The sequence below is a fragment of the Anomaloglossus baeobatrachus genome, chromosome 2, assembly GCF_048569485.1.
Source record: "Anomaloglossus baeobatrachus isolate aAnoBae1 chromosome 2, aAnoBae1.hap1, whole genome shotgun sequence".
Lineage (NCBI taxonomy): Eukaryota > Metazoa > Chordata > Amphibia > Anura > Aromobatidae > Anomaloglossus > Anomaloglossus baeobatrachus.
The window spans coordinates 715,142,498-715,344,997 of record NC_134354.1 but is presented as its reverse complement, the minus strand read 5'-3'; the positions used below and the strand labels follow the sequence as shown (position 1 = coordinate 715,344,997).

At 46.4% G+C, this 202,500-nt stretch overlaps 2 protein-coding genes and 1 long non-coding RNA gene across 5 annotated transcripts in view; 1 reads left to right on the top strand and 2 right to left on the bottom strand.

Annotated features, from left to right (window-relative positions):
- Positions 1-49,364: 49,364 nt before the first annotated feature.
- On the bottom strand, positions 49,365-142,744 carry CCDC169 (coiled-coil domain containing 169). 2 transcript variants are annotated; one of them, XM_075334604.1, is made up of 8 exons: positions 142,406-142,744; positions 138,501-138,583; positions 125,667-125,777; positions 119,480-119,520; positions 109,616-109,714; positions 103,068-103,121; positions 71,129-71,205; positions 49,365-49,826 (listed from the first exon to the last, which is right to left on the bottom strand). In XM_075334604.1, exons 1-8 carry the CDS (start codon positions 142,489-142,491, stop codon positions 49,715-49,717), a joined length of 663 nt encoding a protein of 220 aa, XP_075190719.1. In that variant the 5' UTR covers positions 142,492-142,744; the 3' UTR covers positions 49,365-49,714. The 2 variants fall into 2 exon arrangements, with proteins under 2 accessions (XP_075190719.1, XP_075190720.1); XM_075334605.1 differs by lacking the exon at positions 103,068-103,121.
- LOC142290634 (uncharacterized) lies at positions 142,598-165,261 on the top strand. Its single transcript, XR_012750356.1, has 3 exons — positions 142,598-142,785; positions 145,472-145,569; positions 165,007-165,261. It is a non-coding gene; the product is annotated as an uncharacterized LOC142290634 (long non-coding RNA).
- Positions 165,262-181,528: 16,267 nt separating this feature from the next.
- The window catches only part of SPART (spartin), a 66,039-nt gene continuing 45,067 nt past the window's right edge, over positions 181,529-202,500 (bottom strand). For both annotated transcript variants that reach the window (XM_075337322.1, XM_075337321.1), the window contains exons 3-8: positions 191,725-191,922; positions 189,995-190,133; positions 187,211-187,405; positions 185,076-185,234; positions 184,904-184,994; positions 181,529-182,281 (exon numbers count right to left, since the gene is read on the bottom strand). In XM_075337322.1, coding sequence (XP_075193437.1) covers positions 182,089-182,281; positions 184,904-184,994; positions 185,076-185,234; positions 187,211-187,405; positions 189,995-190,133; positions 191,725-191,922 — 975 coding nt within the window. In that variant the 3' untranslated portion in view covers positions 181,529-182,088. The remainder of the gene's footprint in view (positions 182,282-184,903; positions 184,995-185,075; positions 185,235-187,210; positions 187,406-189,994; positions 190,134-191,724; positions 191,923-202,500) is intronic.

The window sequence follows — 202,500 nt, the reverse complement described above, 5'->3', positions numbered from 1 at the left end:
TGACACTCTCCATCGCCAAGGAGACTCCATGTGCAGACATGACTTTGACCGGGGTGCATGACACTTGATGCTTCAGGCCAGTGCTCCTCACCCGTGCTGCCAGTCAGTTATGCCATTGCGTAGTAAGACATGCAACTCCAGCGTTCACTTGGCAAACGTACTTTTATTCTTCATACTGTTATGACAGACATGAATTTCCGTTCACTCTTTGTGGGGTCCTGCTCATCATTCTGTCCCCTGACATCTCAGACCTCGTCTTCAATACTACGTGGTCTGTGCCTCCTTCCCACTAATACTGCTCACCTTCATCCATTTCTGGGCCCCAGCAGCTTCTATAGCCGTACGACTCTCTAAACCTGCCAGGGCGAGTCATAGGCTCCAGAACTCCAGATGTTACCTCGGGATTCCCTGACTGGCCCTAGCACAGAGGCCACGTTCTCTCATTTTGAACCCAGTTCATGACTGACTTTCGGCTCCCACGTCTAGCTGTCTGCCCTGTCACTCCACCATGTCACTACTTTAACGCTATCTTATCTAACATCTTAACTCCCTTTACCGCTAACCTAACCTGAGCTAGGTGGCAGAATTTGACAACCTAGTCTACAGTCCTAACTCTACATACAAAACTTGTTCTTCTCTAAAAACCACTCGAATATCAACAGTATACGCTATAAGACACAGCATATTTACATTATGAGGTACTGCCCAGCTAACGAGGCAGTCAGGGAGGTACACCAGACCTCTTATTTCATAAAGGCTTATTGTTTTTCTCTATCAAATTCTGTATCAGACTCCATGTGTACAGTGTATTCTCCCCCATGAGCAATGGTCCTAGGGGAGAATATTAATAACAAATGGGGCGGCACAACAGTTCATAGAAGTAATGCAGCATCATATTAAGGAGTCACACTTCCTCCCAATTACTGTTCCTAAATGCTCCCTACCTGTAGGAATAAACTCTAAATTTCAGCAACATTTTCAAGTATAAATAGGTTTCAGACACCTACAGTACTTATCTCCCATAAGTGATCTCACGTATCGTAAACCATTTATAGATATATGTTACATGGCTCCCAGACATTGTCCCAGAGGAAAAAATCACTCCAATTATCATGTTAAATAAATCTCAGGGGCTTAAAGGGAAACTTCATGTGCATAAATTGGGTTATATAGTATTATGTTATGATGTTTCTATTTTTATTTATTTGAACACTGAATTACGCTCTTTTAGAACTATATGGTTATACTAGCTGTACTACCCGGCTTCGCCCGGGTTAATAACTGCTGTTAACAAAATAGAATGTATTAACAAAAATGTATTCTGCACACAAAAACCACAAAACAAATAGCTATAAATGTAATTATAATGTCTGTCTCCCTCTCTGTATATATCTCTCTGTCTCTCTATATCTCTTTGTCTGTCTGTCTCTTTCTCCGTCTGTATCAATGTCTTTCCCTGTCTGTCTATCTATCGCTGTCACTTTCCCTGTCTGTCTCTTTCCCTCTCTTTCCCTGTCTGTCTCTTTCCCTCTCTCCTCTCCACCAAAGTGGACCAGTCGAAGCCTAATTGTTAGGCGAAACGGCCGTCGTCCTTCACTAGAAGCCAGCACCTAGGTCTCCTCCTGCCTTTTATCCTGCACGGTTTATAATACACGGATTCCAGCACAGCGGTCGAGTGCGGTCTATATTTTCTCTCTTTGGTGCGAGCTGTGTGAGTGATTTGCTCCTCTTGCACCTGTGATGTCTCCATCTATTGGGGGTCTGGTTACATCCTGGTAGTGTATTAGTTTTTTGGCCTGAGCAGTTCACCACTGATTTATCCTGCTGTGAATATTTTGATCTGCCCTCAATAGGGCAGATCAAACTGCGCCTGCACAGGACCAAAATGTCCGCCTGGGTGGATGACGTAGGACTCGTTATCTATACTGGGCTGGGTAGAAGGAGGATGGAGATTGCAGCAGAGAAGAGGAACCGGACCAGAGAGTGGCACCCATCGGACCCGACCACCCCTTCGGTGAGCGTAATAAATGTGTTTTTTACGCTCTACAGAGCGGCCTGGGCTCTTATACACAGTATTCTAGAACCCTGTATATAAGAGCTCAGTGGTGGTGGCCACAGCTTATAAGGGACAAATCTGGTGACAGGTTCTCTTTAATATTATTATTTTATGGCGGGATTATTTTTCATGTAACTTTACAGAAAATTTTGAAAAACTCTTTTTTTTAGCTGGGGTTAGTTTCCTTCAAACTAAACAATGGTAGCCCCAGCTATGTTTTCCTAAAAGTTTCCACAGACCTTGGTGATGCCCTGGTCATCTGAATGAAATCATTAACAAGCCGCTGTGGACAGATCTGTAATTATAAGCGTTAGATTCAATGTGCGTAATGTTGTGATTATTCTGGTCGCTCATTTAATTTTGCACTTTAGTGCCTGATTAACTGAAGTTCTACACTGTATGCAAACCATTGTCACCCAGGTTATTGAAAGACAGAACATTCTAAATGCAAGCATCAATTATACAAGTAATGAGAATTATTATTGTTACTGCACTGCTAATTATACTAGTAATTATAATAATTAGTATTTTAACACCTGTAATGTACTGCTTTATTTCAGGGTTTTTGACAATCCTTGGTATGCTAGAATTATCATTTCATGGGTGAACTGTAAAGATGAAATAGAGGTTAGATGAGTAAATGAAGAAATGGTTCAAAATGTCATATCTCTATTACTAAGAAAAGCATCTTTGGATTTGTCCTGCTCTACTTATTACAGACCTGTCTCTAATCTCTCCTTCATTTCTAAACTCCAGGAACACTTGGTGTCCTCTACTTTGTGCTGCTTTTAAACATGTCGAAAGTTGAAGAACGAGCATTCCCGTCTATCAAGCCATCGAAACAAATTGGCAATCACCTAAGGAAAAACATTCTTTTGTTGGGTGTGATACTATTTTATCATTATTATTATTATTATGATTATTATTCCTTAAAGCTGGGTTCACACATAGCAACAGCGACAACGACGTCGCTGTTACGTCACCATTTTCTGTGATGCAACAGCGACCTTGTAAGTCACTGTTATGATCGCTGCTTAGCTGTCAAACACAGCAGACGCAGCAGCGATCATAACGACACGCGTCGCTGTGATACATGTGCAGAGAGCAGGGAGCCGCGCGCACTGCTTAGCGCTGGCTCCTTGCTCTCCTAGCTACAGTACACATCAGGTTAATTACCCGATGTGTACTGCAGCTACATGTGCAGAGAGCAGGGAGCCGGCACTGGCAGCGAGAGCGGCGGACGCTGGTAACGAAGGTAAATATCGGGTAACCAGGGAAAGGTCTTCCCTTGGTTACCCGATGTTTACTCTGGTTACAGCTTACCGCAGGCTGCCAGACGCCGGCTCCTGCTCGCTTCATTTCGTCGCTCTCTCGCTATCACACACAGCGATGTGTGCGTCACAGCGGGAGAGTGACGACCAAAAAATGAAGCTGGACATTCAGCACCAACCGGCGACCTCACAGCAGGGGCCAGGTCGTTGCTGGATGTCACACACAGCGACGGGACGTAGCTGCAACGTCACAGAATATGGTGACGTAGCAGCGACGTCGTTGTCGTCGTCGCTGTGTGTGACACCACCCTAACAGCCTTCAGCTTAATCTCGAGCAATGGGGATTTGATGGATTACTGCAATGTAGGATGATTGTGTGTCGCCCTGGGCAAGCCAGGGGTCACAGGTCACTACACCACACGCACCCCACATTCCCTGCAGGTACACACAAAGTCAAAACAGAAATCCTTGTTGCCTTCCTCCAGGAGCTGGTGTCCACACCAGGGGGTGGGCCAGGCGGTTGGCTCCACCCACAGAGGAGTTCACAGCTCTGGAGGCGGGAAAACCAGGAAGTTAGCTCAGGGAAGAGCTTGAGATCCGTTAGGGAAGTGAAGGAGTAAACAGTGAAGGGAAGGAAGTGGTAAAGGAGCCAGAGAAAGTGACAGCAAGAAGCCTGAAGTTGGTCCGGGTGTGTGCCCCGGACTGAGACAGCAAGGTTGGCAGACGGCGGTGACCGTCTGCAGGCGAGACTGATTGGAGGTTGCCGAAAGGACCGTGGACGGGTGGTGACCCGGCGGTACCGGAGCGGTATACGAAGATTAGTCAGCACCAGGGCAGGGGCCTATCGGATCCCGGCAAGGCTAGGAGTCGCCATAATTTGCCAAATCCGTCAGTGAAGGGGACGACTGTCTCCTAACAACCAAGTCCCGTTTGAAGGCAACAGTCCAACCGTAAAGGGGAGGCACCGCCACCACCAAGGCACCAGTTTCCCAGGGCCAGCGCCTGTGGGCAAGAGTGGAGCTCCTCCGGTTCATATCTAGGCCGGGGAGCGGGTTACCGGTGGGAACCCATCGCTACCAAACAACAACACACAGGTGCAGGGAAGAGACCGTCACTGTCAACTGCAGGGGATATCAGCAGCGCAACCGTCTGAGGGACCCGTCCAACCAGCCGTTTGTTTACCGAGAACTGTGTCGTGTTTACTGGCTGAGTGAGTACCTCCGTGCCGTGCGGCACAGCGCTGCCCCTGCGCCCCAGCACCTCCACAGGCCCCTTACCCGCCTACCCACCATCCCAACCCCATCACTGGGCCCCGGGATCACCAACCCCTACCCACGGAGGGGCAACACAACAACTGGCTGCTCCATACCATCACTCCCGGGATCCCCAGCCAGAGCAGCGGTGGTGTACACTCAATCACCACAACCGTGGGTGGCGTCACGGACAATAAACAATCCCCACACCCAACAACCCCCTTTCACTCACGGGCGAGGAGCGCCGCTAGAGTCCCCGGGATCCGGCCCATCGCTCGAGCCACCGAGCAGCAGCAGGCCGCAGCAGCCGCGGCAGCCGGACCCGAGCAGTGGGAGAGCGCGGCGTCCCCTCCTCCGCCCGCGACAACTTGGCGTCACAAACAGGATCTTACCACTCTGCCGTCTGGTAGAGGTGCGCCTTGTTACCGCCGGAGGTGTCCGGCCAGAAAATTTCAGAAGCCGCCAGCTTTGGCGCGAAAAGTCCCCGCTCGAGCGTCTTCTCAAGTAGTGGAGGCGCGAAGGCCAAAACCCCGCCCCGATAGAGGAGGGGCCGGAAAGAAGCTAAGGGGGACGCGATGGCGGCTGGCTGCATGTGAGCGCAGCTATAAAAGCAGGGACGCCAGGACTCTGCAGTCACCCTGTTCCTGGAAGAAGTCGCCAGCAGCATGTGGATGCCGTCTTGAAGCACCGTAGCCCCCGCGCCGGGAACCGCGGCGTGGGTGGAGATCCGGACCACGCAGCTCTATCAAAGGCTGCAGGTCAAGATGCAGCTCCTCATGGAGGAGTGGGAGGCCGACATGGCGGACGTAATAGCAACCGTGCGGAGACGCGAGGAGGAAGCCGAGGAAGGGAGGGTGAGTGACCCACGCCCCGATGCCCTTGAAGGGCCAGTCATCGCGGCTGCGGGACCCGGTCCAAGCCCTCTCGCTCTGTTACCTCCCTTGCCACCCGTCTCGGAAGCTGTGACCCCGCCACTAGGCCCGCTGCCACCGCAACCGGTAGCGATACCCAGCATGCCCGCCCCGGCGGGCCGACCTGTAGCCGGAGCCCGTAGCAAGTCGGAGGTGCTGCTATGGAAGGCCCCGAAGTCTGCACCGGAGGCAGCCCCTGAGAAGTCCCCCGAGCCGGAGCTGATGACCCGTTCCGAGCCGAAGGCCCAACCGCGGAAAGCCCCTGTGCCCATCCCCCACACCTCGGCTAAGGTTGCGCCGGGTTGTCGTTGCAAGGCGGCGCCCAAGGCCAAGACACCGCGGGACCTGCCGCCCAGATCCCTGACAGTGGGTAGCGTCCAGAATGTCCCGCGGGGCCCGACCCGTGCGCCGGAGCTCGCAGCAGCGCCATATTGGGACAGGGAGCCGGTACCGTTGGGCCCGGAGATCGGTGAAAGAGAGAAGAAGAAAGCCGAATTAGTGGCACGGGCAATCCGGGAGAAGGAGAACCTCCGCCAGGCAACGTTCCGTGTCCGGGACCCGCTGTATGAAGGACAGGTGAGGCGGTTTGATGCTATGGGTTTATCTACGAACCGGGCCTGGAGGCCGAAGTGTTTATAGCCCAGCGGGACGTGAATGCCCACCTGCCCGAGGAGCACCCTGGCCGTAATCTGATGCCGGGTGACATTGTACAGTATACCCGGCACTGTGGAGAGAGGGGGTAGTTCGCCCTAGATGCCAAACTAAGGGGCAGCCAGGAGAGCCGAGTGAGTTCTGCACCCCCTCCCTCGGATGAAGCTGAATATCCGGAGTGATGGCAGCGGAGCACCGTTGTCCAGTCCCCGTTGGGACCACCACTGAGTTTTGTTTAAAAGTTTGAAAAAGATGATGATAAGAAAAATGATGATAACCGGAAAGTAACCTGATTGTCTGCTTGATTGAGAAAACCGGCCGTTGCTGGCACCGTTGTCCCCGTGGGGACCGTTTAAAAAGTTTGCATGGAGAACTTTCCATGGACAAGCCCGTGAACTTGCAGGGCAACCACAAACATTAGTGGCATGTAAATAAGTTGTTTTACCGTTACCGTTTCCGCAGTTACCACCTCCGGAGAGGCAGGTTGGAGGGAGGTCCCGCAGTAGAGCCGGCTGGGGCCCAGCCACCACAGGAACCGGTGGCTACCCTCTGGAGGGGAAGGACAGATCCCGCTCGGGTAACTTGTGCTGGACTGGGGTCAAGGGGTGCTGCCTGGGTTTTAGGGGCAGCATTAGGGCCAGGTTACTTGGGTAGGAGAGAGTGGAGACCGTAACCGTAAACCGTTTGCAACGTTTAAGTATTGAACCTCCCGATGTGGGATGATGCCATAAGTTGTAAATATGTTACCGTTTTTCTACATTTTACAGAAAACAAAAAGGAAAATAAAACCGGTGTTGGACGGGCAGCCCGAGGACGGTCTGCGTTTTGCTAAGGGGGAATGTGACGCCCTGGGCAAGCCAGGGGTCACAGGTCACTACACCACACGCACCCCACATTCCCTGCAGGTACACACAAAGTCAAAACAGAAATCCTTGTTGCCTTCCTCCAGGAGCTGGTGTCCACACCAGGGGGTGGGCCAGGCGGTTGGCTCCAGCCACCGAGGAGTTCACAGCTCTGGAGGCGGGAAAACCAGGAAGTTAGCTCAGGGAAGAGCTTGAGATCCGTTAGGGAAGTGAAGAAGTAAACAGTGAAGGGAAGGAAGTGGTAAAGGAGCCAGAGAAAGTGACAGCAAGAAGCCTGAAGTTGGTCCGGGTGTGTGCCCCGGACTGAGACAGCAAGGTTGGCAGACGGCGGTGACCGTCTGCAGGCGAGACTGATTGGAGGTTGCCGAAAGGACCGTGGACGGGTGGTGACCCGGCGGTACCGGAGCGGTATACGAAGATTAGTCAGCACCAGGGCAGGGGCCTTTCGGATCCCGGCAAGGCTAGGAGTTGCCATAATTTGCCAAATCCGTCAGTGAAGGGGACGACTGTCTCCTAACAACCAAGTCCCGTTTGAAGGCAACAGTCCAACCGTAAAGGGGAGGCACCGCCACCGCCAAGGCACCAGTTTCCCAGGGCCAGCGCCTGCGGGCAAGAGTGGAGCTCCTCCGGTTCATATCTAGGTCGGGGAGCGGGTTACCGGTGGGAACCCATCGCTACCAAACAACAACACACAGGTGCAGGGAAGAGACCGTCACTGTCAACTGCAGGGGATATCAGCAGCGCAACCGTCTGAGGGACCCGTCCAACCAGCCGTTTGTTTACCGAGAACTGTGTCGTGTTTACTGGCTGAGTGAGTACCTCCGTGCCGTGCGGCACAGCGCTGCCCCTGCGCCCCAGCACCTCCACAGGCCCCTTACCCGCCTGCCCACCATCCCAACCCCATCACTGGGCCCCGGGATCACCAACCCCTACCCACGGAGGGGCAACACAACAACTGGCTGCTCCATACCATCACTCCCGGGATCCCCAGCCAGAGCAGCGGTGGTGTACACTCAATCACCACAACCGTGGGTGGCGTCACGGACAATAAACAATCCCCACACCCAACAACCCCCTTTCACTCACGGGCGAGGAGCGCCGCTAGAGTCCCCGGGATCCGGCCCATCGCTCGAGCCACCGAGCAGCAGCAGGTCACAGCAGCTGCGGCAGCCGGACCCGAGCAGTGGGAGAGCGCGGCGTCCCCTCCTCCGCCCGCGACAACTGATCTTGTGCAAGGCTAGATAAGTCCACCAGAGTCTCCTCTGACATTATCTTGATAGCATCAAGCCATTGAGTTTGCTGGTCTTCCTCTTCCACTTGTTCCTTTTTTTGCCAGCTTAAAAATCATTGTTCTCAAAGATACATCATCAATGTAAACATATGCTGCCAATTATATAATATTGTATCAGCGATCGTTAAGTGCTCATTGGAGCGTGGTTGGTTGATCTAAATTGGACATTAAATGACTGCCAAATAGCTGGCATGTAGTCAATTACAGTGTTTTTCCCGAAAATAAGCCCTAGCATGATTTTATAGGATTTTTGGAGTATGCTTGAAATATAAGCCCTACTCCAAAAAAAAATAAAAGTTCCAGTTCCAGTCAGGGCTGGCGTTAGAGGGAGTCAGACTTGTATTTCGAGGTTAAGAATGTTTAAGGAACTTTGGTGATTTAAGAGTCATGTGACATGATTTAATAATTGCAGGAGTCTAAAGTTGAAGAGAAGATGGGCTAGTATATATATGTGCAGTGTGTGTGTGGATAGATAGATAGATAGATAGATAGATAGATACTGTATTTTCTGGATTGTAACACACACTTTTTTCCCCCCCAAAAATGGGGGTAAAATGGGGATGTGTCTTATAATCCGGATATGGCTTACCGGAGTGGCCGTGGTGGAGCGGGGTCACAGGAGGCAGGGTCGGCAATACTGAGGGCTCGGAGGAAGGGGTGTCACTGCAGTGGAGCTGCTCAGGAGGGTCACAGGACGGAGGGTTGGTGATGCAGTGGGCTCCATTGATATGACAGTGGGCTACAGGCTCCATTGAATCACCCGCAGTTGACGCAATGCACTTCAAGAAAATGGCCGCGGACGTGGTTCGTGCATGCATAGATTGATGTAATGGACTTCAGGAAAATGGCCACAGAGTCCTATCTGCGCACACGCCGCCTCCACGGCCATTTTCTTGCCGTCAATGGAGCCCGCAGTCCACCGGCAGATCAATGGCACCTGCCGTCGCGACACCCCTAAGCCTACTGTATCACTGACCCTCCTTAGCCGTGTCACCCCCTCCTCCGTGCCACCCCCTCCTCCACCACTACCTCTCCCCCTGGTGAGATATTATAAGACGCACTTGGGTTATGAGACGGACCTTCATTTTAACATTAAAAACAGTTTTTTCCTATTTTTCTCCTCTAAATATGGGGTGCATCTTATAATCCGGTGTGTCTTATAAAATGAAAAATACGGTAGATAGAAAAAATAATAAGGGAGGCAGCACTCTTTCAAATTATTGCAGAAAAACTGACCCTTGTATTATGGTAAGCTGTTTGCATAGTAAAAGCAGTGGGCAATGAGAACTTACCCAAGATGGTTTCTGCCGACAGAGCACATACTCCATATGTAGCAGAAGAGTCTACTATTGTACAAAGGATTTTGGACTGCACACTAGACAAGCTCAGACAACTGTACTATCTCCCTACAATAGAATGGCGCGGATTAATTTAGTTGGCGCAATACGCATGTGACGCGTTTTCTGCGTGTATACTGCAATTGTTCATAACAATGTTATGGGTGAGTCAAGTGATAATTAGTAAGTTCATCTATACATATTTAAGAATTATTAGACACTGCAGCACTTTTTATGCACTCTACACTTTATTGCCGAATGAGGTCTATGCAATGATGATGTTTAAGATGGATAGCTTTGACTATGCATGTGATAAAATTTGTACTATTTTTCTAAAATGATATGTGTATTAATTATATGTAAATTATGTAATGGAGATCACTCCATTATATTTATTTCATGTTTACACTGCTTGAGAAAGTTTCTAGGGAACCGAAACGTTGTCACACTATGGACCAATAAGGTTGTTTTTTTCTGCAATAATTGGAGTGCTACATCCTTTATTATTTTTCTATGTATTAGCAATTGAAAGGTTACTTGGTAGGCTTTGCACCCACAATTTGATGTTTTGTGCTGCTCTTGTTTTTCTTATTTTTAGATAGATGATAGATACAGGTGCATTTCAATAAATTAGAATATCATCAAAAAGTTATTTATTGCAGTAATTCAATAAAAAAAGGGAAAAGCATATATTATATAGAGTCATTACACACAGAGGGATCTATTTCACGTGTCTGTTAATGTTGATGATTATGGCTTACAGCCAATGAAAACCCAAAAGTCATTATCTCAGAAAATTAGAATATTATATAAGACCAACTAAAAAATGATTTTACACTCAGAAATGTTGGCGCCTACTGAAAAGTAGGTACAGTAAATGCACGCAATACTTGGTCGGGGCTCCTTTTGCAGGAATTACTGCATCAATGCGGCGTGGCATGGAGGCGATCAGCCTGTGACACTGCTGAGGTGTTATGGAAGCCCAGGTTGCTTTGATAGCAGTCTTCAACTGGTCTGCATTGTTGGTTCTGGTGTCTCTCATCTTCCTCTTGACAATACACCATAGATTCTCTATGGGGTTTAGGTCAGGCGAGTGATACTGTTATTAAACCAGGTATTGGTACTTTTGGCAGTGTGGACAGGTGCCAAGTTCTGCTGGAAAATTAAATTTCCATCTCCAAAAAGCTTGTCAGCAGAGGGAAGCATGAAGTGCTCTAAAATTTCCTGGTAGACGGCTGCGCTGACTTTGGCCTTGATAAAATACAGCGGACCTACACCAGCAGATGACATGGCTCCCCAAACCATCACTGATTGTGGAAACTTCACACTAGACCTCAAGCAGCTTGGATTGTGGCCTCTCCACTTTTCCTCCAGACTCTGGGATCTTGATTTCCAAATGAAATACAAAATTTACTTTCATCTGAAAACAACTCCTTGGACCACTGAGCAACAGTCCAGTTCTTCTTTTCCTTGGCCCAGGTAAGACGCTTCTGGGGTTGTCTATTGGTTATGAGTGGCTTGACACAAGGAATGTGACAGCTGTAGCCCATGTCCTGGATACGTCTGTGTGTGGTGGCTCTTGAAGCACTGACTCCAGCAGCAGTCCACAGATCCTTGTGAATCACCTCCAAATTTTTCTATGGCCTTTTCGTAACAATTCTATCAAGGCTGCGGTTATCCCGTTTGCTTGTGCATCTATTCCTACCACACGTTTTTCTTCCACTCAACTTTCCATTAATATGCTTAGATACAGCACTCTGTGAACAGCCAGCTTCTTTAGCAATGACCTTTTGTGGTTTACTCTCCTTGTGGAGTGTGTCAGTGACTGCTTTCCGAACATCTGTCATGTCAGCAGTCTTCCCCATGATAATGTAGCCTACTGAACCAAACTAGGGGACCATTTTAAATGCTTAGGAAGCCTTTGCAGGTGTTTTGGGGTAATTATTCTGACTTTTGGGTTTTCATTGGCTGTAAGCCATAATCATCAACATTAACAGAAATAAACATGTGAAATAGATCCCTCTGTGTGTAATGACTCAATATAATATGTGTTTCCCTTTTTGTATTGAATTACTGAAATTAACTTTTTTATGATATCCTAATTTATTAAGATGCACCTGTACATGGTAGATAGATAGATGATAGATGCATGGATAGATAAATAGATGAAATATAAGATATAAAAGACAGCAGCGGTTCAGCATTGGGATATCAGCAAGATGAGTATCGTATTTTCCGGCGTATGAGATGACTTTTTAACCCCTGAAAATCTTCTTAAAAGCCGGGGGTCGTCCTATACGCCGGGTGTCATCTTTTACGTCGATGCACGGTGCCGTCATGGCTTTACACACAATTAAAGATATTCTCACCTCACCTCCGTTCCCGCGGTGCCTCCAAGTCTTTTTTGCAGACCGCAGACACATGGGTGATAGCGTACGGTGCACGGAGCGGCCGCTGCAGGATGTAGTTGTGACTTTACTGCAGTTGAATGCTTTACGGCGCCACAAAGCATTCAACTGCAGTAAAGCTCTGACAGCAGCGTCGGCCCCGAACACTGGACACGATCATGGAGGGGTTTATGTGCCTGTGGTCCACAAGAAGCACTCCTCCTACTGCAGGTTTCAAAAACGTTGCGGATCTCAAATTCAGTTAGAAAAAAAAGAGATTTCTTACAGCTCCTAGCTTTTGTTGGTGCTGTAAAAAGCAGCTTTTAAATTGCATAAAAAAATGCGTCAATAAAACGCTCTAAAAATGCTGCATGTGAAAAGTGCCCAATATTAAATATTTAACATGTGGTTTAGAAGTTTTGTGTTTGCATTAATGTGGCTTTAGCAAGCTCTGCTAGGAAAGTACTAGGGAAAACTAGGGTAATAAGGATTTAGCTGCCATGTGATTATGTCCTGTCTGCAAACAGCAGACATGTGATCAACTGGTATAGTCTGCTGATGTTTTACAATACAAAGAACACCATAAGGGTAATTTACTAGTCCATAAAAACACAGATCCATAAGGCTTGTTGGTACTGAATGGTCCAGTCAGCCTAATAATTCAATTGTTGTACAGTATTCTCTATGCATTTATTAAAGCACGTATAAAGCACTGTCAGCAAACAAGTCAAATGCCAGACCATTCAATGAAAATATCTCATGCCTGCCCATCTACCTATCTATCTGTCTATTTTAACAGTGGTAATAATAAAAAAAAAAAATATATATATATATATATATACATATATATATATTATATGTATATATATATGTATATATATATATATATATATATATATATATATGAGTGTCTTTAAAGACTTTACAACATTTTTTCACGTTACACCCACAAACTTAAATGTATTTTACTGGGTTTTTATGTGCTATAGCAACACTAAATACCGGATAAGGGGCAAAGTAGGACTTCTTGGGCTAAATGCAAAATGCCATATGTGGTGGAAAACTAACACTGCACATCACACTGAAAACAACATCCCCACCATCACACATGGTGGTGGCAACATCATGCTGTGCAGAGGCTTTTATTCAGCAGGGATAGAGCACCTGGTCAGAGTTGGTGGGACGATGGATGGAACTAAATACAGAGCAAAGGAGGCAAACCTGTTAGAGGCTGCAAAAGACTTGAAACTGTGGTGTAGGTTCATCTTCCAACAGAACAAAGACCCTAAACATCCTGCAAGGGTTACATTGCAGGGTTTAGATGCATATTCATGTGTATGAATGGCTCATTCACAGTCCAGACCAGTCAAATCCCATTGAGAATCTGCGTCAAGACTTAAAAACTTCTGTTCACCGACACCTTCATCCAATCTCACTGAGCTAGAGCTATTTTGCAAAGAAGAATGGGCAAATATTTCAGCGGGTAGAGATTTCCCCAAAAGACTTGCAGCAGTAATTGCAACAAAAGGTGATCCTACAAAATATTGACGCGGGGGGAGCTGAATACAAATGCACATCACAATTCACATCATATTTATATTTTTCAAATATTTAGTAAAAAAAGTATTTTCTTTATACTCCACAAATACTTATTATATTGTGTTGGTATATCATATAAAATCCCAATAAATGACATTTATATTTGAGAGTGTGACATGTTAAAATGTCCACAAGGTGTGAATACTTTTTCAAAACACTGTATACAGTGCTCAGCATAAATGAGTACACCCCCTTTGAAAAGTAACATTTTAATCAATATCTCACTGAACTGAAGATCGAGTTCCCAGAGTCTGAGTTTCTTAGAACAGTTTTTAACCCATAACATAAAACTAAGTTTAATAATATAACTTTCATTACAAAATCTTCAGTTTTACTCATTAGTTGTTGCAAAAATGAATACACCCCACATAAAAAAACTACATCTAGTATTCTGTAGGACCTCCATGATTTTTCAGAACAGAACCAAGTCTTCTAGGCCTGGAATTAATATGTTGGTGACAAACAGTAATAGTGTTCACATGTTTCTGGGGATCTGGGGCTCAGTGATGGATTATTTTTTGCATCCTGAGCTGATGTTTTAATGATACCATTTTTGTGTAGATGTGATGTTTTGATCACCTGTTATTGCATTTTATTGCAATGTTGCAGCAATCAAAGAAACTTAATTCTTGCGTTTTGATTTTTTTCCTCGTTACGTCATTTACCAATCAGATTAATTAATTTTATATTTTGAGTGATTGGGCATTTATGAACCCGGTGATACCAAATATGTGTATGTTTAATTTTTTTAACTGTTTTATTTCCAATGGGGCAAAAGGGGAGTGATTTGAACTTTTGTGAGGGGGTGGTTTACATTTTTTCATATTATAAAAACTTTTTACACTTTTTTTTGTGTTTACTAGTCCCCTTGGAGGACTTGAAGCTGATATACTCTGATCGCTTCTGCTGTTCAGATTTCATAAATGAATAGGACAGAGGAATACAGTTAGGTTCAGAAACACTTGGACAGTGACCCAAATTTTGGCATTTTACCTGTTTACCAAAACATATTCAATATACAGTTATGTAATCAATGTGTGTTTTAAGTGCATAATCTCAGCTTTAATTTTAATGTATTCACATCCTCATTGGAATAAGGATTTAGGAATTACAGCTTTTTAACATGTAGCTGCCTCTTTTTAAAGGAACCAAAAGTAATTGAACAATTATGTCAAAAGCTCTATAATGGGCTGTGTGGGCTATTCCCTCATTACTGTAGCATCAATTAAGCAAATAAAAGGTCTGTGTCATGGTTCGCCTCTCTGTCCATGGCTAGGGGGCGGAGCCTTCTCTCGAGCCTCACTTCCAGACCCTGGATGCCTTAAAAGCTGGCATTTCCAGTGAACCAGCGCCGGCTATAAGCTTAGCACTGCTTTGCCTGTGATTGCTGGTCCTGTGAGTGATATCCTGATCTGTCTGTTCCTGTGCCCCCGTGCCCTTGTCTGTGTTCCATCCCCTGGTCGTCCCTCCTGTCCTCTGTCCCCTCTCCTATTTTCCCACTCGGTTGCTTCCTTTGGTACTGACCTTGGCCTGACTTTGACTCCGCTTTTGCTCGTCCCTCCGGTCCTGCTTCTGCCCGTACGGTGTTTGACCCAGCCTGTGTGACTATTCCTTGCATGCTCTGCAGCTCTGCTTCTCAGCTGTGCTTTGAGGTAATGCATGAGAACGCTGTGAATTCACTTCCTGGTTCTCATTGCTCTGTGTAGTGTATTATGCTACAGAGCTCTGGCTCCCCCTGGTGGCATCATTACAGTATAGCCGGCCGGCCGGTTACGACATACCTTAGCACGGGCAAATGTAGCACAGGCAGACACAAACCGAGCAACATCTGAGTGAAGAGATGGCCACCAAAACAGTTGAGCAACAGCCCTGCGAGTGGCTGTAACTCCAGGATGGCCACTAAGTACGGACTCATGGAACTCTTGAAGTACTCGTAACCGGAGGTGCAAAGGGACAAACAGTTTAGTGTCTGGAGCGGAAGATGGCGCTGAGGACTGGGCCTCCCTGACCTCAGCCTCTAACTCGGACGACAAGGCAGCGACCACCACCCCTCGTGGAAGAATGGAGGAAGGAGGCTCTGGAGGTGACACCGGGTCCAAACTACGAGACAGTGCATCTGCCCTCATGTTTTTAGACCCCGGCCGAAAAGTAATACAAAAATGAAATCTAGAAAAGAAAAGAGCCCACCTCGCTTGTCGAGGCGCCAATCTCTTGGCGGACTCGATATACGTGAGGTTTTTATGATCAGTGATGACAGTAATACGGTGAACAGCACCCTCCAAAAAATGCCTCCATTCTTCGAATGCCAACTTTACCACCAATAATTCACGGTTACCCACATCATAAATCCTCTCAGCTGGAGTGAATTTCTTGGAGAAGAACGCACATGGTCGCAGATTAGTCAGAGTAGCAGGGCCCTGAGAGAGAACAGCTCCCACCCCCACCTCTGAGGCGTCCACCTCCACAATAAACGGCGCCTCGAGGTCAGGCTGTACCAGGACCGGGGCGGACATGAACCGGTCCTTTAACTCAAGAAAGGCCTGGACAGCCGTGTGTGACCAGTTCTGCAGATCTGCCCCTTTCCGTGTAAGGTCAGTCAATGGCTTGGCAATTTGAGAGAACCCCTTAATGAACCTTCGATAATAATTTGCGAAACCCAAAAAGCGTTGTAGCGCCTTGATATCCCTGGGTTGCACCCAATCCACGATAGCCTGCACCTTTCGGGGTCCATTTTAAATCCATCACGAGAAAGGAGTAACCCAAGAAAGGCTATTTCCTGAACAGAGAAAACACATTTTTCAAGCTTGGCAAACAGATGGTTATCACGTAATCTCTGTAATACTGAGCGAACATGCATAATATGCGTATCTCTATCGGCAGAATAAATCAAAATGTCATCGAGATAGATGACCACAAAACGACCAAGAAAATCAGAGAAGATATCGTTGATGAGATTTTGAAACACCGCAGGGGCATTTGTTAGACCAAAAGGCATCACTAAATTCTCGAATAACCCCTCTGACGTCAGAAAGGCCGTTTTCCACTCATCCCCTTCTCTAATATGGATAAGATTATAGGCCCCCCTGAGATCTAGTTTGGTAAACCACCGGGCTTCAGAGAGTTGGTTGTAGAGATCAAGGATGAGTGGAAGCGGATACGTGTTTTTCACAGTAATTTTGTTTAATTCTCGGAAATCGAGACATGGCCTTAATCCTCCGTCCTTCTTCTTTACAAAAAAGAACCCAGCGGCCACAGGGGAAGAAGAAGGACGGATATGCCCTTTACGTATACTATCAGATATGTATGATTTCATAGCAGCCCTTTCTGGACCCGAGAGGTGATATAAACGGGCCTTGGGCAATTTGGTATTGGGAAGTAAATCGATGGCACAGTCATATGGGCGATGAGGCAGCAAAACCTCGGCCTCTGTTTCCGAGAATACGTCTCCGTAGTCCCTCAGGTATTCCGGAAGACCCTCAGGACTTACGGAGAACACAGGTACAGATTGTAAACACCTTTTTTGACAAGCAGGACTCCATTTGACTATGGTACGACACTCCCAATCAATAACGGGATTATGTAACCTTAACCATGGATACCCCAACACTAATCCAGCAGGGAGATTGGCCATTACAAAACAAGAAATAGTTTCAGAATGCAGAGACCCGATCACCAGAGTAAATTTTTCTGTAGCAAACCGAATGAGGTTTTGATGCAGCGGTGTTTTATCACTTGCCAGGAGTTGAATGGGTCCTTCTAACCTCACTGTCCCTAACTCTAGTCTTTGGACCAACTCAGAGTCAATGAAGTTCATAGCGGACCCACAGTCAACAAAGGCAGTAGCAGACCAGACCGACTCCTTGACCCGGAGGTCGACATTCAGAAGTATCTTATTGGAGGAGAGGAAAGGTACCTGATAGTCTGGGCAACCTCCTCGACCGTTACCCAGACTTAGAAGTTTCCCGACGACTGATTAGCGGAGGGGCAAGCCGGGCAGTCTTTCCTCCAGTGTCCATGGTGTCCACAATAGAAGCACAGCTTGAGATCCCGGCGTCTTCTCTTCTCCTTCTCATCCGGACTGATGGCTCCAACTTCCATCTGTTCCATAGCCGGCAAAGAAGGTGCCCTAGGTAGAGGGGGCGGAATCTCACACATGGTTCCCCTTCTTTCCCGTAATCTGCGGTCCATACGAACTGCCTCCGTCATCGCTTCATCCTAGGTGCTGGGAGGAGGGTGCAGAGCCAAAGCGTCTTTCAGGGAGTCAGAAAGACCTCTCCAGAATTGGCACCTGAGTGCAGAATCATTCCACCGTACCTCAGTGGACCACTGCCGAAACTCAGAACAATATAGCTCAGCAGTGTGGTTTCCCTGAGTGAGACACATGATCCTGTCCTCAGCCACCCGTACACTGTTATGGTTCGCCTCTCTGTCCATGGCTAGGGGGCGGAGCCTTCTCTCGAGCCTCACTTCCAGACCCTGGATGCCTTAAAAGCTGGCATTTCCAGTGAACCAGCGCCGGCTATAAGCTTAGCACTGCTTTGCCTGTGATTGCTGGTCCTGTGAGTGATATCCTGATCTGTCTGTTCCTGTGCCCCCGTGCCCTTGTCTGTGTTCCATCCCCTGGTCGTCCCTCCTGTCCTCTTTCCCCTCTCTTATTTCCCCACTTGGTTGCTTCCTTTGGTACTGACCTTGGCCTGACTTTGACTCCACTTTTGCTCGTCCCTCCGGTCCTGCTTCTGCCCGTACGGTGTTTGACCCAGCCTGTGTGACTATTCCTTGCATGCTCTGCAGCTCTGCTTCTCAGCTGTGCTTTGAGGTAATGCATGAGAACGCTGTGAATTCACTTCCTGGTTCTCATTGCTCTGTGTAGTGTATTATGCTACAGAGCTCTGGCTCCCCCTAGTGGCAGCATTACAGTCTGGAGCTGATTCCAGATTTGGCATTTGCATTTCTAAGCTGTTGTTGAAAACCCACAAACATGCAATCAAAAGAGCTCTCAATGGAAGAGAAATAGAACATCATTACGCTGAAAAAAGAAGAGATCCATCAGCGAGGTAGCAGAAATATTAGGGGGGGGGCTAAATCAACAGTTTGGTACATTCTGGGAAAAAATTAGCGCACTGGAGAAAATGGGAACTCAAAGAGGCCTGGATGTCCAAGGAAAACAATAGTGGTGGCTAATCACATAATCATTTCCTTAGTTAAGGAAAACCCCTTCACAACATCCACCTAAGTGAAGAACACTCTCCAGGAAGTGATTCAGTATCTAAGTCTACCATAAAGAGAACACTTCATGAGAGAAAATACAAAGGGTTCGCCACAAGGTGCAAACCATTAATCAGCCTTAAAAATAGAAAGGCCAGATTAGACTTTGTCAAAAAGCATCTAAAGAAGCCAGCTCAATTCTAGAAATGCATTGTATGGACAGATGAAACTAATATCAACCAGTACCAGAATAATAGGAAGCAGAAAGTATGGATTAGGCTTGGAACGGCTCATGATCCAATGCACAGCACATCATCTGTAAAACAAGGTGGAGGCAGTGTGATTGCCGGGCATGCATGGCTTCCAATGGCCCTGGGTCATTAGTGTTTTTTTGATGATGTGACTGAAGACAGAAGCAGCCAGATGAATTATGAAGTGTACAGGGCAAGAATTTCTTCTCAGATTCAACCAAATACAGCAAGGTTGATTGGATGGCGCATCAAAATATGAATAGACAATGACCCAAAACATACTGTGAAAGAAATCCAGGAGTTTTTAAGGCAAAGAAGTGGAATATTCTGCAATGGCCATCACCAGATCTCAACCCCATCGAGCATGTATTTTACATACTTAACACAAAACTTAAGGCAGAAAGACCCACAAACAAGAAACAACTGAAGTCAACTGCAGTAAAGGCGGCAAATCCTTACAAAAGAAGAAACCCAGCATTTGGTGATGTCCATGGCTTCCAGACTTCAGGCAGTCATTGCTTGTAAAGGATTCTCTATAAAGCATTAAAAAGGAACATTTTATTTATGGTGAAGTAAATTTGCCCAATTACTTTTGAGCCCCTGAAATGGGGAGGATTTGTAGAAAAATGGTTGTGTGGCGCTCCTGCGACCTCAGGTGCCACAGGGCATTGCACCCATTTAAGGTGTAATGTTTTCCTGAACTCCAAGGGACCAGCACCGGCATGCAAAAGCCAGACCAAATTGCCCACCCCTGTCCAAAGCCCAGGGGGGAGGAGTGAGTTTGGGGGAGGAGAGCAGAAAGAGAGGAGTTGAGGGCTGGAGGTCGAGCAGTGAGGAGCTCTCCTAGCAACCTCTGTGGACTGTGAGGAGGAAAGTGAATGATTGCTGGTGGAAGTCAGACAGGACTCACAGAATCGTGTGTACCAGGTGCAGAAACCTAGACCGGGAAAAGCTCCAAGCCCCTAGTAAATCTGCAAAGGGGAAAAGAAGGACAGAACGGAGTCTGCCCAACCAGAAGCCTGAGACCTAGCTGTAAGAGAGTGAGCCTGGGTAGACAAGTCAGGAAGCTTACCCCAGAGAGGTTCCCTGCTGCAGGTGTGCAGGCCGGTACTAAGGTCAGTGCAGGAAAGCGTCCCCCAAGAAGCACAGGTCACAGGGACCAAATTACGAGGACACAAAGCGGGAAGAGTTTGCAGGGGAGAATACCGGTGTCGGAACCCGAGGAGAGAGGGATCCTGAGACCCACTTTGGTGAAGACCAGCCGCCGGAGCCCACCAACACTCCCAGTGAGTAAAAAGACTTTTAAATTACTTCCCTGTGTTCTCCCAGTGACTTTTGTTCACACATTTACACTCACTACTACTCTCATCCTCCACTGGGGCCAGCCCTATCCACGGAGGGCTTACCAACCTGCTGCTCATAACACCAGCCCCAGCAGGAGTGAAACACAGCAGCGGTGGCCATTCCACCTGGCCACACTATGGTGGGTGGCATCACGAACTTTTCCACTTAAATTATACCCCTTTTATTGTGGAGCCACCCCAGGGCACGGAACTGGGCACCGCCACCAGTGACCTGCTAAGCCCGGGACCGAGTGACTCTTCCTGATCCCTGGGACTGCGCCCCCTAATAGCGCAGGGCGACACAGTTGTAATTTCTAAACATTTCACAGGATATTTTTGTTTAACTTCTTTAATTAAACCTGAAAGTCTAAACATTAATTGCATCTCAGTTGTTTCATTTCAAACATAAAATAGAGGCACGCAGAGGCCAAATCACAAAGATTCAGTCAATGTCCAAATATTTCTGGACCTAACTGTATAAGCAATATTATCATATCTTCTTTCTCTGCCAGAATTGATCAGTCTCAAAAATTCGCAATTCTGAGGTAAAGTCTGTATTCAGTGAAGACTTTCCCATTACGGAGATAGGAGATGGGAGTTGGTGCTGATGAGATTCTATGACAGGAAAAATGAGGAGCTACAGGTAGAGGGAGGAGCTAGAGGCAGAGCTCCTCCCTCCTTCCATCATAGAATCTCTTTAGTAACGGCCGCCATCTCCTATCTGAGTAATGGGAAAGTCTTCATTGAATATAGATGTTACTTCAGAATTGAGAATTTTGATAATCACTGATCAAGTCTGGCAGAGAAAGAAGCAGATTTCTCTGATAAGATACATTATAAAGTTGCTTATTTTCATGTGCACTATTGATTTCTGAAATAAAAATTAAAACAATGGTTACTATTTAAATGAAAATCTTAATTACTCTTCCATTTTAAATTGGAAAGACAGATCCTTCCCTGTGGACTATTCTTCATTTGTTCATTGTTTCCTTTGTGTCGGTGAACTGCTTTCCATGCATCCAAATTGATATTTTGCATTTACAGTCCAAAGTCTATTTTATATCTTTGAGTTCTATTTAAATTGTGACAATGTGGCTTACTGCTATGTAAACCAAGATATATGCAAAATATTTTTTTAGAATTGTAATAATTAATGGTCTGTGATATTTGGTTAATGACTAACATTTCTAATTCTAAAGTGAATGAAGGGTATACAGGGCTACACTGAAAGAACTCCACTTATTGATCACTGAGGCACCGCAGAATACGTACATGTGCCTGGGACTGCGGTTCAGTCTCATTAAAGGGGTATTCGCAAGTGTTAACGTTATCCCCTCTCCATGGCATAGAGGATACCTTTCCAATCACTGGGGGCCTGATAACTATGAATTCCAGCGATCCCCAAAACCAGGGCTCTGGAGATCCCCATGTGAATGGAATGGAGGTCAATCATGCCCACTGATGCTTGTTTCCTTCTGATGGGAGTGCCGAAAACCAATCACGCGCAAGGCTCGACAATCTCCAGCGCTCCCATTAAGAGTGAATGGAGTGGCAGTGGACATGATCCATTCATATGGGGCTCTTCAGAGAGTGGTTAGACCCCCAGCAATTAGAAAATGATCCCCTATCCAACAGATAGGGGATTACATTTTAAAGGGATCCTATCAGGTCCCCTATAACCTCCAATCCAGTAGTATTCACATGTGTATGTCAAAATTCCCTGCTATGTACTAAAATTAATGTTTAAAAAAGCATTTATAAAGTGTGCTGTCACTATGCTAGTTAGGTCTTTGACTAGTAGAAAGAGCATTGTTTCCCCAGACTAGTTGGCCCTCTTTCCATGGTATTACCCCTGTGGGTGTGATATCATGATTTCCAAGAGCCGACCTCATCGCATCACTACGCATGATCAGAAGTGCAAGAACTATGTTGGTACTACATCATTTGCCATGTTAAGGGGGCAGTTAGAGGTCCTTTCCTGCAAATGTCCAAGCCACTATTTTTTGAAGAATGATGAGCCTGTTAAATTCTGTGCCTCGGCATTGTCAACACTAACCCTAATTTGGGGAAAGGAATCCTCCAGGTTTGTAACAAGAAGTCAACCAGTGCAGTGCCTGTGCTAATCTTTACTGATGGAGAAAGAGTAATAAGTGGGAGTTGACCCCATGATGTAACTGTGCTATGTCTTATGGATTTTCTATTTAATGTTGAATATTATAAATGCATGTGTTGATACTTGTATTTTTAGAGAAGAATAGGTTCTGGATGTAGCCGAGTTAGGATTTTCTATTAGGTTACCAAATGCTGTCTTGTCAGGTTAGCTGGTGGTGAAACGAATTTTAGAAGCTATACTAGATAAGATAGGGTTAAGATAGTAAAAGTGAGGAGTGACAGATGGCAGGGCATATCGTTAACAGTGGGAGCTCCAGAGGAAGTCAGGCGACAAGTGGATTCAAGGTGAGAAGACGTGGTCTCTGTGCTAGGGCCAGTCAGGGATCCCCAAGGTAACCTATGGAGGTCTAGACCATATGGCTCACCCCGGCGAACTTAGCGAGTCATCCAGCTAGATAAGTCATTGAGGCTCAAAAGCGGACGAAGGGGGAAGGAGGTGCAGACCCCAGACTATTGAGGAAGAGGTTTGAAATAGTGAGGGAGAGCACGAAGAGTGGTACCCCACAGAGAGAAAGGAAGGCCATGACTGTCATAATGGTGTGAAGAATAACTGGTTGGCCAAGTGAAATCTGATGTTGCAAATCTTACTACCAGACGGTATCGATGACTGGCAGGAGGGGTGATGAGCACTGGCCCGAAGTAAGAAAGTGTCATGCATGCCACCCAAAGTCACGTCCGCACACGGAGACTCATTGGCGAACGAGAGGGTGTCCGTGCAGCCCAGGGCTGGCCCATTTCTTCAAAAGTGCCATATGAGCAGCCCTGTCTCTGTATATAAGGGTACAATTCTGATATGAGTTATGTGACCAGTTAGCTAAACCTATCAGACTGATGTAACATAACTCCCAACTGTCCCTGATTCAGCGAGACTGTCCCAACTGTCCCGCTGGTCACTGCTCTCCTCCTGTCAGTGCAGTGAGTAAATTAATTCCGTACAGTCCATAAATTAAATTCTCATCTGCATTGGTTTCACAGGATGGGACAAGGACTCATGAGCTTGTGAGCTCTTTGTCCATAGTCAAATTCTTTAGTTCCTATAAAGCCACTATAAAGGATTGAGAAAACAATTACAGAAGTAAAAGTTTTAATTTTCACCTCCTTTGGAATGTAAACAACACCTTTCAAACACATATACAGCAGCCCTAGGTGTTGAGCTACAAGCTCTGCTGATGTCAGAGGGAGGATTGTATATATTTGAAGCTGCACTGCAGCCTCTGACATCACAGCAAATTACAATGGAAATAGAGATCTATTATACAGAACAGCATCTCTATGTCCTGGATTCTAGAGTGGAGTAAAATACTTTTTTTTTTTCTAATAAAATTACTAAAATAATTTAAAAAATAGAATAATATAATTTTTATTGAGCTTTTTTAAAAAAAATAAAAAAAAATAATATATAAAAAATAAAAATAATAAACATCACAAATCAGCAAATAACATGGACATATTTGGTAATCCTGTAATTGTAACGACCAGCACAACACAGAGATCAGATTATTTACTGGGATCGGTAAATGGCGTTAAAAAATGGTGTGATTAAGTATTTTTCGCTATTAAAGCCAAAAAAAATGTAATCAAAATGTATTGCTGAGACCGTATTGACACATAGTATAAATGCTGCATTTTTTTCTCCAGGTGCACCATAGAATGCAAAAACAATCTTCTCTGATTATTGCATGTTTACTACATTTTTTTATGCGTTTTCCGTGATATTTGATACATTTGTTACAGATGTGAATCCTGTTTTTAATGCATTTTATTACTGCATAAAAACTTTGATTTTGAGTTTAAAAACTCCACAGCATTTTTTTTTGCTTGCCTTTTTTCAGGCTCCACAAAGAAGCCTATAGAGAAAAAAACAACAAAAGCGCACAGTTCAGCAGCGTCTTTAGAATGCATCGAAAGCGGAGATTTCATGATGTCACATCCATAATGCTTGGACATTTAGTCTGTGTTCACATGTAGTGTACCGCCCCCGTGTCAGCAGCTGGAACTGCTCGGATCCGGATCCGCGGTGGCTCGAGGGGTCTCCGGACCCGGGGGTCATGCGGCCACTCGAAATGAAAGGAGGTAGTATTTACAGGGGACTGTATGGTTAAAGTTCGTGACACCACCCACGGTGTGTGGTATGGTGGAGTACCACCGCTGCCGTTGGGAGCACCCGGTGGCGATGGGATGGCAGCCAGGTGTTTAACCACTCTGTAAGTAGGGTGAATGGCCCGGGGCTCGGTGATGGTAGCGAAGGGATACCGTTGGGGAGTTAAGGGTCACTGCGTACTCACTCAGTCCAATAACGCTGACACCGACAACTTGTAAACCAAAGTTCTGAGCACCGCTGCAGCAGGGAGGTAGCACGCCTGGATCCCGTGCCCGATTGTGTTGCTTGTTAGCCCGTGACCTTTTCCTAGGCACCTTTCTACTGATTGGCCCCTGTAGTGTAGAACTAGTCGGGTCCCGCTCACCTGTATGGCTAACGGAGTGAGCTTGCTCTCCGGGTTCACGCTTGGGATTTTCTGGACTGTATATTGTGAAAGTTCTATTCCCCTTGTTGCGCTAGTACCCCGATTTTGGAGCAGGTGGAGAATGAATCTTGAAGGCTCCGTCCTCCTCGGGTAAAATACCAGGACGCTTGAAGCTACTTCCCGGCCTAGGGTCCACGTACCCCGTCATGCCCTGGCCCCTGCCCGGAGATGGCACAAGGCCGCCGGCTGCCCTACTCGGCAGTTTCGTGCCCCTTGTCACGATCCCCTGCGACCGGGGTTCTAGCTCCTACCAGGCCCAGCCCAACGTCTGCCACCTAGTATTCTCAAGGAGCCAAGTTCCCAACCTCCTCCAACGCTACACCTCCCTCAACTGACTGCTCCTGACACTCCTGACCCTCCCTAACCAACCCCCCAAGTGAGCGGCCCTATTCCTTTCAGGCTACCCATTGGTGTGTCTGGTGGGTGTGGCGCAGAGTGTTTCTAGGATTTTGATTAGCTTGTTCTTAGCAACACCAAAGACCAGGGACCCGTAACCAAGGAGGAGTGGATACTGTGCAGAAAGGCAGATTGCACAATACCCTGTGACGTCCTGATAGGCCAGGGCGTCACAGTAGCGTAAATCCTGTTTTTTTTGTTGCTTTTTTGCACACAAATTCTGCTGTGTTTAACGGTCCAAGGAAAGTGGATAATATTTCATGAAATTGTTCCCACTGTAGATCTAAACACGCTGCTGAACTCTGCGGTTTTGGTGCTGTTATTTTCTCTAGAGGCTTCTATGTGGAGCTTAAAAAAAATAGAGAAAACTGCAGTTACTTTTTTAAGTGCAGAATTAAAGCTTTTCTGTACTATAAAAACCCTGCACTAAAAAGGCATGAAATAATGGAGAAAATGCATAAAAATGCAGCAAAAATGCAATAATCAGAGAAGATTGTTATTGTGTAGTTTTGTGCGGACATTGGTAGAAAACAAAAAATACCGGAGTTCTCCAACGTGTGAACACGGCCTTACATACACAAAAAAAGCAACATGTCATATAGTAAAGCTACATAAAGCCCCCTTCACACATCCGTGTTTCCGGTATGTATGACGTCTGTTTTCATACGTACCGGAGGCACGGACATACACAGAACCATTAAGATCAATGGGTCTGCGCACACATCAGTATTTTCTCATGGACGTATCGTGTCCGTGTGTTCCACATGGGGAAAAGTTTGTTTTTCTCTGGCAGCACGGGTATCACACAGATCGCACACTGATGTGATCCGTGTGACATTAGTGTAACACGTACAGGAGAAAAAACGTGTATTTGATATAAAATTATTTTCTATACTCACCTGTCTCCAGTGCTGCTGTCTTCGGCGCTGCTGTCACTTGCTTCCTGGCCCGTTCATTATGCTCGTGATTATTCACTACAGTGCCGGAGACCTCAGCGCCGGTGACAGGTGAGTAAAATATTGCTACTCTCAGTTTGCTATACGGACAGCACACGGAGAAGACACGTTTGTCAACATCATGGCACACGGATGGCTATATGCACTTTCAACACTGTTCGTGCAAAACGTCAGTGTTTTGCAAGGACATGTGAAAGGGGCCTAAAGATGAGAAAGTTCTGTCTGCTACAACTTTGAATGAATGAATGAACAGTCCAGGGCATCTACTGAATGTCCCTCATTGCCAAATGGGTGTGGCTTGGGGTGTGGCTCAGATCAGGGTCAAAAATTGGCACGGTGCATACTTTGGCCCTTTTTCTGTACTTCAAAAGTTTGGAGGTATGGATGTAGTATCCCCAGGAACATACCAAACCTTCCCGCAACACATTGGGAAGTATACAATAACATTACCTTGCTGGCATGTAATAAAGGTAAGTGGACACAATAATCTCTGATGGTCTCACATGAATATGATCCTGTTGAATCTGAAATGTCAGGTCTCATTTCATCTACATTATGAATCTCTGTGTATTGTCCAGAAAATAGCAGCAGCAATAAGACCTAAAGCTTCAGATTTAATGAGAGCCGACAATATTCTGCCCAACTTTGACATCTGCAAGTTAAGAAATGACTGCTTATAGTTTAGAACAAAAATATTGTGTCAGAGTATCTCTGTGTGATGACTGCTGTCTAATACCATAGTACTGCAGGCAGGCATGGGTCGTCTGAACGTTTAGTACCATGAGGAACATCATACTGGACCATGGAGCCTCCATAATTACCTACCAGACCAGAAAGACAACATGAATAGTTAATACACAGCACAGCACCCTCTGCCTTGTTCATTATTTAACATGTTTGTCTTCATTTAGGATGATCTGCATTATTTAGGAATTTATCATAATCATTCAGATGTGTTCTTCTTACTTACGGAGGTTGCTCAAAGACAAACATGCTCCTTTCAGTTGAGTGGGTTATTCTGCAATACCTTGTGCTATGAAAAGTTGAAGAGGCTGCAGGACTTGCCCATTGTAACTTCCCCAAATAGCCAATCGTTCAGGGAGCTCGGATCCATTACTTCTCAGGCATCAATTTTAGAATAGCTGGATAATCCCTTTAAAGCTTCAGAAATGACAATCTAAGAGATCAATTCGCACATTTTAGGATATGAAAAAATTCCAATGGAGAAGACCCCACCTGAATATTAAAGGGAACGAGTCACTACATTCATGATGCCCAAACCACGGGCAGCATGAATCACAGCCTCACTGCATAATTACAACTAGGTATGCTTTGCTTTGAATTGACACAATATTTCAGTGAAAACATGGTTTGAAGAGCTGATTATGGACTATAGCCCGGCACCGCCCCTGGCCAGCTTCTCCTGGCACCGCCCCTGGCCAGCTTCTCCCGTCACCGCCCCTGGCCAGCTTCTCCTGGCACCGCCCCTGGCCAGCTTCTCCCGTCACCGCCCCTGGCCAGCTTCTCTCCCTATGTACACACATGGGAGAAGCTTATCAATCAATCTCACCCTCTCTCCAGCCAGCTCTTCAAACTATATTCAACAAAAATATAAAAGCAACCTTTTGTTTTTGCTCCCATTTTTCATGAGCTGAAATCAAGGATCTAATGGGTACTTTACACGTTGCGACATCGCATCCGAAATATCGTCGGGGGCACATCCGGCGCCAGTAACGACATCGCAATGTGTAAATCCTAGATGCGCCGATAAACGATTGCAAAAGCGTCGAAAATCGGTGATCTGTGTAGCGTCCGTCATTTTCATAATGTCAGGTCGACCGCAGGTACGATGTTGTTTGTCGCTCCTGCGGCAGCACACATCACTGTGTGTAAACCCGCAGTAGCGACAAACATCTCCTTACCTGCGTCCCGACGGTAATGCGGAAGGGAGAAGGTGGGCAGGATGTTATGTCCCGCTTATCTCCGCCTCTCCGTTTCTGTTGGCCAGCCGATTAGTGACGTCGCGGTGACGTCGCTGTGACACCGAACGCACCTCCCCCTTGAAGGAGGGATAGTTCGGCAGTCACAGTGATGTCGCCGAGCAGGTATGTGCGTGTGAAGCTGCCGTAGCGATAATTTTTGCTACGGCAGCAATCACCACATATCGAATGTGCGACGGGGGCGGGTACTATCGTGCTCGGCATCTCTAGCATCGGCTAGCGATGTTGCAGCATGTAAAGTACCCCTAAGAGTATTTCTATGTATCTCAAATATTGTTCACAAAAATGTCTTTGTTAGGTCATGTGCACATGCTGCATATTTTTTTCCCGTTTTTCGGGTGCAGTTTTGGTCCTGCATGCATGCATTTCCTTCCCCAGCAAAGTCTATGAGATTTCATTTTTGCCATGTGCTTGTTGCAGTTTTTTTTTTTGCTGCATCTTTGTTGTGACCACAAAGAAGCAGCATGTCAGTTCTTTTTGCGTTTTGTCCCTGCATTTCGGAGGACTGACAGATCAATTTCCCGCTAACTCAGGGTCGGTGGGGGATTGATCCCTGGTATATGGCCAGATGCCTGTCCCCATTTAAAATCTATGGGGACCAGAATCCAGCACAAAGGGATAGGAGCAAGTGCTTCATACTTACCGAGTCACCGAGGCAGCTATCACACTGCTGCCGCAGCCTCTCATTTATCTTCCCGGGCCGCTCATTAGGCTCATACAGTACATATTCACTTTTTCCCCCACCCACCGGCATCTGTGATTGGTTGCAGTCAGACAAGCCTCCACGTTGAGTGACAGTGTGTCTGAGGCTTCCAATCACAGACGCTGGTGGGCGGGTCTATTTCATACAGTAAAATAAATAAACAAATTGGCGTAGGATCCCCCCATATTATGATACCAGCACAGATAAGGCCCAACAGTTAGGGGCTGGTATTCTCAGGCTGGGGATACTCATGGTTATTGGGCGCCTCCCAGCCTAAAAATATCAGCCAGCTGCCACCTGGAATTGCCGCATCCATTAGATGCGACAGTCTCGACACTTTACCTGGCTCTTCCCGATTGCCCTGGTGCAGTGGCAATTGGAGTAATGAGGGAGTTAAAGGCAGCCCACACAGCCACTAAGTCCTAGATTAGTGATGGCAGGTTTCTATGAGACACCCCCATCACTAATCTGTAAGTGAAAGTAAATAAACACAAACACTGAAAAAATCCTTTATTTGAAATAAGAGACAAAAAAGTACCCTCTTTCACCACTTTATTAACTCCCAAAACACCCCCACTGGTTCGATGTAATCCACTCGAGGACCTACGACCCTTTCACCACTGCTACATCTGACGCTCACCACAAAGATGCAACTGAAGTGAGTCGTGCAATCAGCGGTGAAATTACTCAGGTTAGCCGCGGTCACAACTGGAGTCCTCCACCTGTGACCGCAAATAACCAGAGTGACATCACTGCTGATCGCGCGGCTCACGTCAGTTGCTGCGTGGAGCTCACAGCGGGCAGTCATGTTCTATGGCGCTCACTGTGAGCTTCAGATGTAGCGTTTTTGCTGTGGGTGCATTTTTTGGTGCCAAAAACGTGCATCTTTGTGGTCACCATAAAGATGCAATGTGCATACATAGCCTTAAGGGCCATTTACACGCTGCGACATCGCTAACGATATATCGTCGGGGTCACGGTGTTTGTGACGCACATCCGGCGTCGTTAGCGACATCGCAGAGTGTGACAGGCTGGAGCGACCTTAAACGACCGCAAAAGAGGCAAAAATCGTTTGTCTCTGAGAGGTCGTTTAATTACCAAAAATCGTTGTCTGGTCAGTAGCGATGTTGTTCCTCGTTCCTGCGGCATCACACATCGCTATGTGTGACACCGCAGGAGCGACGAACATCTCCTTACCTCCGTCCACCGGCAATGAGGAAGGAAGGAGGTGGGCGGCATGTTCCAGCCGCTCATCTCTGCCCCTCCTCTGCTATTGGACGGCTGCCGTGTGATGTCGCTGTGACGCCGCACGAACCGCACCCTTAGAAAGGAAGCGGTTTGCCGGCAACAGCGACGTCGCAGGGAAGGTAAGTCCATGTGACGGGTGTTAGCGATGTTGTGCGCCACGTGCAGCGATTTGCCCGTGACGCACAACCGACAGGGGCGGGTACGCTCGCTAGCGATATCGGTACCCTTTAGTGAGCGCTTCTCCTTTCCTCACACAGGTGTGGCATATCAAGATACTGATTACACAGCATGATTATTGCACAGATGTGCCTTAGGCTGGCCACAATAAAACATACTCTTCTGCAATAGTGCATGCTCTGATTCATGCCTGTAGATTGGTCCCCTTAAATGGAGTGCTAACGAAAATAAATGCAAAATATATGCAATTTAAAAAGAATAAAAGATACATACAAAGAATCACTTACACTTCTTATTTTTTAACAATATAATGGTATATGTGCACGCAGTGAGTACTTTGATGTGTTTAACAGACATTTTTAGTGCATTTTTTTTGTTTTCCCCTCATATGGTTGAATAGTTGAAAAATGCTGCAAAAATACTGAAAGAATTGACATGCTGCAGATTTGAAACAATGCTTTCATGGTTCACATCTGCGAGGAAAAACAAGTATCCTGTGGCTGAGAATTCACTTTGCTAATACTGTAAAACTCAGGGGGTTTTTTCGAATCAAAAACACACGTTAATAAGGCAGCAAAAATATATTGTGTGAACAGGCCCTAAATCTTTATAATATAGCAAACACAAAATCCTAGATAACACAAATAGTGATGGGCGGACCTGGATTGTAAAAGTGCAATGGTGGTAGGAGCACTCCTTTAAGAGTTTTGTCAGACTGAAAAATGGGAGTAGTAGAATGTTGTGGAATAGACTTTTTCTTGTTTTATTGTTCAGAACCCCACCAACCCTTCCTCCACACATCTAGATAATATACTTTTAAATATAACGGTGTAATCTGATGTTAAGATATTACAGGTAATACCATTATTCAAAATTGTTAAAACTTGTGTTACAGCTGTGGGGGCAGACGTGTAACAAAAGTGGAAAGTGGACCTACTGCACCATGGAGTCCAGGATTATTCTGGAGAGACATTACTAAGCAGCTACCTGCTCTTCTCTAGAGCCTCTGGTGGTGAGGTTAGGCTGGTGCTGCAGGTAGCCACCAGGTACCACTCCAAGGGAGTCCAAAGTCCGCAGCAGCTGAACCTGATGGTGTTATGCAGGGTAGAGTCAGAGCCACAGGCTAGAGTCTGGACTGGTAGCAGGCGAGACGGAGTTGGAGGCACAGTCTGGAGTCTGTAAGCGTGGCAAAGCAGCGTCACGCTGACACTACCATCCAGGTTTACTATTAAGCCATTTTGGCGTTTCTCTTGCCTGGTATATGGTCCACTATCTATTTTCCACAGTCCGATATATTCATTAGACTTTGAAAAAGGTCTGACATTAAGACCGAAACATCATTTACTACAAAAAATAAAAAACTTTTTGTTCAACATACTTTATACAGGAGTGCCAGTTCTTTATTTATTTATTATTTGGAGTGATGTCCCATCTGAGCACCCTGCTCAACTAAGTGGAGTGACGTATATTATACTTTGACAAGTTCAAGTACAGACAGGATGGGTACTGGTACACTGGACAGGTTCAGGTGTGCTGGACAGATTTAGAGACAGGGATGCAAGACGAGTTCAGGGACAGGGACTTGACAACACAATTGTCAGATACAGAACTAACTAGAACTAAAGTTGCTCAGGTACCTGCCTACAGGGGAGGGTGCCTTAAATAGCTAGTGCATTCTAGCCATAGCATGGGGACACTTACAAGTGCACACTGCTCTTTTAAGAAGCGTGGAGCGTGTACGTGACCTAAGTGTGTTGCAAGGAGACCTGCAGGTCCAAGGAAGTGGGAGCCAAGGCAGGAGCCAGGACAGACAGGACATGTGTGGAGCCACGGCGATAAGTGCATTGGTATCTCTGGCAGGAGGGAGAAGTGGGGCAGTCAAGGACGCCGGCGTTACAGTGTGAGATAAAGAACAGCATCTAAAACTACAATACATCCAGCTGTGTTGGATTGCTGGATAACAAGATTGTGTTTTTGTTGCAGTTCCTTGATGTCTGTAAAGGAATCAGAAGTTAAATTATTTCTCTTAGGCCCCCTTCACACGTCAGTGATTTTGGTACGTTTGTGCTTTTTTTTAAATGTACCAGAATCACTGACATACACAGACACATTATAATCAATGGATCTGCTCACACATCAGTGATTTTTCACTGAACGTGTCTCCGTGCAGCGTACACGCGTGTCCGTGATTCTGCACGGAGACAAGTCTGTTTTTTTCTGGCATTACTGATTACCCACGGACCACACTATGGTGTGATCCGTGTGTGATCCGTGAAACACGTACCAGAAAAACACTGACATATTAAATAATAAACATTTTCAACTAACCTTTCCAGCGATTCGCTGTGCAGCCTCCGCTCTCTACAGCTCCTGCCCGGCACATGAATATTCATGAACATGAAAGCAGGAACAGCCGACCCGGAAGTAGCTGCAGAGAGCGGTGGGCAGACGCTGCAGAGCCGAGGAGTTCAGCACCATGGACAGCAGGAGCGAAGGCAGGTAAGTAATTTCCATTTGCAATCACTGATCACGTTTTGCACATGGACAACCCACGTGTGCCGTGAATCACGGAACACGGAGGGACATGTGCGTGTTTTACACGTCAGTGAAGAACGTCAGTGTTTTTCACTGACGTCTGAAGGGGGCCTTAAAGGGTACCTTCCTGGTTTCTTCATATAAGTTTTTAAGATCCTGTTCAATTAAACTTTGGAATAAATCTGAAGCAGGGACCTTGAATTCCAAAGGATAGTAGGATGGATTGCTAGGTCTGAAAGAAATATCACCATCTGAAATATGAGAAAACCCCTCTCCTTCAGTCTGCAGGTGTAGCAATTAAAGTATTTTGTTCCATAGAGTTTAACCGTGAAAATTCATTCATTGACTAATGCTTGTGGGATTGGATTTGGTTGGTGTTAAATCTAAATAAAAATCCATTTTTACATTCAACAAACGAGAAATTTTGTTAACAACACATATTATGTTAAACAGATCAAAGTTTTGGCTGGGCACAAAATTTAACCCTGTGGCAAAAACTCTGATATGTTAAGTGGACAAAATAGTAGTAGACAAGATTAATACACTGTCAAAATGTGATACTATTGATGATATACTGTAGTATTTTCCCTCACGGGACATCTCTCCTTGTTCCTACCACTGGTGTCACAGGGTATATATAGACAGGACATTGGCACCTACGTTGTCCCTTATCGCAAAGATAGGTTTTATGGTAACCAGGTTTGAGCCCCCAGCATGACCCTAACTCATGTTGGACCCTGATCTTACTACCCCTCTCCCACAACCTTGGGGTGGGCCGGAAAACACAAAGACAAAACGCCACAAAACCACATAAACAAGGGAGAATGACAAATCATACACAAAGCTCTCAAAACACACAGGAGAGACAATATGTGTACAGGGGAACAACTTAAAAGGGGAGGGAGCAACGCACAACAGGGAAACGCTCACACCATTCAGAAGCGCAGCACGTATCACAATGTACAGGAGAAACACCAAGACCGGGAATCGTAATTACAGGATGAGTTGACATATTAATTGGTACCAGTTTCGGGCACATAATGTTTTTTGTTTGCTTTCTATTCCGATTTTTATTAGGCAGAATGAACATAAATCAGGAATTCAGGAATTTTATTTTAGGATTTTTTTATGCTGTTCACAGTGTGGTAAAAGTGATAAGCCAGCTTTATTCTTTGGGTCAGTATGATTAAAACGATATCATGTTTATACAGTTTTTTATGTTTTGCTGTTTTATACAATAAAAACTATTTTATAGAACAAAAATAATTGTTTTTGCATCTCTATATTCTGAGAGCTATACCTTTTTTATTTTTCCGCTGTTGGAAATGTTTGGCAGCATGTTTTTTTACGGGAGATGATGTTTTTAATGATATCATTTTTAGTTACATTCGTCTTTTTGATCCCATTTTATTTCACTTTTTGTGTTGGTTTTATGAAAAAGCATTGTTTTTTGCCATATTTATTTTTTGTTTATTTTTTTACGGTGTTCGCTAAAGGCTTAAATTATGTGACAGTTTTATAGATAAAGTTTTCCGGATACAGCGATACCAAATATGTTTACCTTTTTTATTTCCTTTTGTTTTTACATAAATATACATATTTATTGGTATAATATTTATTTTATATTTGTGTTCTTTATTTTCTGATTGTTTAAAAATATTTTTTACAATTTGTTAAACTTTATTTGGAACATTACCTTTTATAACTCTGATTGCTAGTATAATATATTGCAATGCACATACATTGCAAAACATCATACATGTCAGTGTGATACTGGCATGGTCTAACAGGCATGCTGTTGATGACTGAGAGGCCGTTGTGATGAGCTCGGATTGCCATGGTAACAATAAGGCCCTTGCAATAAGGGGGTGCCGATCAGACAGAAGAGGGAGCACATTACTTTTCCAACCTCCTAAATGTTGCCATCGATATAGATTGTGGCATTTAGGGGGTTAAACAGCCTGAGGCTGGGCAGGCATCACTCATGGCTGTGAGAGCTGGGTCTCGGCTGACACGTAAATCAAGCTCCTGGCGGCGATCAGTACCTATATGTCCTAGGTTTGGAACCCCTACCATGACATATAGGTATGTCAAATGTCGTGAAGGGGTTAATTGGCATTGATTAGTTCCAAAACCTATTGGGGCCAATGCTCCCAGGTGTCAGTTGTCATGTACAGCTGTCACTCGCAGGGGGTGGTATTCACTTATATCTCAGTGGCGTTAAAAAGCGGCGCTGATAAATAAGGCCGCGGAACAACTGCTGTTAAAAAGCATATTGACGGTTGTTAATCAATTCTATTTAGGTGTGGGGTCTCGCACGCTCTAAAATCTAAATTGAAACACCTAAGAAATGTATTCTTCATATAGAAATATTTGTATACAAAAATACAGTCCAGCTAGGATATACACAAAAATATAGTTCACTTTCAATGCATACTGCTACCCTAAACGGACATTGCTGGAGAGCCACAGGAGAAACTCCTACATACTCAGACTCAACCGGGAGGAACAAGACACCCGCACACCTGCCTGTAGTTTTGGGGGCAACCTTTGCCTTTTTCAACCTCCCCCTTTTTCATTTGTCTTGTCTTTCTTTTATATGGGACAATCTTGGAAGTAGGAGGAAGGGGATGCCGATCTAAGCATCGTGAGCAAACAGAGTACACCAAGGAGGGTGACTATACATGTGAAAAGTATACTGTACTTGACTATACATGTGAAATGTATACTGTACTGTACCTCCACTCCCAGGGTGGAGGTTCACTTTAAGGACATTGGGGCAAATGTAAACATTTCTCAGAGTCCTTCTCTATTCAAAAAGAGTCTACTCTTTGGGAAATTGTTGCTTGTTTAAAGGTACCTTACAGGATACGCAGCACTTACCTGTAATCTGTAGGGAAACCTTGCAGAAAGTGTTCAATTCCACTGAAGAGAAAAATAAGTATCACACAGTAACCATTCAGATTACTGTTTGTGTAATGCGGGACAGGACCGGTATCACGGGTGTGTCACAGGTGACAGTCATGTTTTTTTCGGGCCATTGAAGGTCCCAGCGTTTGGCTGCACAAAATGTTCCCTGACTTTCCATTGTTCCTGCTGTCAGTATTGATTGGTAAAGTTAGCTTTCCTGCTGGGTTCATCCCTTCCCTTTTTGGACCCAGCAGGAGCTCTCCTTCCATTCAGCTGCTGTTCATCAGCATTCTCTTGGTGCTTATATACCCCTTCCTTCCTTTGGACTGGTGCTGGTTATATTGTTCAGTTTATTCAAGCCCTGGGTGCAAGCAGGTGGCTTGTGCTCCGCTGTGATTTGGTTGCTGAAAACTTTGCTGTACTTCTAGTTGAGTCATCTGCAGATAAGTAGTTCATACTTTTTCCCATGTGTTCCCCTTGTGTCATATATAGTTGTTTAGTGTGGTTGATGAAGAGGTCATCACATCTGTTCCCTATTTAGGGCCTAGCACTAGGGATACCTAGAGTAGGTATCAGGCTCGGTGCATTGGTGGCGCAGAACCTATCTAGGGTGTTGAGTGACCACAGGGACCAGCAATAGGTTCGGTCAGGGGTCACTACCTTCCCTTTCCCTAGACACAGGGTTTCCCTTCTCCTCCCTCTTGCTGTGCACTTTGTACTTCCCCGTACCTAGCGTGACAACCGGTCCTACTGAGCACAAGATACTCTATGGGCCATTCTCTTTTCTATGTAAGAGATAAGGATCCTGAAAAGAGGATCAACCATCTATTAACTCAGAATTCACTAACAGGATAATAATGTTTTCTAAGCTATACAATGGCTTTACTACCCTTATGATTCTTTCTAATTCCTAAGCAATAGGTCCACTTCTTGCTAGGAATCTATGAAGCTGTTTTTTTTCTGGTTTGATTTCTGACCACATTTCTGTTCTGCCATGACCCGTATCTGGTTACTTTCATTCCTCAACTTTCATTTTTGCTATTGTTGACTATTTTGGCACAGAGACTGGAAGGGATATCATTTGGGAAACACCACATGGGCGCTAAGGAGTAAAAACAGATAATCCCTTTAAATGTGCTCCCTTACCTAGGCTACGTAATGTGGGTTCACCGCTCAGCTGGTGACCTCTATTACGTGTAATTATCGCAGCTGTAATTTGTGATGAATACCATATTTGCATTTAGTGCATATGTGCCTTTGATTACACTTTTCTATTCTTATTCCCCAAATTGCAATTGAATTCATATACAAGTAAAGACCTTATTCAGGTATTTTAAAGTTTCCCAGATGTTTGCACTAATGGAATAACAGTCCTCTACTGAGACTCATATAAAGACTTCCAGGAGGAATAATAATAATAGAGTATTGACAGGACACACTGATGAATTTACTGGATAAGTCAGGCAGGTAACATACTGGATGTGTGTCCATCACAAAACTCAGAATTTATTCAGCACTTTAAATATTTATTGTAATGTTAGATTCTCAGCTCATCGTACGGCAATTGTCTGATAGATGGTTCAGCCAAACATTACTGCGGCTGACTGGAGAGGCTTGGCTGCTTTCCGCCTTTTAATTGAGGTTGGACCTAGATGATGTTTGAATATTAAAGAACTTAAGAACTATGGCGGAAAAACCTTTTAGTTCGATGTTAATAGCTTATTCTATACTGGAGAAAGTCTATAATATTAAAGGGATCGTCCAGAGCAAAGCACAAAGGTCCCAAATCCCAATTCATCCTCATAGTTATGCCTTTTTTTTCTGGAGTAAAAATGGTTTTATTGGTGACTTCCATTATTTAATTTGCACCATTTGTAAGTGAAAATTACGTTTTGAAAAAAGAAATGAAGAGAAAAAAGTGGCAAAATGGGGATGATGAATAAATAAAAAACTTATTTTATTGGGTCTTCATTAAAAAGTACAAAAAAACAGTTTAGTGGGATGTTTGTTAATTTGGTTTTGTCTGTATTTTTTTTTGGTTTGGCAATGTGGACCTGGTTTTCCATATCTTGATGTTTTTATCACATGGAGTTTTGCACAAAATTCACCAACTGTCAAGGCGTCATCGAGCTTGTTCACATCGCAGATTCTGACACACCGCCCAATGGTTTCTCTGGTGTCTGGAATCAACCCAGGCAGACTCGGGCATCAATCTGCTATGTGCTGATTCATAGGCAGGCTAACGGGAGTTAATCTCTGCTAGTCGGCATGTTAGGTTCCTTTGATCACATGTGATGGGGAGGCCAATCACATCTGCTCCCCTTCTATTTAAGCTGGATGAAATCTTCTACCCATGCCAGCTATAGTTTCTGTGTTGGTCAGTGAGGTGTGGTGTCCCCGATTCTCTGGTGATAATTGTGTTCTTTTCTTGCTGCGGGTGTGGAGTTTACCCCTGTTGTTTTGTAGTTTCCTACTTACTTGTGTTTCCTTCTGAATCTCCTATTGTCTTTACCTATGTATGTGTGCTGTGTGACACAGTTTTGTTTTCCCCTGTCTGTCCATAGCTGTTACTTTCATTACACTCCTGTCCCTCCCTGGGGGAAGGGGGAGGGGGAAACAGCTCAGGATTGGTCAGGAGCAGGGCCACGAAGGAGTCTCAAGCTTCACCACCATGAGGGGTATTCCTGAGATTAAGGATTGCATAAGGCTCCTTAGCTTGAGGGACAGCTTAGGTTCACCAGTTCCCTGCTATCCCAGAGCCATCGTAATAGTTGTAGCCTAATTTTTTTGGAATTTTTGGAAAAGTCTCAAAACTTTGCAGCTACTTACAACATCTAATTTCATTTTTACGCAGATGAAGAATAGTAACTTTTTAGTTAACCGGACACCATTTTGAAGAATCTGGCACTAAAATAACAAATACCACATGACAAAAAGGTCATTTTTTATTTTTTTTTTTATTAAAGGGAACCTGTCAGTGGATACAGGCTGCCCAATCCATGTTAGATATTGGAGTAGTGATTGTAGCTAGCTACGGTTGATACTGTAAGAGGTACTTGCTGTAGTAATAATACAGCCCACAGAGGATGGAGCAGGCTCCCGTTCATGAGCTAGCCCAATAAAGTTGCACCCATACAGGTCCAGTAAGTTCGGTGTCTCTGCTGCTAAGGTTGTACTGCATTTGACAACAGGCAGTGGATGGCAGGTTTAACGGAAAGGAGAAAACTAGTCGCTGTCACTACATAATCATTTTTTCAAGAGTCCGACAACATAATTTTTAAATCAAGATTTCTGAAGTTGTCTTAATTGACAATGCAGATCATAAGACAGCTGAATAGGATTTTTCCCCCTTATCAGTAGATAACGGTACTAATAATCTGGCAGATCACCTCAATTTCTTATGTAGAGCTAGCTATACATGTTATATTAGTTAGAATCTATCGTTTGTTATATAAGGCTCATTCTCATCACCAAATATTTAGATTAAGGTGTATAGTATCTGACAGTCTGGATGATGATATTCTACTTTAGTTATTAAATAAAATTAAATCCTAAGACAATTCAAATTTTTTTTTGTCCTACAGTTGAGTTGAGTTATCTATAAATTAAATAATTATCCATCAATTACAAATCACAATGAAATGTTTTAGTACATAAACTGCCATTTTTATGCAAAATATTTTATTTTACTTTTTAAAAAAAAATGTAACAAAGAAACAAAACAAAAAATGGCACAAAATGTAAAAGACAATCTGTACATAATTAGCTGGAGATGGTCAGTGTTAGTGGGAGAAACATACAGGGCAATCCTGGAGAAAAGCCTGTTAGAGGCTGCAAGAGTTGAGACTGGGGTGTAGGTTCACCTTCCAGCAGGATGGCAACCCTAAACATCCTGCCAGAGCTACAATGGATGGTTTAGATCACAGCATATTCATGTGTGTGACTGGCCCAGTCACAGTCCAGACCTAAATCCCATTGAGAATCTGTGGCAAGACTTGAAAATTGCTGTTCACAGGCATCTTGTCACGTCTCCACCAGAGTCCTCTCCTGCAACTTCTGCTTCGGTCACCAAGGCACCGCCGTATTCCCGCTGCGGACAATGCTGATGATAGGAGAGGAGTCAGTACCAGTGGCTCTGGTGGGTGCAGGCTCCGCCCATCCACTAAGCTGGGTTTCCCTGGGACCTGCAGTACCACTGGCTGACTGTGGTGGCGTGTGCCCTCCAGCTGAAGTTACCACCTTTCATTCACAGCCAATGGGAATGCACCACCCCCTCCTTACTCCTCCTCCTGTCTGCTGGTTGCCGCCAGATATACAGTCTAGTTTATCCGGCTTGTCTCTGGTTCTCGCCCTGCTCTGTATATTGATCCCTGTGTTATGATCCCTGCCTGCTCTCTGACTACTCTCCTGCCTGCTGGTTTTTCTTACCTCGCTGTGATCTCCGGTTTTAACCTTAGCCTGATTTCCTGACTACGCTCTTGTCTGCCAATTTTGTCTGGTATCTGTATTTCCTGATTTGACCCTGCCTTCCAAATCCCTGTATAGGGGTTATAAAGGGTTTCAGGGTTCTCGGGATCTTGCTTAGTGGGCGACTAGGCTCTAGCCTGTCCGTGACAGCCATCCTAAGACTGTAGTTCCAGGCAGACGTTACACGTCTCCAGCCAATCTCACTGAGCTAGAGCTAATTAGAATGGGCAAAAAATGTCAGCCTCTAGATGTATAAAGCTGGTAGAGATATACCCCAAAAGACTGGCAGCAGTGATTGCCACAAAAAATGGACCTACAGTGTATTGACTCACGGGTTGAATACAAATGCACATCACAATTTTCAGATTTATATTGTTTAATTATTTAGAAAATCATGTACTATTGTCTTTACACTTCACAAATACTTCCTACTTATTGTTGGTTTATCACATAAAATCCTAATAAAATACATTTAGGTTTGTGGATCTAGCATGAAAAAATATAGAAATGTTCATGGGGTATGAATATTTTACCCAAATACCAATTTTTAGATACTAAGGTAGAAGCTTCTAATCAAATACCACAAATTCACACTACCTTAAAAACAATTACTTTAATAAACATTTATGTCACAAACATAGTACATATAATAAATACATTTTTCGTGTGCTGATAATAAAGAGAACGGTAGGAAATTCTTATATACCCTACTCTATCCCTTCCTAAGATACAGGGGTCGGCGTCCTAATCGCATATTTGAAATATGTGCAAGTAAAGTCCCAGCAATGCACTGCTATTTGATTGATGGGTGCAACAGGAAGGGGATATGTGGGTTGGTCTAGTTATCTATTCCATCCCTTGTCTCTCTGCCTGCGCTGGAATTAACGGCTATGATGGCAACAGGGGGAGGAAGGCTGGGCTTGCAGATAGGGGCAATAATAGATGGCAAGACCAGACCAACATATTCCCTCCCTGTTGCACCTGTCAATCAAATGGCAGTGCATTACTGGAACTTTACTTGCCTATATTTCCAAAATAAAACATCCAATCACAGAACAAAAGGTATGGTTAAATTCAGCATCATAGACCCAGCATAGCACTTGATTTACTCTATATAAGAAAATCTGCTGGATGGTTCTCTTTAACTGACCATGCTCCCTATTCCTCTGATGGTGGGCATTAGTGGCCGCTGATCGGCTGCAACTTTCACATTACATCTGAGCTGGAGGAAAGATTATTACTTCTGGGTTGGACTGAATATAAATGTTGCAGCGTCCACATGATACCCCCACTCGAGGAAGAAAGCTGGAAACCAGATTATGGAGGAGCGGTGCCAGTCCAGTAGGTCAATATCAATATTTATTTTCCTACCACCCTGGGTGTATTCAGAATGTGCTTTAAAGTAGTGGATATCCCCTTTAAATATCGAATCCCCATATATTTTGTGGTCAAAATATAAGAAAAAGAGATTGAAGGTCTTATGCACTGTGGAGGGGTTGACATTTTTTTGCGGCCACATGGAGTCCCCATTAGATATTTTTCTCTAGTAGCAATAAGGCACCAGTGTAATATGGTATAATTTGTTTGTTGATTTCATATGAAATTCACAGAATTCAGAAGCACCACCTGGCCCCGATGGGTATCACACCTCTATAAATTACAATTTGTACATAATTGATTAGAGATTGTTTCATTGTCTCACTTAAGCATATGGTAATCACAAAGGTCAGTCATCCACTGAGGACCACCATCTATTAACCAGGACAAGTGGCCATCTGGTTTGAAAGAATTTTGGGGGAAATGAGAATTCAATTAATATATTATTATATACACAGCCCTCTTCTCTATTATGGAAAGTTCTGCGGTCCTTGCCTGCTTCGACACGGAGGAAACTGCTCTTCATCCCACTGTGTCCATACATCATCATATCAGGTAACCAAAGTGATATGAATGATAATACAACAGCCAGAGTGTCCGGTGGGCAGCAATCGGGCGATAACCCCTCTTATCTCTAGATTAAATTACGCTTAAACACAGAAGGGAAGGGGAGAAGTTTCCTTTGCGTCGAGATGGCAAATAACCCACTAGATCATTTCAGGCACAAAGAGAAAATAATGAAAAATTATGGAAGCAATTACTATATTTATTGTAGGTACATAATATATATTTCTGTTAATGAGAACTGACAATTTCCAAACTTATATTTTTAACTGGACGACCCCTTTAAAAGGGAATCTGTCTGCAGGTTTTTGCTATGTAATCTGGCAATACCATATGGTAGGAACAGAGATCCTGATTCCAGGAATGTATCTTTTAGTTTATGATAGAATCATAGTTTTATCTGCTGTAGATCTCGTAAAGATCAGTTGTGGAGCTGTGTATAACCCTGCCCACACCAGAGGTTTCTGTGCACAATGTATACTGACAGAGAGCTGCTGATCAGTGGTGGTGGTGTGGTTAGTCTAGTAGGCACAAGGACTGTTGTCCTATGATAGTTTCCTGCTGAAAAAACAATGGTTGTGTTGAAACAGCAAAATACAGTCCATCACTGTAATCAGGGTCTCAGCTCCTACGTTATGGTGCTCTCAGATTACATAGCGCAAAAACCCGGTGATAAACTCCCTTTAATAAAACTATGTTCACATGTTGAGTTTTTGCTGCGTTTTTCTGCAGGCAAAATCTGCTCTCTTGGCAGTAAAAAGCTGCTTCCAAAAAGTTGCGTTTGGTGCATCATTTGTCTACAGCATATGTTTAAAAAATTCAGTTTCATTCACCACAAAACCAGCAAAAACGCAGCAATTGCATTATTGCACTTTCTCATTGGTTTCAATAGTGCAAAAACACTGAAAGGATTCACATGCTGCTTGTTTAACCCCTTCACCCCCGGCCTATTTTACATTTTTCTTTTTTTTTGCTCTCCTTCTTCTGAGAGCCGTAACTTTTTTTTATTTTTTTGGCAATCTTGCCATATGAGGGCTTATTTTTTGTGGGACGAGTTGTACTTTTAAACCAAACCATACATTTTACCATATAGTGTACTGGAAAACGGCAAAAAAAATTCCAAGTGCAGAAAAATTGTAAAATAAAGTGCATGATTGTTTTTGGCATATTTTATTCACTGTGTTCACTATATGGTAAACCTGATGTGTCTCTGTGATGTCTCAGGTCGGTGGGAGTTTGTAGACACCAAACATTTATAGCTTTACTAATATCGAAGGGATTAAAAAAAATTCAGAAGTTTGTCCAAAAAAAGTGGCGTATTTTTTGCGCCATTTTCCGAGACCCATAGTGTTCTTATTTTTCAGGATCTATGGCTCAGTGATGGTTAATTTTTTTTGACTCAAGCTGATGTTTTTAACCGTACCATTTTTGCGCAGATGCTACTTTGATTACCTGTTATTGCATTTTGCGCAAAATTTGTGGTGACCAAAAAACGTAATTCTGGCGTTTGGATTTTTTTTGCCATTAAACTGTTTACTGATCAAATTAATTGATTTTATATTTTGACAGATCAGGCGTTTCTGAACACGGCGATACCAAATGTGTGTATATTTTATTTTTTTTTTTAACCCGTTCATTTTCAATGGGGTGTGATTTGAACTTATAGGTTTTTGAATTTTTTAAAACTTATTTTTAATTTTACTAGTCCCTCTAGGGCACTATAAGGATCAGCAGTCTGATTGCTCATTCATTTCTGTTTATCACAGCTACACAGCTGTGATCACCAGAAATACTCATCTCTTGTTACAAGCAGCACTCAGCCGCTTGTTACAGGAAGTGAGTCATGTGAGCTACAAGAGTCATCACATCACCCTGTGCTACCATGGCAACCATCGACTCACAGTGATCACGTCACAAAGCCGCTGATGGAGGCGGGTGAGTAAATATTTACCGCGACGGGCATTTAAATCGCACTGTCACATGACAGCACAATGTGAGGGGTTAAAATCTGATCCACCCGCGAGGCACACATGTCAGCTGTTCAAATCAGCTGACATGTGCGTGGATCACCGCCGACTACCCGCATCAGCCGCAGGTGATTACACCTATATGGTTTAGGACGTAATGTTAAGGCCCGCGGTTGTTCAGCAGTTAAAAACGCAGCAGTTTTCCATTTTTGTTAGGAAAAAAATATCAATCGTTTGCATGAGATTTCTGAAATCTCATAGCATTTGCTGGTACTGTAAAAAACAGCTTTTAATTTACAAAAAGCTCATGAAAAAACGCAGCAAGAAAAAAAAATAAATATGCAGCAAAAACGCAACACGTGAACATAGCCTTACAGTACCACGTAGCCTTGACAAATGGATACATACATACTCGCCTCGAAAAATTCCTGATAAACTAATACATACCTCCCAACTTTTAAAGAAGGAAAAGAGGGACAAAGTTTGCGGCGCGCGTAGCGCGCCGCGGCAAATTTTTAGGCCACGCCCCCTAACCACACCCATTTCACAGTCACGCCCATATCCACTCCCCATCCACACCCATTCAGCACAAACACGCAGGCAGCCGGCGGGCCTCCAGCACGGACACGCAGGCAGCCGGCGGGCCTCCAGCACGGACACGCAGGCAGCCGGCGGGCCTCCAGCACGGACACGCAGGCAGCCGGCGGGCCTCCAGCACGGACACGCAGGCAGCCGGCGGGCCTCCAGCACGGACACGCAGGCAGCCGGCGGGCCTCCAGCACGGACACGCAGGCAGCCGGCGGGCCTCCAGCACGGACACGCAGGCAGCCACAGTGAGGCGGCCGGTCGCCCGCACAGTGAGGCGGCCGGTCGCCTTCACAGACAGGCGGCCGGCCGCCTTCACAGACAGGCGGCGGGCCGCCCGCACAGAGAGGCGGCCAGCCGCCCGCACAGAGAGGCGGCCGGCCGCCCGCACAATGAGGCGGCGGGCCGCCCGCACAGACAGGCGGCGGGGGGCGCCCGCACAGACAGGCGGCAGGGGGGCGCCCGCACAGACAGGCGGCAGGGGGGCGCCCGCACAGACAGGCGGCAGGGGGGCGCCCGCACAGACAGGCGGCAGGGGGGCGCCCGCACAGACAGGCGGCGGGGGGCGCCCGCACAGACAGGCGGCGGGTGGCGCCCGCACAGACAGGCGGCAGGGGGGCGCCCGCACAGACAGGCGGCAGGGGGGTGCCCGCACAGACAGGCGGCAGGGGGGCGCCCGCACAGACAGGCGGCGGGGGGCGCCCGCACAGACAGGCGGCGGGTGGCGCCCGCACAGACAGGCGGCAGGGGGGCGCCCGCACAGACAGGTGGCGGGCCGACCGCACAGACAGGCGGCCGGCCGACCGCACAGACAGGCGGCCGGCCGACCGCACAGACAGGCGGCCGGCCGACCGCACAGACAGGCTCCGGCCGGGGGTGAGGGGGGAGGGAGGGAAATCAGCGCTGGGGAGATTAGTTTACTGTACCAGCAGCAGCACAGGCAGCGCTCCTCTCTATGCCACGTCTACTAGGATGGTAGGAGGGAAAAGCAGGGAGGCGGAGAGAGAGTGGGTGGGCGGAGCCCGGGAGCCGGCCGTCCCGCCCGTGGCAACGGGACAAACAACGTAAAGCATGAAAGTCCCGCTGTATCCGGGACGGTTGGGAGGTATGCAGCATGTTAGAATGTGTATATAAGATCCCACTGGTGGTGGCCGCAGCTTATAGGCCCCAAATCTGGTGACAGGTTCCCTTTAAAGTGAACCTGTCAGGTGCAATATGCACTCAGAGCCAGGAGCAGTTCTGGGCACATATTGCTAATCCCTGCCTAACCGTCCCTGTATACACTAGCATAGATAAAGAGATCAAGAACAAATATTTTTAAAGATCTTATATCTTATGCTAATGAGCGCGGGGACTAGTCACAAGGGCGTTACTTCACTTGGCTAGTCGGCTCGCATAGCATGTTAGCATGTTATTACGCCCCTGTGTGAGTACTAATACGCTATGTGAGCCGACTAGCCAAGTGAAGTAACGCCCTTGGGACTAGTCCCCGCGCTAATTAGCATAAGATATAAGCTCTTTAAAAATACTTTTTCTATAGATGCCTTTATCTATGCTAGTGTATACAGGGACAGTTAGGGAGGGATTAGCAATATACACCCAGAACTGCTCCTGGCTCTGAGTGCAGATTGCACCTGATAGGTTCCCTTTAAAGGGAAACTGTCACCAGAAATTTAGCAAAAAAAATAAAAGATTCCCCTCTGCAGCTCCTGGGCTGCATTCTGGAAAGGTTCCTGTTGTTATTGTGCCCACTTTGAGACCTAAAAAAATACTTTATGAAGTCTTTCCTTTTTGTATGCAAATCTGTTTTTATGGTCACGGGGGCGGGCTGCCTGGCGTCCGTTATTCCCCCTCCTGCCGCTGTACGCCGTCCCCCATTGCTCATTTCCATACATGAGGACGCCTTCCTCATGTAACTGTCCTCCTGAAGTTTTGTGCATGCCCAGTGCCACTCTCGCGGGACTGAGCACTGTGCAAAGTGTGAACGCTTTTGAGGTGATTGCGCAGGCGCGAGATTATGGGCGGCGCTGTGATTGTCATCAGCAGCGTCATCCAAGTACCTGCCCATAATCTCGTGCCCGCGCTTCTCACTCTGCCTCCACCGTTATGCGCAAGCACTGGCCATATGAACCACGTTACCTATTACCATGGGCGCGAGATTATGGGCGGCGCTGTGATTGTCATCAGCAAAGTCATCCAAGTACCCGCCCATAATCTCGTGCCTGCGCTTCTCACTCTGCCTCCACTGTTATGCGCAAGCACTGTCCATATGAACCATGTTACCTATTACCGTGGGCGCGAGATTATGGGCGGCGCTGTGATTGTCATCAGCAAAGTCATCCAAGTACCTGCCCATAATCTCGTGCCCGCGCTTCTCACTCTGCCTCCACCGTTATGCGCAAGCACTGTCCATATGAACCATGTTACCTATTACCGTGGGCGCGAGATTATGGGCGGCGCTGTGATTGTCATCAGCAGCGTCATCCAAGTACCTGCCCATAATCTCGTGCCCGCGCTTCTCACTCTGCCTCCACCGTTATGCGCAAGCACTGTCCATATGAACCACGTTACCTATTACCATGGGCGCGAGATTATGGGCGGCGCTGTGATTGTCATCAGCAGCGTCATCCAAGTACCTGCCCATAATCTCGTGCCCGCGCTTCTCACTCTGCCTCCACCGTTATGCGCAAGCACTGGCCATATGAACCACGTTACCTATTACCATGGGCGCGAGATTATGGGCGGCGCTGTGATTGTCATCAGCAGCGTCATCCAAGTACCTGCCCATAATCTCGTGCCCGCGCTTCTCACTCTGCCTCCACCGTTATGCGCAAGCACTGTCCATATGAACCATGTTACCTATTACCGTGGGCGTGAGATTATGGGCGGCGCTGTGATTGTCATCAGCAAAGTCATCCAAGTACCCGCCCATAATCTCGTGCAAGCGGTAATAGGTAACATGGTTCATATGGCCAGCACTTGCGCATAACGGTGGAGTCAGAGGGAAAAGTGCGGGCACGAGATTATGGGCGGATACTTGGTTAACGCTGTTGATGACAATCACAGCGCCGCCCATAATCTCGTGCCTGCGCAATCACCTGAAAAAGCGTTCACATGCGCAAATCTTCGGGAGGACAGTTACATGAGGAAGGCGTCCTTGTGTATGTAAATGAGCAATGGGGGACTGCGTAAAGCGGCAGGAGGGGGAATAACGGACGCCAGACAGCCCGCCCCCGTGACCATAAAAACACATTTGCATACAAAAAGGTAAGACTTCATAAAGTATTTTTGTAGGTCTCAAAGGGGGCACAATAACAACAGGAACCTTTCTAGAAGCAGCCCAGGAGCTGCAGAGGGGAATCTATTACTTTTATTGTGAAATTTCTGCTGACATGTTCCCTTTAAGGCTACTTTCACACATCAGTTTTTTGCCATCAGGTTCAATCCGGAAAAAAACGGGTAAAACGGATCCGGTACCGCATCCGTTTTTTCCCCATAGACTTGCATTGGTACCGGATTGTACCGGATGGCTTTGCGGTGCATCCGTTTTTTTCCGGATGCGGCAAAATTTATCAAAGCGGCGGCCGGAGGCAACGTATCTTGCAACGTTTTTTTGTCCGGCAAAAAAACCGCATCGCGCCGGATCCGGCGCGATACGGCGTGTTTTACAATGAAAGCCTATGGACGCCGGATCCGGCGCAATGCGGTAAAAAATGGATGCGGCTACCGGATCCGTTTTTGTAAACTGCGCATGCACCAAATTAATTAAAAAAGCTGATCCTTCAAAAAAAAGGACAAACCGGATGCAAAAACGGATGCAAACCGTATCCACCGGATCCGGTTTTGTACGCATCCGGCATAACGGATCCGTTAAAAACCGGATCCGGTGGATACAGTTTCCATCCGTTTTTGCCGGATCCTTTGCATCAGGAAAAAAAAGGATTGTGCCTGAATGCAGAAAACTGATGTGTGAAAGTAGCCTAACTGGTAGGGCAGCCAGGATAAAGCAGAGCTGAAGTTGTTGGGAAGCTAGGACCCAGCAGCTCCACAGGCAGGAGACCACTGATCGGTAATAGAAGTCTGCAGATGTCACTCTGCATAGGTTATTGTCACTGCTATCTGCAGGAGAGAGAAGTGCTGATTGCACGGTCTCCTCAGCTTCCTGACTCCCCGTGTATCTGCAGCAGTGAGAAGCCGCACAGGGGGAGTCAGAGAACAGCTGCAGAGAAACGCAGGCTCCAGGACTGGGGGGGTCGGCTCTGGGGGAGGGGGGGTCGCTCTGCTGCAGGGAGGGATCGCTCTGCTGCAGGGGGTGATTCATACCTCAGCAGCAGTCACAGGAGTAGGTGCGCGGTCGGCTCTGTAATGAATAGAAGGGAGAAACAGCGAGGCGGGGCTACAGTGGGTGGGTGGAGCCCGGGATAAACAGCCTCACGGGCGGGACCCGGGATCAAAGGCTCAGAAGAGGGACTGTCCCGCTGTATCCGGGACGGTTGGGAGGTATGCTAATATGACCATTGGGGTGCTGAGAAAGGTGGGCGCAGCACAAGTGGAGCTGTCAAACTTTGCAAGTCCGCTAAGTCATCATGATTGCATCTTCTCTTCAGGGTGTCGTCTAGTTGTTTCTGATATCCGTGCACCAAACTTTTATTTATTTGTGATGATATGGGTTTAGATCCCAGGATCAGGGAACATATATTTCCAGTACACAGTTTTAGCCAGGTTTATGTTTCATTTTAGGAGCATGACTCTGCTTTATTGCTTTATGTGCAGCATCTTTCTTTTTACTTCCCATCTTCTGCTTGGTAGAAGAATTAATTACACTTCTGTAAAACAGAAAAAAAAACAGTAATCGTATACTGGAAGCATTGAACAGTAACTAAACTTTTATTACTATTATTTTTGAAATTATTTTCCAGGAATTGTAAAGTAATTAATTCTGTGATATATTTAATTACCTTATTTTGTCTCCTGCCTAAATGACCAGTTTATTCTCCATTATAAGCAGCTTTCAACTGCTGTCCGACACTGCATGCAAGCAATCTGTACACGGGACGTTCCCTCTCTGAATGAGAAGGTGGGGAGTAGAGGCTCAGACAGGAGTATTCCTGTACACATATAACGGGGTTGCCATAAGAAGATACTCATGCTTCGTTTTCCACTGCATTTGTACACCAATATTGCCTTGTGCTGGTGGACCGCGGTCGCCAGGAACTAAACTGCAAGAAGTGTATTTCCCCAAGGGAAGAGTTAGAAGGGGACGCTAAGTCAAGTGACAAATATAAAAGGCTGGGCCGGCAGCGAGAAGGTGGAGTTGGCCCAAGATTACCAGGGAAGCAAACGTGTAAACAGCAGAGCAGGCCTGTCATCTATTGTGGCATCCTGTGAAAGTACACTGAGCTCAGAGGAACCGAAGACTGAACATCATTGGCAGAGGAAACCAAAGATCGAATACCTTCGCCAAAGGAACCCGAAGACCAAATATTGTTGCCAGAGAAAGCCGAAGACCGAACATCATAACTGGAGGAACCTAAAGACTCAACATCATTGGCAGAGGAACTCAGAAACCGAGCATCGTCGCCAGAAGAACTTGAAGATTGAATATCATCACTAGAGGACCTTGAAGACCGAATACTGTTGCCAGAGGAACCCGAAGACCAAACACTGAATACCGTTATCAGAAGTGGACAGGACTACGCAATCAAACACCAAAGATTAGATATCAAGAACCAGAGACTGAGAAATGAACATTTGTTCCGATACAGCATCCAAGTGAGCCGGGCTGATACTTCCCGCCTTGAGGTACGGTACAGAGAGAGAGAGCACAGCTAATTACCAGAGGTTACGGTCAATAAAGTGAACTGAAACACTATGACGCCATATTTAGTGAACTGCCAGCGTAGATAGATGTATGTAGAGCTTAAGTTTTCTTGCTTAATTGTATATTACGACTACAAGTAGGCTGACACCGATGCTTCCCTGATTGAAAGGAAGGGATTGGGTTAACGTTAAGGGAATTTGTTCATAATAATCTGCAGTGATTGTATGCAATAAGTCTGAAAAGTGCTAACTGTTAGTTGATTTGTTTGCTGTTACTTCTGTATTTCTTCTTGCATACCCATTTATTTTCCGTGTTGTGCTCAATAAATATCTTTCGGTATCACTACTCAGTTGCTTTTATTGCATATTGCATAGACTTTACATATGATATGCTTTGACTTTAGGGGTTAAATCTAAATTTTAACTTTCAGGTGAAAAACAAGTATATTCAAGATCCCAATTATCCTCTCTTGATTTTACCCAAACTCTGCTGAGCCACATCACAACTTCAAGTGTAGAAACTGTATAATGTCAAAAGAAAACTAAAAGTGAACACCCCATTACAGAATTTTAGTGCCAAACATAATGACATGCTGTCCATGCTAATTGCTACCTGCCATTGCCGATATATGTTAGCTCAGCAAACAGCAGTTGGCCGCCATAGTTATGTGACATGTAATCAGTATCGAAACACTATGTCCTAAATACACGACAAAGGTTTTCATGGAATAGTTGTTTTTTAAGCAATTTTGGCACTAAAATCACATTTAAAGTGTACTAGTGATTTTTGGTGGCATTTCAAATACACTGCCATGTGTGTATATGGCATTTATCAACATTTATCATCTCTGCATACTCAATCTCTAAGTATTAACTGCTTTAGGCCTCTTTCACACGTACGTGCCTCCGGTACGTGTTTGGCAGTTTTCTCACGTACACACGTAGACCTAGGTATTCCTATGGTTTTGGACACACGTAAGTATTTGCGCACGGAACGTGTGTCCGTTCCGTACATACGTGTGTCCGTGTGTTTCTCACGCCGACATGTCCGTTTTCTCTCCGACATCACGGGTGTCACACGGAACGCAAACGTGTCACACGTAATGCAAACGGACCACACGGATGTGTTCCGTGTGACACGCACCGGAGAGAAGGCATGTGTCTGTGAGAAAAAAAACCCAAAACTTTACTCACCTTCTCCAGCCCTGCAGTCTCTGCTGCTGCTGTCACTTGCTGCTGACCGCCGCTCATTATGCTAATTGAATATTCAATCACTGCGGCCGGAAGCAGCAGCAGCAGCAGCAGCGGGGAGTCGGCAGGACCGGAGACAGCAGATCAGCACCACGGACAGCGACGCCAGGGACAGGTGAGTGGAAAGTTCCCATTCTCCGTGTGTTATCATGGATAACACACGGAGACCACATGTAGCCCATAAACACAGCTCACAGAGGGCAAAACGCACCTATGACAAGTCCGTGAAAAACGTACGTGGTTTTTCACGAACGTGTTAAAGAGGCCTTAATGTCTCAATTGCACAGCACATATAGAAAAGAGGAGATCCCCTAAGTCTCTTTAGCACAGTGATGGCCAACTTTTTGAGCTTGCTTTCACACTTGCATTGTTTTGCATCAGTTGCCTTGAGGAAATTCGGTATCCTGCAAAATATTTTGCAGGATTCCATCTTTTCCCCATAGACTTGTATGGACGACGGATTGCGACTGATGGCCTTGCGGTGCATCCGCCGCGTGACGGATGGAATGCAGCATGTAACATTTTTTCAGCGGCGGAATCCTTTTGTTTTCACTGCGCATGCTCAGCTCTTGTGTTTAATCATTGAAATCAATGTCTCTCTCGGCGGACGAACGATCAGCTGATATCCCGGCGGCTGGCTTTTGTGAACGGTCAGCTGATCGCCCGGCGGCCGATTATTGTGAACAATTAGCTGATCGCCCGGCGCCCGGCTATTGTGAACGATCAGATGATCGCTCGGCTTTTGTGAACAATCAGCTGATCGCCCAGTGGGCGGCTTTTGTGAACGATCAGCTGATCGTCCGGCCGGCGGCTTTTGTGAACGATCAGCTGATTGCCTGGTGGCCGGCTATTGTGAACGATCAGCTGATCGCCCGGCTGTCGGGTGATCAGCTGATCGTTCACAATAGCCGGCCACCGGTAAAACAGTAAAAAAAAACAACAGATTTTTTTTTGCAGCATCAGTCACATCAAATGTGGCACTATCTGCAACGCATCCATTGCATCAGTTACACAACTTATTGCAACTGATGCAAAACGACGCAAGTGTGAAAGCAGCCTAATAACAAAAAGTTATCTAATAATGACTGCTGGGGGGAGGGGGAGAAGAGATTAACTTCACTCCCCCTTCCCCCCCAGCAGTTATCTCCTCTCCCCCTCCCCCCAGCAGTCATTATCTCCTCTTCCTTCCTCCCCAGTCCTCCCCCCACCAATATTTTTATAACATATCCTGAGCACTGTTGAATCAGATTCCGACTAGTGCATTGACTATTAAGGCTATGTGCCCATGTAGCGTCGAGGTCCTTGCTGTAATGATGCCACTAGGGGGAGCCAGAGCTCTGCAGCAGACGACACTACACAGAGCAATAAGAACCAGGAAGGAAATGCACAGCGTTCTCATGCACTGCCTAATCAGCACAGCTGAGCGGCAGAACTGCAGGGCATGCGAGGAATAGTCAGACAGGCTGGGTCAAACACCGTACAGGCAGAAGCAGGACCGGAGGAGCGAGCAGAAGTGAAGTCAAAGTCAGGCTAAGGTCAGTACCGGAGGAAGCAACCGAGTGGTGAAATATGATAAATCTGTTTTTATTGAAATTTTTTCATTACATAAAGAAAGCAACAAAGAGTATGAATAAAATACTGAATAATACATTAGCCACAACCTCTTTATATTATCGACCCGATGACTGAATATGACGGTCACAACGGTTTATCTCGATATCGTATCACACAACCACATATTACTTAAGGGAAGCCTCCGGGTCGGTTTGATATTTTCCAACCTAACCTGAATCTCCTCATGGTATGGCTAACTAGACTTTAAACAACAAAGAAAAATAAGTATTCTAAGAGTATTAAAAACAGAAGAAAAGAGGGGGGGAGATGGACAGAGGAAAATAAGAGACCAAGAGGGATTGGACAAAGGGTTGGAGGGGAAGGTAAGGAGAGTGTGTGGGTATGTGCTGTTACCGAAACAAGGCTTGAAAGTCCGAGGACTCCTTGAACAACACCCAGGGTTGCCAGACCTTAATAAATTTTTCGTCACTTCCCATACCGAGTGGTGAAATAGGAGGGGGACACAGGACAGGAGGGACGACCAGGGGACAGAACACAGACAAGGGCACGGGGGCACAGGAACAGACAGATCAGGATATCACTCACAGGACCAGCAATCACAGGCAAAGCAGAGCTAAGCTTATAGCCGGCGCTGGTTCACTGGAAGTGTCAGCTTTTAAGGCATCCAGGGGCCGGAAGTGAGGCCCGAGAGAAGGCTCCGCCCCCTAGCCATGTGGATAGAGAGGCAAATCATGACACTTGCATTTCTAAACGCACCCTCTGACAGTAATTGATTTTGCCAAAGTTGCTTTTGACCACAACATAGCTCTAAAAACGCATGCGTAGTTACCGCGTTTTTGATGCGTTTTTAGCGCTTTTTGCATGCTTTTCCACCTGCGTTTTGATAGATGCGTTTTGAACATCAGGACACTGCTAAATAAAGTTTAATCTGTCAAACACAGTGAAAAAAGAGAAAAAACCCTCAAACATATTAATATAAAGAATTAATCAAGAAAATAGACATATTTCATTAAATTGTAGCGGTAATATACTATTTATTGAAAAAATAGCAATAACTTCTTATTTTTCATTAATTTAATTGTCGGCTTATGTGTGTGTGTAAAGGGACATATTAAATCATTATTTTGATGTCCAAAAAGCATGCGTTTTGGTAGTCCAAAACGCATGTTTTCTGCACCTAACAAGCAGGTAAAATGCTGGAATTTTGATGTTTCTTGGTTACTCCCTGTTTCTCATTGACTTCTATGTTATCTAAACGCACCTCAAATGGAAAAAAACAATTGACATGCTGCTTTTTTAAACGCGTGGTTTTTGCCACAAAATATGCAAATTAAACGCAGCATTTTGAACTGCATGGTGGGCACAAGAAATCCCTATTTCTCATAGACTTTGCTGGGAAATCAAAACGCATGTATTTTGGCATTAAAAAGGTGCAGTTGAAAACGCTGCAGAAAAGCATGAAAAAACGCATCGTGGACACATAGCCTAAGTTATTGATCCATTAAATTAAGCAAGTAAAAGGTCTAGAGTTGTTTCTGGGTGTGGCATGTGCATTTGGAAGCTGTTGTATAGCCACATTAGGCGTTTCAGTATCTAAGTCTACCGTAAAGAGAAGACTTCATGAGAGCAAATACAGAGGTTTCACCACAAGGTGGAAACCATTAATCAGTCTTAAAAATAGAAGGACAAATTAGACTTTGTAATGTCAAGTACTTTATGCACTTTAGTCGGCACGGACACTTTTCCTCATTGTAACTTTTAGTGGGCCCAGGGACAGTTAAAGGGGAGTCGGGGCGCCATATCACAATCTTAGGGTGCCGACCTCCGCTGTCAGGTCGTGTACATGAGGGAGGATATATTGTAAGGTATCATCACTATTTCCCTCCTCCTTTAACCTGTGCACTACACATTTTCTGGAATTGTTTGATGTATTATGTCTTTTTGGCTTTTAATGTGAATTAACCACTTCACCCCTGGGCGTTTATCTGTTTTGTTTTTTTTTTTTTGCTCCCCTTCTTTCGAGAGCTGTTACATTTATAACTTTCCGTCAATCTTCCCATATGAGGGCTTGTTTTTTGTGGGACGAGTTGTACTTTTAAATGAAACTATAAGTTTTACCATATAGTGTACTGGAAAACAGCAAAAAAATTTCAAGTGTGGAAAAACTGCAAAAAAAAGTCCAATCGCACAATAGTTTTTGGGATATTTTATTCACCATGTTCACTATATGATAAAACTGATGTGTCGCTGTGATGCCTGAGGTCAGTGCGAGTTTGTAGACATCAAACATGTTTAGGGTTACTTGTATCTAAGGGGTTAAAATAAATTCACAAGTTTGTCCAAAAAAAGTGGCGCACATTTTGCACCATTTTCCAAAACCCGTAGCGTTCTCATTTTTCGGGATCTATGGCTTAGTGACAGGTTATTTTTTGCGTCTTGAGTTGACATTTTTAACGATACCATTTTGGCGCAGATGCTACATTTTGATCGCCTGTTATTGCATTTTGCGCAAAATTTGCGGCCACCAAAAAAACATAATTTTGGCTTTTGGAATTTTTTTGACGCTACGCCATTTACTGATCAGATTAATTGATTTTATATTTTGATAGATCGGACATTTCTGAATGTGGAAATGCCAAATATGGGTATATTTTTTATTTTTTTAACCCTTTAATTTTCAATGGGGCAAATGGGGGGTGATTTGAACTTTCAGGTTTTTTTATTTTTTTTTTATTTTACTAGCCCCCCTAGGGGACTATAACGATCAGCAATCTGATCGCTCTTCCACTTCTCCAGATCACCGCTACACAGCTGAGATCTGGAGAAAATCCGCTCTCCTCTCTCACACTGCCTTCTACCGGCAGTGAGAGGAAGTGACTCATGATAGCTACAGGAGTCATCACATTAAACTGTGCTACTATGACAACCACCAGAAGTCACGTGATCACGTCATGTGACTTCTGATGGGGGGTGTAAGTTACCGTTATGGCTGCGCGCATATACATCTCGCTGCCAGATTTTGGCAGCGAGATGTAAGGGGTAAATAGTCGCAGGTGGAACGCGATTCCACTCGTTACTAGCAGGCACACATGTCAGCTGTTGAAATCAGCTGATATGTGTGCGGATCGCCGCAGCCTGCCCATGGCAGCCAGCAGCGATCATAGTGACACAATCCATGACGTACCCAAATACGTTATGTGTCGTGAAGAGGTTAATAAAGTATATAGTATTCAGAGGGTATTATAAGTCAGTAATATGACCCTTATTTAATCTTAACAGATAAGACTTTGCCAAAAAAAAATATAAAAAAGCCAACTCAGTTCTGGAAAAGCATTGTTTAGACAGATGAAACCAAGATCAACAAGTACCAGAAGGATGGGAAGAAGAAAGTAGGGCAAAGGCTTGAAATGGCTCATGATCCAAAGCACAGCACATCCTCTGTAACACATAGTAGAGACAGTGTGATGGCCAGGCATGCATGGCTTCCAATGGCACCGGGTCACTAGTGTTTATTGATGATGTGACTGAAGACAGAAGCAGCCGGATGAATTCTGAATAGTGATGAGCGAGTATGCTTGTTACTACTCGGTACTCGCACGAGTATCACTGTACTCGGGCTACTCGGCGGGGACCGAGTAATCTCGCAATACTCGTGCTGTACTCGTGGTCTTCATGTTGGCGCTCTTTTTAGAGCCAGCCCTTATGCAGGGATTGGCTGGCAGACCACTGCAATGCCACAGCCCTGTTGTGGAATTGCAGTGATTGGCCGGCCCTCACAGCATGACCGTGCCTTTAGCCCGACACTTCCCCGCTCGGCTACGGCCCCTCCCGCACTCCACTCCGCGTGTATATATATATATGCACGCTTACACACACACGCACGTTTTTTTTTTTAATTTACAGTTTTATGGTTTCTACATGCTGCCGGTGGTCATTTCAGAATAATACTCGGGTCCCCCATAGGATAACATTGGGCTCGTTGCTCGGGCCGAGTACACGAGTATCTTGGGATGCTCGGCCCGAGCCTCGAGCACCCGAGCTTTTTAGTACTCGCTCATCACTAATTCTGAAGTGTACTGGGCGATACTTTAAGTTCAGATTCAACCAAATGCAGCAAGGCTGATTGGACGGGGCATCACAATACAGTTTTTTAAGACAAAGAAGTGAAATATTCTGCATTGGTAGAATAAAACACTAGATCTCAACCCCATCAAGCTGCATTTCACATGCCTAAGACAACACTTAAGGCAGAAAGATCCACAAACAAGCAACAACGGAAGTCAGCTGCAGTAAAGGCTGCAAAGTATCACAAAGGAGGAAACCCAGCATTTGGGGACGTCCATGGCTTCCAGACTTCAGGCAGTCATTGACTCCAAAGGATTCTCTACAAAGTATTAAAATTGAACATTTTATTTATGTTAAAGTTACTTTGTCCAATTATTTTTTGAGAACTGAAAGTTGAGGCTTGTTCAACCCCTTTAATTAAAACCTGAAAGTTTACACTTTAACTGCATCTGAGTTGTTTCATTGTAAATAAAAAATATTGACATGCAGAGCCAAAATCACAAAGATTCAGTCACTGTCCAAATATTTCTGGACCTAACTGTAAATAACAAATCTTTAACGTGAACTTGTCAAGACAATTTTATAATTAAAAGATATGTATGTAATGGCGCTGTAATATGGATTGACTTGATACCTGTAATGAGGAAATCCGCTTTGTTGCTCTTTTTATATCACCATTAGGGTTCATTCAGATGACCGTTCCGTCTGTCCTGTTCAGTTCCTGTTTTTTTTCGGACCTACTGACAGGACCATCTTTTCAATGTCTTTTATGTAGGATCAGATGGCACATGGAAGCACTTCTTTGTGCATCAGTTCCTACAAAAAAAACACACATCGGATGCTGTATATCTGTTCCGTTATTATGGAACATGTCCTATTCTGTTCTGTAATATCGGAACGTGACTGAATACAAGTCAATGGGTCCGCAAAATCCCCAGAAGCCGAACGGAAGCACTTCCGTGTGACCTCCGTCGGGTGCCCCTGCAGTCTGTGTTCCACTCCCTCGCCATCCCCGCTGTTATGAGGGGGATCCGAGGAAGCGTGCCAAGATGGTATTAAGGCAGCTTCCGCCGGTCACGGTCCACTGTGTGGTGTAGGGGACTGCTGCTATGGTCGTTAAGAGTGAGCGGGTTGTTGGTGGCGATCATCTGTGACGTAACAGACGATCTGCGTACACCAGATCGCCCTAACCCGTGAGGGTTGTATTGGACGGGGCTTACAGCTCGGTACACTTGTTGCACGATGCAGCACAGTGGCGCCTACGCATGTGTGCCCAAACGGAAGTCACGGAAACGTGGCACGAGGGTACCACAGCGGAGCCCGTGCACGTGTGCTTGACTACAAGGTGAATCCGAGGAGTTCACCGAAGGCAGGAACACGACCTGCAAACAAGGTACTGCCAGAGCAGCTAGGGCAAAAGCCCACCAGAAGACAATAATGCCTGTACAGCGGCGTAGCAGCACGCTGCCAGTCATCCAACAATAGAAGACGGTCGCGCACCACCATATTGGCAAGTGGGGTTTTTAAGGAGGCGCAGCTCCACCCAAAGGCGGGTGCGAGGTGGAGACGATGGACTTGACCCAATCGGGATCCACGACATCCCAGCCCGGCAAATCAGGGTTCACCACATCACCAGCCTCGTCATCAAGCCGTGTGATGTCAGTGGGCGAATCAAAAGCTGCCACGTGGTGCACATGCTCATTCTCCTGCCTCTGAAACATAGAGGCGGGATCTGTGGTTTCACAAGATGCAGGGATAACGAGATTCTTGCTGCTTCCCTGAGTAGCTGTCCTCTGCACATTGTGTAGTCTCCTGGACCTTCGGCGCTGTTGAGCAGGAGGGCTCGTGGCAGGCAAGGTAATGGGAGACCACTTCATTCCTTGCAACAGGGGAGCAACATAGTCTCCTAGACCTTTGGTGCTGCTGAGCAGGAGGGCTCGTGGCAGGCAAGGAATGGGAGACCACATCATTCCTTGCAATAGAGGAGCCACGAGGTATAACATTAGCCCCCTGTCTAGGGCCCCCCCCGCCGGTGCTCGAAGACCGCTACCAAACCCGGGACGCGGATATGATCCTCCAATTCCCAGGATCTATGCTCTGGGCCATGACTGGCCCACTCCACGAGGTAGTACCTCTTGCCCCATATGACTTTTGTCTCAACAAGCTTCACAACCTCAGGGTCGTCAGTCACAACCTCAGGGTCGTCGGACGAGGAGCCGGATTGGGCCGGCAGAGACCCCGAGAATTTATTAAGTCGCACGGGTTTCATAAGGGACACATGAAAGGTATTGGCTATGGCCCAGCGTGGAGGGAGTTGAAGTCGGTATGCCACCGGGTTTACCTGTTTTAGGACTTTAAACGGCCCCAGGTACCTAAGGGTGAACTTGGCTGCCCGTACCCGAAGGTTGATATTCTTAGAGGACAGCCACACTAGGTCGCCAGGGGCGAAAGATAGTGCAGGGCGGCGGTGCTCATCAGCCGTCGTCACTATCCGGTCTTTGGCTCTCTTAAGGGCCTCCTGGGTGTTATCCCAGATCTCCCGGGCCTCAGTCACCCAATCCTCCACTCTAGGATCGGGTGACGTAATGGGCATCGGGACCGGGATTCTGGGATGTTGTCCATTGTTTAGCAGGAACGGGGTCTGGCCAGAGGACTTGTGGACCGCATTATTGAGAGCAAATTCAGCTCAAGGAAGGAGGTTAGCCCAGTTGTCGTGGTGCGCGGAGATAAAGTGGCGGAGGTAAGTTACCAGGGTCTGATTGGTCCGCTCAACCAGTCCATTGGTCTCGGGATGATATGCGGAGGAGATGTTAAGCTCTATCTGCAAGAGCTTACAGAGTTCTCTCCAGAAGCGAGACGCGAACTGGGGACCCTGGTCGCTCACCACCTTGTCAGGCATGCCATGCAACCTAAATACATGCCGAATAAACAAGGTGGCGAGGGCACGTGACGTCGGGAGTCGTGGGAGAGGCACCAAGTGGACCATTTTAGAAAAGTGATCCGTGATGACCCACACGACCCTGTGCCCTGCAGACTTGGGCAGATCTCCCAGGAAGTCCATCCCCACCACTTCCCAGGGACGATCCGGCACCGGCAGTGGGTGAAGAAGACCCGCAGGTCTCTGCCGGGACGGCTTATTCCGTGCACACGATATACAGGCTCCCACATACTCCTGTATGTCCTGGGCTACTCTCGGCCACCAATAATGCCTGGTCACTAGGTCTCTGGTCCTTTTGACCCCAAAGTGACCCCCGACCTTGGAGGCATGGGCACACGAAAGCACCTCGTTCCGTAGCTCAGGGGGAACGAGGGTCTTGCCAGGTGGCACCTGGTCCAGAGAAGTGGGAGTGACCATCCTCAAGCTGTCCGGGGGTAATATAAGACGAGGCTCCTCCTCATCTTCCTTCAGCACGACCATACAACGCCACAAGGCATCGGCCCGTACGTTCTTCTCACCGGCCAGGTGGCGGATAATAAAGCGGAACTGGGAGAAGAACAGAGAGCAACGAGCCTGCCTTGGGTTCAGGCGTTGTGCTGTCTGGAGGTATGTGAGGTTTTTATGGTCGGAAAAAACCTCGAACGGATGTTGCACACCCTCCAGGAGATGCCGCCACTCCTGGAATGCTAACTTTATTGCCAGTAACTCCTTATCCCCTATGGAGTAGTTCCTCTCGGCCGGAGAGAAGGTTTTTATGAAAAAGAAGCACGGATGCTTACTTCCTCGTTCATTCTTCTGATACAGGACTGAGCCTGCACCGACCGAAGAGGCGTCTACCTCCAGTAGGAAGGGTTTGGAGACATCTGGGTGATGGAGAATGGGAGCTCTGGAGAAGTGGGTTTTAAGAGCATGAAAAGCCTCTACCGTCTCACGTGTCCATACTTTGGGATTAGCGCCCTTGCGGGTAAGGGCAATGATGGATGCAGCCACGGTCAAGAAGTTGGGAATGAACTGGCGATAATAATTGATGAACCCCAAGAATCGCTGGATTGCCTCCAGCGAGCGGGGCTCAGGCCAGTTCATCACTGTCTCCAACTTCCCCGAATCCAGAGCTAACCCCTGACTGGACACGATATAGCCTAGGAACGGCAAGGATTCACGTTCGAAGACGCACTTCTCCAGCTTGGCATATAAAGAATGGGCGCGGAGCCTCTTAAGCACCCGAATGACATCCCTCCGATGGGTGGCAAGATCGGGGGGAAAAAATGAGAATGTTATCCAGGTATGCAACCACAGAAAGGTACAAATCCCGGAAAATGTCATTCACAAAGTCTTGGAATACGGCGGGGGCATTGCAGAGTCTGAAGGGCATTACGAGATACTCGTAGTGACCGTCCCTGGTGTTAAAGGCAGTCTTCCACTCATCGCCAGGGAGGTCGAAATGAAGTTGCCATCAGAGCCCGAGTCCTAGCAAGCCAGGGCAGAGAAGACAGTAGTGCCGAACTGCAACTGGGCGTTGATGGTCAACCTAGAGGGAGGTGCAGCGTCTAGAGTCCCCTCTCTGACGGAAACCTGACGCTGCCTTTTCCCGATGGTTTTAGGACATCGGGTAGCAATGTGTCCCCTCTGCCCACAGAAAAAGCAGAGGACAGAAGGCCTAGGACCTTTGGCCGCTTGGGACACCGCCATTGACTCCACGGAGTCGTCTACAGAGCTGGCTGGGAGAGCTGTCTGGTGGGATGTAGGGACCAGACTACCCAGACTTTTTGGGCCGGGTAGACGTGCGTGCCAAAAGAGACCTCAAGCCTCCGCTCTGCCAGGCGGATATCAATGCAGGAAGCAACTTGAATCAAAGCCTCTAAGTTAGCAGGCACCTCACGCGTGGCCAGTGCGTCTTTGATGAACCCTGCCAGGCCCTCCCAGAACACAGGGACAAGGACCTTATCTGGCCAGTCCAGCTCTGCGGCGAGTGTCCTGAAACGCACTGCAAAGTCCCCGACTGAAGCAGACCTTGCTGAAGGCGTAGGAGCCGCAGCGCGGAGTCGTGGGTAACTTGAGGCCTGAGGAACACCGTTCTCATGGCCCCAAGATAAGCTCTGAGGTTATTCACCACCCGATCTCCGCGCTCCCACAACGGCGCGCGACCGTAATGTTACGAGGGGGACCCGGGGAAGTGTGCCAAGATGGTATTAAGGCAGCTTCCACCGGTCGAGGTCCACTGTGCGGTGTAGGGGACCGCTGCTATGGTCGTTAAAGAGTGAGCGGGTTGTTGCTGGCGATCATCTGTGACGTAACAGACGATCTGCGTACTCCAGCTCGCCCTAACCCGTGAGGGTTGTATGGGACGGGGCTTACAGCTCAGTGCACTTGTTGCACGATGCAGCACAGTGGCGCCTATGCACGTGTGCCCAAACGAAAGTCACGGAAACGTGGCACGAGGGTAGCACAGCGGTGCCCACGCACGTGTGCTTGACTACTGCGAGGAGCTCACCGAAGGCAGGAACACGACCTGCAAACAAGGTACTGCCGGAGCAGCTAGGGCAAAAGCCCACCAGAAGACAATAATGCCTATACAGCGGCGTAGCAGCACGCTGCCAGTCATCCAATAATAGAAGAGGAGCCATGAGGTGTAACACCCACAGCTGCTAGCACAGCAGTGACAGCAGCTGCAGGGATGATGAGCACTGACATTAGGAGGTTAGCAAAGTTCATTAACTGAAGTGATGGAGTCCTGCACTCCTAACGTCAGCGCTCGTCATTAACTTCCATGCTCACCGCGTTCTCACATCAAGTCTTGCAGGCGGCCTGAGACTGTGACTAGTGGTGACATTACAGGCCACTTGCAATTCTTCGCTTTGGAACATGGCAGACAATGGAAGTCAGTGATGAGCACTGACATCAGAAGTGCAGCAGCATTCATCACCCAGGTAATGTACCTCGCTAACCTCCTCAAGTCAGCGCTGGTCGTGACCTGACCTATTGATGTTAGCTCAGGTCACTGCACTGCTCTCCCATCCAATGGGGAACATTCTGTTCTTCATTGACTGGGACAGTGAGTATGAATCGTCGTGGGACCCCCTTATTGAATTATGCTGGACCCGGATTTTTTTTTCAAAAAAATTGGTGAAAGAGGGAATGTTTTGGGGAGTGTTTTTTCAAATAAAAATTTGTTTGTTGTCTATTTTTTTTTTATTACTGACTAGGTTTGTCAGGTATTTGATAGACGCCATGACATCAATAACCCCAGGGCTTGATGCCAGGTGACATTACACAGCTGGTATCAACCCCATATATTACCCCGTTTGCCACCGCACCAGGGCATTCGGGATGAGCCGGTTAAAGTCCTGGGACTGTCGCATCTAATGGATGCAGCAATTCCGGCTGGCTGCTGGATGATATTGTTAAGCTGGGGAGCTCCCAATAATGTGGGTCTCCCCCACCTGAGAATACCAGCCAGCAGCTGTGAGGCTTTATCTTGGCTGGTATCAAAATTGGGGGGGACCGCACACCAGTTTTTTTAAATTATTTATTTATTGTACTCAACGATATAGACCCGCCCACTGACACCTGTGATTGGTTGCAGTCAGACAGCTGTCACTCAGTGTGGGGGCGTGTGTGACTGCAACCAATCACAGACGCTGGTGAGCACGGAAGCAGTGAATATGAAATGAGCCTAATGAACGGCCGGCTCGGGAAGAACAAAGAGCTGCCACGGGAGCAGTGTGACAGCCGTGCCGATGATTGGTATGTAGTGCTTGTGCCTACCCCTTTGCGCCAGATTCTGTTCCCCATAGACCTTATATGGGGACCAGCATCTGGCCAGATACTCTGGATTCTCATTCCGTTTTTTGCAGTCTGCAAAAAAAAAAAACGGAAGTCACATGGATGACACACAGACCGTAGACAGGAACGGGACGAAGGTGGTTGTCACACGGATGCCACACGGATGCTTTGTGGAAAAACAAGACCGTTTTTTAAAGAAACTGAAAAAACTGAATAGTTGTGTAAATGTAGTCTTAGAAGTTTTCTGCTAATTTGATTTGGGTGCACATGGGCCGGGCTGTAGACTGGGTATTCTCCTACTTGTCTGTGATTCCCCGACCCCTTTGTCTGCCTTAGGTCTTTAAATGAGAGGTTACTGCTTTTTCAGTGACCTGTCTGTGCTGTTAGAAATCTTGCATCAGTGCTATCATTGCCTTGGGCGTTCTTCAGATCAAGTTCTCGGCTCAATGACATCTTTTAGAGGTGACTATGGATTAGTCACCCTAGGCAATAACGGCACCATTTTATTGAAGACCAGTTGGGAACTTAATATACACATACACTTCTCACAGTAATGATTCTGAGACAGGAAGTATGTCACTGAAAAAGCAGTGTCATTCAAAGACTAGTGGTAGACGAAGAAGCAGGGAATCACAAACAGGGAGGAAAAGCCCCTGTGCACAAAAATCTAATTATTAGAGAACTTCAAATGGTGATTAAAGAAGAACAACAAAGCAAATTTGTTCACCACAGGTACCAATTTAATCTGTATTACAGCGTTATTACAGCCATGTGTTTACTCTACATTAGAAAATCGTGCTGACAGGTTCTCTTTAAGTTGCACTACTAATAAAAAGGACCTCATATTGGTACACACCATCACTAAACAGAAACTGCACAGTATTGTGGCACCTCGGCTACTGAGTCCTACTAAAATGAAATAAAATTATTTATTAACAAAATTGTGCTACAGCTCATGGGCATTTAAAGGGGTTGTCCATTAAATTAAAACACATTTTTAATAGGCCCAGGATGGTGGGGAAATAAATGATTTTCACCTTTCATATCAGTACTGTTCCTCTGCACTATGTTCTGCACAAAAAGAAAACAGAAAACCCCAAAAATAGGCCGGATAAAATTGTTGACACTCTCAAATTAATATTTGGTTGCACACTCCATGGAATAAATAACTTCAATAATTTGCTTCCCATAATCATCAACAAGCTTCTTACACCTCTGAATTTTGGACCCCTCTTTATTTGCAAACTGCTCCAGGTCTCTCATATTTGAAGGCGCATTACCCCAACAGAAATTTTAAGATCTTTCCACAAGTGTTCAATGGGATTTAGATCCGGACTCATTGCTGCCACTTCAGAACTCTCCATTTGGATGTTTGGAGTCCCAGCTCCTCAGTTCAGGATAATCTTACTAAATTATCCCGTTTGCTTTTCCTTGTGGTTTGTTTGTGTGTTTCCCTTCCCAGCATTCTCTCATTCTGTTTCATTTGGGATTTCAAGAGATACTGTACCACATAATTTGTAAGTCTTTTTGGATTTCTTTCAGTTTCTTACGTCTTCACTGTATGACAGTGTGAATACAACCTTAAGGCCACTTTACACACAGCGACATCGCTAGTGATGTCGCTGCTGATCGCACCCGCCCCTGTCGGTTGTGCGTCACGGGAAAATCGCTGCCGTGGCGCACAATATCACTAGGACCAGTCACACTATACTTACCTTCCAAGCGACGTCAATGTGGCCAACAAACTGCCTCTTTTCTAAGGGGGCGGTTTGTGCGGCGTCACAGCGACGTCACACGGCAGGTGGCCAATAGAAGCGGAGGGGCGAAGAGCAGCCGAAGGAAAGACACGCCCACCTCATTGCCGGAGGACGCAGGTACGGTGTTGTTTGTCGTTCCTGGGGTGTCACACGTAGCGATGTGTGCTGCCTCAGGAACGACTAACAACCTGCGTCTTGCACCAGCAACGATATTTGGGATTTGAATGACGAGTCAACGATCAACGATTAGGTGAGTATTTTTGATAGTTAGCGGTCGTTCGTACGTCTCACACACAACGTCGCTAACAAGGTCGGATGTGGTTCACGAATTCCGTTACCCAACGACATCTCGTTAGCGATGTCGTTGCGTGTAACTCCCCCCTTTAAGCCCGGTGTTTTACCCTCTGCCTGTGTGCACTACTTTTATGTTTATTGGTGTTTTGTTTTACACTTGGTTTATAGTTTAGGGCATGGTTAAGGACACTCAGGGTCAACAGACATTGAGTGGGGGTGCCATTGCTTAGCTTTAGAGTGCCAACCTCAGCAGTCAGGCAGGGACAAAACAGGGTCAGGGTTAGGGTACTCCTACTCTATACAGGGACTTGTGGTTAACATTTCCCATGGTTTGTTTGTCTCTGTGTGAGTGGAAGGGCTTAGCTGTAACAGTAACCTTGGGATTATTGGGTTTTTTTAAACAATTTTGGTTCTCAAGTCCTCAGACTGTTCTCTTCTCTTTCTGTTCTCCATACTTAGTGTAGTACACACAGACACATAACGCAAATAGTGAGTCAACTTCTCCCCTTTTTATTTGGTTTCAGGTGTGAATTTCATATTGCCCACACCTGATACTTGCCACAGGTGAGTTTGAGCGAGCCTCATATCCTTGAAATTAAGTTGTTTACTGTCAATTTTGGAAAGGAGCCAACAATTTTGTCTGGCCCATTTTTTGGGGTTTAGTGTGAAAATATGTCTAATTTGCCTTTTTTCTCTTTTTTTTTGTGTTGTTCCAGTACACACAAAGGAAAATGTTTATATCAAAACATGTGTAATTGCAATAATTTTCTGTGAGAAATCCTTCATTTTCTGAAAGAATTTCAAGGGTGCCAATACATTCGACCATGACTGTATAGCCATGCATTTGGCATTTTGTAGTCAATATAACCTCTTGCCCTGCCTGTGGTTGGCATGATTCATATTTCTGTATGGTAAAGAAGTGCAATATGGGCTCATGGACTTCTTTACATGGCATATTAGCTGGTATTTTATTGTGTGCAGCAGCTAAAAGAAACAGAACTTTTCCTCTGTACAAATATTCAACTATTTCTCAGATTCCACAAGTTACACAATGTTCACAAGTGAATATGGAGGTGTACTGTTAAACCAATTTTATGCTGCCACTGTGTCATCCTCTTTCCCTTCCTCCCTGCACTGCTCACTTCTATGGCCCCCTGTTCCTTTAATCCTCTCAATCATTTCTGAGCTGAGCACTGCAGAGGCTTTACTCTTAAATGCGAGATTAAACTACAAGAGACGTGTAAGAAAATTGGCTTCTTATAAGTGATTTGCAGTTCTTAGCTGAACGCTAGTCCTACAGATTATAAGAGAAAAGCACCATAATGTATAAAACAAGAAGAGGGGGAGTCATCACTGCTTGAGAATGGCATGCAAACAGTTAAAAGTGAAAATTCACATATTATTCCAACTGTACTATAATGCAAAATGAGATTTTTAGCAAATAATTGATCAATTTTTTGACCCACCCCTGCCACGTCACGGCAAATCTCGAAAGGAGGGTCCTACTCTATATTTTATATTTCCATTGTCCCATGTGGCCTCCTAAATTCATTAAAAGCAGAACCATATTGAAGCAACACATATACCTGTAACATTTCAGAAACCGCTCCCATGTTTTCAGGGAAAGGCATCTGCGAATGATCCAGGTCCCAGCATGAGCAGCGACCGCCACACACACCGGGACAATGTCAGAACTGGCCCTCACAGTGCCAAACAAAGGTCCATGAATGAAGGCGGAACAGGTCCAAGTATAAGGTGCTTAATTAACAAAGCCTGTGGACAAGGGGGAGGTGGTTGAGTGTGAACAGACACCAATATATAGTTTTGATAGAAGCAGAAGGAATTTTCAAACCATACCAGGCATCCAAGCCCTCTCAATGGAGTGTACGGCTTATTGTGGCTGTATAGACAGATATTCCAGTCTCTGCTTGGAAATTCTGCAGCTCCTTCAGGGTTGCCTTTGGTCTCTTTGCTGCCTCTCTGATTAATGTCTTCCTTACCTGGCCTGAGTGTTTTGGTGGGTGGCCCTCTCCTGGCAGGTACCATGTTCTCTTTATTTGATTATGATGGATTTGATGGTGCTCCGGGGATCATCAGAGATTGGGATTTTTTATTTTTTTTTGGAACCCTACCCTGACTCGTACTTCTCAAGAACTTTGTCCCTGACTTGTTTGGAGATGATCTCCTTGGTCTTCATGGTGTTGTTTGGTTAGTGGTGCCTTTTGCCTAATGGTGTTGCAGCCTCTGTGGAGTTTATGAAAAGGTGTGTATATACTGATAGACCCTAGGACACTAAAGGGGGCTTTACACGCTATGATATCGTAAATGTTTTATCGTCGGGGTCACGTTGTTAGTGACGCACATCCGGCGTCATTAACGATATCGCAGCGTGTGATACTTACCAGCGACCTTAAGCGACCTCAAAAATGGTGAAAATCGTTCACCATGGAGAGGTCGTCCCAAAACCAAAAATCGGTAATGGTTGATTATCGATGTGGTTCGTCGCTCCTGCGTCAGCACACATCGCTGTGTGTGACCCCGCAGGAGCGAGGAATGTCTCCTTACCTGCCGCCGGCCACAATGTGGAAGGAAGCAGGTGGGTGGGATGTTATGTCCCGCTTATCTCCGCCCCTCCGCTTTGATTGGCCGGCCGCTTAGTGACGTCACGGTGACGTCGCTGTGATGCCGAACGTCCCTCCCCCTTGAGGGAGGGATTGTTCGGCAGTCACAGCGACGCCGCCGACCAGGTAAGTGCGTGTGACGCTGCCGTAGCAATAATGTTCGCTACGGCAGCGATCACACGATATCGCATCCACGACGGGGGCTGGTGCTTACACGCTCGATATCGCTAGCAATTGCTAGCGATGTCGTAGCGTGTAAAGCCCGGTTTAGATTGAACATAGGTGGACTTCCTTTCAATAAGCATGGGACTTATGTAGGTAATTGCTTGCACCAGACACTTTTAGTAGCTTCATAGCAAAAGGGGTCAATACATATGCACATTATTTATTAATTTTATCCTATAAATATAATTTTTGCATAGATTTTTCTCACGTCACTTCCCCAACTTAGACTATATGTTGCAGATGCATGACACACAAATCGTAAAGATATTTAAACATGGGTTCTAATGTAACAAAATAGATAAAAAGCCCAGGGGAGTGAATACTTTCGCAAGGCACTGTGTATGTCAGTTATATGACTGTGTTCTTGAGAGCCTGATCTTTGGGTTAGGGTAATAGGCATCAAAAAGGCAATTTACACAGCGAAAATAACACATTTGTGGTTTCTGTTGTCAAAAGCCTGATTTGTTGTATGCTAATTAGTGTGCAGACGGCAAGGTGAAAAAAACTCATATTATTGGGAGAAATGAAGTGCGATGTACTGTGTTATGCTGGAGTAACAGCAAAAGGTGCAAGATTATGTTGAGGGACTGTTGAGCAAAAAGGAGATGGACCTGTGTTAAAAGATGGGTGTCACCTGTCAGAAAATCCCAGTCCCTGAGTACAGTTAGTACAGTATAAAATTAAACAGTGCTTTCCTCACCCCCCATGAGTACACCGGTGAGTCTCTGCCCCAGCTCTGTGTCTGATATAGGCTGCATGTTGACAGCCAATTACTGAGCTCAGCAACTCTGCTCATCTAGACATTACGCCCTGCTCCGAGCCACACAGCTCAGTGACTGGTGGCTCTGCTGCTGGCGTGACACCAGGGCTGCAGTCAATATCAGACATCAGAAGCAGTGCAGAGACTCACAGGTAGACCCAAGGATGATGAATAAAGTTCCTTTTTTTTCTTTTTTTTTATACCAAACTGTACTGAGGGATGAAGGTTTTCTGAAAGCAGATGACTCTTTTATCTGATTGAGTCTATTAAAGAGAATCTGTCACCAGGTTTTAGCTACTTCACCTGAGAGCAATATGTTGTAGGCAAAGAGATTCTAAAAGTAACCTTGTTTATCTTAGATCACTGTGTGCAGCTTTTCTGCCTTTATCTCACAATTAAGTGTAGCAGGGCTGAGAGCTGTCCCCGCCCACACCAGGCTCTGTATGGAGATTGACATTTCATAGTCCATGAACAATCATAGCAGGGGGCGTTGTGGACTGGTGTGAGCCTACAGAGGAGTCACATCAATGTTAATCACAGAGCAAAAACCCTTTAGTATGAGTACACAGATAAGAGAAGCCTAGATGTTTTTACTTTTTTAACCCTTGCAGCATGCTGTCCTCAGCTTACACTGCAAAATCGTGGGGACAGATTCCCTTTAATGCGTGCACTTCCTCTAGACTGTATTGTATGATCTCTCAGTTTTCATTTGTCATTTGTTTTCTGTATTGTCCATGTGTTTAATGATGCAGATAATGGGAGATGTATGTCCCAAATAAAACTGTTCTTTCTCCCACAATGTCTGAGTGAAAGATGCAACATGTTGGCCTCCTAACACCACTCTTTAGAATGTGTCTACTTTTATTTATGGTGAACACAATCCTGTTAGGAGTACTTTAATGTCTATAAGGCACAGCATGCCCGGGGCAAAATATATCTTGCTATATATATAACTGCCTAATGGTATGTTGTTATTTTTACTAAGATATTGTCATAGGACCTGACATAAAAAAAACAAGGATGATAGAACTCTCTTTACTTATGTGCTTGTTTTTCCCTTGTGACGTGTGCCGGATCACTTGGCTGTTTCCTGGCGGCTTCTTGTGCGGCAGAGGTCTGCAATTAAAATTGAACAGACACGATTACTGTGAGCTCCATTGAGGCCTGACTCACAAGGCTCAACTCGGATCCTTCAGTGGCACTAGATTCCCAGAAATAATGATTTATCCAAATGCACGGATTCACAGCCAGCTTTCTGCAAAGACTCTGATAAAAGAATGACAAGCTCAGAATCCTGTTCCTTATTTGAGCCTGTGGGGGAATTAAGCCCTCAATCATTTAGGATCGGAATGAGTGGGGTCCCAGCCTTATACTGGTGCAATCATGTATTACTGAAGAGTAATATAGGGACTAAATAAATGATAAGTAGCCAAAAATACATGAGAACCAAGTCACAACCAAAGACAATAAATGTTCAGCAGTAATGGAGGAAGCTATTAAATGTGATGCTGTTGAAATAAATGGGGGTTGATTGCATTTTTATTGTGGTCTGCGATCTAAACTGCTTTCAGCTAGACTAAGCAAGCACTGAGGCCGATACCCACATTCAAATTATATACTTTTGCTTGTAATATATGTTCCCAAGTGCCGTGCTCACGCTTTCCCGTAATGTCATTAATAGTTAGGTACAAGTATAACACTTTAGTGCGGTCATTGATGTAAATTCAGAACATTATATCTGACATTGTGCAATATAGTTGTTTTTAAAGCGCTCACTAGTATCCCCGAGTCTCACTGTCGCTCTGGTGGGATTGCCGGTCAACTAGCATTTAGAGGATCTGGTCCATTGATCATTCACAATATCAGGCTACTTAGCAATCCAGAGTGTCTGATAGTATCAGAACCAAGCTCTATACATACAGTTTCAAAACCAAGTTAAGTACAGAAATACAGTGTAAGAACCAAGATACATATGAGTACATTTTTCAAACCAAGTTCAGCACATATATACAGTGTAAGAACCAAGCTCAGTACATACAGTATGAAAATGAAGCTCAGCATATAAATATGGTGTAAGAACCAAGTTCAGGACATATATCTGGTGTAAGAACCTAGCTCAGAACATAAATATGATGTAAGAATTAAGCTCAGTACATAAATATGGTGTAAGAACCAAGCTCAGTACATAGATAAGGAAGCAGAGAAACGTTAATTACATAAATACGGTGTAAGAACCAAGCTCAGCACAAATCTAATACATAAAGCTGAATGTGTGTGTGTGTGTGTGTGTGTGTCAGGGATTGGCATCTGCACCGTCGCAGCTACAGCCACAAAATTTTGCACATTCACACGTCTGGACCCCGAGAGCGTCATAGGATATGTTGTGAGGCGAAATTTTAACCCCGCGCGTTCCAATTTACCAATCAATTTTGCCCCTATCTACATAATGGGGAAAAAGTGAAACGAAAAGTGTATCCGCACCGTCGCATTTGCAATCACGAAATTTTGCACAGACACCTCATGTGACCCAGGGAACGTCGTAGACTATGTTTTGACAGGAAAACGTAACCCCGCGCTTTACAGTTACTCTCCAAAAAACATGCCTCCATTAAAGTAAATGGAGCCTGGAACTGCAGGTTATTAGTAGGAGCTGTGATTGGTTGCTATAATAACAAAAGACATTCATAGTATAAGAAGCTTATATGTGAGGTAATAAGATGTCGGTGGGGAGACGGATAGAGAGAGACAGACAGAGAGACAGACAGGGAAAGAGACAAAGAGATATAGACAGACAGGGAAAGAGACAGACAGAGACAAACGGTGAAAGAGACAGACAGACAGATGGTGAAAGAGACAGACAGACAGACCTGGAAAGAGACAGACCTGGAAAGAGACAGACCTGGAAAGAGACAGATGGGGAAAGAGACAGACAGACATGCAAACAGGGACAGAGACAGGCAGACAGGGAAGGAGGAGACAGCCAGAGAGACAGACAAAGATAGATGGGAAAAGACACAGACCTTGATAGAGACAGACAGGGAAAGAGACAGAGGAATAGAGACAGACAAGGAAAGAGACAGACAAAGACAGGCAGACAGGGAAAGAGACAGACAGGAAAAGACACAGACAAAGAGACGGGGAGACAGACGGGGAAAGAGACAGACCTAGAAAGAGACAGATGGGGAAAGAAACAGAGAGATAGAGACACACAAAAAAAGAGACAGACAGAGACAGGCAGACGAGGAAAGAGACAGAGACAGACGGGGAAAGAGACAGACCTGGAAACAGACAGACGCAGCACATTACTTTGCCAATTTAGTTAAACCTGTGTGGAATATCTGTGGTGTTGAAATATATGTTGTGAAATGCTTCTATTAGCTTAGTTTTTGCCTTTTAATAATTACATTTCTATCTATTTGTTTTGTGGTTTTTGTGTGCAGAATAAATTTTTGTTAATACATTCTATTTTGTTAACAACAGTTATTAATCCGGGCGAAGCCGGATAGTACAGCTAGTACAGTATAAAAACGAAGCTTAATACATAACTACAGTATCAAACCAAGTTCAGCACATGAATATGGTGTAAGAACCTAGCTCAGTACATAAATATGGTGTAAGAAGCAAGCTTGGTACATAAATACAGTATCAAAACCAAACTTAGTACATAAAATACAGAGTAACAACCTAGCTCAGTACATAAATATGGTGTAAGAAGCAAGCTTGGTACATAAATACAGTATCAAAACCAAACTTAGTACATAAAATACAGAGTAACAACCTAGCTCAGTACATAAATAAAGAGTCGAGAACCAAACTGAGTACATGAATACGGTATAAGAACTAGTCTTTCATCTGCTGCACTAAATTTTTTTTGGCTAATCATTGCATCTATGGCCCTCAGCGTTGCCCATTTCTTAGTGAGTCTTAAAAAAGGCTTGATTAAAACATCTTGAATCCTTAATCTGCTTTGAAACCTTTCTCAGAGAGAGACATTGGTGATGCAGAATAACTTTGTATCTTGTTTCTGTGCTCAGTCTTATTCGGTAAATGATTTGGGGCATGAAACTGTCTTCCACAACCTCACCTTTGTAGTAAAGTTTGTCTTTTTCGACCCCAGTTTTAAGCCTCCTACACAGCTGCTTCTGTTTCACTTAATGACCATTTAAACCTACATTTGAGAATGTTGACCATTGCCAACAGTTTGGTACAATCTGTTACTCATGCACCTGACTATAATCCTGCAAAATCCCTAACTTTTTGCAAGTGTACTTAGAAGAATCGATGTTGCTTTAAAAAACGGCAGTAACATCAAAAATTGATTTTTAGGTTTCTCATTTGTTCATTCACTTTGCATTCCATTAACTGATAAAAGAAGGGAATTTTGTTACTTACCGTAAATTCCTTTTCTTCTAGCTCCAATTGGGAGACCCAGACGATTGGGTGTATAGCTACTGCCTCCGGAGGCCACACAAAGCATTACACTAAAAAGTGTAAGGCCCCTCCCCTTCTGGCTATACACCCCCCGTGGGATCACGGGCTGCTCAGTTTTAGTGCTAAAGCAAGAAGGAGGAAAGCCAATAACTGGTTTAAACAAATTCAATCCGAAGTAACATCGGAGAACTGAAACCGTTCAACATGAACAACATGTGTACCCGAAAAAAACAAAAATCCCGAAGGAAACAGGGCGGGTGCTGGGTCTCCCAATTGGAGCTAGAAGAAAAGGAATTTACGGTAAGTAACAAAATTCCCTTCTTCTTCGGCGCTCCATTGGGAGACCCAGACGATTGGGACGTCCAAAAGCAGTCCCTGGGTGGGTAAATTAATACCTCAAGTTAGAGCTGCAAAACAGCCCTCTCCTACGAGGAGGCAACCGCCGCCTGCAGGACTCTTCTACCTAGGCTGGCGTCCGCCGAAGCGTAGGTATGCACCTGATAATGTTTGGTGAAAGTGTGCAGACTCGACCAGGTAGCTGCCTGGCACACCTGTTGAGCCGTAGCCTGGTGTCGTAATGCCCAGGACGCACCCACGGCTCTGGTAGAATGGGCCTTCAGCCCTGATGGAACCGGAAGCCCAGCAGAACGGTAGGCTTCAAGAATTGGTTCCTTGATCCATCGAGCCAGGGTGGATTTGGAAGCCTGCGATCCTTTGCGCTTACCAGCGACAAGGACAAAGAGTGCATCCGAGCGGCGCAGGGGCGCCGTGCGGGAAATGTAGATTCTGAGTGCTCTCACGAGATCCAACAAATGCAAATCCTTTTCATACCGATGAACTGGATGAGGACAAAAGGAAGGTAAGGAGATATCCTGATTGAGATGAAAAGAGGATACCACCTTAGGGAGAAACTCCTGAATCGGGCGCAGCACTACCTTGTCCTGGTGAAAAACCAGGAAGGGAGCTTTGGATGACAGCGCTGCCAACTCGGATACCCTCCGAAGAGACGTGACCGCTACCAGAAAGGCCACTTTCTGTGAGAGTCGAGAAAGTGAAACAGCCTTCAGAGGCTCGAAGGGCGGCTTCTGGAGAGCAACTAGTACCCTGTTCAGATCCCATGGATCTAACGGCCGTTTGTACGGAGGGACGATGTGACAAACCCCCTGCAGGAACGTGCGTACCTGAGGGAGTCGTGCTAGACGCTTTTGAAAAAATACCGATAGCGCTGAGACTTGCCCTTTAAGGGAGCCGAGCGACAAGTCTTTTTCCAAACCAGATTGCAGGAAGGAAAGAAAGGTAGGCAATGCAAATGGCCAGGGGGACACTCCCTGTGCCGAGCACCAGGATAAGAAAATCTTCCACGTTCTGTGGTAGATCTTAGCAGACGTGGGCTTCCTAGCCTGTCTCATGGTGGCCACGACCCCTTGAGATAATCCTGAAGATGCTAGTATCCAGGACTCAATGGCCACACAGTCAGGTTCAGGGCCGCAGAATTCAGATGGAAAAACGGCCCTTGTGACAGTAAGTCTGGCCGGTCTGGTAGCGCCCACGGTTGGCCGACCGTGAGATGCCACAGATCCGGATACCACGACCTCCTCGGCCAGTCTGGGGCGACGAGCAGGACGCGGCGGCAATCGGACCTGATCTTGCGTAGCACTCTGGGCAAGAGTGCCAGAGGGGGAAAAACATAGGGCAGCTGGAACTGCGACCAATCTTGCACTAAGGCGTCTGCCGCCAGAGCTCTGTGATCGCGAGACCGTGCCATGAAAGTTGGGACCTTGTTGTTGTGCCGGGACGCCATTAGGTCGACGTCCGGCCTTCCCCAGCGGCGACAGATTTCCTGAAACACGTCCGGGTGAAGGGACCATTCCCCTGCGTCCATACCCTGGCGACTGAGGAAGTCCGCTTCCCAGTTTTCTACGCCGGGGATGTGAACCGCGGATATGGTGGAGGCCGTGGCTTCCACCCACATCAGAATCCGCCGGACTTCCTGGAAGGCTTGCCGACTGCGTGTCCCGCCTTGGTGGTTGATGTATGCCACCGCTGTGGAGTTGTCCGACTGAATTCGGATCTGCTTTCCTTCCAGCCACTGCTGGAAGGCTTGTAGGGCAAGATACACTGCCCTGATTTCCAGAACATTGATCTGAAGGGTGGACTCCTGCTGAGTCCACGTACCCTGAGCCCTGTGGTGGAGAAAAACTGCTCCCCACCCTGACAGACTCGCGTCTGTCGTGACCACCGCCCAGGATGGGGGTAGGAAGGACCTTCCTTGTGATAATGAGGTGGGAAGAAGCCACCATTGAAGAGAGTCCTTGGCCGTCTGGGAAAGGGAGACTTTCCTGTCCAAGGACGTCGACTTCCCGTCCCATTGGCGGAGAATGTCCCATTGAAGTGGGCGCAGATGAAACTGCGCAAACGGAACTGCCTCTATTGCTGCTACCATCTTCCCCAGGAAGTGCATGAGGCGTCTTAAGGGGTGCGACTGGCCTTGAAGGAGAGAGTGCACCCCTGTCTGTAGTGAACGCTGCTTGTCCATCGGAAGCTTCACTGTCGCTGAGAGAGTATGAAACTCCATGCCAAGATATGTTAGTGATTGGGTCGGTGACAGATTTGACTTTGAAAAGTTGATGATCCACCCGAAAGTCTGGAGAGTCTCCAGCGCAACGTTCAGGCTGTGTTGGCATGCCTCTTGAGAGGGTGCCTTGACAAGTAGATCGTCCAAGTAAGGGATCACCGAGTGTCCCTGAGAGTGCAAGACTGCTACCACTGCTGCCATGACCTTGGTGAAAACCCGTGGGGCTGTCGCCAGACCAAATGGCAGGGCTACGAACTGAAGGTGTTCGTCTCCTATGACGAAGCGTAGAAAACGCTGATGCTCTGGAGCAATCGGCACGTGGAGATAAGCGTCCTTGATGTCTATTGATGCTAGGAAATCTCCTTGAGACATCGAGGCAATGACGGAGCGGAGAGATTCCATCCGGAACCGCCTGGTTTTCACGTGCTTGTTGAGCAGTTTTAGGTCCAGAACAGGATGGAAAGAGCCGTCCTTTTTTGGCACCACAAACAGATTGGAGTGAAAACCTTGACCTCGTTCCTGAAGAGGAACAGGGATCACCACTCCTTCTGCCCTTAGAGCGCACACCGCCTGCAGAAGAGCATCGGCTCGGTCAGGATGTGGGGAAGTTCTGAAGAACCGGGGCGGAGGACGAGAACTGAACTCTATCCAGTACCCGTGAGACAAAATGTCTGTTACCCACCGGTCCTTGACCTGTGGCAGCCAAATGCCGCAAAAGCGGCAGAGCCTGCCACCGACCGAGGATGCGGAGAGAGGAGGCCGAAAGTCATGAGGCAGCCGGCTTGGAGGCGGTTCCTCCGGCTGCTTTCTTTGGGCGTGAGTGAGTCCGCCAGGAATCTGAGCTCCTCTGCTCCTTCTGAGTCCTTTTGGACGAGGAGAATTGGGCCCTGCCCGAACCTCGAAAGGACCGAAACCTCGACTGTCCCCTCCACTGTTGAGGTTTGCTTGATCTGGGCTGGGGTAAGGAAGAGTCCTTACCCTTGGACTGTTTAATGATTTCAGCCAATTGCTCACCAAACAGCCTGTCTTGAGATAATGGCAAACTGGTTAAGCATTTTTTGGAAGCAGAATCTGCTTTCCATTCCTTTAACCATAAGGCTCTGCGTAAAACCACAGAGTTGGCGGACGCCATTGACGTACGGCTGGTAGAGTCCAAGACCGCATTGATAGCGTAAGTCGCAAACGCAGACATTTGCGAGGTCAATGACGCCACTTGCGGCACTGATGGACGTATGACAGAGTCCACCTGCGCCAGACCAGCTGAAATAGCTTGGAGTGCCCACACGGCTGCGAATGCTGGAGCAAACGACGCGCCGATAGCTTCATAGACAGATTTCAACCAAAGGTCCATCTGTCTGTCATTGGCATCTTTAAGTGAAGCCCCATCTTCCACTGCAACTATGGATCTAGCCGCAAGCCTGGAGATTGGGGGGTCCACCTTTGGACACTGGGTCCAGCGTCTGACCACGTCAGGGGGAAAGGGATAACGTGTATCCTTAAGACGTTTGGAGAAACGCTTATCTGGATAAGCATGGTGTTTCTGGACTGCTTCTCTGAAGTCAGCGTGGTCCAGAAAGGTACTCAATTTACGTTTGGGATACCTGAAATGGAATTTCTCCTGCTGTGCTGCTGCCTCCTCCGCTGGAGGAGAAATATCCAGCAGTCTATTGATGGCCGCTATAAGATCATTCACCATGGCGTCACCATCAGGGGTATCCAGGTTGAGAGCAGTCTCAGGATTAGACTCCTGATCACCTAGCTCTGTCTCATCATACAGAGAATCCTCTCGCTGAGACCCTGACCAGCGTGATGACGCCGAGGGTCTCTCCCAGCGAGCTCGCTTAGGCTGCCTGGGACTGTCGTCCGAGTCAGAGCCTTCAGCTTGTGATGCCTGGGACCCCCTTGGAGCACGGATTAGTTCCAACTGAGGGGGACCGGGGAACATTGAATCAGCAGTGCCCATGGTCTGAGTGACCGGTCTGGACTGCAACGTTTCTAGAATTTTTGTCATAGTCACAGACATCTTATCAGCAAAAACTGCAAAGTCTGTCCCCGTCACCGGGGCAGGGTTCACAGGCGTCTCTGCCTGGGCCACTACTAGCATAGACTCCGGCTGACGAAGTGGCACAGGGACCAAACATTGCACACAATGGGGGTCAGTGGAACCTGCCGGTAGATCAGCCCCACATGCGGTACAGGCAGCATATAAAGCCCGTGCCTTGGCACCCTTGCTTTTTGCGGATGACATGCTGTTGTCTCCTCAGAGCAATATAGGGGTATAAGCCAAGAAGCGACCGTACAGTGCAATATATAGGTACAGGCAAAAGTACACAAAACAACACTGTGGCACTAGTGGGGTCAGCACCTAGGTGCTGCTTACCGCCCGCTTAACAGCGGGTGTGTGGTCGCCAGAATCCCCTGTCTGGGACTCCCAGGGCTATGTCCGTTCTCCAGCTCAGACTGCGTGCAGGAATGGCTGCCGGCGTCCTGTGAAGAGGGGCGGGCCGTGGGCGTGCTGCAGACAAAGAGCGGGAAACTGGCGTCCCACTGTGCCCAGTGAGAGGGCTGGAGTATGTAAATAAGACTCCAGCCCTCGGCGCTGACTATTGTACAGCGTCTCTCCCCTTCCCTGACTGACAGGGCTGGGGGCGGGAACGAAACGTAACTAGGCCGCAGAAGCCGGGGACTAAATTTATAAGCGCTGCCGTCGTAAAAGCACGGTCGGCGCGAAGTCCCCGGCGCACCACAAGTCTCAGCCGCGCCGCAGTCCCCGGGGGCGGCCGGCGCGGTAGTTCCCCACACATAAACTCACTCAGCTAAGCTGCAGTGAGTATAACCCAAGCGCGCAGCGCTACTGTCCCCGGCGCACTAGAACACCCAGCAACGCTGGAGTGTCTGTGCCTGTCTGTACGGGGACACAGAGTACCTGAATGTTGCAGGGCCTTGTCCCTGACGGTACCCAGCTCCGTATCCAGCAGGATCTCCGGGTCTGTGGATGGAGCCCGGCCTCAGAGCCTGGAGGCCGGTAAGATCCCACTTCACCAGAGCCCTCAGGGGGATGGGGAAGGAAAACAGCATGTTGGCTCCAGCCTCCGTACCCGCAATGGGTACCTCAACCTTTACAAACACCGCCAACAAGAGTGGGGTGAGAAGGGAGCATGCTGGGGGCCCTTTAGCAAGGGCCCTCTTTTCTTCCATCCGATATAGTCAGCAGCTACTGCTGACTAAACAGTGGAGCTATGCGTGGATGTCTGACCTCCTTCGCACAAAGCTTGAAAACTGAGCAGCCCGTGATCCCACGGGGGGTGTATAGCCAGAAGGGGAGGGGCCTTACACTTTTTAGTGTAATGCTTTGTGTGGCCTCCGGAGGCAGTAGCTATACACCCAATCGTCTGGGTCTCCCAATGGAGCGCCGAAGAAATAAAGTCTTAACACTTTTTTCTTTTTTAACAATAATTCTTACTTTTCAGCATTATTATTATTTAATTTTTTACACACCTGAGTAAAACGTTTGCACACTACTATATGTCTGTGCGTCAGACTCTTCTACAGTACGCATCGAACCTTACAGGAGAGAAACATATTTCTGACCTTTCGGCTTCATGCATATGACCGAATAACAATGTTCTAAGTATATAAAGTTGTGCATAAAACAAGCGCAATAGGGTCTTACCCAATATGAAAGGGAAAAAGGTGAGAAAGCGGGCTGCTCAACTTGTGTTACCCACAATCAGTGCAAAGAATGTTAACAGCTGCCACAAGGTCTACGAGCTCTAAGTCTGACCGAAACAAAACAGGAACCTGGTCAAACGTGGCTCAATCTGCGCTGCTGTGAATAGGATAATAGTCCAATCCGTAGTCCAAGAGAAAATAGTTGTCATGATTCGCCTCCCTATCCACATGGCTAGGGGGCGGAGCCTTCTCTCGGGCCTCACTTCCGGCCCCTGGATGCCTTAAAAGCTGACACTTCCAGTGAACCAGCGTCGGCTATAAGCTTAGCTCTGCTTTGCCTGTGATTGCTGGTCCTGTGAGTGATATCCTGATCTGTCTGTTCCTGTGCCCCCGTGCTCTTGTCTGTGTTCTGTCCCCTGGTCGTCCCTCCTGTCCTGTGTCCCCACTCCTATTCCCCACTCGGTTGCTTCCTCCGGTACTGACCTTAGCCTGACTTTGACTTCACTTCTGCTTGCTCCTCCGGTCCTGCTTCTGCCCGTACGGTGTTTGACCCAGCCTGTCTGACTATTCTTCACAAACCCTGCAGTTCTGCCTCTCAGCTGTGCTGATTAGGCAGTGCATGAGAACACTGTGCATTTCCTTCCTGGTTCTCATTGCTCTGTGTAGTGTCGTCTGCTGCAGAGCTCTGGCTCCCCCTGGTGGCAGCATTACAATAGTGTTTTATTGATGCATTTTGAAGTGATTTACCACTTTTTCAGAATACATACCAAATTCCAAATTTGGTGCCTATTCTGAAGAAGTGGTGAATCACTTTGAAACGCGTCAGTAAAGCATCTTTTTTTTTAAACTCTTGGACCATTATCTTATTCACAGCAGCGCAGATTGAGCCACGTTTAACCGGGTTCCTGTTTTGTAATGTTCTAAGTATCTGAACTACAGAATGCACAGAAATCTATGGCACAATACTGGGTAAATATGGTATACGCCTACACATTATGGGGTGATCCTTCATAAGAACTACAGTGGAACCTTGGTTAACGAGAACAATGTGTGCTTGTTAATCAAGTTACTCGATCAGCAAAGCAGGTTTTCCCATAGGAAATCATTGCAATGGAGACAATTCATTCCACAACTTGTTAAATGTCCCATCCTGGTCCCCTATTATGTCATTCCACACACGTACAAACACGCACAAACACGCACATATTATGCTCACCTTACCTTCCGTTCCCTCGCCGGTCTCCTGGATCTTGCAGTTCGCCGGTACTGGATGTGTATCGGGTAACCATCGCGATGAGGGAGGAACTTCCTCTACCAGAGCGCTGACGTCAAAAGCAGGAGCCACTTGCCTCTGATTGGCCAGCACACTGCCTTTGAGTAGCGGCTGACAGCGGAAGTTCCTCCCTCATTGCGATGGTTACCTATACACATCCTGTAGTGGCGAACTACAAGAACCGTGAGGCTGGTGATGGAACAGAAGGTAAGGTGAGCATAATATGTGTGTGCATGCGTGTTTGTGTGTGTTTGTGCAGACTGCAAGAGCGGGTTAGAGCGCGGTGGATGTACGGAACCGGAAGTGTGTGTGGTGAGTAGTTTGCTCGTATGGCAAAGCTTGCTCGTAAACCAAGTTACAAATTTACAGCAAGCTTTGCTTGTTAAGTGAAATACTCGCTCAACTGAATTACTCGTTAAGCGAGGTTCCACTGTACTTCTAAAGGAATATATGAAGCCTATCAGAGTGCCTACAAAGCCATAATATTGAGGGATTCTGGGTATCACTATACAGGCCCTATGTGTAAAACTGTGTCCCCCAGCTTGTACCATAATGTAATCAGGTCTCCAGCAGTATCTATTGTCCTTGATCTGGTGGGGGATTGCATGTATATTGTTCTCCTCTGTGGGGGGATTCCTGAATACACAATCCATGGAGACTGTGTTCTGGAAACTTCTTTATAATAAGAGCTACAAGTAGCAAATGTTAAAGGGGTGGGTGTGAGCACTTCTGCCCATCCAGGTCGCGGACCTAAGGTAAGGTGGAAGAATCAGCCACATGTTTTAGTTAGTTAATTGATGCTGTGTCTGGTGAAGGGCTGGGATCTGTTGCTGAGGCCAGGTCCTGGTGCCCATGTATGGACTATTGGACATTGAAGATCGGCTGGCCCATGGGATGGTGTTGTCCCGGCCGTGCTGCTGGATTTAAGGAACTCATCTAAGGACTGTTGTTGCATTTTTTTTTTTTGCCGTTGGATTTCCGGGTGGCGCCCCCGGATCTGTTTCCTTTGTGTGGACTCATTGTGGACTCTAAAGAACCATTTTGATATTGGATGTTCTATGCTCCCTGACTCAATAAATCTCGTTGGATTGTTCCTCGGCCTAGTGTCCCTGCCTACTCTGTCGCATACCCCCACACACTATGCACACAATTTTGCATGCCTTAAATTCTAAGAGTATTTGAAGGTGTCTTCTCATGGTTTAGGCTTTTTTTAGGTGTCATTTCTTTTCAGTGTTTATGGTTTATTTCAGTCTTATACCCTAAGCAGTTTGGCTGCTAAATAAAAATAACTCTTCCGAGGCCGTAGCTAACGGTAAAATTCGTCTCCTACATAGTGATAAGCAATTAACAGCAGCAGGAAGCCAGTGATTTGGATAAAATACTGCGTCTTTCTGCCTCCTTCTTCACCAGGGACCTGTTTTATGAAGATGAAGGAGCTGGGATAGTAAAGAAGCCCAGTGTTATACCCAGGAGAATGGCGTATGATGCGGTCAGTGCTTTCGACTTACATCTTTAATCAACAGAGCGTAATGAAGCTGCCAAGTGCATCAGGTCTGATAACGGTGTCAACCAGCAATGCAGAGCGCCTCCTATATTCTGCTCATAGTCATCCCCATAATTCCAGAGCTAATCTACAAAAAAAAGTGAGGAATCACTGGAACTTTCAGTTCAGAGAGCCATGGGAAATTCACACTAAGGGCTCTTTTATACGTAAGTATTTTGCATCAGTATTTGGATGTCAAAACCAGGAATGGAAATTACAGAGAAGAACTATGATTGAAAGCCAGATACCTGTCCTGTGTTTTGGAGATGGGCCGCCCCCGCAGCGGTCGAACCGCTGGGATCCGGGGGTGATTGCTCGAGGCTCGAGGGTCTCCGGACCCGGGGGCTAGAGGCCATACTCCAAATGAAGAAGGGAGTATTTACAGGGGAGGTATATTATATATATATATATATATATATATATATATATATATATATATATATATATATATATAGTTCGTGATGCCACCCATGATGTACGGTAATTTGGGATGCCATTGGGAGTACCTGGGGTGATAGAGTGGGGCAGCTAGGTTTCGTGAACCTCCACGGGTAGGGGAAGGTACCCCGGGACTCTGGATGGTGGTGTGGGGTGCAGGGGGAGCGCAGGCTCGCTGGTTGCAGGGGTTAATTAGGTACTCACTTGGCAATAAAGCAGACGCTGACAACAGCGTAAACTAAGTCTCTGACTGCCACTATCTCCTGAGGGGAGCTCGTCCGGGTCCTGTCCTCTGCAGCACTGCCTGGTGGTCCGTCACCTACCTCCTGGCACAGAATTTAGAGTGTCCTTTGTGGCCCGTCAGCCTGGAGCTTTCCGGGCCCCGCTCCCCACTGTGGCTAAGTAGAAGAGCTTGCTCTCAGGGGCTCACTTTGGAAAGCCCTACCCCCTCGTTGCGCTAGTGCCCCCGATCTCTGAGATTCGTGGGAACAGTCCATAGAGGTCCTGTCCGCCGCAGGTAAATTGCCGGGTTGCCTGAAGCTTCTCATCGACCTAGGGTCCGTGTACCCCGTTGTGCCTTCGGTCCCAGAGTGGTGATTAGACCCAGGCTGCTGACCGCCCTCCAAGACAGGTCCCAGGCACCTAGCCTCAATCCCCTGCGACCAGGGGTGCGACTCCTCTAGGTCCAGACCACCGTCTGCGACCTAGTCTGCTTCCCTTGGGAGCTACAACTCCCAGATTCCTCAGAGCTCCTCACAGCTCGACGGCTACCACTCCACTGACTTGATACCTCCCACCTCCATGCCTGACCCCTAGGTGGGTGGCCCTATTCCTGCTTAAGCAGCCCACTGGTGTGCCTGACAGGTGTGGTGCAAGGTGTATCTAAGATTTGTGAATGCTGGTGGAGGCAGTACTGCAGGTTAGGTTCCCAGAACCATGGGCATTTGCGCCCTGCACGGGGAGCGAAAGATTGTGCACAACCCTGTGACGACCTGACTAGTCCAGGGCGTCACAGAGACACTCCTGGTTTTGGCATCCAAATGCGGAGGAGACACTGATGTAAAATACTGGCATGTGAAGAAGGCCTAAAGCGGGCTTTACACGCAACAACATCGCTAACGAGATGTCGTTGGGGTCATGGAATACGTGACGCATATCCGGCCTCTTTTAGCGACGTCGTTGCGTGTGAAAGGCAGGAACGACCGTTAACGATCAAAATTACTTACCTAATCGTTGATAGTTGTCACGTCGTTACTTTCCCGATTATCGTTGCTGTTGCAGGACGCAGGTTGTTCGTCGTTCCTGCGACAGCACACATCGCTATGTGCGACACCGCAGGAACGAGGAAGATCACCGTACCTGCGGCTGCCCGCAATGAGGAAGAAAGGAGGTGGGCGGGATGTTCGGCCCGCTCATCTCCGCCCCTCCGCTTCTATTGGGCGGCTGTTTAGTGACGCCGCTGTGACGCCAAACGAACCGCCCCCTTAGAAAAGAGGCGGTTCGACAGCAACAGCGACGTTCTAGGCAGGTAAGTATGTGTGTCGGGTGTAAGCGATGTTGTGTGCCACTGACAGTGATTTGCCCGTGACAACCGACGGGGGCGGGTGCTGTCACCAGCGACATCGCTAGCGATGTCGCTGTGTGTAAAGCGGCCTTAAGGGATAGTTGGTTGATGCAATTAGTGTGACCCCTATTTAGGTATATTTTAAAAGGCTTGTCATGTAATAGAAAAATTTGACTTCCCACTTCAAAAAACAGCCCCACTTCCACCTACAGGTTATAGCTCATAATACATTTTAGCGCCATTTAAAGGGAATCTGTCACTAGGTTTTTGCTCACCAATCTGAGAGCAGCATAATGTAGAGACAGAGACCCTGATTCCAGCGATGTGTCACTTACTGAGCTGTGTGCTGTAATTTTGATAAAATAAAAGTTTTCTCTGCTGCAGATCTAGCAGTTATACAGAGCTCATGAGTATGCTGGACTACCTGCAGCAAGCCAAGTAGTCCTCTAATGATAATCTACTGCTAATTAAACAGTGATTTTTATCAAGACTACACTAAGCAGCCCAGTAAGTGAAACACCACTAGAATCCGGATCTTTGACCCTACATTATGCTGCTCTCAGATTAGGTGCTTGCTTTATTCTTTTCTTTTCTTTATTTTTCCTTTTTTTCTTCTTCATTACCTGAGTTATCGGATCTGGATTATTACCCGGAGTTCCCTGAGTACTCTGACCCCAGGCCCAGCACTTGGGACCCCAGGCCCAGCACTTGGGTACTTTTAAACCTACGCGGATATGGACTTTTACCGTCCAGGCCCGCCCATCACTAGTATTGGCGTACTCCGGAGCAATTGCATTACAAATTGTTCGGTTTGTTTTCTCCTATTACACCTTTTGAAAATTAAAAACTTTTGGCCAAAGCAACATTTTAGTGGAAAAAATGGTAATTTTCATTTACTCAGAATCACCTGTGGGTTAAAAATTCTCACTCATCCCCTAGAAGAATTGCTTGAGAAACGTAGTTTCCAAACTAGGGGTCACTTGTGAGGTTTTCTGCTATTTTGGTATGTCTGGGGCTCTTCAAATGTGACATGGCATTTATGATATATTCCAGCCAAAATGGCGCTCCTTCCATTCTGAGCCGTGCCCCCACACAGTAGTTATCCACCCCATATGAGGCATTGGTGTACTCAGGAGAAATTGCACAACTAATTGTATGGTGCATTTTCTCTTTTGACCCTTGTGAAAATAAAAACTATGTGGCTAAAGTAACATTTCTGAGGAAAAAGTAACTGTCATGATCCAGGCCGGCTTTTCCTTGCTGTGGTTACACCCAGCTCTAGACTGGTCATATCAGGGGTTAACTTCCCTTGCCTCATTCTGGGTCCCAGGACACTATGGCTGTGTGCGCACGTGTGCATTTTTCATTCGTTTTCGCAGCGTTTTAAACTGCAGCGTAAACGCATGCATTCTGCATCCCCAGCAAAGTCTATGAGAATTTTGCAAAATCCACACGCACGTTGCGTTTTAAAATGCAGCGATTTGCATGCTGACATTTTTTGCCGAAACGCTGTGTTCTAAAAAGCAACATGTCACTTCTGTTGTGCGTTTTGGATGAATTTTCCACCCACTGAAATCGATGTCGATCTCTCTCTCTCTCTGTCAGTTGGTCGGTCGGTCTCTCTCTCTCTTTGATGCTCACCGATCACCGGCGCGGTGCTGCACGGCTGTCACACTGCTCTGGCGGCTTCTCCTGCTTTTGAAAATGCCAGCCGCTCATTATTCCATCTCGTATTCCCTGCTTCCCCCGCCTATGATTGGTTGTATTCAGACGAGCCCCCACGCTGAGTGACAGCTGTCTCACTGCAACCAATCACAGCCACCAGTGGGCGGGTCTATATCGTGCAGTAAAATAAATAAATAAATAATTTTAAAAAAAAAACGACGTGTGGTCCCCACTAATTTTGATACCAGCCAGGGTAAAGCCACATGGCTGAAGGCTGGTATTGTCAGGATGAGGAGCCCTACGTTATGGGGAGCTCCCCAGCCTAAAAATATCAGCCACCAGCTGCCCGGAATTGCCGCATTCATTAGATGCGACAGTCCCGGGACTCTACCCGGCTCATCCCGAATTGCCCTGGTGCGGTGGCAATCAGGGTAATAAGGAGTTAATGGCAGCCCATATCAGCCACTAAGTCCTAGGTTAATCATGGCAGGCATCTACGAGACACCCCCAATGATTAACCTCACTTCAGTCACTCAGGTGACCCGCGGGGAGTCCTCCAACTGTGGCAGCAAGTCGCCTGAGTGACTGAAGTTAGACCCACGATCAGCGGTGCCCTCACTCAGGTGATTTGTGGTGATCGGGCGGAGGACTCCAGTTGGCCGCGAGTAACCTGAGTGACGGCATAGCTGATCGCGCGGCTCACTTTAGTCACTCAGGGGATTTGCGGTCATTGGTGAGTCCTTCACCGGTGACCACAAATCAGGTCGCAGTGCACACACAGAGCCGCGTGATGACAATGAAGTCGGGTAAAGTTCATCCGAGTTCATTATGATCGCGCGGCTCTGTCTAGCAGTCAGCTAGACAGACAGTGCGTTCCCACTTGGCTCTATGGGGATGTACCAGAGCCGAGTGGGAACGCACGTCAAAAATGCATCCATTCTGCATTTGAAATGCATTCAAAATGCATCCAAAACGCAGCGTTTTGGATGCGTTTTGAAACTCACATGCAGTGACAAAACGTTGCAGAATATTTGTCACGGCAGAATGCAACTTGCGCACATACCCTACATCTTGCCTCTCTACCTATGGCTCAGTGCCAGTGATATTTCTGCCTTGCAGCATGTATACTGGCTCTGGTGAGTGTTCCCGATCTGTCCTGCCTCCCTGCTACTGTGTCCTGACTTGTACCCTTCCCCGTTTGTCTGCCTGTCCCGGTCCCTGACTTCCCTCTCCTGTCTATTGTTTGTGTTTCTCTCTCCATACCTGATTTCCCGACTTCTGACTCAGTTCTGTTTTCTGACTTGATTTTGATACTCTACTTACAGTGACTTGACTTTCTGGCTAGACCCTGACTGTTTGACTACTTTATTGCCCCCTGGTGGTTCACCTCTTAACTGACTACTGAAGTTACTCTGCTGTACTTCAGCCTTCTTTCTCTTACAGAGTGACTTTGTCTCTCCTTCACTACTCTGCTGCCACCTAGTGGTGAATATGCTGTACTACGTCTTAATAGCCCTTTGTACAGCATGACAGTAACATTTTCAATTTTTTCCTTCCACACTGCTTTAATGCATTTGAAGCACCTAAAAGGGTTAATAAACTTCTTGGATGTGGTTTTGAGCTATTTAAGGGGTGAAGTTTCCAGAATGGTGTCACTTTTGGGTATTTTCTGTCACATAAGTCTCTCAAAGTCACTTCAAATGTGATGTGGTCCCTAAAAAATGGTTTTGAAAATTTTGTTGGAAAAATGTGAAATTGCTGATAAACTTTTAACCCTTCTAACTTGCTAACAACAACAACAAAATATATATACCGGATAGGTTTTAAAAATGGTATTGATGTAAAGTAAAATTATGGTAAATGTATATTAACTATTTTGTGCGACATAACTCTCGTGGAAAAAAAAGTTTGAAATTGTAAATTTTTCAAACATTTTTTGAAATTTTCAATATTTTCAGAAATAAACACAAAAAATATCGTCCTAAATTTGCAACTGTCCTGAAGTACAAAATGACACAAAAAAAAACAACCTCAGAATCACTGGGATTCATTGAAGCGTTCCAGAGTTATAACCTCATAAAGTGACATTGGACAGAATTGAAAAAATTGGCCTGATCATGAAGGTGAAAACAGGGTGGGGGTGAAAGGGTTAAAGGTGTTTTACCCATTAAGAAAGTTCATTTTAAAATTAATTTTAATGAATAGATCTTGGATTAATAATAATTTTCAGAATTGGATGTGTTTAAAAAAAATGTTCCTGTGCTGAGATAATCTTATATATGTGTCCCTGCTATGCCAAAATAGCGTAAAGCATTGGATCCAATATACTAATGAAACTCGGCTCAAACTTTGCTGAGTGTGATCCGGGTGTCACTCACTTTGCTCTCCGATTCGGAGAAGATGAGAGATTAATTTTTCCATCTTCTCCATTACCTGTCTCTGGGTATATAAGAGTGCATGTGAATGACATGCGAGTGCAGTCCGATGTTTCACACGCACCTATAGACTTGTATGGGTGCAATTGAGCACAGATACTTTGTTAATTGCAGCATGCTGCAATTTCATGAGAAAAAAAAATTGCTGACCTGCTCTGCCTCATTGACTAATATTGGTCCGAGTGATTTTCTCGCATTGCACTTGTCCTATTTAAAATGTGAGTGAGCCCTAATGGTTGTTTCTGACTGTTCATTCCACAGCTCCTGGGCAGAGGAGGATGCCAAAGAGTATGCAGACATTACAGCATGGGATCACAGATGATTCTTTTTGGGAGGTAAAACATTTCCCTGCCTGATTTTAAAAAATGTTTTACTTCAAAGAAAGAATTATTTTTGAATCCGATGCTGTAATGTCTGTATACTTTTTTTTTTACTTTCTCCATGTCCAGGATCTGTGGTATGATCAAACCATGTCTCTGTACGGTCAGACACGGCCATTACACAGTACATAGCGGGGACACATAAGATTATCTCACCACAGGAACTTTTTTTGTAAAAACATCCAATTGTGGAACTTATTATTATTCCAAAAGCTATTGATTAAAATTAACTTTAAAATTAACTTTCTTTATGGGGAAAATCCCTTTAAATAAGTTTAGTCAGTGGCAAAATGGGCTTGAAAAACAGTGATATCCTCAGAATTAATGTCAATTCTGATATAATTTAGTAAGAGATCTGTTTACCTATAAGAGTTAAAATATGCATTAACCAGACTATTTTATCCCTTCCTGACCAGGCACATTTTCGGGTTTTATTGTACATGCGCTTTTAACGGCTCGTTCAGATATGCAAATAATTTTTGCCTCTTTTTTTCGTGTACATGAGGATTAATTTTTATATCATTTTACATTTTTTTTTGCTGATATTGTTGTAAAATGTAAAGAAAAATGTCAAATACCATACATATCCATTTCTTTTATTTTTTTCTTACTATACCCACAAAAGACTGCTATAAAAAAAATAATTTTTTTTCTGTAGAAATTATATTCATATATTGGACAATTTTATTTTTCTATACGGGGGAAGAGCTAGAAACAGATGATGTTTTTTAAGTTTAGGTTATTTTTCTTGCTTTATTTATTCTTAAAAAACCTTTGGGGGTGTTTGAACAGAATATATTCGTATTATTGCTTATTTCCCTTGTAATTGGGGCCAATACTCTTACACTAGTTACAGGGGAAATCAACAATAACTAGAATATATTACTATGTTCAAACACAACCACAGGTCTTATTACTGCCGATTTCCCCTGTAACTGGGGCAAGATTACTGGCCCTAGTTACAGGGGGAAATTCAGACCACCTGCCTGTGTAGCAGAGTTGACAAGGTCTCCTAGGACTCAGCAGCTCTTATTCCCTCTCTAAATTTAGCAATCACATGATAACTTGGAGAAGGAAACACTATCAGTGTTTCCTACATTATATACACAGCGCTTGTTGAGCTATCAGAAAGGCAAACAAGATAGAAGGCAAACAAGATAGAAGGCAGACATGATTTATTATCATGTCTGCCTTCTCTGTGTGGAGTCTGGCTGTATCAGACTTGCCTACAGCTGCGCAATCTATTTACTCTGCATTAATGTTTTAGAATGTAAAGACCCAGTCACACTTAGGCTATGTGCGCACGTTGCGTAAATACATGCAGTTACACTGCGCTTTGTAGCGCAGCGTAACTGCATGCGTCCTGCGTCCCCTGCACAGTCTATGGAGATTGTGCAGGAGCCGTGCGCACGTGGCGTTTTAGAGCGCAGCGCTTCGGCTACTGCCGAAGCGCTGCGTTCTCAGAAGTGACATGTCACTTCTTCCGTGCGCTTTGCCGGCAGCTCCTGCTCTGTCTATGGCAGGAGCTGCAGGCAGAGCGCATGGAATCGGCTTTTTTTTTTTTTCACTACGGACATTTCTGCAGCGATTTAAAGCGCACATGTGCTCTTCAGATCGCTGCAGAAATTTCTGCAGTGAATGTACGCAACGTGCGCACATAGCCTAAACAACTTACCAGCGATCCCAACAACGATACAACCTGATAGAGATTACTGGTAAGTTGCTAGGAGGTCGCTGGTGAGATGTCACACAGTCACGCTCCAGCGATCCCACCAGCAACCTGACCTGGCAGGGATCGCTGGAGTGTCGCTACAGGGGTTGCTGGTGAGCTGTCACACAGGCAGATCTCACCAGCAACCAGTGACCAGCCCCCAGCCAGCAGCACGCGTGGAAGCGATGCTGCGCCTGGTAACTAAGGTAAATATCGGGTAACCAACCCGATATTTACCTTGGTTACCAGCGCACACCGCTTAGCGCTGGCTCCCTGCACTCCTAGCCAGAGTACACATCGGGTTAATTACCCGATGTGTAGTCTGGCTATGTGTGCAGGGAGCAGGGAGCCAGCACTGGCAGCGTGAAAGCGGGGACGCTGGTAACGAAGGTAAATATCGGGTAACCAAGGTAAGGGCTTCTTGGTTACCCGATGTTTACCGTAGTTACCAGCGTCCGCAGAAACCGGCTCCCTGCTCCCTGCACATTCAGTTGTTGCTCTGTCGCTGTCACACACAACGATGTGCGCTTCACAGCGGGACAGCAACAACTAAAAAATGGTCCAGGACATTCAGCAACAACCAGCGACCTCACAGCAGGGGCCAGGTTGTTGCTGGATGTCACACACAACATCGCTAGCAACATCACTGCTACGTCACAAAAGTCGTGCCTCAGCAGCGATGTTGCTTAGCGTGACGGTACCTTAAGTGCAGAGTAAAGTATGGACCAACCAGACGTTTAAAGGCTATATGCGATCTAGAAACAGTTAAAACAAATATTACAAACATTGCCCCTCATTGAAATGATATTGTGCATTGTACCATGAATGTAAATGTCGGCTATTCCAGGAATTAAACTGCAGGTATATCCTGGCCTATTTCTTTCTTTTTTGCTTATTTACCCTATTCAATATAAAACATTAACCAGGGATCAGTCAGAGCTTAGTACTGACAATTTGAGCTTTACAACACTGACCAGGATCTACCTACAATAATACTGTATATCACTGACAAGACAGCCGGCATTAATGTCTAAGCCCTTGAACGCCGCTGTGTGCCATAACTTGGCCTGATTGATATATATCCAATAAATGCACTTGTCCGCTAGAAGCCAGTGTTCGCTAGTCTTATTTCCCAGTACAGTTATGAGAACAGAGTATATAAGTGGTAGTCGGCGTATCAGTATCATCCTAAATATAAATGAAGTCTGGGAGTTTGTGAGAAAATTACTTTTCATGGTGTTGGAAGACATTGTCCCCAGTGGACAATCCCTTTTTATTTTCTTTACTACGGCATATGGACTCCTTAGACTATGTTCACAGTGTATTGAGGTGTTCAAAAACACAAGTTTTTAAAGTGGAAAACTGATCCAAGAAACTCCTTTTTCCCCCTGATATTTTTGGTGGAGTTTTCTGTTTTTATGAAGAGTAATTTTAAGTTGACATGGCATCTTCAGGCGCTCAAAAATCATGAATATTTCAAGGGAAAACCACTTTAGGAAACGGCTGCATTTTTTTCTAATTCTGAAGTGTTTTTTTCTTTTTTTAAGGTTTCCTGAAGGATTAATGTAACTTTTTTTTTTTACTTTTCGTTCAACTTTTTTGAGCTTTTTTTAGTTTATATTTACAAGTTTCTGAAGTTTCAGCAAATCCATTAAGCAATGAATAAAATGCTTATGTTTTTTTGAGGCGAAAACACCTACAAAACACTCAATGTGTCGTTTTATAGCAATCCCATTGATTTCTGAAGTATGAAGCGTCACATAGTGGAAAATGCTTGAGCTATGATCAGTTTACTTCTTTATTTTGCTTGACGTTTTTGGAAACCAAAAAAAAACCAACCTTGAATTTAATGTTTTTGATAGGAGTAAATTGCCTGAAAATGACGTGTGCACTTTGCTACAAAAACTTCCCATGGTAATAGTCCAGTCAAAATAAGGTTTGACCCAGAACAAATTCCAAGAAAGCGTTTTATGATTTTTTTTATTACTATTATCTGTGGGGAACAACATATTAAAAGTTTTCCAAAAATTGATCACCACAAAGGTCCTAACTATGACGTCATAAGACGATGACAGCCATCGCACTAAAAATAACCAATATTTCCCTATTTCAAAGCTGTAGGTTACAGAAGAGTTTGCATTTTTTATACTCTATATTTTCATATAACAATTTTTATGCACAGTTTTATACTAACTACATGGACTGGCGAGGTCATGACGTCATCAATGACGTCATGACATACATGTACATTTCTAGAAATTATAGAATTAATACACACTTCATTTTAAGACCTACTTCATCACTGAATAACTGTGTCAGGTCAATAGTCACTATTTTCATCATCAGACACTGCTTCCTCACTCATATTGTCACAATGCCCTTCTTGACATGGTCCACATACCCGTGAACAGGTAAGTGCGTGTCTTTTGCAAGTGCACCGAAGTGTACTACAACCACGAGAACAATTGCAGTGAATTATTTTCAGAAGTGTTTCTGGCGCAGGTGAAGTATCCATCATCACTGGAACTAGACTGTTGTTCTGCAATTCCCATCCCCATTCAGTAGTGTCCATGGCCTCTCCATTGTCCATCCAAAGCATCACTTGTAGGTAAAGGCCGCTTTACACGCTACGACATCGCTAGCAATTGCTAGCGATGTCGAGCGCGAAAGCAGCCGCCCCCATCGTACATGCGATATCGTGTGATTGCTGCCGTAGCGAACATTATCGCTACGGCAGAGTCACACGCACATACCTGCTCTGCGACTTCACTGTGACTGGCGAACCGTCTCCTTTCTAAGGGGGCGGTTCGTTCAGCATCACAGCGAGGTCACAGCAGCGTCACTGAACCGCTGCCCAATAGAAGCGGAGGGGCGGAGATGAGTGGGACGCAACATCCCGCCCACCTCCTTCCTTCCTCATTGCGGCCGGCTGCAGGTAAGGTGAGGTTCCTCTTTCCTGCGATGTCACACACAGCGATGTGTGCTGCTGCAGGAACGAGGAACAACTTCGTACACCGAGCAGCAGCGATATTTGAGAATAGGGGGGCATGTCAACGATGAGCGATTTTGACTGTTTTTGCGACAATTCAAAATCGCTCATAGGTGTCACACGCAAAGACATCGCTAAAGCGACCGAATGTGCGTCACAAATTCCGTGACCCCAACGAGATCGCGTGAGCGATGTTGCAGCGTGTAAAGCGGCCTTAACTCCGAAGGGCATGATACTTCGTTGCAGAGGAGGTCGGTGGCAGTCGTTCAGGTGTAACAAAGATTTTGACTGAACCAACTTTTTTGCAGAGAGGAGAATACCTCATTGCAGACAGATTGTCTCCAGGTTTGCCCCGAACAATGCCACCATCGCTTTACACCCAGCGTCTTCAATCTCAGCTATGTTTTTCTGAGGTGAGGAAAACATTTGAGCACAGCTCTTTAAGACAGTCTCCCTTCAAAACCTTGTGTAGACGGAGTTTTTTTCCGATTCCAAAAACCTCGGAAGTGGTATCGCAACCCGTGAATGCATGCAGGAACAGAAGACTGCTGCAGACATGGTTTCCCAGGAACTTCTTCATAACCTTAATGTCGTACACTGTTGCAGGACTCCCTTTATCCGAGTAGAAATAAAGCTTGTTGCCGTCGTTGGTTGACGCGTGATGAAGTAACAACACCAAAAGATCTGTATCTTCGCCAATGAGACTAGTACTTTTGTTGGATGACATGGACACTGCTGCCTTAACAATCTCCACATCTGCATCCCCCTCTGATTGTATTACGTGGCAACCTCTGTCATTCATGCGTTGTCAAACGAGATTGATAAGAGACTGTTTGTTCTCCACATTCGAAAGGAAGTCCTCCTTTTTCCCGACAAATTTCATTCCTTCAGCAATGTTCACTTTGTTACTTGTTTGATTTTTGACGCGTCGCTGATTGGTAATGTCCTTAGTGTTTGGTCCTCCAATGTAACCATCAAATATTATCATAGCCTTACCATAGTGCTTTACTGTGAAAGATGCATAGTCTTTAGTGATTGAACAATATCTCTTTCCTTCTCACCACTTCAGTCGATGGAGAAGAGAACCTCCGTCAAGAACCTAATGTTCCACTTCTGGTACATCCTTGAGTACTGCGTCATCTTAACTCTGTTCTTTTACAGCAGCCATCAGTTGTGCTTTGTTTGGTTTGTATAAGAGATGTTTTGCCTCAAAGAGGGATGGTGGGTATGGTGAAAGTTCATAGGCCATCACCTCAGCAAGGGAAAGATCAGCAGTTTGAGACACCACAAGAAACCTTTGGAACAAAAGAGCGGGGTCTATTGTTTTATCCTTAGCAACGTCAATTGCCTCACTGGATGTCAGGGTCTTGGCTTTCATTGACCGCTTGTACTTAACTGAAAACAGTGATTGACCCTCCATTGTTGCCACTATTTCTCTGCCAATGGTGAACAGGTTATGGACATTCACATCCTTATTTGCATGACACCAGTGATAATGTTGCAAAGAGACACTTCATCAGAGAAAGGTGAAAAGGTCTCGAATATATCTGCTATTTTCTCCAGGTCTTCACGATCTCTTCTCATCCTTGACGTTCTTGCCTCCTTGTGTTGTTCACTGGTGACAAAGCTCTGCCGAGTGAAACCCTGCATTGCATCACTATAGGAAGAGGACACTGGCACAGACAGAGTCCACAAGGGCCTCTGATGTTCGGACATTCCACTTCCTCTGGTAAAAGAAATATGATTGTAAAACAAATATGATAGACACTGAAAGGCGAGTCGCTTTTAACATTTTACAGCTTTGGCGGCCATATTCTTTGACGTCACATTTGGACCCTTTGTGGTAACCCTATCTTCGTGAACTTTTAGTATGTTTTTCCCTACATGTAATACTACCAAAAAAACAATAAAACGCTTTCTTGGAATTTGTTCAGGGTAAAGGTTTTTTGTTCGTATGTTGACTGGACTATAACAACAAAGTTGATTTTCCATAGAGATGAAAAAGTTTTCAGAGGATTTTTTTTAAAAACCTGCCTTAAAAAACACAACAAAATACTTAAAAAAATGCAGTGTGAACATAGAATAAAGGCTTGTTTACAATCTGCGTTTTTGCAGTGTTCTTTTGATCTAGTGTGTTTTTCACGTGCAAAAAAAGCAGCGTTTTACAGTCCCAGCATAATAAACATAATTTCCAAAATGTCATCCACATGCTACGTTTTTACTTGCACTTTTAAACTGTCAATGCATTTTTCAAATCCACAGCATGTCAATTCACTCAGCAATTTTTCAGTGTTTTTCTCCCATTCAAAAAAAACACTTAATAAAAAATCTACTCCAGTACTACATGTACTGTATTGTTCTCTATCTTAACTGTACGCTAGCTGTACTACATATGCTCTTGAACTGTACCGTTCCCTATCTATACTGTACTTTTGTGCATTATATATACTCCTTGTCACGATTCGTCTCTGCAAAGCATCGTGCACACAGGTTAACTACTGAGCCGGCAGTGACATGTTTCCTTTGTGCAGAGCATCTTGCTTTTGGAGATGCTCTGCTGTGTTTTCTTGAGCACTAGCTGACAGGTTGTCTGACATCACAGAATTCCATGCAGGTTCTGGGAGGGGCTTTTACTCAGGTGTTCCACCTTCATGGATGCATAATTGCTCTGTTTCATTACTGAGCATGCTCTCCCAGAACTTCGCCAGTCGTACTCTCTGGTTCTGCAGTTGTGCTCTTGGCTTGTGTTTGTGCTTGTTCTGATCCAAGTTTCTTGACTGCGAACTGTTTATTGACTCCTCCCCGCCTGCTCCCTATTCTTGTCGTTACCTCCTGGCTTCTGACCTCAGACCGTTACACCCCTCACATTTTTATAAATATTTTATTATATCTTTTCATGGGACAACACTGAAGATATGAGACTGATACAATGTAAAGTAGTCAGTGTACGGCTTGTATAACAGTGTAAATTTGGTGCCCTCTAAATAACTCACACAGCCATTAATGTCTAAACCACTGGCAACAAAAGTGAGTACACTCCTGAGTTAAAATGGCCAAATTCTGCCCAATAAGCCATTTTCCCTCCTCAATGTCATGTGACTCATTAGTGTTACAAGGTGTCAGGTAAGACTGGGGAGCAGGTGTGTTACATTTGGTATTATCTCCCCCCCACACTCTCTCCTACTGGTAACTGGAAGGTCAACATGACCCCTCATGGCAAAGAATTCTCTTAAGATCTGAAAAAAACAATTGTTGCTCTACATGAACATGGCCTAAGCTATAAGAAGATTGCCGCCACCCTGACTTTGAGCTGCAGCACAGTGGCCAAGACCATACAGCGGTTTAACAAGACAGGCTCGACTCAGAACAGACCTCACCATGGCTGACTAAAGATATTGAGTGCAAGTGGTCCGTGTCATATTCACAGGTTGTCTTTTCCAAATAGACGTATGAGTGCTACCACCATTGTTGCAGAGGTTAAAGGGGTGGGGGTCAGCCTGTCAGTGCTCAGACCATACACTGCACACTGCATCAAATTGGTCTGCATGGCTGTCGCCCCAGAAGGGAACATCTTCTAAAAATGATGCTCAAGAAAGCCCGTAAACAGTTTGCTGAAGACAAGCAGATGAAGGACAACAATTATTGGAACCATTTCCTGTGGTCTGATGAGACCAAGATAAACTGATTTGGTTCAGATGGTGTTAAGTATGTGTGGTGGCAACCAGATGAGAAGTATTAAGACAAGTGTGTCTTACCTACAGTTAAGCATGATGGTGGGAGTGTCATGGTTTTGGGCTCAATGAGTGCTGCCGGCTGTGAGGAGCTACAGTTCCTTGAGGGAACCATGAATGTCAACATGTACTGTGACAAACCGAAGCGTAGCATGATCCCCTCCCTTTGGAAACTGGGCCGCAGGGCAGAGGGTAAAGGACCTAAATCTTATTGAGCATCTGTGGGGAATTCTCAAACGAAACGGGTAGGAGTGCAAAGCCTCTAACATCCACCAGCTCCGTGATGTCATTCTTGAGGAGGGAAGAGGATCCAGTGGCTCCTGTGAAGCTCTAGGGAACCAAGAGAGTTAAGGCAGTGTTTGAAAATAATGGTGGACTCACAAAATATTGACAGTTTGGACATAATTTGGCCATTTGTACTTAGCGGTGTACTCACTTTTCTTGCCAGTGGTTTAGATATTAGTTACTATGTGTTATTTAGAGGGCACCAAATTTACCGTTATACAAGCTGTACACTGACTACTGAAACATTGTATCAAAGTGTTGTATCTTCAGTGTTGTGCCATGAAAATATATAGTAAAATATTTACAAAAATGTGAGGGGTGTACTCACTTTTGTGATATACTGTATATGATTCCATGCTCCTTCATCTGCAACCATATTTCTGTATGGACGGGACTTTTTTGAGGAGAGCAATGGAGATCTGACAATTATGAGGAACATTACTTCCATGTAATGTTTCTTGAATTCCCATGCTTCGTTCCATCAGGCCCTCCACTGGGCAAATCATAAGTGTATTTTTTTTTTCTAACTTTTTCTGCTTTGAATATTCCCACTTAAAAAAGTTGGCCACTACTTTGATATTGATGGCCTATCCTTAGGACAAGTTATCAATGTCTGATCAGCCGGGGTCTGATACCAATCAGCTGTTTTCGTTCCAGGCGTTGGCAGCCGGAAATCCTCAGTTCTGGAGCTGCCCTGTCAGTTGATAGCGGGCGCGGACAGGTACGGCATATCTGCCTCCAATTCAAATCAATAGGAGGCGGATGTGTTGTACCTGGGGCAGACGACACAGCTCCAGAACTGAGCATTTCTGGCTGCCTGCTGCCTCTGCCGGGACTGAGAACAGCTGATAAGTGGAAGTGCGGGGTGTCAGCCCCGGCCAATCAGACATTGATGACCTATCCTAAGAATAGGCCATCAATGTAAAAGTAGTAGCCGACTTTTTTAAAAAATACAGCTATATGTGATTTTTTTTTTTTTAATTCAATTTCTGCATTTAGAAAGCCCTTTATTCCACTGACAGCCATATGAGGTAGTTTTTTTTATCTTCCAGAATAAGTTGTATTAAATGTAAAAAAAATTATCAAGTATTTCTGTTTTTACATAACATGATAGCTATAATCTATATGATGCATTTACAAGACTAAAGGGCGCTTTACATGCTGCGATATCGCTAGCCATCGCACCCGCCCCCCGTCGTTTGTGCGTCATGGGCAACTCACTGCCCGTGGCGGACAATATATGTAGTGCGCGTCACACGTACTTACCTGCCTAGCGACGTCGCTGTGGGCGGCAAACAACCTCTTTTCTAAGGGGGCGGTTCGTGCGGCGTCACAGCTACGTCACACAGCGGGCCACCAATTGAAGAGGAGGGGCGGAGAGCAGCCGCATAAACGACACTCCCACCTCATTGCCAGAGGATGCAGGTACGTTGTTGTTCATCGTTCCTGTGGTGTCACACGTAGCGATGTGTGCTGCCTCAGGAACGACGAACAACCTGCGTCCCAAACGAGCAACGATATTTGGGAAATGAACGACGTGTCAACGACCAACAATTTGGTGAGTATTTCGCATCGTTAGCGGTCGCTCGTATGTGTCACACGCAACAACGTCGCTACTGAGGCCGGATGTCTGTCACGAATTCCGTGACCCCAACGACATCTCGTTAGGGATGTCGCTGCGTGTAAAGCGGCCTTAAGTTTTTATTTATTTTTTTCACTATTTTGTACAGAAAAATGCTAAAAAAAAAAAAGTTTCTGTGTTTCCTTATTCTGAAAGCCCTTTTTGCTTCATTGATATTTATAGCTCATATAACTTTGTTATAACTACTTACTCTTTTTCTTTTAACAGCAATTCTGGTATTCATTTTTACCTTATGGCGTTCATTGTTCTGCAATAATAGCACAATTGTTTTTAAAGGGAACCTGTCAGGTGCAATATGCCCCCTGAACCACGAGCAGTTCCGGGTGCATATTGCTAATCTCTGCCTAACTGTCACTGGATCTAGTAGCATAGATAAAGAGATCTTTAGAAAAAATACTTTATCGTATGCTAATGAATGTGCAGCGTCAGAGCATGATCTCACTCACCTCTCCGCTGCCATCTATGCCCAACGCTGGATTTCGGCTCAGTGCAGATGACCCCGGAGTTTGGGTCATGCGCACTACTTCAGTTTGAAGCCAGAACGTGTACACCCGGCTTCATAGTGCGCATGACCCAAACTCCGGGGTCATGTGCATTGAGCCGTAATCCAGCGTTGGGTGGCGATGGCGGCGGAGAGGTGAGTGAGATCATCCTGTGACGCTGCATATTCATTTGCATGATTGCACACCCACAGGGGCTCAAAGGAGCGTACTAACATGCTAATGGGGCCAACTAGCCAGGGAAGTAACACCCTTGAGACTAGTCCCTGCGCTCATTAGCATGTGATAAAAGATCTGTAGAAATACTTCTTTTGAAGATCTCTTTATCTATGCTAGTGTATACAGGGACAGTTAGGCAGGGATTAGCAATATACACCCAGAACTGCTCGTGGTCCAGGGGGCATATTGCACCTGACAGGTTCCCTTTAAGAATGTGTTGCTTTGGTTGTGACAATATCAATTGTATGTCCTTTTTTTAATTAAATTCTTTAACATTTTCTTTATCATTTTATTTTTTATATAATCTTCTCATTCCATTATAGGCACTAATAGGGCAAACATGGGGGCTTTGATTAGGCCCCGGCTGCCACAGAATTACATCACTACCCCTCATCAGTACAGCTCCTGTGCCCACACTATCACCATGACGCAAATTTAGGCTATGTGCGCAAGCTGCAGTGCGCACCCTCTGGCACAAAATGCATAAAAAAGACACAAGCAATTTGGTACGTTTTTGGCGCATTTTTTTCAGCGTTTTGGGCACATTTTTGCCCATGCATTTTTTCACTATATTCAATGGAAAAATGCAGGTAAAACACACAAAGAATTGACATGCTGCTTCTTTTTTTCTGCAACCAAAACTGCAAAGAAAAAAGAAGTAATGTGTGCACAGCTTTTCTGAAGTCTCTTAAGGGGGCTTTACACGCTGCGACATCGCTAATGCGGAGTCGTTGGGGTCACGGAATTTGTGACGCACATCCGGCCGCATTAGCGATGTTGCTGCGTGTGACACCGATAAGCGATTTTGCATCGTTGCAAAAACGTGCAAAATCGCTAATCGGCGACATGGGGGTCCATTCTTAAAAATCGTTACTGCAGCAGTAACGAAGTTGTTCCTCGTTCCTGCGGCAGCACACATCGCTGCGTGTGACGCCGCAGGAACGAGGAAGCTACCCTTACCTGCCTCCCGGCCGCTATGAGGAAGGAAGGAGGTGGGTGGGATGTTACGTCCCGCTCATCTCCGCCCCTCCGCTGCTATTGGGCGGCGGTTCAGTGACGCTTCAGTGACGTCGCTGTGACGCCGCACGGACCGCCCCCTTAGAAAGGAGGCGGTTCGCCCGTCACAGCGACGTCACCGGACAGGTAAGTATGTGTGACGGCTGTTGTGCGACACGGGCAGCGATTTGCCCGTGTCGCGCAACAGATGGGGGCGGGTACCCACACTAGCGATATCGGGACCGATATCGCAGTGTGTAAAGTAGCCTTTAGACTTTGCTGGGGAAGGAAATGCATGCAGTTTAGGGCAACAAACTGCACCCAAAAATGCATCAAAAACTGCACTGTGCGCACAGGGCCTTAGGCTATGTGCACGTAGTGCATTTTTATTGCATTTTTTTAGAGCAGTTTTGGCACAAAACTGCAGGCAAATCCTTATGTCAGCAAAGTCAATGAGAATCCTGAAGTTTAATACATCTGTTGCTTTTTTCCCCTTGTTGATTTGGCGCAGAAATAAATGTGCAGTATGTCAATTTTTTGCAAGATTTTAGCGGCATTTTTCCACCCTAGTATGCATGAAAAGAACACATCAAAAACGCGAGTTATTGCATGCCAAGAAATGTTGATTTGGTGCAGAAATTTCTGCACCAAATACTCAGCATGTGCACATAGCCTTACAGTGTTTCGCACAAAACTGAAACACTATTTTATGTGTAATCCAGGGCCTGAGGAGGTTGTACATGACAAAGGGGAAATTGATTTCTTGTGCTTGTGCTGTCACTTTTGGCCATGACTGTTTATGTATGTGTGTATATATGTGTTTATATGTGTGTGTATATATATATATATATATAAATAAAATGTGTGTAGGTGAAGGACTAGTAGAAAGGAAAATATTGTTAGGAATAACTATTAGTGAGATCACAAACCTGAGCAATTTCAGACACATACATTCTCCTTTCATCGTTTACTTTGTAGTACGCCTGTAATAGAAATCAGAAAATGTAATTACCTAAATTAATTAATCTCTGAATTTTTTTTAATGATAGTGTACACGCTGCCAATCAGTGTGGGGCGGGGATAGTAGGACTACCAAGCACGAGACCCCTAGTCCTCTAATGATGATCTCTTGCTGATAAAACACTGATTGTATTGATACTACAGCACAGATATCACTGGAATCAGGCTCTCTGCATCAACATTATGTGGCATTCAGATTAAATTGCAAAAGTCTGCTCATAGTTTGTCTTTAAAGGAGTTCTCAAGAATATATATTTTTTTCTGATAAAGGAAATATAATTTATTATTTTTTCATTTTTTTTTTTTAAAAGAACAATATTCAGCTGTTTGATTCCCTGTTGCTCCAGTAACCTCCAGAGTCTGAATTAAATAATAGTCCTGTAAACCCTTTAACCCCTTCACGACCAATGACAAATATATCCGTCATGGATCGTGTAAGGTTAATCCCCGCCCCCTGCCGTGGGCAGGTCGTGGCGATCCGCGCACATATCAGCTGTTTTCAACAGCTGACATGTGTGCCTGCATGTTACGAGTGGAATTGCTTCCACCCGCAACATTTAACCCCAAACCAAAGTCTGGCAGCGAGATGTATATGCGCACGGCCATTACTTTTACTTACCGCTGCCTCCACCGGAAGTCACGTGCATGATCACGTGACTTTCGGTCGTTGCCATGGTAGCACAGGGTCATGTGAATGACGTCTGTAGTTAACATGAGTCACTTTCGGTTTCACTCGGCCCGGAGCCGAGTGAAGCAGAAAGGGAGCATATCTGCTGTTTACAGCTGTATAGCTGTGATCAGCAGATAAGGCAGAGCGATCGGATTGTTGATCCATATAGCCCCCTAGGGGGACTAGTAAAATAAAAATAAAAAAAAGTTTTAAAAATTAAAAACCTAAAACGTTCAAATCACCCTCTTTTACCCCATTGAAAATTAAAGGGTTAAAAAATGAAAAATATACACATATTTGGTATCGCCGCGTTCAGAAATGCCCGATCTATCAAAATATAAAATCAATTAATCTGATTGGTTGGCATAGCGGCAAAAAAATTCCAAACGCCAAAATTAAATTTTTTTGGTCGCCGCACGTTTTACACAAAATGCAATAACAGGCGATCAAAACGTAGAATCTGTGCAAAAATGGCACCATAAAAAATGTCAGCTCGAATCGCAAAAAATAAGCCGTCACTGAGCCATAGATCCCAAAAAATGAGAATGCTATGGATTTCGGAAAATGGCGCAAAACGTGCGCCACTTTTTTATTGGACAAGCTTGTGAATTTTTTTAACCCCTTAGATACAAGTAAACCTATTTATGTTTGGTGTCTGCAAACTCGCAACGACCTCAGGCATCATATCCACACATCAGTTTTACCATATAGTGAACATGGTGAATACAATATCCCAAAAACTATTGTGCGATCACACTTTTTTTTGCTGTTTTCCAGTACACTATATGGTAAAACTTATGGTTTCATTTAAAAGTACAACTCGTCCCGCAAAAAACAAGCCCTCATATGGCAAGATTGATGGAAAAATAAAAAAGTTACGGCCATCGGAAGAAGAGGAGCAAAAAAAAAAAGGAAGAACGGAAAAAACCCTCTGGGGCTGAAGGGGTTAAAGTGGACTTGTCCATATAATATGCCTTCTTACATAGCACACCATAGGGACAGTCCTGCTTTATTAGATGAAGAATCTGGCAGGACAGGCAGTAAGGCTATGTGCACACGCTACGTTTTTTTGACGCTGCGTTTTTGTGCGTTTTTGGCCGCTAAAAACGCACAAAAACGCACCTGCGTCGAAAAAACGCGGCAAAAAACGCACGCGTTTTGCCGCGATTTGGTGCGTTTTTTTGCTGCGTTTTGCTGCGTTTTTGCTCACTGCGTCCTTATGCGTTTTTTATCAGTGAACAAAAAAAAAAAAAGGTCTGATGTCATTTCCTTCTTCAATGTGTTCTTCATTCTCCACTAGTGTATGCAGAAGAGCAGACAGCTGCAGAACTACAAGGCTCAGCATCCTCGATCCAATAGTGTATGCAGGAGAGCAGACAGCAGCTGTCGAACTGCAAGGCTCAGCATCCTCCATCCAATAGTGTATGCAGGAGAGCAGACAGCAGCTGTCGAACTACAAGGCTCAGCATCCTCCTTCCAGGACTGTATGCAGGATTTCTTTGCCCCCCCCAAAAAAAAAAAAAAATGACGTGGGCTTCGCCATATTTTTGTATGCTAGCCGGGTACAGCAGGCAGGTACGTGCTGCCCCCAACCCCCAGCTGCCTATTTGTACCCGGCTGGGAACCAAAAATATAGGGAAGCCCTTTTTTTTTTAAATTATTTCATGAATTTCATGAAATAATTTTTAAAAAAAATGACGTGGGCTTCGCCCCATTTTTGTGTCCAGCCGGGTACAACTAGGCAGCTGGGGATTGGAATCCACAGTGCAGGGTGCCCATGCTTTCTGGGCACCCCCGCTGTGAATTGCAGTCCCGCAGCCACCCCAGAAAATGGCGCTTTCATAGAAGCGCCATCTTCTGGCGCTGTATCCAACTCTTCCGGCTGCCCTGGTGACGGGTGGCTCGCCGGGTAATAATGGGGTTAGGGCTAGCTGTATATTATCAGCTGGCCCTAAGCCCGAAATTCATGGTGTCACGCCAATATTAGACATGGCCACCATGAATTTCTAGTAAAGATAAAAAAAAAACACAACACAGAAAAATATTTTTATTAGAAATAAAACACAACACAGTTAGTGACTCCATCTTTATTGAAATAAAGAACCCCCCTCCGCAGTAATCCTGGGTCAGGGTCCCGCGCCGTCCAATCCGGATCCAATATCATCTGATCGGTTTGCTGGAAGGCAAAGCGATCAGATGATGTGTCAGGATCAAGTGCCTGAATCACATGACACAGCAGCTGATTGTATAAAAGCCGTTTATACAATCAGCAGATGCATCAGTAGAAAAAAAAAAAATAATAATAATACTCACTTATGTGCTGATTACCGATTACCGGCAGCTCCTGCAGCGATGGGGCGGGAGTCTGATCCTGTCCGATCGCTGCAGCAGCTGTCGGTAATCAGGGATGAAGTCTCCTGACGCATCCGCTGATACCGGCCGGGCGCCCGCGTCAGCCCGAGACTCGATCAGCTGATGCGTCAGGTGACTGCATCAGGTGATCCATCGCCAGGTCCTGCATCCATCGGAGCTTTCCCGGCCGTCTGCACACACCCGGAGCGGGGGTGGCGATACCGGGAGAGGAGATGGGAGCGGGCATGGCACCGGGAGGCTGCAGACAGGTGAGTATAACTTTTTTTTTTTTCTACTGTTAACTTTTGTTTTCGCAGCCGCTTCCACCTCCCGCCCAGTCATGGCGCCGCACGGCAGCTGACATGCACAGGACGGGAGGTGGAAGCGACGGTGACGGTACCGGGAGGATTCACGCTTCTGTGTATACTGACAGAAGGAATCCTCTTCCTGTACACGTCACTTTACTACCCACCTCCTGCGTTTATAGCTGCGTTTTTGGTCTTAGAAACGCACCAAAACGCAGCTATTTGCGTTTCTCATTGCGTCTTTCAACATCCCATTGAACTCAATGGATGAAAAGCGCAGTGAAAAACGCGGGAATAATTGACATGCTGCGTTTTTGTGGTCACCACAAAAACGCAGCTGAAAAAAAAACGCTGTGTGGGGACAGCAAAAATGAAAACTCATAGACTTTGCTGGGGAAGCAAAGTCATGCAGTTTTGAGGCCAAAAACGCACCCGAAAAACGCCGAGAAAAACGCACCGTGTGCACATAGCCTAAAGGTGTCAGTGCTTGTTCTCATGTCCTTTTTTCTTAAACATTACTGTGATGCGCCCCCTACTGGTGGGTGTGTAATATGTAGAATGTGTGTAATGCTGGAGGACCTCACAGTAGAGTTTCCCTTTACCATTATATAGGGCAGGTGACCTCTTTTCTTCACTAACTCTCTGCCAGATAAGGAGGACTTACAGGGCATGCTGCACATCATGTACATCAATGTGACAGATCTAGTTCCTCACTAAGCACCATGTCGGCTTTACTGCATCATCAGCTATTCAGTCTTCAATGTATTATTTATACACCAGTTTCTATACTGAGAAACCTATATATAAGGTTGAAGGACATGAGCTCTAAAGATCAAAAAAGTTCTATAAGTCATAAAAATTGGTTGTCCCACAATCAAAACTGCAGCTTTATAAAGGAAAATTTAAAGGAACCTGTCATCAGATACATGCTCCTGAACCAGAGAAAACATACTTTTGTGAGCTGTCTGGGGACTATATGCCTCGGATGTGAATGACCCTATAGATTAAAATACAATGAGCTTAGTGGTCTGACATATACGCTGTTTTTTCAGTTTATATATCCAGGCACTGAGCTTGTATGGTGCGCAGACCGGGTCTGTGATCACAAACAGTGCTGTCACTCATGGTGGGGGTGTGTCTGACTGCAACCAATCACAGACGCTGGTGGGCGGGGAAAGAAGTGCATATGCATGAGCCTAATGAGCAGCCCCAGAAGTGAATGGGTGGCCGTGGGAGAGTACAGCCTTGCTGGAGCCTCGGTAAGTATGAAGCGCAGCTTGCTTTATTTTTTTTTTTCCCTTTATTTTTCCTTTCTTTTTTTTTGTATTACCAAAGTGCTGGACCTGGATCATTAGCTGGAATTTCATGAGAATTCCGGGCCCGGCTCTGGCACCCAGATACTTTGAAACCGCTTGGATCCAGACTTTTACAGTCCGGGTCTGCCCATCACTAATCTCTACATGTCCGGGCACAGGTAGTTAACACTAGAAGTCCCAGAGAGGGGTCATTTGACATTTCTACCATTGAAACCCTAAGGAGCTCGAAATTCCTGGGACTTCTAGTGTTAAACGGGATACAGGATGGGCAATATTATCAATTTATCTCTGCATAAAAATATTTATTTTAAAGGGAATCTGTCAGCAGGTTGGTGCTAGCTCATCTGAGAGCAGGATAATGTAGGAAAAGAGACCCTGAATGCAACGATGTATCACTTAGTATACTGGGTGCAACAGTTGTGACGCAATCAGATGTAGCATATAGCAGAGATCAGATACTTAACCCCACTCCCAACAGGTTCTCTATGTACATAGTCTATTGAGAGAAAGCTGCTAATCAGAGGAGAGGGTGTGGTTGGACAACTGCTCATGAGCCATGTAGTCAAGGCCTCACCTGGTGATAAAATTTTTATTGTAAGTAAAGAACAGCACACAGTCTGATAAGAGACACATCACTGAATTCAGTGTATTAACCCCTACAGCATGCTGTACTCAGATTACATTCATAAATGATTCACAGAAAAGGACACAAATTCAAAATGGTCAAAAAACTCAGCAGAAACAGCCATTAGCCAACAGAAGGTCAAATAGCAAATGCACTAGCAGGATGCAGCCGGCCCCCCATGATAAACGCGGGGGCAACACAGGTGCAGAATACCGATGAGACAACCACTCTCAGCCTACCATTTGATGGACGTGGTGGTTACTGGTATTAGACATGCACACAGATCAGGTTTGCATAGGACGCCAGTCACACAGGTATGTGTGATGCACAGTGTCTGGCTTACAGCCTACTGATGACCCCCTCCAATGAAATGTTAGGTTGTGAGTGGTTATCTCATGGTATTCTGCACCTGTGTTGCCCACGCCTTTATCATGGGGGGGTCTGCTGCATCTTGCAAGTGCATTTCCTATTTAACCTTTGTTTGTTAATATCCTCAGATTACATTGTAAAAACCTGCTCAGCAGATTGCTGCTTGGTAATCTGAGAGCAAAATGATGCAGGGGCTGAGAACCTGATTCCAGCGTAAAATCACATACTAGGCTCTTTCAATAAAACCAGTGTTTTATAAGCAGGAAATAATCACTGCAGGACTAGGAGAAGGTGTCTTGTGCTAGTCAAATGCTGTGCGTAAACCTGCCCCCACCAACGATTATTGCCGATCTGTCAATGTACAGTGTACACAGAAAGATGCCAAGCAGAGGTGTGGGTGGGGTCATTCATGGCCCAGCATTCTGAGCTCTGCTAGATCTGAGAAAACAATGATTGTATCAAAACTGCAGCAAGTGACACATCGCTGGAATCAAGGTCTCAGTCCCTACCTCATGCTGATCTCGAATTACATAGCAAAAACCCGGTGACAGATACCCTTCAAACACCTCCAATTGTGAAAGTGCCATTTCTGAGTGATATCTGTAAAACCTGCGTGACAATTAGTATGATACCGAGCATTTTTCGTTAGTAGTCAGCCAGCTATTCACCACATAGCACGTGCTCAGTTGTCGGATTATACAGTGGTGGTCTCATACCAGAGGCTCTCCTGCAAAATTACAACTCCCAACCTGCACTCACGTGAGTAATCGCATATTGGTTGAAAACTTCTACTGCACAATACACAATAATAATGTCATACCTTTGCTTCTTGTTCTATCCGGAGTTCAAAATCTTTCAGCTGATTTTCCATTAAAATGATCTCTTCTTCCAAACGCTTAAGATATTGGTTCAAGGCTCCCTGGAAGACCAACAAGAAAGGACATTGGCTGAGACAGATGGTTATTGATAAAATTGCTCTAAAAGTATTGGATGAAAAGATATCAGAGCCTCTCAGAAACCCTGAGCTTTCCATCCATCAGATGTAGATTCTGATACGTGGAGATCGTGATACCATGATCGAGGGCTGTGACTTCAGATATGTAGCAGAACTGGAATCGTTGTGGGACCTTGTGTGGATCACGTCGGACCTGCAGGGGTGTTTTAGGGGTTAATACATTGGTGTTTTTTGTATTTTATTCCAAATAAAGGATTTTTTCGGTGTTTGTGTTCATTTACTTTCATTTACAGATTAGTGATGGGGGTGTCTCAGACGCCTGCCATTACAAATCTAGAGCTTAGTGGCAGCTGTGGGCTGTTATTAACTCCTTATTACCACGATTGCCACCTCACCAGAGCAATCGAGAAGAGCCAGCTAAAATGCCAGGATGGTCGCATCTAATGGATGCGACAATCCTGGGTAACTGCAGGCTGCTATTTTTAGGCTGGGTGGCGGCCCAATAATCATGGGCCTCCCCAGTCTGAGAATACCTGCCCCTAGCTGTCGGGCTTTAATTTGGCTGGGTATCAAAATTGGAGGGGGGACTGCACGCCGTTGTTTAAAGATTATTTATTTAAATAATTTAGAAAGAAAAAAAAAAAAGCTGCATGTGATTCCTCGTATTTTGATACACAGCCAAGATACGTGCACGGCTGTGGGCTGCAGCCTGCAGCTGTATGCTTTATCTCTGCTGGGTGTTATAATATAGGGGGACCCTATGCCAAATATTTTATCTATTTATTTTTACACCACAATACTGTACCGCAGACAGTGCCTGTAATTGGCTGCAGTCAGACGCTGTCACACAGGATGGGGGGCGAGTCTGACTGTAACTAATCACAGACGCCAGAACAGACGGTGGGCGGGTAAAGCAGGGTATATGCATGAGCAATAATTAGTGGCCCAGGAAGTGAAGGAGGGGTCGTGGGAGCAGTGTACAGCCGCGCCAGAGCCTTTGTAAATATGAAGCGCTTACTTCATTTTTATTTTTCATTTATTTATTTATTTATTTTTTATTTTATTTTTTTGTGCCGCATCTGGATCAACACTCGGAATCCCGGGTCCGACACCCAGAAACCTTTTGAAACTGCGTGGATCTTGACTTTTACAGTCGGGTCCGCACATCACTAATCAGGATCTCTCCCTCCTCCCAGTACACTTATGAAATAGGAATGGAAGGCTTCCATTGTACCACAGTGCAAACCCTGCCTCACCCTACTGGACGAGTTTCCATTTTTAGGCTTTTATATTTTCCTTTACATTTCCAACATTTTTATTTTTCAGTTTCCATATGAGGAGTTATCTTTTCTGGGATGAAATGTAGATTAAATGACACCATTAATTTTATCACATAATGTAGTGAAAAATGGGAAAAAAATAAAACTAGATGAAATAAAAAAAAAAATTGCCTTTTTGTCTTTGTGCTTTCTTTGTGCGATAAAGATGCTGAGCTGTAATTATTTCTACCATTTATGATTTGTATTATATTTGTATTATATTTTGTTCTCAGATGTAACACGACCAGATTAGACTTTACGTAATCTCTGATACCGATTATTTGGTTTTTTTTTTATTTTTATATTGGGCAAAAAAGGAGTGATCTTATAGGGAACCTGTCCTGTCTCCAAACGCTATTAACCTGCACATGTAGGGTTAAAGGTACTTTACACGCTGCAATCTCGCTAGCGAGCGTACCCGCCCCCATCGGTTGTGCGACACGGGCAAATCGCTGCCCCTGGAGCTCAAACCTCGCTTACCCCCGTCACGTGGAAATACCTGCCCTGCGACGTCGCTCTGGCCGGCGATCCTCCTCCTTTCTAAAGGGGCGGTTTGTGCGGCGTCACAGCGACGTCACACGGCAGCCGTCCAATAGCAGAGGAGAGGCGGAGATGAGGAGATGAGCGGGACATAACATGCCACCCAGCTCCTTCCTTCCTCATTGCCAGTGGAGGCAGGTAAGGAGATGTTCGTTACTCCTGCGGTGTCACAAATAGCGATGTGTGATGCCGCAGGAGCGATGAACAATATCGTACCAGCAGCAGAAACGTCACCCCCGGGGCACTTTCCGTTTTTGTTTTTTGCTCCCCTTCTTCCAAGTGCCGTAACTTTTTTATTTTTCTGTCAATCTTGCCATATGATGGCTTGTTTTTTGCGGGACAAGTTGTACTTTTAAATGAAACCATAAGTTTTACCATATGGTGTACTGGAAAACAGCAAAAAAATTTCAAATGCGAAAAAATTGCAAAAAAAGTGTGATGGCACAATAGTTTTTGGGATGTTTTATTCACGGTGTTCACTATATGGTAAAAGTGATGTGTGGGTATGATGCCTGAGGTCGGTGCGAGTTTGTAGACACCAAACATGTATAGGTTTACTTGTATCTAAGGGGTTAAAAAAAATTCATAAGTTTGTCCAATAAAAGTGGCGCACGTTTTGCGCCATTTTCCGAAACACGTAGCGTTCTTATTTTTTGGGATCTATGGCTCAGTGATGGCTTATTTTTTGTGTCTCGAGCTGTCGTTTCTAATGGTACCATTTTTGCGCAGATGCTACGTTTTGATCGCCTGTTATTGCATTTTGCGTAAAACTTGCGGCGACCAAAAAACGTAATTTTGGCGTTTGGAATTTTTTTGCCACTACGACGTTTACCAATCAGATTAATTGATTTTATATTTTGATAGATCGGGCATTTCTGAACGCGGCGATACCAAATAGGTGTATATTTATTTATTTTTTAACCCTTTAATTTTCAATGGGGTGAAAGGGGGGTGATTTAAACTTTTAGGTTTTTTGTTTTTTTTTTTATTAAAATTTTTTTTTATTTTACTAGTCCCCCTAGGGGGCTATAGCGATCAGCAATCCGATCGCTCTTATCTATCTGCTGATCACAGCTATACAGCTGTAAACAGCAGATTCAGTCACTTTCTGTTTCTCTCTGCACGCGGCCGAGGGAAAACAAAAGTGAAACTTCATAGCTGCAGGCGTCATCACATGACCCGGTGCTACGATGGCAACCACCGATAGTCACGTGATCATGCACGTGAATTCCAGTGGGGGTGGCGGTAAGTAAAAAACATGGCCGCACGCATTTAGATCTTGCTGCCAGACTTTGGCAGCGAGATTTAAGGGGTTAATGGCCGCGGGTGGAAGCGATTCCACCCGCGGCTAGCAGGCACACATGTCAGCTGTTGAAAACAGCTGATATGTGTGCCGACCGCCGCCGCCTGCCCGCGGCAGGGGGCGGGTTTAACGGGACACGCTCCATGACGGATATATCCGTCCATGGTCGTAAAGGGGTTAAGGAAATGAGCGATGTGTCAACGAGCAACGATTTTTCACGTTTTTGTGCTCGTTGATCGTCGCTCCTTGGTGTCACACGCTGCGATGTCTGTAACGGCGCCGGATGTGCGTCACTAACGAGGTGACCCCGACGATATAGCGTTACCGATATCTCAGCGTGTAAAGCACCCTTAAGGCATCCACAGAGGCCATGCCTGCATTTAAAAGGAACCAACCAGCAGGATTTTCATATATAAAGTAAAGCCAGTGCTATACCGGGGCTAGGATGCTGAATGGAAGCATAGCTTTTGTTCACAGATTGGATGTTTTATTTCAGAAATATGTGGAATTAAAGTTCCAGCAATGCACTACTATTTGATTGACAGGTGCAACAGGAAGGGAATATGTGAGTTGGGTCTTGCTATCTATATCCGCCCCTATCTCCCTGCCAGGCCTTCCTCCCCCTGTCGCCGTCATAAATGTTAATTCCGGCGCAGGGAGACAGACAGGGGCGGGAATAGATAGCAAGACTCAACCCACATATTCCTTTCCTGTTGCACCTGTCAATCAAATAGCAGTGCATTGCTGGAACTTTACTTGCACATATTTCTGAAATAAAACATTCAAACTCTGAACAAAAGCTATGTTTACATTCAGCATCCTTGCCCCGGTATTGCACTGTTTTTTCTTTGTATATGAAAATCCTGATGGTTGGTTCTCTTTAAGTACAGTGATTGAGAGCGGCATTTAAGTGGTTAAACAAGTACGATTGGAGCAAACTTCGAACTGCCCTTGTTATATGCAGGTGGTAGCTGTATAAGGCCACATGCACACGTTCAGTATTTGGTGAGTTTTTTAGCTCTGTATTTGCAGTCAAAACAAGGAGTGTAACCCTAAGGGTCAGCGAGCGAGTGCAATGCGATAAAAAAAAAAAAAAATCGTATTCCACTCGGACCAATGTTACTCTATGTGTCAGCACCCATGAGCGATTATTTTCTCAGCCCTAATCGGACCGAGAAAACAATTGCAGCATGCTGCGGGTGGAATGCGATCCTGTTTCACTTGCACCCATTCAAGTCTATGGGGGTGAGAGAAACATTACATTGCACTCGCATTACACCGGTGTAACGTGAGCGCAGTGCAATTGTCGCATCAGCCGTCAATGGAGGAGATAGGGAGAAAAATCCCTCCCTCCCCTCCGCAGCGCCGCCCCCCCCCCCAGCAGCTGTGGTCTGATTGCACAATCGGACCACAATTGCATGACACTTGGCTCCCGCTATGCTGCGAGCGTGTGCTGAGTGTCATGCGAGGACTTGCAGTAATCCCCGTGTGGCCTCAGAGGAAAAGTATAATAAAAACACACACGCACCACTGCTGTATTGATCACCCACTCCTGTTTTTTTCTTACAAATACTGAGGTAAAAAACTCACCACGTACTCAACGTGTGCACGGGGCCTTATTCGTCCAGAACCTGCCTTGTGTGGAGAGAATATCCGAACTGTGACAAGTTAAAAAATATATCATAACCTATTCATGGCTGAGATAGGAAAACGTGGTGGCGGGATTACACGTATAGCCAATCAGGGTGCGCGGAGCTGTTTTGTAACTCTCATTCACTTCTATGGAAGTTACTGAATGGCTGAGATGGGAATTCTCCTGTAATATTGACCCATTGGAGAAACCCTAGTAACAGGGCAGAGCATGGAGGAATTACCTGCAGCGTAACGGGACATTATCCGTCAGGAAGAAAACGTCATAAATGTCAAACATGAGATGAAATTAATTGTAGTGTATTATAAGGATAAATGTGAATGACCTCAACAGGGACAGGAGGGCTGTGATTTATGGGGGCCGTGTCAGGATATGAGGAGGTCACTGACGGCAGACGGACAGGTAATCAATAACACAGTGTGGTGATGTATAGACCCTGTATGGAGCACAATGATTCACACAACTGAAGGAAATTGCATATATTCATTCAATTTATCTACATTTATCTTAAAATTCATCTGATTCTTATAATCACACTAGAATTGTAAGAGAAGACCCAAAAAGGATAAGAGAATGAGAATCACCTATAGCACGCGGGTTCATATGGGCTTTACTTATAGTGTAGGTCGCCCCCTTGTGGTCATCAGTAAAAATGCACTTGCAGTTTAGAAAAGTCTGGGATGGCACAGGTATTTCCAGCGTAGTATTTAGGGTACTTTACACGCTGTGATATCGGTATCGATATCGCTAGCGAGCGTACCCGCCCCTGTCGGTTGTGCGTCACAGGCAAATCACTGCCCGTGATGAACAACATCGCTAACACCCATCACACAGACTTACCTTCCCTGCGACTTCGCTCTGGCCGGCGATCCACCTCCTTTCTGAGGGCGTAGTTTGTGCGGCGTCACACGGCAGCCGTCCAATAGCAGAGGAGGGGCGGAGAGGAGTGGCCGAAATATGCCGCCCACCTCCTTGCTTCATTGCCGGTGGACGCAGGTAAGGAGATGTTTGTCATTCCTGCGGTGTTACACACAGCGATGTGTGCTGCCGCAGGAACGACGAACAACATCGTACCTGCAGCAGCAACGATATTAAGGAAATGAAGGATGTGTCAACGAGCAACAATTTTTCACGTTTTTTGGCGCTCATTGATCGTTGCTCCTTGGTGTCAGACGCTGCAATGTCACTACCGGCGCTGGATGTGCGTCACTAACGACGTGACCCCGATGATATATCGTTAGCGATGTCGCAGCGTGTAAATCACCCTTTTGTGTCTCTGTTCTACAGACATGGTGGATGTGGCACACATTTCACAATGCAAACAATTAGACCTCGTGTACTTGTTGAGCAGTTGGAGAGATTTTTACCTCAGAGTTTTAAACCAAAACCAGGAGTGGGAAAAATAAATGCAGAAGTGGTGCCCATGTTCCTATTATTCTTTTATCCTGATTGTTCCATTCCTGCTTTTTCTTACAAATACTGAGGTAAAAAAACCTCACCAAATATTGAACGTGTGCACGTGGCCTAAAAGGTAATCTGTCAGGTGCTTTTGTAGTACAATACTAATGTTATCTTTAAATAGGTCTAAGGCTATGTGTCCACGCTGCGGAAAATGCGCGGATTTTGCCGCGGATTTCTCGCGGAAAAGCCGCGGATTTCCCAAAAATCTGCAGCTCAGGCACTTCCCAGCCATTTCTATGGCATTTTGGAAATGCTGTGCCCATGCTGCGGATTTTTCCGCAGCGGATTTCGTGCGGATTTTGATCCGGAAAAATCTGCAACATGTAAATTATTGTTGTGGATTTTCATCCGGATTTTGGCTTTAAAATTGGGAAAAAAAAAAAAAATCCGCAACAAAATCCACATCAAATCCGCGGAAATTCCGCACCTTTGAAAAGGTGCGGATTTTGCGGGAAAGCTGTGGATTTTGATGCAGAAAAATCCACAGCTACATTCTCTCGTGGACGCATAGCCTAAAGGAGACCTTTCAGGATCAGTAAGTTTTATCGCTCTACCTTATCTTGTTATCCTACTGTAAGCTCCATAGAATTCAGTGTATCCTGACTGCTAGTCAAGTGTATGTAATATATCAGTGCATCTCAATAAATTAGAATATCCTCAGAAACATAATTTATTTCAGCAATTCAATACAAAAAGGAAACGCATATATTATATAGAGTCATTACACACAGAGGCATCTAGTTCACGTGTTTATTTCTGTTAATTTTGATGATTATGGCTTACAACCAATGAAAACCCAACAGTCATTATCTCAGAAAATTAGAATATTATATAAGACCAACTGAAAAAATTATTTTAAACTCAGAAATGTTGGCGCCTACCGAAAAATCTGTACAGTAAATGCCTCAATACTTGGTCGGGGCTCCTTTTGCATGAATTACTGCATCAATGCGGTGTGGCATGGAGGCGATCAGCCTGTAGCACTGCTGGGGTGTTATGGAAGCCCAGGTTGCTTTGATAGCAGCCTTCAGCTCATCTGCATTGTTGGGTCTGGTGTCTCATCTTCCTCTTGACATTTGAGTTTGCTGGCCAATCAAGCACAGTGATACTGTGGTTAGTAAACCAGGTATTGGTACTTTTGGCAGTGCGGACAGGAGCCAAATATTGCTGGAAAATGAAATTTCCATCTCTAAAAAGCCTATCAGCAGAGGGAAGCAGGAAGTGCTCTAAAATTTCCTGGTAGACGGTTGCGCTGATTTGGTCTTGATAAAACCCAGTGGAGCTACACCAGCAGATGACATGGCTCCCCAAACCATCACTGATTGTGGAAACTTCACACTAGACCTCAGCAGCTTGGATTGTGGCCTCTCCTCTCTTCCTCCAGACTCTGGGACCGCGATTTTCAAATGAAATGCAAAATTTACTTTCATCTGAAAACAACTCCTTGGACCAGTGAGCAACAGTCCAGTTCTTTTTCTCCTTGGCCCTGGTAAGAAGCTTCTGGCGTTGTCTATTGGTCATGAGTGGCTTCACACAAGTAATGTGACAGTTGTAGCCCATGTTCTGGATACGTCTGTGTGTGGTGGCTCTTAAAGCACTGACTCCTGCAGCAGTCCACTCCTTGTGAATCTCCCCCAAATTTTTGAATAGCCTTTTCTTAACAATCCTATCAAGGCTGTGGTTATCCCGGTTGCTTGTGCACCTTTTTCTACTGCACTTTTTCCTTCCACTCAACTTTCTATAATATGTTTGGGTACAGATAGTGAACATTCAGCTTCTTTAGCAATGACTTTTTGTGGCTTACCCTCTTTGTGGAGTGTATCAATGACTGCCTTCTGCACATCTGTCATGTCAGCAGTCTTCCCCATGATTGTGTAGCCTACTGGGCCAGACTAAGGGACCATTTTAAACGTTAGGAAGCCTTTGTAGGTGTTTTATTGTAATTAATCTAATTTTCTGAGATAATGATGACTTTTGGGTTTTCATTGGCTGTAAGCCCTAATCATCAATATTAACAGAAATAAACACGTGAAATAGATCCCTCTGTGTGTAATGACTATACTCCCCTCAGAGACGTTATATCACATATCAGGGGTCATGGTCTGCTCCTGGTGTCTAGTAGCAGCCAGACCCCGTCTTTAATAAAATGGCACAGGAGGTGGCGCATGCACAGATCGAGATCTCAGCTCAATGACGCCTTCATAAATCCATGATCTCAATGTCATGAACTGCTTCCAGCAGTGGAATCAGAGTGTGCATGCGCCGTCCACACCAATGATGGTGGCAGCGCTGCAAAATTGCAAAACTGTATCAGCCTTTGGCTGGATTATCCCAGCCAGGTATGTTTCACTGGGGTGTTTCAAAGAAAAATATACTTTAAAAGCCGCCGGGAACTGAGCCGTGCTGTCAACTAATCGTATATGTGGGTCCTCGACAACTTCTTCCTCTTAAACAACAAAACTAAAAATGGCTTTTTACAATTTTTGCATCACAAAATAAAATGATATATATTGCAAAAAAAAAATTGTATGAACTCTAAAACCGCACTAAAAAAATAACACAATTTGTTACGCCTCATATAGCCACATCAGTAAAAAAAAAAAAAAAAAGTTATGGCTGCTTAAAGGGAACCTGTCAGCAGGTTTTTTGGTATTTAATTTGAGAGCAGCATGAAGGAGCACATAGAGCCTGATTCCAGGGATTTGCCACTTATTAGGCTGCTTTCTGTGGTTTTAATAAAATCAATGTTTTATCACCAGGAGGTTATCACTATAGGTCTAAGCCAGTGAGACTAATGTGTATAACCCCACCTCCAATTGGCAGTTTGGTGACAATGCACAGTGTGCATAGGAAGCTGCCAATCAGTGGTGTGGGCTGAGTTATACAGAGCTCAGCATTCTGAGCACTACTACATCAACAGCAGAGAAAACAGGGATTCTATCAAAACTGCAGTAAGCTGTACGGTAAATGATACATTGCTAAAATCAGGGTCTCTTCTCTTAAATCATGCTACTCTCATATTACATAGCAAAAACCTGCTGACAGATTCCCTTTAAAAATAGAGAGATAAAAACAAAACAAACCTGGATGGTCACTTATGCCCTTACAGGCCTGGTCATTAAGGGGTTAACAAAAATAATAATATTAAACAATAAGCCGACAATTGATTAAAGGGGTATTCCAATCTCTGACATACATTGCATATCCAGTGGCGGATATTTTCAGAACTCCCATACAGGGGAATAGAGTCTCATGTGTGGCCATCTCTCCAATAACAGACCCATTCTTGAGATGGCTGCGGGTCCCAAGGGTAGGACTTACATCTATCTGTCCTTTATCCTGTGGATATGCCATAGTGCCTGAAAAGTGAACACCCAATTAAGAGCACAATGCTTTTGTATAAGACAAGGCTGCGTATAGAGGACAGAGGTGCGGTATTCTAATACAGAACTTACCACTTGCATCTGATCATAGGAACGAATGGAGGATAGCCGATCTAAGGACGCAGAATATACGTATTATTACCTACAAAATACTATATAATAAATGACAAAGTACAGTAGATGTTAAATATCGGTCTTTAAACACCAAAACGATCTCCAGTATTTTTGGGTAATACACAAATAACTATTCTAGAATCAGAGATTGGAGTAATGGGGTACAGAGGAGCGAGCCAGTCTCCGTTATCAGGATGTATTACTCCAGCCTCATTACTACAAGAAAGAAATAAAAAATATATATACTACAGTGGAACCTTAGTTTATGAGTAACTTGGTGTGCGAGTATTTCGCTATACAAGCAAGCTTTGCTGTACAAGAAAATACTCACCGCACACACTTCCGGTTCTGTACTTTCACCGCGCTCTGACCCGCTCTTGCAGTCCGCACAAACACGCACATATTATGCTCATCTTACCCTTTGTTCCCTCGCCGGCCTCCTGGTTCTTGTAGTCCGCAGGTATGGTATGTGTATCCGGTAACCATTGCGACGATGGAGGAACTTCCGCTGTCAGCGCTTCTCAAAGGCAGTGCGCTGACCAATCAGAGGCAAGCGGCTCATGCCTTTGACGTCAGTGCGCTGGCCAATCAGAGGCAAGCGGCTCCTGCTCATGACGTCTTCTGCTAACGCGCTGACTGGGGAAGCTCCGGCATTGGCCGCGATGTTTACTGGATACACATACCTGCGGACTACAAGAACCGGGAGGCCGGCGATGGAACGGAGGGTAAGGTGAGCATAATATGTGTGTTTTTGTGTGTGTTTGTGCGTATGTGGAATGGCACAATAGGGGACCAGGATGGGACATTGCACAAGTTGTGGAACGAATTGTCTGAGCTTGTATTATTTCCTATGGGAAATCTTGCTTTGCTAGACGAGTAACTTGGTTTACAAGCACAGTCCTAGAACGGATTGTTCTCGTTAACCAAGGTTCCACTGTATATGTCTCAAGTAACTAAACCCCTAAACTAAAGACTGATTAAATAGTGATTTTTATTATTTTGATTTAATACATACAGGGTGCACTAATCAAATGATTGATTGCTCTCAGTGAGAGAAACAAAAATAAAATGTTGTAGTTCTGATACCTTTTAATGGCTAACTAAAATAAAAATAAAATATGATGTTATAAAGCAAGCTAAATATTTTATATTTTATAAATTTTTATTTTATATATATATTTTATTTTTATCTTAGTTAGCCATTAAAAGGTATCAGAACTACAAAATTTTATTTTTCTCTCACTGAGAGCAATCAATCATTTTTCAACTGGCTAAGGCCCGTTTCACACGTCAGTGAAAAACACAGACGTTTTTCACTAGCGTGTAAAACACGCACATGTCCCTGCGTGTGCCGTGAATCACGGCACACGTGGGTTGTCTAAGTGCAATCCGGGCTCCGTTCTCCGTGGCCCGTGATTGCACTTAGAAATCAACTCACCTGTGCGCGCTCCCGCTGTCCTTGGTGCTGATCGCTCCCGCGGTGCAGCATCCGGCCGGCGCTGACCCCTGCAGCAGCTGCTTCCGGGTCGGCTGTGTCGTGCGTCATTAATATGCGCGACAGTAATCAGCCGGCTTAGAAGCAGCAAGCTGCACGGGCTGCAGAGAGCGCGGCTGAAGCCGGGTGAGTAAAAATGTTTATTATTTTAAATGCACGTTTTTTTCTGGCACGTGTTTCACGGACCACACCACTGCGTGGTCCGTGGGACATCAGTGATGCCAGAAAAAAATGGACATGTCTCCGTGCGGCAATCACGCACACGCGGGTACGCCGCACGGAGACACGTGCAGTGACAAATCACTGATTTGTGAGCAGACCCATTCATTATAATGGGTCTCCGTATGTCAGTGATTCTGGTACGTTTAAAAAAAAAGCACAAACGTCCCAGAATCACTGACGTGTGAAAGGGGCCTTACACGGTACCAAAACCTTTTTCTTTTAACTAATCAAATTAAGAACACATAGTGCAGTTATATACAGAGTCTCCAATAGGTACATTTGTCCTAATAGATAGTATTTTTTTTACCCTAAAAGGTGTCTCTGGGTTAATCTTATAGAATGAAAAGCTTCTTAGCAGCACATGGAGTGAATCTCAGGAGTAATAGGAGATATCAATACTGCGTTAGCAGTTAAAAGTCATTTGCTTCCCCAACATGTTTCACCATAATGGCTTCATCAGGGGATGAGGCTCAACAAAGAAAGGATTCTGACACTAAAGTAACAGGCAGAACACTTTTTTTGTTTTTATTTTACATTTAAGTATTACATCGTTACTAAGGAAGTTGCGAGGAATCCTTTATAGGCAATGCCTGCGCTCATCACCATGGGAGAGAGCTAATAAGAACAATCTTATTATCCCCAGAGCTACATGGCGACATCTGCTATGCAAAAGCAATTCTCTGACAAGTCACCGACCAAAAAGAGGTGTTCAACTTGTCTGTGACTTGCCATCACGTGACTATTATACAGCTCAGATATTTTTGTAAATAAAAAAGCCTGCAGATGTCGCGTGTGATTTGCATTGAAGTCTATGGCAAGTGTGTCGCATATAACGAGCGACAAAAATTGCAACACATTTGGAAACATTTGTGACTGCGTTGCAGGTCGCAATGTAACAGCATAGGAAATCATTACATCCAATGTTGCAATGTGTTGCTGTGATTTCTGTGTCGTCGCCATGTGGACCCAAAAAGGACTACCGGTAATCACCAGGCCAAAAGTGGTCAGTTTTTGTTCTTATTTTCTGCTCACTTCTGCCAAGTATTGGGGCTTTGATTGGTTTTATATCTGTCACGTGGCCCCTGGGATATGGGCCTTTCTATTTAGCGCTCATGTGTGTGGTCTCTACTAAGGGCGTGGTGCTCACAGGGTAATTATGCAAAGTAACCTAAAAACACCCCCCAGAGAATCCTGTGAGACACAACTGCTTGTTAAATGCAATAAAAAATTAGTAATAAACAAAAAGGTTCATATTTCAGAAAAAGTATTGTCTTTTGTGCACTGCTCTTTTAAAAAGAAAGCCAGGAAGATTAATATTTTTCCTATGAAACATCAAGGCTGTAGATTCTCTCATCTGAGAGAATCGGGCCGGTTATGCTAATGACATATGGATCAAACTCTGATCAGAGTTTCATCCAAGTGTTAGCTTAGTGTGATCTGATTCTCTTGGACGAGACAATCGGAGCACACTATTGTGACGCCCTGGCCTATCAGATCATCCCAGGGTATTGTGCAATCTGCCCTCCCGCACAGTATCCACCCTCCTTGGTTACGGATCCCGGTCCTCTGGTGTTGTTCACAGCTAGTCTAATTAAAATCCTAGGAACACTTCCCACTTGAACCTACCAGACACACCATTTGGGGGGCCTGAAGGGAATAGGGCCGTCCACATGGGGGGTTGGTGAGGAGAAAGTGAGGACAGTGACAGTTGAGAGTTGAGAGTCGAGAGTGAAGGAGGTGAAGTGGTTCTCGTGAGGAGAGGCCACGGAGGAGGGCTCCTGTGTACTAGGTGGCAGACGTTGGCCTGAGCCTGGTAGGAGCTGGAACCCGGTCGCAGAGGACAACGTCAAGAGGCATGGACTGCCGAGGACGGCGGCCTTGTGCTATCACAGGGCAGCGGCCAGGGCACGACGGGGTACGTGGACCCCAGGCCGGAAAGTAGCTTTACGCGTTCCGGTAATTTACGCAATGGGGGTGAAGACTTCAAGTGTCATCCCCAACCCGCTCCAAAATCGGGGTACTAGCGCACCGATGGGATAGGACTTTCCCACTACAGTCCAAAGAAATTCTACGCGTGAACCCTGAGAGAAAGCTCACTCCGTTAGCCATACGGGTGAGCGGGACCCAGAGAGTTTCATACCAACGGGTCCAATCGAGACTAAGGTGCCAGGGATAGGACCACAGACTAACAACAACACCAGAGGCACGGATCCAGGCGTGCTCCCCGTAGACTACGGTGGTGCTCAGAACTTTGGTTTACAAGCTGTCGGTGTGGTTATTCTGGGACTGAGTGAGTACATTGGAAACCCACTGCACTTATCCCCTAACAGCACCCAAACACCATCCATCACCAACGAGCCCCGGGACACAAACCCTCTACCCACGGAGGGGTTAAACATCAGGCTGCCGAACCATCGTCACCGGGCTCCCCAACGGCAGCGGTGGTCCCTCATATTACCACGCACCGTGGGTGGCGTCATGAACTTTCCAAAATCCCCCTGTACATATCCATCCCCTCCCTTCTTTCAATCGAGTTGCCGCACGACCCCCAGGTCCGGAGACCCCTCGAGCCCCCGCGGATCCGGATCCGAGCGGCGGCAGCAGCCCGGCTGCTTGACCGGGGGCGGTACACTATGAGAAGATGAAGAGCAAAATTTCTCCATCTTCTCCATTCTATGAGTCCATGGAAATCGGACTGCTTTCGGATGTCACCTGAGTGCAGTCAGATGACTTCCATGCTCACAGATTGAATGAGTGCGCGTAGTACAATTTGCGCTCCTCCCACTTGCAGCACGTTGTGCTTTTTTTCTCATGCCGAAATGGCATGAGAAAAAAATCTGCTGATTTGCACTATAGTATAACATTGGTCCGAGTGCTATCCGATAACACTCAGCCGTGTTATGCTCTGGTGTGAGCGACCCCTTATAGTCCCCAACAGTCTGTGGTTCACAGCTATTTCTTATAAGTATCGGTCTTCGGCAATTTCCCTGTACAAGAGTTGCATTTCATTGTTCCTGCTGGATTTTGGTGGGATGTCACCCTACATCAATGGCGTCAAACTCATTTTCACCAAGGGCCACATCAGCATTAAGATTACCTTCAAAGGGCCGCTTGTAATTGTAAGGGCTCATAAGATAAGAGCATGAACTCCAATGCACAAACTAGCCAAGGGCTAAGAGAGATCTGTCCTAAGGTAGAAGGGCCATACAAGAGCTGTACTTGGATTGTAGGGCTGTACTAGAGCTGTCCCTGGGTAGTAGGGTTATACGACACCTGTCCCTGGGTAGTAGGGTTATACGACACCTGTCCCTGGGTAGTAGGACAACAAGAGTAGTTGGCTGGGTAGTAGGGCTATCCAAGAGCTGTTTCTGGGTTGTAGGGCTGTATTAGAGCTGTCCCTGGAGTGTAAATCCCACCACAAGCTTCCCTCCAGTATTGCACACACCCAATATCCCACCACAGGCATCCGCACAGCATTATAGACCCCAAAAATCCCACACAGGCACCCCTCAGCTCTGTACACCCCCCAAACCCCTCACAGACCTTCCCCCCAGCATTGCACACCCCAGGCATCTCCCAGCATTAAAGACCCACAAATCCCACCAATTTTTGCCCTTTTTGACATGCAGCTTCTCATTGATACAGTGAACGAGGTCTAAAGATGGGGGGTGCACATCAGATCTCTCCTGAGTCCAGCCAGTCCGTCAAACGGTGTGCTACGCTCCAAACCGGACGTGACGGCAACAAAACATGATGGACATAATGTCACATCTACCTGGAGCCCATACATTCTAGCATCTACTGTCTGTACTGTGCATGGCAGCCTCTTTAGCACATGCGCAGTACAAACTGGTGAACAATGTAAGGCTATGTGCGCATGTGTGCGCTCTGCACCGCACCGAAAAAGTGCGCTTCAGAGCGCAGCTGAAAAGCTGCGTTCTGAAGCGCATGGTGCCGGTGAGAACGTGCGCTCTGCCTGCAGCTCCTGCCATAGACAGAGCAGGAGCTGCCGGCAAAGCGCACGGAAGAAGTGACATGTCACTTCTTAGAACGCAGCGCTTCGGGCAGCAGCCGAAGCGCTGCGTTCTAATATGCCACGTGCGCACGGCCCCTTCACAATCTCCATAGATTGTGCAGGGGACGCAGGACGCATGCAGTTACGCTGCGCTACAAAGCGCAGCGTAACTGCATGAATTACGCACACGTGTGCACATAGCCTAAAAAAAAAAAAATTCATGGACAGTGCTTTTTTCTGCAGGACGCTATCAATGGCAGAGAGAAGAACCCAGGTTTTAATCCCAACCCAGCTCGAGGGCCTCATAAAATGATGTAGCGGGTTCGATTTGGCCCTTGGTCCTCGAGTTTGACACCCCTGCCTACATGTTTGGCCAGTTAGAAACATTACAGTAATGACGGCTCATCACTTACCAGTTGGATTACCCCGTAAATATTCAGACTTTTCTTGAAGCACACGAATTTGGGTCTCCAGTTGTTTATTTAGCTCAATTTGCGTTTCAAATCTGGTTTTCCACTCATTACCTGCCATGGGGTAAAAATGTAATAGATTTGTTATTATTCCTGTATAACATTGCTTTACATTATCTCAGATAGGATGATTTATGGTAGATGGGCTGCAATCTCTGATACTGTGTTGGATGGTTTGCGGCTGACCCCTGCCCATATTACTGAAGGTAATTCAGAGGGTCATCAATCTTCTAAATTTCTACATATGCTACTGTACAAGGATGAAAGTGAGAAGCAGCCAGAGAACTACAGCTCTGTGTCCAGCACATTCATGGTTCCCTTAAAGCACCACTCCAGCTTGTTTGTTTTTTCCAGCCCTGGAGTGGGCTTTAAATCTAAGCCCCCTGCCCCCTTTCATATACTCCTCTTCTGGTGGCTTCACCTGTTACATACGCCGCTGCAGTCCCACGGCGCTCTTATGACTATATCTTTAGAAGTTACGTCACAAAATCTCAATGCAACTCTATGCGATCCAGAAAGAGGCTCTCATAGACTTGTGACCTCGAGCTCAGGAAACACTAGAGCTGCTGGCAGGTCACAAATCACATGAGACCAGCCGCAGCAACGGTGATAGAAGAAAAAGACACCAGAAGTGATTATAAGCCAGAGGTCAGCAGACTAAAGGCTGCTTTACACGCAGCGACGAAAGCACCCGCTCCCGTCGGTTGTGCGTCATGGGCAAATCGCTGCCCGTGGCGTACAACATCGCTCGGACCTGTCACACATACTTACTTTTCTAACGACGTCGCTATGGCCGGCGAACCGCCTCCTTTCTAAGGGGGCGGTTCGTGCGGCGTCACAGTGACATCACACGGCAGCCGTCCAATAGAAGTGGAGGGGCGGAGAGCAGCCGAAAGAAAGTGATGCCCACCTCATTGCCGGAGGATGCAGGTAAGGTGTTGTTCCTTGTTCCCGGGGTGTCACATATAGCGATGTGTGCTGCCGCAGGAACGACGAACAACCTGCGTCCTGCAACAGCAACGATATTTGGGATTAGAATGACGTGTCAACGATCAACGATTAGGTGAGTAATTTTGATCGTTAGCGGTCGTTCGTACGTTTCACATGCAACGACGTCGCTAACGAGGCCGGATGTGCGTCACGAATTCCGTGACCCCAACGACATCTCGTTAGCGATGTCGTTGCATGTAAAACGGCCTTTAGATTTAAAGCATTACTCTAGCAGTGGAACAAAAAAAAAACCCAAACCTCTGGGGTGGTGCTTTAAAGGGAATCTGTCACCACTTTGACCATTTTTCACGGTTAATATGGGCGTACAAGTTCTAGAAAGCTGGAAAATGCCCTAACTTTATGTCTCATATCAGATGCTTTGTTGTGGAAAAATCATCTTTTATCACTTTAGGCTGCTTTCACACATCCGGTTTTTGCAGTGCGGCTCAATCCAACTCAAAAACCTATGCAACGGATAGGTGACAAACATACAGGGTTATAGTACATTTAGGAGGGACAGGAAAGACAAAAACGGTGGTGGGGTGTGTATATTTATCAAATCTAACCTAAAACCTGTGTTGAATGATGACATTGGGGGGAACTGCAACAATGTAGAGTCAGTATGGGTAAATGTACATGGGGAGGGGAATAATGGAAAAATGCTAATTGGAGTTTGCTATAAGCCTCCTAACATACCTGAACAAATAGAGGGTGAAATGCTGGAACAAATTGAAAAGGCAGCTAATAATAATAATCGGGTTCTTATTATGGGGGATTTGAACTATCCAGACATTCAGTGGGACATAGAAACTTCTGGTTGTGCTAAAAGCTGTAAGTTCTTATCTACCATTCAAGACCATTTCCTCTCTCAGATGGTAGGTGAACCGACGAGGGGAGATAATTTGCTAGATTTGGTCCTGTCAAATAGACCGGATACAATTTCAGATCTACAGGTCCGGGAGCACTTGGGCACCAGCGATCATAATATGGTAAGCTTCAACGTAATATTCAATAAAACATTTCAAAGGGGAAATGCTAAAACCTGGAATTTTAGGAAAGCTGATTTCAACAAATTAAGGGAAGAGCTTAAATGTGTAGATTGGGACAAAGTCATGGTAACTGGGGATACTGAACATAAATGGGGAAAGTTTAAGGATATACTGCTAGAGTCCTGTAAAAAACTTATACCCTCTGGTAATAAATCGTCCCGGAATAAAAAGAAACCACTATGGATAAATAAGACTGTACAAAGTATAATAAAACAAAAGGGCGTTTAAAATCTTGAAGGCTGAGAATACAGAAATAGCATTGCAGGAGTATAAAGATATCAATAGGCAATGTAAAAAAAGAAATCAAACAAGCAAAATTAGCTACTGAAACAAAAATCGCCAATGACATTAAAATAAATCCCAAAATCTTTTATAAATACATTAATGCCAAAAGGAAAACAAAGGATAGTATTGGCCCCTTAAAATATATTAACAAGTTAGTTATAGAGGACAAACAAAAGACTGAGATATTAAATAGGCATTTCTCTTGTGTTCACCAAGGAACTGACTGTACCAGGCATCATTCAACAAGTGAAAAATCAAAGTTCACCACCCGATATAATTAATTTAACACAAGAAGAAGTACGCCTATGTCTGAGTAAATTAAACATTGACAAATCCCCAGGGCCAGATGGCATTCATCCACGAATATTGAGGGAATTGAGCTCCGTAACTGACAGACCGCTGTATCTTATCTTTTTAGACTCGCTTGTAACAGGGTTGGTGCCTCAGGATTGGAGGATTGCTGATGTGGTACCGATATTTAAGAAAGGTAAGAGGGTAGATCCAGGCAACTACCGTCCAGTAAGCCTGACATCAGTAGTATGCAAAGTTTTTGAGGGCATTTTAAGGGATGACATGCAAAAATATGTTGCAGAAAATAATATAATAACTGACAGACAGCATGGATTCATGAAAGATAAATCGTGTCTAACCAACCTGTTGGGGTTCTATGAGGGGGTAAGTGCAAACCTGGATATTGGTAATGCAGCTGATGTGATTTATTTGGACTTTGCAAAGGCATTTGATACTGTACCACATAATAGGCTTATACTAAAGCTCCAGAAGCAAGGACTAGGGGAAACTATATGCAACTGGGAAGGAATTGGCTAAAAGATAGGAAACAAAGAGTAGTCATAAATGGTACATTCTCTAAATGGGCTATAGTCAGCAGTGGGGGCCGCAGGGATCTGTGCTAAGACCAATTCTTTTTAATCTCTTTATTAATGACCTTGTGGATGGGATTGATAGTAAAGTGTCAGTCTTTGCTGATGACACCAAACTATGTAGGATATTAAAAACTGACCTTGATAGTATAATATTACAAAAAGATCTGGATAAGATGTCAGAATGGGCAGATACTGGCAAATGAGATTTAATGTTGATAAATGTAAAGTAATGCACCTAGGACGGAGTAATCCTATAGCTGCGTATACATTAAATGGAAGTAAACTCGGGACTACAGAACAGGAGAAGGACTTGGGTATTCTCATTACAAATAAGCTGAGCAGCAGCACTCAATGTCAAGCAGCAGCTGCAAAAGCAAACAAGATTCTAGGGTGTATAAAAAGCGAGATTAGATCCCGTGATCCCAACGTATTGTTACCCCTCTATAAATCACTTGTAAGGCCACATCTGGAATATGGGATCCAGTTTTGGGCTCCACATTTTAAAAGGGACATTCAGAAGTTAGAGTCAGTTCAAAGGCGGTAACTAGACTACTACAAGGGATGGAGGCCGCCCATATGATGACAGGTTGAAAAAGTTAGATATGTTTAGCTTAGAAAAAAGACGTCTCAGAGGAGATCTCATTTATATGTATAAATACATGTGTGGTCAATATAAAGGACTGGCACATGACTTATTTCTTCCAAAGACAATACTAAGGACCAGGGGGCACTGACTGCGAGTGGAAGAAAAGCGATTCCGGCAGCTAAATAGGAAAGGGTTCTTTACAGTTAGAGCAGTCAGACTGTGGAATGTCCTACCACAAGAGGTAGTAATGGCAGATACTATAACAGCTTTCAAAAAAGGGCTGGATGATTTCCTCAGTACACACAACATTGTTGGTTATAAATGACTTTGTGACCAAATGTAGAACTGGTGGAGGAAGGTTGAACTAATGGACCTAGGTCTTTAGTAACTATGTAACTATGGATGCGGCGAAAAACCCAGATCCGTTGCATAAGTTTTTCCATGCGGCCCGTCCGTTTTTTGACGGATGCAAATTGATACTGAGCATGCGCAGTGCAAAAAAACGCATCCGGCGTCCATAGGCTTGCATTGTAAATCGCGCCGCATCGCGCCGGATCATGCGCAATGCGTTTTTTTCGCCGCACAAAAACACGTGTCAGGCAACGTTCCATCCGGCCGCCGCATGGGCTAAATATGCCGCATCCAGCAAAAACCAGATGCAACGCAAGGCCATGTGGCACAATACTGCGCTAATGCAAATCTATGCAGAAAAAACGCAACCAGCGGCAAAAAAAAACGGTTGCATTTTTTCTGCAAAGCGCCGTATTGTGCCGCTCAGCAAAAAACGGATGTGTGAAAGCAGCCTTATAGAAATGACCTCTTCCAGGCTATGGGGTGGATGCTGCCTTCTTTCAAACACATTGAAAGACCCTGAGCTCTGCTTCATTGCAACAATGTTGCAACACTGTCTGCCTGCAAACTGGAGGCTGAAGATGAGAGGCACCTGCAGAAGTGTCAGTTATCATCACACAGCCTTGTAGTGAGAGCAGAGAGCGGCCATCACACTGGTAACGCCCCTTTTATTTAAAATATGCTCTGTAGGCGGAGTTATCTTCCAGGCAGCATCTGCCCCATAACCTGGAAGAGCTCATTTACATAAAGTGATAAAAGTTAATTTTTCCCACTGCAAAGCATCTGATATGAGGCAGGCAGGTATGGCTCTTTTCAGCATTCTATAATCTGTATGCCCATATTAACAGTTTAAAAAGGTCAACTGTGGTGATAGATTCACTTTAATAATAAAGTCATGATTAACACGAGGAATCTACTTTCAAACACATCTCAACAATCTCATTGACTAATGCGGGCGTCACACGGTACGATATATTGGGCGATATGTCGTCGGGGTCACGTCGTAAGTAACGCACATCCGGCATCGTTCGAGATATCGTAGCGTGTGACAGCTACGAACGAGTGTGAACGAGCAAAAATACTCACCTTATCGTTGCTCGTTGACACTTCGTTCATTTTCATAATGTCGTTCCTCCTTCTGCGCGCCGGTTGTTCGTCGCTCCCGTGGTAGCACACATCGCTCCGTGTGACACCCTGGGAGCGATGAACACAGCTTACCTGCGTCCCGCCAGCAATGTGGAAGGAAGGAGGTGGGCGGGATGTTTACGTCCCGCTAATCTCCGCCCCTCCGCTTCTATTGGCCGGCCACTGTGTGACGTCACTGTGACGCCAAATGAACCTCCCCCTTCAGGAAGAGGATGTTCGCGGCCCACAGCGACGTCGCCTAGGAGGTAAGTACGTGTGACGGGGGGTTAACGACTTTGTGCGCCACAGGCAACTAATTGCCCGTAACGCACAAACGACGGGGGCGGGTGCGATCGCTTATGCAATCGCACGATTTATCATCCCGTGTGACGCCCGCATAATAATTGGGTCCAGTAGACCAAGTGCATGTTGAGTGTGGACAGGAAACAAGTACCGTATATGCGTTTTTATGTCCTTGTTTTCCTTGCCCCTTTACCCCCATTCATATGGGTGAAAAACTCTACAAAAATGAAGAAAGTATTGACATGTTGCAGATTTGAAAAAAACACTTTGAAAGTTCAAATCTGCAAGGAAAAAAAATAAGCAGCATGTGCATGAGATTTCAGAAAACTCATTAATTCTGCTGGTACTGTAAAACGCTGCTTTTTTTTCTATAGAAAATAAAAAGTGCAGGAAAAGTGTGACAGGTGAACAAGGCCTAAGGGGCCCTTTGCACACTACGATATCGCAGGTGCGATGTCGGTGGGGTCAAATCGAAAGTCACGCACATCCGGCGTCGCTGTCGACATCAAAGTGTGTAAATCGTTTTTGATACGATTAACGAGCGCAAAAGTGTCTAAATCGTATCATCGGTGTAGTGTCCGGCATTTCCATAATGTCGCATCAGCGACAGGTACGATGTTGTTCCTCGTTCCTGCGGCAGCACACATCGCTGTGTGAGAAGCCGCAGGAGCGAGGAACATCTCCTTACCTGCGTCCCGCGGCTCACGCCGGCTATGCGGAAGGACGGAGGTGGGCGGGATGTTTACGGCCCACTCATCTCCGCCCCTCTGCTTCTATTGGCCGCCTGCCGTGTGACGCTGTCGCTGTGACGCCGCACGACCCGCCCCCTTAGGAAGGAGGCGGCTCGCCGGCCAGAGTGACGTCGCAGGGCAGGTGAGTGCGTGTGAAGCTGCCGTAGCGATAATGTTCGCTACGAAAGCTATCACAAGATATCGCACCTGCGACGGGGGCGGGTACTATCGTGCTTGGCATCGCTACCATCAGCTTGCGATGTCGTAGTGTGCAAAGTACCCCTTAGTGTCACGTTAGGTACAGGGAAGTACCAAGAAAAGGCCAAAAGGGAAGGGAAACCCTATGTCTAGGGAAGAGGAAGATGGTGACCCCTGACCAAACTTACTGCTGGTCCCTGGGGCCCCTCACCACCCTAGATGGGTTCTGCACCTATGCGCCGAGCTGGATACCTGACCCTAGGTATCCCTAGTGATGAGCGCTAAATAGGAAATGGGTGGGATGAGCTCTTTGTCAACCCCCCAAACACTATAGACGACACATGGGGGACACACAGGGGGATAATGCATGAACTACTTATATACATGACTCAGGTAGAAGTACCGCAAAGTTTTCAGCAACAATACCACAAGAGAACAAGCTACCTGCTTACACCCAAGACTTGAATGAACTGAAGACTATTATCAGCACCAGTCCAAGGAAAGAAGGGGTATTTAAGCACCAAGATAATGGTGATGATAAGTAGCTGGGTGGAAGGCGAATTAATGCTGGGTCCAAAAGGGAAAGAGACGAATCCAGCAGGAAACCTACCTATACTAACAGCAGGAACAATGGGAAGTCAGGGAGCTTTTTCCGCAGCCAAACACTGTGACCTTCTATGGCCAGAAAGCACATGACTGTCTGTCATCCATGACACTGAAGTCCTCATACACATTAGACTAATGTCGGCAGGATCAGGATGTGTACGGGAAAGCTGGTAAAATGCCGCTTCTCTTTCCACAACAAAAATGTGCAGGAAAAAACGTGAACAAGCCCTTTAATTTTTGTTTGGATTCTATGGTTTGTGATTACAAGGATAGCTGGGAAGACTTTCCTATTCTTGATGGCAAAGATACCAAAAATACTAAAAAAAAAAGTAAAAAAAAACAAAAACGTCATTGCGTACACTTTTCACAGGTGTGGCCTACAGCAACCTAAAAAATTCACTATATATATAAATTACATCTCATGACGGGGAATCATTTCTGACTCATCTGAATGTGCCGCGTCTTAATCCAGAGGACTGAATTGCCCCGATGCAATCTTGTAGACTATCTCAGCCCATTTCCATCCCTGGTACCTGAATACATTGGCTTTACCACTTTACTTGTAATTTGCAGGTTATTTAATGGAGCTCGAGTCAATTTCCTCAGCACGTTCCTAAGCTTTCAAGGATTTCGTACATCTGAAGCTCCCTGCAGTCATCACTAGGGACTCATGGGGATTTTGAAAGACTTCACCATTAGTACTAATACATGTTGTTAATCATAAAAGCACAAGTTATCCTGCATCAAACATGTGGTACAGACCGACTGCAGCTCCACTGAAGACATAGATGAGAGCGGAAGGTTTCATCAGTAGTCTGATTACTAAAAACGAGGCATAAAGAAGAAAAACACAAAAAAATACAGAGAAACCACATACTGTATATATAATAGGAAAGTCTGCCCAGCAACTATTATTCTGCACCCTGACATCCGACAAGAACCCACATCTGCCCACTCAGTCTTCATTGTTTTAAGCCTTTATATTTTGCTTGGTTTCTAAAAGTGTAAATACGTCACACAGTGTATATATATATATACCTGCAGGGAGAGTAAAAAAAGAGACTTTGTGAGCTGCCAGAGGGGGAAGGAAACTGATTCTATTCAGAGTCCGCCCACAGAAGCACAGATTAGCAGCAGTAAGGGGTACATGTGGAAGCAGAAAAAGAAAGGTGATTTCTATAGTAGAAAAACTGCGACTGACTTGAAAGCAGTAGCTATTAACAGCTTACTGGACTCTAAAGGCCTCGTCACACGCTACGATACATCTAACGATATGTCATCTGGGTCACGTCGTTAGTGTCGCACATCCGGCATCGTTAGAGATGTCATAGCGTGTGACACCTCCGAATGACTCTTAATGAGCAAAAATACTCACCTTATCATTGCTCGTTGAGACGTCGTTCATTTTCATAATGTCGTTCCTCCGTCTGCGCGCCGGTTGTTCGTCATTCCCGAGGCAGCACACATCGCTCCGTGTGACACCCCGGGAACGACGAACACAGCTTACCGGCGCTCATCTTCGCCCCTCCGCTTCTATTGGCCGGCCGCTGTGTGACGTCGCTGTGACGCCGAACGACCCACCCCCTTCAGGAAGAGGATGTTCGCCGCCCACAGCGATGTCGTTAGGGAGGTAAGTACGTGTGACGGAGGTTAACGACATTGTGCGCCACGGGCAACGAAATGCCCGTGATGCTCAAACGACGGGGGCGGGTGCGATCGCTCATGTGATCGCACGATATATCGTAGCGTGTAACGCCGCCTTCAGGCACATTCACATATCCACTTTAAACATGAGTGCTATCAGTGTTTTTCTTATAATAGTCAATGAGGCCGGTCACACATCTGTGATTTTTAGTGGACCGAGTGCCTTATGCAAAATCGTTGAGGCGTGTCCGATATTGATCCGAGTGGCAGATCAAAATTTGGTAATGCAAGGCTATGGGTCTGTGAAGAAATCGGACTGCACTCGGATGCAATACATGTGCTGGCCGTTTTACACAGGCTGCTAGATAGGAAAAGATAAAGAAGACTTTTTTGGTTTTGTTTCTCATCCAAGAAAAACTGATGAAGCTCGGACCAAACTCGGATTGTAAAAATCGACACTGACCAAACTCTAATAAACAAAAAACATGGATGAAACCGGGATCAATTTCATTGTATGAGAAAATCACCAATGTGTGAATGAAGCCTTGGTACGAAAGGAATACAGGAGATACGGGGCCAATTCACACTGCAGTGGTTACATGTGAACTCTATGGATCAGGTAGATTATCCAAAACTAGCCTGAGAGCCCAGATTAACCTCTTCCTGCACTGGCCAAGTTTTGCTTTCACAGAATAGTTTTTTCCTTTCCCTTCCAAGAGTCATATTGTTTTTATTTTTCCATTGAGATATGTTCGGGGCTTGTTTTTAGGGGACAAAAAGGAGACAGCTGCACTCTGCAGTGCTAAGATATGTGACAGAATGAATATGGGAATATAGACATGCATTACAGCTATGAAAAAACATGTAAAAATTCAGAAACTTAGCACAGAAAATTGGCCATATTTATGTGAGCCCAACAGCCAGCAGCAAGGCGACCTCATTTTTGTTGGGTCCCTATCACACGAATACCTCTGTTTGGGTTAAAAAACCTACAACTTATGGGCGGATAGGAACCTGCAAATGGAGAATTAAAATAGCCTATAGCTGAAGAGCAGGAGTGCTCAATCAGAAAGCATAACCCCTGTAATTTAAGAATAAGACTGATGGCACATCCTATCTTTCTAATGTGAACAGGTGCAAACTGAACATGAAACATCGTAACAAAAAGACAGCGCACAAAAATGGCTAGATTTTATGTGAGCCCAACAGCCAGCAGCAAGGTGACCTCATGTTTGTTGGGTCCCTATCAAGCTAATTCCTCTGTTTGAGTTAAAAAAAAATACTTTTTTTTTATTACTTTTTGTCTTTTTCTTAGATTACAATGTTTTTAGGGTGACGAGATGTATTTTCCATTGACCCCATTCACTTTAAATGACAAAAAACCGAAAAAAAAACAAAAACCCAGCAATTCCGCCATTGTTTTTTGGGTTTTGTTTTTACACTGTTCATCGTGTGGTGAAATCGATCAAGTAATATCATTCGTTAGGTCAGGAGGAATATGGCAATACTAAACTTTATTTCTTTTTTATTTTATTTGTCCCAAAAATTCAGGAATTTGTAAAAGTTAAAAAAAAAAAAATATTGGTTCGCATCAACAATTTTTGGAAACTTTTAAAAAAATTTTTTCTCAATGGAGCTGTATTAGGACTTTTTTTGCATTAAGAGCTGATGTTATATTCATGCCATTTTTATAGATTTTTATACCATTTTTGGGGGAGAGATGTTAATCGAAAAAACAGCAATTTTGGTAGCTTGATTTTTATTTTCTTGATGGAATTAATCACACAGGATAAATAATTATTAATGTTGATAGACCAGACTTTTACCGATGCGGTGATTCTGAATATGTTTTATTTTTTAATGTCATTTTTTAATGGAGAAAAGTAGAGGGAATCATTTTTTATTTATTTTTTTACTTTTTATCCCTCTTTTTCCAAGTCCCCTAACCTGTGACTGATCACTTGTTTTATATACTGCAATACCACTGTATCACAGTATACAGCTAAGGTCACAGGTCACTGTCCCTTATGAAGCTTTAAGCTACTTTCACACATCTGGTTTGTGCCTGATGCAACGGATCCGTTGGAGATTGTATAAAAACTGAAGCGACGAATTCAGCAAAAAAAGATCCGTGTTTTTTTTTTCTTTTTCATGCCAAAGAGAGAGAGAGACCCCATCATCACCGCACACACCGGCACTACCGCCCCCATCATCACCGCACACACCGGCACTACCGCCCCCATCATCACCGCACACACCGGCACTACCGCCCCCATCATCACCGCACACACCGGCACTACCGCCCCCATCATCACCGCACACACACCGGCACTACCGCCCCCATCATCACCGCACACACACCGGCACTACCGCCCCCATCATCACCGCACACACACCGGCACTACCGCCCCCATCATCACCGCACACACCGGCACTACCGCCCCCATCATCACCGCACACACCGGCACTACCGCCCCCATCATCACCGCACACACCAGCACTACCGCCCCCATCATCACCGCACACACAGGCACTACCGCCCCCATCATGACAGCACACACAGAGGTACTACCTGAGTGACGTCACCACTGACAGCGCGACTCACTTCAGTTACTGTGTGGAGCTCACAGCGAGCGGCGGTGTTCTACGGCCATTCCTGTCAGCTGCCGATGTAGCAGAGCTAAAAGCGTCGTGGGACCTCGTGTGGATTACGCCGGACCTGGAGGGGTATTTGGGGATTAATAAATTGGTAAAAGAGAGTATTTTTTTGTCTATTATTTTATTTATCTATTATCCTTATTACCTCGATTGCCACCACATCAGGGCAATCGGGATGAGCCAGGTAGAGTGCCGGGACTGTCGCATCCAATGGATGTGGCAATTTCGGGCAGCTGCTGGCTGATATTTTTAGGCTGGGGGGCTCCCTATAACGTGGGGCTCCCCATCCTGAGAATACCAGCCTTCAGCTGTGTGGCTTTACCCTGGCTGGTATCAAAATTGGGGGGGACTTCACGCCGTTTTTTAAATTACTTATTTATTTTACTGCAAGATATAGACCCGCCCACCGGCAGCTGTGATTGGTTGTAGTGAGACAGCTGTCACTCAGCGTGGGGGCGTGTCTGACTGCAACCAACAATAGGCGCCGGTGGGCGTAGGAAGAGGGTAATACCAGATGGAATAATGAGCAGTCGGCATTTTCAAAAGCTGGAGAAGTCGCCAGAGCAGTGTGACAGCTGTGTAGCGCCGCGCCGGTGATCGGTGAGTATTAAGGAGGGAGAGAGAGAGACTGACCGACCGACAGAGAGACCGACATCGCTAGAGAGAGATAAAGACTTTTTCTGTGATCAGAAGTGAATTTACACAAGGTCTGGGCATGCCCAGAAACAAAAACCGGATGACGCCACACACGGCGCCCACAGGCTTCTATTATACAACATGCCCGACGGCGCCGGATCCAGTTGGTCCGTTTTTTTTGCCGTTGTCAAAAAACATTCCATGGTGCATCCTTTCTGGCAGCCAGACGAAGAAATATCGCTGGATGCAATGCAAGGCCATCCGGCTCAATCCGGCACTAATACAAGTCAATGGGGAATAAAACAGATCCGGCGCTGGATGTGTTTTATCCACATTTCGCCGGATTGTGCCTGACGGCAAAAATCGGATGTGTGAAAGCAGCCTTACCTGTGGATGAGCTTCCCTGGAGTGCCAACATGGCAGTCTTAAGAAGGCTCCCAGCTACCCTGGTAACTCATCGGCACCTCAAGAATGCATCACAGGGAGAGGGGATAAAGGGTGCTGGAATGGCACGCCTTAAATGCTGCTGTCAGAGAGTCACAGTAGCATTTAGGGGATAACAGCAGTTATCGGAGATCAGCTCTGATCACTGATCTTACAGACATAACACGGCTGCCATCTGCCTGGGTATGATGCCCGCTCAGCTCCTGAGACCGCTCCATACCCCTGCAGACTACATGGAAATGTACAGCAGTTGTCTAAAAGGGTTAACGTTAAGGAGAAATCTTTACCTTCATCCTCCACGCTGTGCAGTTTTCTTTCCAGGTCTATGACTGTGTTTTTCATCTCATATATTGATGCTTGTAACATTTCCCTAAGCAAAAGAAACAAAAATTCATTAAACGCAACAATCAAAAAGGTTTTCTGTGATTTTAATTGTGTCCTGCGGATGAGCCATCAACGTCTGATCATGGGGGTCCATCACATTCACTATTCTCAGAAGCACATCTGTACGGGCAATAGTGCCCGGTAATTGAGATCATTTTTTGCAGTACCATACACAGCCGCTCATATGCACAAACTTTGGTCTTGCAATAATTATACCACCCTGCCATGCAAAGACAATGGGGAAATGGGGGTCAGCAATTGATGCCACGGTCCTGCTGTCTTCCTGAAATGTTTTTAAATCTCAAGACTCCAGGATAGGTCTCCAAGTTGTGTCTTGTCTATACTGGCAGAGGTGTGGGAGCAGGAGACCTAATCCTGTCAGTCATACACCTCTTGATTTTTAAACTGAAATGCCAGGGCACATCCTGTGTGTTTCATGAACCATACCCCCCTGCAAAGACACTATGGGGAAATCTATCTGCCCCTATCCTGCTGTCTGCCTGAAAGGTTTTTAAATCTCAAGACTCCAAGATGGATCTCCAAATTGTGTCTTGTCTGTAGTGACAGGGTCCTGGGAGAAAGAGGCTTATGCGGGCTTTACACGAGACGATAGATTGTGCGATATGTCGTCGGGGTCACGGTTTTCGTGACGCACATCCGGCATACCGCACAACGTTTCTCGTGTGACACCTCTGAGCGACGCAGTATCGCTCACAAATCGTGAGTAGTGTACTCGTCGTTAACTTTTATAATCTCGTTTATTGTCATGGGTGCAGGTTGTTCATCGTTTCCGTGGCATCACATGTTGCTCCGTGTGATACCCCGGGAACGATGAACACAGCGTACCTGCGTCCCACGGCACTCGCCGGCTTAATGGAAGGAAGGAGGTGGGCGGAATGTTTACATCCCGCTCATCTCCGCCCCTCCGCTTCTATTGGCCGGCCGCTGTGTGACGTCGCTGTGACGCCGAAACGTCCGTCCCACTTCAAAAAGTGGATGTTCGTCGCCCACAGCGAGGTCGCACGGAAGGTAAGTGCGAGTGATGGGGGTTAAACGAGTTTGTGCGTCACGGGCAGAGATTTGCCCGTGACACAAAAACGACGGGGGCGGGTACGATCGATTGTGAAAACGGTCGTCCCGTGTAAAGCAGGCATTAAGCCTGTCTGTCATCTTGAGTCTTTGGTGAAAGTAGAAATGTTGGTTCAGACCTTGTTACAGGGCAGGACCCACACATTCACATTGCAGCGTTCCACTATTTGTAGTCTGTGCCAATTGTTGCCACTTTTCCTGTTTGACTTTAATTTTTGGAAATGTGGAGGCTTCAAGTAGGGTCTCCAAATGTTCTTTTGTCTGTAGTGCCAGGATTCTGGAAGCAAGAGGCCTATGCCTGTTTGTTATCTTGCTGTCTCTGGGGAAGGTAGAATTGTTGGTTCAGGCCTTCTTACAGGGTGGATCCCACGCATCTGTGACGCCCCTGGACTATTCAGGTCGTCACAGGGTACTACACAAACTGCCCTCCCCGTGTAGTATTCAACCCCCCCATGGTTCTGGGTCTCTATCCTGCAGTACTGCCTCTATCAGCAGTCACAAATCCTAGATACACTTTGCACCACACCTGTCAGGCACACCAGTGTTCTGCTTAAACAGGAATAGGGCCGCCCACCTAGGGGTCAGACAGGGAGGTGGGAGGTGTCAAGATCAGTTAGTTGAGTAGTGACCCTCGAGCTGGGAGTTGGAGCTCCCAGGGGAGAGGAAAACTAGGTCACAGACAGTGGTCTGGACCTAGAGGAGTCGGACCCCTGGTCGCAGGGGATTGAGGCTAGGTGCCTGGAACCCGTCGAGGAGGACGGCCGGCAGCCTGGTTCTATCACCGGTCCAGGTCCGAAGGCACGACGGGGTACACGGACCCTAGGTCGGGGAGAAGCTTCAGGCAACCCGACAATTAACCTGAGGAAAACGGGGCCTTTATGGATTGTTCCCACCAGCTCCAGAATTGGGGCACTAGCGCAATGAGGGAGATAGGACTTTCCTAGCAAGCAGCCCACTGCAATCCCAAGCGTGAGCCCTGAGAGCAGGCTCCTTCACTTGGCCACAGTGGGGAGCAGGGCCCAAAAAGCTCCAAGCTACCGGACCACAACAGACAATCTAAAACTTAGTGCCAGGAGGCAGGTTACAGATCACCAGCAACACTGCAGGAGACGGGACCCGGACGAGCTACCCTTGGGAGGCAGTGGCATCCAGAGACTTGGTTTACCCTCAGGGTGTTGATCTTTGCTGTGATGGGCCCCAGCCGATCCCGGATAAGTTGGACATAGCCACCAGTATTTGGAAATGTCCTTTCCTAAGGGTTGCCCCTGTGAATGTCAGGAACCTGGGCCGAGCTTCTTGCTCCAAGCCACAGGCCCCGTGAAGAAGACAGAAGGAAAATGGTGGAGTTGTGTTGCCAGAACTGTAGTCCCGACTTGACTGAAGTTTGTGTAAGAGTTGCTCCTACTTCTACCCCAAGTGGTGCCCACCCCCCAGGTGGTTGTCCTAGTGATGGGGAAAGTTCCATGCATCGGGATGGCCACCGCCCCATCTACCCTAGTCCATTCCCCAGTGAGAAGGCACCGAAGCTGTATGTTAGGCTACTTTCACACATCAGTTTTTTTCCATCAGGCACAATCTGGAAAAAAACGGGTAAAACGGATCCGGTACCGCATTCGTTTTATCCCCATAGATTTGCATTGTTACCGGATTGTACCTGATGGCTTTGCGTTGTATCCGTTTTTTTCTGGATGCGGCAAAATTAGTTAAAGCGGCGGCCGGAGGCAATGTAGCTTGCAACGTTTTTTTTGTCCGGCAAAAAAAAACGCATCGCGCCGCATCCGGCTGCTGCGGAGCATTTTTCAATGCATGCCTATGGACGATGGATGCGCCGCGATGCGGAAAAAAACGCATCCGGCCGCCGCATGCGGTTTTTTCCACTGCGCATGCTCAGTAGCGTGCCGCAACCGGAAAAAAAATGGACGGGCCGCATGTAAAAACTTATGCAAAGAATGCGGTGTTTTCGCCGCATCCGTTGCATAGGTTTCACAGCCGGATTGAGCCGCACTGCTCAAACCGGATGTGTGAAAGTAGCCTAAGATGGAATGTGGAAACACCGGTGATTAACCCCCTCCTTACCCGAGATGAATACTGCACCTTAAGTGAGATGCAGTACCCTGTGGCGACTGAAGCCTCAGGAGCGCCACAACAGGGTTCTGGGAGCAAGAGGCCTACACCTGTCTGTCATCTTGCTGTCTCTGGTGAAGGTAGAAATGTTGGTTCAGTTCTTGGTAAAGGGCTGGTTCCACGCTGCCATGTTGCATTTTCTCTACCTTAGGTTCGGCGCACCATTGAATCCAATGGGATTAGAAAAGGTTTGGCGGACCGAAGGGTCACTATTCTCTAGTCACAGTGCCAGGTCATAATGAAAGCCGTGAAAACCTAAACACAATAAACAATGCGCCGGCTTCTCACCATTTCTCCACATTCGACATTTTGTTTTTCGTTTCTCGCTACATTATATGAAAATGAATGGTGTCACTCAACAGCACAACTCCTCCTACAGAAAAGGGAGTCCTGGGACCGCTGAGTCAAGGGAAGGATTAACAAAACATAAAAAAAGTTCCAGCCTGGAAGGGAAAAAAAGGAAAAAATGGATAACCACCCAGCAATGAAGAGGTTAATGTGAGGCTGTGCGGTACGGAGCAGCGCCGCCTGCTGGCCTTCCCCATCTGCTGCCTGTGAATGGCGGCCTATAGATGCGGCTGCGCAGTGCTCTTACTTCATCCTGGTCTCCGCCTGCAGCCGCTCCGCTCTCCGCTCACTGTCCGCCGCCGCCGCCCGGCTTCTCTCCGTCCTGCCCTCCATAGCAGTGCGCCGGCTTCACAGCTGTTGACGTGTTTCCATGCCAACAAGGGTCAAGTCACGTGACACAGTCACGACAATGCCGCTTCTTTGCTGAGACACGCCTCCCCGGTCACGTGGTGGTGTAGCCATTGTGACCCATTCGTTGCTGTCGGAGCCGGCAGTCCTGAGAGAGCCGGAGATTAGAACAGAATGTGCGGCATCGGCAGGGTTAATTCCCATGCGTCATTGCGAAGTGCGCGGGAGAAATGGAGGCTCGGTCGGCGCCGGTGTACGGAGCTCTGCAGGAGGCGCTGGGTACTGACATTTGTTTTCTTGTCTTTTGCCTCTGACACAGCAAATAGGGGTTTTTTTTCTTGTTTTAAAACTGTGTATGGATTATTTTTTTGTTTTCTAAGGGGAGCTGAACTTGTGGTAACTTAACCCCTTCATGCTGTGCTGTCTCAGCAGCTGAGCCTGCGCCACTATTTTCTCACAGTTTAGAGGTTATTCCCATCTCCAAGACCCTATCCCAGTATGTATTAGGTGTAATAATAATAGTGAATCCCTCCAATTAGAAATGTAGTGCAGATCTCCTGATATAGCCATGTCTCTTACCTCATGTGCAGGGCATTGCAGGTAGGTATCCATGGTTACAACCACCAGCAATTAACTAATTGCTGGTGGTTGTAACCATGGATACCTACCTGCAATGCCCTGCACATGAGGTAAGAGACATGGCTATATCAGGAGAACTATACTACATTTCTAATTGGAGGGATTTACCAATATTATTATAATTACACCTACTACATATCAGGATAGGATATAGGAGATGGGAATACCCCTTTAAATGCAATGTGATCCCGCCCCGGCATTTATCAGCCCCTGTGATGCAGTTATGTGGAGCTACAATGCAGCTTGGGGCCACATAATCGTCTGTTAGTGCCCCTGTGTAGCCGTCGTTAGGACTTTATACTGGAGTGTTGCAGGATATAGAACCTGAGATTTTATGGGAAGAAAAAAAAAAGTTTTAAACATACTAAGGAAATAAGCGGAGGACGATGTGTCGCCGGGGACAGTTTAAACGCTCCTGTCAGTGATTGGCAGCGGCATCTTCAGCAGTCAGTGATCTCCCTGCTGGTAGAGCAGACACTGGCTGGCACAGCGGGTACACGCCCAGCATGTAGCACACATAGCTCCTGAGCCCACGTCCTCATCACACTCTGGGGGGACACATCAGTGCACTCAGAACCTCAGGGGGTTAATGTGATCCACCTGTTGGATCTAGTTAGGGGGTCTCTCTTGGTTCCCCCAGTAATGATGAATGCCCCTCTGGATGACTTCAAGGGCTTGTCCATACAATTTACTGAGCTCCTGCCCACCTCTATCCTCCCCCCAGTGCACAACTCATGGCTGTAGACTCTCTCACCCTCTCTCTCGCCCTCTCTCTCGCCCTCTCTCTCGCCCTCTCTCTCGCCCTCTCTCTCGCCCTCTCTCTCGCCCTCTCTCTCGCCCTCTCTCTCGCCCTCTCCCTCGCCCTCTCCCTCGCCCTCTCCCTCGCCCTCTCCCTCGCCCTCTCCCTCGCCCTCTCCCTCGCCATCTCCCTCGCCCTCCCTGTCCCTCTCTCTCTCCCCCGCCTGAGAGCTGCGGACACTCGTAACCAAGGTAAATATCGGGTATCCAAGCAAATTACCCGATGTTTACTTTGGTTACGTGTGCAGGGAGCCTGGCTCCTAGCAGCTGCAGACGCTCGTAACCAAGGTAAATATCGGGTATCCAAGCAAGTTACCCAATGTTTACCTTGGTTACGAGCCTCCGCAGCTGTCAGAAGCCGGCTCCCAGTCTATCACGTTCAGTTCCACTGACTCCCGATCACATGACTCCAATGCCCGCCCATAAACTTAAAGTGACAGGATCCTGCAAAATGTGTTAGCATGCGTTTTTTTGCTGTAAAAGCAGGATCCGCTTTTACAGCAAAAAAACGTTCATGACGCATGTTAAAAAAACGAAGTGTGAAAGCAGCCTTAGGTGACTGGTGCCTAGGGGGCTGCACAAGATTAGGGTGGGCTAATACCAGGGCTGTGGAGTCGGAGTCGGAGTCGTGGAGTCGGAGTCGGAGTCGGAGCTCATTTTGGTGGAGTCGGAGTCGGTATAAAATGCACCGACTCCGACTCCTAAAATATATAATAAATTGGGGACAGGAGTGCAATGCAGAATGTGCTGAATATTTTACTAAATAATAACATTTAGTATAATGCTTATATTTAAGTGAAAAATTTATTGTAGTACAATGTGAACATCTGACATTTAATTGTTTTTATGATACAATAATCAAGATATTTGGATAGAACATAAAATATTTATTGGAATACAACTTTAGAACACAAAAAACTAATAAATTGTAAATATGTAAAATATATATATATATATATATATATAATATATATATACAGTGTATATACACACACAAGATATATATGTAATCTACTGTATATTACATAGTGTATTACATATTTACAATTTATTACAGTTTTTTGTGTTCTAAAGTTGTATTCCAATAAATATATTTTATGTTCTATCCAAATATCTTGATTATTGTATCATAAAAATTATTAAATGTCTGATGTTCACATACACATATTCATGTACTACAATAAATTTTTCACCTAACTATAAGCAATATATGTAGGAGCCGGAGCCGGAGCCGGAGTCGGAGCCGGAGCCGGAGTCGGAGCCGGAGTCGGAGTCGGAGCCGGAGTCGGAGTCGGTGCAAGAGAATTTGAGGAGTCGGAGTCGGAGTCGGAGTCGAAGGTTTGGCTTACCGACTCCACAGCCCTGGCTAATACAACAGGAAGAAGTGTGTGCTCCATACATAAAACATTGGCACTTCTTATGGAAGCAATTATATCTTTATCTGAGCCCCCATATTGGTGGTTATATGTAGGGTGCGTGTATTCTCCAGATTATGAAAATTGTATAAAGTCTGATTTTTACTTTGCAGACAAATTAACCATTGAAGCTGCGGTTCTGTCCGAGCACACAAAGCGGATGGAAGAATACAACGAGACCCTGGAGAGGCTGAACAAGAGCTTTGACCAGGTGAGATGATTAGATATGTACAGACTTGTTCCCTGTAGCAAATTCAGGGGATATCACTAGAATATGCTAAAATCTTCTCATATGACGCCGGTAATGATGTCACCGAGGAGCCTGTGTTTTGTTTTTCTTTTTCGCTCCTAATTGGGAGACCCAGACAGTGGGTGTATAGCTACTGCCTCTGGAGGCCGCACAAAGAACTACACTTAAAAGTGTAAGGCCCCTCCCCTTCTGGCTATACACCCTCCCGTAGGAGTACGGATTCCTCAGTTTTAGCTTTGTGCGCAGGAGGTCAGACACGCACGCATAGCTCCATTGTTTTTAGTCAGCAGCAGCTGCTGACTATGTCGGATGGAAGAAAAGAGGGCCCATACAGGGCTCCCAGCATGCTCCCTTCTCACCCCACTGTATGTCGGAGGTGTTTGTAAGGTTGAGGTACCCATTGCGGGTACGGCGGCAGGAGCCCACATGCTGATTCCTTCCCCATCCCTTTTTACAGGGCTCTGGGTGAAGTGGGATTTACTGGTCTCCAGGCACTGAGACCGTGCTCCATCTACAGCCCCTGGAGAAGATGCTGGATGGAGCGGAGTACATCAGGGACATGGCCCTGCTTCCTCAAGGTACTCTGTGTCCCCGTGCATTTGGCGCTCACACCGCAGCATGCTGGGTGTTGTAGTGCGCCGGGGACATCAGCGCTGCGGCGCTTGTGCCATGGCCTCATTCAGCTTCGCTGAAGCAGGCACACTTCTGGGAATCGGTCGCGCCGGCCGCTGGGACTGCGGCGCGGCTGGCACTTGTGGTGCGCCGGGGACTTCAGCGCGGGCCGCGCTTTTACGGCGGCCGCGCTGATAACTCGAGTCCCCGGCTTTTGCGGCCTGCTTCCGTTCGTTCCCGCCCCCAGACCTGCCAGTCAGGAGAGGGGCGGGACGCTGGTCAGTGCATCAGCGCCGAGGGCTGGAGTCGTTTTTACATACTCCAGCCCTCACAATCGGCACAGAGGGGACACTGTTTCCCGCACTTTTGTTTAGGAACTCCCACGGCCGCCCCTCTCCACAGACGCCGGCAGCCATTCCTGCTGACACGCTGAGCTGCAGAGGGGAGCCGGGGAGACCCAGACAAGGAATTCTGCGCCTCTTACCCGCTATTCAGCGGGCGGTAAGCAGCCCTCAGGGCTCACCCCCTCTTGTGCCAGTAGTATTCTTAGTATTTTGTTTCTACAAATACTTTGTATTGCATAGCGCTGGTCGCCCTTTGGCTATAGACTCTCTCACATTGCAGAGAGCCAGCAGCATGTCGTCCGTAAAACGCAAGGGTGCCAAGGCACAGACATTATATGCTTCCTGCACCGCATGTGGGACTTTTCTACCGGCAGGCTCCACGGACCCCCATTGTGTGCAGTGCTCGGCCCCTGCGGCGCTTGCACAGTCGGGACCTCTGCTGGACGTGACCCAGGGTGTACCACCTGTGAATGCTGTCCAGGTGACAGGAACTGAGTTTGCAGCTTTTGCTGACAGAATGTCTCTCACTATGTCACAAATTCTTGACACATTGCGAGCTAGGCCTGTACTTCAGGCCACGGACACTGTGCAATCATTGCCCCCTGGTCCCCCTCAGCTGAATTACCTCCAAGCTCCGGGACGGGCACATACACCTCAGGGTGAAGACTCTGACTCGGACGATGGCCCCGGGCAGCCTAAGCGGGCTCGCTATGACGGGCCTTCACATTCATCTCAATGGTCAGGATCCCAGCGAGATGAATCTATGGGTGATGAGGCGGACGTAACTGATCAGGATTCTGATCCTGGGACCGCTCTCAATCTAGATACACCAGATGGTGACGCCATAGTTAATGATCTTATATTTAACATCAATAAGATGTTAAATATTTCCCCACCAGCTCCTCTTGTAGAGGAGTCAGCTTCGCAGCACGAGAGAATCCATTTCAGATTCCCTAAGCGTACATTAAGCACTTTTCTGGACCACGCTGACTTTAGAGACGCAATCCAGAAACCCCACGCTTATCCTGAAAGGCGTTTTTCTAAACGGCTTAAAGATACACGCTATCCTTTTCCCCCTGAGGTGGTCAAGGGTTGGACCCAGTGTCCAAAAGTGGATCCTCCAATTTCCAGGCTTGCAGCTAGATCCTTGGTTGCAGTTGAAGATGGAGCGGCACTTAAAGATGCCACTGACAGGCAGATGGAGCTCTGGCTGAAATCCATCTATGAAGCGATTGGAGCGTCGTTAGCGCCATCTTTTGCGGCCGTATGGGCACTCCAAGCTATCTCAGCCGGGCTTGCGCAAGTCGACTCAGTCACACGTGCATTTGCCCCGCAGGTAGCACCATTGACCTCGCAAATGGCGGCATTCGCGTCGTACGCGATTAATGCTGTTCTTGACGCTACAAGCCGCACGGCAGTGGCGTCAGCCAACTCCGTTGTTTTGCGTAGGGCCCTGTGGTTGAGACATTGGAAAGCAGATTCTCATTCCAAGAAGTGCTTAACCAATTTGCCTTTTTCTCGTGACCGATTGTTTGGAGAGCGTTTGGATGAAATCATCAAACACTCCAAGGGTAAGGACTCATCCTTACCGCAACACAGACAAAACAAACCCCAACAGAGGAAGGGTCAGTCTGGTTATCGGTCCTTTCGAGGACCGGGCAGGTCCCAATTCGCCTCGTCAAAAAAGACTCAAAAAGACCAGAGACGCTCAGATTCTTGGAGGTCTCAGTCACGCCCAAAAAGGACAGCCGGAGGAACCGTTGCCAAGACGGCGTCCTCCTGACTTGCAGTCTCCGATTCCCACACCCGCGGTCGGTGGGAGGCTTTCCCACTTTGGCGACATTTGGCTGTCACGCGTCAAAGACCGTTGGGTGAGGGATATTCTGTCTCACGGGTACAGGATAGAGTTCAGTTCTCGTCCGCCAACTCGTTTCTTCAGAACTTCTCCACCACCAGACCGAGCCGATGCTCTGTTGCAGGCGGTGGCCGCTCTAAAGGCGGAAGGAGTGGTGACCTCCGTCCCTCTTCAGGAACAAGGTCACGGTTTTTACTCCAATCTGTTTGTGGTCCCAAAAAAGGACGGATCGTATCGACCCGTCCTGGATCTAAAGTTGCTCAACAGACACGTAAAAGTCAGGAGGTTCCGGATGGAATCCCTACGCTCCGTCATAGCCTCAATGTCTCAAGGAGATTTTCTAGCATCAATAGATATCAAAGATGCGTATCTCCACGTGCCGATTGCACCAGAGCATCAGCGTTTCCTACGCTTCGTCATACACGACGAACACCTGCAGTTCGTAGCGTTACCTTTCGGTCTGGCAACAGCCCCCCGGGTCTTCACCAAAGTCATGGCAGCAGTAGTAGCTGTTCTGCACTCGCAGGGTCACTCGGTCATCCCGTATCTAGACGACCTGCTTATAAAGGCACCCTCTCAAGAGGCATGCCAGCACAGTCTGAAGGTGGCACTAGACACTCTTCAGAGTTTCGGGTGGATTATCAACTTTCCAAAGTCTCATCTAACCCCGACCCAATCTCTGACTTATCTTGGCATGGAGTTTCATACTCTCTCAGCGATAGTGAAGCTTCCACTGGACAAGCAGTGCTCGCTACGGACTGGAGTGCAATCTCTCCTTCAGAGCCAGTCGCACTCACTGAGGCGCCTCATGCATTTCCTAGGAAAGATGGTAGCAGCAATGGAGGCAGTCCCGTTCGCGCAGTTTCTTCTGCGCCCTCTACAATGGGACATTCTACGCCAATGGGATGGGAAATCGACGTCCCTCGACAGGACTGTCTCCCTCTCTCAGACTGCCAAGGACTCTCTGCGTTGGTGGCTTCTCCCCACCTCATTGTCACAGGGAAAGTCGTTCCTTCCCCCGTCCTGGGCAGTGGTCACGACGGATGCGAGCCTATCAGGGTGGGGAGCGGTGTTTCTCCACCACAGGGCTCAGGGGACGTGGACTCAGGAAGAGTCCACCCTGCAGATCAATGTTCTGGAAATCAGAGCAATCTATCTTGCCCTGCGAGCCTTCCAACAATGGCTGGAAGGCAAGCAGATTCGGATTCAGTCGGACAATTCCACGGCGGTGGCGTACATCAACCACCAAGGGGGAACACGCAGTCGCCAAGCTTTTCAAGAAGTCCAGCGGATTTTGACGTGGGTGGAAAGCAGAGCGTCCACCATATCCGCAGTTCACATCCCAGGCGTGGAAAACTGGGAAGCAGACTTTCTCAGTCGCCAGGGCATGGACGCAGGAGAATGGTCCCTTCACCCGGACGTGTTTCAGCAGATCTGTTGCCGCTGGGGGACGCCGGACGTCGATCTGATGGCGTCACGGCACAACAACAAGGTCCCAGTTTTCATGGCACGGTCTCACGATCACCGAGCACTGGCGGCAGACGCCTTGGTTCAGGATTGGTCGCAATTCCGACTCCCCTATGTGTTCCCACCTCTAGCATTGTTACCCAGAGTTCTCCGGAAAATCAGGTCCGACTGCCATCGAGCCATACTCGTCGCTCCAGATTGGCCAAGAAGGTCGTGGTACCCGGATCTGTGGCATCTCACGGTAGGCCAACCGTGGACACTACCAGACCGTCCAGATTTGCTGTCTCAAGGGCCGTTTTTCCATCTGAATTCTGCGGCCCTGAACCTGACTGTGTGGCCATTGAGTCCTGGATCCTAGCGGCCTCAGGTTTATCTCATGAAGTTGTTGCCACAATGAGACAGGCTAGAAAACCATCCTCAGCTACGATCTATCACAGGACGTGGAAGATATTCTTAGCGTGGTGCTTGGCTCAAGGGTTTTCTCCCTGGCCATTTGCATTGCCAATTTTTCTTTCCTTCCTGCAGTCTGGGTTGGAAAAAGGTTTGTCGCTTAGCTCTCTTAAGGGTCAAGTCTCCGCGCTATCCGTATTCTTTCAGAAGCGCTTGGCACGGCTTTCTAAAGTACGCACGTTTCTCCAAGGAGTTTCTCATATCGTTCCTCCTTACAGACGGCCATTGGAACCCTGGGATCTGAACAAGGTTCTCATTGCTCTCCAGAAGCCGCCTTTCGAGCCTTTGAAAGAGGTTCCCTTTCTCGGCTTTCACAAAAGGTAGTTTTTCTTGTGGCGGTCACGTCTCTTCGAAGAGTGTCCGAGCTAGCGGCGTTATCTTGCAAATCTCCCTTCCTGGTGTTTCACCAAGACAAGGTAGTACTGCGTCCAATTCCAGAGTTTTCTCCCAAGGTGGTTTCCTCCTTTCATCTCAATCAGGATATCACTTTGCCATCTTTGTGTCCGCATCCAGTTCACCAATTTGAAAAGGGTTTACATCTGTTGGACCTGGTGAGAGCACTCAGGATTTACATTTCTCGCACGGCGTCTCTACGCCGTTCTGATGCGCTCTTTGTCCTAGTCGCTGGTCAGCATAAGGGATCGCAAGCTTCCAAATCCACCCTGGCGCGGTGGATCAAGGAACCAATTCTTCACACATACCGTTCTGCTGGGCTTCCGATTCCATCTGGACTGAAGGCCCATTCTACCAGAGCCGTGGGTGCGTCCTGGGCATTGCGGCATCAGGCTACGGCTCAGCAAGTGTGCCAGGCGGCTACCTGGTCGAGTCTGCACACGTTTACCAAACACTATCAAGTGCATACCTACGCTTCGGCAGATGCCAGCCTAGGTAGACAGGTCCTTCAGGCGGCGGTGGCCCACCTGTAGGAAGAGGCTGTCTGACAGCCCGTTCATGTGGTATCTTTTTACCCACCCAGGGACTGCTTTTGGACGTCCCACTGTCTGGGTCTCCCAATTAGGAGCGAAAAAGAAGAAGGGAATTTTGTTTACTTACCGTAAATTCCTTTTCTTCTAGCTCCAATTGGGAGACCCAGCACCCGCCCTATTTGTTCTTAGGGTTTCGTTTTTCGGGTGCACATGTTCATGTTGTTTCTTAAGTTCTCCGATCTTGTTATCGGATTGAATTTGTTTTTGAAACTGTTATTGGCTTTCCTCCTTCTTGCTTTGGTACTAAAACTGAGGAATCCGTACTCCTACGGGAGGGTGTATAGCCAGAAGGGGAGGGGCCTTACACTTTTAAGTGTAGTTCTTTGTGCGGCCTCCAGAGGCAGTAGCTATACACCCACTGTCTGGGTCTCCCAATTGGAGCTAGAAGAAAAGGAATTTACGGTAAGTAAACAAAATTCCCTTCTTTTCTTTCTTGTTGCTCAGAATCGCCGTCCTCCCATCATTTGACAGTTCTCCCTTGCACAGTCGGGCTATGTGCACAAGGCATCTCATAAATGGAACCTGTTAGGTCCCTTTTTCCCCTCCAACCCAGCAGCATTGACACCTGTATGCCCATATTCCCTCCCTAACCAGCCCTGTATAACGCTATTCACTAATATGTGTAAAAAAAACAACTTGTAAGGCTATGTGCGCATGCTGCGTTTCTTTTTCGCTCCTAATTGGGAGACCCAGACAATTGGGTGTATAGCTATTGCCTCCGGAGGCCACACAAAGTATTACACTTAAAAGTGTAAGGCCCCTCCCCTTCTGGCTATACACCCCCAGTGGGATCACTGGCTCACCAGTTTTAGCTTTGTGTGCGAAGGAGGCAACACATCCACGCATAGCTCCACTGTTTAGTCAGCAGCAGCTGCTGACTATGTCGGATGGAAGAAAAGAGGGCCCATACAGGGCTCCCAGCATGCTCCCTTCTCACCCCACTTCATGTCGGAGGTGTTTGTTAAGGTTGAGGTACCCATTGCGGGTACGGAGGCTGGAGCCCACATGCTGCTTCCTTCCCCATCCCTTTTTACAGGGCTCTGGGTGAAGTGGGATTCTATCGGTCTCCAGGCACAGAGACCGTGCTCCATCCACAGCCCCTGGTATCTGCTGGACATGGAGCGGAGTATCTTCAGGGACATGGCCCTGCTACATGGAGGTACTCTGTGTCCCTGTTGGGACCGCGCAGACACACGGCAGCACTGCTGGGTGTGTTAGTGCGCCAGGGACAGCGGCGCTGTCCGCACTAGTGCCATCGCACACCACAGCGTTGCTGGGTGTGTTAGTGTATTGGGTGACTACCGCGCTAACCGCCGCTGCCGTTTTTATTTAAGGCGCCGCTGGGATTTGTGGTGCGCCGGGGACTTCCGCGCCGGCCAGCACTGATACGCCGGCCGCGCTTATTAACTCGAGTCCCCGGCTTCTGGGCCTAGTCTCCCTTCGTTACCGCCCACAGGCCTGACAGTCAGGGTAGGGGCGTGACGCTGCATAGCACAGCAGCGCTGAGAGCTGGAGTATGTTTTGCATACTCCACCCCTCTCACTGTGTGCACTGTGAAACCGGATTCCCGCACTTTCTCAGGCACGCCCACGGCTTCCTTCTCTGCACAGGACGCCGGCAGCCATTAGTGTCAGTTTCTGTACGATACAGAGACAAGTGTGGAAGACCCTGGCATTCTGATAGTCACACAATCGCTGCAACAGGCGTTAAGCAGCACCTGGGGTGCTAACCCCACTAGTGCAGAAGTGCACTTATAGATATGCTTGTACTATATACATTGCACTGTTTGGTCGCACGTTGTATATACCCTCCTGGATTGTGCGGAGGAGTTATCAGCATATTCTCTGTGTAAAACAAAGGTGCAGAACCACATGTTTTTCTATGCAGCCGGTACAGCATGTACGGCTATACGGCCGGCAGGTTACATAGACCCCCATTGTATCCAACACAGCCGGAGTCTCTGCTAATGGCCAGAGGATGAGGACGGTGTCTGCAGTATTTACTGACAGATTTTCTGAGACTATGGCTATGATACTAGAAGCCTAGCAGTCCGGACATGTCTCTCACAACATGGGCACTGTTGAATCATTGATCCATGGCCCCCCTCAGTGTGAACAACTAACAGCTCCGGGAATGTCACACGCATCCCAGAGTCACGGCTCTGCACAGACGTCAGTCCCAGACAGCCTAAGCGGGCTCACTATGAGCGGCCCTCGGTTTCATCAGGGTCCTAGCAGAAGGACTCTCTGTGTAATGAGGCGGAAGTAGCGGCTCAGGATTCTGATCCTGAGACCGCTCTCAATCTGGATACAGCTAATGGTGACGCCATAGTGAATAATCTTATAGCGTCCATCAATAGAATGTTGGTTATTTCTCACCCAGCTCCTCCAGTGGAGGAGTCAGCTTCACGTTTTTTTTTTCTGGACCACTCTACCTTCAGAGAGGCAGTCCAGGAACACCACACTTATCCAGATATGCGCTTCTCCAAACGGCTTAGGATACACGTTATCCCTGCCCCCTGACGTGGTCAAGGACTGGACCCAGTGTCCCAAGCGGCATCCTCCAATCTCCAGGCTTGTAGCTAGATCCATAGTTGCAGTGTGAGATGGAGCTGCACTTAAAGATGCCACTGACAGACAGATGGATCTCTGGTCTAAATCCATCTATGAGACTGTCGGCGCACCGTTGGCTCCAGCATTCTCACCTTTGGGGCACTCCAAGCTATTTCAGCTTGTCTTACACAGATTGACACGGTTACACGTACATCTGTGCCGCAGGTGGCATCCTTAACCTCTCAAATGTCTGCATTTCTTTCTTACGCGATTCAGGTTGCCCTAGACTCTGCGAACCGTACGGCAGTAGCCTCCGCTGCTCCGTGTTTTTAAGCAGAGCCTGGTCTGCTCGTTAAGTGAATGGAAGGCAGATTCTGCTTCCAAAAAAGGGTGCTTAACCAGTTGCCTTTTTCTGCTGACCGACTGGTGAGCGTTTGGATGTAACCATTAAACAGTCCAGGGGTAAGGATTCATCCTTTCCTCAGCCCGGACACAACAAACCCCAACAGAGCAGGAGGCAGTCGGGGTTTCGGTCTTTTCGAGGCTCGGGCAGGTCCCATTTTTCCTCGTCCAATGTGAACTCAAAAGGATCAGAGGAGCTCAGATTCTTGGCGGGCTCAGTCACGCCCCAAAAAAGAGACAGTCTGAAAACCCGCTTCCAAGGCGGCTTCCTCATGACTTGCGGCCTCCTCTCTCCGCATCCTCGGTCGGTAGCAGGCTCTCCCGCCTTGGCGATATTTAGCTGCCATAGGTCAATGACCGTTGGGTGTGAGACATTCTGTCTCACGGGTACAGGATAGAGCTCACTTCTCGTCCTCCAACTCGATTCTTCAGAACTTCTCCACCTCACGGCTGAGCCGCTGCTCTTCTGCAAACAGGGTGCACTCTATAGGCAGAAAGAGTGATGACCCCCGTTCCTCTTCAGGAACAAGGTCACGGTTTTTACCCCAAATTATTTGCGGTGCCTATAAGAACGGGCCGTTCCGTCCCGTTCTGGATCTAAAACTGCTCAGCAAGCTCGTGGACACCAGGCGGTTCCGGATGGAATCCCTCCGCCATGTCATCGCCTCAATGTCCCAAGGAGATTTCCTAGCATCATTAGGCATCAAGGATGCTTATCCGCACGTGCCGATTGATCCAGAGCACTAGCGTCTCTACGCTTTGTTATAGGAGACGAACACCTTCTGTTCGTAGCTCTACCTTCCGGCTAGCGACAGTCCCACTGGTCTTCGCCAAGGTCAGGGCAGCAGTAGTCACAGTCCTGCACTCTCAGGGTCACTCTGTGATCCCATATTTAGACGATCTACTTGTCAAGGCACTCTCTTAGGAAACATGCCGACACTGCCCGAACGTTGCGCTGGAGACTCTCTAGAGTTTTGGGTGGATCATCAACTTTTTAAAGTCAGATCCGACCCCGACCCTATCGCTAACATATCTAGGCATGGAGTTTCATACTCTCTCAGTGATAGTGAAGCTTCCGCTAGACAAACAGCCTTCACTACGGGCTGCAATCTCTTCTTTAAGAACCAGTCGCACACATTGAGACGCCTCATGCACTTCCTACGTAAGATGGTAGCAATGGAGGCAGTTCTTTTCGCGCAGTTTCATCTGCGTCCACTACAATGTGACATTCTCCGCCAATGGGACGGGGAGTCGACCTCCCTCAACAGAGTCGTCTTTCTTTCTCAGGCGGCCAAGGAATCTCTACGGTGGTGGCTTCTTCCCACCTCATGGTCAAAAAGAAGGTCCTTCCTATCCCCATCCTGGGCGATAGTTACGACAGACGCGAGTCTATCAGGGTGGGGAGCAGGTTTTCTCCACCACAGCGCTCAGGGTACGGGGACTCAGCAAGAGTCCACCCTTCAGATCAATGTTCTTGAACACAGAGCAGTGTATCTTGCCCTACAAACCTTCCAACAGCAGCTGGAAAGCAAGCAAATCCGACTTCAGTCGGACAACTCCACAGCGGTGGCATACATCAACCACCAAGGAAGAATGCGCAACCGGCAAGCCTTCCAGAAAGTCCGGCAGGTTCTGATGTGGGTGGAAGACACGGCATCCACCATATCCACAGTTCACATCCCAGGCGTGGACTAGGAAGCTGACTTCCTAAGTCGCCGGGGTGTGGCCGAAAGGGTATGGTCTCTTCACCCGGACGGGTTTCAGGAGATCTGGCGCCGCTGACAGAGGCCGGACGTCGATCTAATGGCGTCACGGCACAACAACAATGTGCCAGCTTCATGGCACGGTTTCACAATCATCGAGCTCTGGCGGCAGACGCCTTAGTTCAGCATTGGTCGCAGTTCCAGCTACCTTATGTGCCACCTCTGGCATTGTTGCCCAGAGGGCTGCGTTAGATCAGGACCGACTGCGGCCGCGCCATCCTCGTCACTACAGATTGGCCGAGGATGTTGTGGTTCCCGGTTCTGTGGTGCCTCACGGTAGGCTAACCGGGGGCACTACCAGACCAATCAGACTGGCTGTCTCAAGGGCCATTCTTCCATTTGAATTCTACGGCCCTCAACCTGATGGTGTGGCTTTGAGTCCTGGAACCTAGTGTCGTCAGGATTACCTCAGGACGTGGTTGCCACCATGAGACAGGCTAGCATACCAACGTCCGCCAAGATTGACCACAGGACGTGGAAGATATTCTTATCTCGGTGCTCGGCGCAGGGTGTTTCTCCCTGGCCGGTTGCATCGTCTATGTTTCCTTCCTTCCTGCAATCTAGGTTGGAAAAAGGGTTGTCGCTCAGTTCCCTTTAGGGACAAGTCTCAGCGCTATCTGTATTTTTTCAGAAACGACTTCCTCAGGTACGCACGTTCCTACGGGGAGTTTGTCTTCTCAGCACTCCGTACAGGCGACCGTTAGAGCCCTGGGATCTGAACAAGGTTCTAATTGCTCTCCAGATGCCGCCTTTCGAGCCTTTGAAAGAGGTCTCCCTTCCCGCTTTTCTCGGGAAGTGGCCTTCTAGTAACGGTCTCGTCTCTTAGGAGAGTTTCCGAGCTAGCAACGCTCTCATACAAATCTCCCTTCCTGGTCCTTCACCAGGACAGGGTGGTTCTGCGTCCGATTCCGGAATTTCTCCCTAAGGTGGTATCCCACTTTCATATCAATGAGAATATCACCTCACCTTCTTTGTGTCCTCGTCCAGTCCATCAATTTCAGAAAGATTTGCATCTGTTGGTTCTGGTGAGAGCACTCAGGTTCTACTTCCCGCATGGCGCTCCTGCGCCACCCGGATGCACTCTTTGTCCTTGTCGCTGGTCGGCGTAAACAGTCGCAAGCTTCTGAATCCACCCTGGCTCGGGGGATCGAGGAACCAATTCTTGAAACCTACAGTTCTACTGGGCTTCTGGTTCTCTCAAGGCTGAAGGCCCATTCTACCAGAGCCGTGGGTGCATCCTGGGCATTACTGCACCAGGCTGCGGCTCAGCAGGTGTGTCAAGGCACCTACATGATTGAGTCTGCATACTTTTACCCAGCATTTTCAAGTGCATACCTACGCTTCGGCAGACGCCAGCCTAGGTAGATAAGTCCTTCAGGCGGCGATTGCCCACCTGTAGGAAAGGGCTGTTTCACGGCCCTATCACGAGGTATTCTTTTACCCACCCAGGGACTGCTTTTGGACGTCCCAATTGTCTGGGTCTCCCAATTAGGAGCGAAAAAGAAGAAGGGAATTTTGTTTACTTACCGTAAATTCCTTTTCTTCTAGCTCCAATTGGGAGACCCAGCACCCGCCCTGTTTTTTCGGGGTTTTTCTGTTTTTTCGGGTACACATGTTGTCCATGTGGTATGGTTCAGTTCTCCGATGTTTCCTCGGATTGAATTGGTCTTTAAACCAGTTATTGGCTTTCCTCCTTCTTGCTTTGGCACTAAAACTGGTGAGCCAGTGATCCCACTGGGGGTGTATAGCCAGAAGGGGAGGGGCCTTACACTTTTAAGTGTAATACTTTGTGTGGCCTCCGGAGGCAATAGCTATACACCCAATTGTCTGGGTCTCCCAATTGGAGCTAGAAGAAAAGGAATTTACGGTAAGTAAACAAAATTCCCTTCTTTTTTGACGCGTTTTTGGCCGCTAAAAATGCACCTGCGGCAAAAAATGCATGCGTTTTTTTACCGCGATTTGGTGCGTTTTTGGCTGCGTTTTGCTGCGTTTTTGATCTCTGCGTTTTTCCAATGCATTGCATGGGGGGAAAACGCAGAAAAACGCAGGAAAGAATTGACATGTCCATTTTTTTTTTTTTTTTTTTTTAAGCTCAAAAACGCAGCTTAAAAAAAAAGTTGTGTGCGGACAGCAAAAATGAAAACTCATAGGGCGGCTTTGCACGTTGCAACATCGCACGTGCGATGTCGGTGGGGACAAATCGAAAGTGATGCACATCCGGCGTCCCTTTCGACATCGTAGTGTGTAAATCCTAGATGATACGATGAACGAGCGCAAAAACGTCGTTATCGTATCATCGGTGTAGGCTCCGACTTTTTCAAAATTACACTGCCGCGACAGGTACGATGTAGTTCCTCGTTCCTGCGGCAGCACACATCGCTGTGTATGAAGCCGCAGGAGCGAGGAACATCACCTTACCTGCCGCCGGCGGCTATACGGAAGGAAGAAGGTGGGCGGGATGTTTACATCCTGCTAATCTCCGCCCCTCCGCTTTGATTAGCCGCCTGCCATGTGACGTCGCTCTGACGTTGTACGACCCGCCCCCTTAGGAAGGAGGCGGGACGCCGGCCAGAGCGACGTCGCAGGACAGGTGAGTGCATGTGAAGCTGGCGTAGCGATAATGTTCGCTACGCCAGGAATCACAAGATATCGATGCTGCGACGGGGGCGGGGACTATCGCGTGCGACATCGCAGCATCGGCTTGCGATGTCGCAACGTGCAAAGCCTGCCATAGACTTTGCTGGGGAAGCAATGTCATGCAGTTTTGAGGCCAAAAGCGCAAAAACGCCGCGAAAAACGCACTGTGTGAACTTACCCTAAACCTCGCTGCCACTATGCTAATTAGGCCTGTGACTAGTCACAGGGGTGTTAGCTTCCCAGACTAGTCGGCTCTTTTTTTTTTTCATGTTATCACACCCCTGTGGGCAATATATTCACAGGAATAGTTAAGTTGGAGAAACCAAACAGAAAAATGAATCACAGAAAAAAGATAATTGTATCACAATACTGGTTAATTTATGCTTATGTCTTCATATCCATAGTAATCACAAGTTACCACCACCAGATATTCACCCTCAAAGCCATTTAAACCAGTTGATCTTACAGTAGTCGGACATGGACACTGTTGTCCTAGGTCTGTCAGTTCAGTCTATGACACAGTCATCAATCCAATTGAGTCCAATATCTTAATTCTACTTCAGGAGCGAGAAAACATCAAGAAAATAATCCAAAGCATTTCCCCTCTCGAAAGAGGTTCATCAGGGGTATATATGGAATAGAATGTGACCGCTTTAGGTACTCATAGATAGATATGTATACAGAGATGTTTGTTCTTTCATAAAAACAGTTGTAGAATATGGGACCACCGAAAAGGTAATCTGAAGACAGTAGACTAGGTGCTTCTGATGTATCAGCACCCAGAGTGCTCCTTTAGGGGTACTTCTCACATAGCAAGATCGCTGCTGAGTCACGGTTTTGTGATGCACCAGTGACCTCATTAGCGATCTCGCTGTGTGTGACACTGAGCAGCGATCTGGCCCCTGCTGTGAAATCGCTGCTCGTTACACACTGCTCTGGTTCATTTTTTGCTCGTTGCTCTCCCGCTGTGAAGCACACATCGCTGTGTTTGACAGCGAGAGAGCAACAATCTGAATGTGCAGGGAGCAGGGAGCCGGCGTCTGGCAGCCTGCGGTAAGCTGTAACCAGGTAAATTTCGGGTAACCAAGCGAAGTGCTTTGCTTGGTTACCCAATATTTACCTTGGTTACTAGCGTCCACCGCTCTCAGGCTGCCAGTCCCTGCTCCCTGCACACGTAGCCGGAGTACACATCAGGTAAATAAGGAAAGCGGTTTGCTTATTAACCCGATGTGTACTCTGGCTAGGAGTGCAGGGAGCCAGTGCTAAGTGGTGTGCGCTGGTAACCAAGGTAAATATTGGGTAACCAAGCGAAGTGCTTTGCTTGGTTACCCGATATTTACCTTAGTTACCAAGCGCAGCGTCGCTTCCACGCGCCGCAGGTCGCTGGTCTCTGGTGAGATCTGCCTGATTGACAGGTCACCAGCGACCATGTAGCGACGCACCAGTGATCCTGACCAGGTTAGATCGCTGGTGGGATCGCTGGAGCGTCGCTAAAGTGTGACGGTACCCTTATGACAGAACTGCTGGATTAGGAAGCCTCTTTTATAGGAAGATCCATTATCATATAATCTCTATTAAGTAGAGTTCAAAATCTCATAAATCCATGGTGGCAGCCAAACGGTGGTGTTTTATTTCCCATAGGGCTTGTGACATATAAATCTATTCAATGGAAGCTGACAGCACAGCTAACAATGTGTGCACATCACAAGTCCTCACTGTCTGCTGTATATCAGATTGGATGCCAAATGTATACAGATTACAGATGTCCTATAGTCCAGTGAGACTCAGCATGAAGCGAGTTGCTGTAGCTCCAGTATCGGTTCTCAGAGTGGCCCCTGTGGGCATCATAACATGATTTTCACAAGCCGAAGTCATAATTCCAGCTCCTGGAAATCTTGCACATGCGTGCTTCTCATTTTGGCGGTGTCCGTGCACCTCAGAAGGAGGGTGTACGCTTCCCGGCTTCATTAGGTGCACTGTGCGTGACTGGAAGTTCAGAAGATGGCTCACGTACACGTCTTCTGAACTCCGTTATTGACAGCGTGCCTAATGAAGCCGGGAAGCGCACACCCTCCTTCTGAGGTGCACGGACACCGCCAAAATGAGCCACGCACATGCGTGAGATCTCCAGGAGTTGGTTAGATGCAGGCTTGTGAAAATCATGTTATCACAGCTACAGGGGCGTGATAACATGGAAAGATGGCCGACTAATGCCCCTGCGATTAGTCACATATAAACTACGCCTTTCCTAAGTAAGGGTATGTGCGCACGTTGCTTTTTACCTGCTTTTTACCTGCTTTTCTGCTGCTTTTTCTTCTGCGCTGTTTAATGCCAAAATGGATGTGTTCTTCTATTCAAGCAAAGTCTATGGGAATTTGGGTTTCTTGTTCACACTATGTTGTTCAAAATGCTGCCTTTTTGTGGCAGAAATTTGGTCAAAAACTCAGCTTTTCAAAGAAGCAACATGTCAATTGTTTTTGCCATTTGGGTTTTGCACTGCAAAGCTGAGTTTTTGACCAAAGTTCTGCCACAAAAAGGCAGCATTTTGAACAACATAGTGTGAACAAGAAACCCAAATTCCCATAGACTTTGCTTGAATAGAAGAACACATCCATTTTGGCATTAAACAGCGCAGAAGAAAAAGCAGCAGAAAAGCAGGTAAAAAGCAGGTAAAAAGCAACGTGCGCACATACCCTAAGGCTACTTTCACACTTGCGTTGGACGGCTTCCATAGCATTGCGTTGTGTGATGGATGCAACGGATGCGTTACATATAGTGGCACAATAAATGCTACGGATCGTACAAAACAACGGAAAGCTTTTTTTTTTTTGTTTCCTTTTCTTCTTTACAGTTTTACCGGCAGCAGACTATTGTGAACGATCAGCTGATCACCCTCCATAGCCGGCTGCCGGTCGCTCAGCTAAGCGCTCTCACATGCCGGCTGCTGGTCACTCAGCTGAGCGCTCTCACATGCCGGCGGCCGGTCGCTCAGCTGAGCGCTCTCACATGCCGGCGGCCGGTCGCTCAGCTGAGCGCTCTCACATGCCGGCGGCCGGTCGCTCAGCTGAACATTCGGCCACCAAAAGACAAAATAAAGTTTGTGATTTTTAAAAAAAAAAAAAGAGCATGCACTGTGAATTCCTACGGATTGCGCTGCTCAAAAAAACGTTACATGCTGCGTTTCTGCCGCCTGACGCAGCGTCAAAATAATGACGCTGCGTCGTCCAGCGGATGCAGCGCTGACACTTGCGTTACAGTGCGTTGTCCATACAAATCTATGGAGAATAGCGCAGTGTGTTAACGGACTGCGCTATTCTCCATAGTGACGGAATGCGCTGAACGCAAGTGTGAAAGTACCCTAAATCTTAAAATAAACATTCATATTAGTGAATAGCGGTATACTGGGCTGGTTAGGCAGGGACTTTGGCCATACAGGTGTTAATGCTGCTGGGTTGGAGGGAAGAGGGGACCTGAGAGGTTTATTTTAAGGCTGAAGTCACACTTGCATCCATCACACCGCCCAGACTGGCCGCCGGCTCTCCTGATCTGGGCGTGTCAGCTTCATGTATTTCTGTGTAGCTGACCCGCTCCTGTCAGGAGAGCCGCTGCTCCAGGCGATGCGATCCTCACGCGAGTCACGCGCAAGTGATTCCAAGCTAAGGCAGATTCTGGCTGGGAAAAGCGATCAAGAAACAGAACATTGAACATACATTCAGCAATGGAAAATGACTTGCTGTGGAACTGTTCAGTCTTTTGAGACTTTTTTTTTTTTTTTTTTAATTGTTTCTGGCTTTGTACGCTATGAAGCTATAATAGCTCTGACCTGATTATTATTCTTCAGGTGGCTTGCACTATCTTAAATATTTATGCAAATAAAATAAAATAAAAAAAAAAATGCAAAGACACTTTAGATTTTAGGAAAAACCAGCTGCCATCTTCTGCACCAAACAATGCTGTTACTCCGATGTTTAAAAAGTGCCGCCTGCACACACCCTCGGGGCCTTATTCAGCTGTCCACTTTTATGTACATTTTACGTTCTTCATTTATAGAAAATGTACCCGCTATAGTTTAGGCCCCCTTCACACGTCAGTGATTCTGGTACATATGTGCAAGTTTTTATATGTACCAGTATCACGGCCATACGCAGACCCATTATAATCAATGGGTCTGCGCGCACATCAGTGATTTTTCACTGACCGTCTCTCCGTGCGGTGTACACGCGTGTTTGTGTACGCCGCACGGAGACATGTCTGTTTTTGTTTTTTTTTCTGCCATCACCGATGTCCCATGGACCACACTATGGTGTGATCTGTGAATAACGAACCAGAAAAACACGGATATTGAAAATAAAAAGCATTTTAAACTCGCCCGTCTCCAGCGACGCTGTGTCCTGCCTCTGCAGTTTCCTGCCCATCCAATTACTGTCATGCATATTTATTTATGCAGGCACAGCTGACCCGGAAGCAGCTGCAGAGGTGACACAGCGGCGGCCAGATGCTGCATCGCGGGACTTTTCAGCACCATGGACAGCAGGAACGGGACAGGTGAGTTTATTTCCATGTGCAATCACGGATTGCACATGGACAACCCAAGTGTGCCATGAATCACGGAACACAAAGGGACACGTGTTTTTAACACGCCAGTGAAAAACGTCTGTGTTTGTCACTGACGTGTGAAACGGGCCTTAGGCTATGTGCGCACGTTGCGTACTGGCCCTGTAGAAATTTCTGCAGCGATTTGAACAGCACACGTGCGCTTCAAATCGCTGCACAAAGAGTCCGTAGTGAAAAAAAAAAGCCGATTCCATGCGCTCTGAGTGTAGCCCCTCCCATAGACAGAGCAGGGACTGCATGCAGAGCGCACAAAAGAAGTGACATGTCACTTTCAAGAACGCACGCTTCGGGCAGCAGCTGAAGCGCTGCGCTCTAATATGCCATGTGCGCACGTCTCCTGCACAATCTTCATAGATTATGCTGGGGACGCAGGATGCATGCAGTTACGCTGCGGTGCAGATTGCAGCGTAACTGCATGCAAATACGCAACGTGCGCACATAGCCTTAGGGCGGCTTTGCACGTTGCAACATCACACGTGCGATGTCGGTGGGGTCAAATCGAAAGTGACGCACATCCGGCATCGCATGCGACATCGTAGTGTGTAAATCCTAGATGATACGATTAACGAGCGCAAAAGCGTCCTTATCGTATCATCGTTGTAGGCTCCGACTTTTTCAAAATTACGCTACCGCGACAGGTACGATGTTGTTCCTCGTTCTTGCGGCAGCACACATCGCTGTGTATGAAGCCGCAGGAGCGAGGAACATCACCTTATCTGCTGCCAGCGGCTATACGGAAGGAAGAAAGTGGGCGGGATGTTTACATCCTGCTCATCTCCGCCCCTCCGCTTTGATTGGCCGCCTGCCGTGTGACATCGCTCTGACATTGTACGACCCGCCCCCTTAGGAAGGAGGCGGTTCGCCGGCCAGAGCGACGTCGCAGGACAGGTGAGTGCATGTGAAGCTGGCGTAGCGATAATGTTCGCTACGCCAGGAATCACAAGATATCGCTGCTGCGACAGGGGCGGGGACTATCGCGTGCGACCTCGTAGCATCGGCTTGCGATGTCGCAACGTGCAAAGCCCACCTTAGAGTGCTGTTCACATCTGTGTTTTTTCTTTGTAGACCAAAAATCCACAAAAATTAAATGGAGACGTCCAGTTTTTGATCCAAGTCTAAGATCAAACTTGCCCATTTAAATTAATGGTTTTGTGAAGGAAAAAAATGGCCTGCACACAGATATCCTCAGTGCTGTACATCTTATAACTATTTAGTACATAGGTAGAAGCTTGGAAAACTTTTTTGCTTTTGAGATAAACATGGATCAGACATTGATGGTACAAATTGACTCACTGACCAAAATTGGATGAAAATCTGTTCCATCGAATTGATGAAAAATACCGCACCCGCCATATACAAGAAGAAATGGACATCTGGGGGAGGCCTAACTGGGAGAAAACTGGCAGAGGAGGGGAACCCCAAGCCCACGCTCACAGCCAGGTTCATGGTGACCTCACCTCTAAGGTGTCTGGATGAGGAAGGGTCACCTAATCCTGCTCCTGAAGCCAGAAATGGCCGGAGGCGGCTCACAATGACCACTTGTCATCACAATCTTCATGTGGCTGGATATTAATGCTCAGTGATCTCGAGCAGCACAGTAATGGTGATCTTCATCCTATCCGCAGTGCCGGTATCCTTCATATCCACATCAGGGGTACTAACATACAGTGCAATTTTTGCCCCATCTGAAATACCTTTTTCTATCTTTTGCTACAGGTTCAGGCCAGACTTGTGCGTGTTGCGTCTGTGAAACCATCGTTCAGCAAAATCCTTGTGTAAAAGACCCTGATGGCTGAGGTCAAAGGAAGATATGTCCATCGCCCTTCATTATTTGTATCCATGTGGAGGTATATTTACAAATAGAAGAAAACCGATGAAATTGAGGATGAATATTGTAGAATGTAATAATAAATCATGATATTAATTGTACAGAATGATATGTAATGTACTTTAATACAGTCACTGCTTCCAGGAGTATTTTATAATAAAAAATATATATATTATATAAAATTATATTTTTTTTACACTATGAACCAAAATATTGAACATTAATCAGGTTCTTTCTTTCCCAGTGCCCCATGTGTGGAAAATCAAGCAGTATTAGGGCTCACTCACACAAGCATGTAACATGGGAGAGTGCTATATGATGTTTTGTCTGATAGCCTATGGCCAGTTTCAGACGTCCGTGTTGAATCAGGTACTAGTCACACGCATGGTTATGGTCATATGTGGGTCGCACGTGTGACAGGTACCGGAGAAAACACAGGTCTGTGAAATAAAAAGATTTTCCATATTTACCTGCTTACTCAGGCTCTGCTGCCTCCTGCTCCTGACCACCGCTCATTATATTCATCGATTATTCACCACACTCAGGACCTGGAAGCCGCAGCAGCGCCGAGGACAACATCGCGGGGACAGGGGAGTATTCTGCAAGCACAGTGACATCCAGGTCATCGGAGTTCCCAATGAACTCTGATGACATCCTGATGACCCGCGTTACAGCTTCACGGGTTCATCAGAGTTCAGTGGGAACGGTGATGAGTCACCAATGCTGTCCCCGTGATACTCCGGCTTCCAGATTCTACACACACACACACACACACACACACACACACACACTGCTGTATACTCACCCAGCAATGCGGTCCCCGGCACTGAAGTCCCCAGCGATGCTCCGGCTTCCAGCTCCTCGCTGCAGTGAATATTCACTGAGTATTATGAGCGGGGGTCAGGAGCCGGAGGCAGCAGAGCCGGACAGAGGTAAATATAAAAAATATTTTTATTAAAAAGACCTGTTTTCTCTGGTACGTGTCACACGGATGACATCAGTGTGCGATCCATGTGACGGCTGTGCTGCCGGAGAAAAAAAACGGACATGCCTGCGTGTGTGCATACGGGGTCATGAGAGGTCACACGGTCCGTGTGAAAACACCTCTGTGTGAGTAACCGCAAATAATAACATGGGTACGTGTGGCATCCGAGTTAAAAAAACCCCCCAAAAAACGGATGTCACACGTACCTGAAACACGGACGTCCGAAACCAGCCTAACGTTGGGCCAAGTGCTATGTGTGCACGCTGAGTTTTTGGTGCACATACTTTCTGCATCAAATCTGCACCTTCTGGAAGAAAAACGCACCAAAAAAACCACATGCATTTTTTTTTTCTATGCGTTTTCCATAATGAAGTCCATTGGTGGAAGGTCTGCAAAATTCAGGCAAAAATGCACCAAGAAATGACATGCTGAAGATCATTTTCTGCACCAATCTGTAAGAAAAAACCCAATGTGTGCACAGCACTTAAGAACTCTGTTGGACTTTGCTGGCATAAGGATAGACATGCAGGTTTGTGACACAACTGCACCAAAAAACGCAGCGTGCGCACACAGCCCTATACTATGGGGCAGCGCCAACCAGAGCTTTTTTTTTTTTTCTCATGCCGATTTGGCGTGAGGAAACAAAAAAATTGCAGCTTGTTGTGAGTGCATCTGATAATCAAGTGACACGCACTTATATAATTTATGGGTGTTTGGAAATCATCGGAGTGCAGTCTGATATACACTGATACTGATGGAGAAACTCTGTTCTCGGTCTTGTCTCCTGTGCTCTGATTCTGGCATGTGAGAGAATTGGATCACAGTAAATGACACTTGGCTCACATCTGATCAGAGTGGCATTAAAGGAAATCTGTCAGCTGATATTTATTTTTTTTCTGCTACAAAACTTAAAGGTGGTGTCACACACAGCGACAACGACATCGCTGCTAAGTCGCCATTTTGTGTGACGTAGCAACGACCTCAACAGCGACGTTGCTGTGTGTGACACATAACAACGATCAGACCCCTGCTGCGAGACCGCTGCTCGCTCCTGAATGTTCCAGGTAATTTTTTGATCACTGCTATCCCGCTGCACTATGATGAAAAGCTCAGCATCCTTGTGTTTGACAGCGCAGCAGCGACGACGCTGAAGGCAGTGACGTAGGACTGAAGGCAGGACAAAGGCGTGTTTTGCGGTGTATTTTGCAACGCCCCTACGACTCCGATTGGTGGTTACAACAGCGTTCCGATTGGGTACCTTGCCGAAGGCATTACAGTGATTTCATTCTTTAAGTTCCATTCTTTGTTCCACGCAGTAGATTCTCTGTCTGGTGTCGCTAGTGTGTCGTTCTCTATGGATCTGAATGAAATGAAATAGAATGAATGAAAGCACTACTGCGTCTTTCTTTGTTTGGCACGGTCACCCAATCAGGTGCCGCTGTAGTGATCACCAATCAGAATAGAGGGGCGTGAAAAAAGGCAACACAAAGGCGCTGTAGCCATCACCAATCGGAACAGAGGGGTGTGAAAAGAGGCAACGCAAAACATGTCTAGGGGTAAACACCACGCCTCTATCAAGGTCGGAGTCGTCGCATAGCGACGCGTGTGACACCGCACAACGACCGTCGAGGTTATGATCACTGCTCAGTCGCTGCTTAAAATTACATGTTTGACAGCTTACTAGCGATCATCTAAGGTCGCTGTTACGTCACATGAAATGGTGACGTAACAGCAACGTCTTTGTCGTTGTGTGTGAACCCAGCTTAATGGGATCCTGGAATAGGGCTTGGGTGGCCCTTTCAGGATCATTAACTGTTATTGCTCTACCTTATCCTGTTATCTTTCCATAAGCCCTGGAGAATTTTCTTGTCGAGCACCAGCTAGTCTAGCATATGCCAATCCAAACTGTATATGCAGTGCTCTCCATGCCTACCTCTCCCATGCTGGCATCAATGATTAGTAAAAATCTTCACTGTCACTGGTGAGAGGTGGGCATGGGGAGCAGGGCATAATCAGTTTGGATTTACATATGCTTGACTAGTTAGCATGCAACACTGAATTCTCTGGGGCTTACAGCAAGATAACAGGATAAGGTAGAGCAGTAAAAGTTACTGATCCTGAAAGGGCTGCCCAAGCCCTATTCTAGGATTCCATTAGTTTTGTACTAGAAAATCACCTGACAGATTCCCTGTAACATAATCCAGAGAACATACGCCAATGTGAGCGAGCTATTAGGAATAGACCTATAAGTGCCCTCTGGGCACTCCTGCAGCAATCAATGATTATTTTAGCTGCAGTCATAATGTTGGAACAACTTCTTTGGAGTTTTCTCTCCAGCACATAACTATGAAAGATCAGCGTCTCAGTTTTTACCATCAGTGTTTCAGCTTTTTTTTTTTTTCTTTTTCTCATATGCAAAGTAAAAACACAGAAAACAAAACCTGGAGGTTTCTTGTTTCCCTTGGAAAGTGGCGAGCACGAAGATTAAGATACTGTACAAAATGGGATGTTTTTTTTTTTTCTTGTGGATAATGTGCAGAGAATACAGACACTACAAAGCACCATAGGCTACAATGTATTTGTGCAATCTAAGAAAAACAGAACATGTACAAGAAAATAGAACCTGTGAAAGACGCCTTTAGGCCGGTTTCAGACGTCCGTGTTTAATCAGGTACAAGTCACACGCATGGTTATGGGAATATGTGTGTCACGTGTGTATCACACATGTGATATTCGAGTTTGCATACGTGTCACACGTACCGAAGAAAACAGGGGTCTTTTACATAAAAATATTTTCTATATTTCTCTGTATCCAGCGTTGTTTCCTTGGCAATGCTGCCTCCCGCTCCTGACCCCCGCTCATTATACTCATAGAATATTCACTGCAGTGAGGAGCTGGAAGCTGGAGCATTGCGGAGACAGCGCTGGGTACAGCACCGGTGACAGGTGGGTATCCAGCAAGCAGTGTGCGCGCAGCCATGTCCAGGACGTCATTGGAATTCCCAATGAACTCTGACATCTTGATGACACTCCCGCAACAGCGGGTGTCACCACGGTGACTTCACGGTTCATCAGAGTTCAGTAGGAACTGTGAGGAGTCCCCTTGCCCTCCCTGTGACGATCTAGCTTCCAAGTCCTCAACACACACAGTACACACACACTGTGCACATATACACACACACACACACACACTGAGTCACACAGTGCACATATACACACACACACACTGAGTCACACAGTGCACATATATATACACACACACACACTGAGTCACACAGTGCACATATACACACACACACACTGAGTCACACAGTGCACATATATATACACACACACACACACACACTGAGTCACACAGTGCACATATACACACACACACACTGAGTCACACAGTGCACATATATATATACACACACACACACACTGAGTCACACAGTGCACATATACACACACATACACACTCTGCTGTATACTCACCCAGCGATGTTGTCCCCAGAACCGAAGTCCCCAGAGCTGCGGCTTCCAGCTCCACAGGGCACTTAATATTCAGTGAGTATAATGAGCGGGAGTCAGAAGCAGGAGACAGCCAAATAAAACAGCGCTGGATACAGGTGAATATAGAAAATATTTTTATTTAAAAGACCCGTGTTTTCTCCGGTATGTGTCACACTGATATCACATGGATCACATCATTTTGTGATCCGTTTGACACCCGTAATGCCAGTAAAAAACCTGACATGTCTCTGTGTGTGCGTGCGGGGAATAGCAGGGCCACACGGTTTGTTGGATTAACAGCATAGAATAACATGGGTATGTGTGACATCCGTGTTAAAAACTGATGCCACACATACCTGAAACACGGATGTCTGAATCCGGCGTTAGGGTGAGTGCATTCTCTGGTTCCGAGTGTAGTAATCTTCACTGTAAAGGCTTATCTGTGCGTAGAAGGAATTTGAGCATTTTTTTTTTTTAACGAGATTTCAAAAGACTCTGACAGAGAAAAATAAGAGAAAGACATGGCACGTCTTTGAAGCAATTTCTTTATGGCATCTGCTGTAAACTTGACAGTGAGGTCTAAAGGTTGCCTAGAAAACATATTTACAAGTTCTTTTGTGAAATGCTTATTTTTATGAGGAAAAGAGGTGAAAAAAAAAGTCCCATACTAAAATGTATATGTCTGAAGGAGACCTCATCCTGACCACACAGAGTTTATGGAGCCAAAGTCAGAAGTGGACCAAAAGGAATTTTTTTTTTTTTTTAATTGGCGTCTTTTTGCTACCTAATCTAAGAGCAGCATAATGTAGGGGCAGAGACCTGGATTCCAGCGGTGTCACTTACTGGGTTGATTTATATATGTATGTATGTATCATTAGAGAACTAGTAATCCTGATGCTAGTGCCACAGTATGTCCGGCCCAAAACTGCCCCTTTTTAAGATGGTGAAGCCTGATCTCCCTTGCTGGTGATAACTTTCGCGATTCCGGTCCTTGTGCTTTAATATCCAGCTGCTGGATAGCTTCTGTGAGCTGTTTGGTGTGTTGTGGAAATACTCTTGTCTGATTTATTTCCTCCCTTTTAGTTTCCTCTTGATCACATATTGGCTATACCTCTGTGAGTTTGAGTTTTTGTTTTACCCCATTCTGTTTATTTATGTGGGATTAATCACTCCTGTCCTGGCTCCCTCCTGCGTGGGGGTTCAGAAGCTAGGGCAAGGAAGGCAGCCCAAACATCATCACCTTCAAGTGTATCTTTGGCATCTGGGTCAGAGAGTGCTTCCGTAGCCTGAGTGTCAATTTAGGCTCCCCTGTCCCCATTGATCACATGACAACTAGGTAATCCTCCATATTTATGAGTTCTGTATATCCCTGCCCTCACCTGTTTGACAGCTTTCTGTTTACACTGTGCATAGGCAGAAAGCTGCCAATCAGTGGTGTGGGCGGGGTTATACAGAGCTCCACATTCCGAGAACTGATAGATCTGCAGCAGAGAAAACAGATTTTATGAAAACTGCAGCAAGCAGCCTAGTAAGTGACATCAACGGAATCAGGTTCTCTGCTCCTTACGTTATACTGCTCTCAGAGGGGATAGCAAAACACTAGTGACAGTCCCTTTGAAAAATATTGCCGTGGTAGCTGCTATGTGTAATCCTATTCCTAGACCACCACTTATATTAAGGGGGCGCATGTAGGATGTACCCCCGCCTCATTACTGACCAGTACTCCAGTCCGAGCACACACATCAGTATTAAGTGAAATAAGCACAGCACTGATATGGGGTCACCTTACATATTGAGGGGAGCAGATTTATTACCAACCACTGTAATGCTAGAATTGTGGCAGCCGTGTTAAAGCAACAGAACAAATAGGAAGGTAAGAAAAACAAACTTTATATAAATAAGTTTATTATATTTGGAAAATAAAACTTTATGCAGAAATATTTTCTGTGTAGAAGGTTAGTCTTACAGCACACACACTTATAGCAGTCCTTATCTGTGCCGGACAAATAACGCCAACCACTCGTCACTTGGGACCGTCGTACGGTAAATGATCTGGAAATAAGTGAGGTTATAGCATTGAGTGACTTTCATACAGATTCACCCCCCCAAAAAAAAAAAGATCATGCACAGATCTCAGCTCTGTGACTATGGAGGATGAGGAGATGAAACCTTAGATTTGTCTTGACAACGTCTTTAATTGTAACCTTCATTACACACCAACTGGTGATATTGGATATTGCTACAAGACCTAAGCGGACTACCCGGAGACTAATTTAGCTGCATTATTTTTCGGCACGTTTCCTTCATATTAGAAGTCACCTACGTCCTTAGGCCGGGGCCACACAGGGATTACTGCAATCCCCTCGCATGACAATCGGCTCACAGCAGAGCCAAGTGTCATGCGAGTGTCCCTGTGACTGAGATCCAACCGTGCAAGCGGACCTCAGCTGCGGAGGGGAGGGAGGAATTTATCTCCCTCTCTCCTCCGTTGCCGGCTATTGCCACTCTCGCCCCATACACTTGTATGGGTGCGAGAGAAACAATGATCGCATTACACCCACAGCATGCTGCGACTGTTTTCTCGGTCCAATTAGGGCTGAGTAAATAATCGCTCATGTGTGCTGATACACAGCCTAATATTGGTCCAAGTGGAATGCGATTTTTTTTTCTCGCACTCCACTTGCTCTGATTTTCATGCAGTGTGTCTTAGGCCTTGAACTGCGACTTCTAGTGGATCTTCTGGAGACCCGAACACAGCGTATACTATGGCTGGGGCTACATCACAGGTTGTGCACTGTGTGCCGCTATTACAATGCCAGTGAATGGCGCGGCATTGTGACCCACAAAGTGGTATTTAGCAGGTCCCAATGTTGCCCTGTTAAGTTGCACTATGCAGCAGCAGCCTACACACTAGTGTTTCCCATTTTATGAGCCATAATGGAAAACATAAAAGCAACCCAGGAAAGGTTTGTGAACACACACGGTGAAGAGTAAATGTTGGCAGACAATCACATTCCAGATCCAATTTCACACAGTAACACTTACACTTTCTGTGCTCCCCATTTGCTCAATATCACCTAATTTTGTATTGAAAGTTATTGCAGACTTTGAAGTGACCACAAGATGGCGCCGTGCTCCACTATACAATACTCAGAAAATGTTAGGGATATTTGGCTTTCAGATGACATTTTACAGTAATTCTAAAACAGCTGTAATGTTTTTAGGTGAATCTAATGTGACCTGCTCTAGACGTTTGTATGCACATGTACTATTCAATATTTCAGTACAACTTATTCTAACAAAAAGCTGAAAATTCACAACAGGTGTTTAAACCCCAGAGTGTAATGAACGATTCATGGCTCAATTAGATTTGGTATTTAAACAGTGCTCCTCATCATAATGTTCACATTTTGACATCATGAGACTAAGATGACACCTAACAATTGATCAGCAGTACCGCACCATTGCGAGACTTCAAGCGGGATGTTCTCAGACAGAAGTGGCCACTGAGCTTAGAACTTCACAGAGTATCATCAGTAGGTTGCAACAGTGATACAGAGAGACATAGAAGTGGATACCCATAGGCCACATCCTACCCTGATGTCTCCTTCATTGTGAACAATGCTCTTCAGAACTGGATGATGAATGCCTCACCACTTCAGGCACATCTAAGGCAGGTGAGAGGCACTCAAGTTTCACATCAGACTAATATACACCATTTATATCAGCATGGTCTGCGTGCTATATGTCCTGCAATATACCGGCCCACACCACCAGGAAGCATCTATGGTAGATGAGGGAGCATTGGGCCTCAGTGCTGTTCACTGATAAGTCGATTCACGCTGAGCTGTGAACGATGTTTGAGATGTCAAGGAAAGCGCTATCATCAGCCACTGTTGTCACCAGAGGAGCCTTTGGTGGTGTTACAGTGTGGGCATGTGTGTCTAGTCACTACAGAACTGCCATACACTTTGTGGTACAGTGACATCCCCTACTACAGAAATATCATCATTAATCCAGTCATTGTGCCTCTGCATGACCAACACAGACCAAATTTCCTCTTCATGGACAACAATGCTCCAGCTTATCGAGATTACATCATTAGGGAAAAGCTGCTGGAGACTGGGGGACCTCAAATGTAGCAGCCTGCACTCTCTCCAGACCTAAATCCCATAGAAAACCTGTAGAGGCCATAACTCTGGATTCCAGAACCTTAGTGACCTGAGGGCCATCCTTCAAGAAGAGTGGGATGCCTCTGCAGACAATAACTCCACTTATCAGCAGAAGACGTAGCTGTAATTGATGTTGAAGGCCACATGACAAGTTATTGAGACACTGACATTTTGGGGGATATACCCACCACTGCTGTCAGCTTTTGTTTCAATAAATAAGTTCAGATGAGACCATTGCATGTGTCTAATTAAATGCCCTACTAGCATGGTAAAATATCACTATAGTGTGAACTTAAAGGAAATTGCATAAACTTCACCCAAAGCCCAAATAATCCCTAACTTTGTGTTTTGTGATTAGTATATTACTTGTGGCTCATATTACTGGCAAATAGGGTTGTGTGCACACGGCTTTAATACAAAAAAAGAAAAATGACGGTGTGCTTTTTTTAATGCAGATATATACTGTATGTATGTATGTATGTATGTATATATATATATATTTAGTGTTAGTATGTATGTACACACACAGTATATATATGTCTTCAGTGTGTTTTTTGATATTTTTAATATGGAATGTAGCTATAGGGTTTTTTGTTGTTTTTACTATTTTTCATGGCAAAAAACCCAAAGAAACCCACTCCCTCTGTTGCTGCTGTTTACACTTCATCTATCACTTGTCCTAATTCTTATAGTGCAATAGTCGTGGTTTTCTCACCGCAGATAGAGTGACAGAAATGGCAGCAAATGATTCTGTGTGAACATACCCAAGAATAACCGCAAAACCCAGACAATATATCTCTATAATAAACCCTTACACGGTCACTTCAATAAAATATATATATTTATAAATATAGCTATATGTATTCCTCTATTATATATTCTATGACAGTGTAAATCCTGGCAGTCACACTTGGTTCCATCTTTGGCCATTATACTGTATTTTTATGAAGGCTCTGGATTAATGTATTTTTTCTATATATTTTTGACACTAGATAGATATTTTCTTAGACCACAGCAGTATTAATGGTGCAAGTGAAATATTTAGTATCTAGATTTTATGCCAATAGGCTTGATCCATGGTGCTGTTAGTTTATGGCAACCATGTATATATTGTAAAGACTAGTTTTAAGTTAAACCTGGACTAAATGGATTATTGCTTCAATTTTTTTTTTTTCTTTTAACCTGCAGTGTCCAGAGGACAAGGTGAGTACTGTGTGAGCAGCACCTTTACTAGACTCTAGGAGGCAGTATTTTTGCCCAAACACCATGGATGACAAGGCCAAACTGCAGGCACCAGCCGCAGCTCTCCCCTGTACAGATTACACCTTCTCCACAATACCTATAGTAGGTGATCGAAATATTTCATTCAGCTCCCCTGACCACCGAGCCTAAGCTATTAAGGAGCAAATGGCTGAAATTTCCTCCTAATGCCATTATCAACACTCCTGGACAGCGATTTCAGAAAGGATGCTACTCAGTAACCTAAATGTTAATCTTAAAGGGAGTTGTTCCATCCATAAAACATACAGTGTTTGCAATTTACATGTAAAAAAAAAAAAATCCAGTGAAGAGTTATGACTTTGACTGCTGAGCCCACCCTGTGCTCAAAGTAGCATGTCCACCTTATGAGCAGAGTACTGGTGGTCACACATGCCCGATTACTAGCCAGTGTCATACATCGGATCACTATGATTACTGAAATATATCCAACAGAAATTGCTTTCTACCCTATGTGTCAAAGAGGTAGCATGGAAATGAAGGGAATTTTGTTTACTTACCGTAAATTCCTTTTCTTCTAGCTCCAATTGGGAGACCCAGACAATTGGGTGTATAGCTATGCCTCCGGAGGCCACACAAAGTATTACACTAAAAGTGTAAAGCCCCTCCCCTTCAGCCTATACACCCCCCGTGCTGCCACGGGCTCCTCAGTTTTGGTGCAAAAGCAAGAAGGAGGAAAAAATTATAAACTGGTTTAAAGTAAATTCAATCCGAAGGAATATCGGAGAACTGAAACCATTCAACGTGAACAACATGTGTACACAAAAACAGGGGCGGGTGCTGGGTCTCCCAATTGGAGCTAGAAGAAAAGGAATTTACGGTAAGTAAACAAAATTCCCTTCTTCTTTGGCGCTCCATTGGGAGACCCAGACAATTGGGACGTCCAAAAGCAGTCCCTGGGTGGGTAAATAATACCTCATAATAGAGCCGTAACGGCTCCGTCCTACAGGTGGGCAACCGCCGCCTGAAGGACTTGCCTACCTAGGCTGGCATCTGCCGAAGCATAGGTATGCACCTGATAGTGTTTCGTGAAAGTGTGCAGGCTCGACCAGGTAGCTGCCTGACACACCTGCTGAGCCGTAGCCTGGTGTCGCAAGGCCCAGGACGCTCCCACGGCCCTGGTAGAATGGGCCTTCAGCCCTGAGGGAACCGGAAGCCCCGAGGAACGATAAGCGTCGAGAATTGGTTCCTTGATCCACCGAGCCAGGGTTGATTTGGAAGCTTGTGTCCCTTTACGCTGGCCAGCGACAAGGACAAAGAGTGCATCCGAGCGGCGCAGGGGCGCCGTACGAGAAATGTAGACTCTGAGTGCTCTCACCAGATCTAACAAGTGCAAATCCTTTTCACACTGGTGAACTGGATGAGGGCAAAAAGAAGGTAAGGAGATATCCTGATTGAGATGAAAGGGGGATACCACCTTAGGGAGGAATTCCGGAACCGTACGCAGAACCACCTTGTCCTGGTGAAATACCAGGAAAGGAGCTTTGCATGACAACGCTGCTAGCTCAGACACTCTCCGAAGTGAAGTGACTGCTACTAGAAAAACCACTTTCTGCGAAAGGCGTGCGAGCGAAATATCCCTCATTGGCTCGAACGGTGGTTTCTGAAGAACCATCAGCACCCTGTTCAGATCCCAGGGTTCTAACGGACGCTTGTAAGGAGGGACGATGTGACAAACCCCTTGCAGGAACGTGCGTACCTGTGGGAGTCTGGCCAGGCGCTTCTGAAAAAACACAGAGAGCGCAGAGACTTGTCCCTTAAGGGAGCCTAGCGACAAACCCTTTTCCAATCCGGATTGAAGAAAGGACAGAAAAGTGGGCAAGGCAAATGGCCAGGGAGAGAAACCCTGAGCAGAGCACCACGACAGGAATATTTTCCACGTCCTGTGGTAGATCTTGGCGGACGTTGGTTTCCTAGCCTGTCTCATGGTGGCAATGACCTCTTGAGATAATCCTGAAGACGCTAAGATCCAGGACTCAATGGCCACACAGTCAGGTTGAGGGCCGCAGAATTCAGATGGAAAAACGGCCCTTGAGACAGCAAGTCTGGTCGGTCTGGCAGTGCCCACGGTTGGCCGACCGTGAGATGCCACAGATCCGGGTACCACGACCTCCTCGGCCAGTCTGGAGCGACGAGGATGGCGCGGCGGCAGTCGGCCCTGATCTTGCGTAACACTCTGGGCAACAGTGCCAGAGGACGAAACACATAAGGAAGCTGAAACTGCGACCAATCCTGAACTAAGGCGTCTGCCGCCAGAGCTCTGTGATCTTGAGATCGAGCCATGAATGTTGGGACCTTGTTGTTGTGCCGTGACGCCATTAGGTCGACGTCCGGCATCCCCCAGCGGCAACAGATCTCCTGAAACACGTCCGGGTGAAGGGACCATTCCCCTGCGTCCATGCCCTGGCGACTGAGAAAGTCTGCTTCCCAGTTTTCTACGCCCGGGATGTGAACTGCGGAGATGGTGGATGGCTTCCACCCACATCAAAATCCGCCGGACTTCTTGGAAGGCTTGCCGACTGCGTGTTCCACCTTGGTGGTTGATGTAAGCCACCGCTGTGGAGTTGTCCGACTGAATTCGGATCTGCTTGCCTTCCAGCCACTGCTGGAACGCTTTTAGGGCAAGATACACTGCCCTGATCTCCAGAACATTGATCTGAAGTGAGGACTCTTGCTGAGTCCACGTACCCTGAGCCCTGTGGTGGAGAAAGACTGCTCCCCACCCTGACAGACTCGCGTCCGTCGTGACCACCGCCCAGGATGGGGGTAGGAAGGATTTCCCCTTCGATAATGAGGTGGGAAGAAGCCACCACCGAAGGGAAGCTTTGGTTGCCTGAGAGAGGGAGACGTTCCTGTCTAGGGACGTCGGCATCCTGTCCCATTTGCGTAGGATGTCCCATTGAAGAGGACGCAGGTGAAACTGCGCGAAAGGAACTGCCTCCATTGCTGCCACCATCTTCCCCAGGAAGTGCATGAGGCGCCTCAAGGGGTGTGACCGACCTTGAAGGAGAGATTGCACCCCTGTCTGTAGTGAACGCTGTTTGTCCAGCGGAAGCTTCACTATCGCTGGAAGAATATGAAACTCCATGCCAAGATATGTCAGCAATTGGACCGGTGTCAGATTTGACTTTGGAAAATTGATGATCCACCCGAAACTCTGGAGAGTCTCCAGAGTAACGTTGAGGCTGTGTTGGCATGCCTCCTGAGAGGGTGCCTTGACCAGCAGATCGTCTAAGTAAGGTATCACCGAGTGACCCTGAGAGTGGAGGACCGCCACTACTGTAGCCATGACCTTGGTGAAAACCCTTGGGGCTGTCGCCAGGCCGAACGGCAGTGCCGCGAACTGAAGGTGTTCGTCTCCTATGGCGAAGCGCAGGAAGCGCTGATGCTCTGGAGCAATCGGTACGTGGAGATAAGCATCTTTGATATCGATCGATGCTAGGAAATCTTGGGACATTGAGGCGATGACGGAGCGGAGGGATTCCATCCGGAACCGCCTGGTCATTACGTGTTTGTTGAGCAGTTTTAGATCCAAAACAGGACGGAAAGACCCGTCCTTCTTTGGAACCACAAACAGGTTGGAGTAGAAACCGTGACCCTGTTGCTGAAGAGGAACCGGGACCACCACTCCTTCTGCCTTCAGAATGCCCACCGCCTGCAGAAGAGCCTCGGCTCGCTTGGGAGGTGGAGATGTTCTGAAGAATCGAGTCGGAGGACGAGAGCTGAACTCTATCCTGTAACAGTGAGACAAAATGTCTCTCACCCAACGGTCTTTTACTTGTGGCAGCCAGGTGTCGCAAAAGCGGGAGAGCCTGCCACCGACCGAGGATGCGGTGTGAGGAGGCCGTAAGTCATGAGGAAGCCGCCTTGGTAGCGGCACCTCCGGCGGTCTTTTTAGGGCGTGATTTGGACCGCCATGCGTCGGAGTTCCTCTGATCCTTCTGAGGCCTTTTGAACGAGGAGAATTGGGACCTGCCCGCCCCCCGAAAGGACCGAAACCTCGACTGTCCCCTCCTCTGTTGGGGTGTTTTTGGTTTGGCCTGGGGTAAGGATGTTTCCTTTCCCTTGGATTGTTTGATGATTTCATCCAATCTCTCACCAAACAAGCGGTCGCCAGAAAATGGCAAACCAGTTAAGCACTTTTTGGAAGCCGAATCTGCCTTCCATTCCCGTAGCCACAAGGCCCTGCGTATTGCCACCGAATTGTCGGCTGCAACCGCCGTACGGCTCGCAGAGTCCAGGACAGCATTAATAGCGTAGGACGCAAATGCCGACGTTTGAGAGGTTATGGACGCCACCTGCGGCGCAGACGTACGTGTGAGTGCGTCAATTTGCGCCTGACCAGCTGAGATAGCTTGGAGTGCCCATACGGCTGCGAATGCTGGAGCAAAAGACGCGCCGATAGCTTCATAGATGGATTTCAACCAGAGCTCCATCTGTCTGTCAGTGGCATCCTTGAGTAAAGCTCCATCTTCCACTGCAACTATGGATCTAGCCGCCAGTCTGGAGATTGGAGGATCCACCTTGGGACACTGAGTCCAGCCCTTGACCACGTCAGGGGGGAAGGGGTAACGTGTATCCTTAAGGCGCTTGGAAAAACGCTTATCTGGACAAGCTCGGTGTTTCTGGACTGCCTCTCTGAAGTCAGAGTGGTCCAGAAACATACTCGTTGTACGCTTAGGAAACCTGAAACGGAATTTCTCCTGCTGAGAAGCTGACTCCTCCACTGGAGGAGCTGAGGGAGAAATATCCAACATTTGATTGATGGACGCAATAAGATCATTCACTATGGCGTCCCCAACAGGAGTATCAAGGTTGAGAGCGGCTTCAGGATCAGAATCCTGATCAGCTAGCTCCGCTTCATCATACAGAGAGTCCTCTCGCTGAGACCCTGAACAATGTGATGATGTCGAGGTGATTTCATAGCGAGCTCGCTTAGTCGGTCTGGGACTGCGTTCCATGTCAGAGACCTCACCCTGGGATCTATGAGACACCCCGGGAGAACATTGTTGTTCCAACTGAGGGGGACCAGGGGGCAATGATTCCACAGTGCCCATGGCTTGAGATGCCGGCCTGGACTGCAAGGCTTCTAATATCTTAGCCATAGTCTCAGAAAGTCTTTCAGTAAAAACTGCAAACTCCGTCCCTGTCACCTGGACAGTGTTAACAGGTGGTTCTCCCTGGGCCACCCCTAGCAGAGGCTCCGGCTGAGTAAGTGCCACAGGGGCCGAGCATTGCACACAATGAGGGTCAGTGGAACCTGCCGGCAGTATAGCCGTACATGCTGCACAGGCAGCATAGTAAGTCTGTGCTTTGGCACCCTTGCTATTTGTGGACGACATGCTGTTGTCTCCTCTGAGCAATACAGGAGGGTATATAGCCAAAAACAACCGTGCACCATACAGTGTAAAGTATAGCCTATAATCATATAATCTATAAGTACACTTCTGCACTAGTGGGGCCAGCACCTGAGGTGCTGCTTACCGCCCGCGCAATGCGGTTGTGTGGTCACCAGAATTCCTGCCTGGGTCTCCCTGAGCTTGTCTCCCTTCTCCAGCGTTAGCAGAGCTGACAGGAATGGCTGCCGGCGTCCTGAGGAGAGGAGGGGGCCGTGGGCATGCCCTAGAAAGTGCGGGAATCTGGTGCCCCACTGTGCACAGTGAGGGGGGTGGAGTATGCAAAGCATGCTCCAGCCTCAGTTGCTGACGTCCTTTACAGCGTCCCGCCCTTCCCCTGACTGGCAGGCCTGTGGGCGGGAAAAGAATGAGACTAGGCCGCAAAAGCCGGAGACTAAAGTTATAAGGGCGGCCGCCGTATAAGCGCGGTCGGCGCGGAAGTCCCCGGCGCACTAACAGTCCCAGCCGCGCCGCAGTGATAACAATGGCAGCGGCGGTCAGCGCGGCAGTCCCCATACACTAACACACTCAGCGACGCTGCAGTGTGTAAAGGCACAAACGCAGTCAGCGCCGCGGTCCCCGGTGCACTAGCACACCCAGCAATGCTGGAGTGTTGCTGTGCGCGGTCCTAACGGGGACACAGAGTACCTCAAAGTAGCAGGGCCATGTCCCTGAACGATACTCGGCTCCTATCCAGCAGAGTCCTCAGGAGCTGTGGATGGAGCACGGTCTCATGTGCCTGGAGACCGATAGGATCCCACTTCACCCAGAGCCCTAAGGGGGATGGGGAAGGAAAACAGCATGTGGGCTCCAGCCTCCGTACCCGCAATGGATACCTCAACCTTAACAACACCGCCGACAAGAGTGGGGTGAGAAGGGAGCATGCTGGGGGCCCTGTTATGGGCCCTCTTTTCTTCCATCCGACATAGTCAGCAGCTGCTGCTGACTAAGCTGTGGAGCTATGCGTGGATGTCTGCCTCCTTCGCACAAAGCATAAAAACTGAGGAGCCCGTGGCAGCACGGGGGGTGTATAGGCTGAAGGGGAGGGGCTTTACACTTTTAGTGTAATACTTTGTGTGGCCTCCGGAGGCATAGCTATACACCCAATTGTCTGGGTCTCCCAATGGAGCGCCAAAGAAATAGCTGATAAGATTGCTCCAGCTGGAGAAGGAGCTCTACTGTCAGCTGCCAGAAGGGGAAGGAGACTTATTCTGCTTAGCACTAATGGAAAGAAAACAATGATGGGTACTTTTTATGCTATAGGTTCTGCAAATTATCTTTAAACACTTAATTGTTTTTACACAAATTTGTCCTTGTGCCAGAAATATCCTATAAGTACATACCTATTGTCTTCAGAAGATCAGAAGACCTCATAAGGAATAATATCTGTCTGGAGAATGGAAACTGTGTATTTGCCCTTAGGACCAGGACATTATTACTACTACTTTGGGTTACAGAATATTGCTATTGTGTATCTGTATAGTGGATTATTATTTAGCAGACCTGCTCTTTGCACATTTCACACTTCTGGTTCTTATTCTAATATATAGAAGTCTATTAAATCCCAAGCCAGTCTTGTATTAATTCACTGGAAAGGTTTAGTGTCACACATTAAGGCAGAGGCGGGCGAGCGAGGTTACGGTGTCAGTGCGGATCCTCCCTCTTCTCCGGTTTCTCTTTCAGTTTGTATTCGTCCAGAATGACATGACTCGTTTCCTTTGCAGTTTTTTTCACTATTGCTTTTATACCCAAGTGGTCAATGTTAAGTGCAGTCACCCCGACATTGATGGCAGAATTTACCGCATTGTCGGTGGCATGACCGGCGTCTCTTCCATATCTGCCAAAAAAATAAATAAAATCAGATAAATAGGATCATTGAGAAATAACTCATCACGATGAAAATGCTAGAATTTGTGCAATTAATGTGCCAGGATGAGTTCCCCAGGAAACATACATGATCCATGTGCTGCAGGCTCAGGATGTGCAGATGCTAAAATGCCGCCATACTAAGGAGGGATCGTTCCAATGTGTGATTGATATTTGGGAAGAGGCATGATCGGAGAGTGATCAGCAGAAGAATGTGGGGCAGGATTTGTTAGGTACTGGTACTACACTTCCTGGCAAAATAATTGCACATAAACAATTTTGGATTCAGTCAATGTTCGATTAAAAATTTACTTACAGTCCAAATTACCTGAAATTTACAGAATTAAAGAGGTTGTTCTCAAAGCTGTAAGCAAGTTCGTTATCTCCTATCTGAGGGATGTAGGGGAACCTAATGACCGCCAGGGGTCAGACCATCGACACACCCAGTGATCATAAGAATGGGTGCACTTACATGTTTGGCCACATCGAGGCTGTACCGAACGCCTGTACTTTCTTAGAATAGCTAATCTGTCCTGACAAAGTACTTTAAATGATTTACCACCCAATAGCCAATGATAACGGAGAAGGAACACCATGCAAGTGGATTAAATTATACTAACTACATTTTAGCAGAATTAGGAAAATTTAATGTTATTGGCATGTGGAACCAGGGCAGCTATCAGAGCACAACAACCATGACTCTTATATAGGGCCCGGTGAAGAGGGCCTGGGGTAATTAGTTAATAAAGCCAAGTGGTGTCGCTTTGGCTACAACACAACACATCGCTAAGTGGCACGCAAAGAACTTCACAGCATTGCATGCAAATTAGCCATGTGCTGGAGGCAGGAGGGTCACAGCAGGGCACCAGCGAGTCATCCCTCAGCCCATCCTGCAGCAGTGTGATTAGGTCATCACTCTGGTGAGGAAGCGGCAGCTGGCAGAGAAAGGAGATAAGTGCTTCGTGCGCTAAAGACAGAAGTGGGACGATTGCAGGGGTTAGTAGGTGAGGACCCCAGTTCCTGCTTTGTTTCAGCTGTATGTGCATCGGAGGGCGCACATCCAGCTGAATTGCACGTGGCTCCTCCTGGATAGATATAGATATATATCCAGGAGGAGCCCAGGATGAGACAGATACCAGGAGGGGGACATGTATACAGGATATCCTACTGCTGGTATATAACAGGCATCGCATGCAAATTAGCCATGTGCTAGAGGCAGGAGGGTCAGTGGGGCAGAGCAGGGCACTGGCACAGCATCCCACAGCCCAACATGCAGCAGCTTGATGAGGTCATCACACTGTTGCAGGCAATGCAGAGCCACAGAGGTATTATATATGGCGGTGAGACTGTGGAAAGTTGAGGGGTGGAGGCAGAGCTAGGGTGGAGCCTGGTTGGAATCTCAAGGGGGCCCCAAACTTTTGCCAGTATTGGGCTCTGAAATTTTTAGTGGCGGACCTGTGTGGAACATATAGGCATAGTGTTAGGATATTTCATAAAATACCCAAATCTATATTGAGAATGCGAAGGGAATGGAGAGGAGGTGGCACATGCACAGATCCATTTATTTCTACTGGAACTCTGAACATTTTTGGAACTCCCGTGTTAATGGAAAGAGGCGCAGAGCAGCAGCCACCGCTCCATTCTTGAAACGTGCAAAGTGATTCCATTTTTAAGAAAGGCACAGATCCTCCCAGTGGGAAGCTCAGACGTTCATGGAATATCCTTCTGAAGTAGCAATATCTCAGATGGAGATAACCCTATACGTACAGGAATATTAATATACTGTGAACAAAACACAGATTACCTAAGAAGAATAATTTCAGGATATAAAAGGCTTAAAAAAAAAAAAAAAAAAAAAAAAAAGTCAAAATCATTGATTAAAGAAGAAAAAGGATTACATTAAAGAACAAATAAATAGTAATCACTTAAGGTTTCGTAGCCGGAGGTTCATCCACACTGAGACCCCTATATCTAAAATGGAAACAGTCTGGTTATAGTTACAGATAATAATGCATATTAGATTCATTTTTGGTATTAACTTCTACATTTTCTTAAAATTCTTGGAGAAGTTCAGATTTGCAGCTATTAAAGTGGATCTGTTGGCAGAATTAAATGTTGTGACGTTATAGCAGCTAAGAATAAAGTTCTATTACTTATCAGACTCAATGTGCAAATAGTTAGCGCAGTTTGGGCTAAGTATTAACCCCTCTCAGCTCAATTATGGGCAAATGAGTGTGTATGGAGTGGTGTACAGAGCATAGGTGCTGGCTGTGTTATGCAGCTGGCACTGTAGTCTAATAACTCCAATTACTGTCGTTCTCAGACAGCTGCAGTAAATTGGTGTGATCTTGGTGGGGCCTCCATTTGGCCAATCATTCCTTCCTTGCTACACTATTTTATATCAAAATATAAATTTTTCTTAACCAGAAGATAAATGCTGTAATGAGAAAAAAAAATTGAATTGCAAAAACTGTTAAGATTGAGCTCGTACAGAAAGGGATAAATCTATATAATAAAAAATATCAATCTAGATTACACGGGGAGACCCAATCTCTTATCTCCAGTAGACTAATGGCTAAACAGTCAGACCTACTTGTATTTGACCGTGTGCACAGTTTCGGAGGCCACACTTTTGGTTACGTTCTTCGCTGCGTACTCCAGACCCTGCCAAACCGTCGCAAATCCTTAAAATAAAAACACACAAAAATGTATCAGTTTCGGGTAGATCAACAAAACCACAAGTCTCTTTACAGCCACATACACACCTTGTACTCCACTGGCTGCTACCACCATGGCGCCATCCAATGGAGATTTACCATCCTTGTCTTTCTTCAGCGATTCAGGGAGAAGTTTGCTGCCATGTTTCTTTACGTGTGGCCCCAGCTCTCTTCCAACACAACTTGCAACAGCGCAGACCCCGTCCACTAGGATAGAGAACCTCTATTAGTCATTGTTATTTAGCAAGACATCAAAGTAAACTAGTGAGTGAAGCACTTGTTTTTCACCAAATGACCCCCATCTGATGAAAAGAAAAAAAAAATATCCATAAAGGCAATTACCAAAGATCCATTTACCCTCGAAGGTCAGGAACCCATCTATAGTGGGCAGTGTTTGCAGTTGCACATTATCCCTGGAGCATAGGAAGGGGGTGGAGCCAAAAATGTCCATTTGGAAAACAGATAAAAATGGCCGTGGTCACATTTCAAGCTGCAACCTGTCCTAGCAAGGTGTCAGAACAGGTAACAATGAGAAGAAACCCTGCCCGAGACATCTGACTCAACTGTCATCATGCACAAATACCTGATCTGATAAAACTGATCCTCGGCTAACAGCAAACAGGTTTTTTTTTTAATCAGGCTTTGTACTGTTCTGTTGAGTTATTCTGACAGCAGGGCACGGAGATGGACCCCGCTGTGGTGCCCAGGTGAGTTTTTTGCTCTCCGGTTACAGCTCTGCTTTATGTATTAGTGAGCAGATCAGGTGCGTTTGTTCACGATGCTGCATCTCTGACAGTTGGAACAAGCCCCGAGTGGTTCCTCAGGCTGCGAGCCATCCTGACAAGTGACTAAAATGGGTTGCTGCTTGAAATGTGTGACAGCAGTCAGTCATTCCCAGAGAACCCCCTTTAACGACCTGTTTGAAAGTTTGCATTGTGGCCTACGAGCTTAAGGGGTACTTCTCACATAGTGAGATCGCTGCTGAGTCACAGGTTTTGTGACGCAGCAGTGACCTCATCAGCGATCTCGCTATGTGTGATACTAAGCAGCGACCTGGCCCCTGCTGTGAAATCGCTGATCGTTACACACTGTTCTGGTTCATTTTTTGGTCGTCTGGGTCCCGCTGTGCAACACGCATCAGTGTGTTTCACACCTTACCCAACGACCTAGTTCGCGACTCACGTAGGCGTGAATCTTCATTGTTTTCCGCGCCCTCTCTGTTCAGATTGGTGATCGCTACTGCGTTCGGATTGGCCGCTTCCATCCTCTGTTCTGGCTTGTAGATCGCAGTATATTTCAAAGGGCTAAATTCACTTGTCCCGGACCGCGTGTAGCAGCAGATCATAATACAGTCCATTCTACCTCGGGACTGTAGGATGGACAAGGATGGAAGCGCTATTATGTTGCCTTCTCTAAAGGCAAGGCCGCCCAGTCACAACGCAGTTACGACCACCAGAGCAGAGGGGACGCAGAAAAGGCAATGTAGATGCACGCCTAGGTTACTAATCAAGATTTGAATCGTGCTATGTGACACGGTCCCAGTGACCGCCGTATTGTTGCTGCGTCGTTGGGAAGATCTGACTGTTTGACAGCTCACTAGCGACCCTGTAGCGACGTACCAGTGATCCTGACCGGATCGTATCGTGGTCGGAATCGCTGGTACGTCGTTTAGTGTGACAGTACCCTTACCCCTGGTCATGCCTTTGATGTGGTCTGGCAGGCAGAGTCTGCACATGATGGCTCATGTGCCTTTAACAGCTGTGAACAGATGTCAAAGGTTCAAGTCCTAAGGGGATTATTACACAGTGAAAAGTGGATAAAAAACACCACGGTTACTTACCGGTAGCCGGTTTTTCCAGAACCCATGACAGCACCCTTATATTCACGTGGTGCTGTCATGGGTGAGGGGAAAAAATTTCTTCTATTTTAGCACACTTGGAATTTTTACCCTAGTTTCCAGTACGCTATGTGGTAGAATGAATGGGGTCATTCAAAAGGACAGCTCAACCCACAAATAAGAAGCCCTCACATAGCTATGTGGATGGGAAAATAAAAAAACAAACCAAAAACGGTCAATCATGATAGAGTTAAACTTATGCAACAGACAAGGATTTACCATTACTATTCTCTTTATAATTTAATCAATATTTAAAGGAAAGTCACCACATCCTTTATATCCTTACCTAGGAATTGACTGACTTTCACTGCCCCGCCGGTGGCCTGCTTGGCTACATTGAGCCCTTTGGCCACTGTGGGATTGACCTCCAGTGGTTTATCCTCAGGCTGTATGTGCTCTCTTAATTTGGTGGCACCTTTATGAATGGCTTTTTCAGTCAATTCTGCTCCTTTAACCAGACCCCAGCTCAGCCAAGAAGCTCCTGGGTAACAAAGGAAAAAAAAGAAAAAAAAAAAAAAGTTCGATATATTGTAAAGAATAATAATTTTTAATCAAAGACATGCAAACATCCCTGCAGCATAGATGGTATACAAAGTATAATATAGAGTGCCTGTTGATGGCGCTCATAAGGAGTAATATCAGTTAATGCATTGCTTTGCATGGTCTCCCATTATGGAGAATAGTTGTGACTAACCCTCCATTAGAGATGAAGCCAGCTGCCTCCTAATCACAGATCCAAGCAAAACAAATCATTCACTGGATCCATGCTCATTTTTCAATTTATTGGCACATTATTAATATACAAAGTGGAAGTGTAACATTTCAACATCTTGCCACGGCTCGGGCTTTGGGTGAACATATGGGTGGAGATCAACTCATTTTTGATGTGCATCCAATGGGAGTTAGTGCTGACTTGTGCATAATTAAAGGGGATTTCAGGGTTGAAGTCACTATGACTGCTGATTGACACATGCTGGCAGTGTTCAACATGCACAATGTCAGGATTCCCCTCTGTCAGCTCAAACTAACCGTGTGACCCAAGTGTGCGATTTGCATAGTTTTGGTCACTTGCCGACTTGCTTCTCATTTGCTTCTCTCAATAGACCATTGAAAGAAATAGGAAAGATTGATAGCTAGCATGTGAAGTCCAATAGAGGAGAATTATGACATTTATGTTCAGCCCAGAAACCCCTGTAAATTTCCCAAAAAATCTAATTACCAGAATAATCCAAGGGGTGGTTCAGAAGCTACATATGCCTGGCGACATCACCATATGCACCGGCCACAATACTACAGACAAAGTGATAGTAATGCAGATATCAATGTGCCAAATTTCAACCTTAAGGGGTTTTCCACTTTTATATAGAATTGTTGGTTTTTTTTTTTGTTTATTTTTAAGTAATTTGTCTTGGACATGCTAAAAAGTAATAAAAATAGCAGAATACTCCCCTTCCCCCACGCCAGACTGTCTCCACCGCTGCTCCAGGGATCATGTACAGACAGCAGCAGTAATTAGTGATGAGAGCTCTACCATGCTCAGGTGCTCAGTACTCGTAACTAGTGATGAGTGCGCACTACAATGCTCAGGTGCTCTGTACTGGTAACTAGTGATGAGCGGGCACTACAATGCTCAGGTGCTCTGTACTGGTAACTAGTGATGAGCGGGCACTACCATGCTCAGGTGCTCAGTACTCGTAACTAGTGATGAGCAGACACTACCATGCTCGGGTGCTCTGTACTGGTAACTAGTGATGAGCAGACACTACCATGCTCGGGTGCTCAGTACTTGTAACTAGTGATGAGTGGGCTCTACCATGCTCGGGTGCCCAGTACTCGGAACTAGTGATGAGTGTGCACTACCATGCTCGGGTTCTCGGTACTCGTAACTAGTGATGAGCGGGCACTACCATGCTCGGGTGTTCAGTACTCGTAACTAGTGATGAGTGAGCACTACCATGCTCGAGTGCTCAGTACTGGTAACTAGTGATGAGTGGGCTCTACCATGCTCGGGTGCCCAGTACTCGGAACTAGTGATGAGTGTGCACTACCATGCTCGGGTTCTCGGTACTCGTAACTAGTGATGAGCGGGCACTACCATGCTCGGGTGTTCAGTACTCGTAACTAGTGATGAGTGAGCACTACCATGCTCGAGTGCTCAGTACTGGTAACTAGTGATGAGCGAGCACTACCATGCTCAGGTGCTCAGTACTCGTAACTAGTGATGAGCGGGCACTACCATGCTCGGGTGCTCAGTACTCGTAACTAATGATGAGGTAGCACTACCATGCTCGGTACTCGTATCTAGTGATGAGCGGGCACTACCATGCTCGGGTGCTCAGTACTCGTAACTAATGATGAGGTAGCACTACCATGCTCGGTACTCGTATCTAGTGATGAGCAGGCACTACCATGCTCAGGTGCTCAGTTCTCGTAACTAGTGATGAGTGGGCACTACCATGCTCAGGTGCTCAGTACTCGGAACTAGTGATGAGTGAGCACTACAAAGCTTGGGTGCTTGGTACTAGTAATGAGCAGTCAGATGTTTGGATGGGCACAACTTGTGTACAGAGGATAATGGAAAGCAAATGCTCAAGTTTCCTATAGATTTCCATTATACTCGATACTTTAGCCCGTCTGAACATGGTAGCACTCACTTTAATAAATAAAATGCAAAGTTGCTTTTTTTTTTTTTTTTTAATAGCAATTCTACCTTTTTAACAAGATGAGACTAACCTTCTAAGGCCCAATTTGTAACTGCATACATAAATGCAGGATGATGGCCCTGGTGTATTGGCAGTGTTGAAAGCCTGATCCTATATATGTACAGTTTATGCCATTGCTCTCCAGCGAGGCCGTGTACATACATAGACCAGTGTACTAGAGAAGCTGGAACACAAGTATGAAATCCAAGACATTTTTGTTAAGGAATCTGGGTATTTTTATAACTTTCTATGACCCCAAAAGGAATTTAATTCCACAATTTTATTCAAAGGCTTATTTTTTCAGGTGTTTATTTCCTTTTCTTATGAAGAATCATGCGTCCACAAGTACATTGCTTAGTTCTCTTTACCTTGGAGGATACCCTGCGCGACCTTCTCACTCCATGGAGGAAGTTCTTCCTTCTCTTTTGGGGTCGGCTCGGGTTCGGGTATAGAGATGACGTGTATTGTCTGAGTCAGGTCTATGATTTCACCCGATGCTTCACTGGGCTTCAATAGGAAAGACAAATCAGTAAATCTCACCAGGAGCCAAGACAGTTGTGCCTGTATAATATTTAGTTTTTGGGGGTTTTCTCCAATATTACATAGTTACATAGGTTGAAAAGAGACCTAGGTCCATCTGGTTCATCGTTCCTCCACCAGTTATATATTTCGCCACTAAATCATTTATAACGGACAATGTTATACGTGAAATAGGTTTCCCCAGTACACAGCGTTGCCTCAAAGTGGATTTCTGAGGGGCCGAGGACCATGGACACCACACTCAGGATGGCCGACCATGAATGAATCAATGCATTTATAACTACCTCTCCTAGACGTATCATGACTACATGCCACAAATCAGTTATTACCCCAATCCTAAATAATATACAGAAATGGCTTGGCCATACGTTATGGGGTTGCTGTTAAAGTTTCAGGTACAAGGAATGCCCCCTCTAATGTAACTGGCGTCTAGACCCAGAAATATGCATATTTCTGCCCTAACAGCTGTGAAACTAGGGACATGGACTTCTATTCTTCGACCACATTGGAGGCTGTCCAGATTGCACCATGTGAGGTTTGGAAACATTTTGGTACAATGACAACACTGTCCTGATTGAATAATTACGGACAAAGGCAATGGACATGTTCAAAGATGTATTTCTCTGTTTACTAAGACAATTGGCGGTACGTGTTCCTGCAACGCATCTGAGAGAAATCTGAACTAAAGCATTAAAGAGAAAAATCAAAAATTCTCAGTGTCCCTTTTAACATATCACCTACATTAGGATCACCAGCTTACGGTAGATCTGTCATCAGACGATGCGACCATATGTAAAGGCAACATAGCATCAGCTTCCCTTTTACCCAAAATGGCACAAACTATATTGTGCCATCTAGCCAATAGGTTTATTCAAATCAGAGGCAGAATTAGGAGTTCAGTGTAGGATTAGCGGATCGATTCGTGGGATTCCGGTCCAGAGTTCAGGTCAGTGGTAGGTAGAGGAGAGGATCGCGAATCTCTGACCTTATCACATCCATGGCACGACATTTGATAGTTCTGAACTGGCGCAATATGACGCACAGATGATGTGGCGCCATTACTGGCTAATTAGGTGTGCAGGGGACACCGGAAGGTAAGAAGTTAGCAGGTCTCTCGTCTAGCGGTCATTGACCTAAACTCTAGACTGGAGTCCTGTAAATTGATCTGCTCATCTCTAGTCTGGTGTATTTATGAGTGGAACGTTCCCCCACCCAGATATCCACTATATGATCAGATACACATCAGTCATCAATCACTACCATAAAGCGCAGGCACATGCGGCTTTACTCTTTGATTGCGCCGGTTGGCAAAACTTTTTGCCTGCAAAGAACGCAGATCTGTTACCATTTTACACGGTTTCCACATAAGATGACAATGAGGATAGATCCGCTTTAGATCCTGGATGTTGTAGGTGCAAAGCAGAAAATACAACAGTCACTATATCAAATTGATATCATAAAACCAGCATGTAAATCTCCGTTCTGCCCATGCCATGTGTTCTATGACCCTCCCAGCAAACCTATAGGATTTTTCTTGCTTTTTACCTGCTGTACTTACCTGAATTCTTAGGTCGGACATCTGTTTCATTAGGTCTTCAAAGAGCTCTAGATCAGCTGCTGGGAGCTCGGCCGAGAGAACTACCCCCACATAACAGCCGGGGAGCTGCGACATCAGGTCTGGGAACATGTACACCCCATTATTAGAGCGTAGTACTGGAGACTGGTTAGACATGAGCGGGTATAGCCAGTCACACACCTGCCAAAGGAAAAGAAAACAGGACTGTAGGCGTTATTGTACATAGCTCTTCATGTTTGCACCAGGGCTGTGGAGTCTGTGCACATATTGGTGGAGTCCGCAATTGAAGCACAAAAAGAAGAAAATGTCTCGCACCACCACACTGCACCCCGCATTAATGCCGGAAAGGAGGAGGTCAGATCAGGTTATTTTCCCAATGTAGCGCTGGTCGTGGGTGCACGTTGATATACGAGTCTATGTCTGATTATATTACCATGGAAAGCAGAGAATCAACGGCACATACCATCCGATTTCCAGAAAAAAACCAGATTATTTTATTGGTTCCAGAGGTGCACATAAAAGGCAAGAGGAGAGCTGGATGCGGGTCTCCTTAGAACGACGGCCGTTTCGTGCTATACAGCACTTCTATGGGTCCACCACGATTTCCAGAAAAAAGCCGTAGAAGTGAATACACCTATAGAGGTCTGTTCTATTCCTGATCTAAGGATCTCGGGTTTAGTTGAAATGAACCTGTACCGCACTTTATAGAGAGTGGAAGGAAACTTCTGATTTCAACTGTACATAAGGACACATCTGCATGTTTTTCTCACTATCTGACATGAAATTAGAATAACCCTTTCCTGTTTTAGGTGAATTAGGTACCAAAATTATTTATAATTTGCCAAATGCCGGAATAATGAGAGAGAGAATGTTTTAAGGCATTTTTTTATTACTTTATGCCTTAAAACATTCTCACGCTCATTATTCTAACATTTGTCAAATATAAATCATTTTTGTTCCTAATTGACCTAAAACAGGTAAGATATACTCGGATTTCATGTCAAATAATGAGAAAAACATGCAGATGTGTCTTTAGATAGTGGATGTAAATTTCTTGTTTCAACTGTACATAAGAAAAATGTGGATTTCTCTGGAATAAGAAAATCAGATTGCAGATATCACAGCATTATTTTGTTCAGCTTCCCATGACCTGCATGCCCATAGACTGCTTAAGGCCGGGGCCACACGGGGGACTACTGCGATCCTCGCATGACACTTGACTCACGACGGCAGCACAGCGGGAGCCAAGTGTCATGCGAGCGTCACTGCGACTGAGGTCCGATCGGACCACAGCTGCGGGGGGCGGGCCGGCTCTGAGGAGGGGAGGGAGGGATTTATCTCCCTCTCTCCTCCGTTGCTGGCTATTGCCATTCTCGCTCTGCACTTGCGGTACACCGGTGTTACTGCAAGTGCAGTGCAATTTTTTTTTTCTCGCCCCATAGACTTGAATGGGTGCAAGAGAAAGTCTCGCATTACACCCGCAGCATGCTGCGATTGTTTTCTCAACCAGATTAGGGCTGAGAAAATCACTCATGGGTGCTGAGACATAGGTTAATATTGGTCCGAATAGAATGCGATGTTTTATCGCATACCTCTCACTCCGATTTTCATGCAGTGTGGCTTAGGCCCAAGAGGGTTGATCTTACTGACATATTCCCATTAACTGCACAAAATAAAATTTATATATTAGTATTGCAATGGTGTACACTTGGACAAAAATTTTGCAAAATAACGAGAAGTCACAAATGGTGACTTAGGCTAAAACATCTGGATATGGAAAACACATCCACATTGTCAAAGAAAAAGTTAACTGAAAAAGTCACAAATTAAAATAATGCTCCCCTTTCTCTCCCCCCCCAAAAGAAAAAATAAAAATAAATAGAACCATTTTTTTTTTACTTCAGAAAGAAGGGAATTTTGTTTACTTACCGTAAATTCCTTTTCTTCTAGCTCCAATTGGGAGACCCAGACAGTGGGTGTATAGCTACTGCCTCTGGAGGCCGCACAAAGAACTACACTTAAAAGTGTAAGGCCCCTCCCCTTCTGGCTATACACCCTCCCGTAGGAGTACGGATTCCTCAGTTTTAGTACCAAAGCAAGAAGGAGGAAAGCCAATAACAGTTTCAAAAACAAATTCAATCCGATAACAAGATCGGAGAACTTAAGAAACAACATGAACAACATGTGCACCCGAAAAACGAAACCCTAAGAACAAATAGGGCGGGTGCTGGGTCTCCCAATTGGAGCTAGAAGAAAAGGAATTTACGGTAAGTAAACAAAATTCCCTTCTTTTTCGCTCCTAATTGGGAGACCCAGACAGTGGGACGTCCAAAAGCAGTCCCTGGGTGGGTAAAAAGATACCACATGAACGGGCTGTCAGACAGCCTCTTCCTACAGGTGGGCCACCGCCGCCTGAAGGACCTGTCTACCTAGGCTGGCATCTGCCGAAGCGTAGGTATGCACTTGATAGTGTTTGGTAAACGTGTGCAGACTCGACCAGGTAGCCGCCTGGCACACTTGCTGAGCCGTAGCCTGATGCCGCAATGCCCAGGACGCACCCACGGCTCTGGTAGAATGGGCCTTCAGTCCAGATGGAATCGGAAGCCCAGCAGAACGGTATGTGTGAAGAATTGGTTCCTTGATCCACCGCGCCAGGGTGGATTTGGAAGCTTGCGATCCCTTATGCTGACCAGCGACTAGGACAAAGAGCGCATCAGAACGGCGTAGAGACGCCGTGCGAGAAATGTAAATCCTGAGTGCTCTCACCAGGTCCAACAGATGTAAACCCTTTTCAAATTGGTGAACTGGATGCGGACACAAAGATGGCAAAGTGATATCCTGATTGAGATGAAAGGAAGAAACCACCTTGGGAGAAAACTCTGGAATTGGACGCAGTACTACCTTGTCTTGGTGAAACACCAGGAAGGGAGATTTGCAAGATAACGCCGCTAGCTCGGACACTCTTCGAAGAGACGTGACCGCCACAAGAAAAACTACCTTTTGTGAAAGCCGAGAAAGGGAAACCTCTTTCAAAGGCTCGAAAGGCGGCTTCTGGAGAGCAATGAGAACCTTGTTCAGATCCCAGGGTTCCAATGGCCGTCTGTAAGGAGGAACGATATGAGAAACTCCTTGGAGAAACGTGCGTACTTTAGAAAGCCGTGCCAAGCGCTTCTGAAAGAATACGGATAGCGCGGAGACTTGACCCTTAAGAGAGCTAAGCGACAAACCTTTTTCCAACCCAGACTGCAGGAAGGAAAGAAAAATTGGCAATGCAAATGGCCAGGGAGAAAACCCTTGAGCCAAGCACCACGGTAAGAATATCTTCCACGTCCTGTGATAGATCTTAGCTGAGGATGGTTTTCTAGCCTGTCTCATTGTGGCAACAACTTCATGAGATAAACCTGAGGCCGCTAGGATCCAGGACTCAATGGCCACACAGTCAGGTTCAGGGCCGCAGAATTCAGATGGAAAAACGGCCCTTGAGACAGCAAATCTGGACGGTCTGGTAGTGTCCACGGTTGGCCTACCGTGAGATGCCACAGATCCGGGTACCACGACCTTCTTGGCCAATCTGGAGCGACGAGTATGGCTCGATGGCAGTCGGACCTGATTTTCCGGAGAACTCTGGGTAACAATGCTAGAGGTGGGAACACATAGGGGAGTCGGAATTGCGACCAATCCTGAACCAAGGCGTCTGCCGCCAGTGCTCGGTGATCGTGAGACCGTGCCATGAAAACTGGGACCTTGTTGTTGTGCCGTGACGCCATCAGATCGACGTCCGGCGTCCCCCAGCGGCAACAGATCTGCTGAAACACGTCCGGGTGAAGGGACCATTCTCCTGCGTCCATGCCCTGGCGACTGAGAAAGTCTGCTTCCCAGTTTTCCACGCCTGGGATGTGAACTGCGGATATGGTGGACGCTCTGCTTTCCACCCACGTCAAAATCCGCTGGACTTCTTGAAAAGCTTGGCGACTGCGTGTTCCCCCTTGGTGGTTGATGTACGCCACCGCCGTGGAATTGTCCGACTGAATCCGAATCTGCTTGCCTTCCAGCCATTGTTGGAAGGCTCGCAGGGCAAGATAGATTGCTCTGATTTCCAGAACATTGATCTGCAGGGTGGACTCTTCCTGAGTCCACGTCCCCTGAGCCCTGTGGTGGAGAAACACCGCTCCCCACCCTGATAGGCTCGCATCCGTCGTGACCACTGCCCAGGACGGGGGAAGGAACGACTTTCCCTGTGACAATGAGGTGGGGAGAAGCCACCAACGCAGAGAGTCCTTGGCAGTCTGAGAGAGGGAGACAGTCCTGTCGAGGGACGTCGATTTCCCATCCCATTGGCGTAGAATGTCCCATTGTAGAGGGCGCAGATGAAACTGCGCGAACGGGACTGCCTCCATTGCTGCTACCATCTTTCCTAGGAAATGCATGAGGCGCCTCAGTGAGTGCGACTGGCTCTGAAGGAGAGATTGCACTCCAGTCCGTAGCGAGCACTGCTTGTCCAGTGGAAGCTTCACTATCGCTGAGAGAGTATGAAACTCCATGCCAAGATAAGTCAGAGATTGGGTCGGGGTTAGATGAGACTTTGGAAAGTTGATAATCCACCCGAAACTCTGGAGAGTGTCTAGTGCCACCTTCAGACTGTGCTGGCATGCCTCTTGAGAGGGTGCCTTTATAAGCAGGTCGTCTAGATACGGGATGACCGAGTGACCCTGCGAGTGCAGAACAGCTACTACTGCTGCCATGACTTTGGTGAAGACCCGGGGGGCTGTTGCCAGACCGAAAGGTAATGCTACGAACTGCAGGTGTTCGTCGTGTATGACGAAGCGTAGGAAACGCTGATGCTCTGGTGCAATCGGCACGTGGAGATACGCATCTTTGATATCTATTGATGCTAGAAAATCTCCTTGAGACATTGAGGCTATGACGGAGCGTAGGGATTCCATCCGGAACCTCCTGACTTTTACGTGTCTGTTGAGCAACTTTAGATCCAGGACGGGTCGATACGATCCGTCCTTTTTTGGGACCACAAACAGATTGGAGTAAAAACCGTGACCTTGTTCCTGAAGAGGGACGGAGGTCACCACTCCTTCCGCCTTTAGAGCGGCCACCGCCTGCAACAGAGCATCGGCTCGGTCTGGTGGTGGAGAAGTTCTGAAGAAATGAGTTGGCGGACGAGAACTGAACTCTATCCTGTACCCGTGAGACAGAATATCCCTCACCCAACGGTCTTTGACGCGTGACAGCCAAATGTCGCCAAAGTGGGAAAGCCTCCCACCGACCGCGGGTGTGGGAATCGGAGACTGCAAGTCAGGAGGACGCCGTCTTGGCAACGGTTCCTCCGGCTGTCCTTTTTGGGCGTGACTGAGACCTCCAAGAATCTGAGCGTCTCTGGTCTTTTTGAGTCTTTTTTTTTTTTTTTTTTTTTTTTTGACGAGGCGAATTGGGACCTGCCCGGTCCTCGAAAGGACCGATAACCAGACTGACCCTTCCTCTGTTGGGGTTTGTTTTGTCTGTGTTGCGGTAAGGATGAGTCCTTACCCTTGGAGTGTTTGATGATTTCATCCAAACGCTCTCCAAACAATCGGTCACGAGAAAAAGGCAAATTGGTTAAGCACTTCTTGGAATGAGAATCTGCTTTCCAATGTCTCAACCACAGGGCCCTACGCAAAACAACGGAGTTGGCTGACGCCACTGCCGTGCGGCTTGTAGCGTCAAGAACAGCATTAATCGCGTACGACGCGAATGCCGCCATTTGCGAGGTCAATGGTGCTACCTGCGGGGCAAATGCACGTGTGACTGAGTCGACTTGCGCAAGCCCGGCTGAGATAGCTTGGAGTGCCCATACGGCCGCAAAAGATGGCGCTAACGACGCTCCAATCGCTTCATAGATGGATTTCAGCCAGAGCTCCATCTGCCTGTCAGTGGCATCTTTAAGTGCCGCTCCATCTTCAACTGCAACCAAGGATCTAGCTGCAAGCCTGGAAATTGGAGGATCCACTTTTGGACACTGGGTCCAACCCTTGACCACCTCAGGGGGAAAAGGATAGCGTGTATCTTTAAGCCGTTTAGAAAAACGCCTTTCAGGATAAGCGTGGGGTTTCTGGATTGCGTCTCTAAAGTCAGCGTGGTCCAGAAAAGTGCTTAATGTACGCTTAGGGTATCTGAAATGGATTCTCTCGTGCTGCGAAGCTGACTCCTCTACAAGAGGAGCTGGTGGGGAAATATTTAACATCTTATTGATGTTAAATATAAGATCATTAACTATGGCGTCACCATCTGGTGTATCTAGATTGAGAGCGGTCCCAGGATCAGAATCCTGATCAGTTACGTCCGCCTCATCACCCATAGATTCATCTCGCTGGGATCCTGACCATTGAGATGAATGTGAAGGCCCGTCATAGCGAGCCCGCTTAGGCTGCCCGGGGCCATCGTCCGAGTCAGAGTCTTCACCCTGAGGTGTATGTGCCCGTCCCGGAGCTTGGAGGTAATTCAGCTGAGGGGGACCAGGGGGCAATGATTGCACAGTGTCCGTGGCCTGAAGTACAGGCCTAGCTCGCAATGTGTCAAGAATTTGTGACATAGTGAGAGACATTCTGTCAGCAAAAGCTGCAAACTCAGTTCCTGTCACCTGGACAGCATTCACAGGTGGTACACCCTGGGTCACGTCCAGCAGAGGTCCCGACTGTGCAAGCGCCGCAGGGGCCGAGCACTGCACACAATGGGGGTCCGTGGAGCCTGCCGGTAGAAAAGTCCCACATGCGGTGCAGGAAGCATATAATGTCTGTGCCTTGGCACCCTTGCGTTTTACGGACGACATGCTGCTGGCTCTCTGCAATGTGAGAGAGTCTATAGCCAAAGGGCGACCAGCGCTATGCAATACAAAGTATTTGTAGAAACAAAATACTAAGAATACTACTGGCACAAGAGGGGGTGAGCCCTGAGGGCTGCTTACCGCCCGCTGAATAGCGGGTAAGAGGCGCAGAATTCCTTGTCTGGGTCTCCCCGGCTCCCCTCTGCAGCTCAGCGTGTCAGCAGGAATGGCTGCCGGCGTCTGTGGAGAGGGGCGGTCCGTGGGAGTTCCTAAACAAAAGTGCGGGAAACAGTGTCCCCTCTGTGCCGATTGTGAGGGCTGGAGTATGTAAAAACGACTCCAGCCCTCGGCGCTGATGCACTGACCAGCGTCCCGCCCCTCTCCTGACTGGCAGGTCTGGGGGCGGGAACGAACGGAAGCAGGCCGCAAAAGCCGGGGACTCGAGTTATCAGCGCGGCCGCCGTAAAAGCGCGGCCCGCGCTGAAGTCCCCGGCGCACCACAAGTGCCAGCCGCGCCGCAGTCCCAGCGGCCGGCGCGACCGATTCCCAGAAGTGTGCCTGCTTCAGCGAAGCTGAATGAGGCCATGGCACAAGCGCCGCAGCGCTGATGTCCCCGGCGCACTACAACACCCAGCATGCTGCGGTGTGAGCGCCAAATGCACGGGGACACAGAGTACCTTGAGGAAGCAGGGCCATGTCCCTGATGTACTCCGCTCCATCCAGCATCTTCTCCAGGGGCTGTAGATGGAGCACGGTCTCAGTGCCTGGAGACCAGTAAATCCCACTTCACCCAGAGCCCTGTAAAAAGGGATGGGGAAGGAATCAGCATGTGGGCTCCTGCCGCCGTACCCGCAATGGGTACCTCAACCTTACAAACACCTCCGACATACAGTGGGGTGAGAAGGGAGCATGCTGGGAGCCCTGTATGGGCCCTCTTTTCTTCCATCCAACATAGTCAGCAGCTGCTGCTGACTAAAAACAATGGAGCTATGCGTGCGTGTCTGACCTCCTGCGCACAAAGCTAAAACTGAGGAATCCGTACTCCTACGGGAGGGTGTATAGCCAGAAGGGGAGGGGCCTTACACTTTTAAGTGTAGTTCTTTGTGCGGCCTCCAGAGGCAGTAGCTATACACCCACTGTCTGGGTCTCCCAATTAGGAGCGAAAAAGAAAATAAGTGTAAATGATATTAGTACGTAAATCAGGGCCATAAACTCCAAATAATCACACTGGGTAACGTCTAATGCACATAGTCCTGCACATGGTAACATTTTCAGTAGGGTTTTGGAACCTAAAACTGAAAGACTAAGAAAACTAGAATCTAGGTCGAGTGCCAGTCTCATTGTGGCTGAAACACAATCTTACCAATGCATATTTAAAGGGAATCTGTCACCAGGTTTTTGCTACCTCATCTGAGAGTAGCATAATGTAGAGACAGAGACCCTGATTCCAGCGATGTGGCAAAAACCTGGTGACAGATTCCCTTTAATGAAGAGGCTATTAACCTACAGTGCCGTGCGTCATCATATATATATAATATACAGTAGGTACAGAAAGTATTCAGGCTCCTTTAAAAATGTTTCACTCGGTTTCATTACAGCCATTTGGTAAATTCAAAAAAGTTCATTTTTTTCTCATTAATGTACACTCTGCGCCCCATCTTGACAAAAAAAAAAAAAAAAAAAGAAAATTTTGCAAATGTATTACACAAAAAAACCTGAAATATCACATGGTATTGAGTAAACGCACTCGAGCTAGTCCAGCCATGAGTCTTTCACACCTGGAATTGGGGATCCTCTGCCAATCTTCCTTACAGATCCTCTCCAGTTCCGTCAGGTTGGATGGTGAATGTTGGTGGACAGCCATTTTCAGGTCTCTTCAATTGAGTTTAGGTCAGGGCTCTGGCTGGGCCAGTCAAGAATGGTCACAGAGTTGTTCTGAAGCCACTCCTTTGTTGTTTTAGCTGTGTGCGTAGGGTCATTGTCTTGTTGGAAGGTGAACCTTCGCCCAAGTCTGAGGTCCAGAGCACTGTGGAAGAGGTTTTCTTCCAGGATATTTCTGTACTTGGTTGCATTCATCTTTCCTTCAATTGCAACCAGACATGCTGTCCCTCCAGCTGAAAAACACCCCCATAGCATGAGGCTGCCACCACCATGTTTCACTGTTGGGATTGTATTGGGCAGGTGATGAGCAGTGCCTGATTTTCTCCACACATACCCCTTAGAATTATCACCAAAAAGTTCTATCTTCGTCTCATCAGACCAGAGAATTTAATTTCTCATAGTATGGGAGTCCTTCATGTGTCATTTTGCAAACTGTATGCGAGTTTTCATATGTCTTGCACTGAGGAGAGGCTTCCGTCAGGCCACCCTGCCATAAAGGCACGACTGGTGGAGGGCTGCAGTAATAGTTGACTTTGTAGAACTTTCTCCCATCTCCCTACTGCATCTCTGGAGCTCAGCCACAGTGATCTTGGGGTTTTTCTTTACCTCTCACCAAGGCTCTTATCCCATGATTGCTCAGTTTGGCTGGACAGCCAGGTCTAGGGAGAGTTCCGGTAGTCCCAAACTTCTTCCATTTAAGGATTATAGAGCCCACTGTGCTCTTAGGAACTTGAGTACTGCAGAAATTCTTTCGGAACCTTGGCCAGATCTGTTACTTGCCATAATTCTGTCTGAGCTCCTTGGGCAGTTCCTTTGACCTCATTCTCATTTGGTGTGACATGCACTGTGAGCTGTGAGGTCTTATATAGACAGGTGTTTAAGCTTTCCCCAATCAACTCCTATAAGATTAATTAAACACAGCAGGACTCCAATGAAGGAGTAGAAACATTTCAAGGAGGATCACAAGGAAATGGACAGCATATCAGTGACTGAGCAAAGGGTCTGAATATTTACGACCATGACATTTCAGGTTTTTTATGTTTAATAAATTTGCAAAAATTTCTACATTTCTGTTTTTTCTGTCAAAATGGATGGGGTGCAGAGTGTACATTAATGAGAAAAAAAAAATGAACTTTTTTGAATACACCAAATGGCTGCAATGAAACAGTGAAAAATTTAAAGGGGTCTGAATACTTTCCGTACGTGTGTGCGCGCATGAGTGCGTATACACAATTATATATACATACACTGACACACACGCTAGTCTGAAGTTGTGTTTACAGATCCCATTATGCTGTATATCTTATTACTTGACTTCTCTAAGGGTACCTACACACTTTAGCGATGCAGCAGCGATCCGACCAGCGATCTGACTGGTCAGGATCGCTGCTGCATCGCTACATGGTCGCTGGTGAGCTGTCAAACAGGCAGATCTCACCAGCGACCAGTGACCAGCCCCCAGCCAGCAGCGACGTGCAAGCGACGCTGCGCTTGCACGGAGCCGGCGTCTGGAAGCTGCGGACACTGGTAACCAAGGTAAACATCGGGTATGGTTACCCGATGTTTACATTAGTTACCAGCGCACACCGCTTAGCTTTGCTCTCCTAGCTACAGTACACATCGGGTTAATTAACCCGATGTGTAATGCAGCTACATGTGCAGAGAGCAGGGAGCCGCGCACACTGCTTAGCGCTGGCTCCTTGCTCTCCTAGCTACAGTACACATCGGGTTAATTAACCCGATGTGTAATGTAGCTACATGTGCAGAGAGCCGGAGCCGGCAGAACAGGCAGCGCGAGAGCTGCGGAGGCTGGTAATTAAGGTAAATATCGGGTAACCACCTTGGTTACCCGATGTTTATCTTGGTTACAGCTTACCGCAACTGCCAGACGCCGGCTCCTGCTCCCTGCTCGCTTCATTTCGTCGCTCTCTCGCTGTCACACACAGCGATCTGTGTGTCACAGTGGGAGAGCGCCTTTGAAGAAAACGAACCAGGGCTGTGTGTAACGAGCAGCGATCTCGCAGCAGGGGCCAGATCGCTGCTCAGTGTCACACACAGCGAGATCG

Coding starts and splice junctions, on each gene's coding strand:
- CCDC169 (XM_075334604.1), bottom strand. CDS start 142,491: ATGGAGGGCAGGACGGAGAGAAGCCGGGCGGCGGCGGCGGACAGTGAG. Junction 125,778..138,500: donor GCACAGCGTGGAGGATGAAG/GTAAAGATTTCT, acceptor ACCCCATGGCAG/GTAATGAGTGGAAAACCAGA. Junction 109,715..119,479: donor CCTATGATCAGATGCAAGTG/GTAAGTTCTGTA, acceptor TTGGTCTTCCAG/GGAGCCTTGAACCAATATCT.